This window comes from Dermacentor albipictus, chromosome 8 (assembly GCF_038994185.2).
Source record: "Dermacentor albipictus isolate Rhodes 1998 colony chromosome 8, USDA_Dalb.pri_finalv2, whole genome shotgun sequence".
NCBI classification, from domain to species: Eukaryota; Metazoa; Arthropoda; class Arachnida; order Ixodida; family Ixodidae; genus Dermacentor; species Dermacentor albipictus.
In genome coordinates this window covers 81,009,074-81,269,005 of record NC_091828.1, presented here as the reverse complement: position 1 = coordinate 81,269,005, position 259,932 = coordinate 81,009,074, and the positions used below count along the sequence as shown (strand labels likewise).

Sequence of the window (259,932 nt, the reverse complement as noted above, 5' to 3'; positions counted from 1 at the left end):
GCACTGCGAGTGGCGCGACGGGTTGCTTACTGCCAGGTTTCGTGGCACGAGCTGCATAATTTTTTTACTGTAATGAATGAAACGTTTCCATTATAATATTGTTGACCTTTCCTTTTTATGAGCAAATGATATGCGTGTTATGTAATTGAGAAACGTGTTAAAGTTAAAGTTTGTTTTGGAGTGCGCAAATGCGTTTTCTGAAATTCTATGCGATGAGACAAGGCACACGTCAATGGTTAGGCACTGTGTATTTTATCATCTGCCTTCTATGACCATTTCGTTCTGCCTGTGCTACAACAATATACAAGATGAGGCATCAAGGAATTCATATAGCTTCTTTCCACGCATATGCAGTATTTGGAATTCGGCTGCCACGAAGACGTCGTGTCAGCCAACAAGATCCTCATGCTACCCGTGCTCAGCGTCAACTTCTATAGACGTGATGTGTGTATATTGCTCGTAATTGCGCATATGGGGTGCGTGCTCCTAGCCATATTCTTGCTCCAGAGGCAACAACAAGGACCAACCCGATAGCCCGCGTTTGCCCCTGAACAAAGCCGCAGATGATCGGTGGGATTAGTAAACGTGCAAGGGGAATTGTGTTGTAAAATTCAACCTTAGCGCTAGCTAGCCTGGTTCTTCCATTGCGGTGCGTGTGCTGTGAAAATTGTAACGCACAGTTGAGCGACGGTACTTTATTCGCTTTACATTGGGCGAACTTGTGCCCGACAAACACCTAAGCGAGAGCCTCGCTACAACGTCCACAGTCTTTTCGCAAGAGTCCCGGACCCCTTTTTCCCTCGTGTCCTGCGCTGACGACACGTTGCGCCGATTGCGCGTGTCTTGTGAGCCCGTGTTGCCCACTTCACTGTCGCTATCTTTCGCAGGTAGCAGTAAACAACTGGGCAGACACAGGTGGCGGCTGGCACGCGTAGTTTAATATCACCTTGTATCAATATATATTGAAACGGGCTGGAGATATAAGCACTAATGGGACCGTGTTTACTCTGCAGAAGATATGGCCGCTACAACCAGTGTGGCCGAACCTAAGATTTGCCCCACTACGTCGTATCTGTTGTATTTTTAGTTATCGTCGTCTTTGTCCCTCTCGTGGCGCTGTGAGATAACACCCCGTGGCGAAATCACCGACCCGACGCCTTCTAGGTGGCGGCCGCATGATTTATCTATTTTTTTATGTATTTTGCACACCCTAAAGTCCCCGAAAGGCATTACATAGGGGGGAGGGGGGAGGGATACAATTCACACATGACGAGTCAACGCAATAAAAAACGAGTGAAAACAATCAAGCACAGATTTCGGTAAGAGATATACTTTGTAAAAAAAAGAGAATAATAAAAATAACGAAAGGAAATTAGGGTGAGAGTAGAGGGTATAATTCACATTTGCTATACATGGCACTTTTCAACAGGGCGCACGTGGCAGATGGGTGTGGGAAAAGTGCACATATACAAAATACATTAATATATATAACACAGGCCAAGCAAGAAGTGAGCGCTAATCATTTTTATACATTAAAAATGTGCGCAGGACAGATTGGAAGGCAGACGGGTCAGTGATTGTAGCAATATTTTGGGGTAGGGCGTTCCATTCTTTCAGTGATAACACCTAAGGGCAATTTTGGAATTTTGTGGTCCTAGCAAATATGGGAGACGCTTTGCATACATGATCAATGCGGTTGGACAGATAATGGGCGAGTAAGACGGGAGCAGATTAAAAGATGCACCGCAATAGTAAAGGGAGCGGAAAAAAGACAGACGGAAGTATTTCGGTCGTGTGCCAAGACCCGGAAGATTAAGGGTCTGCGTTGACGCCGACACACTTTCGTATGGAGAGTAGGAACGCAAAATAAAGCGGGCAGCCTTATTTTAAATTGGTACGATGCAATCAGAAAGGTGATCAGTGTGAGGGTCCCAAATAATTGAGGCGCAATTGAGGGTTGCTCTGACAAGGGAAATGTATGCACGAAGCCTTGTGTCACTGTTTGCAAGGTACAGGCGGCGCTTTAAAATGACAAGTTTTTTGAGTGCCTTGTTAGTAATATGCTCAACATGCATGGCCCAGCTTATATCAGATGTGAGAAAAACGTCCAGGTATTAAAAGAAGAGGTTTGTTTGAGTACGCGATTGCGTAGAGTATATACGTTGGACGGAAAGCTTAGCATGAAAGAAAATGACATGTCCTTAATTTTATCTCCATTATTTCGACACCACTCAGCTAATGTGGTTAACTCTTTTTGTAATATGGCAACGTCATCAGGGATGGTCATCTGTCTATAACTTACACAATCATCGGCAAACAGCCGTATTGTTGAAGTTATATTTGTAGCTATGTCATTATTATATATTAGGAATAATAATGGGCCTAACACTGACACTTGAGGCATCCTTGACCTAACAAAGCAGAAAGTAGATTGATTGTTACTAATAGTCTGATGTGGCTTGAGACAATCAACGTGAACTATATTAGTGAAGTGGACGACGGGGAAGCATCGGCTAGAGCTACTTCGTAAGTCCCATCATTGAGCTGTCCAACGACGCGGTAAGGGCCAGATTACCGCGAGAGCAGTTTTTCCGATAGGCCCACACGCCGTGAAGGAGTCCAAAGGAGGACGAGGTCGCCGGCAGCGAATTCGACATCATGATGACGGTTGTCATAAAGAGACTTCTATCTTGCCTGCGACTCAAAAAATGGCTGTGGCTTAGGTAAGGTTAAGCCCAGGATGCGAAGCATACTAGCCTTTATTTTAGTTGTTGAACCACTGTTTAGCCTGGTGAACTGCTGTTGCTTGGCTATATTTGGTTCGGCTAGACGAAGAAACAACTCATGCATTACTGCTTCGCCTTCAAGAGTGGAACGCGACAGCGTTGCCGTCGACCCGCCAAGGGGTGTAAGACGATGGGCTACAGGGCAGCGACTACGCGCCCCGCATTGGACGCGGTGAGCGTCGAGCAAAGCAGCGTTCGGCGCGGCAACGAAATGTGCGCCTGAGCAAGAGACGCACGCCTTAGAAACAGCTCGTTTCTAAGGCAACACCGCATTCACTAGAGGCGCTTTTGTACCGCTTTGAAGCATCGTACTCGTGGCTCAGTGGTAGCGTCTCCGTCCCACACTCCGGAGACCCTGGTTCGATTCCCACCCAGCCCGTCTTGCAAGAGTTGAGCCAAAGCCACTTCTCCTCTGTCGTGACGTCACGGTGTCACGTGGTTTCATGGCGACACCGCCGCGCCTGAGGAGCTGGGTTGAGCTCTCGTAATATGCTTCGCATAAAAGGCGACGGTGGGCAATCTGACCTGCCTGAGCGGCTGTAGCTATAGCGTTGTGAGCGTACTCAGACGGGGACTCGAGAGGAGTGGGCAGGAGCGTGTGGAAAAGCAATGTCGGGTCACGACCAAAGAGGAGACAGAAAGGGGAGTAGAGAGCGCTCTCGGAACGTGACGAGTTGTAACGCGAACGTCACATATGGAAACGCGGCGTCCCAGTCATGATGAGCTGAGGAGACATACACCGAGAGAATATCTAAGTGATCGGGTAAGGCATTCAGTGAGGTCGTTTGTTTGAGGATGGTATACTGTCGTGAACTTCTGTTTCGTAGCACAAGAGCAGAATAGATCTTCAAAATCCCGGGATGAAAAGTAGCGGCCCCTGTCTGTGAGAAGCTGGCGAGGAGCTCCGTGGTGTAAGATGAACTCTTGGAGCAGGAGGTCTGCGACGTCGGTACCACAACTGGTCTGGATGGCCCGTGTGATGATATAGCAGGTTGAAAACTCCGTTCCAACAGCGATGTTCCTGTTCTGGAGTAGGGAAAAGGCCAAACAGGTTGAGACCAACACGATGAAACGGTTCGGTGGGTATACCAATTGGCTGGAGGGTTCCAGCTGGAAGCAAAGCAGGCTTCTTACGACGTTGGCATGGTTCGCAAGCAGCGACATAACGTCGCTCGGACGGTAGAGTCCAGCTCAGAAAAATCGTTGCCCGGCACGGTCGTAGGTCCTGGAAACACCCAGGAGCCAGCGGTAGGGACATCATGGTATTGCACGAGTACTGTTGCCCAGAGATGAAAAGGAACGACTATGAGCAGTTGATGTCCTTCTGTGTGCAGATTTCGGCGGTATAAGATTCCCTCCAAAACAAGGAACACGCTAAGCGGGTCAGAACGGAGGCGGCTTATGAGGTCGCGGAAGGATGTATCACGTGATTGCTCCTCGCCGACGCGGTGGAAGGCGGAGAGCGCGAATATTCTAGCAGTTGCATCACTGCAGGCAGGAGCGTCGACGGGGTGCCGAGAGAGACAGTTGGCGTTCTGATGTAGCCTACCGGATTTGCCCACACATGTGTGTAGGTTTATTCTTGGAGACGTAGTGCCCAGTGACCTAGACGCCCCGTTGGATCCTTAAATGTCGAGAGCCAACACAGAGTGTGATGGTGCGTGGCAACAGTGAAAGGTCGACCGTATAAGTACGGCCGCAATTCGTTCACTGCCCATACGAGTGCGAGGTACTCGCGCTTTCTAATGGGGTAATTGCGTTCAAAGTGTGAAAGCAGGCGACTTGCGTACGCAATAACTTTGTCACGCCTGGGCTAAAACCGGGCTAAAACCGCACCAATTCTATAGGCACTAGCATCTGCACGGGCAGATGGGACAGATGGGACGAAGCGAAAAAGAATTGGCGGAGTAATGAGCAGGGTCATAAGGAGTTGCAAGGCAGCGGCTTCTTTAGGACCCCATGAAAAGGGGGTGGCTGTCCTCAGGAGTTCAGTCAGAGGCCATTCGCCTCGAAAAGTAATGAGCTTCCCTTTGAGTTATCATTAATTCTTTCTTTGCTGATTCCGTTTTTTTTCTCTTAAGTAGTTACTGATGGCAGGTCTATTTTTCATTGCCGCCACCCATGAGATTCTTTCGGCCTGTCTGACTTTACGGTTAACATTCTTTGTTGCTTTGTAGCCCACCCTACAGGCCGCATACTTGCTGGTAAGCTTCCTAGTTCTCTTCCCCCACTGTGAATCAATGTATTTCTTGTACAGATACCTCAACACTCTCCCAGCCCATTTACTTTCTTCCATAATCCTCAGTCGTTCTTCATACTCAATTTTACTGCGAGCTTCCCTCACTTCAAAATTATTCCAGCCCATATTACCCTTCATTTGTTGTCTTCCCGGGAGCACCCAATGCGAGGCGACCCAATGATTTTCGGTTCATATCGAGTCCTGATTGTACCCCTGATTTAAAGCAAAAAGTAAGTCCTGGAACCATTACACCTTTCCACATACCTCAGAGCACCTCGCAGCTATTGTATCCCCGTAGAGCTCTGTGCTTCATCATAGCTGCATTTCTTTATCATCGAGATCTTGTCACAGCGCCGCCTCGCGGGCCTGCTGGACGGCCCACAGGTGGTCGTGAGGTCGGTGCTGTCCACTTTTGCCATAGGCCCTCCGAATTTAACTAGTTTTTGCGTTTGGCGTTATATTCCCATAGTATGTGTTCGAGTTTAGCTGTGTCCTGTTTGCATGTGTTGCATGTGTCCCTCCCTCCTTTTTTTGTTTAATTTATATATTTATTCCATTTCAGAATTTGTTTTTCACGAGCACAATTTTCTGCCTCTTCTTTTATTATCTCTTTCAGACAGACGATAGCACACTGACCTCCAGTGAAGCACAAAATAAAGGGGTGCTATAGACATGGCTTTTGAGACGCGCGCTGACGCATGGCCGTGTCTGTCACCAGCCGTGTGTACACCACCCCTTTCTTTACAGTTCTTTTCAGGCGCAAACACGCCTTCTGTCGTTGTCTTAGCCACCTGCCTTACCCCCTCTCTCCTTTAGAAAAACCCCACCCATATAGATTGTGCCGAGCAATGCACCTGCCAATTTGAAAAAGACAAATCCACTTGTCGAAACGTTCACCCCTCTTTTACTCTGTTCTTGTTTCGCTCATCGTCTTTAATTTGCATTTACTGCTTCCAATGTGTTTTTATTTTTTTAGTTGTAATTCTTAATTCTTGATCATCACCGCAGCATTAAACCGTGAAAAAATTCTGTCCTACCGTACCGCACTATAGTACTGAGGCTGATGCCGAGAAGAAACTGAACCACAAGCCTTAAGGCTAAAAAAGGTATTCTTGGCGACTAAGAGAGTGCAATAATTGCAATAAGGTTCAATAGGCTAGAATAAAATGAATTTTCTCTTGCGATATTGCTCGAGAGCTTGTCAATTTTATTTGACGATGGGATTTTCAAGCAGGTAGTTTACACAGTATGCTTGGAGACAGAAAACGGGACCACCACAACAAATATGATAGGCTGAGGCACACCTTGTTCTCCTTCTCGACCTATAAACTGCAAAAGCGTCATCTTCATTCGAAGGAAAAATCATGCAACAACAGTATTATAAGTCGGCAAAATACCTACCTGCTGGAGCTGAACTGTCACGCTGTCGTACCGTGAGGCGGTTTCTGGGATAGGATGGGTTTTCGCTCCAAATATGAGTACCTTATCTGTGCAAGATTGATTACATGGGGACGAAGGCGAAAGATGAATTTTCAGCCCACATCTGAAAAGGCTTTTTTCGAAGATCTGACATGGCGTGATGTGACTACTGAAGGAGAAGCCATACAGAATCGAAGCCGACTCTACTTTAGGGGATATTATACAAATATTCTTGTTGAATGAGTGACCTTGAAAATTGAGTGTTAGAAAATTGACATCTTTGACATGGTGGATAGCTTCTCGAAATACGCACCACTAGCAGTTAGTATTTAAAAATTAGTACACCAAAAGTAGCCGGCAACCTTTCCGGAAGGGAACAGTGGGAGACTTGGCTCACCAGCGGGGATCGGGAGATGCAACTAGCGCTCCTCGACCAAGCACGCGGACTGCTCAAGCCAGTGGGGCCCTGGACTAGGGGCTCCCCCCACTCGCTTTCTGCATTTTTTTCTTTTGTAAATAAACGTCTTGATATATATATACAGACAACGAACAGTAGTCCCTCTCAAAAGGAGCCATCACCCCACAACCGAAAGACACAGGTCCATCGCAAGAAGGCTGCTCCAAAGAACCGCAAGAAGGCTGCTTCAAAGAATCGCCCAAAGAACGCCGCAGTGAGAACTCCGTCAGCTGAACAGTCGCCTTCAGCACAGGACGCTACAGGTTCCTCCCCGAAAGGTCCCCGCTACGAGTTTCGCAGAGCCCACACGCAAACCGTGGATGATGCACCGGCAAATTGACTAAAGGCTGTGTCTCCCGGTAACAACATTTCTTACCTCTGTTCGCATGAATTTCTAAGGCTAAGGAAGGTTACAGAAAAAAGAATTCGCAATGCTCTACATGTAGATACGCTAATTACCTACCTAGCTGCGGCTGTTGCACCAAAGGGTCTCCGTATTGTTGTAAAACCCGCTCTGTCGGACATGTCTGAGCGCAATATAGCTAGATGGGATAACATACTAACAAATGCTTCACTACAACTCACCCGTGTCGTGTTAGATCACTATCGTTCTTCCAGTAAGAAATTCATGAACCAAGAAAGTCAAATTGCTGCGAGCTTGAACTTGTCCTCTAGCCAATCTGCCGCGTTAGATGCATTCGCAACCAAAAAACGGAATGAAATCTACGCATTGAAAGCCAAGAAACTGTCCCCTGACGGTGTTGTGTGCCCTTCTGGAAGCCAGAACAAAGTATTCAACTCTGCCCCTTTTCAAACCAAACCTCTAGAAGTACACTCCGGCACTTCTTCGTCATCCTCTGTTAGTAGGTTCGCCCATCAGGAGCTAAATAATATTGTTAATATTTCGGACGTTCAGCTAACTGAGGAGTGCAGTGTTCTACATCGTGGTCTTAATTTTTGTCCAGCAACAGGTGGACATAATGAATTTCAACTACTGAAAGATTTGGATAATTTCGCCCGTAACTTACGCTTGCGCGAATACTTCCATGACCGCTCCAATTCAAGCGATTCCAAACAGGCGTTACCCTCTGGCAAGCACTGGGTCCCTCCCACACAGCGCGATAGATTTTTGGACATGTATATCAAAGCAGTACAACGAGACGTTCTACAATTGTATCAAAAACAAGCACCCTTCCGCCGTAATTTGTCCGCCAGCGAAATGAAAACACTAGATACCCTTTCCTCTCGCAAAGACATCGTCATTAAGCCTGCTGACAAAGGTGGTGGCGTTGTCATAATGAACAAGTCCGATTACGCCGCAGAGGCCCACAGACAGCTAGCAGACGCGACGTTCTATAAACGCCTTGATCATGACCCCACTGAGCAATTTAAATCTCTGATCAAAAGCACAGTGCTAGATCTCGTCAAGAAGAAAAAGGTGCCTGACAATGCGGTTCATTCTCTAATTCCACTAAGTCCTGTTGCTGGTCGTTTCTACCTTTTACCTAAGATACATAAGATAAACAACCCAGGTCGTCCCATCATTTCTGGTATAGGTGCAGTCACAGAAAATTTGTCCAGCTACGTAGATTCCCTGATTAGTAATATCCCAGCTACGTTTTCCTCTTATGTAAGAGACACTACCCACTTCCTGTCGGATATAATCGATCTCATTATTCCTCAAGGTTCTCTTTTGGTCACACTTGATGTAGCATCTTTGTATACTAACATTCCACATTCTGATGGCATCATGGCAGTCGTCAATTGCTACGAATGTGTATCACCCGATAAACTCATCGACAGCGACACATTGGCAAATTTGCTAGCCCTTATTTTGGAACTAAATAACTTCGAATTTGAAGGACAACACTATGTGCAAATTAGTGGGACGTCTATGGGTACGCGAATTGGCCCGAACTACGCCAATATATTTATGGGTCAGCTAGAAGATAAATTTTTGCTAACCAGGACCTTAAAACCTTTTTACTACAAACGTTACATTGGCGATGTTTTTCTGATTTGGCCTCATGGGGAACAGGAACTGCTTTCTTTCATATCTGACTTTAACAATGCCCATCCATCTATATCATTTTCTCACACGTATTCTGCATCTACTATTAACTTCCTTGACGTCAGCGTTTCAGTGCTAAATGATAAACTATCTACTGCCTTATACAAAAAGCCGACAGATAGATGTCAATATTTACACTTCGATAGCAGTCACGTTAAACATTGCAAGACCAGCATTCCTTATAGCCAAGCCTTACGTTTTAAAAGAATTTGCTCTGAGCAATCAGAGTTTCAAAAGAATTGTGGTACCCTAAAAAACGCTTTAGCCAAACAAAATTACCCACCACAATTAATTGACGATGCAATAAAACGCGCAGACGTGCATGACCGAAGGACGCTTCTTTGCATTAAGAACAAACCGACTCCCTCACCCCAGGCAAATCTTGTCCTAACCCACACTGCGTCAGTCTCAAATGTTTCGCATGTATTAAAGAAACACCACAATATTCTAATGCAAAGTGAACGCCTCAAAAACATATTCTCTGATCCGCCTAAAGCAGTATACCGTAAAGCTAGAAATATTCGAGATATACTAGCATCATCATCTAAGACTGACTGCCCTGATGCCATCGGATGCCATCCTTGTCGAAAACCGCGATGTAAAGTATGTCCCTACATGGCCACATCGCAACAGGTTACTAGTACGTCTTCAAACTTTTGTTTAAAAATCAAAGGCGATTTCGACTGTGACACAAAAAACGTTATATATATGCTTGAATGTACGCTCTGCAAAAAACGGTACATCGGACAAACAGAAGGGCCTTTCAGATTCCGCTTTAACAATCATAAATCCCACGCTAACACGTTGCCCAACCTGCCCATCTCAAAACACGTACATCTTCCTGACCACTCATTTGATAAACTGAAAGTCACGTTGCTTGAATCTGGATTTCGCTCAAATTATGATAGAGAAGCCCGCGAATCCTTCCTTATCTATAAGTTTGATACTGTCGCGTGTGGTATGAATGAATGTGTAGGAAAATTGAGTTGCCTGTCTTTGTAGCCCGTCACTTGTCCCTTCTTCTACTAGTACGTCGCTATTCCCTTTTTTCTGTGTCTGTGTTTGCTTGATAACATAGCACATATTGAGCGCATATCGACGTTTTGTTGTCACGTGGCGATTGGTTTTACAATTCATTTCGGTACGTTTTTATACTTTGTATCTTAGATTATATGTTTGCAATCGCCATCGGTCTATACACGTGTCAGCTATCCTTTGAACGATTCGGATGTATTTTGTTCGCCCATTTTATTCGTTTTTCATGTTAACGTATCTTAATTTGGTTGATAAGCACATGTATATTAACTGTACTGACACCATGCAATGTATTCTGATGAAGGCCGGACCCCGGCCGAAACGTCAATAAACCGCTTCATACGCGGATCTACTTCACTGTGAATATTTACCCGAACCCAGAACTGCTTTTTGTCTGGTATATATATATATATATATATATATATATATATATATATATATATATATATATATATATATATATATATATATATATAGAATGTTTCGACTGGCAGTGTGGCAGTTCATAACCAGCTATATAAATATTATTACGCGATTTACATAACACATCTGAAGCTTAGCCTCTACAAGTTATCAGCAGTTGTGTAACCCTGCCGCCCTGATCACTCCCCGATCTCTAGGCAGAATACTTATGCTGGAAAATATGCCCTGTACATGATCCCATCAGCAAATAAAGCAAGAAGAAGGGAACATTCCATCCTTGCTGATCAAGAAAATAATGTACATCTGCATTTATTTTTTTCTTACACAGGTCATATATTACCTAATTCACCATGCCATTTTATTCACTTTCCTCTGGAAAGTTAAAACGAGTCATAAAAGTCAAAGCGTACTGTGTGTCAACGAACTAGAATAGCAGCGACATAAAAATAACAAAGGATAGTATCAAGCAGAAAAGCAGCTGGAGGAAGAAAATGAGTGGCATCATCACACGTTCCTTTGCGGAAAACGCACAGTCAGGCTAGATAAAGTCAGGCTAGATAATACCTACCAACTCGCCCAACAACAAGTTCTACTAAACTAGATAAAGAAAGGTTGTTATCAAGGAGTTGGGTACAATATTAGCTTTGTTGACGAGAAACGGTATGTCACGTCGTACGGTGCATGGGTTCATCGTGTCCCCTGCATGCGCAGCAATAAAGTATTCAGTGATAAACTACTTCTAACGAAGTGTCACGATATAATGCGTTTCGTACAAGGCTAGGCACGGACTACCAGCAACTCGCCCGCTTAACAGAAATACAAATTTTCAGTATCGAACGGGAGCTACTGGCGGACGGCGATTTCTTTAAATTTTAGCTAACGTAATGGGTGTTCAAAGCAACTATAGTTATGACCTATTACAAGCTACCGAACAAAGCTGATGCGGACAATCAGGGGCACAAGTTGAATCAAGCCTTGAACTCTCGATACATTTATGACGCAACAAGCCCACACGAGAAAATCTTCTCTTTTAACTGAGCTGCGCGAGCAACTAATAACAAACGCTGAGTGTCCGAAAGTCAACGGCTTTGAGGCTGTACCTGTCTACACGACAAATAATGTCTGAAAAGTTAATGGACCCAAGAAGAGTTTCAAACCCCTAACTTATTGCACGCCGGTCTCAAAGCAAGAAAAATTAGCCTAAAGGGGAATGACCGCGGAAAAATTGAGCGCATATCAGCGTTTGTTAGATATCTCAGTTAAATGTCTGTTTAGAGAATCATTAGCTCATCTAATGGCACTCGTACTACGCATTATGAGGACTTTAGGCATTATTATAGTGCCTAAGCGTGCCGAGTACGTTTGCTGTGTACACGTGCTGAGCACACTTGCTGAGTACATACGGGATGAGTACACTTGTGTGCATTAGGTGTATACGCATGCTTATCATTAAATAATGTGGATGGGTGTTTGAGTTTCAGTCAGGCAATGCCAGCCGTGTTCTTGTGACGCCAGCTCTCATCTGAGAAGCCTCAGTGGCCCAAAAGCACTCAGCTTGTAATGCCCAAACGGCAGTTGCACACCTACGAAAGTAAAAGCAGTGTGTTAACGTATTTACTACTTCTGTTGACTAAATTTGCGCATACTAACGCTGTATAGTCGGTGTAAAGTTCTCTTAGTATAAGAATTTATTACGTGACGAACGCTTTCCTGAGCAGCCCATAAACATTTGTTTAAAATACAGCATGACAATCTAAATATACCATAATTTACGCATTTTAGTGCAACCAAGCGATTTCTTTCTTATGCATACAATACTCTAATATACATTAATACTAGAATACAATATACATAAATAATATAATATAATATACATAAATACTAGAATATACTAGAATATTTCAGCTGGTTGAAATAGTACATCGGGTATTGCCTCGTGGTTGGCATAAGTTTTTCTTAATTTTGTCGGAAATGGGCGCGAAATTATTTGAAGAAACTATTATTCAGGTTTATTGCGCAAAGGAAAAAAAAGCACCGAATGTGGTATAAAATTATTACCTCCTGCCTGTCTTTCATAGTTTTATCTGAATTCAATCTCTAAATCACAGGTATTTGATTGGTCACTAGTTCCAGATTCCTTCTGATTGTAATGCTGCGACGGGGGCTGCTTAGTGAAACGTAATCGCTAAATGTGGTGCTAATGGAGTAAGAAAAGTCAGGTTAGAGGCAAGAAAACAAACGAGGAGGAGCGTGAACTCACAACTGTGTTATTTCCTAACCGAATGCGTGGTACGTAGAATGCTTAAATGCCAAGGAATTTTACAACAGGATTTCTTCTTAGGAAAATACAGCGGAAGCAGAACGCACACTCCATTCGTGTTGTGTCGCGTTCATGGGCGCCATCAATTCACGAATCTATGCAGCCAATTAATGCTAGTGTACCGCGTAAGAAGCCAAGAAATTGCTACGCGTAAACACAAACTGTGAGCCAAGGGAACTTATTTTTAATAAATTCGAAGAAATATTTGTTTTAAATTTTGTTCTTCGCAGTAATTTCAAACGTCACGCAAATTCTTGGTAACTCCAATGCGGGAATGGTGGTCATGTTGTTTACTAGGCAATAAAGAACAAACGTTTCGGATAGCCAATAAAATATAGTTGATATGCAAGGAGCTGACTTGAAGTTTTAGGGAAATGAAAAAAAGGATGGGAGGACGTTTAAGCTTCGCCTTTACAAGTGGAACCCGATAGCAATCAAATATATCTGACTGCTTCTCACGCTTCCCGGGAACTGGAGCCTGTTACCGTAATGTTTACCGGGAAACGCTGGTTGCGAACGTTGTGCAGGAAGCCGGGCTTTCTGGTAGAAACAAGGGACCCTATAACGTAAAACTATTCCAATATGTTTTATTCCAATCTCCTGACGTCAAATTTGCGTACATTCTATAAACAAAGAGTGTTCCGGGCACTCTCTTTGAGGGAGTAGATGCTTATCCCATACTTCACCCTCTTTTCGAGAGTAGATCGACCCTGTTTGAGAGGGAGTAGGTCAACTCCTGTTGACAGAATTTTGTTACTCCACCGCAACGGATGACTAGTACTCTTCCGCAGAGTGATAATACTCTTCCGACAGGGAGTGCTAGTGCTCTTCCGCAGAGTGCTAATACTCTCCCCGCAGGGGTAATAGTACTCCGCCAGGCCGAGTACTTCTACTCCCCCAAACAGAGCACTTGTACTCCTTCAGAAGAGTGCTTGTATTCTTCCCAATACCCTCTTAGCCAAGTCCTGGCAACCCATGCAGGCAGGAAATCAGATCAAATTAGGGCCGCTGATATACCGTTCCCTAGGCGGCTCCTCAGAAACAGTGGCCCAATTCCAAGCGGCCTTCAGAATAGGCATGAGCAAGGTTATGCAGGATTTTCAGTAATTTTTCCTGGCTATTTGGTGCTTACCATGAGGCGTAACTTGCTCGGAAGCGGCCTATGCATATGCGTCCCGAACGCCACCGCGGGGGAAAAAAAGATAACACTTAATCCGCAATTATCTTCGCAAATTTCACAACCAGGAGTAGCATAATCTAATTGGAACAAAACTGCCAAGGGAATCACATACATATGAAGAACCACAATACTCTATACATCCCGTGCATTCGAACCCGCGTACACTCGCATCTATACAATTCAAAGCACACATTCTAACCATTACACCAAAGAGCCAGCAAGCCCAGTCATGTTCTGTTAGAGGTTATATATATACCAAATGTATTTGAGGAATCGGCTGCGGTGTGTGGAGTTCCTCTGCACTGTGCTGTGCTGTTGTGTACTGGAATACGTTTCGTTTGCATCATTTTCATTCCTTGCTACGATTAACGAAGGAAGACAACGTAGAGGACAACATGAGAACTATTCACGGCTTGTCGTCGCCGCAGGAAAATAACTAATGTGCCGTTCAGCTCACGATCGAGTGCTTCTCCAGTCCATGCATTATATGTTCTCCGAAAATACGCGGATACAAAATCTCGCACCAACCATCCACGTATGTGAATTTATTTCCCGCGTATACTGGTGAGAATTTCTGTTCATTTTTTCCGCCAGTTCCATTCGTATATGGTCAACTGCGACGCCAGTACCAGGCATTTCGACGTGCCTCATGCTGCCATGTAGGCGTTCTTTTCAAGTGCATTAGTTTAGAGTTTGGTTCACTCCGCTGTGAGCTGTTGTCCTGCAGCGGATGGTTAGCGTTTTGAAGCGCATGCGTTGCAGCATTTGGAGACTGCTTATGCCGATAGCCGTGTCACATGCATTGGCACGCATTTTTATATGACTAATGTGTCCCCTTGTTACGCGTGCACTGCTCGTATCCTGTGGCAGAGCCCGTTCGAAAAGCTTCGAAGACCATCTACACTCATACGTGTGTTCAATATATATGCACAGGATGGACTTGTTGGTTGAGCATTTTAGAAGAAGAAACAGCGCAACACAAGGACGACGCAAAATCATGGACCACACCCCGAAGCGCTGGTGTGGTTGATGCTTTTTTTCGTCCTAGTGTTTGCGCTGTTTCTTCTTCCGCGATACACGCACACCACAGGTACGCGAAAGTTTAGTAGCATAGGGCGTTAACTTTGTTTTCGCCGTTTCCTCTCAGTGTCAATGGCACAGTGCGTTGCCCGGAATTGTGCACGCTTACCCTCGTATTCAGAAATGCATCATCACTTGGAGCCCATGCTTGACTTTATCTAAATGACGCAAGTCGTGAACGCACCAAAAGAAAGGCAGTGAGCGTCAGGGGGACGTTCGCACCAGGTGTCATTTATTTAAAGTCAAGCATGAGCTTTGTATTAACGCGAGAGCGTTAAGGAGCTCGTGTCGCAGAAAAGCCGGTGTCGTCGGCGTCGGCGGCGTTGGCCGTGAGCGATAAATCCCAGCAGGCACTTCATGAATAAAAAACAAATTACAACATGGGCTAGGTGGGAATCGAACCAGGGTCTCCGGAGTGTGAGACGGAGGCGCTACCACTGAGCCACGAGTTTTTTTTCTTTATTTCCAGCTTGGCTACAAGCCTCAAAAGAGTTTGTGATCCTAGGTCACACTCGTTTTATATGTGTCAAAGTGCCAAGCATTGACACCACAGCTTCATCACAGTCCTTCGTCTTGTACACGTCACGTACCTTCACAACCATTTCCACAAAATATTCATACACAGATCGGCCTTTAACATCACAATGTCTATATGCCAACAGACTACGCCAGACTGCGTGCATTCCAAGTAAAAAGGTGACATCCATTTGTTCAAAATCGTGTTCAGGTGGTAAAAAACGAATGCCATGTGGATTGAGGGGTAGGTCTATCTTTAACGTTCTCTGTAATATATCCCAAAATAATATGGCATTATTACAATCAATGAAAACATGTTCTATCGTTTCAGCTTTGTTGCACAGAAAGCATCTGCTTCCCCATGGCACATAAATTCCTCTTTCCTCCAACCCCGCTTTAACAGGCAAGGTTCCCGTGTGAAGCTTGAAGAATGTTTTAACGTTTGCCGGTATCCACATATTTTTAACCCTTTTAAGTACGTCTTGCCCAGGCCCTACTTGAAACATTAACCGATACAACGGAACACGGAACACACTTTCAATGAGATCCTTCATAAGACGCTTTCTTTTTACATTGGAGAGGTACTCAAGAGAGAATCGCGCCCTAAGGAAACGATAGGACGTTACAACTTCACGCAAGAACCTTGAAATTGTGTAATGAGGGCCGATGGCTGAAGAAACAAAAAAGTGAGGCATAGAAACTGCTAACATGGTTTGAAGAAAACTGCACAAAAATGGGTCTCTTTCGTCCCTTATCAATTTGAAACGTGATACAACTTGCTGAAGAAACAAGTGGCACACCGACAGACCACCTTTCTTTACTCGACGAAACAAATTTGTCCTTGATGTTCGCTCCCACGTAGAACAACAGATAAACGTGGAAAAGATTCGGTGAAATTTTTGAATGTGCTTACGTGTACAATACAGTGCCTGCAGAAGATACATAATTTTCGCAGCGAGAAAAACATTACAAACAGTGGCACGTGCGAAAATCGACAATTCGCGGCCACCCCATGCTTCGGCCATCGCACGCATTTCATCCGTTTTTTCGAGCCAGAGTGACTCGCTCTCACGATACCCACCCAAAGGCACCCCCAGGTAAGAGCTAGGTGTCGTGAGCCACCGGATATTTTCAAAAACACCGGGCGTGGCACTCCAGTGGCCATGCCAGAGACCAATGCACTTTTGCTTATTGATTTCACTACCGCTTTTCTCGCAAAACCTTTCAGTAATTCTTAATAATGCGCTAACACTCTCCCTATCTTCAGCAAATAGGGCAACGTCATCGGCATAAGCAAGAACGCCTACTTCACAGGACTGTATCTTAAAACCCCTGATTTCTGTACTATTAACTATTTTTCTACAGAGCGGCTCCAAAAATAAAGCAAAAAGTAACGGACCTAACGGACAACCCTGTTGAACAGAAGAGAGTACTTGTATGCGTTGTGAGAGTTCACCATTAACAATTAAATTGGTACATGAGCTTTGATATGCCATTTTGATGCCTTTACATATGACGGAACCATGTCCTACATAATTCATTAATAAAAAGAGAAAACTATGTGGTACCATGTCAAAAGCCTTAGCTAGATCTATTTGCAGCATTGCTACCTTGAGGAGAGCGCTATCGCAATATTCTAAAATGCTTCTGGCTGTATGAATATTTGTAAATATTTTCATACCCCTGATGCCGCATGTCTGATGCGGCCCAACTAACTTCCGTACAACTATCTGCAGCCTTGCTGCAAGAACTTTCATGAAAACCTTGTAGTCTACATTTGTCAACGTGATTGGCCTGTATCCTGTTACTTTAAGTAACGTATTTCTATCTTTGCGTTTTGGGATTAGTACTGTGGGCGCACGATTGAACGATGGAGGAACGACCCCCGCTCGAGTGCCTCTGAAAATACTTCATGCAATGCTATTGCCATATCCGTCTTGAACGCCTTGTAAAATGTAGCGCTAATCCCATCCGGACCAGGAGATTTGCCCGAGCCTAGTTCCTCAATAGCCCTCTCAATATCTTCGATACTAATATTCATTCCCAATAAATTCGTTTCCTCTTTGCCTAGCCTCGGCATTTCTGCCAAAAAGTCATCCTCGTAGCCCGGCACCTTTGGCTCACGACAAGCAAACAATTCTCTATAGTAACGTTCAAATGCCGTCATGATAACTTTCTGTTCTTTGGATATCTTACCATTATATTCTATTTCCAATATTTCGTTTCCTCGAGCGTACACCTTTTCATCTGATAAAGCTCGCTTTGTTGGTACTTCCCTCGCGAGATATCGTTCAGCACGTGCACGTATAATTGCACATCTGTATTTATCCTCCTCTAAGCTTTCTAGTTTTCTTTTAATGACTTCCAGTTCTTGCGTCACGAAACCCGGATTAGCTGTTGCGATTCGCACTAAGTCCTCGAGCTCCTGCCGCAGACCTTGTTCATGTTTTTGAGCTTGATATTTTATATGCCCACCTCTTTCTATAGCGTTCAATTTTACCCTTTGTTTAAATAACTCCCATTTCTCTGCGGCACTGCGTAGTGTGTCATTAAAAAACTGCTCGATTTCTTTTTTTGTTTTATCCATGAACACGTCATCCTTGAGAAGCTTGGCGTTCAATTTCCACCTTTCCCATTCAAGTTTCCTTTTTTGTTTTTGGCCGATCTCGAAGGTCACTAAACAATGGTCACTGAAAGAAATGGCATCCACATCGTAGTTCTGACAAAAAGGCGCAATCTCCGAACACACATACACTCGATGTAGTCGTGCATGGCTGGTGCCTTGAAAGTGTGTGATGTGCTGGCGACTTCCACCTCTTGCAAACTGTGCCACATCATTTAAAGAGAATTTGCTCACGCATTCTTTAAGATACACAGCACTTGCATAATTTACACTAGCAGTGGTTGAACGGTCTTCCTGATTAAGGACACAATTGTAGTCACCCAACACAATCAAGCACCTCTCACAATCAAAATACATGCTCAATTCGCGAAAGAACAGACATCTTTCATGCGGCTTTGTAGGTGCATAGACACAAATAAATCTGAATTTCGCTTCCCCACAAAAGGAAACGTCCTTGCAAGCAACTTGTAACCGTTTCAACGACAATGCCAATTGAATTTTTAACAAACAATATACACCCGGCTGATGTTCCCACCGCATGGCTCACGGATACATTGTACCTTAAAGAAAATTTGGCTACCAAGCCTTCGGTCGCCTCCTCTCTGCTAACCTTCGTCTCCTGGACCGCAAGCAAATCTAGGTCTCTTTCTTGCATTATGCGTTTGACCTGATATTGCTTGCGACTGGCCCCTAGACCCCGTACATTGAGCGTACCGATGCGTAATGGTGCAGGTATACTAATCGTGGTGATTGTAAGCGCGAACCACCAGTACAACGCTTACCGTGGTTCTACTGGTTCTACCCTGCAGTGGGAATACCGGGGAGTTACTTGTCGCGTCCCTGACCCCGAACCGGCGACGAAGACGCCGACCGAACTTCGGGGACATATTTTTTTACCCTTGGCGCCAGCAACGCGATGCCACTGACGCTCCAGGCGTTTGACCTTGCGTTCGGTGCTGTCCTCCGTCAACTTCGGAACGCCTGTTCTGGGACGCTTCCCGCGTGCCGCAGTCGCCCCCGTAGCGTCTGCTTGGTCTTCGGCCGTAGGGATCTCGGTGCTGTCGCTGTCTTCCTCTTGCTTGACTTAAGGGCAGTGGCTCTTGCGTGTCGCCTATTTCGGCACGTTCCTCAGTTGCCTTCCTCAAATCGTGCCTGTCAGGTGTCGTCCCTCCAGCTTTCTCAGCGTCCGTCTCCCGGGCCTTGTCTTCGCGTTCCTTGGAGTTGCTGTTCGGGGCAGACTTTTCGGCCTCCTCCGCGTCCATTATAACCTCTCGGTCTTCTTCTGCAGGGAGAACCGTTTTGGTTACTCTAGCGTAGCTCCTTGCACAATCATTGGTTTCGTGTCCGAACGCCCGGCACACACCACAACGTGGCGTCTGGCAGTCCCGTCGAATGTGTCCTTGCCTGCGGCACCTCAAACATAGCGGGGACCGGCCCGGCGCCACAAGAAGTACAGTGCCACTTGCTAACTTGAAAAGATGAGGCAGGTCATTAAGCTCAACACCTTCCTTAAGTCTCATTCGCACGACTCTCGTCGTGGACGTCGCATGTTCAAAACCGGTGACGGACCAGTTGTCATTCGACACGTCTAGCGCGTCACCAAAGCTACTCAACGCTTGCCGAAAGCTCTCACTTTTGACAGCAAAGTCGACCCAGTGCACTTTCACGGTGACGTCTTGTTGGACGGGGTCAATGACAGCGCAGAAGCCGCCCTTGACTTGAAGTCCACCCGTTTTCACGAGAACATCCTTGTCCACCTTGCTGCGCAATTTGACTAGCCAGACGTGATTCATCTGGTAGGCTCCAATACCCGTGATGTTCTTGATGATACCAGCTTCCTCCAATGGCTCGCGAAAATCTTCCAGCTGATATGGTCTTCTTGCCAGGTCCCCGTGCAAAAAAAGGCACTGCTGCATGCTCTCGCCTGAAGGCAATGTTGGCAGCAACATTCTATAATCCGAGGGTGCAGAAGAAAACCTGTCAACGCGGCCAACGGCGGCCGCCAAAGAACCTCGCACGGAGCGAGCCATCACACGTCCTTCCTCCTCGAAAGCCGAACGCGGAGTCCACTGAGCCACGAGTTCGATGCTTCAAAGCGGTACAAAAGCGCGTCTAGTGAATGCGTTGTTGCCTCAGAAACGCGCTGTTTCTAAGGCTCAGGCGTGCGTCGCTTGCTCAGGAGCACATTTCGTTGCCGCGCCGAACGCTGCGTTGCTCGACGCTCACCGCGTCCGATGCGGGGCGCGTAGTCTCTGCGCCGTAGCCCATTGTCTTACACCCCCTGGCGGGTCGACGGGAACGCTGTCGCGTCCACTCTTGAAGGCGAAGCTTAAGCGTCCTCCAATTTTTTAAAGATACATTTCTGAATACGGGGTTAGTCATCTACTTCTCACAGAAAATGTCGAAAAAACGCCCACCTAAACCAGGCACATTCGCAAACTAGGCAATACGAAACTGCATAGAAAAAAAGAGTGGTATTAAAAGCTTTCAGTATTTTTCTTTACTCCAAAATGGTTGCGCTCTCGTGGCTTCAATGTACAGAGATAGTGCAGCGTTAGCTAAAAAGCATGAATTTCCGAATTCCATGCCAAAATAAGCTTGTAAAATTATTGAGGTGCTTAAATCCAGGCTTTGTAGCGATCCTTGAAAACCCTTTATTTCTAAACTGCCATTTTAAAGGCATTGAAAACCCTAGAATTTTTACAACTACTGGATAGTCCTTGAATTTGTACACTTGGCTAGACTTAGCAGACATTGCCAAGCGTTTTCTTTTCCTTTCTGTGACACTCTCCCGCATGTCACAGAGAATTGTCTGTGGAGATAATAGAAGGAAAGCGACCTCCTTAAAGTTGAAATTACATAAGAGCTGCAGATACCAGTTTTAGGCACATGGAAACGGCGACAAATGTACTTGGAGGAGAAGAAACAGGAAGCTCAACAGATGAGGCATTCGAAGAAAAGCCGTGAAGAGTAAATCGAGAGCTACAGACACAATAAAAAGAAATTAGAAATGACTATTGCTTATGTGATGTTGAAAAGCTGAGGCAACAGATGACATCACATACACTGTCAAATCAAACAGTATTCAAAAACTGCAAATGTTGCAGGTGGAAGTAGTTAATTGTGCTATTCTAAAAAAACTGAGCGCTTTCTTGAAATACTTCCTTGTGTGCGTTTTGTGATGGACGGTGAAAGGCAAATTAGCATCTTTCAAATGTTTGAAATCAGTGAAATGCAATTTGTTTTGTTTTCTTTTGTTTGCATTAAATTTAGCGATGTGGTTGAACCAGTTACTGCCTGTCCAAACTACTAAACAAGTCGCACGAGGTCCTTGAAGTTACTGTGTCGGGGCCTCGAAAGTTCTTGAAAAGCATTGCATTTTTTCTTCAATATTGCTACGAACGCAGTAGAACAACTGTCATGTAGTAAAAACCTTGGCTGAACAGGGGCTTATACGCAGAGCACAGGAAGGCTAGAAATGCAGTAGTAGGCATGGAGGGCCCTGAAAAAAATGTGCCACATCTGCTCATCTGCCTTATGTTTCTGCATCGACTGTCACATTTTTAATATAAGTGCACTTTCTGTTCTACTCCAATAAACGCAACATTACCAACTCCAGTGTGGGGCAGTCCTTCAGTCAGTGCAGAACTCTTTCTGTGCAACCCAGTCAGCTCGTTCATTTTTCCAGCATTGTAGTACAAGATTTGTGAAACTGGTTTAGCAGAATATGAGCAGTATACTCTTAAATTAGCTTTTTATTTGTATGCCAAAGTTCAGGTCCTCAGTTAGGTTGCATGACAAATTGCCACACCTCAATAGATACAAGAAACAATTTTATTAGAGTTTCATAAAATCCAAACAGTAATAATCGCAACAATGTAATGACATACATTTCTTTTGGCACGTATACAGCCCATACCTTGGCACTGTATAAATTCAACTATACATCGCAAGCACTGTGTCCTGACCACTATTATTCACATGTGTAAAACTATCACAGCAATTCTTCAACAAATATCACAGTGATTAGTGACATACACTTTCTAACTGCTTTACATGAGCATAATATATACAAATGGTCCCTCTATACCTACACATGACTAGTGCCACCCGAGTACTATTACTCACAGGTGTAAAACCAACAAAGCAGTTCCCTAAAAAATATCACAGCGCTTAGTGACGTACATGCTGTAACTCCCTTGTAAAAGCTTAATACAAACACGTGAGCACACAGAAAGCTAGCAGTGGGCCTACATGGAAATACCACCGCCTCAATACTAATTCACGAGTGTAAAGCCAACCAAGCAGTTCTTTAAAGAATATCACAATGCTTAGTGACATACATTTTGTAACTAGCTTACAGAAGTTTTATAGAAACATGAGAACATACACAAAGCTAGCGGTGCACCTACATAGAAGTGCGGCCATCTGAACACTATTATTTGCAACTGTAAGCTCAACAGAACAGTTCGTTATAGTGAGACACATTTTGTAACTGCGTTATACAAACTTAGTGCAAGCACAAGAATGCGGAAAAAATAAATTAAACTTGCTCTATGCATACACAAACAGATCAACACAAATGGTAAACACCGCATTGACGACACATGTGACCGTGGCAAAACGCAGGGCTGTGTCGGTTGAAACTGCCATCCACAAAAGTATTGAGCAATGCTTCAACCACACGCAATAAAGTGTTGAAAGACTGCATCTCTTATGTACCTATTTTAATTCAAATTTCTTGAATGTAGGGCTCTCTTGCAGATAAGGCATCTGATCCAGCTGACCGGATTTTACACCTGCTACATGCATACAATTCACTCAAATATAACTGGTAATAATAATTATAAAAGGCATTTAAAAACTTTATAGTATGATGAAGATGCATGACTAGAAAAGTTCTGTCCCCCTCATACTTGTTAAAAAGGTGTAAGTACGACACATGTTCTTTTTTTTCTTCAATTTTTGCAATAATGGACACCCGGGAACCTCGAACCCACAAAAAAAAAGATCATCATCATCATCATCATCATCATCATCATCAGCCTGGTTGCGCCCACTGCAGGGCAAAGGCCTCTCCCATGCTTCTCCAACAACCCCGGTCATGTACAAATTGTGGCCATGCCGTGCCTGCAAACTTCTTAATCTCATCCGCCCACCTAAATTTGTGCCGCCCCCTGCTACGCTTACCTTCCCTTGGAATCCTGTCCGTAACCCTTAATGACCATCGGTTATCTTCCCTCCTCATTACATGTCCTGCCCATGCCCATTTCTTTTTCTTGATTTCAACTAAGATGTCATTAACTCGCGTTTGTTCCCTCACCCAATCTGCTCTTTTCTTATCCCTTAACGTTACACCTATCATTCTTCTTTCCATAGCTCGTTGTGTCGTCCTAAATTTGAGTAGAACCCTTTTCGTAAGCCTCCAGGTTTCTGCCCCGTAGGTGAGTACTGGTAAGACACAGCTATTATATACTTTTCTCTTGAGGGCTAATGGCAACCTGCTGTTCATGATTTGGGAATGCCTGCCAAACGCACCCCAGCCCATTCTTATTCTTCTGATTATTTCCGTCTCATGATCCGGATCCGCCGTCACTACCTGCCCTAAGTAGATGTATTCCCTTACGACTTCCAGTGCCTCGCTGCCTATTGTAAATTGCTGTTCTCTCCCAAGACTGTTAAGCATTACTTTAGTTTTCTGCAGATTAATTTTTAGACCCACTCTTCTGCTTTGCCTCTCCAGGTCAGTGAGCATGCATTACAATTGGTCCCCTGAGTTACTGAGCAAGGCAATATCATCAGCGAATCGCAAGTTACTAAGGTATTCTCCATTACCTTTTATCCCCAATTCTTCCCAATCCAGGTCTCTGAATACCTCCTGTAAACACGCTGTGAATAGCATTGGAGATATCGTATCTCCCTGCCTGACGCCTTTCTTTATTGGGATTTTGTTGCTTGCTTTATGGAGGACTACGGTGGCTGTGGAGCCGCTATAGATATCTTTAAGTATTTTTACATATGGCTCATCTACACCCTGATTTCGTAATGCCTCCATGACTGCTGAGGTTTCGACTAAATCAAACGCTTTCTCGTAATCAATGAAAGCTATATATAAGGGTTGGTTATATACTGCCGGTTATACTGCTGTGTTAATAGCGTTATGAATAATTTTTTTGTTAAAGCTTTTTTACAGACAAGTTGCAGTCTCGTTTCTGGAGGTTGAGCTGTATCATGCAAAATAACATGGAAAGTGGTCACATGGGAGCGTGACACTACGCCATAATGTTCGTTTCAGTTGACTCTCTTGCCCTACAAGTCGCTGCTCACTGTGGCCAGTGATGCAACAGCACTGCCTGCGTGATTTTCTTCGCACTTCTGTCCTATGCCATCCTTACGAATGCTGGCGGCACATAGATACCAAAGTTTCGATAGTGTTGGTTTTGCAGGTGGTTGCTTTTGATTTGCTCAAATCAGTTGGCACTTCAGGTGCATCAAACTTCTTTTTCACCTCTTAAACAACAGCATCAACAACAATCTTATGACACCTGTGTTGTCCTTCTAGTTGCCTACAAAGACCAGTTCATCTAGCAACAACACTGACAGTCTCTACTATCTTCTAATGGGGGAGAGGTGTCTGCCACCATGTGTTCCACATTGTTGTCGCTATGTGGACTGGCTGGGGAGGCAACAACTGTAATATGTTTGCCTATATCTTAAAGTGATGCTTGTACTGTGTTATAACACCTAACTTAGTCTTGCACTTACTGCACAAGAACGCTGGCTCACAGTCGTTGTGAAAACCTTTTGCATGTTGAGCAAATAAGTTCTACGCACTACAAAAAAAAAGTCAGAGTGATAGCACACATGTTGCTCTACCAGGCCTGGTGCGGTTCCTTCTGACACAGCTGCGGATGCTGACGCACTGATGCATGCCTCGTACACTGTTGCAGCTGCAGTAGACATGGCAGCCTCTGTATCTATTGCTGCCGTGTCATCTGTCATGGTAACTTCAGGTGGTATCGTGCTTCTGCAACAGATATGTCATTTGCCCCTTGAGGGCTCTCGTCATCAGGGCCAACCATTTCGTAGGCATTGTCTCCTGCATCGAAGAAATAATAGCAATAGTTTGAATTAATAAACATAGCTCTAAAAAGTACGGACATCGAAACTTAACCTCAAGCTTTGCACATCAGGGACCACCCAGTTGAAAAACACAACAGGAAATTTTAACAGTCTGTCGTATTTTGGGACGTTGTTTCTGTAGTTCTGTTGTCTGTAGTTCTGTTGTCTGTAGTTCTGTTGCCTGTAGTTCTGTTGCCTGTAGTTCTGTTGTCTGTAGTTCTGTTGTCTGTAGTGTGTAGTCCTGTAGTAGAAAGTTCTGTAGTTCTCGATCAATATTTAATTAAAAATTGACAGAGACGTCCGTAAAGTTATGTAAATTTGTTAGCACAAAAAAGAAAAACATAAAAGTAAAAAAAAATAAAAAAAACGTCTTCGCCTGGGATTCGAACATGCGACCTCACGGTTCCGAGCCCGGCATCTTACCACTGCACCACCCCTGATTTTTTTTTCTTTCTTTCATGGTATTTATTATAGTTGCATTCAACTAGACGTTCACCAGTTCTGCATAGTCAGAGAATGGAGGGCACAATGAAAGTCACACAGAAGAGGCAGCGTTCATACTGTGAGTAGAAACGTTCGTGTGACTTTAGAAGGGTGGCAAGGATAAGCACCTCACCAAAATAGGGTACCAGTCCGGTTGCACACCGAGTCCATCATAAACCTGCTTTAGGTGTAGCGTCATTTGGATGAAATTTGCCCTTGTAGGTACAACCGTTTCGGCGTTGCGGTCCATCATTCGCGTTTTCCACAAACTGTGCATTCCCATGACAAAAAACATATCGAAAGGTGCACTATTATCAGAGGTTGGCAGCAGGTATCGCACAGTATGAGCGTTAATCTCAAAGTCTTTCTTTAAAGTCCGTTGGAGGACATCCTAAAAAAGGATGGCGTCGGTGCAGCTAATAAAACAATGTTCAATTGTCTCTGGTACATCACAAAGGCGACAGTTAACAGAAGAGACAAAGATACCCTTTTTTTGTAGCCATGCTTTAACCGGTATGGTTTCACTATGAACTTTATAAAAGAATGTATTGCAGCAAGGGGATAAATACATTTTGCGAACTCGCTTTAGCACATCGTGGCCTGGCAATTTAATGTATATTGATCGGTAAAGTGGAGGCGGGAATAGCATGGATAGTAAGTCTTTGTACAACGTTTTGCGCGACACAGAATACAAGTATTCAGTGGAAAACCGAACTGTCAGGAAACGAACCGCCAAGTAAACTTCTTGCATGAACCCCCACAAGCTTAAGCGCGAAGAAAAACTTGAAGAAACAACTAAATCAGGTAACGCATTAACAAGTGTGACTTGCATGTATGAACGAATTACAGGATGGGAAGTATCGCGAAAAAAGAAGAAACGAGACACTATCTGCCGCACATAAAGGTGTACTAAGCCCAGCCCACCTTCGCTAACAGGCCTAAAAATGTTGTCTCGCCTCATGGGCTCAAAAGTTGAAGACCATACGAAGGTCGCAAAGATACGGTGAAAGCGTTGGATGTATAGCCTAGCACAATGGATAACTTGCAATACATAGAAAATTTTTGTTGCCAAGAACTTATTGCAGGCTTCGGCTTTCCCAAAAATAGAAAGTCGTTGTGGAACGAATGTCTGGGCGTAACTTTGCAGTACCGAAACCCGTTCTTTCCAATAGTGTGCGCTTAATTTATATGCGTCTAGCGGCACGCCAAGATACTTTGGCGGGACATCAGTCCACTTAACGCCTGCAAACTGTTCTGGTGTATAGCACCATGAGCCAAACCATAAGCCTAAACTTTTTGAGGAGTTCATTCGCGCTCCTGATACACTGCCAAATTCTTCTATTTTCGATACTACTTTTTCAACACTGGACTTATCCGTGCAGAAGAACGCTAGATCGTCTGCGTAAGCTAAGACTTTAACTTCATTACCCAGTATATTGAAGCCATGGATGTTACTCGACTGAATTACGCTTAAGCATAGCGGTTCCAGGTAAAGGGCGAATAGTAGTGGGGACATCGGGCATCCTTGTTTTACTGATGAGCAAATAGAAATGGGTTCGGAGAGTTGGCCATTAATAATTAAACGAGTAGTACAACAGGTGTAGCAAAGCCTAACGCCTTTAAGCACAATGGAGCCAACATTGACATGCTCCAAAAGAGAAAATAAATAGGAGTGGCTCACACGATCAAAAGCTTTAGCAAGGTCTACCTGGAGCATTGCAAGCTGCTCAGTGGAACCATAACAGTATTGAAGAAGGGTACGGGCGATATGTATGTTGGTTTGAATTGATCGGCCCCTGATTCCACACGTCTGATGGGAACCAATTAGAATTGACATCGCAAATTGCAATTTATTAGATAGAACTTTCGCAAAAATTTTTTAATCCACGTTTGACAATGTGATTGGTCGATAGCCTTCAACAGAACGCAGTTTCTCTTTATCTGAACTTTTGGGAATTAAAACTGTGTGGGTTTTGCAAAAAGACTGCGGAAGGGCGCCAACTTCTAAACCTGTAATAAAAATATCCAATAATATGGGGCTGATAATTGATTTGAAAGCTTTGTAAAATTCACTTGAAAGTCCATCGGGGCCGGGTGTTTTCGACAGAGGCAGCTGATCAATAGCTAGCTCAATTTCTTGAATCGTAAGGCTACCACTGATGACTGCACAGTCATCATCCTGTAATGGTTTTACAAGAGATACAAAACTCTCTAAAACTTTTGCATCGTGATCATTCGGAGGGGCACTAAACAACATAGTGTAGAAAATTTCGAACTGAGAAATGATGTCATTAGTATTTGTTAAAAGACTACCCTCGGAGTATATTTCCGGAATTACTTTGGAAATACCGTGACGTCGCTCGTCAAGTAAAGCTTGACGTGTTGGTTGCTCAGATTGCAGAGCGCGCATGTTTCGAGATCGAATTCGCGCACCTCTGTAACGCAGTGCGTCATACTTTTGTAACTCACATTTAATGTTTTCTATGTCAACAATGTAAGTGCCTGGCATTTCGCATTCAATCTCATAAAGGCTACATAGGCTCTTAAGAAGCGTTTTTTCTTCATACTTTCTATAGAATGATTTCACCGATCCAATTTCTATAGCCACTGTGCGAACCTCTTGTTTAAAGAGTTCCCAAGCAGCAAATAATGGCAAGTCACTAGACAGAGAATTGGTTAGAGCCATGCGCACGCGATTAATAAATTCCTGATCATTTAGGAGCTCAGAGTTAAGCTTCCAGAGTGCCCACTGTGGTCGGAAATTAGTTACAAATTTTTCACCAATGTTTGCAATAACCATACAATGATCAGAGAATGAAACGGGGATAGTAATGCAGGATAGTCCTCGAGAGAGGAGTGATGAAGAAACATAAATCCGATCAAGGCGGGCGTAGGAATGACCTTGAATTCTTGTATAAGAGCGAGCTCCCTGTCCCGACACTCCTATATCAACGAGCCCTGCATTTTCTATTATGTTAGACAAAACTTCACCACTCCTGTCCCGCTGAGTGTTATGGCCGCTTCGATCGTTCGGATCGCATACACAATTGAAATCTCCCATTAAAACAATGCAGCGATCACAGTCCAATAGACTAGACACAGTATCAAATAAAAGAGCTCGTTTTGCAGCGTCATTAAATGCATAGACGTTGACTATGCGCCATGGCACACCCTGCAACACAAAATCACAACATATATATCGACCTTCAGTGTCGACATGATAACTAAAAGCTGAATAAAGTAGGCTCTTTTTCAGAAACAGGAAACAGCCCGCGGATAAACCAAGAGCGTGTGAAACGCAAACATTATACTCAGACAGAAAAGGTCGCAAAGCCCTTTCTGTCTCGTCGTCACTCTCAATCTTCGTCTCCTGCACGGCGACGAAGTCGAGGCGCTTCCTAGACAAAAGCCGGCGAAGCTGCGCCTGTTTCTGCAAAGACCTAAGGCCTCGTACGTTCAAGGTTGCGAATTGAAGTTGCTGGGACAGGGCCATGGTGACTACCAAGTATTTGGACCTAATGATCTATGTGATCGGTCCTAGAGGGCAACGGTGAGGCTCCCTCCGAAACCCCACCAGGCCTTCTGGACCGTGATCGTCGGCACTTTCCTGAGTGTTTCGATGTTTTGCGGCGACGTGCTTTTCTTGTGGTACTGGTCGTCTCGCTGTCTGTGCTTGATTCCGATCTGTTGGTCGCACGGCGCTTCGGAACTGAAGTATCCGCGTTACTTCGGCTGTCCTCTGCCGGCTCAGTGCACGTGTCGAGTTGCTTGGGTGCATCAGATGAGTCATTTCCGGCTCCCTCATTCGCTTGCTGGGCAGCAGCTGGCTCCGTGGTAGCGGGTGCTCCTTTGGGTTGTTGCTTCGGTTGGTCATCTTTCTCTTCGCTACTTTCTTTATTCACGGGCAGTTGGCATTGTTGGCAGTTGGCAGTGGGCAGTTGGCATTCACGGGCGATGGCATTGTGACTGTCTTCAACAGGCAGAGGGGCCTTAGTGGCACAGCGGGTCTCCGCGGAAGAGGGAACGTCTCCCGTCGCGTCAAGAACCTCCGTAATGTCCATTATGTGTTCTTGCAAGCTTTCATCCGGAGGCTTTGTTCTGTGTCGTAACTTATCGGCGTAAGTTACGACACATTCTTCAGCTGTGTGACCAAAGCGCCGGCAGGTTTCACAACGTGGGGTTCTGCAGTTTCGACGAATGTGCCCCACCTTGTTACAGCGCAGACAAATTGGGGGCCGGCCTGGAATTAATACGAGACTCTGCACTCCACAAACAGGTAGTAGATGTGGAACGTCCCCCACGCTCACTCCATCGGCAAGAGTCAACACCACGTCCCGATTTAGCGTACGCATTTGTTCCATCTCCGATACTCTCCAGCTTTCTGCTGAAATAGACTTGACTTTCCCGTAAGCCTGGAGCGCATCTCGAATGTAGTCGTCTTCCAAACGCTCAGGAAGCCACAAAAGCTTCATTTTAACTTCCGTGGGCTCAGGATCAATGACGACACAGCGTCTACCTTTTACGGATAATTCCCCGCATGCGACTAGCTTTGATTTTGTCATCCCTGATTTGCACGTCACCATCCACACGTGCGACATCTGAAATTGTCCGATGGAACTTATTTCCTTCAGGTCAATAACGGTCCGAAGGGCGTCTCTGAAGTCTTGGGCTCGGTACGGTCGACCACTTAAGTCAGCATGCAGGAAAACGGAGTCCACAACCAGCTTACCGGTAGGAAGACGGGGTAACACAACACGGTAGTCATTGCTGCTGACTGAAGCCTGAGTAGCACCTCGGCCAGGGGCCGATAAAACCTTTGAAGCGGAGAACATGAGAAAAGCGACCGTTCGGAACGCCGTTTTGGCCATGTGAATAGTACGACGTGCTGATGCGCTGATGTTTACATTTGCATTTTGAGAGCCAAGATCCGCTATCACTCCGCGGCGTCAAGTGCCGCTTTTCTAGAAGAGCAAGAGTGTTCGTACTATCGACAGGTACATCGTGCAGTGCTAGAACATCGATTTTGATGTACGATATCCATATTAAATAAGGAATTCAGAAATAGACAACGTTGACTTTTAGGGTTATTATTGCTAGTTTCGACAGTTGTCTCTTGTTCTTTACACTTTTGAGTGCGCATATAATTCGTGTGTTCAATGCAAAATAACTACATAAACATTCGTGGATGAGAGTTCTTTCTGACAGCATACTGGCTTCTCACGGCAGCACTGTACCAGATTAATGAGACCCGAGCGAGACAGCTTTTCACGCAACTTTGTGGAACAACCCAAATCTTCTTTTCTGCTTCGCATAAGCTTGTGAAATATTCCTGGAAAATTAACTAATGTGTCAGTGTAACAGCACATGTAAGTCCACAGGCCTGTGTGCCACATCTTACCAAAAAAAAAACGGATACGCAGCCATTCCCGCAGATGGTATGATTTTGATCAGCGGCCGATTTTGAGGAGGCCGGTAGGGCGTTGCTGGTGCCGCGTCGTCACGGCACAATTATAACTATTCGCCACGTCGACTTTAATACCGGTGTCGGTGCCATCAGCACTGCCGGCTTCAGAGAAGCGCGATTGAATACCGCGCAAGAGAAAAGTACAGTGTACACCGCCGATGCGAAAACATACAATTTTAAAGGACCGCGACGGAAAGCGCTTCTGTTGCGACTTCGGAACTCTTGGCCGTCGCGACCGAATGTTTCTGCTGCGACGTCAGAATTGGTGTCGTAACGTCGGAGTCGCTGTCAGGATATAAAACTGTTGTTCCGACTTCAGAACTCTTGTTGTCGCGACAGAATGCTTCTGTTGCGAAATCAGAATTTGTGTCGTAACGTCAGAAATGTCTCCCAATTAAGAAATGTCAACAACTTCTGTCGTACAACAGAATTTCTGTAGCTGCGACAGGAATTTCTTTTGTCTTTTTCAACCGGGCACTACAGAAGCTTCTCGCATCACACAATTTCAGTGCACTTCTGTTGTCATCATTGGGTACATGCTGCGCCGATAGGTTTCCGTTGTGGAACAGTTCTCTGTAGTACAACAGAAGTATGCCCATTACTTCAGGAACAATTCTGTTATGACAACTGGGGGCCTGTTGCAATGATAGGTTTCTGTCGAACAACAACATTTTTCTGTAGTACAACAGAAGTTGGTCGCATTACTTCAGGAACACTTCTGTTGTGACAATAGGGGGCCTGTTGCCACAATAGGTTTCTGTAGTATTTCAACAGCTCTCTGTAGCACTACAGAAGTTTTTCGGGTTACTTCAGGAACACTTCTGTTGTGACAATTGGGGGCCTGTTACCACAATAGGTTTCTGTAGTAGTTCAACAGCTCTCTGTAGCACTACAGAAGTTTTTCGGGTTACTTCAGGAACATTTCTGTTGGGACAACAGGGTGCCTGTAGTGATGACAAATTTTTCTGTAGTACTACAAAAATCTGTTGTAGAGCTTCAGCTTTCTGTTGTAACAACAGACATACAACAGACTGTACTTCTGTAGTAGCAACAACAAATGTCTGTTGTACATCAGAAAAGTCTGTCGCTCCATCAGGAATCTGTAGTTACTACAGAAAAATCCTGTTGTACAACAGAAATTTCTGTAGTACTGAACACAACCTCTGTTGTCATTTTCAACTGGGCAGGCTTCATGAATAATACTTGGAGGAGGAGTTACACAATTGTGTGCGTACATTACAGTTAAGCCTCATTAGAAGAGATACTCAAGAGGCACGGGAGACATATCTCTCGAAAGCAAAAATTTTAAAACAATGAGGAGCGAGACTAGATCACTTTATTATGCACCATTACTAAACTATGTTTAGATATATCTGAAGGTATAATTGCTCAGGGTGGCTTAAAGGGCCCCTAAACCACTTCTCGACATTTTTTTAACATTTCAAGTAAACACGCGTACCGAAATCAGAATGCCGTCACAATCGACGATGCCAAACGCCGCAGTGCCTAGCACAGCGGGAGCACCAGAATATGAAGAAAACGACCCCGTGTGCCTCTACGGACCTATCCTGCACCCCCCAGTTTGTCCTGACCTCACTAGGCTGTCTCTGATGATGTCACCAGTTTCTGGTGCTGTCGATTGGTCGAACGAAAGTGTACGACTGCCGGCAAGGCCTGCAAGAAAATACGCACACTACTTCTTCCTCGTCGCGTTGCTCGCGATGCCATTGTGGGCTGCCAATGGGGGCAAAGAACAGAAACGCCGACAGAAGGGTCTCCCTATGAGGCCATTAAACACGAGTCACCATACGGTTCCATTGTATTGGCGAGGTCATTAGCGCCACCCCTCGCAGGACGACGGGCCAGCGCGGCAGCAACACAGCTCGTTGGTGATGGCCTGTCCCGTAATATTTGGAGGTGGACTAGGCGAGGAAAAGACGATACTGTCCAGATGGCGTGTACCAGATCCAAGAGTAAAATGAGTGGGGACTACTTTTCGACAATCAAACACACGTAACTCCACTCTGGTGTAAAACAACATCAAGACAGTCAAGGCCATGGCAATAAAAGAAAGTCTTAGCTCTTAGTCTTCCTAGTGAAATGCATGCAAAACATCCAAATGACTGCAACAGTCAACTACTAAACTAACTTCAATTTTTAGATTTAAACAAAAACAAATAACTAACAGTTCATCCTTGTTTGTCACCAATGTTAGAATATTACTGCTAATAAATACAATACTGGTGATTTGCAGATGTCAACAGCTTGCCTCAGGCTTGTATTGCCGAGCCCGCTGTTCAAGTGTCTTTTCGATGGTCGTTGCTTCGCATGTGAGCTCGATGACCATGCGTGGTGGGTTGTGGACGAGAACTGCGAAGAGTTCCTGCTTTACTGCACGCATGAGATGGCGCAGCTTCTTATCTTCACTCATTGTTGGATCAGCAGGCTCGAACAGGCGGGACATGTCTTCGATTTACATTGCCATGTACTCGTTTGTGAGCTGGTTCCTGGCTTGAAGTGCAATTTCCGCCTTTCCTACGTTGCTAGCAGTTGTTGTCGAAATTACTCCCAAGAGGACAAAGAGGTTTCGCGGTTTTCATACTAAGTTTTTGCGAAGTCCTCCAAAGCGAAATATACGTTACGGAGCTTCTGTCTCATTCCATTCATTGAAGCTCGCAACTCTCTCGAACATTTAGTAAAGCAATGAAGGGGGCTAGTTGGTGAACGTTCATGGTTATATTGCGCTCAGACACAGGACGGACAGGACGTGGACGGACGTAGCGCAATCGCGCTACGTCCGTCCACGTCCTGTCCTTCCTTAATATCGTCTGTGTAAAACTGAGTGCAATATAACCATGAAGGATCTCTCGAACAGTTCCTACCAGTCTTCCACGCCTTCGAACGAGTCGCTATAGAATGTTGGCGGATTGCGAGATTTGGTTACGACTAGCTGTGCCGGTGTTATCTGGCTAGTCATTGTGGCAGCGTCCGTTGACTGAGCTACTCTTGGCATGAACAGAAGAGGGCCGAATTCGAGTGAGACACCTCGAAGACGGCGGCTGGTCCGCTGGTGTAGAAGTGTCAGTTCCACGGGAATGACTCGTAGGTTGTAGGGGGCTACGCTGACTTCCGTTCGTGGGGCTTTGACTCATGCCCCGCCCCTCCACCAGAAATGTAACCACGTTAATAAACAACAATATATATATATATATATATATATATATATATATATATATATATATATATATATATATATATATATATATATATATATATATATATATATATATATATTGTACTGGGGCATATGCATGCAACGCTGTGGGCATTGTCATCGCTTCAGCGCGAGGCTCCGGCTCGAGCTGTTGATACCAAGGGTTAGGACTAGTCATACATGGCTTCGTGCGGACCCTCGGACGAGCTTCAATAAGTTCCCTTTTAATTTGGGTGAGGTGGTGGGTAACCTCGAAAACTGGAACTGAGAAGCCGGACGCTGCGACTATGCCTGACGAAACCACCCAGCGAGACATACCACAGCCCCCAGTAGTCATCGTTTCTGGCGTGTTGCGCCAGCGTGACCCTGCCACATTAAGCGGCACCCATGATCATGACAGGATTGCCATGTCAGGATTGATTGTCATCGTGCGAATGGGTGAGCGAACACAAGTGAGACGACGCCACCAAGTTGTACAAAGCGCTATTTTATTTAACCGGTGTCGCGAACGTCTGGTTTCAAAACCACGAACAAGATTTCTCAACATGGAGCGCATTCAAAATAAGTTTCGTAGTAGAGTTCGGGCGCACTGCTGAGCACAAGCTTCTGGCTTTATAACGCGGACGTGGGCGCGCGCAACCTGGCAGTAAAACCTTCAGAAGTTACATCGAAGAGGTCATTGACCTGTGTAAGCGCGTCAGTCGGTCCGTGGCAAGTCAGGACGAGATAAAGCACATTATGGAAGGTATTGATGAGGACGCTTCGCAAATATTGTCAGCGAAGGATCTGCGTGCTGTGACTGAAGTTGTAAAATTGTGCCAAAGTTTTGCCGAGCTACGGAAACCATATCTGAGATCGGCACGCACCATCGGCGAAAGATTCGCTAGCAGCATTAGTTATTGGCGACAACCACGCAACTTTGCTGACGTAAATAAAAGAATTTGTGCGTGAGGAGGTCGCGTGACAGCTCTCCATTTTGCCGACCACGCAGAAGCCTTCTCTAAATGACTCGAGCGATCCGACGGATGATTGAACAGCAAGTGAACGAAGCTCTTCCATCTCCGTGTCAGCCGGCTCCCGTAGCCTCAGGTCTGAGGTATACTGAAGCCGTTGTAAGAGCGCCTCGCCCTCTGGTGTTCTCTCCTGTGCCTTCGCCTGGCCAGCCGGGGGCTCCTTTGCCAGTGCACACCAGCAGGACGCAAATCCTTGGCGCGTTGCTGACAACCGCCCAGTATGCCACGCCTGCGGTACCCCGGGATATGTTGCGCGCTTCTGCCACCGGCGCTTCCCGGCCTTCATGGGCACCGCGCGAGGCGCCCTTCTATGGGGCCCCTCCGTATGCCCCAACAGCCGCCACCGGAAATCTACACTGCTGATGACATGCCCGCTCCGCAGGCTTACTTGCCCCTATGGTACTTGTCGCTCGCCTTCTCCTAGTCGCTGCTCCCTCTCACCCAGGCGGCGTAGGCTAGTGCCAATACTACTGAGGCGGAAAACTTATTCCGCAGTTCCTAAAGCACCAACTGCGTCATCGTCGGAACATAAAAGTCCTCGCTTTTTTCCCGCTAACGGTATTGAAGTACCCGTTGATGGCATCAAATATTTCGCGTTTGTCGATACGGATGCTGCTGTATCCGTGATTACTGAAAAGCTTTTTCGTTCATTACGTAAAGTGAGCACGATGTCTTCGACACTATCGCTTAGAGCAACCAGTGCAGAACAAATTCAGCCCGTCACTATGTGCACTGCAAGGGCGCTGATTCGAGATATCTTGTATTCGATTGCCGGCTGGGATTTTCTGTCGCGGTATCAAGCCGTCATTGACTGTTCGCGTGCTGAAATTCAGTTCTCCGTTCTAATGTTAACTTTTAATGTTCCGTTTAATGTTCCATCTTCATGTTCCGTTCTAAGGTTCAGTTCTGCGTTCTAATGAAGATTACGTCATCACACCTCTTACTGATGTCTTTTTGATGCGCAATATCCCTGTGCCCCTCCCCATCTTAAATGTTGCCGAAAACCGGACATGCCTTCCCGTCGTGAATTTTGGCCTGACAAAGCAAGTTTTACCCCATGGCATATTGGTGGCCACGCTGCGCGGTATCGCAAATGACCATGTCACGACTTTTTCAGCAGACTTCTGCAAATATTCAGCATGTCCACAGGCTGCAATTTGTATCGACGCTACCTTTGGCCCAGTAATTGCTGCGGACCTATTGCATGAACAAGCAGCAATTCTAAGCCAACTTTTGGTTTCCTACCATGACAACTGCGGCCTCAACAATTGGCAACTGCGTCGTACTTCACTTGTTTAGGAACACATAAACACTGGCAATGCTAGTCCCCTTCATCGCCGACCATATCACATTGCTGCGTCATAGCGAATGGTTATTGAAGGAGAAGTGAACAAGACGCTTTCCAAAGGCATTATCGAACCCTTGTCGAGTCTTTTGGCATCATCCGTTTTCCTTGTTGCAAAGAAGGATCGCATGTGCCTTTTTTGGGTGGATTATCGTCACGTAACCCGAATTACCGAATAGGACCTCCACCCGTTGCCTCATAATGACTACGCCCTTGATTGTCTCTACGGTGCCAATTAATTTTCATGAATGGACCTTCCGTCTCGTTATTGAGAGTTTTCTCCTTGATGAAAAGGACGAAGAGAAGACGACGTTCGTCAGCTCCGATGGACTATATAATTTCAAAGTGATGTAATTCAGTCTTTCCAACGCCTCCCCAACATTCACACGTGTGACAGACTCTTTGCTTCAAGGGTTAAAAGGGTCCCCATGCCATTGCTACGTAGACGACGTTCTCGTATTTTCGCCTACATTTCAGACACACTTTGATGGCTTAACACCTATTCCTCAAGCCTTCCCAAGGCTGTGCTACAAGTTTATTCATCGTAGTGTCACTTCCGTCCCCGGCAGATTACAGTGTTGGGCCACCTCGTCGACGCTTCCGGTATTCAACCATACGTGGAGAAAATTCCTGCGGTCACATCTTCTCCAATACCATAGTCTGTCAATGACGTCCGAAGTTTTGTAGGTCTATGATCCGACTTGTGACGGTGCATAAAAGATTTCGCTGTGGTTGCCCTACCACTTACTCAGCTTCTGAAAAGGCCACGCCACGCATTTCTCTGTAATCGCAGACCATCACGTGCTCTGCTGGCTTTCGTCGCTCAAATACCCTACTAGTCGGCTTGGTTGCGTGATTCTGCGGCTACAAGAATGTTCCTTTACTGTATTGCACAAGTTGCGATCCCTACACCAAGACGGAGATTGTTTATAACGTTATCCGGTCGACGAACCACCCGCCATTACTGACACCGTTACCAGCGCTTGAGCTTCCTGGGTATCTGAACTGCTCCACGTCGCCCACGAGCAATGCCCTGATGACACCTTGCGTGCCATCATTGATCGCTTGGAATCTTCCTTCCCCTTCTGATTCGTACCTTCACACCAAAACGCTCGCCCCGATGGTCCGGCCTACTGCTCGCCATTCCTAAGCATCCCCGGATAGCGATTTTTTATGAACTTCACGACATAACAATCACCGGTCAACTCCGCGTCTCCCGCACTTACGATACGTTTGTCGACGCTTCTTTTGGCTATGCCTTTGCAACTCCGTCCGGAAGTACATTGCGGCGTGTCAAAAATGTCAGTGCCAAATAACACCATTGACGCTCCCTGCGGGTGCCTTCAACCGGTCGACGCTCCTTCAAAGCCATAATTTTACGTTGGCTTGCATTTGCTTGTCCCCTTCGCTTTATCAACGTCTGGCAACAAGTTAGTCACAGTGGCAACGGATTATGTGGTCACTTGCAATAGGGTGCGCCACAGATGTCACCAATTTTTTCTTACATGACATACTATTGCAACATGAAGTCCCAAGCCAACTGCTGATTCACTGTTGCTGGATATTGTTTTCAAAAGTTATCACCGACATCCTGCAGTACTGCTCAGCCAAACACAAGCTAAGTCTTATCATCCGCAAACTAATGTTCTTACCGGACGCTCTTATACGGACCCCCGGCAGAGATGTTTGCAAACTATGCCTTGTCCCACCATACTGACTCGGACCTTGCTCTATTCTATTTAACATCTGCATATAATTCTTCGCGCAACAAGACTGATGGTTATTCCCCGTTTATTCCGTGGTTATATCGTGAACCAAAATCACCACAGGACACTTTCCTTCTGTTCACCGTAAAAGAGGCTAGCAAATATACAGTTTATTCCATAACCAGGAACGGGCAAGCCTGCAAAATTGCCCATGCTCGCCTCTTGTCCTACCAAGATAACCAACGACATTTCTACGATCGACAGCACAGAGACGTACACATGTTCAGTGTATTTATTTTCACAAATATATGTGCGAGAACAATATCCATCGTCTGCAATAAGTGAACGAAAACCAAGAACTAGCTTTAAGAGCCCGCACTGGCTAGGATTTCTTTATTTTCTTCCGCGGTTGCTCGCTGCTCCTTAGCATCATACTCTTTACATTTTTTAATGTTATTTGTCAGCGTTTTCATAGGGCTCATGCACTTTGCTGAGGCCTCCTGACACTGGCTCTGTTCAATATTTCCACTTGGAACAGGTCTCCAGACCCCACATATGCTCTTTCCTGAAAAAAAGTTTTGAACATTAGCCTCAGCAAATGCTTTTAATGTTTTTATGATCACCTCGTGGAAATATATATACGTATTTATACATATGTGTAGCACGTTGGAAAATTGAATTTGCTGACATTCCGGCTGCATCATCATCATTGGAGCTAGCCTTCTTCGCACTGCTTCATCCGTACTCCGAGGAACTCCAGTGCCGCAGCGAAAACGTCTGAACAGTGCTGTTTTCCTTTTCCTACGTGCTATTAGTGTTTTTGCTTTTTAGTGCAGAAGCTTCTGATACAATACACCAAAAGCGTCACTTAAAAGAAATAAACAAATAACACATACATGCATGCAAGCATACATACATACATACATACATACATACATACATACATACATACATACATACATACATACATACATACATACATACATACATACATACATACATACATACATACATACATACATACATACATACATACATACATACATACATACATACATACATACATACATACATACATACATACATACATACATACACACACACACACACACACACATACATACATACATACATACATATTGCATGTATGTATGCATGCATGCATGCATACTCTAGAAAAAGTTTACACCATTTGGGGTGTATATTCACCACACAGTAATTATCGTTATCTGTCTTGCCCGCATTTCCCTTCTTTAACGCTTCCAGCCCGGTACTTCCAAGGCATGAATGGCATGCGCGCTCTAAGCATAACAGAGCATTCTCGACAGGAAATTATGGAGTGCAGCGTTTTCAAGAAAGGAAACGCAAGCAAGACAGATGACGATTATTGTTGTATGGCAGATATACACCCAAAAGGGTGCAACTTCCTTTAGAACACACACATGCATGCATGCGTGCGTGCCTGCATGCATGAACTGTAATCTATTGAAGCTATAAAATTTATAGGCAGCCGGCTATCCTTCACTGATTTCGCTTCTGCAAAGTGTAATACTAAACGACCAATACGTTTTTGTAAGACACAGTTGTGTGGGAGATGCGCGGGCGTAGGTGGCCTGACAAGAATGCTCGACAACGATGCCGACGCTCTTAGTATGGCGGCGACAGTGATCTGGCGAGAAGAAATGTCATAACCTGTGTCAATACGACCTGGACCGAACGTGAAGACAATAAAGGGGTATGTAACATCTTAAACGGCCTACTGCCATTAGACAATCTGGCGCGTTCATGCTTTTTTAACAAACTTTAGGTGACAGCTATTGACGCGGCTCACCATAATTTCCGCAGGTTGATAAATATTGGCGCGCATCATTTTAGCGTCCATGACCTAAAGGAAACTGACACTGACGCAAGAACTGATGTGATTCAGCCTAAATTACTTCCATGACATATGACGCACGCCAGTATTCTCAAAGCGTTAGTCGGCGTTTGCACGGAGGAGGAATACATGCGTTTGGTACCTAATCGGTGAAACATAGGGCTCCATGCACGTGTAGCCGTGTTCCCTCATTTGTGTCAAGAGATCAAGGGATTTGTCAAGGGATCAAATACATGAATAATATCTGCAATGCCATTGCCAAAGATGCTGCAAATGAATTCTTGAATGCTACGTACTCTCAGGAGAAGTAAAATATGTATTTTTATTAAAGAATATAGTCGTATGTCCCGAAAATTGCGCCCTAAATAACTGATATGAATGCTTCCAAATTTTCGTCTACATAATAAGTACAAAATTTATCACAGGAACTTTAGAACCATATTTGTTCGAAACCAGCAAAGCAGTGCATTCCGCTCATATAAAAATTGTAAAGGCTTTTAAATGAAGAAGTTGAAGACAAATATGGTAATGAAACTTTGTCATTTAAGAACCTTGTTCACATTTTTTTTACATATGGAATGACCAGAGAAAAATATAAATGACACTGTCCTTTCTCCCAATGTACTGCGCAGGAGCAGCTGTCACCGGTCGTGTTTGGCCAGTACTTGAGAGGGCGCACCTCTAAAAAGCAGGAGTTCTGCAATGTATACGTGGGCGAGTCAAGTAAAAGTTAGCCAATGTGAATATATGACAAACGGGCTACTTTATTTAAAAGTAGTCTTCATGAAGATTTACACATTGGTCCCACTTAGTAATGAGTCGCATTATTTCCTTCTCATGAAACTCCTTGTGCTGCTGCTTCGAAAATCTGTAACACACTTAGGTCAACGTCCTACACAAAGCTGGGTCCCATGAACAGTTTTTTTAAGTGCTCCAAAATGTGAAAGGCGCAAGGTGGCATGTCTGGGCTGTATGGTGGACGTTGCATCGTTTCCCACCTGAACTTTGGGAGTTGTATGTTCACCACGTTATCAACGTAGGGACGGGCATTGTCATGTTGCAAAATGACCCCATTCATTAATTTTTCCATGTCCTTTGCTCTTAATTGCGACGCGCAGCCGATTGGGTGTTTCGCAATATCGGAAATATAGGAAACGATAGATAGTGCCTCCAGGTTTAGCAAATTCAATCAGTAATAACCCCTGATGATCGAAAAAAAAATCCAGCCCCTTTCCGGCTTACATGACGGCCTTTACTTTCTTGAAGTGTGGTGAATTCGAATGTTTGCACTGTAAGCTTTGCCGTCTTATTTCAGGATCGCAGTAGTATCACTGTGATTCGTTCGCCGGTCTCAATTGCACATAATAAGTCGTCGCCCTCATTGTGATACTGGATCAGATGAGATGGCACTGCCGAAACTCTCCGTCTTCTGGCCGTGGTTGAAAATCTTGGGCATCCATTGTGCACACAAGAGCACATCATGGTTCATGATTAATGGTGTGAAATGGACCGTGACTGATGTTCACACGCCTATCAGTTCATCGATGCTTGTCCTCGGTTCTTGTCTAATCACCTCATCAACCTTCGCTGTCGTGTTGGAACTGAGTGCGCGGAGGATTTGGCCCAGTCTTAGATCGTCTTTGCAACTTTCACGTCCTTCTTTGAACCTTTTGCTCCAGCACTTCATAGTGGCCAATGAAATGCAATGTTCAACGTACACGTCAGCCACACGGCGAATAATTTCTTTTTGGGAAACACCTTCAGCTGCCAAAAACCTCACGACACCACGCTGTTCAACTTTTGGAGCGTCCACTATGTCACGCAACCTTGTACATCCCAGTGTATGAGAGCGCTAAAGAACATTTATCATATTACCTACGTGTCACTATTGTAAATGCTAGGTGACTGTATCCTACGCCCACGCCTGGCAGATAATGAACCGAACCATTACTGCGCGGGGTGCGTTGGCTCATTTTCTCTTTCTCGCCCTCGCACTCTAGCAATGTGAAGATACAATAGAATATACAAATGCCAAGATACAGCTTTTATATAAAGCAAAAAGGTGTCACTCTGAAGAAAGTTCACTGCATGAATACACAAAACCTTGCAACAAGGTATTTAAATATACAAAACAATCTCCAAAAAATCTACGTATCTAAGAAAAGGTCACTGCATAGAATGCGTGAACAAGGCAAATAAACCTTTTGCGCAATCGCATATTCACAAATCACGGAATCATGTGCACTATTTTATGTCCTGAGCGGTGCTGCTGTGATTGCGTAATGGCGTCTGGCAGGCCCTCATAGTCGCGTGCGCCAGATTACGCGCGTCACGTATGATTTAATGCTCATCGGCGTATCAGGTCCAAGCCCAAACAAGGTCACTAGGCTCGTAATCCACGTATCAACGTCGACGATCGTAGTGCCGGGTATGGGTCCTGTACTGATTCTTGATAACAAGGCGGGAAAGCTGTCGAGTTTCTTCAGCGTGATGACGGCAGGCGGCGTCGTGCGACCACATGGCGTCGAGAGTTGTACTGTTCATGCCGCAAAGCAGCTTAAAAGGTATAATCTGCGTTGTTTCTTGCACCGCCATGTTGCAAGCGAAGGTTACGTGTGACAGTACGGCATCCCACTTCTTGTGTTCGACGTAGACGTACATACATTGCAAGCATGTCAGCGAGGGTCTTGCTCAGCCGCTCCGAAACACCACTCGTCTGCGGGTGGTAGGCAGTTGTACTCCTGTAGCTTCTGTGGCTGCATTGCAACAAGGTTTTGGTGAGCTCTGCTGTAAAGTCCGTTCTTGTACACGTGATGAGGACTTTTCGCACTCCACGTCGCAGCACAATGAGCTCAACGAAGAATTTGGCGACTTCGGTCGCACTCTAGTGCTCTAGCTATAGCTGAAGGCATACCCTCAGCTACAACTTTCGCTTTTGGCGTAGCGAATAAGGTGGTCGGCAGCCACGACGATCCCCTTGTTTCCAGATATTGACGTCGGAAAGGGCCCCAACCAATCAATCCCCTTCTGCTGAAACAGTCACCAAGGAGGCTCGATCGGCTCTAGCAATCCCGCCGGCATTGTTGGGGGCATCGCTGGTAGTCTTGATATGTCTTGACGCAACGGGCTACAACGGTGGTCAGGTGCTGCCAATAGTGCTTCCATTCTTGTGAGCGTACGAAAAAACCTGAGGTGCGCGGCTGTCATATCATCATGTAGGGCGTGCCGCACTTCTTACCGATGTACTGCGGGCACAACGAGAAGGTAGTTCGCAGGGTTGGAGAAAAATTCTTCACCAGGATGTTGTTTCGCAAGAAAAACGAAGACAATCCGCGCCTGAATACATTCGGGACAACTTGGGTCTTGCCTCGCCATGCATGTACTCAGCAAGGCTTCTGAGCATTGGGTCAACTCGCCACTATTTGGCAAATTCATGGCCACTTATAGCACCTAGGAGGTGTCCTCGTCTTGGTCATCGTTGGTAAGCCGGTCCACGAGAGCGTGAGACAGGCTGTCGGCATGAGAGCGTTTTTGTCCGGATTTGTATACTACACTTGTGTCATATCATTGCCATTTGAGGCTCCACCGCACACACATCCTAAAGAGACTATTAAATTCGCTAGCCAACATAAGGCGTGATGGTCGCTGACGGCTGTGGACAGCCTGCCGTGTAGGTAGGGGCGGAATTTCGCTGCAGCCCAAAAGAAAGCCACGAATTGTTTTCGGTAGTAGAATAAAATCATTCCGCTTTTCAAGTGACCGGCTAGCGTAAGCTACCACTCATGGAAGTCCGTATTTCCTGTGGATTAGGACGGCACCAAAACCTAGTCTGCTGACATCAGTGTGGATTTCTGTATTAAGGCCCTTGTCTAAGTGCGCAAATACTGCTGGCGACTGCTTGCGTCATTTAACGTCTTGAAATAAATTAGCAAGCGGCGTTTCCCACTTGAACATGGCATTACATTTATTTAGATGTGTTAATGACTCAGCGATGCCTGAAAAGTCGCTGACAAAGCACCTGTACTGAGGCAGGCACACATGCCAGTGAATCTACGCCCTGCTTTCTTGGCGATCGTTTCCTGGAAGTTTCTGACAGCAGCTGTCTTCTGCGGGTCGGTGCTGACTCCAGATTTGGTGATGACCTGCATCAGGAACAGAAGGTCATCGTAAGAGAAGCTGCACTTTCCGGGCTTCAGAGTGATCCCTGATGAATTGATGCCCTGTAGCACTGTCGCAAGCTATCTAAGGTGTTTGTCGAAACTCGCGGCGAAGCCCACGACGTCATCCAAGTAAACAAGACAGCTCTGCCACTTCCATTCTGCAAACACCGTATCTACCGCACGCCTAAACGTGGCAGGAGCGGAGCGCAGTCTGAATACCATGACCTTGAACTCATAGAAGCCGCCTGACCTGATAAAGGCGGCCTTTTCTCGATCCCTCTCGTTGACTTCTGTTTGTACGATGGCTGAGTCACTCTGACATCGCAGGCCATTTCGTTAAAAGCACGTGACCTTTTACGTCACCATTCTCTCCTTTATGTACTTCATTTCAACTGCAATCAACTTGGTTCATCATTTGATCCATTTGATTCCTGGACAAATTCCATTGGAAAGAGGCCAAGCTGCAACGGGATCCCCCAGCCCTCCACCCACTTCCCACCCCCAAAATAAATTTCTGGCTAAGGCACTGGTCTTAACTTAGGGATGCTGGTCCCTCGGACTTTAGGTATCTTGGAGGGTGCCTGTGCTCTAAATATGGTATTACCACGGACGATTTCAACTCAGTAAAGATTAGACAGGTTGTCGATAGTTGGCCATACTCGTCGAATATGCGGTCATGAAATCTCTCTTAAATGTTCCGCAGTGCTTGATACGACACACCATTTCCAGCTGGGGCAGTGAGGCGTCTGGAGTGGCTGAGCGCGTGTTGCAGCTCCTCAATGGTGAAGTCTGCCTCGCCCATCTGTCTGCTTGGAGCCTAAGAAGCGGTTATGGTACTCAGACTTGTCAAAGAAAGTAGGTCTCTATTTTAGGTGTCATTGGTTATAGGAGAGTTCAAAAGGTCGGCAAATGCGTCCGCTAGAACGTTTGGTGACTGGCCGGTCGCTATGCACAGTGCAGCCGTAGTATACTTGCTGATTTCAGGAGTACTGGGTACCTATCATTATGCTTCATACACTGCCGAAACCATTTCAAGTATACGGCGAATTACATAAGGCTGCGCAACTCTTGCGATGAAGCTGTTTTGTATGCCACCATATGGTTGCATCAATGAGGTTGTGTAGAGTCTAGTCAGTGCGTCGTTTAGAACGTCGACATGCTCGGAGTCGCAAAAACCTAAGATCCGGATTTGATTTGCCGATACTCAATCGATGTTGTATTGCAGCTTCTCATAATTACTGTCATCAGTTTGAACAGACCATCTTGAGGTGACACCTCTAAGATCAGCTGACGGAACTTGCCCCCGTTTGTCACTGCCTAAACGGCAGTGCGGCGCCCCGCAGTATGTGTTGACGTTAGCCAATGGGCTAGGTGATCTGAGCCTCGCGGATGAGCTCCGCATCTCTTGTTCAATAATCTCTCGTTGATATCGCAAGGTATGCAGTGCAATGCTAATTGCGTCTGTCTGTAAAGGTAGGTAAATCGCCATTCACTATTTGCAGGTATTTTTCATATTCTCGTTAATCTCTGCCCGTGATTCGCTTGGGTACGGCTGGGGGCGTTAAATTCTCTACATAACGATACAGTGGACTCAAGTACTTTCTAAAGAACGCGTAGGCCAATTGTATAGGCTTGCCATTGTCATAGCCATACCCGCGAGGCTCACAGTAACATGTGTACTCTCAAAGTCATCAGCGTAGCCGTTGTCTGTGTCAGAAAACAAAGCGGCGGATGCTTAGGGCCTCTGTGGACACATCTACTATGAGGGCTCCGCAGAGTTCGCCGATGTACACCATCCTTTTCTTACCTGTGCTACCCTCCGACAGCATGAAGTTCCTCTATAGGCAAGTTGCATCGGTTGAACTCAAGAGACTGTTGCCAAATGGCATTGAGGACGTGCGAGTCAACCCTCGGAAGAATTTTGTCGCGGTAGACGTCGCCCAAGCGTCGGCGTTAAATTCTCTGCGAGCTTTCACTGTTCTCCGTGGCATAAACGTCCGTACCATCATCCAAAAGGCTACTACCGGCATCATATATGACATTGATGCGGCCATCTCAGGCGAGGATTTACCATTTTTGATGAAGCCTGCCAATCATGGGACTCCCATACTACAGGTGGCCCGTCTCGGAGCTTCCAGATGCGTTAAAATTGTCTTTAAAGGTGACTACCTTCCATCGCATGTGAAGGTAGGTCATTTCCGACATGCTGTCCGACCCTTTGTTCCCAAGCCGCTGCAGTGAAGAAATTGCCAGAAATTCCGCCCCGTGAGCGCCGTCTGTGGTAAGTCTGCTATATGTTCCCGCTGTGCAGCACAACACTCTGCAGGCAACTGCCAGGCAAAAACTTATAAGTGTCCGAACTGTCAAGGGCCCCACGGAGCCTCATCAAAAGAATGCCCTAGAGTTAAGCGAGAACTCTGCATATTGAAGAAAATGGTGAGGGACCGGTCGACACATCCTGAAGTAGGTGCTGACGTCAGGCGACGCCGTTCTCGTCGCAGACGCTCATCAAGGAATTCTGCTCTCTGCACAAAGAATACGCGTACCGCACAGCCTCTTGCGGTTGAATGTGCTCCAACCCCAGTGCAGAATGTGTCCACAGCGCGTATAGATAGCACAGCATCTGAAAAGATTGCCGTGGATGAGGAATGGCCACCCCTGCCAAGGATAAGCCCTGCGGAAAATTCCCAACAAGGAGAGGCACTACAATGCTCCACCCCTCACCCAGATGAGCTGAGAGAGCATGACCGCCGAATTGTAGCAATGCTCAAGCCTTTGATAAATGCGATTCGCACGTTTGTGGGCAACTCGAATACGCCAACAGCTCGAAGCGCAGTGCAAGTGTTGGATGCCCTGAGCCCAGTGCTTGCAAATCTTGCATAAGCACAATGGCTCTTCCAGTGCCTTCACTCCGTGATGAAGTGCGCAGCGCGACGATTTTCCAGTTGAAATGCCAGAGGACTTAAATCACGGATTTCATGTTTCCGCCAATACGTTTTCACGAACCGATTTCCTATATGGTAATATGTCAACCGAACGTGTCAAAAGCGCTAAGACTCTCTGGATACGAACCATTTATGGCGTCGACGTGTGGGCAATCCAGCAAGGTAATTGTTTACATCCGCACAGAACTGACTTACATTTCCCACTCGGTGCAGCCTCATGATGGAAACCAATACATGTGTCTCCGCATTACAAAGAATAAAGTGGCCTTCACCCTTGTCGGCGCCTACATATTCCCATATAGTCGGTTCGACGGCGACCGATTGCGAGACATCCTGACGACACCTACTGGACCCTGGATTATCCCGGGAGACTTTAATGCTCATCACTTGGCTTGGGGAAGCTCCAGAATAGATTCCAGGGGCCGGAAACTTGTGGAATTTGCTTCCCGCCATGAACTTAGCATTAGGAACGATGGCAGTCCGATGTACTTGCGTGGTTGGAACTATAGCAGTTGCTTAGACTTGGCCTTGGTGTCACGGCAACTTGGTCAAAATGTTCGATGGCTCTCGGACATCGAGACTCATGGCAGTGACCATATTCCCACCTACTTAAGTATAACTGGATTTGGAAGCTTCTCCTTTTGTACTTCCCGACAAGTATATATAAGGTGGTCAACGTATAAGACAAAGGTGGAAGAGGCATGCAAAGAAGAATTTACCGGGACCATTGAGAACCTTATTACAAGCGTACTGGAATCGTCTAAGTACACATTTACATCCGCTAAAGAACGTACGGATTTTGACATGGAACTTGAGCGACTTCGAACGATTCGCAGAAAAGCCGAGAGGCGATACAGGCGCACGAAGTTAATTCATGACCTTTGAGTCGCTCGACGTATACAGAAGGAAATCCAACGTCGTATGGACAGGCTGGAGAAACAACGGTGGAAGACATTCTGCGAATCACAAGACCCCCGCAAGCCACTGTCTATCATATGGAAGATGGTGCGCGGCCTTGGCTCGTCTCCACAGCAACGACACCCATTCTCAGCCCTAGCCCTTCATCAAGGCCGCTCCCAGGTCGATATAGCCGAAGATTTCTGTGTGAAGATTGCGGGCAGTGTGGTCACCATCAATAGCGAAATTATGGGTGAGGTTCCTGCGACACGCTTCCCAGAATTGAATGTGTCCTTGTCACTTCAGGAATTGGACGCTGCTCTGGCCACATGCAGGCGCTCATCTTCGCCAGGACCAGACGGCATCACCTACGCCGCTTTATTCCACCTAGGTGAAGATAGCCGAAGCACACTTCTGGAATGTTATAACCAGTCATGGAATGATGGCGTCGTTCCTGAGCGGTGGAAGTCCAGCCGCTTGATACCACTCCTGAAGCCTGGAAAGTCGCCACTTGACCTAGCATACTACCAACCCATTGCGCTGTCCAGCTGTGTTGGGAAGATCATGGAAAGAATGATTCTCACCCGCCTAGAATGGTATCTTGAGCGCCACAACGTATACCCCGAGGCCATGGCTGGTTTTAGAAGAGGCCGCTCCTCTATTGACAACGTCCTCGACCTAGTGACGTCTATACAGCAAGAAAAACACCACAAGCGTATATCGGTTGCACTATTCCTCGACGTGAAAAGTGCGTATGATGATGTAACGCATGAAGTCATCCTTGATGGCCTGGAAAATAATGGAATTGGTGGACGCATGTTTCGGTGAATTCGGAGCTATCTATTCAAAAGATCCTTCTTTGTGCACAGTGCAGATAGCCGAACTGCTGACCATTACACTTGCCGTGGCGTCCCTCGGGGTGGGGTTCTTAGCCCCACTTTGTTCAACCTTGCAATCCTTGGACTTGCCGACGTTCTACCACATAGAGTAAACCTTAATGCTGACGTCTTCAGGTGCGTGCACGGCTCCAAAAAGCAGTGATCCTAACGTCATTGCACCTGCGTGCGCAAGGCCTCAGCATTTCGACCGAGAAGTGCGCCTTAGTCGCTTTTACCCACAAGCCCATGACCTGGTACCCCATTTCTATTGACCACTAACCAATTTCCTACGCAACTAATCGATTCCTAGGCATTATTATAGACAGAGACCTTTCATGGAGCCCCCACATCTCATACTTGAAGAAGAAGCTTACTTCTATCTCCCATATACTAAGGTTTTTGGCGGTAAAACGTGGGGCACATCCGTGGCGTCTATGCTTCAACTATACAGGACGCTCTTCCTAGGATACTTGCGATACAGCACACCAGTGCTGTCCAACGCTAACAAAACTAACATCCATATCCTACAGAGTATTCAAGGCCAAGCTCTTCGAACATGTCTGGGGCTACCTCGAAATGCTTCAACCGTGGCAACAATTGCCACCGCGAGTGACCACCCAATAAGAACCTATATAGATATCGACGCACTCCGGGCCCATGTTCGCCATATATCCAGAGTCCCTGACCACCATCTCGATCGCTTGCCTGAGAAAAGGCCCAAGGCAGCGTTCTCCAGATCAATTGCGGCTAACCGGCACTCTTTGTCTTTGAGGCACTCACCCGCAACAAGAACGCCATCCCCTATGTGGTGCTTGAAGACGCCTCCTGTGCACCTTGCTGTTCCAGGAATAGTGAAGAAAGCTAGCCTGAGCTCCGCGGCTCTCAAGCAGATCACATTGGAACTTCTGCATTGTTCATACGCGAACCAAATTCATGTTTACATGAATAGATCCGTCTCGGAAAATTCTACGGGCGCCGTTGTTCTACCATCACAATCTGTCATCAAATTTAAGACTTCAAACGTGACGTCATCTGCAGGTTCCGAACTGACTGCTCTTCGTGCTGCTGTCGAATACATTGAAAAAGAACCGCCCAACAAATGGGCAATATTTTGTGACTCGAAAGCATCCCTCCAGAGCTTGCGAAGTTGGCGACGTGGCAATTATGACCAGCTGGTGTAACAAATCAACGAAACCTGTCATTGCGCTTCTGAACGAGGACATAATATAATATTTCAGTGGCTGCCGGGACATTGTTGTATCGTTGGTAATCACCTCGCCGATGACGCTGCCCGACGTGCCCAGGCTGGCTCACCGGCACTCCTTATACCTTTATCCAGAGTCGACACTGCAAGAGAGCTTCGCAGTCTCGCTCGTACCATCACGTTAGGTTGCTGGCATACACCACAGAACTCTAAGTGTCGTTTATACAGCCTCGTCCCATCAATGAAACTTAAATTACCAGCGAACCTTCCACGACGTGACGCAGCGCTGCTGTGTCGGCTGTAAGTAGGAGTAGCATTCACCAACTCCTACAGCTATCGTATTGGAATGGCGGATTCACCAATGTGCGCTAAATGCAAGTGTGAAGAGACCATCAGTCACCTGCTGTGCCACTGTTGTCGCTTCGATAATCAACGTGAGACTCTCCAGTGTGCCTTAAATAGACTGGATGACAGGCCATTTACGGAAGCGAAGATCTTGGGAGCCTGGCGTCACAGTTCAAAACCCAAAAAGCTGTTCGAGAGCTTTTTCGCTACCTGAGGGCTACGGACTTGAGTGTCCGACTATAGAGATCCTACACCTAAGTTCTCTCTCTCTCTTTCACTCCCCATTCCCCTCCCCACGTGTAGGGTAGCAAACTGGACTCAGTCTGGTTTACCTCCCCTCCTTTCCGTCTTCCCTTCTCTCTCTCTCTCTTAAAGCATTGCACGTCTTCGCCGCGTCCGAAGGAAGGAAAGAGCCGAAAGTTGGTTCCACGCATGGAGTGTTACTGTGGACGTGGACGAAGCATGACAGTCGATATTCGTTTTTCGTTACGCTAGTTTCCTGAAGCGCTATAACATTTGGTGGAGTCTTCACAGCAAAGAGTCGAAGAACTAGATCAACGGACTGCGGTCTCGATGACTTGGCATGTCATGGCAGCACAAAGGGACGAGGCTGCTGGCAACTGCTAAGAGTGTTTCCGCTGAAACGTCTAGTGAAGGCCATTATGGATAGGACGAGGGCGTTCAAAAGGTATTCTGCTGCTAGCGCAGCTGGCGTCTGACAACTGGTGATTAGAGATCTGTGATGCTGACATGAATCTTCAGAAGACAGACAAGTGCGCATCATCGTTGGCTGAGGCGGGTGAAGGTACAGTGTTTCCAGTGCTTTCCGCTGTGGTCGCAGTCTTTGTTCAGATTTGCTCCGACGATTTCAATGGCAGCGCTGGTCCCGATGACTTATAGGTAAAAGTGCACCCCCATCGCTTTCGATGCCTTTTGTTTTTGTCATTCTGCGCACTGCTTTTCCAGTCGCTGGACCAGCTACGAGGACGCGAGCTTTCGCCTCCTGCTGCCTTCCCTTTGGCTTTCTCTTTTAGTGACTTTAGTTCGTCCTTTAATGAGGGACATCCAAATCCTTTGCCAAATGTTCACCATTACAGTTAGGGCATTGATATGCCTGACCTTCACATGAATCTTCGTTTGACTCCAACCCCATTTGGCGCAGACCAGATCTCTGGTGCAAGTGCTGAACATGACCGTCCTTAAAACACTGATATTATTGCGAAGGCCTTGGTATGAAAGGCTGAACAGGATACCGCACAAGCCCAGCCTTTTATGACTAGGCACCTTGCCATAGGCAAATAGTATCTTCATACACTTTGACGAGCCCAGCCTTCGAAAGCTAAATATTTTGCCTGGTGGCGTGCAAACGATCATGCTCTTGAAAACGCCGTCTTTCAAATCCAAGCCTATCTCAGATATGACACAACCTGTTATATGCAGACCCTGTAGTATGTGGGGTGGCGTGTAGACGCCAAAGATTTCAGACAAACGAAGTAGAGTTTCCACCATCTTGCTCTCTGTTGTGTCAACAACACTTATGTTTTTTCAGGAATGCAAGCGAACATCTTCGATTAGTGCAGTGACACGTTTGAAGAAGAAATCATTAAGTTTTTGCCAGGAGATAGCATTCAGGCTTACCATTGAGTCGTCAGGCATGAAAGCTACTACAGTAGTTACGATGCTGCAGTATAAGATGGGCGCGTCGCTTGCGGACAATGCCGGAGACGGTCTTTTGCCGGAGACGGACAATGCCAGAGACGGTCTGCCGGAGACAGTCAGAAAGCTCTGCGTGAGCAGCGTCTGATCCTACTGAAGAACTGAGCCGCTTCCGTGACGCGGGCGGTGTGTGCTGGCCACCAGACGAGTCCGAGACTGTATCTTTCATGAGAGGCTCTGCAGCGAAGATTTCTGAGCAGAGTTGGGGACTTCAGGATTTAGCAGAAACGTCTTTGCTTGTTACTGGCGGGCGAAAAGCACATAAACAGAGAGAAACTTCAGCACCACCAAAAGCACTAACCTAGCACGAAAACTTTGTTGCCATTGTCTATCCAGAGCATAGCTGACCATGACGAAAAGAGCAGGCAGCGAAAGAAAAGAGTTATCGAAGCTTTAATGCTAGCTTTAACATATTTCACAGGAGGGGATATTCGACATAGAATGGAAAGGGAATAATTGGATACAGAATCGAAAGCAGAAAACACACACCATGAACTGAGTTAGAGGAGCTTCCATAAGTGATACGATCAAATATCAATGGCACACTCCGAGTTAATGTGGCCTGAATCTTACTTTTTGTTTTGCTCCTGTTCTTTTCCTGCTCTAGGTTTTATGATACTACACTTTGTACAACAAATGAGGGTGACACTGATGCAAGCTTGTCCTATAACGTAACTTCCTACGTGTACACGGGGTTTTCTTTGCCTTCCTCGCACTTGTAAAACCGCCAAATATGTGAATGGCAGAATTTTACTACTTGGAGGAGTTACTGTATGGGTCACATCTAGCTAAAGAAATTGGTGATATTCTTACAAATACTTCCTGCAAACACAACCTAAACACGGGACATTTATTGTGCCTTCTTTTTCCTGCACCTGCACGTCTTGGTACCATTCTGAGAGTATACTTTGCTGCAATCTTTAAAAAAGTTTGTATTATTTGGGGCTTATCTTGTCCCACAACAAAAATCTTCGTTCATCGTGGCAGCAGTTCCTTTCCTTAACGCTGTGAGCCCGGTTCTTTCAGGTCCCGAACGGGATGCGCGTTATCAGTCGGATATTGCATTCTCGACAGGAAAATAGCGAGTGCAGTGTGTTCAAGAAAGAAAATGCGAACAAGGCGGATCACGGTTATTGTATTGGGCAAGTTAAGCCCTAGAGGATGCAAACTTTTCATGTATGTGCGTTTGAAAGAGGGAGACAACCACATGGCAACAAACCACCGCATGCCACTTTGAACTTCCAGCCACCAATACCGCTCCTCAGACCTTGGCTCTCGGTTTTCCTCATCGAATATGCGTCGTGCATTGGGTGTTCGGGAGACAAATTTGATGAAAACGTCAAGCACCTCCTGCACCAATCTCTCGCGTTGTCCTGCCAACGTGGACAAGAGCACAGCCTCCAAAAGGTTAGTTAGTAACTGCTCCCCATATACAAGCAATAAAATGGTGCTGCAGGAGGTACATTTGCTTGCGTATTTGGAAGGCTTTATTTTTAGTAAATCAGAGACCCTTTTCAGTATCTGATATTGTGCAACGGTAACAATAATAGTTTTGTGTAGTAGAGTCGACATCACATTATATTTAAACATGAAGTGCTCTTTTTGTATGGCAACATACACGCAAATATACTTACCGTCACTGTCTTTCCAAAGTTCCAAAACTAGGCATTGAGCGTCAGCGTGGAGGACAACGAAATGGCCGTGAAAGTGCAGTTTCTGCTCATTTAAGTGCGTCACCCCGCTTCCTGGAAGCAACAGAAACAGAAAAATAAATATGACAACCATTTTATGTCAATGTGTCTGCAATGGCCTTTAACAGCCTTGAGTTTACTATATCTAGCGCATTTTTGCCTAATGGGAGAAAATTGTAAAGTATGCTAAAAACAAGTCGGCATTCCGTCAGATGTTCTCTCTTCCGTGATGCAAACATTGTTATTTGTCAATGACACATGCAATAATTTTTGCACCTCAATGTGTAGTTGTATTACTTGGAAATACGACTATAGCAATACTACAAAGACAGCGGCGTTAAAGTGCACTCGCGCCGTCAGCTCGCTTTGCCATGTTTCTTGTGCGGCAGCTTATGTGCAGCTTGCCTATCTCAGCTTGCCAAGTACATATGCCGTTCGCATGCCAACAGGTTACGCCATCAGAAGTTTTATTTTGTACATTTTGACACTTTTTAGATGCGCAATGGACATACGACGCGTGCATAATGGTGCTGATGGCCCTGTTTTCCTTTTGTAACGTGATGCAAATTGGCCGGTATACCTAAGAAACTGAAATAGAGGCATGCAACGTCACGTTCGTAATAAAATAAAACACTTTTCTTTTTCAGTAAGAATAAGGCACCTAGCTCAAAGTGGAGGATTATTCCGTCAAAATTGCCTCTCGCTTCTGTCGTCCCCTACGCATGAGCCGTCGTCGGCTTCAGTAGTCAGTGTGTGTGTCCCCGAGAAATGGAGTGAGTCGTCTTATATTGGCACGAGCGTGCTTGTTTCCAACCTTGCGACAACGTTCTCGGTCGCCTTATCGCCATCACATGAAAGACATGCGACTCAGCCCGACTCGGTTGGCTGAAAAGAGGCCAAATATAGCCGTTAGCTTTCCGCACACCACTGCCGCACATCACTAGCACTGCACAAGACAGTTTAAGTACAGCGTAAAGCAGCAAACGCAAATGATTTAGCGTTGCGTGCACCACACTGCGCATGCGCTGTACGTAAACTGTGCTGAAGCTCTTACGCACGTACGCCATTTTCGAGATTTAGCGGTGAACGCTAGCGCACGCAATGGGAGCCTTGCGTACGGCGTCATGGCGCGCCAGTCGAAGTGACAGCTGCCCGCTTCGGATCTATCAAGCAGTCGGCTTGCGCTGTTCGGCTCATTCGCTCCCCGCTAATGCTCATGTTTCCATAAATTTGGGTGATAATACTTCGACAGCGGCACACAAGTGAAAAATGGGCCTTGTTTACGATGTTTACAGCATTGTTTACAATAGGCTTAATGAGAAAGTTTGTTTATGTTTGCTCATGTTTTCTTGATCCGCCTCGAGATGCCGCCCAAGTGTATTTCGCTCATTCGGTTGGTGTAAAGCCACACGCCAAGCTGATGCATGTCACGTTTTCCGCGGCAAACAAAGCAGTGTGGTAGGTGCTGTGGTCACAATGCGTGTGCGCTTTACTAAGGAGGACGACATGAACCTCCTGAAGGAGGTTTTCGCCTTGAACCTATTCGGACAGACGTTAAGATGGGGTGATGGGTTAGGATCGTCACGTTGCAAAGCGTGTGACGCGAGGAAGATGGAGGAGACGGTGCATGGTAAACAAACACACCACCATTATATTACACGGCACGTAAACACGAAAAATATCTTAAAGTATACCAACACATACAAGGTGGTTCGTAAACAGGAAAAATGTAGTCTCACGACATTGCGGTTGAAGTCCGGAGTGTGGTGAGACGTAGAGTAGAGTCCTTGAGGTGGAACACTCGCTCGTATAGGGATAATCGGCGTGGAAGAGCAGACGCAGCAGCACGGGGCCGGAACAGGTGGACGCGTCCCCCAGCTCTGTAGTCGGGAACAGGCCGCTCCGAAATCTCGAGCAAAAAGACGGCCCCAGGCGCTCGCTTCGATGACGGATGCCCGGTCACCCGAACCTCGCGCGTAGAAGCGGGTTCCAAGATGTCAGTAGGCCAACCAGGGGCCTCGAGCAAGGCGACGACCTGAGGCCCTCCTCGTCTCGATGAGGGACGCTCGCTCTTCCGAACCTCGCGCGTAGATGCGGGTTTGAGGCTGCAGTAGGCCGCTCCGAGGTCTCGTGCCGTACAACGACCCGAGGCGTTCCTTGCCCCGAAGACAGACGCTCGGTCAAGTGACCCTCACCGGTAGTTGTGGGTTCCGTAGGCCCGGCGGCCCTAGTCGTGTCGGCGTTCCAACGATCTCCGTCACGCGAGCCCCTTTTCATGCGCTACACGAGCCTCCTTTCTCTTTCTTTTCCTCTTGTTCAGGACGGCACCAATGTCGTCTGCTCTTACGCGCGGTACTTTGTGTGTACTTCTTCACAATAACCCCCTACTTAAGAAAGTTGTTTCGTTCAAAGAACTTGAGGGTACCCGATATCTGCTGGTCAAGCGTAGCGCACACGCACCACAAGCTTTAACACTGCAACACGGTTCCGGGCATAGCACACTCGGTACGTTTGAGTACACATAAAAATTACTAGAGCATTACAGTTCCGAGGACCGCACACTCGGCACGATGACAACATTTACAAGACAACAGCACGATATAGGATGAAGGAAATATCCACAAAACTAACCTACCAGTAAATGTTGTTCGATATTAAAGTTACACTGGTTTGAAGCGCATGCTTTTACAACAACATGTTTAAACATCATGTTAGAAACACCGTGAGAGAGCGATGCCGATAGACTCCCATTGGCAGGCGATTCTTTTCCTTCAAACGGTACGCATGGTTATTTTCGGTGTCATCAGTATGACAAGCAGATGACGCTTCCGTTAATCGCAGTGATATAGGTGGCCGTTCCTCATACTTTTTCAGTAGATTTATGGCCGACAGTGTCATCCTTGTCCCGAGGTCAACAACGTAATCGACGTCAGTTCTCGTCTCAAGTACCGTGAATGGTCCTTTGCACGTAAGAATCAATTTATTGTTGTCCGAAAGGAGCAGTAGCAGAACCTTGTCTCCAACAGCTAAATGATGTGGTCTGGCCTTCCGGTCGTAGTGTTTCTTCTGTACAAGTTTTGCTTTTTGAAGCTCCTCCTTGGCTAAACGACAAGTGTCTTCAAGACGCTTCCGTGGCTCCACTACATACCCATATGAGGTTTTTCTGTCATCATCAAGATGATCACCTGTCCATAATTCTTTCAATATCCCCATGGGTCCTCTGACATAACGGCCATACAAGTCAAAGGGTGCAAAACCCAGGCTTGACTGAGGGACTTCGCGATAAGCAAAAAGAAATGGTGCTAAGTACCGGTCCCATTTTTTCGGGCTCTCTTGACACATTCGTCTTATCATTTGTTTAAGGGTGCCGTTGAACCTCTCCACAAGGCCATTTGCCATCGGATGATATGGAGTTGTTGGCAACTGTGTAAAAGAGAGAAGCCGGCTTAGCTCCTTTATCAGGCGTGACGAGAATGATGTGCCTCTGTTACTGATTATCTCCTGTGAGACTCCCACACGAGAGAACATCTCTAGAAGTACTTCAGCTATTTTTTCTGTTTCAGTGCTAAGCAGTGCCACAGCGTCAGGATACCGCGTTGCCATATCTACCATTGTCAGAACGTACTTATTCCCTTTCTCTGACATAGGAGTTAATGGTCCCACAATGTCAATGGCAACTCTCCTAAATGGGGTATCAATGACGGGAGTATTTCCCAATGATACTCAACCTATTAGATGTTTGGGAAACGTCCTCTAGCACGGATCACCCAATTTAACAAATCGCGTGATGTCTGATTGGAATCCAGGCCAGTAGAACTCTTCGCTCACAAAGTCTGTGGTTCGCTTTATTCCTTGATGTCCGGTAAGGATCCCTTCGTGAGCCATTTTCATCACAAAATGACGAAGGCTTCTGGGCACGACAAGCTGTTCCATTTGTTTCCTTGACCGCAGTGTATATTTTCGGTAAAGATAAAGAATTTCCTCCTTTACAAAGAATTGGATGTCGGCAAACTGAGTATTCACCTCTTTGTCCACTGCTTCAAAGCATATACGTAGACTGCTGTGCTCCCTTTGCCTGCGTTTCAAGTCGATTGGGCTGATGTCTAGGGGGTTTATAGCTGGTACTGGTAATGAATGCGAACCTGATCTTGTCTGTTTGGTTGTCGCTGCCACTTCCGACTTGTCCCTGGTTTCTCTAGCAGCCGATGATAAAGTGTCAGCAGAGATGGATTCATTGGTAGAACAGTTTGCACCTTCTGTTCTAAATGGTTCATACGCAGCGCTCGGTGTATAAAGATGTCTTTTGCATTCATTGGCAGGATTGGAGGCACTCCGTACACCTTTCACATTTCCCAAGACAATAGCATATAAAGGATTGTCCATGCATAAAACCCTAGTCTTGCCTGTGAAGAATGGTGACGCGATCTCCACAGTTGCTTCAGGTAGCTTCAACAATCTTCTGTCCAGACGCCAGACCGAGGAAATTTTTCCTGTCAGCTTACTGTCTGGTACGAGGGACCTTTTGACAATAATATAGGTGCATCCTGTATCTCGCAAGACGGTAGCGGGATGTCCTTCAAGCACACCTTCGGCAGTAGGCATAGACTTTTCGTCTCGTTTATGCGTTTGCGTTCTCCCGCGTTCCGAACTTCCGGGAACTCGATGCAAGGTCTGCGTCTCTTCGTTAATAGCCTTGTTCACGTCTACTTGCTGCATCGAGCACGAAGCCTTCTCGGTACTGCTGGGTTTTTTGGGGCAGTCACCTGTCTTATGCCCAGAGTGGCGGCACTTTCCACAGAAAGATGTATTTGTATTTGGACCCTTCGTATTGGTCCAGCAATCAGCAGCTCTGTGACCGCGTTTACCACAAAGCAAGCAGCGTGGTCTTTCCTTCTCGTCTTGTCGCTCAGGAGTTCGAGCTTGACCTGGTGGCTTGCTAGGTTCTCTCTCGTTTTTACCGGTGCCAAGGTTAACTAACCCTTGCGCCTCCATGTAATGGCCAGTAGCTTCCGCTAGTTTTTCAAGTCCTTGGCAATTCCTTTCTCTCAAAAAGACTGCCAGTTTCTCATGGCAAGTCTTCAGGAACTGTTCTCAGACAATCTTGTCCCGCAGAGCATCGTATGTTCGGTCCGTACTGGCCATTTCCTGCCAGTGATCAAAATATGCCAATAGACGACCGGCAAACCGTCTACCAATTTCGCAATTATCGGGTTTCGCCGACCGAAACTTGCTTCGGTAGCCTTCCTCCGTGAACCTGAACCGTTGCAAAAGCGTCTTTTTTAGTGTCGCATAGTCCATGGCATGGCCCGGTGCCATTCTGCCGACAACACTTAGAGCTACGCCTGTCAAACAGAGGCTTAGCGATAGGGCCCATTTGTCTTGTGGCCAGCCCTGGCTCATTGCGACGCGCTCAAATCGTTGAATGTATGCATTAAACTCATCACGTTCTTCGTTAAATGGTGGGATTAGTTTGTGCGGGCTTTGGCAGCTCTCGGTAGCACCTGCGTGCACTCTCTCTGTAAGCTGCCCAGTAGTCATGCTACCCGCTGACGTATCTAACTCCCTCAACTTTAACTTGAGCTCGAGCACTTCCCTTCCTGCCCTTAATCTAGCTAGCGCTTCTGCATCAGCTTCTTTTGCTGCATTGCGTTCAGCCAGACGTGCTTCACGCGCTTCTCTTTCGCGTGCGCGCTCTTCGTCTACCCATTGTTTCAGTGCCGGGCCAGTCAACCCCAATTCTTTTCCAATTGCCATAAGCTTGTCTGTCTCCATACTCACCCGTCAGACACGCATATGCAATGTGCTGCTCTTCTCGATAGCGTAAGAGCGGTCCTGTCGTGGACGCCAGATATGTGATGGGTTAGGATCGTCACGTTGCAAAGGGTGTGACGCGAGGAAGATGGAGGATGATGATGATGATTGGAGTTTAATGGCGCAGGGCATCTAAGGACAAAGAGCGCCAGGACATATGTTCTTGTTTAGTAAAATTGTGGGTTTGGTGCTGTGACTTAAAATGGAGGCTGTATAGAGGCCTACACGTAAGAGAAATCTATAAATACTGGTGGATGAATTCTAAAATTATTGGTTATAGGGACACATGGTAAATTGTTGTGGATTGCCCGAGTCCCTTGCTGTACAATTCTTGCCTACGCAAGAAGTGCAAGAGCTCGGACATACTTATGTGCATCAGACTATACTTCACCTGTGAGGCACAGTCTGATGGTTAGCATGGAATGAGATGATATCTAGAAAGTTAGCTTGAGCAAGATAATTAAGCACTCTTTTCAAGTTAAAAAGTGCATCTTCTGATAAGAACATCGAGGGATGGGGTGGTATATGGTGTGTGTAGAGTTCCTTAAAATTAGCTAATCGCTCTCGGTGAAGTTCGGGACATTGAATGAGGATATGTAGGACGGTTAAGATCTCACCGCAGCGTGTGCACGTCGGGGGGTCAGTTGCAGTCAATAGGTGTTTGTGTGTGCCATAAGTGTGTCCTATTCTGAGTCGTGCTAGGGTGACTTCCGTGTGCCTATCAAGCTTCAGTCGGAAAGGTTTGCTTAATCGCGGTTTAAGCAGATGCAGCTTATTTTCCACTTGCTTGTCCCACTCAGCTTGCCAATGGTCATGAAGCACCTTTCGTACAGCCGGTTTCATATCTACACCAGGTACCCAGCTTACATCAATAATATCCCGATGAGCCGCTTGTCCAGCATTCTTGTCTGCCATTTCATTGCCTGCAATCCCAGAGTGTCCTGGCACCCAGCATACAACAAGAGCTAGGTTTTGTTTATATGCTAGGTGAATGTGTTTAATGAGCATGTTTAATACAGGGTTTCGGCTTGTTTTGCCACAGGACAGGGCTGTGACAACACTTAAGGAGTCTGTGTATATTATGGACTTTCGTATATTGTGCTGCACTATGTATTCAACAGTGATCAGGATACCGTACGCTTCGGCTGTAAAAATGCTGCTATGGTTATGTAAGGTTTTAGCGTTGGAGAAGTTTGGGCCATGGGCTGCACATGATACTGAAGTTGCCGACTTCGAAGCATCAGTGAAAAATGCCGTTGATCTATACTTGTCTTCAAGGGCCAAGAAATGTTGCTGGATGAGGGCACTTGGACAACTCTTTTTGTTCAGTTCTCTAAAGGACAAGTCACAGGTAACTGTACATTGTTCCCAGGGTGGAATAGGTTCAGCATTGTCGCTTTCCTGTAGATCTGTGAAAAGTACTCCGAGTTCTTCCGCAACAGATATTACTGCCAACGGGAACGGTGGGGCGTGTGAAGGCCTGTTTAAGTACAACTGGTTTGTGGATTGATCACTTATGAGTGCTTTGCATGGGTGGTGTTTTAGTGACATGATTCTTATTGCATAGGTGACTCCCAGATATGTACGTTGAAATGCAGCGGCCACTGATCCGATTCTGCGTATAGACTTTGGACGGGGCTCGTCCTAAAGGCACAAAGAGCTAGGCGGATACCTAAGTGATAGACAGGATCGAGTTGCTTAAGTGTTGTGTTTGAAGCAGACTGGTAAACAATACATCCGTAGTCTATGCGTGACAACACAAGGCTTTTAAAAAGAGATAGGAGGCAATACCTATCTGTTCCCCACGACTGATGGGATAAAATCTTTAAAAGGTTCATGGTTTTAAGACATTTCAGCTTCAACTGTTTTATATGCTGCGTGAAGGTTAGCTTACTATCGAATGTTATACCAAGAAATTTTTGTTCTTTTTTATTTACCAGGTTTCTCCCATGCATCGTAATGCAAGGGTCAGGAGATACCCCTCTACGTCTGGAAAACAGCACACAGGAAGTCTTTTCTGCATTGAATGTAAACCCGTTTTCGTCTGCCCATTTCGTGAGGCGGTTAACACTCAACTGTATCTGGCGTTCACATATGGACAGGTTGCAAGATTTAAAGCTGATTTGGATGTCGTCCACATAGACAGAATAAGACACCATTGATGGTATAACAGAGCGGAGAGAGTTCATTTTGATTATAAAAAGTGTGCAACTTAGCACTCCTCCCTGTGGTACACCATTTTCTTGAATAAAAGTGCGCGATAGTACATTGCCAATTCTAACGCGGAACTTTCTTTCAGATAAGTAATTTTGCAGAATATTTAGCATACTACCACAAATTCCATAGGAAGAGAGGTCTTGCAGAATACCATATCGCCAGGCAGTATCATATGCCTTCTCAAGATCAAAGAATACAGACAGACAGTATTGGCTATGTACAAATGCATCACGTATATATGATTCAAGGAGAACTAGATTATCGGTAGTAGACCTCGCTCTTCGGAAGCCAGATTGGCGAGGGTCCAGTATACCATTATATTCCAAAAAGAAGACAAGGCGTCGGTTAATCATCTTTTCAAATACTTTGAGTAAGCAGCTAGTGAGTGCAATTGGTCTGTAACTGTTAACTAAGGAAGGGTCTTTGCCATGTTTGAGTATTGGTAGAACTATTGCTTCTTTCCAAGATGAAGGTATATGACCAGTAGCAAATATCTTATTGTAAAGGCCTAAAAGGCAGTTTAGGGTCTCATAAGGCAGATTGTTGATTATTTCATAAGTTATTGCGTCAGAACCTGGAGCCGAGCTACCACAAGAGCCTAGGGCAAGCTTGAGTTCATGGAACGTTAATGGTCTATGGTACCCTTCTGATGACTTTTTTGGACGCAGAGGAATATTTTCAGCTATTCTTTTATGGTTTAAGAAATTTTCGGAATAATTTTCTGAGCTTGATACTCTCTGAAAGTGCTCGCCAAGAGTGTTTGCTTGATCTTCTACTGAATCACCAGAACCAGTGACGAGAGGAAAAGGATTTGGACGTTGTCCTTTCAGTTTGCGTACTCTGTTATATACTTTGCTAACATCCGTGTATGAGTTTATTGAGGATATGTAGCACGTCCAGCTTTCTCTTTTGGATATTCGGCGGATACGGCGTCCATTTGCTTTGCAGCGCTTAAATTCTATTAGATTTTCTGTGGTTGGGTAGCGTGAAAGTTTACTCCATGCTTTGTTCTGACGTTTCTTAGCAGTTTCGCAGTCCTTGTTCCACCACGGTTTTGCATTTACTCTATCTGTGCAGGATTGAGGTATGCAGTTTCGAGCGGAACAGAGGATGTGTTCAGTGATGTAGCTAGCCAGTTCTTCTACACCTAAATGGTCCACTTCTTCTAGGCACAGTTTACTTATGTTTCTAAATTTTGACCAGTCTGCTGAATGAAGTCTCCATTTTGGGGGGTAAGCTGGTCCATCGTGCCAGTTTGTTGTTTCTAGGAGTGTCGGGAAATGATCGCTCCCATATGGATTAGTGACAACTCTCCATACCAGGTGTGGGAGAAGTGATGCTGACCCTATGGCTAAATCTATATATGAATACGTGTTGTGTGTAGGACTGTAGAAAGTTGGCTCTGTCTTGTTAAAGAGACAGGCTCCAGAAGAAAGAAGGAAGTTCTCTATCGCCCGTCCTCTCGCATCACATCTTGAATCACCCCAAAATGGGCTGTGAGCATTAAAATCTCCAATTACTATATAGGGTTCAGGAAGCTGGTCAATCAGCTTTTCAAATTCTGCAATGTCTAACCGCTCATCAGGCGATATATATAGGGAGCAAATCGTTATAAGATGATTGAACAATATAGCCCGAACAGCCACTGCTTCAAATGAACTCTGGAGTGATACATGCTGGCATGCTACTGACTTTTGGGCTATGATTGCCACACCACCTGAAGAAGAATTGCCATTATTTCTATCTTTACGGAAAATTATGTACTGTTTTAAAAAGTTCTGGTGTGTAGACTTTAAATGTGTTTCTTGAACACAGAACAGTCGTGGCTGGTATTCCTCTAGTAGATCTTTGACATCATCTAGATTGCGAAGGAGGCCCCTGGCATTCCACTGAATTATTTGTGTAGCCATTTTGAGGAAGATTTTTGTTGACTGTGTTCAAGAGCACGTGGTAAAGATAGATGGATATGTATACAAGAGCGGTAACCGTTTAGGTTACCGGTCCCTTTCTTTGTGCAGTTATAGGTATTTTATCTCTTTTAGCGCGCTCTTGGGAGCGCTGATCTTTCGGCGTCGATGACGCCAAGGATTTCTGATCGACCTCCATAACCTTCTCGGAGGTGCTGGAGGATCGTGAATTAGGCGCTGAAACTCGCGTCCCAGGCCGTGGAGTTCGGTTTAGCTTTGGAGCCTGCGGAACCGAAGTCTGCAGGCCCACCTTCGATGTTGATGGAGCAGCATCTGCTGCTGCCACCAGGGGGGCAGGCGGAGTGATTACCGGGCCACTGTCAGTGACCGCGGTAGACTCCCGAGGGATTTGTGACGCTGCCCCCCGTCGCGCCACCTCGGAAAAGCTCGTGTGATTCAAGTACGACAGACGTTTTCTTGCTTCGTGAAATGTTATATTTTCTTTGACCTTCAATGCAATGATTTCTTTCTCTTTCTTCCATTTAGGGCATGTTCTAGAGTAGGCTGGATGGCTTCCATCACAGTTCACACAATGTGGAGATGAGTCGCAAGTGTCTGATGGGTGATCGTTCGAGCTGCATTTTGCGCAGGTCTGCCTTCCTCGGCACGTCTGGGATCCATGCCCATACCTCTGGCACTTAAAGCACCGTCGAGGATTTGGGATGTACGGCCTAACACGTACTTTGATATAGCCTGCATCCAATGTGCTAGGCAGTAGACTGGTACCAAAGGTTAATACTATGTGCTTTGTTGGAAGTTGTTCATTGTTCCTCCGGATTTGGATTCTTTCTACTTTGATCACATTTTGGTCCTGGAAACCTTCAAGCAGCTCATCGTTACTAAGGTCTAAGAAGTCGTCTTCAGAGATTACTCCACGGCTCGTGTTCATGGTTCGATGTGCCGACACAGTGACTGCTACATCGCCAATGCATTTCAAGTCATTAATTTTATCATGTTGTGTTTTATCCTTCAATTCAAGGAGCAGGTCTCCATTCGACATCTTTGTAGCTTTGTAGCCAGATCCTATAGTGTTTGCGAGGCATTTCGCCACCAAGAAGGGGGAGAATTTACGCACGCTCTTGTTGCCTTCGCTGTGGATTACTTGGTATTTAGGGAAGTGTTCTTGATTGTTCTTCAAAAAGAATTGAAACGTTGCATCGGTGCGCCCTCTTTTTAGAGGGCGATCAAGGGAAAGTGGTTTGCTAGAAGCCATATAGAAGTCTTGAGTTCGGCAGCAGCGCCAACCGCCCACCACCGAGCCCAACATGGGGACGGAGCAAGTCTTACGAGTAAGACAAGCCCTCGCCTGTTGTACGGTGCCACTATAACCCAATCTGGAGTACCCAAGGTTGGCCACCCACACAAGGTTAACCCTCGCTGCCAGGAAAGTTGGAAGTAAATAGAAGAGACGAGAAGACAGGAAAGATTGAAAGGAAGAGAAAAAGACGCAGGATGGAGAGGAGGACAGGAAAAGGCAACTACCGATTTCCCCCGGGTGGGTCAGTCCGGGGGTGCCGTCTACGTGAAGCCGAGGCCAAAGGGGTGTGTTGCCGCCGCCGAGGGGCCTTAAAGGTCCAAACACCCGGCATTGGCTCAACCCCCAGGATCCCCTTTTCCCCGGACACGGCTAAGCCGCGCACGGCTACACGCGGGAGGGTCCAACCCTCGTGTGCTCGGGTCCGTGGTGTCGCAACACACCAAACGCCTGCTGACGCAGACGCCCCTGCGGGGAGGAAGATGGAGGAGACAGTGCATGATGAGCAAACACACGACCATTATATTACGCGGCACGTAAACACGAAAAATATCTTAAAGTATACCAACACATACAAGGTTGTTCGTAAACAGGAAAAATGTAGTCTCACGACATTGCGGTTGAAGTCCGGAGTGTGGTGAGACGTAGAGTCCTTGAGGTGGAACACTCGCTCGTATAGGGATGACCGGCGTGGAAGAGCAGACGTAGCAGCACGGGGCCGGAACAGGTGGACGCGTCCCCCAGCTCTGTAGTCAGGAATGGCCGCTCCGAAGTCTCGAGCAAAAAGACGGCCCCAGGCGCTCGTTTCGATGATGGACGCCCGGTCACCCGAACCTCGCGCGTAGAAGCGGTTTCCATGATGTCAGTAGGCCGACCAGGGGCCTCGAGCAAGGTGACGACCTGAGGCGCTCCTCGTCTCGATGAGGGACGCTCGCTCTTCCGAACCTCGCGCGTAGATGCGGGTTTGAGGCTGCAGCAGGCCGCTCCGAGATCTCGTGCAGCAGCGGGAAGACAGGTGCACCGAGGTGTTCCTTGTCCCAAAGACAGACGCCCGGTCAAGTGAACCTCACCGGTAGATGTGGGTTCCGTAGGCCCAGCGGCCCTACTGGTGCCGGTGTTCCAACGATCTCCGTCGCGCGAGCCCCTTTTCCTGCGCTGCACGAGCCTCCCTTCTCTTTCTTTTCGTCTTGTTGAGGACGGCACCAATGTCGTCTGCTTATGCGCTCGGTACTTTGTGTGTACTTCTCCACAGATGGGAGTCCGTTGGAAAAAAGTGGAAAGAAGTGGGAAATCCACTTTCTGGAAGCAAAATTGCCGCCGGAACGTCCTCTACGAAATAGCCTCGATATTGAGCTGGCCGCTTCTTGAGGACACGTACAACCTGCGCGGTCGCTCTCGTTCCCCAAGCATGAGGGCGTCTATGTCATCCCAACCCAAAAAAGGACAGGTAATATGGGTCCCACAGAACACTCAATCGCGGCATCCTAAGAATAATCGGTGAGCTTCGCGACTCTCAACAAAAGAACACTGAAACCAAACACCTACATTCGTAATTAACGCAGCGACTGTGGCTTTGGGGAAGCTCGACTTAGGGACACACTTGAGGATTCAGCATTATGTGAGTTCGACATTTTCTGTGGAATTGGCTTTCCAGTGCTTCGTGTTTTTACATCTAGATGTCGCCGTATATGTTCGCGTCACCGTTAGCGCTTTTCTCCGTTCCGCTATTATCAAACAGTAGCTTGTGCCGCGCAGTGCAGCCTTTCTTAGCGCTAGCGTTTAGCCGCACGCTAACGCTAAGGCAAGCGTCTTACGCTATACTAAAACTGTCTACAATCGTCGAAGCTGCCATCTCTTGTTCACATTGCTGCTTATTCGCACCACGTTACGCAACTTCAAGGATCTGCCTTGCGTACATTTCTTTTTATAAATTATAGAGCTGCTGTTATCACAATCTCAGATGATGTTCGAAGTGATTAACTTTGGTAACAATATGAACGCAGCAGTATAGCTGTCATGTCGCAGTATAGCTGCCATGGACCAGAAAACATATTATTCAATAAAATTTGCAGTTGCAAATCACGTTTGGTCACCTTGATGAAAACGAAAATTCTAAAACTTCGTTTCAAGCACAAATTTAGAAAGACGTACCCTTACGAAAGCCGGTAAGAGAGCCAGCACAGCGGATAATGGCCGCTGTGGCGGATAATTGCAGCCGAGAATAGAGCCGCGCCTAGTGGTACTACGGCGAGTAGGGTAGAGTTACCGGAGAAGACTAGTAGCTTGGTGTTCGCTGTCTTCCCGCTGCTCAATCATGCACTCCATATGTGAAGTCACTTTATCTGATTCATGTAGGATTCGGGGCACTATTGAAAGAGTTTAAGGCATGCCACCAGGCCCATTTATATTGCTAAAATTGCGTGATATCCTCACTACAAGCGCTATTCATGACTGCCTTGTGCCTTGTACTTGTGGTCGGCGAGTACACTCTCTTCTTTCACTACTTTGGGCTGTTTATTTCAGCCAACGTTGCGACAATGAGTCGTGTTTTGTCGCGTTTATTTGTGGAATGTGCATTTAAGGTTTTTGCGAAAATTGTTTTTTCTATAATATAAACAGGCTGAGCATCAGCACGGTTTGTTTGTACATTCCTGTGGTTTGGTTACTCATTCAGTTAAGTTGAAACATTACATGTGCTCTTATTGATATTCTTTGGTGTACTGTAGGCGACCGTAGGCATTTAATGATGAAAAACAAAGGTGCCAGTACACTCCCACGGTTGTTTAGGTATTTGTATATAAATTATGGGGTTTTTCATGTCGAAAATATTTTCTGATTTCGAGGCAGGCCGTAGTGGGGGACTCTGAGAATTTCGACCACCTAGGGTTCCGTAACGTGCACATAAATCTACGCACAAGGGTGTTCTCGCATCCGCCCCCGTCGAAATGCGGCTTCCGAGACCTGGATTCGATCCCACGACCTCGTGCTTAGCAGCCCAAAACCAAAGCCACTAAGAAACCACGACCGGTGCTCAGGTATTTTTCGACATAAATATTGAGAACCTTTATAGCGAGGGCAATGCTACAAAGTATTGTTACACACCATTCGCGAATTCCCACCTTCTTCAGAATGCGTGAATAGCGTCTAACAATATTTCTATCTTGAACGGAACACCAACGTTTGTTATGAAAAAGAAAAGCTTCTAACATACGTTCCTCCGGTATTTAAAGGAAGCTGGAACTTTTCAAACAAAACAGTTACGAAAGAAGGATGCTCTTCGTCTGCTCTCCAGACACCAGTGGCCCACGCTATACCAACTGAGACGGCACTGAAGCAGATTGCTAAAATCGCACGACGCGCGGACGCTAAAGGGCAACCTGGTGACCAGTAGATTATTCAACCAATTCACTCATGGTTCGACTTGATCTTACCCACACATGCGTGAGTATAGATGAGCAGCACTGACTAGAATTTCGGCATGTCTGAATACGATTGAGCCCTAAGGAACAAAATGACATATTATATACATATATATTGTGAGTTTATTGTCCAGTTGGTTGTTTTCAAATCTAGGCCATGGTGAGGTTTACCTCAAATATTCTCACATGACACCTCGTAATGCATTTTAATATTGGACAACTTCCCTTGAGCCATTACCACCTCGACAAAGCTACATAAGGTAATTCCATATCTGATATTATAGCCCACAAACACTGGCTAGGTGCATGTGTACATTTGTTAATTTTCTTGCGTCCACTGTGGGAAGACCATGGTCCCGAAGTACCGACCAGCAGGCGCATCTTTCATTGTCTTCTCCTAGGCGGGATGTTTCCGAATTATTGAAGGCACTCACTCTAGATAAATCCTAGAGATGGAACGAACATGGACTATAAAACATGCACCACTGTGAATATTTTGTCAGTGGTCCCAGTTGGTTTTAGCGAAAGCCGGGACAGATAGGCAAGAACACAGCATCAATATAGAAATAAATAAATATGCTGCACGGACTATTCTTCATTAGCAACGCTCTTTTGCCACAAGGAAAACGGTACCAGTGGTCACCTGCGCTCAATATAGGTTTCAAATTTAAAAGCGATTAGCTTTTTTCGTCTCTTTCGAACACGTTTTATCTATCTATCTATCTATCTATCTATCTATCTATCTATCTATCTATCTACCTATATATATATATATATATATATATATATGTATATATATATATATATATATATATATATATATATATATATATATAATGTATGTCTTACGCCGACCAAATGAAAACACCCGAGTACTTAGATTTAGTTGCACGTTAAAGAACTCTTGGTGGTCCAAATTATTCCGGAGTCCCCCACTACGATGTGCCTCATAAACAAATCGTAGTTTTGTCTCACGTGTGGCCACGTAATTTTTTTACGCCAACTGAACAACCCTGGCTCTGTACTAACTTGGGTCGCTAAGTCGTAATGATGTCATGGTCGTTTTATCGTCGTCATTACAGCTTTGCCATCGGATTGTCGCCTTGATATTGTTGTCATTCCATCATCGTCATCCCGTTGTCGTCATGCTATCCTCTTACAGCGTCCTACCATCGTCAGCGTTTCAGAAACACCCTCCAATTCTTGTAAGGCCTTCGTTGTTATACCGCCTTCGTCGTTCCAAAGACGTTTATTCCGCATCTGTCAATCTATTGTAATCGTTCTCTTCATTAAGCCATAATATATTTCGCTGCATTATTGCCATTACAGCTTCTTCATCCGATTCACCTCATATCTTCATTGACATGTCATCATCACCATACATTTGTCATGCCGTCATTTTCCCGTCATCCTCGTCACGCTGTCGTCGTTATCACACTGCCGTCATTTCGTAGTCATCAAGCTATTGTGCTATCATCGCAATCACATTTAGTTAAGGTACAAAAATATAAATAAATAAATGAATAGATTAATAAACAAATAAATACGTTTTTTTTCTGACAAGTTTACTTATGCAATAATGTATCATGCGAACGATATAAGGCAAAAGGAAACAGACAAGGCATGTTTGCTGACTAGGCCTACATCCCGGTTCGTGAAAAAAGGGGTCAGCAGTGGGGTTAGGAAAGAAACGTTAAATAACAGATTAGTATAAATACATCACACGTATAAATTCATCAATACGTTTACCAATTACATGCGAACTTTCGCAATAAATGCAATAACATATAAACAATTCCACATTATATCGATCATATGATCATAAAACATCAGCAAATCAAAAGGTAAATACTGGAAGCAAGATTTTAGGTAAAAAATATGGGATTTCATATGCCAAAGCCACTTTCTGATTTCGAGGCAGGCCGTAGTGGGGGACTCTGAGAATTTCGACCACCTAGGGTTCCGTAACGTGCACATAAATCTACGCACAAGGGTGTTCTCGCATCCGCCCCCGTCGAAATGCGGCTTCCGAGACCTGGATTCGATCCCACGACCTCGTGCTTAGCAGCCCAAAACCAAAGCCACTAAGAAACCACGACCGGTGCTCAGGTATTTTTCGACATAAATATTGAGAACCTTTATAGCGAGGGCAATGCTACAAAGTATTGTTACACACCATTCGCGAATTCCCACCTTCTTCAGAATGCGTGAATAGCGTCTAACAATATTTCTATCTTGAACGGAACACCAACGTTTGTTATGAAAAAGAAAAGCTTCTAACATACGTTCCTCCGGTATTTAAAGGAAGCTGGAACTTTTCAAACAAAACAGTTACGAAAGAAGGATGCTCTTCGTCTGCTCTCCAGACACCAGTGGCCCACGCTATACCAACTGAGACGGCACTGAAGCAGATTGCTAAAATCGCACGACGCGCGGACGCTAAAGGGCAACCTGGTGACCAGTAGATTATTCAACCAATTCACTCATGGTTCGACTTGATCTTACCCACACATGCGTGAGTATAGATGAGCAGCACTGACTAGAATTTCGGCATGTCTGAATACGATTGAGCCCTAAGGAACAAAATGACATATTATATACATATATATTGTGAGTTTATTGTCCAGTTGGTTGTTTTCAAATCTAGGCCATGGTGAGGTTTACCTCAAATATTCTCACATGACACCTCGTAATGCATTTTAATATTGGACAACTTCCCTTGAGCCATTACCACCTCGACAAAGCTACATAAGGTAATTCCATATCTGATATTATAGCCCACAAACACTGGCTAGGTGCATGTGTACATTTGTTAATTTTCTTGCGTCCACTGTGGGAAGACCATGGTCCCGAAGTACCGACCAGCAGGCGCATCTTTCATTGTCTTCTCCTAGGCGGGATGTTTCCGAATTATTGAAGGCACTCACTCTAGATAAATCCTAGAGATGGAACGAACATGGACTATAAAACATGCACCACTGTGAATATTTTGTCAGTGGTCCCAGTTGGTTTTAGCGAAAGCCGGGACAGATAGGCAAGAACACAGCATCAATATAGAAATAAATAAATATGCTGCACGGACTATTCTTCATTAGCAACGCTCTTTTGCCACAAGGAAAACGGTACCAGTGGTCACCTGCGCTCAATATAGGTTTCAAATTTAAAAGCGATTAGCTTTTTTCGTCTCTTTCGAACACGTTTTATCTATCTATCTATCTATCTATCTATCTATCTATCTATCTATCTATCTACCTATATATATATATATATATATATATATGTATATATATATATATATATATATATATATATATATATATATAATGTATGTCTTACGCCGACCAAATGAAAACACCCGAGTACTTAGATTTAGTTGCACGTTAAAGAACTCTTGGTGGTCCAAATTATTCCGGAGTCCCCCACTACGATGTGCCTCATAAACAAATCGTAGTTTTGTCTCACGTGTGGCCACGTAATTTTTTTACGCCAACTGAACAACCCTGGCTCTGTACTAACTTGGGTCGCTAAGTCGTAATGATGTCATGGTCGTTTTATCGTCGTCATTACAGCTTTGCCATCGGATTGTCGCCTTGATATTGTTGTCATTCCATCATCGTCATCCCGTTGTCGTCATGCTATCCTCTTACAGCGTCCTACCATCGTCAGCGTTTCAGAAACACCCTCCAATTCTTGTAAGGCCTTCGTTGTTATACCGCCTTCGTCGTTCCAAAGACGTTTATTCCGCATCTGTCAATCTATTGTAATCGTTCTCTTCATTAAGCCATAATATATTTCGCTGCATTATTGCCATTACAGCTTCTTCATCCGATTCACCTCATATCTTCATTGACATGTCATCATCACCATACATTTGTCATGCCGTCATTTTCCCGTCATCCTCGTCACGCTGTCGTCGTTATCACACTGCCGTCATTTCGTAGTCATCAAGCTATTGTGCTATCATCGCAATCACATTTAGTTAAGGTACAAAAATATAAATAAATAAATGAATAGATTAATAAACAAATAAATACGTTTTTTTTCTGACAAGTTTACTTATGCAATAATGTATCATGCGAACGATATAAGGCAAAAGGAAACAGACAAGGCATGTTTGCTGACTAGGCCTACATCCCGGTTCGTGAAAAAAGGGGTCAGCAGTGGGGTTAGGAAAGAAACGTTAAATAACAGATTAGTATAAATACATCACACGTATAAATTCATCAATACGTTTACCAATTACATGCGAACTTTCGCAATAAATGCAATAACATATAAACAATTCCACATTATATCGATCATATGATCATAAAACATCAGCAAATCAAAAGGTAAATACTGGAAGCAAGATTTTAGGTAAAAAATATGGGATTTCATATGCCAAAGCCACTTTCTGATTATGAGGCATGCCGTAGTGGAGGACTCCGGAAATTTCGACCACCTGGGGTTCTATAACGTGCACCTAAATCTAAGTAGACGGGTGTTTTCGCATTTCGCCCCCAACGAAATGCGGCCGCCATGGCCGGGATTTGATCCCGTGACCTCGTGCTCAGCAGCCTGACACTATAGTCACTGAGCAGCCACGACGGGTGAAGATTGCGAGTAACACAGAACAATGTACATGAGGTTGCATGTTGAGTGTAGTGAAGTACACTTAAGCTAGCAGATGTAGACATCGCAGGTGGTAGGATACGAGCGCATGTACAAAATAAGCACTGGGGTAAAATGCGCGCGCACACACGCGCACACACACACACACACACACACACACACACACACACACACACACACACACACACACACACACACACACACACACACACGTACACGCACGCACGCCCGCACACACACGCACACAGTTCAAGCTGGCTCGAAAAGTAATCTTACTTTTCTTTCAAAATGGTATACTCATCTAGTCAATTGTGCAATTTACACTACAGGAGGAAAACTATTATATATTTCTATTATGTGATGATTTAGTGATTGAGGGCCATAATTTGTTGATATGTTATACTGCATACTACGGCTGAGGTATATATTGCTGAACGAAAGAAATGTCTTGCTTATTACGATGATAGATGAGGAACATCTATGTTTAAACTTATAGCACTCCGTAAAACGCATTACGTGAAAACCAGAGAATAAGTTATTATGGCAAACTGGCCTTCTCATTAATAATGTCAATGCTTTTTGTTGCGTGATAATAAAATTTGATGCAGCTGCCGTATTACACGTGCCCAAAGCTAAGCTACAGTACGTGAGGTGCGAAGCAACAAGAGAAAAGTATAAACTGCGTTGCTACAGAAGATGGAGGAAGATGCTGCTCAGTGGCTATGGTGTTGGGCTCTTGAGCACGGGGTCACGGGATCGAATACTGGCCACGGCGGCCGCATTTCGATGGGGGCGAAATGCGAAAACACCCGTATGCTTAGATTTAGTTGCACGTTAAAGAACCACAGGTAGTCTCAATTTCCGGAGTCCTCCACTACAGCGTGCCTCATAATCGGAAAGTGGTTTTGGCACGTAAAACCCCTACTTTTTTTATGGGAGGAAGATGATTATTGCAGCTGGTAACACCTATGGATCGACGCATTTTAATTATGGCATGAGTGACGTGATCAGACCAGCTCGTATTGTTGCGGAAGTGTACATCTAGAAACTTATTTATTATTATTTATTAGTTACCTGCATCGCCCCGTAGGGCATTACAGCAGGGAGGTTACAAACTTGAATCAATACATCAACAAATTAGTTCAATGCGTGGTAAAAGGCATCATTTTCTGTTATATATACAATGGTCGATGGCAAACTGTTCCAATCTCGAACAGTTCTAACAAAAAAAGAATAACGGAAGACGTCACCCCTACAAGAAAATTCCCTGACCTTCAAACAGTGGTCAAGTCGCCTAGATATATAGTGTGGTAGTATAGTGTAGTGTAGCAGATGTAGACATCGCAGGTGGTAGGATACGAGCGCATGTACAAAATAAAACTTGTAACTAATATTACGTGCGATTTCTGAATAATCGAAATAGAGGTTTGAGTTGTGCTTTATTGTTTTTGTTTTTCCATGGAATAGCATGAAATAGTTTTTTGACGAATGCTGTAATTTTTTTATTTTGTTAGTGCATTATCACGATGGACCAAATCAAATGCGCTGCTGAAGTCAAGGAAGACGACACTAACTGTAAAAAGTTTCATTCTAATGTTTTGAATCAAGACATTCTTATATAAAGTAATGTGGTCTCAGGCAGCTTGCAGGGCTGGAAGCCATACTTGTGATCACTTATCACATTCTTGGAAGAAAAAAAAATACACGTGTAAATTATATTTTCAGCAATCTTAAATAAAACTCGCAGAAAAATAAATTCGCCGGTAATTGCCGAATTCTGTTTTCTTTCCGCCCTTGAATACAACAGTAACACGGGCTACATTTAGTCTATCCGAGAACTCTCCAGTAAGCAACATCTGAATAAATATGTAAGTCAACGGTCCTATGACGCATCCAATAGAATCTGCAATGGGTAATGGTGAAAAGTCATCATCCCCCAGTGTACAGGTATTTCGTAGAGATGCAGTAATATTTGTAATTTATGCTTCTATTGGTGTGAAAAATATCGAGTAAGAATTTGATGCTTGCATGTATCACATAAGGGAGGTATTATTTCGGATGCCATTTGGAGCTGCACATTTGCCCATTTCCAGGAAATATGCTATAAATTTGTTTTCTCACGCCCCTCCAACATAATGAAAACCATTTATCAGACTTTCAAGAGGTTTTTGTGCTAGCTTTATTACTTATGAAAGTGTTAATTTCTACCCAGATCTGCTTAGGGTTGTTCCTTATGTGCGAGAACTTATTTCTGTAAAAGGATGACTTTGATTCCTTTAGATCTGTGTTTATTAAATAACGATACATTTGGTACTCGCATAACATCTCGGAACTTCTTGTTTTGAGAAAATCGGCGAAAACCATTTTTTTTATTCTTACGAAAATATCCTTAGTTATGAAATCTTTTCGAGCCTTTGTGTGATTTATAATCGCTACCACAAGAAAAACGACATTGTAGTGGTCAATCAATTTTGTTACGATGGTATCGTATGCTTCATTTGTGTCAGTTGCACCGTAAATATCCGCCCAATTTGCTGTTGTGATGAATAAACAGAACATAACGATATTATTGGAATGATTCGTTCTACGTGAGAAAGTATGAATGATTACTTTTTACTGAAAGAAAAAATACGAAGAGTGGTAAGTGGCCGCTTAGACCCGGAGAAAGCACTCCAGAAAAAAAATCGCGTCACGAAGAAGTTTGCGTAACCTAGATCTCCTATTGTTGCTGACAATTTGTTTATTCCTGTTGGTGATTCAATCATGTTAGCACAGCCATATAGAAGCATCATTTCAATTAGGTCCACTTGAATAGGAGACCTAACCATAACATCAATACTAAAACCACCAAGTGCAATAACGGGCGATTTATTTCAATCTCGATATTCGAAAATGACTCAGTAAACTGAAGAAATGCCTCTGTTTCCTTGTGGGGGGCGGTACAGCACAATGATAAAAAAATTTGGCAGTGACTTAGTTTGGCTATGCCAGGATATACGTAGCGAAAGCTAAGGCATAGCATGCTTAGTCTTGAATAATCTTGATTGCAAGTCCAGGCTAGTATGGTTGTCTAGCTATGTTGCGGCGTTTAGCCAGTCGTTCGGCGCGCTGTTCGTCTGTTTCATGGGTGATTCGTTTCTTCATCTCGTTCCAATGTAGATTCGAGGCCTCCTCCTGCTTATCAGAACTGTCGCCGTCCATAATGCCGCTTCAACTGTGGTTGCAGCGCACGCGAGCTTTCCTTTTCAATCCACCGACATGTTATCAGGCATGCGACGCAGCTGGCGAAGCGAGCGGACGCGACCGCAACGACGAAAAACGTGGAGTGATGTCATACCAAACGGCGGAGGCTTAAAGGCGCGGCGCTGCGCAGCGGCGGAACACCTATGGCTCGGTGCCACTAGTGGCGCATGCGCAGTAGTGACTAGGGAGTTAAAGAGACAGAGAAATATGCGCAACGACGCGCGCGCTGTAACGTCACGTGCCTCCTCGGAGCACCGCAACGGCGAAATCGCAAGTTCACGGCCAGTGAAGCCTTCGCTTTAGAACGTTCCGCAATCATAGAAACCACCAGTGTAATCAGTCTGGATGTGAAAAGATAGGCTTTTGCGCGTGCATAGAGTTACACCAACACCTGTTATATTTTCTGAATTTAGTTATATGTTTGCAGCGAGAAAACTGAAAGACATCTTCGTCCGAGCGAAAAGCAAGGAGATCAAAGGTGTAGTTCATCTTGACTATTTATGCCTCGACCTCCATGCCCTTGTTTCTTAGGCTTTGCGCATGTACATGACAAAAAGACAAGGCTATTGCTTGTACCATATTCGGATGTTTTAGCAGTTCTTTTCATGAATCAGCAGAAATATAGGCAATTCTTTAACTTCTTTTCAAAGGGAAAACACAAACAGAAAGTTCTAGACACTTTTGGCTAAATAACTCACATTGTTAAGGCAAATCGCGCAAGTACTTGGTTCTTTTCGAGCAAATATCTTCCCTTCCTTGGTCCAGACAAACCTGTAGTGTGCCTCAGCGGCTCTTTCATTTGAGGGCCGCAATAGCGTCTTGTTTATCGCAGTTAAGTCGTTAAAAAAATTAATATTTTTACTGCATTGCTTCAGAGTGCTGCGCTTGGCAATCCACTGTGCCTTTGTGGATTGTTTGCAGAATCTGATGAGCACTACAGGGATTCTGTCTTAACGACAGAGAATACAGTGCAGCCAACAACATAATTCTTTTGTAAGCACCGGCAGATCAAGTCTGATTGTGAGATCATGAAGCTCCTCCATTAAGTCTTCGCGTTGAGTTTGAGGCAAGCGCTGAAGTTCCATGTTTTATTTTGTACTGTACTTATTTAGGGCACTGAGCTAATTGCGTAACTATGCAATTTCTTTGTGATTAGCTGCTTTGAAAGCATCAACTCTCGCAGGGCTTCAATTTGCCTATTGTGTTCCTTTCAAGCTTCTATGAGCTTATCATACGTACCAGACATGTGTTGCACAGGAGCCTCAATGTTCCTCACTGCATGTTAAAACTCGATATCTGATCGACCTTGGCTGCAACTGTTCTAAATATGTCCGCCAGCTGCCTGCTCAAAGCACTGGGCAGATTACTATCCTACCAGATGCTGTCACGCGACATGCGTGACACTTGATTTTCGCTTTCGCTTCGGCGCTTTTTGATCTGTACGTGCGCTCTCAAACCCCTGAGCACATTCTCAGATCATAAGGTAGACCACATTCCGCACGTGACATATATACGTGATCATCCAGTAATTGCTCAAAGCATGCTAGACATGATTCGCCATGGTCAGTGCTTATCGCAATGCACAGGTTGCAGAAATACTAAATTTACGAAATGTTGGCGCACAGGAGGTTTCCCCAGTAGGTTAGTAGACGCATTACACAAAAAAAAACACATGCGAGGGCAGTAGTGGCAGCAGCAAAAAGTAGGAATGGGTAGAAATGCGAAAAAATTTGCCAAAAGAAAAGTGAACTAACCTGCGAAAGTGAGCAAAGTTTCTTTAGCTGCCCTTCCAACGTATTCGTCGCCGCCACCATTGCCCGAACGCGAAGCTCTATATGGAGTAGGCGCTTATAGCTGATCAGACGGGGGCAACAATAGTAGACGTGGTGCCTTGGTGCTTCGAAAAAGAGAAGAGAGGCTTCCAGCAGTGATGCGGTGCCTAGTCGACGAAGAATATTGCGTTTGCTGATTCCTCAGTAGAAACTCAGGGATACTGGCACTTACATGATGGACGTAATTTCAAGGTTTGCAAAAGGGATCAGTTTGTTTAGCTGCCGTTGCAACGTATTCGTCCCCTCCACCACTTCCCGAATAGAAAGCTCGATATGCAGTAGGCGTTTATAGCTGGCTAGATGGGAATAATAATACGTCAAATGCTGCCTTAACGCTTTGAAGAAGCGAAGAGAGGCTTCCAGCAGTGATGCGATTTGTATTCGGCCAATAATCTTGCGTTTGCTGATTCCTCAGTAGAAACTCAGGAATGCTGGAACTGCCTAAAAATGACTAGATTTTAGCAGGAGTCAATAATGTGTTTCTATGCATTGCCTTGCATATGATCGTTGTAATGGAAAAACGAAAAATGAAAGAAAGGTTTTTCTATAGTAAAAGAATAAATATTCATTATCAAATGTTTTTGTTACAGCAAAGTACAACACACTACTGGTTTCCATAGCAAGCATCATATCTAAGCTCGATAGAAAAGAAAGCTACGTTGTCTACACTGTACATGCACTATGCTTAACACTTCACATACTAACCAAAAGTAGAGATGATTGAAATTTGCTCATACAATGAAACACGAATGCAAAATTTCTCGATTTCATAATTGGAGCCATTTATATGAAGCCAAATAAATAAATGACGATGTCATGTCTCTTGACACAGTATAAACCCACATTAGCGTTAATTTTGCTAGACACCAGTTCATAGTTAATGCAGTTAAGAGAACTTTAAGTGGAAATGTAACATCGTATTCTGAAAGCCAATAGACCTGAGTATTTACGTATAGATTCGTGCCATGTTTATTGGTTGCGAATTTTATCTTCGCACATTACAATAGTTATTTGAAGTTGAGAAGTGATATGAAATAAATATGAAATAAAATATGATAAAATACAGCTGTGGGTGGAAATTGTAATACTGGTGCTTATATCACACGTTACTCCTCCACCATCAACTCACCCGGAAAACTTCCCACAGCGAAATTTGCCTCGAATATCATTCTGTATAAACGGATAGTACTTTCACAATAGCTGACAACTCAGTGAAGCATCGTTTAGGCTCAATGATTATTGGGTTGAACCAAAAAATGCTCAACCGGGTGGGGCAGGCTCGACATCCCTAGTGCCCGAGCCAGCCACGGCCATGTTTGAAGTCACCCGTCCGGGCTCAGACGGGCCAGCGTATCGCGCTTTGGCTGTCCAGCTAGACCTGGGTCATAAAAACCGGTCCATGCAGTGCTCTACTGCATTTTTTTACAAAGTGTACAAGTTGTGCCCTATGCCAAAAATATGAACTGCTCATAAAATTGTGCAATCAATTAAATTTTCCTCTCTTTCGGACGCCCTGTTGGATGACATTGTCAATAATGATGATAAACTAATTGCTCCTCTGTTGCGATTATACCAACTTTCTAGATCATCCGATATTCTTGCTTTTTGCCTTGTATTCTAACGTTCGCTATCGTTTCAACTGCGGCTTCACTCTTACGCATGTTTCTAACAAAATTCCTTGGCCTGTGCTGCTTTGTAGTTAGTGCCCTGGGTGTTTTCAGCCCATCTAAGTAGCCTTCCATCCGATGGTTCAAAAATTCGCACCGCCAACAATACTCTTGGGCTATCCGTCGGACTTCGTCGGTTTATCTGAAATTTAACATTTTTCATTACCCTGTTCGACCACCTACATATAGACCTGCTTATTGGGCGATAAGGCGCGTGGCACGGCTTTTTTCCTCTCTGGCATGGGAGATCCTGCGCGGCGCTTCTTGGAAGTATTGCTGTCGCGTGCTGCGGAACAATTTCGGGAAGTCTTAGATCGTACTTTACGAAATTTACGGCATGTCCGTTCATAATAAGGTCACTAGGGAAGCCTTTCGGCGCATCGGTAACTACATTAGGCAGAAATATGTCTTGTTGTTGCAAAAGTGTGAAACACATAATCAGCCGCGTTTTGCGCATGTGCTGTGAACTATTTTGCTTATATAGGTTTTAATTCAACAAAAAATACCGGTGTATATTTATTACCAGCAATAAAAAGTAAATCAGCTCACTGTCTAATTGCTTGGCGTAGGGAGTAAAACATAAGAGCGCATGCTCGTGCACGGCCAATCTAATATTAAGGCAACCACGAAACATCTAAACGGCCGGCGCTAAGAACAAGTTGTGATACACCGGCATCGTTCTCACGCACTTTAAGTCTAGTAGGCTTGAAATTACTATATGGCTACGCTAGCCTTCCTGCATGAGGCCGATGGCGCTGCTTAACACAGCGATCACTGCTCTCTGTGAACCAGCACGATACATGTATAAGCTGTGTGCTTCGGCATTGCCTTTTTGGCCTGTATACAGCCATAATATATGAGAGGGATCGCATAACAGGAATGCGATGGCTATTTTTGAGGACAAAATTCCCGTAATACATGTGCGTGCGTCGTAGATAATGGAACGAACACAAGCGAAAAAAATATTCGGTTATCATTGTCTTTCTCTAAAAAGCAAGAAAAAACGGGCTAACGACGCAATATATCTTCACCTAGTCACGTCGCACAATGTTTATAGATATATAACCGCTGATGCCGTATGCTTGGACCATGCATGTGCTATTTAAAACAAAGATATCTGTAATCCACCACCTATCACTGCTTAGGACGCTCACGCAGTTCGTAAACGATCGCTTTGCAGGACAAGCTTAATTCAGACTTCAAGGTAAGCTGCTATTACTAGCCAAAACTGTTTTATTCATGAGTGGAAACCTCATCCACCGAATCAAGTAGTAAAGAAATGCAATCTGCAGCTAACAGTTTGAACGCCTGTAGCCGAACGGTACCCACGCTGTTACGACTGTCCCGTATGTTTCATTTCTCCTAAACCGCAGCTTTTAACTAGAGGATAATACTGCAATAAGGTCGTATTAGTGGACGGAAAATTCAGAAATACACAACTGATCTCTGAGGCTGATTGTATGTTCAAACATATGCGCGCGCACATCTCGCTGCGAGCTCTGCCCTCCTCAATGCCAGCAGAAAGTCCGGCCATACCGACTGAAACCACTTCCGTACGTTTCACAGAACAGTTTAGCGCGTAGAAGACGCACGTCATGCTAAATAGACCGTGCGAGCGCGACAACAAACGCCAGGAACTGTCGCCGAACGTATATCTACCATGCAAAACGGAGCGCCCGCCCAAGCCAGCATGCCGACTGCCCATAGATGGCGCCACTGCGTAGCAATATTGTGGCACCCATGAAAAAACGGCGTATAGACGACAGAGGCCTTTTTACCTCGTCCACATATTGTGACGAAGCCGTTCTACATTACGTCGTCTGTACTCCTGGCGGTCGGTAGCGCATCATTTCGACCCTAATGCCCTAAAGGATATCCACACAGACTCCAGTGTCATATAACTGATCGTTGAGCTCACCAGCGAAAATATGCGCATAACAAATGCGTCTTCAAGTACATGATCCAGTCAATAAGTAAAGGTCAATCGAAATAATAATTAGGTACAAAGTTAATTTCGTTATTTAATGAGGACGTGCTTTTCCTTTAGAGGTTGTCGACGTGCTTGTCAATGCATGTCTAATTGTTCATGCAGAGTTATTCATTGTGCAACTACTGCCTGTAACCCGCAAAGTAATGGCATGACTGAGCCATTCAATCACACAAAAGGAAACTTGCAGTCACTGTGCAGTGTGTATCACCTAACCGTTGGGACATTGTATATTTTGTGACGGATGCCTCCAACAGCGCCCGGTAGACCACCAGGTTCTTTGATTCGTTCTTTATCGTACAAGGCCCCGAACCATCTCTCATAGTGGACAATATTCTTCTGTACGTGCTAGGCGCCTCTGTCCGAAGCTTTAGAATACGCCGCAGAATGCATAAGCTCGCCCGCTCTTTAACGACCGAAAACCAGGGGCACCTAAAATGCTGATGACCTTCCCGTATTGCTCATATTGCTCGAATTTCTGAATAGTTCCGGGGTGGCTGAAGGCGCTTCTTGTCCGTTCTCTAAACTACTCACTAGATACCACGACGTCAAGTGTGAACTAGCCTTTTTCAGGGAATTACCTCATTGAGCTACTCACGCTGTCTGCTGAACTCCGCGGCACGGAGACAAGACACCATGCCCATGCACTGCCGCAAACCACATTACCAGCTGTTTGTTCTTACATCTTGAATTGCGAGGCTGGTTTTCTCTTTTCAGGGGCGGTGTGTGGCGAAGGAGACCAGCCTCTTCTTTGGGCGCATAACTAGATCCTCGCTCGAGAGGAGAGCTCTTTGTCTTGGAGCCTGGGTATAGGGCATTCTCAAGCGAGAGAATTTTCCAGATTTGGTACTTTCGTTGCAATGAAAAAATGGCACACTTTGTGTTTGTTGCAAGGTGCGCATTTCTCGCAGGCATATTACAGCACATCTACGTTATATGTGATTATATGTGATTATATGAGAACGGCGCATGAGGTAAATTATATTTTTTCTACATGCGTTCCGCTAGCTTATAGTTCGCACGAAGGAAACTTCAACGTTTATGTCGGCTCCTGCTAGTGGCCAGTGTATATGGCTCTTGCCGATGGTTCTAAAATACCTTACGTAAAAGAGTACTTTATGAATTCAAAGTTCTGCCTTTTTGGCATTTATGCCTCGCAGGCAAAGCAAATGATCTTGGGCAAAACATGCTTATGGACGCTTGTTGATTTTAACCATATCTGAACACTATTCTTTCTCTGCTACTACCGACCACTAAGTCATGCGCCGCCTTTCGATCTATCGAGTCAACTTGCACGCTGCCCTGTCTACTTGCAGAACTCTGACACAAGTGGGACATCGACCAGCCAAAGACTGGCGCACATGTTCTGCCTCGTCCACATAAGGTAAGAGAGCTGGCTTTATGCCCCTGAGCATGCGTGGTCATCACCTAGTGCTCTTCGACATAGCTTCAGTCGAATGGAAAGTGCCATGCATTGCAAATCCTCGGGAATGCATTTCTGATTCGGTGACATCATGAAGTTGTCCTCTATCAACCGCAAAGCTTTTCACTTTGAGATGCTACATTGTTTTCACCAAAGTAAGATCTGAATTCCTAGACCTACTCTACTTTCACACATGAAAATACGCCACTATGCACTCTCACTCGCAGTGTACCTATGTTAGCTTTGTAGCTTGCCCTAGATATGTAGCGTGTGATTAAACCAAATAATGTAAGCTTCATTCAAGGGCATATCTAGCATTATCCTACGATATCTGCTGACAGCAAGTGTATCCGTACATTCGTCTTTCGTGTTCATTAGCTATCTTACAACTTTAATAAAATATAATGACCCCGATCAATCATTACTAACCAGAATTATAATATTATTCCGCCAAGCCCTATATGTGGCGCCTCAACAGTGCGCTTTCTTTTGAAGAAGATGGGTTTGCTTACTATGCTCAAGTAAAACTCTTGCTTGGGCTAGTTGGTTCGTGCTTGAATTAGTAAAGGCAAGGCGCAGAAGACCAGGACTCAAGAAGAACACAAACGACAGGACCGGATGCCGACAAAACTGCATTTTTGAAGTTTGGAAAAGAAATGTTCGAGCGGGAAATTGTGGAAGCCTATTTCATCAAGAAAGAGGGAAACAAACGCGTCAGCAGGCCGTCCATTGTGCTTAGTGACAAGGAGACTACTTTTTTAGAAGGTTTAATTTAGGCCTCAGGTTAGAGTGATTTCATTTAGGATTTTCCCATCTGTCTTCCTTTTATTTAACTAGTTTCTATTTTTTGACGATTTTCTAGTGGCTCTTAAGCTTTTGTTGCGCATTTTTTTCGGCGCAGACAGTGTTCTTTAGACCCCTTATCGTTCAACTGCTCTATCCATTTCATTGTTTGTGACATGGCTCAATTTTAGCGTGGTTACATGTTTTACCGAAGCGCCGATCCTGTCGTTTGTGTTTTTTCTTGAGTCCTGGTCTTCTGCGCTTTGCATTTACTAACTGCTTACTATGTCGCACATTCAACGACTCTCGTGAACGGATAACTTAGCGGACCTAGACATGTTCAACATTGCATACAGCGAAATGTTGTGCTGTGGTATGTATTGACATCGAGTTTACACACGTTTATGATCAGCAATAAACTAGGTGGACTCTTTCAAATACTTAGCTCTAAATTGCGTATTCTGTAGATGTCGAACACGAAGTTAAAGAGAAAAAAATGCAGAACGTGTAGTATTCTCTTTTCGTGCTGTATACCAACTCTGCCCTAAGCATTTCCTAAAAATGTTTGAAATAATTATCAATGGCTTGCTTGTGTGTGCCTCGTGTAATTAACTTGCGATTAGGACAAAACTGCCTCTACTATATGAATATAGTTGTTGGTACTCATAAGGTTTGGACTAGGAAAGAATAAGTTTGAAATTACAAACCATAATATGTAGGCTCAATACCGATTGGGTAGGATTAAATTCTTACCGAGTTGTGCGTAGTCAACAGAGAGAACTGTCTCACTTCCATTGGTGCCCACGTCGAATGCGGCATATAGCGTTCTGGAATAGAAAGAACATGCTGTTATATACATTTCTTATTTACTTTCTTATTTTAATTAGTTCTTTTATATTTATTTATATATTCATTTTGTTACACCATAATTTATTGTTTATTTACATGTACAGCAGCGCGTCGCTGAGCTACACCGGGTGTTGGAGAGTACGAGGTGCAAAAAAGAAAACATAAGGCACCTAAACTGGGCGTTACATTACTCTGCAATAATATTTACGCCGCATGAAAAACATAAGAAGCAAGGGAAATTGTCTGAAGCCGCGAAAGAGGACGAGAGAGAATGAATTGTGCAGAGCTGATTAGTGTTTTCTCGTAGTGGGTCTTGCCCAAATTGTGCCCCGTAACACGTGGCTGCATGCCCTTTTTCAGTGAGTGTCTGTAATTTCTAATATTGTAGACAGGCTTTGGTTGCACAACAGTCGACTATATATCTTAGGGCTGTTTTCTATCTCCCCTTATCCTGTTTATAAGCCACGGTTTGAATTTTCTACGTTTCTCGATAACAGTCATGCGTGTGAATATTTTTTTATTGACTCGGAACCAGATTGTTTTGACACTCCCAATAGTCTCTGCATCGGTCATGTTCTGAATTCCACAGTTCTTCACTTCAATAATATTGTTTTAAGCCAGGCATGCCACATCTTATGCCCCTTAAGATGAAAATTAAATACTAAAACAATCCGCTTGATTAACCATGAAAGTTTATAGCTGGATCATCGCGTTTGCAGGCTCAAAAGGTTGAAACGTTCCATGGAAATGGTGGTACTCCTAGTTTCAACTTGAAGCCAGAACTGGCCAATGAACGGATTTAACCAAAAGCTCATTTTTTGGGCTCCAATTACCATAAATATTATACAGCTGCTTTGCTAAATTTCTGGAATATACTTGTCATGTTCAGTCTTTAAATGAATCGCTTGTTATTGGTGGCGTGAATGCTAATGACCGTGATGAAGTTTTATATCTTTTATTAAGTATTTTAACTCAGTTTTTTGGGAGGTGAGATATATCTCCTTCCACATTTCATGAACATTGCTCTTATTTATCCTAATAACAATGTGATAACTGTCGACAGAATTTTGAGCTTAGTTTTAACGTTAGACGCCAAGAAAGATACAGGTCCCGTACTGAATCCCTAATGCCTTTTGCCCGATTTTCACGCGGACTTCTCAATATCTTCCTGCCATCTTTCAATGCTCTCTCACAACAAATCTTATCCGTATCTCTGGGAATAAGCCAATGTAATATCTGCATCTAAAAGGCCAACAAACACTTCTGAGTTTACAGACCAATCACATTGACATCTAATTCTCGGATAATTTTAGAACAGAAAAATTACAATTATATTCTGGAATTTATCAAATACATATTGTCGTAGTACAGCGGGGCTTCTCGTGTGGGATTACCGCCATTTCTCATTTTACAGAATTCACTCCCGACATCGCTGTTGATTTTCATTTTCATTTTCTTAACATTCCACAAGTGCAAAAAAACAAGAAAGGTAAACGTCATATAAGCAAACAAACAAGACGCACACTTACCTTCGGAACTGAACACATACACAAAAAGGTTACGATTAGTTAGAACATAAATAAGGATTGAGCAGACAATAGGCATATGTACCCACGTAAGGCTTCCGATTTTTTTGAATAGTTACCGCAAAAAACTAAAATAAATTCTTGCTGCGTGAGTATTGAAACTGGAGGTCAGGTTCTTGGAGGACAGAGTGGCAAAACACAAAAAAATTCATTGTGCAAAATCAGCTGGATAGCGTATAACACCGAAAATAACTTTTGGTAAGTCAGCATATATAAGTTGTGACATTTGCTGCAGATTTATAGAAAAACATGGTTTATGAATGGGAGAAGAGATGGTCAATCATAGCATAAGCTAAGCAAATTACCTTTATCTAGATGGCTTACAGTTTGCTGCTGTCAGCTGGAATCGGAGGGCGCCAAACAAGTGGACCATATTCCAAATTGTAACGTACACATGGGCGGTTTAAGCTTTCTTGGACTAAATATTTTTGTTATGGCTGCAGATATTCTATTGTTTTGAAAGGTTTAGCATAAATGATGTCACAGTGTCAGACCAGCACAAATTTGAAGAAAGAATACCTCCTAATTATTTGTATACAGAAACATGCTCTAGACGTAGACCACTCAATATCTAGAAGTAATTGGGCATGTACGAATATTACCTCAATTTTAGTATGTTTGAGCGTTGTCTTCAAGGCCCTTGTAAGGCAGAAAAATGAGCTAATCAATCATTCAGTCATTGGCGGTTGTCTGCAGAATTATTTTCATGATTTAACACACATTCGTCTGCTTACAGTCGAATGTTAATTTCTAAATTGCAGGGTAGGCCATTATTATAAAGTACTAAGTGGGCGAGCACCAACTCCTCAGGATCAACTTAAACGCCTGATGTGAGTCCGCCGACTTATAACCTACGAAAGTCGAGTGATGCACAATAATGCGACAGATTCATTGATTTAATCTCGAGTAATTAAAAAAATGTTATACTTGAACTCTAGCTTACACCATAGTACAATGTCAAAAGCCTTCGTGAAATTTAGGAAAATGGGCTGTAACTAGATTGTAAGATGCAAAGCAGCAGCCATGTCGTGAATGAATTCTATGAACATAGTTATTGTACTTGACCCACGGCAGAAGCCGTGCTGTACTTGAGACAACTGAAGTTGGATGTCAATGAGATTGCTCTCTGCTTACAAACAGGTTCTTTGATGCCAGAGAAAAATGCAGGCATTATTTGCCTTGTTTCAACATGAGACACAATATATTTTTGTAAGAGGGCGCTGAAACATAGCCGAAAAGTAATGAGGAGTCCGAGGAAAGATCAGGCCACTAAAATTAGGAATTCTGTGAGGGCTCGCATATTTCTTTGTGCAATAGTTTAAAACAGAGATCAAAATTCCGCTCATTACTTTATAAAAACGGTAAGTCGGAATAAGGTTAATGAAATCTGGAAGAAGAGCATGATCAACCCAAAAACATCGAAGTGAAAACACTGCTTAAAAGACGTCAAAACTGCAGCAGGGTCATTAACATAGAAGACATGGGTAACAAGAGATGCGTTTCAGGGTGAACGGGTGAAAAAGATTCCGAAAATTTGCAAGGACCGCACCTCAATAATTTGAATAACTAGATGCCACGAAATTTGTTTTTTGGCCGCAGAAGTTTATTAGAGTTCTATTGCAGCTGAAACGAGTGGCATTATTTTCACCGAACGTTTTAACTTTCTGAACAAGCGAAGTCGATCGTCCAGCTGTGGAATGTTGAGGTTAATCAATGGGGAATGTTTAGGCCTTTCGTTTTTTTTGTTTGAAGGGTATAAAACATTGCACGCATGGTTAAACAATATTACTGAAGGGACGAACCATGGCGTTCACAATACCAGTGATGCAGATATTTTTAGGGGTGCGGAAACTATTTAATTCTGAGTAAATAGCAACACAGTTACCTGTAGACTGTAGATCAGGCGCTGTGTTACGACGCGTACCACAGTGCTAAGAAAGAAGACGAAACCTGTAGCCTGGGAGGCGTAGTTAAGTCATAGGAGGAAATCCTTCCGATTTCGCCGAAACTCAGAAAGAGAATCAGGCACTATGCAGCGACGCAGAACAGCGCACAGAGAAGGAGGATGAAGTAGCTAGCTCTGCGGGCATAGTTCAGCCGGAGGAGGAAATATTTCTGCTTTTCTGATCGAAATTTAAGTAGTCAGACAGAGAAGCTACCAACGAAAAGAAAAGAAGGGCACTTGGAACTGAGAACTAGAAGCAGTGTCAAGAGAGAGGGGCGTCACAAATTCACAATCGCAGCAGCGAAGACAATGCGACGAAGTAAATCTAAAGCCACTAAACCCCGTGGAGAGAGCGAAGGACGATTAAGAAAGGTGCGTTCATCGTTTGAAAAGTTTTGAGTGCGTACGAGTTTGAAAAGAAAGCGACGTTCGACGTGGACGAGGACAACAGCCAAGGGGTCATTGCGTTCACCATCGTTTAGTTCTTTTCGAGGTGTAACCCGTCGGAAAGGGGAGAATGCGGCGGCCAGGCGAGGGGACGTAGTCATAGCAAGCAATGCATTCCGAGGGCAATATCAAAAAGTCAGGTGGACAGTACGAAAAGTATCGTGGCCCTGCACCTAGGGGAATGACATATGTGCCTTTTGTATTCCCGGGTTGACAAATTTGACAGAAGATTCCAGGCAGTGCCCACCACGAGTACAGTTTAAGGAGACCTTTTTCGAGCCCGTAAAGTTTGGAAACAGTTTTTTTTTTCGATATGTCCTTTTTTGTTTGCCAAATAGGTTCCTTTATTTTACGCTTGGATCGCTAGTCTAGGTTAGTTGATAAACTTGTAGTCTCGCGCTTAAATATCATTTCGCTTTTCGTAAATGATCGTCAGTTATTTTTTTCATTGACAGAAAGACGCGTTGATTAATGGAGCTGTGTTAACCACCCGATTTAGAAAGTGCTGGTACTGTCCCTTCCAGGTATGTCGGACTCGGACATAATAAGCGTTGGTACGTGTCCTAAACGTATATATATCAGACAGCAGCGTTTCAGAATCTCTTAGAGCTTGCATGGTAGTAATTAAAATTAAGCCCGAATATTTGTGCAATTTTAAGTGCGTAAGTTACACAACATATTTTGGTATTGTGGTATTGCATGTGATTGGTCGCACGAAAGCTGAAGATTAACGGAGCTTATTCGTAAATGTGGATTCCTCCATAAGGAAGCTTTGTCATCACGTCCGGTACGTGTCGCACCATACTTCAGCAGAGAATGCATTCTCTGGTGTGACGCCAGCAAATCAGGTCAAGGTGTCATCCGTGCACAGATTAGCAAAATGGTGAAGCGCATCCTGTGCGGTACCTCAGTCGAAAACTGACCCCCGCGATCAAAGGCGCTTAGCACTTCGGAGAAAGAACGTTTTTGATGGGGTGGGAAATACAAAAGCTAGGACGCGATATCCAAGGCGCTAAATTCATGGTAGAGAAGTACCATGGCCCTCGTGAATGGCTGAAGTGAATGTCGGAAAGAAATGGGCAACGAATACCATGGCCGCATTTGGCCTAATCAGAATACAGATGAGCTGGCCGTAGTTTTTTTTAGAAACTTCTTTTGTACGCATTTCTAGTGATATTATTGTGTTAGACAACCTACCTCGTCCTTTTAGAGAGCTGATCATGACTAGAAAGCAGGAACACAGAGCAAAGGGTAAAACGTTTTAGAGCGATACGGGTATGATAGCGTCCAGTAGGCGTGTCCCTCGGCCACGACGACGAGTGTGTGTGTGTGTGTATGTGTGCTTGTGTATCCCCAGGAAGGTAGACACAGCGAAGCGAGGGCTAGGCCCTCGACCTGCCGTGTGTCATAAGCTATCCCCAGTAGAACTATCCCCGAGGCAGCGACCGAACATCGACGTTTTGGGCAACCTGACATCTGGTCACCCTCAGGTCGGTTCTCTTGGCGGTGGAGGTGTTCCTTACGTCCCACCAACACCAATGCAGTAAATTGAACGTATGCCACCTGTCAAGCCACCACACCTCCTAGGCACACGTAAACACAGTGTGGGCAAAGACTAAAAGCGCCCACCCCACCATTATCTGGAAACCAGAGAAATTATAAAAGGGAAGCAAGCACGACAACCTATTCAGCAGAACACTAATTCAACGTTTGCCACGTGTCAAAGCACCGCACCTCCTATCCAGACGTCAATGCATCGTCGACACTGACGGTTGAAGGGCACTCACTCCTCCATTACCCGGAAACCTGAGCAAAAGTTGAAAGAGACGGAACCCTGAGAAATGAATTGAGGGGCCCAGTAAATATACAAGGCAACTCAGCGCCCATACCTCAGCACTTATCCAGCCGTCGAGACAGCGTTTAAACCGGCTCTCCCGACGTGCTGAGGGCTGTAAAAGGCCGTCAGCACGTCCTTCGCCTGGCAGCCGGAGCGAAGAAGAAAGAGTGAGGGGAGGACAACGACAAATGAAGTAGGTGTCACCGGCTGACTTCTTTCCACAGATCCCAAACCAGTTTCTTCGGACGGGGAATTACTCCAGGTTATGCGGAGCATGGGCGTGTTATTGCCACGGCGTCGACAACGGCGATTTCCTGCTGGACAGTTTTCGATTGCCTAGTCGACTCGCCTAGGGAAGACGATGGTAATAAAAGGAGAGACTTCTCGAGAGTGAGGACAGAGTGCCCCGAGGTGAACTGAGAGGTTTACACTTGCTCCCGCATGGAGTGGGCTTCCGTACTGGAGCAGGGTAACTAAGCTAAATAAGCTCCCTTTCCTTCATTTTCTGAAACTTGACGTAGTAGTCGACGGGCTTGGTGGATTCCATGCCCTGAACGCCACCCTAGCCGCAACGGTGGCTAGATGAACGACCATCTCGTGTTCATGTGAACGCGACTGCTGGGGTAGCGGCCGTCAACCGATTCACCTTGGCTTACTTTAGGGCGCAACAGGCTGCCTTCACCGACTCTGTAGAGTGGTGGACTGGGATCGATAAAAGACGATATCAGAAAGCACTGTATCCAACTCCATGCGAGACCCGTTCCATTGTCTTAGGGCGGCACTAGTTGAAGCAACACGTACGTCGAAGCTAGATTAATCGCAAACTGCTGTATATTTGCAACTTCTGCGCCTCTGGGCGTCGCGTCGCAATAAAGAAACTCCAAAAGAAAGTGACCCTGCATCAACTGCCACTCAGTTAAAGACCCAACGCTTTACTGCAGCAGCTCGGCGCCATGAACACCGCTTAGAACGTGGGCACTAGGTCGAGTGGTGCTTTTATTTGGGAGTGTCGTCGTCGAAAGTCTCTAGTTGGAGCACCTTCCACGTATTGGAACGCGATCGGTGCCCTCCAACACTCGCACCCTGCGCTCTGTTAGCATCTGGCCAGACACCAGCACCATTTGCCGAAACTGCTGCCCACACTTTTTTATGTTTGGGCAAAGCACCGCCTCCTTTCGTTGTTTAAAACGGTCTTCCCGCGGACACAGGCATGCCGCCCGCGTTGGCCGAGATTCAGGGTATACAAGCTGCCTTCAATATGGCCGAGTTTTTTAGGGGCAATAAATTTGTCTAAGCCATGCAAGGCACGAAGACCGATGGCATACAATGTAAACATTATAAAATCAGAAAAGGCAAGGTTCTCTATGTGCTGTTGGGGCCATAAATGAAGGTTGGACTAAAGGAGCGATTCCTGATACTTCCCGGTACAAACCATAAAGCCAGCTGACAGTATCGCTCATATGCGCCCAATAGCGCTGACCTGAACGTTAGACAAGCTAACGGAGCGTTTGCTCGTGACACGTAATACGTGATGCCTAGAGCGATACTCTTGCTATCATCCTGGCGAAATTGGGTTCCGTCCTCATCTGGGCACTGAACGTGACCTTGCGTACGTTTTTTTTATCGGTCTCATCAGAGGCCGCTCCTGAAGAATTTGAACGATTTTGACTATAGACATTCTCCGAGCGTGTGACCATGTGAGTCATGCAACAATTGTTTCAATTCTCTATTAGCTTCACTTCTGCAGCCGTGTCTGCATATTCATCGAAGCCTTCCTGCATGGTCGCCCCTTTTCCATTCACCTGGTTGGCCAAGCATATAGGTCTGTTCGTCGCACGTCGGGGTGTTCTACAAGGGTCTGTGCTCGAACCAGTACTTTTCAACATCGCCTTCGTTCCACTAGCTTAGCAAGTGGCGACGATACTTAACGTCTAATACACAATGTCTGCAGATGACATCACTGTTTGGTGCATCATAGCCATAGTTGCTTTTGTGCCATAAAACCCAGCATAGCATCCCTGCTTGCTAAATTCATCCTGAAATCTACCGCCAAGAACAAGCGCGTCAAGAGGTCATACGCGGAACACACAGCTCGTGTGCTCAAATAGGACTTGAAATTTCCAAGGACAAGACGACACACATGTCAGTAGCGAACAAGTATGGGCACTCCCGCCTCTTCAGAAAATTCTGGATGAGCAGCCACTACACGAGGCTTCAACTCTCCGTGTACTTTTGTGATACGAACATCCAAACTGTGACTGTGACATACCTACTATACACGTGCCCAGCACTTCACCTAAGCCGTCTCTGTGGCTTCCAGGTAAAATGCCTACCCCAAGGCCGCCCAACTGACCTTGAACGTTCGATTGATGGACCGTATCATCGTTTGATTTGTGCACGAGTTAAATTTGTCCGTGTCATTTTCACATGCTTTGTATTATGCCTAAAAGCAACGTTTTCAATTACAAAAATAAAAGAAACATTTCAAACATCATACACACGATGCGGTCTATAGCCATGTGGTGAGCAAGACACATAGGGTGTTGCATCAACAAAAAAAGCGGCTTTACGCTAAGACAAAGCAATGGACCTCGGGCGATGACTGAAAAAGTTACGGTGAACAGTCAAAACTATGTGAAGCAGAAATTGAAAGAGCTAAAGTGAAACGGCATACCCACCATAATCAACCCTAACTCCTCCACAGCTCCTATATATATATATATATATATATATATATATATATATATATATATATATATATATATATATATATATATGTGTGTGTGTGTATATGTTCCCACCTGCGGCAACTTGTTTTTTCCCTCGGTTAACCCCCTTTCTTCTCGTTTATATATATATATATATATATATATATATATATATATATATATATATATATATATATATATATATATATATATAGGAGCTGTGGAGGAGTTAGGGTTGATTATGGTGGGTATGCCGTTTCACTTTAGCATTCATATATATATATATATATATATATATATATATATATATATATATATATATATATATATATATATATATATATGAGTGACGTGAAATGCGCTGATGAGTAGAAAATATGACATACGAAGGTCAGGTAATGACAAAAAGCTGTTTGTAAATGTTCACTTACCGAGTTATTAGCGCCCTATTATCAGACCTAAATCACACAAAAAAGACAGCTTTGATTAATGTCGATAGTGAAGGCAGCGTTGCAGAAGTAAACAATCGCATTATTTCTATAAGGACTCATTCCACCTAAACTAATCCAAGCACGGCTCTCGAGCAATTGTCATTGCTCACGAAATATTACACGTATACATACATTATTTGAACAGTATCTTCCCGAAATACATTGAGCGGAATTTTTGTTTGCCCCCGCGGGAGTCATTTGCATTTCCCGAAACGGTGGAATAACAGGTGCAAAGACCATTGCTGTAAATTTGCCGTCTTGCACAACCTTTCAAACATTGCGTTTTAGCGTGATCTCAACATTTTGGTTGATTGTAATACAGTTTCGCAAACTACTGCTATATATTTGATTTCTTAGCGCTATGGTAAAGACTTGGAAATTAGAAGCTTCAGAGGGTATATTTCACTAAAAAGGTCATTGAACAAAATGTGTAACTTTCCCTAAAAGGTGCTTTTATCTAAAATATTATTTCCGCCAATATGTTGTGCACATTGGCCGATTTCTGGGAGATTTTCTTTCCCATCTGCGTCTGCACCGTTTCACTGGGCTACTTAGACCTCCCTTTCTCCCACCCGGCTCCTCCCCTTTCTTAAAAGGGGAATAAAGTTCATTCATTCATTCATGAAATTCAAACGGGCTTCACATGCCCACGAAGCTTTTTGTGCTCGAAATACATTGGGAAAATACTGTAAAGCTAGTGATTATGTAAGCAGAAATGATTGTAACTTTTTAGAGAAGTGAACATTGATCAATGTCATGGTTGGGGGAGTTGGCATGGACTGACTCTGCAACGTCGTGCTACCAGTGTCATGCGAACGTAAAAAAAATGATAAAAAGTAGAAATGAGTGAACAATACTTACACTTGCGCATGGGACAGATGAGCAGCTCTGTAACGGAAAGAAAGATATGTATTTCAACAACAGGGTACTTGAGGCACAAGATATTAGGATATAAGGTGCCTTTTTTAGACAATGTAAAGTTGTTAAAGATCTGCTGTGGCAGCTAGGTTCATTTTATTCGTTGAGCATAATTACCAAAAAAGCGGACTTCAATTGCACGAGCAATTCAAATGCATAATAGATTAATACCGCGAAATTCAACAATATATATTTATTTAATTACTGTACGGGACGTATTGCAATGAACAAATGGCAGCCGGTGAGTTCGCAACGCCAGGTTCACTTGGAACAAAGTCTGAAGATGACACGAGTTTCGTGTCATCTTGCCAAACGTTTCCAAATGTTGCCACCAATTACATAGGCGTTCTAGACGATTAGCAAAACAAGAACAAGGGGAAAGCAGAAGCCTTGTTTCGACAAGTGGACTTGTCTTCTTCAAGGCGAGATATGCTTTCCTGGCCACACTATACCAGGGTGTCTACATAGTTTACATTTCCAAATTCCCTGAGTTTTCGAGGTTTTCCGTGAGCGGCTTTGCAGAATTCCCTAACTGACCAAGAACTTCGTTTTATGTCAAGTCAGGTTGACAGCTTGTAACCCGATGCTGTGAATTTCTAGTAGTCATGTTAAAATATACACAAAACGACTTATTGCAGCTTGAATAGTAAGGAGAAGCATTTATTTTATTCAAAAAGAAGTCAGAAAAGAGGGGTTAGCAAAGTGTACAAAGAAAAAATTATTTTTCAAAAGTTAGTAAGAATCATTGCTAGTCGAATTGAACATTATAAAATACGGATAAAAAGGAGATCGATGTGGAAATGCATATTTTCGAATATCTCCGTCAGTCACTAATTATGAATGACTGTCGATACCTGCGTGAAAGATAGATGTTGCTTGATTCTCCATTGAGAGGAACAAAATTACTCTTATAGCGTTTTATTATGATTCATTGTAATTAGAGGGTAACTAAGTATTTGAATAATTTAGTAAGTCATGATACGTTTCTTTATACAAATTAATAAATATCATGCTCCAAGTATTTGCACAAATTATTGATTGGCTTCGATCACCTCAAGAAGGAAAATAATATCTATTTTGAGGTTGCTGCCGACATGATCCACGTCAAATGTCACGTAGAGCCCGGTCGTACCTTCACCAAAGCAGTACTCTGTAATGATACATGTCACTTTGATGTAACGTGGAAGCAATTCAGGTCATCAGAATGTTCAATGAGCCTAATGTTTGTGCTCTATGCCTTGCTACTACTTTGCAGAAATGGCAGAGATAAGCCGCGTGCAGAAATGTGCACAGCGCGACCGAGGGGTTGTGAGCTATTTCTATCAACTGATATCAAACTCATTGGTATGAGGCCCGAACTTTGTCGCAAATGGGATTCTCTCTCAACAGCTTTTGGGTCAACCTCAACTGTCCTGACAAACTCTCATCCCACACACAAGGCATAAGTGTTGCGCTTCACTGCTTTAAAGACTTTATTTTGCTCTGGATGGGGGACAGCTGCATCTCGGCGTCAGTCAACACTCAAGCTCCTTGAAAGAAGCGGCGGCACGCTTCGTTTCTTGTTCATTCCTCATTGCATAAGTCCTTTCTGTTCACGTCCTCCTTCCACCGTGCATTCGTCCCACGGACCATTTGAAGTATCCTCTTGGCCAGCTTTACAGTGAGAGTCCGATTTTTCGGAGTCCCTAGGGGCCGCGAAAGCGTTCGACAAATGTGGCAGATTGAAAAAATGAATACGTGATTTGTACTGCCCTTAAGGGCTCAAATCGCCACAGTCACATTCGAAAAGGCCTGCCAGTACACTTATTAGGCATATCGGTGCTCGTAATGTGACAGGAGACGGCGGGTAGACGCGTGTACAATTAAGGAATACATACTGCGTGCGAACAGGCCACCATTGGAATCTGAACCTGGCAACGTTTAATGCTAGAACGTTATCTAGTGAGGCTGTCTAGCAGTGCTATTGGAGGAATTAGAGGGCATTACATGGGATATAATAGGGCTCACTGAAGTTAGGAGGCCAAAAAAAGCATATACAGTGCTAAAAAGCGGCCACGTCCTGTGCTACCGGGGCTTAGCGGAGAGTCGAGAACTAGGAATCGGATTCGTTATTAATAAGAATATAGCTGCAAACATATAGGAATTCTACAGCATTAACGAGAGGGTAGCTCGTCTTCTTGTGAAACTTAATAACAGTTACAAAATGAAGGTCGCACAAGTCTACGCCCCTACACCCAGTCATGATGACCAGGAAATCGAAAGCTTCTATGAAGACGTGCAGTCGGCGATGGGTAGAGTGAAAACGAAATACACCATACTGATGGGCGACTTCATTGCCAAGGTAGGCAAGAAGCAGGCTGGAGACAAGTCAGTGGGGGAATATTGCATAGGCACTAGGAATAGCATGGGAGAGTTATTAGTAGAGTTTGCGGAACAGAATAATATGCGGATACTGAATACCTTCTTGCGCAAGTGGGATAGGTGAAAGTGGACGTGGAGGACCCCGAGCAGCGAGACTACAAATGAAATAGACTTTATACTCTGTGCTAACCCAGGCACCATACAAGACGTGGACGTGCTGGGCAAGGTGCGCTGAAGTGGCCATAGCATGGTAAGAACTCGAATTACCCTAGACCTGAGGAGGGAAGGGAAGAAACTGGTACATAAGAAGCCGATCAATGAGTTAGCGGTAAGAAGGACAATAGAGGAATTCCAGATCAAGCTGCAGAACCGGTATTCGGCTTTAACTCTGGAAGAGGACCATAGTGTTGGAGCAATGAAGGACAATCTTGTGGGCATCATTAAGAAGTGTGCAATAGAAGTCAGTGGTAACTGCGTTAGACAGGATACCAGTAAGCTGTCACAGGAGACGGAAGATCTGATCAAGAAACGCCAATATATAAAAGCCTCTAACCCTACAGCAAGAAAAACTGGCAGAACTTTCGAAGTTAATCAACAAGCGTAAGACAGCTGACATAAGGAAGTATAATATGGGTAGAATTGAACATGCTCTCAGGAACGGAGGAAGCCTGAAAGCTGTAAAGAAAAAACTAGAAATTGGCAAGAATCAGATGTATGCGTTAAGAGACAAAGCCGGCAGTATCAGTACTGATATGGATGAGATAGTTCAAGTGGCTGAGGAGTTCTATAGAAATTTATACAGTACCAGTTGCACCCACGACGATAATGGAAGAGAGAATGGTCTAGAGGAATTCTAAATCCCGCAAGTAACTCCGGAAGAAGTAAAGAAAGCCTTCAGCGCTATGAAAAGGGGGAAGGCAGCTGGGGAGGATCAGGTAACAGCAGATTTGTTGAAAGATGGTGGGCAGATTGTTCTAGAGAAACTGGCCACCCTGTATGCGCAATGCCTCGTGACCTCGAGCGTACCGGAATCTTGGGAGAACTCTAACATAATTCTAATCCATAAGAAAGGGGACACCAAGGTTTCGAAAAATTATACAACGATCACCTTACTGTCAGTTGCCTACACACTGTTTACTAAGGTAATTGCAAATAGAATCAGGAAAACCTTAGACTTCTGTCAAGTTAAGGACCAGGCAGGATTCCGTAAAGGCTACTCAGCAATAGACCATATTCACACTATCGATCAGATGATAGAGAAATGTGCGGAATATAACCAACCCTTATATGTAGTTTTCATTGATTACGAGAAAGCGTTTTATTGTGTCGCAACCTCAGCATTCATGGAGGCAGGGGCGTAGCCAGGGGGGGGGGGGGGCTTATGGGGCTTCAGCCCCCCCCCCCGAAATTTTTTCGTGCTGTCCATGCACCGCCGACCAAAGCGACCCCCGGCGCCGGAAATCACTCTGGATTTTGTCTAGAATGTCTTTTTGACGCTCGAAAAGACATTTAACCGCGAAGATTGCAAACTCGGGCTGGATTTCGTGGCAACGCCCATACACCGGGAGTCACATAACGCCAAGCAGTCCCATCCGAGCACCAAGTTTCAAGGGCGCTTTGATGGTGAGCGGGCTCGCCAGGGCATCTCACTGAGGCCACGGAATCTATAGAGCGCATGGATATCAATTGCGAAACTTTATGGGTATATATCTCATAAGCTCTTGATGTGAGAGGTGCATTGACATTCCCACAAAGTTGTGCTTTAGATTTTCAATTGCGGAACTTTGTGGGTTTAATGTTGTTATAAACATTTGACGCCAAAGTTCTATTGACTTTTCTAAAGTCTTACATCAGAACATACAACGAGACAAGCCAAATCAACACACTAGCAGACGAGTTGACAAAGCAGGCAGCGAGGTCCAATGAGACGAAGCCTTGGGGTGGTTCATTTGTGCTGTCATGTCACATAAAAAAATATCAACATTTTTTTAACCTACGCCAGAACATCCATGTCAAGACACTAAAGCCAGCCAAAGTAACTACGTTCTTATTTATTTTTTCTACTTTGACTTTTATTCGCGAGGACACATTGAGCCTCTTCAATTTTTTTTTTTTGTTCTCGCTACCCTACCCGCGGGCTGCCAGAGCCAGCAAGAGCGCATACGTTTTTCTTGTATGGCCCCGACCACCGTGCGGTGCACTTCGGTGCGCGTTCGGTTTGCTCTGGCCGAGTGGATTTTCACCGGACAGAGTTCTGGACGCTTTCTGGCTAGCAGACGAGAAAAAAAAATCAATGGTCGCTCGCCGCCATCACTGTGGGAACTCGAACGATTTCACTGCATTCCTTGAGCGGAACCTTTACGGAAAGTCTTGTTTCGCCGCTGTAGGATACTGAGCAGTATGCGTATGGTTCTCAGTGGACCAAGCGTCTCATGTTTTCTTCGGTATTCCTTCCCTAGCCTCATTAGGTGCCCGAAGTAGGCATTAGATTGTGGCCAACATACTTTCCTATGCGCTCTTTTTTTTTCATTTCGGTGCCTCCGCCTCACAGAAAAAAAAATACATTGTTGCGGCACAGCGAATTGTCGCATGGTGAAAGCTAGATTTTGATACTTCTTTTGTGGAAAGTAATGGGCGACGGGACGCTTCAGTTGTCTGATACGTTTATTATATTATTGAGAAAGCAATTATATGGACACTCCAGGCGCATTCCTGCCATCGCCCTCATGTTTCGTATAAAGTCCAAGGGTTATAACATCGTGACCACGCACTGCATGCTGTATGTGCGAGTGAAAGCGTAGGAGGGGAGGTGGAATGGGTGAGCCGACAATGGTGGCTCAGTCTTGTGTGCGCAAAGGAGAAAAGCGGGGAGCAAGCGCGCCGCTTTCCGTCGCGCTCAATACATCGGGGGGAGTGGATGGAATCGGGGCGGAATCTAGGATTCTGGGAATCTTTGATTGTGCAACATGTTTATTTGCCTTGTTTGACGCATTATATACAGTTACTTCTTGTTACATACATAGACTCATTGGAGACTTATGAGCATACTTAAATATCTTGTTGCGAGGTTTTGTGTATACATGCAGTGAACTTTGTTTCCAGTGAGACTTTTTTGTCCTTTATCAAGCCGTATTTTCGCATTTGCATATCCCATTGTATCTTTGCATTTCTAATGTACGAAGGCGAGTCAAATGAAAGTGAGCCTACCCTAACAGCGCAATAATGGTTCGGTTCATTATCTGCGAGGCATGCGCGTAGGAGAACGACATGTCTCATTTACAAAAGTGACACGCAGGTGTGAAGATAAATGTTATTTAATGCTCTCATACACTGGGTTGAATATGGTTGCGTCACATAATGGACACTTCAAAAGTTGAACAGCTTGGTGTCGCGAAGTTTTTGACAGCTGAAGGTGTTTCCAAAACAGACATTAATCACCACATAACTGCCGTGTACGTTGAACACTGCATTTCATTGACCACTGTGAAGCGTTGGAGCAAACGGTTCAAAGGACGTTGCAAAGGCATTCCAAGACTGGGCCAAAACCATCGTGCAGAACTCCTGCTTTTTATACGTGCTCTCTGTCGCGACTATAACTTCGGTGCAATTACTCACGATACACGACAAGGGACAGCTACTCCTGCGTAATACATTCGAACAAACGACAGCGTCATTGAGATTTTTCACTGGCCATTGCATATATACAAGAATGTAAGCACGTTTCTTGAATGACACAGTTTCATTGGCATATTTGTCTTCAACTTGTTCACTTCATTGCCTTCTAACTTTCATATCAGCGGCATGCACTGCTTTCCTGGTTCCGAACTGATATTGTTCTAAAGTTCGTGTGATATTTTCTTTACCTAATAAATAGACAAAAAAACATGGAAGCATTGACATCAGTTATGTAGGGCACAATTTTTTGGCACATACGAGTATAATATTTTATGAAAAAATACATATTTTACTTGTATTTACAGAGCGTAGCTTTCAAGAATTCGTTTGAAGCATCTTTGGCAATGACAATGCAGTTATTATTCATGTATTTGTTCCCTCGATAAATTGTTTAAGAGGAAGCTTTAGCTCGGGCCCAATCCGACGCGGCCTGCTCAAATACTTGTAAAACGCAGAAACGCTTTTCTGAGATAATCCTGCTAATCGCTTTTATTGAAATTGGTTGCATTTGAGAGAGGAAGTTATATTCTAGTGTCTGTTGGAAACAGAACTTCGATTTAGGGCCTGAATTTTGTTTAAAATATTTTGGAACATTCGAAAGTTTGAAAAAAAAAAGCACGACGTTTACAAACTAATAGCTATGCATGAAGAACAGATATTGTGGTTCTGTAAACGGCATATATTTTAACAGACAAAGCGGACAAGTTTGCTGTGTCAATTTCTATCTTACGTGAATTGGTTACGTTATGTACAAAGGTTCTGCAAAAACCGTATTTCCACAATACTCAATTTTTTTTAGATTCATGTGTAACATATCTATTTTGTCCGCTATAGATGTACTATTAGATGCAATTCATAGAATTGTGATATCATTTTTCATTGTTGAGTCACGGAGTTTTAAACTTGATAGTTTCGTTTCCCGAAAATTTTCAATTTTGGCCAATTTTTAATAAATAATTGACCACCTAAATGAAAAATTCGAAGCCAGTAGTCACTAGAACTAAACTTTTTCTGTTAAATGCAACAAACCTCCTCAAATTTGGTGAAGTGGTTGCAGGGAAAAACGAATTCGCCTTCTACATGTACTTAAATAGGAGCACCCGAGCTAAAGCTTCCTCTTAAGGAGGAGGCTGAGCTGCAACGTGCAGCTACACACACATATATATATATATATATATATATATATACAGTGAAGTAGACGCGCGTATGAAGCGGTTTATTGACGTTTCGGCCGGGGTCCGGCCTTCATCGGAATGCATTGCATGGTGTCAGTGCAGTTAATATACATGCGCTTATCAACCAAATGAAGATACGTTAACATGAAAGACGAATAAAATGGGCGAACAAAATACATCCGAATCGTTCAAAGGATAGCTGACACGTGTATAGACCGATGGCGATTGCAAACATATAATCTAAGATACAAAAAACGTACCGAAATGAATTGTAAGAACCAATCGCCACGTGACAACAAAACGTCGATATGCGCTCAATATGTGCTATGTTATCAAGCAAACACAGACACAGAAAAGGGGGAATAGCGACGTACTAGTAGAAGAATGGACAAGTAACGGGCTACAAAGATAGCCAACTCAATTTTCCTACACATTCATTCATACCACACGCGACAGTATCAAACTTATAGATAAGGAAGGATTCGCGGGCTTCTCTATCATAATTTGAGCGAAATCCAGATTCAAGCAACGTGACTTTCAGTTTATCAAATGAGTGGTCAGGAAGATGTACGTGCTTTGAGATGGGCAGGTTGGGCAACGTGTTAGCGTGGGATTTATGATTGTTAAAGCGTAATCTGAAAGGCCCTTCTGTTTGTCCGATGTACCGTTTTTTGCAGAGCGTACATTCAAGCATATATATTACGTTTTTTGTGTCACAATCGAAATCGCCTTTGATTTTTAAACAAAAGTTTGAAGACGTACTAGTAACCTGTTGCGATGTGGCCATGTAGGGACATAATTTACATCGCGGTTTTCGACAAGGATGGCATCCGATGGCATCAGGGCAGTCAGTCTTAGATGATGATGCTAGTATATCTCGAATATTTCTAGCTTTACGGTATACTGCTTTAGGCGGATCAGAGAATATGTTTTTGAGGCGTTCACTTTGCATTAGAATATTGTGGTGTTTCTTTAATACATGCGAAACATTTGAGACTGACGCAGTGTGGGTTAGGACAAGATTTTCCTGGGGTGAGGGAGTCGGTTTGTTCTTAATGCAAAGAAGCGTCCTTCGGTCATGCACGTCTGCGCGTTTTATTGCATCGTCAATTAATTGTGGTGGGTAATTTTGTTTGGCTAAAGCGTTTTTTAGGGTACCACAATTCTTTTGAAACTCTGATTGCTCAGAACAAATTCTTTTAAAACGTAAGGCTTGGCTATAAGGAATGCTGGTCTTGCAATGTTTAACGTGACTGCTATCGAAGTGTAAATATTGACATCTATCTGTCGGCTTTTTGTATAAGGCAGTAGATAGTTTATCATTTAGCACTGAAACGCTGACGTCAAGGAAGTTAATAGTAGATGCAGAATACGTGTGAGAAAAAGATATAGATGGATGGGCATTGTTAAAGTCAGATATGAAAGAAAGCAGTTCCTGTTCCCCATGAGGCCAAATCAGAAAAACATCGTCAATGTAACCTTTGTAGTAAAAAGGTTTTAAGGTCCTGGTTAGCAAAAATTTATCTTCTAGCTGACCCATAAATATATTGGCGTAGTTCGGGCCAATTCGCGTACCCATAGACGTCCCACTAATTTGCACATAGTGTTGTCCTTCAAATTCGAAGTTATTTAGTTCCAAAATAAGGGCTAGCAAACTTGCCAATGTGTCGCTGTCGATGAGTTTCTCGGGTGATACACATTCGTAGCAATTGACGACTGCCATGATGCCATCAGAATGTGGAATGTTAGTATACAAAGATGCTACATCAAGTGTGACCAAAAGAGAACCTTGAGGAATAATGAGATCGATTATATCCGACAGGAAGTGGGTAGTGTCTCTTACATAAGAGGAAAACGTAGCTGCGATATTACTAATCAGGGAATCTACGTAGCTGGACAAATTTTCTGTGACTGTACCTATACCAGAAATGATGGGACGACCTGGGTTGTTTATCTTATGTATCTTAGGTAAAAGGTAGAAACGACCAGCAACAGGACTTAGTGGAATTAGAGAATGAACCGCATTGTCAGGCACCTTTTTCTTCTTGACGAGATCTAGCACTGTGCTTTTGATCAGAGATTTAAATTGCTCAGTGGGGTCATGATCAAGGCGTTTATAGAACGTCGCGTCTGCTAGCTGTCTGTGGGCCTCTGCGGCGTAATCGGACTTGTTCATTATGACAACGGCACCACCTTTGTCAGAAGGCTTAATGACGATGTCTTTGCGAGAGGAAAGGGTATCTAGTGCTTTCATTTCGCTGGCGGACAAATTACGGCGGAAGGGTGCTTGTTCTTGATACAATTGCAGAACGTCTCGTTGTACTGCTTTGATATACATGTCCAAAAATCTATCGCGCTGTGTGGGAGGGACCCAGTGCTTGCCAGAGGGTAACGCCTGTTTCGAATCGCTTGAATTGGAGCGGTCATGGAAGTATTCGCGCAAGCGTAAGTTACGGGCGAAATTATCCAAATCTTTCAGTAGTTGAAATTCATTATGTCCACCTGTTGCTAGACAAAAATTAAGACCACGACGTAGAACACTGCACTCCTCAGTTGTTAGCTGAACGTCCGAAATATTAACAACATTATTTAGCTCCTGATGGGCAAACCTACTAACAGAGGATGACGAAGAAGTGCCGGAGTGTACTTCTAGAGGTTTGGTTTGAAAAGGGGCAGAGTTGAATACTTTGTTCTGGCTTCCAGAAGGGCACACAACACCGTCACGGGACAGTTTCTTGGCTTTCAATGCGTAGATTTCATTCCGTTTTTTGGTTGCGAATGCCTCTAACGCGGCGGATTGGCTAGAGGACAAGTTCAAGCTCGCAGCAATTTGACTTTCTTGGTTCATGAATTTCTTACTGGAAGAACGATAGTGATCTAACACGACACGGGTGAGTTGCAGTGAAGCATTTGTTAGTATGTTATCCCATCTAGCTATATTGCGCTCAGACATGTCCGACAGAGCGGGTTTTACAACAATACGGAGACCCTTTGGTGCAACAGCTGCAGCTAGGTAGGTATTTAGCGTATCTACATGTAGAGCATTGCGAATTCTTTTTTCTGTAACGTTCCTTAGCCTTAGAAATTCATGCGAACAGAGGTAAGAAATGTTACCGGGAGACACAGCCTTTAGTCAATTTGCCGGTGCATCATCCACGGTTTCCGTGTGGGCTCTGCGAAACTCGTAGCGGGGACCTTTCGGGGAGGAGCCTGTAGCGTCCTGTGCTGAAGGCGACTGTTCAGCTGACGGAGCTGTCACTGTGGCGTTCTTTGGGCGATTCTTTGAAGTAGCCTTCTTGCGGTTCTTTGGAGCAGCCTTCTTGCGATGGACCTGTGTCTTTCGATTGTGGGGTGATGACTCCTTTTGAGAGGGACTACTGTTCGTTGTCTGTCCTGTCAATAGCGCCGGGTCAGAAGATGGGCCTTCAACGCTCGGTTCCTTGGTGCAGTGCTGAGGCGGATTGCTGGGAGCACTGTCTGACCAAGAATGGTACATAGCACTGGACGGCTTGTAACAGAGGTGCCGAATGTGACAGGCCATGAGTGAGACGCCTTCGAAGTTCGGGTGCAAACCATCAGCTGCGAGCACGCGGTGCGGGGGCAGCCATTCGAACCCATGGTCCAGGAAAAATACTAGCCGGGAGCGACTGCAGAATTGTTTCAACAGGGAGTTGAAATAACACGCTTCTTGGTTAAAGCAGCGAACGTATTCTCACACGTATTCTGCATCTACTATTAACTTCCTTGACGTCAGCGTTTCAGTGCTAAATGATAAACTATCTACTGCCTTATACAAAAAGCCGACAGATAGATGTCAATATTTACACTTCGATAGCAGTCACGTTAAACATTGCAAGACCAGCATTCCTTATAGCCAAGCCTTACGTTTTAAAAGAATTTGTTCTGAGCAATCAGAGTTTCAAAAGAATTGTGGTACCCTAAAAAACGCTTTAGCCAAACAAAATTACCCACCACAATTAATTGACGATGCAATAAAACGCGCAGACGTGCATGACCGAAGGACGCTTCTTTGCATTAAGAACAAACCGACTCCCTCACCCCAGGAAAATCTTGTCCTAACCCACACTGCGTCAGTCTCAAATGTTTCGCATGTATTAAAGAAACACCACAATATTCTAATGCAAAGTGAACGCCTCAAAAACATATTCTCTGATCCGCCTAAAGCAGTATACCGTAAAGCTAGAAATATTCGAGATATACTAGCATCATCATCTAAGACTGACTGCCCTGATGCCATCGGATGCCATCCTTGTCGAAAACCGCGATGTAAAGTATGTCCCTACATGGCCACATCGCAACAGGTTACTAGTACGTCTTCAAACTTTTGTTTAAAAATCAAAGGCGATTTCGATTGTGACACAAAAAAACGTAATATATATGCTTGAATGTACGCTCTGCAAAAAACGGTACATCGGACAAACAGAAGGGCCTTTCAGATTACGCTTTAACAATCATAAATCCCACGCTAACACGTTGCCCAACCTGCCCATCTCAAAGCACGTACATCTTCCTGACCACTCATTTGATAAACTGAAAGTCACGTTGCTTGAATCTGGATTTCGCTCAAATTATGATAGAGAAGCCCGCGAATCCTTCCTTATCTATAAGTTTGATACTGTCGCGTGTGGTATGAATGAATGTGTAGGAAAATTGAGTTGCCTATCTTTGTAGCCCGTTACTTGTCCCTTCTTCTACTAGTACGTCGCTATTCCCCTTTTTCTGTGTCTGTGTTTGCTTGATAACATAGCACATATTGAGCGCATATCGACGTTTTGTTGTCACGTGGCGATTGGTTCTTACAATTCATTTCGGTACGTTTTTTTGTATCTTAGATTATATGTTTGCAATCGCCATCGGTCTATACACGTGTCAGCTATCCTTTGAACGATTCGGATGTATTTTGTTCGCCCATTTTATTCGTCTTTCATGTTAACGTATCTTCATTTGGTTGATAAGCGCATGTATATTAACTGTACTGACACCATGCAATGCATTCTGATGAAGGCCGGACCCCGGCCGAAACGTCAATAAACCGCTTCGTACGCGCGTCTACTTCACTGTGAATATTTACCCTGACCCAGAACTGCTTTTTTTCTGGTATATATATATATATATATATATATATATATATATATATATATATATATATATATATATATATATATATATATATATATATATATATATTTGTATGTATGTATTCGGCCAGTGGCGTAGCCCCCCTCCCCCCCTCGAACAAAATTTCTGGCTACGCCACTGCATGGAGGCATTACGGAATGAGGGTGTAGACGAGCCATATGTAAAAATACTGAAAAATAACTATAGGGGCTCCACAGCCACCATATTCCTGCATAAAGAAAGCAACAAAATCCCAATAAACAAAGGCGTCCGGCAGGGAGATACGATCTCTCCAATGCTATTCACAGCGTGTTTACAGGAAGTATTCAGAGACCTGGATTGGGAAGAGTTGGGGATAAAATTTAATGGTGAATACCTTAGTAACTTGCGATTCGCTGATGATATTGCCTTGCTTAGTGACTCAGGGGACCAATTGCAATGCATGCTCACTGACCTGGAGAGGCAAACCAGAAGAGTGGGTCTAAAAATTATTCTGCAGAAAACTAAAGTAATGTTTATCAGTCTCCGAAGAGAACAGCAATTTACAATAGGTAGCGAGGCATTGGAAGTGGTAAGGGAATACATCTACTTAGGGCAGGTAGTGACGGCGGATCCGGATCATGAGACGGAAATAATCAGAAAAATAAGAATGGGCTGGGGTCCGTTTGGCGAGCATTCTCAGATAATGAACAGCAGGTTGCCATTATTCCTCAAGAGAAAAGTCTATAATAGCTGTGTCTTACCAGTACTCACCTACGGGGCGGAAACCTGGAGGCTTACGAAAAGGGTTCTACCTAAATTGAAGACGACGCAACGAGCTATGGAAAAAAGAATGTTAGGTGTAACGTTAAGGGCTAAGAAAAGAGCAGATTGGGTGAGGGAACAAACGCGAGGTAATGACATCGTAGTTAAAATCCTGATAAAGAAATGGGCATAGGCTGGACATGGAATGAGGAGGGAAGATAACCGATGGTCATTTAGGGTTACGGACTGCATCAAGGGGAAGGGAAGCGTAGCAGGGGGCGGCGGAAAGTTGGGTGGGCGTTGAGATTAAGAAGTTTGCAGGGACCACGAGGCCACAATTAGTACATGACCGGGGCAGTTGGAGAGGTATGGGAGAGGCCTTTGCCCGGCAGTGGGCGTAACCAGGCTGATGATGATGATGACTGTGTCCCGGAACAATTGTGCCTTCGCGCGGTTATTATGCTTCATTGCAACGGTTTTTCTTATGCTTCAGCGCGTGACACCGCTCCTATGAGGAAAAGCTGACTTTAGGGACATGGCATTCTGCAACGCGCCGTGCTTTCCGAACTTTGAAGCCCATCGCGAGACCAACAAAGACGAAGTTCGTGCCGTTGCTGATCGCGTCTGATTATTTAAATGAAAAACATTGCGCTGAACAGCAAGAAGCTTAACAAGTGAACGTCGAAGCACTGGCCTAGTGTTTGCCGCGGTAGTGGCGACGGCTGACAGCGGATGTGCGTGCGAAGGCGCCGGTTCAAGGAGGCGAGGTAATCAAAATGGCGGCAATGGTGGCTTTGATTAATGCCGTTTCCGACCTGCGTTCAAGGCAAAAAGTTCGCAAAGTCGGACGGCATTGTTTTCTTGCGTACGAAATTTCATACGTTCTTATACGCTGACTCTATGGGGTACGTGGTGTCACCACGAAGCTGTCCGAATTATCGGGCCTCCGGAAAGTCTGTCATTGATAGCACACTGGAAACTCCTCCAGCTGACAACACGGCGTGAAAATACGACTCGTTGTGATCCCTCTGCTACTCGAGCCAGCACTAACGCGACTTTCGTTCGCTTTCAATAAAGTTACAGCTAATTTTACCTGACAGAAGCCCAAATTTCCTCAGTTTTCCCTTAGTTATTACAGATTATTCGAAATCCCTGAAAATGCCCGGTTTACCCGGTTTTCCCGGTTGGTAGACACCCTGTAAATATAGGTGGGGTTCTTCTAAAGGGAAGAGGGCGTAAGGTGGGTGCGGCGACGAGCGAAGGTGTGTTAGCGGCGAAGGTGTCGAATTGAGAATAAAGGAGCGCTGTGCACAAGGTCAGCCACATGGCCGTCTGTCATGCACGTGCCGACAGCCGTGTGTCAGCTGGCATGTCTGGTGTTCGTGGGCTATCGTGTCGCTGACAGAGGTTATAGATGGAGCGGTAGAAACAGGTGCTCGTGAAAAAAAAACTGAAATACTGACATGGAATAAGTAAATAATTAAAAGGGGGGAAACGGCAACATAAAGGAGAAGAAATAACGCTAAGAAACCAAACTAAGTATTGTAGCCGATACCTTGCAATTTTTCATAGCGAATAGATTGTACAGCTCCCTTTGAAATATTTATGACTTTTGGTTGCAATGTTTTGAACTTCAGGATAAAGTATGGTTCTCTGTGTTTTCTTTCTCGTTCAGAACGGAAATTCGACTGTAAGATGCAGAGTTTAAGTTCATAAATGCTATGACCTGGTTGGTTGAAAAGCTAGTTACTAAAGGCGTTCGAGTTACTTTTATGCTTATGCTTCAGCAAGTGGAAAAGTACTCCATTTCACGGCGCATACACTAAACCCATGCGATCTTTAAAAGTCATCCTAAGTAAGCATGCCTTGTAAAATCACAAGATACGTTTCGTAAATTGCTATATCTGCCGTAAGGTAGTGACTTCAAGGTTAACTGATAAATACTTCATAATTTGTTTATTATCCATTTACACTTCTCGCACGAATAATATCCGCCGCTCAAAGCTCTAGCTTAAGAACAACAATTACGCTATCAGCCACAAGTGTTTTCCTTTATTTCTGTACTGTCAAAAAATAAACCATAAAATAGCTTGACACATCGGAACGCAAGTCAATATTTTCATGACTTTCCGTATCTGCTTTCGAGAGCAATGTTTTCGCTTTTTGAGCACCATCCATTTATTTGTCACATCATCATCATCATCAGCCTGGTTACGCCCACTGCAGGGCCAAGGCCTCTCCCATACTTCTCCAACAACCCCGGTCATGTACTAATTGTGGCCATGCCGTGCCTGCAAACTTCTTAATCTCATCCACCCACCTAACTTTCTGCCGCCCCCTGCTACGCTTCCCTTCCCTTGGGATCCAGTCCGTAACCCTTAATGACCATTGGTTATCTTCCCGCCTCATTACATGTCCTGCCCATGCCCATTTCTTTTTCTTGATTTCAACTAAGATGTCACTAACTCGCGTTTGTTCCCTCGCCCAATCGGCTCTTTTCTTATCCCTTAACGTTACAACTATCATTCTCCTTTCCATAGCTCGTTGCGTCGTCCTCAATTTGAGTAGAACCCTTTTCGTAAGCCTCCAGGTTTCTGCTCCGTAGGTGAGTACTGGTAAGACACAGCTATTATATACTTTTCTCTCGAGGGATAATGGCAACCTGCTGTTCATGATCTGAGAATGCCTGCCAAATGCACCCCAGCCCTTTCTTATTCTTCTGATTACTTCCGTCTCATGATCCGGATCCGCCGTCACTACCTGCCCTAAGTAGATGTATTCCCTTACGACTTCCAGTACCTCGCTGCCTATTGTAAATTGCTGTTCTCTTCTGAGACTGTTAAGCATTACTTTAGTTTTCTGCAGATTAATCTTTAGACCCACTCTTCTGCTTTGCCTCTCCAGGTCAGTGAGCATGCATTGCAATTGGTCCCCTGAGTGACTAAGCAAGGCAATATCATCAGCGAATCGCAAGTTACTAAGGTATTCTCCATTAACTTTTATCCCCAATTCTTCCCAATCCATGTCTCTGAATACCTCCTGTAAACACGCTGTGAATAGCATTGGAGATATCGTATCTCCCTGCCAGACGCCTTTCTTTATTGGGATTTTGTTGCTTGCTTTATGGAGGACTACAGTGGCTGCGGAGCCACTATAGATATCTTTCAGTGTTTTTACATACGGCTTGTCTACACCCTGATTCCATAATGCCTCCATGACTGCTGAGGTTTCGACAGAATCAAACGCTTTCTCGAAATAAATGAAAGCTATATATAAGGGTTGGTTATATTCCGCACATTTCTCTATCACCTGATTGATAGTGTGAATATGATCTATTGTTGAGTGCTCTTTACGGAATCCTGGCTGGTCCTTTGCTTGACAGAAGTCTAAGGTGCTCCTGATTCTATTTGCGATTACCTTAGTAAATAGTTTGTACGCAACGGACAGTAAGCTGATCGGTCTATAATTTTTCAAGTCTTTGTTGTACCCTTTCTTATGGATTAGGATTATCTTAGCGTTTTTCCAAGATTCCGGTACACTTGAGGTCATGAGGCATTGCGTATACAGGGTGGCCACTTTCTCTAGAACAATCTGTCCACCATCCTTCAACAAATCTGATGTTACCTGATCCTCCCCAGCTGCCTTCCCCCTTTGCATATCTCCCAAGGCTTCCTTTACTTCTTCCGGCGTTACCTTTGGGATTTCGAATTCGTCTGGACTATTTTCTCTTCCATTATCGTCGTGGGTGCCACTGGTACTGTATAAATCTCTATAGAACTCCTCAGCCACTTGAACTATCTCATCCATTTTAGTAATGATATTGTTACGGTGAAGGGAAGGAAGAAGTTGGATTGGACGAGAGGAAGACGAAGTCTGGCAGTTGCCTGAATGCCATTAACCTCCGTTGTAAATATACATTATTTTACACTCGTGGGCCTGCTTTCTTCCTGCAACATTTTGGTGGAAGGTGCGGGGTACAATCACGGAACCTCGCAGCGGACGTCATCTACCTGCCGCCACATTGGCAAATCAACCGACACAAGCGACAATGCCTCAGCAGCCCATGCCAACGGTCATCCTCACTCATCCGCGGGACCCAGGGACATTTTGTGGCACGGACAACGCCGACGTCGAGGACTGGCTTACGATGTACGAGCGAGTGTGCGACAACAACAGGTGGGATCCAACAATGATGCTTGCAAATGTGATATTTTATCTAAGAGGAACTGTGAAGCAATGGTACGACACACACGAAGCTGACCTAACGAGCTGGGATGTCTGCAAAGAAAAAATGCGAGACCTGTTTGGCAGACCTGTCGGTCGTCAGCTGGCAGCAAAAAAAGAACTTGCGTGCCGCGCTCAGACGTCCACAGAATCCTATGTTATGTGCATACAGGATGTGCTGGCCCTCTGTCGCAAGGCTGATGGCAACATGACCGAGGCAGACAAGATTGGTCACATACTGAAAGGTATTGCAGACGATGCCTTCAATCTCCTAGTGTGTAAGGATTGTGCCACTGTGGATGCAATCGTAAAGGAGTGCCGGCGCTTCGAACAAGTGAAGGGCCGTCGCGTCGCTCAAACTTTCTACCGGCTGCCCAATACCTCCGCGACATCTTCTTGCGAAGACCCGCCGCGGTTCGTTCAGCCCGCAGGACCTGAAGATATCACGCGCATCGTTCGCCGTGAGCTTGAGGCCATGGCTCCGGCGCCAGTTCGTCCCGACTGTGGGGAAAGCGTGCCCGCTATCTCCCTTATACAAGCGGTCGTTCGGGAGGAAATAGCAAGTTTGGGCATTCCATCTCTCTGCTCGGTCCGCCATACAAACACCTACCAGATTTCTCCGGCCGCTCGCTCCCAGACGCAAAGCTTTCCGCCACGCCGTCGCAACTCAGCTGACTGGCGCACAGCGGATGATAAACCCATCTGCTTTAATTGTTCTGGTATTGGACACATCGCCCGTCATTGCCGTAACCATTGGTCGTCGCCTCCTCGGTGGTCGTCTCCGAGTCACTACCGCCAAGTACCAGAGAATCGTACTTTCTCGCCCTATACGCCGTCTAGGAACATCAACGCCGACAGTGCTGCACCAAGATCTAGCCACTCCCCGTCTCCGCAAGGTCGTAGGTACCGTTCGCCTCTCGTTTACCGCTCTTCGTCTCCTTCTCCAATCGGTCGCTTCGCTTCGGGAAACTAGGCGGTGCAGCTCCTAGAGGTGAAGCTGCAACTACGACCCGGCCCACAAATCCTCTGTTGACCCTGCCTACATGTGGAAACCTACTGGACATTGAAGTTGATGGCGTTCCTGTTAGATCTCTCGTTGATACAGGAGCGCAGCTTTCAGTTATGAGCACTGCTCTCCGCCGAAGGCTCAAGAAGGTTCTGACACCCGCCGTACTGGGCGCTGTTAGAGTCACCGATGGGAGTACTTCGCCTGTCGTTGGAATGTGCACAGCACGTGTGACCATTGGGGGCCATTATACCGTTGTTCTATTTATCTTCCTTGAACACTGTCCGCACGACCTAATTCTCGGCCTCGACTTCCTTTCCAAACACTCTGCCGAAATTGACTGCTCCGCAGGTGTTGTACAGTTGGATCTGCCGCTTCCTGCCGACGCAACAACTTGCGCTTCACACCGCTTATGTTCAGCTGATTTTGCAAGGCTGTCTCCACAAGCGGCTACAAATGTCCTCCTGACGCCCTGTCCTCCAGTACCTGGTGGCGAGTACGTCGTGTCGCCGCTTACTGACGTGGTTTTGTCGCGCAATATTGCCCTGCCGAGCACCTTAGTCCGGATCCGCGAAAACTGCACTCGTATGCCCATCCTCAATTTTGGATTTTCGTCGCATGTGCTGCCACACGGTATCGCCATAGCGCATATCACTCCTTTGGAAGAATTTGAGGTTTCTTCTTTGACCTCTGAATCCTTCCTCAGTACCAACGGACCTTTGTCACTCACTCCTCCGTCCTCGACGCCAACGGACGATGTTTTTAAGATGATCGCCCCAGACCTTCCTTCCGAGCAAACAGCAGCTCTCCTTCACCTTCTGTCATCTTATCGGGACATCTTTGATTTGGACGACCGTCCACTTGGCTAGACATCTGTTGTCACGCATCGCGTCAACACCGGTGACGCCAGCCCCATTCATAGGCACGAGGCAATCCTGACAGAAATGCAAGAAATAGGTGTAGGATGCAGAACCTACAACTATATAAAGAACTTCCTGACAAACAGGACGGCAAAGATTAGGTACCAGGATTTGGAATCGGAAGAAATAGAACTGGGAAACAGAGGTACCCCGCAAGGATCTGTACTCTCCCCACTCCTCTTCAATCTGGCTATGAGGGGCCGGCTAAACTCAGGAAAATAGAAAATTTAAACTTCAGCATGTACGCAGACGATATAAATGTTTGGATACACAAAGGTAACGACGCGGAAATAGAAAACAAACTGCAAACAGCCGCGGACACAGTAATCGAGTATGCAGCAACTAGGGGACTTACTTGCTCACCAGAAAAATCGGAACTCTTAATGTACAATCCCAAATCATTAAGGCTGAAAAGAGACAGCGATCTCAACATCACGGTTGGGGGCAAACCAGTACCCAAAGTAGATAAGATAAGAATATTAGGACTTTTCATCCAAAGCAATGGATACAGCGACGAAACCATAAGGAAACTGGAAGGTTATGCAGCACAAGTCACCGGGATATTCAGAAGAATAGCTCTCAAGGGGAGAGGGCTAAGAGAAAGAAGCCTAGTTAAGCTAGTACAAGCGTACGTCATCAGCAGACTTAGCTACGCCACACCATACCTTAACATCCGGGCTTCAGAAAGAGACAAATTAGACTCGATAATCAGAAGATGCTATAAACGAGCACTCGGACTACCCATAAGCACCTCTACTGAGAGACTCCTAACAATGGGAATTCACAATACTTGGCAAGAAACAGCCGAAGCAGTTAAAACCGCCCAACAGGAAAGACTCAGCCAAACATATACAGGCAGAGCTATCCTGAACATGGTGGGGCTGCAGACAGACAGAGGCATGCAAAAGAAACGTGACATCCCAAGAGAAATCAGAGAACAGCTAAGGATAGACCCACTTCCCAAAAACATGCACCCCACCTTCAACAAAGAAAGGAGAGAAAAGAGAGCCGAAGCACTGGTCAGACGCTTCAGCGAAATAGATAGGGAGATAGTGGCGTACACGGATGCGGCCAGCGGCAAACTGGGTGCGGCAGTAGCCTCAGTGGTTGATGGCCAAGGCGAAGCAGTCTCAGCAGCAACAATACGCAGCCGCAATCCGGAAGCAGCGGAAGAAGTAGCAATCGCGCTTGCCTGTGTCGGGACCAAGGCGAGCTACATAATAAGCGACAGCAAAACAGCCATCCACAATTACGGAAAAGGCAGAATCGCACCAGAAGCGATACGAATACTAACAGGAAAGAAAATTGACAGAAAAATCAGCCTCGTATGGGCACCAGCTCACACGTCGGTCCCAGGCAACGAGGCGGCACACTTCCTAGCCCGAGATCTCTACTTCCGGGCAGGAACAGAGCCGCCCGCTTGCAAGGAACTAGACGAGAGACTACAGACCTACACAGAAATAATTGAAAACTATAAGCTTCAGCGTAGAACTGTCCCTCCACCGGACAAGGAGCTCGGAAATAGAGAGGCGAGAGCCTGGCGCAGACTGCAAGCAGGAAACTACATAAATCCAGTATGGGCGTCACACGTACTGAAAGACGACGATATAGACGATAAATGTAAGAGATGCGGGGAGAGGGGGACCCTCGACCATATTATCTGGCAATGCGTAGACTCCCCAGGTGTCAAGGAAGGAATAAATAGTAGAGAAGCCTGGGACACCCTTCTGCAAAGCGCGGACCCCGCCATGCAGAGGAGAGCCATCCATCTGGCGGCAGAGGCCGCGAAGAGTCAACAACTCTTTGCCTGCATCTAGTCGCGGAGACTCCCACCCCTGTCCCTAGGCCTGCGCGCCAGGGACAGGGAGTAGGGGGTCTCCTTCTCTGATGGAAATAAAAGTTTTTGGAACGGAACGGAACGGAGGCAGCCATATCGTGTCTCTGCAACAGAAAGGGTCATCATACAAAAAGAGGTAGACAGGATGATGGACAAGGACATCATTGAACCTTCAAGTCGCCCGTGGGCATCACCAGTTGTCTTAGTAAAGAAGAAAGACAACTCGTGGCGCTTCTGCGTTGACTACCGTCACGTCAACAGAATAACAAAGAAGGATGTTTATCCCCTGCCTCGCATTGATGACGCTCTTGACTGCCTTCACGGATCCCAATATTTTTCATCAATTGACCTCCGCTCCGGCTGTTGGCAGATTAGCGTCGATGAGATGGACCGTGAGAAAACCACCTTCGTCACACCGGATGGTTTGTACCAATTTAAAGTCATGCCCTTTGGATTATGCAATGCGCCAGCTACATTCGAGCGCATGATGGACTCTCTCTTGCGCGGCTTGAAGTGGTCTACATGCCTCTGTTACCTCCACGATGTGATTGTGTTTTCGCCGAACTTTGAGAGCCATCTGCGGCGTCTCACAACCATACTCTCCGTGTTTCGCAGGGCTGGCCTTCAGCTAAACTCCTCCAAGTGCCATTTCGGTCGCCGTGAAATTAACATGCTCGGCCATCTCGTAAACGCCGCCGGAATCCAACCTGATCCACAGAAAGTTCACGCCGTGCGAAATTTTCTTGTACCTTGTTCAACAAACGATGTCCGTAGTTTTCTGGACTTATGCTCTTATTTCCGGCGTTTTGTGAAAAATTTTGCCAACATAGCTCACCCTCTCACTGACCTTCTTAAGAAAGACGTCGCTTTTTCTTGGGGACCTCTGCAGGAGAAAGCGTTCTGCACCCTGATTGAGCGGCTTACATCTTCCCCAATTCTGTCACACTTTGACCCTTCTGAGTGGTGGTCATGGCACCGGCGCTGTCCTCGCTCAGCGTCAACAGGGCCAAGACCGTGTCATCGCTTACGCTAGCCGCCTTCTTTCCACGCCCGAGCGAAATTACTCCATTACTGAGAGAGAATGTCTCGCGCTCGTATGGGCGGTCGCGAAATTTCGGCCGTACCTTTTCGGTCGGAGGTTCTACGTCGTAGCCGATCATCATGCCCTCTGCTGGCTCTCCTCTTTGAAGGAGCCAACTGGGCGACTTGCACGTTGGGCCTTGCGTCTACAAGAATATACATTTTCTGTTACGTATAAGTCAGGGCGCCTGCATAAAGACGCTGATTGCCTGTCCCGCAATCCAGTGGATCAACCGGACGATACAGATGCAGACTCGGAAATAAGTGTTCTATCCCTCTCCGGCTTCCTCCATATTGGCGACCAGCAGCGCAAAGATCCTGTTCTTTGAATGCTTATAGAACGCCTAAGCTCCTCACCCAATGACCCGTCCCTCCGGATGTTCACCTTGCGCGATGGAACTTTATACCGTCGTAGCGTTCGTCCTGACGGCCCGGAGCTCCTCCTAGTCGGTCCCAAGCACCTTCGACTAGCCGTGCTCCAGCAACTTCACGACGCTCCTACTGCTGGACATCTGGGCATCACTCGAACATACGACTGCCTGCGGCGACGCTTCTTCTGGCCCGGCATTTATCGCTCTGTGTGCCGTTATGTCGCTTCTTGCGACCTGTGTCAGCGCCGGAAGACGCCTGCTATGCCTCCCGCTATTTGCTGCAACCAACTGACATCTCTACAGAGCCCTTCTTCCGTGTGGGCCAAGACCTCCTTGGTCCCTTTCCAATTTACATCAAAGGAAACAAATGGATTGCTGTAGCCACCGATTATGCCACGAAATATGCCATCGCACGAGCGTTACCAACCAGCTGCGCTACAGATGTCGCCGACTTCTTACTATACGACGTCATCCTGCACCACCGCGCCCCTCACCAGTTGCTGACGGATCGCAGCCGCTACTTTCTATCGAAGGTCGTCGATGATCTGCTCCGCTCCTGTTCTACAGAACACCAGATTGCTACCGCGTACCACCCTCAAACGAACGGCCTCACCGAGCGACTCAACTGCACGCTAACTGAAATGCTGGCCATGTACGTTTCCGACGATAACCGCGACTGGGACGTCGCTTTACCATACATCACTTTCGCATAAAACTCGTCCCTTCACGATACTGCCGGATTTTCACCATTTTACCTGTTGTATGGCCGCGACCCCACCTTGCCCTTTGACACGTTGCTACCTTCCGCTGTATAATCACCCAGCACTGATTACGCTCGCGATGCTATTGACTTAGCCGCCCAGGCCCGAGAAGTCGCCGGTCATCGCCTCTCAGTCTCGCAAGCTTCTCAAAAGCGACGCTACGACCTTCGGCACCGGGACTCCCATTTTTCACCTGGTTCCCTTGTCCTTCTTTGGACGCCTTCACGTCGCGTCGGCCTGTCGGAAAAACTACTTTCCCATTATTCTGGACCGTACCGGATCTTACGCCAACTGTCCGACGCGACATACGAGATCGCCCCAGTTGGTCAGCCTTCAGTACCTTCCAACGTCACCAGCGATGTTGTTCACGTCGCCAGGCTGAAGCCCTATGTCCCCCCATTAAGTGAGGCTCTATAACTTGCACCAGGACGGAGCTACTCCGTCGGGAGGGTGATGTTACGGTGAAGGGAAGAAAGAAGTTGGATTGGACGACAGGAAGACGAAGTCTGGCAGTTGCCTGAACGCCATTAACCTCCGTTGTAAATATTGTCACGCTCTAACACAAGAATAAGTGACAGTAGGATCAGCCAGAGATGAAAAATGCCAAGCACTGAGCGACGGTTCTCCAGCTGGCGCGGGATCTTCGACTTTGTCGTCTTCTTCGCAGTTTTGCTGGGCACGCAATGCTGAATGTTCGCTGGCTCAAAACACCAGGTGGCATTATTCCCGCTCCCTATGAAGCATCGACTTGATGCTCAAACACAAGACGTACACGAAAGGTACGCGCATTAGGTAGGACATAAAAAATGGGGGAAACGCGCTAGCACACATACGGGCATGCACACGAGGCAAACAAAAAAAAAGGGGATCTGTCGGCGGGAGCAAAAAAAGAAAAAAAATCACTTCGCAGTTCTTTGGAGGACGACGCGACGACAGCAAAAAAACAAGAGTTTGTTTCACCAGTAGACTTAACATCACCGCGCAAAATACGGCTTGAGGCGGACGACATGTACAGTCTCTGCGCGTGGTAAACGGCACTTGGGCGATGGTAGGTCTCCGTCTGGAATCACTTCATAGTTCACGTCGCTTACACGCCTTAGTACTGTGTATGGTCCGAAGTACTTGCTCAGGAGTTTCTCGCTGAGGCCTCGCCGTCTAACGGGGGTCCAAACTCAAACTTGGTCACCAGGCTCATAGGTAACTTGTCGATGGTGAAGATTGTACCTTATGGCATCTGTACACTGCTGCTGCCTTATGTGGACACGGGCGAGTTGACGTGCTTCCTCGGCACGCTGAACGTACTCCTCGACACCAGGAGCTAACTGGTCGAGCTGATCAATGTCTTCATATGGAATCATGGCGTCTAGCATAGTTTGAACATCTCGACCATAAACGAGGTGAAACGGCGTAAATCGTGTAGTTTCCTCTGTGGCAGTGTTGTACGCAAACGTTACGTACGGCAGGATTTCGTCCCACGTTTTGTGCTGCACATCGACGTACATAGAGAGCATGTCTGCCAGTGTTTCGTTTAGTCTTTCTGTCAAGCCGTTAGTCTGAGGGTGGTATGCAGTGGTCTTTCGATGAGTCGTGTAACTCAACTTCAAGATGTCGTCCAGAAGCTTCGCCGTAAATGCCGTCCCTCGGTCAGTGATGATGAACGATGGTGCGCCATGCCGAAGCACAATGTGGTGCATAAAGAACTGGGCAACTTCCGATGCTGTCCCACGTGGTAGTGCCTTCGTCTCAGCGTAACGCGTCAAGTAATCAGTTGCGACAATGATCCACTTATTGCCGGAGGAAGACAAGGGAAATGGTCCAAGAAGGTCCATTCCAACTTGATCAAACGGCGTACATGGAGGGTCGATGGGTCGTAGAAGGCGTGCAGGCTTGAAGGGTGGTGACCTTCGGCGCTGGCATTCACGGCATCCTTTCACGTAGCGCTTGACGCAAGCAGTCAGTCCAGGCCATTAGTACATTTGCCGTACCCTGTCCAGAGTCCTTGAGTAACCCAAGTGACCAGATGTCGGCTCGTCGTGGCAGGCTAATAGGATGTCGTCGCGAAGGGCTTGAGGCACTACTAGAAGATGTGGCTTGTCGCCGGCACCTGTGTTTATTTTGTATAAGATGCCCTCTCGAAGGCAAAATGACGACAACCGTCGCGAAAGTGGGCGAGGAATGGGCGCGATGCCGCCTTCTAAGTGATCAATGATGGGCCTTAACTCAGGGTCCGATCGTTGTTTAGCGAGCAGGTCCGGTCTGCTGAGGGCTCCCAGGAAGGCGCTGTCGTCTTCCTCGTCAGGATTCTGAGATGCAACAGGTGCTTTTGATAGCGTGTCAGCATCTTCATGTTTCCTACCGGACTTGTATACGATGGTGATGTCAAATTCCTGGAGTCGCAGCCTCCAACGTGCCAATCGTCCAGAAGGGTCTCGGAGGTTGGTCAACCAGCACAAAGCGTGATGATCGGTCACCACTTTAAATGGCCGCCCGTAGAAATACGGCCTAAACTTTGTAGTAGCCCAAATAACCGCAAGGCACTCCTTCTCTGTGGTGGAATAATTGGACTCTGCCCGTGACAGAGTGCGGCTCGCGTAGGCGATAACTCGTTCAGTTCCGTCTTGCCGTTGCACCAGGATAGCCCCGAGACCGATATTGCTGGCGTCAGTGCGTACTTCTGTGTCAGCATCCTCATCAAAATGACCGAGCACGGGAGGAGAAGACAATCGACGTTGTAGCTCCGCAAAGGCAGTCTGTTGTTCATCAGTCCAGAGGAATGGTACGTCGTCACGTGTAAAGGGAAATAGCGGCTCTGCAATCTTCGAAAAATTTTCACTGAAGCGCCGATAGTAGGCACACAAGCCCAAAAACCGTCGGACACTTTTCTTGTCGGTTGGAGTGGGAAAAGCAGCTACGGCATCAGTCTTCTCGGGATCGGGCCGAACACCTGCCGCGCTCACGACGTGACCAAGGAACTTCAGTTCCTCGTAACCGAAATGGCATTTCTCTGGCTTTAGTGTAAGGTCAGCCGATCGAATGGCTTCAAGTACATTCCGAAGGCGTCGACGGTGCTCGTCAAAAGTCTCCGAAAAGATAACGACATCATCGAGATAGACGAGGCAGCTTTTCTATTTGAGGTCAGCGAGAACTGTATCCATCATTCGCTGGAATGTGGCTGGCGCGGAACAGAGGCCGAAAGGGAGTACTCTAAATTCGTAAAGGCCGTCCGGAGTCACAAACGCAGTTTTCTCACGGTCCCGCTCATCTACTTCAATTTGCCAGTAGCCACTTTTCAGATCGATAGAGGAGAAATACTTCCCGCGCCTCAGTCTATCCAGAGAATCGTCGACACGAGGCAACGGGTACACGTCTTTCTTTGTGACGTTGTTTAGCTTCCGGTAGTCAACACAAAACCGAAGCGTGCCATCTTTCTTTTTAACGAGAACGACTGGCGATGACCAGGGACTGCATGAAGGCTGTATTACGCCGTCTTGAAGCATTCCCTTCACCTGCGCTTGAATCGCATGTCGTTCGGTCGGGGAAACACGATAAGGCTGTTGCCGTATGGGGGACACGTCATCATAGGTGATGATACGGTGTTTCGTAAGCGACGTTTGACGTATCTTCGACGACCGTGCAAAGCAAGAGTGGAACTGGAGCAACAGCTCACGGAGGTGTTGTTTGTTCTCTTCAGGAAGCGTAGGACTAATGTCGACGCTGCGTATAGATGGTTCAGCGTTGTCGATTGCCTCGGAAACAAAACACTCCGTGACGTCGGCGATCGGGTCGGCGTAGGCGATGACAGTACCGGGTAAAAGGTGCCGGTGTTCGTAGCTGAAGTTCGTGACAAGAACCTCACAGTGGCCATCGTGGAGATCGACAAGGCTTCTTGCTACGCAAACACCTTGAGAAAGCAGGAGAGAGCAATTGCTTTCTGCGACCGCTTCACCATGTAAGAGTCTGTCACATGCCACCTGAACCACGACACTTGCACGTGGTGGTAACGTGACAGCGTCGTCGACGACACGAAGAGGTGCTCGAGGGTGGATGGTGTTGGTCGTCGCTGCCGCGCTCTTTGTCGGGAAAGTGACGAGGCCTTGGCGAATGTCGGTGATAGCTCCGTGCTCCCTGAGAAAGTCCATGCCGATGATTAGGTCTCGAGAACACTGAGGGAGAATGCTCAAGCTGGCAACAAACGTAGAGCCGCGAATCTGTATTCTTGCTGTGCACATGCCGAGTGGGGTGACGATGTGCCCGCCAGCTGTATGAACTGGCGCTTGATTCCAAGGCGTTGTCACTTTCTTCAGAAGGGTGGCCAGTTTTTCGCTGATTATAGAATAATCCGCTCCAGTGTCCACTAAAGCAGTCAATTCACGGCCGTTGAGGAGTACAGGAATGTCCAAGCAAATTCTTTTTCTGTAATCAGCAGGTACCGTCGTCGTCGATGTATCGTCGGTCCGCGTACGCGTCAGTAGGGGTCCTTGAGCACGTCCAGACTGAGCGGCCTCGCCCCCGAAGGCCGCTGTGGTTAGTTTTCCCGGCGCGGGCTGGGCGACCGACCTCGCACCACACTCTAATACGTACGGCGAGTCGGAGAAAACCGCCGCGGCGAAGGGGAGCGTGACTGGTGTCGAGTTGATGGGGATCCGCACTGTTGGGCAACGTATTGTTCGATTTCAGGAGGACGCTGGCCGAACCTAGGTCGCGGCGAGTTTGCTGAAAATCCGCGTAGTCCGACCTCTCGATAGGAGCACTGTCGGTAGACGTGCCCAGCTTCGCCACAGTGAAAGCAAAGGGGACGGCGATCAGGTGCCCGCCACACGTCTGATTTTCATGGGGCCTGTCGGTGGTCCTGGCAATACGAGGCCGCTTGGACGGGCTGTAGCATGGCCGGGCACGCGGTGCCAAGCGGGGATGGAGGTGGGGCAGGTTGCCTCAAAGCTTGCGCATACGACATGCGGGAGCTGTCAGTTCTTAGTGGTCGAGCTTCGGTGTTGAAGGGTGGTTCTCTTAGCGCTTGCTGGACTTCGTCACGGAGAACGCTGGACAAGGAGTTGAGCGTCGGCTGTGAGGGTACCGACAGCTTCTGGAGTTCTTCGCGGATTACGGAACGAATGAGCTCTCGAAAGAAATCGACGTGGCCCCCGAGAGCTCCGAAGAAGTCCGTAGGTGAGGCAGCGTTCACTTGGCGTTCGTATGATGGTGCCCGCTGCCGAAGCGTCTGTTCAATGGTTACGGCCTCGGAAAGAAATTCTGACACAGTCTTGGGAGGACTGCGCACGAGACCGCCGAATAGCTGCTCTTTTACTCCGCGCAGCAGGTACCGCACCTTCTTTTCTTCCGACATGCTGGGATCGGGTCGTCGAAAGAGACGCGTCATGTCCTCGACATACATTGCGACAACTTCGTTCGGCATTTGTATACAGGACTGAAGATCACGCTCAGCTCGCTCCCGGCGATCAGGGCTCGCATACGTCTCAAGAATCCGGCGTTTGAATTCTGCCCATGAATTTAGGGCATCTGCACGGTTCTCGTACCAAACACGTGCACCATCGTTAAGGCAGAAATATACGTTTTTCAGTTTCTCTGCGTCATCCCACTTGTTGAACGCGGCAACACGTTCATAGTGGACCATCCAGTCTTCAACATCCTCATGTATGGCGCCGTGGAAGGGATTTGGCGTTCGCGGGTTCAGCAGCGTACAATGAATCGGCGTTGGGCCTTCCATACCTCTTGGCGTGGTCGGAGTTGCCATTTTCTCTGGGAGGAGTCCAAACTCGGGGGCTTGTCCACGGATCCTTCTGCTCGCGCGGTGTACAGGCGTAACCACCGGTACGGGGCTGGAGCTCCTACTGCTCGGAGGGGTGTGGTGCATAGATTAAATTACCCAGCACCTCCACCAGTTTTTCACGCTGTAACACAAGAATAAGTGACAGTAGGATCAGCCAGAGATGAAAAATGCCAAGCACTGAGCGACGGTTCTCCAGCTGGCGCGGGATCTTCGACTTTGTCGTCTTCTTCGCCGTTTTGCAGGGCACGCAATGCTGAATGTTCGCTGGCTCAAAACACCAGGTGGCAATATACATTATTTTACACTCGTGGGCCTGCTTTCTTCCTGCAACAGTAATGCCGCCTTTGTCTCTTAACGCATACATCTGATTATTGCCAATTTCTAGTTTTTTTTCTTTACAGCTTTCAGGCTTCCTCCGTTCCTGAGAGCATGTTCAATGCTATCCATATTATACTTCCTTATGTCAGCTGTCTTACGCTTGTTGATTAACTTCGAAAGTTCTGCCAGTTCTATTCTTGCTGTAGGGTTAGAGGCTTTTATATATTGGCGTTTCTTGATCAGATCTTTCGTCTCCTGTGACAGCTTACTGGTATCCTGTCTAACGCAGTTACCACTGACTTCTATTGCACACTTCTTAATGATGTCCACAAGATTGTCGTTCATTGCTCCAACACTAAGGTCCTCTTCCAGAGTTAAAGCCGAAAACCGGTTCTGCAGCTTGATCTCGAATTCCTCTATTGTCCTTCTTACCGCTAACTCATTGATCGGCTTCTTATGTACCAGTTTCTTCTCTTCCCTCCTCAGGTCTAGGCTAATCCGAGTTCTTACCATGCTATGGCCACTTCAGCGCACCTTGCCGAGCACGTCCACGTCTTGTATGATGCCTGGGTTAGCACAGAGTATAAAGTCTATTTCATTTGTAGTCTCACTGCTCGGGGTCCTCCACGTCCACTTTCGGCTATCCCACTTGCGCAAGAAGGTATTCAGTATCCGCATATTATTCTGTTCCGCAAACTCTACTAATAACTCTCCCCTGCTATTCCTAGTGCCTATGCCATATTCTCCCACTGCCTTGTCTCCAGCCTGCTTCTTGCCTACCTTGGCCTTAAAGTCGCCCATTAGTATAGTGTGTTTTGTTTTCACTCTACCCATCGCCGATTCCACGTCTTCATAGAAGCTTTCGACTTCCTGGTCATCATGACTGGATGTAGGGGCGTAGACTTGTGCAATCTTCATTTTGTACCTCTTATTCAGTTTCACAACAAGACCTGCCACCCTCTCGTTAATGCTATAGAATTCCTGTATGTTACCAGCTATATTCTTATTAATCAGGAATCCGACTCCTAGTTCTCTTCTCTCCGCTAAGCCCCGGTAGCACAGGACGTAGCCGCTTTTTAGCACTGTATATGCTTCTTTTGGCCTTCTAACTTCACTGAGCCCTATTATATCCCATTTGCTGCCCTCTAATTCCTCCAATAGCACTGCTAGACTCGCCTCACTAGATAACGTTCTAGCGTTAAACGTTGCCAGGTTCATATTCCAATGGCGGCCTGTCCGGAGCCAGTGATTCTTACCACCCTCTGCTGCGTCGCAGATCTGACCGCCACCGTGGTCAGTTGCTTCGCAGCTGCTGGGGACTGAGGGCCGGGGTTTGACACGTTTGTCACGTTTGACAGATTTGTCACGTTCATAATCATATTGCTTTTTTGCTACCAATTATGTATAATGGCGTTTATTATGTTTAGGCATCCCCGTCATTGCGTACTGCTGTGATGGTTGCAGAGTTTCGGGCTTCTCTGTCGGAAACCGGATACCTAAGTGAAACACGTAAGAAAAACCTATTGACTTGATTTTGGAGTGCAGAGGAAAGGGAACTGATGAGCATTGATGCGCGATCGGCAAGGTGCAGAGGAGATTTGATCTGCTGAACAAGGAAACAATGTTTATAAAAATCGCCTGTTACAAACAAGACATGAAGCATTACAGTGCTGCGTAGAAGTATTTCAAATACACGGGGCTATATATAGGTAGTAATATATATAACAAAAATAAATCTGATGGGCGAATGCACCTGATGCCGTCCGCTTTTGCAGAATGAAAAGCCCAACATAATGGACGAGAAAGACCTGTTCCTCAAGCAGTGTTTGTACGCACACCGCATGGTCCACCGCATATGCGTGCGCTAAAAGCACGCCCCGAATCGTGCAGGCGCCAGTTGTCGTAGGTATTTCATTCTAGGCAAAATAAGGGCGCAGTGGCATTAATCTAGCGATCGCTCAAGGTGAATGTCTCACACCGGGGATGAGTCTATACCTAACGTCTCTCAAGTCTTAAAATCTGCCCTATCACAGAGGTTCCGGCCGGCACATTAAGACAAACGAGAGGAATGACTGAAAAAGCACAAGCCTGGCTTGCGATCTATTGGCTCAGACAAACGTGTCAAATTCAACCTGGCCACATTCTGTCCCTGCCATGGAGGTGATAGCCTCCCTTTCTGACGATAGCGTGAAACCGAACTGTTGGAAGATAATGCTTCGAAAGGATTGATACTAACGCACTGCAAAGTAGAATCAAGTGCGTCGTGGGCAATGACACAATTACACACACTAAACCAAGGCACATGCTTCCTTTGTCTCGGTCCCGTCATTTGCTTGAACCAGGAGAAAGAGAATAACCATTTAATAATCTGAATCAGTGATGAAGAGTGCTTCTTTTTTCACCCAAGCCAGGGTGCTTTTATTTTGGCTAAGATCCACGAGGTTAAAAAAAGCATGCCTTTTATGCACGCGATCTTGAGTTTATCATTTATTAAGTCACTGTATAGATTCGATTCACTTTCAGTTGAATATTCGGTCATTTGTCTCCTCTTTCTTTACCCAGACAATGTTGCTTTAACGCTGCCTTCATGAAAACAAGGATGCCTTCATCATCGCAATTAGCCTCATTACCTGGGCAGCAAGACGTGCCGCGCTCCCTTTATATATATATATATATATATATATATATATATATATATATATATATATATATATATATATATATATATATATATATATATATATATATCATTACGACATGATTGAGCGATGCTCAAGAGACGAGCCGCCGCGAGACTGCCGAAGTTGTTGGTCGGTGCCCTTGGCACGAGCGAGTGTCAGCCTGGCTGCCTGGCTCCAGTGCAAATCGCCTGTAAATAGCATCTCTCGTCTGTGTTTTTCCACACGCAGCATATCTGGTGGAGGTCAGCGATCCCCGTACTCGCAACGGAACTCCGAAGTGGTCGGCACACCGCGCTTGTCACCATGCCTCCCGGTGATGCACCCACCTCCGCTACGGCTTCGGCTTGTCCGCCTGCTCCAATCGTCACGGTTGCCTCACATCGTGACCCAGGTGTGTTCTCTGGCCTGGAGGGACAGGATGTCGACGACTGGATCAAGCTCTATGAACATGCCGGCGCCATTAACAGGTGGGACCCAGCGATTATGCTCGCCAACGTCATCTTTTATCTCGGCGGCACCCCACGCATATGGCACCAAACACATGATGACGAAATAACCAGTTGGGACAGTTTCGAAGAAAAACTATGCGAACTTTTCGGCGACCCCATTGGGCGCAAGGCTGCCGCGAGAAAGGCTCTTGCGTCTCGTGTTCAGTCAACTACAGAGCCATACGTTTCCTACATCCTCGACGTCTTGGCTCTATGCCGTAAGGCTGACGATCATATGTTCGAAGCAGATAAAGTCGCACATGTGCTAAAAGGCATCGCCGACGGCGCTTTCAATTTGCTTGTTTTCGGCAACGTGTCGACTATTGACGCCATTATAAAAGAATGCCGTCGCCTTGAACAGGCTAAGAGCTGCCGCATCTCACACTACATTGCGCGCCTACCTAACACTGCTGCTACGTCGACATGTGAGGGTCGACCACATCAGACCACCACCTGTGACGACGTCACCCGTATTGTTCGCCGCGAACTTGAGGCTGCCTGTTTGCCAGCCTTCTCCACGCCACCTCCCGATCCACCAGCAACCACCATTGCGATGATTCAGGCCGTCGTGAGACAAGAATTTGAAAACAGGGGTCTGAACACCGTGTGTTCCACGTCTCGACCCAGTGTTCCCCAGTTATCTAACGGCCCTCCTCGTCCCCGGCAGTCATTTTCTGCCACATCATGCCGCAACCCGTCCGAATGGCGTACACCTGATGAGAGACCGATCTTCTTCCACTGCTGTCGCATCGACCACGTCGCCCGTCGCTGCCGCAACCGATGGCCACCACCTCCTCGGACTTACGCCCCCACTTATTCCCGCACCTTTGGACCTTCTGTACCCTATGCGACCCGCCGTGAACCTACTACCGCTGATGTCCCTGCTCCGAACCTTCGCTGCAGCCGCTCGCCCTCACCTCGGCGCCACCAGTCTCGTTCGCCCCAACCCCGCCGCATTTCTCCGTCGCCTATCGCCTCCCGCACCCAGGCGCAAAACTGGGCACTGCAGCTTCTGGAGGTGAAGCTGCGTTGTCGACCCTGCCCTGAAATCCTCTGCTCACGTTACCTACTAACCGAAACCTTCTTGACGTTGACGTTGACGGCTATCCTGTCATGGCACTCATTGATACAGGAGCACATCTTTCTATTATGAGTGCTGCCTTCCGACGACGACTGAACAAGCTCCTCACCCCAGCGTCGGCACGTGTCGTCCGCGTTGCGGATGGCGGTACTGTGCCTATCATCGGCATGTGTACGGCACGTGTCAGCATCGCCGGCCACCACACTCCTGTCCTCTTCACCGTAATTGCTCATTGCCCCCACGACCTTATTCTCGGCCTCGATTTTCTCTCCGCCCATTCTGCCCTTATTGACTGCTCTTCCAGTACCCTTCGCCTCGAGTTGCCGATGCTCGCAGAACCTTCTGACGCACCCCACTGCCGCTTATGCTCCACTGGCTTTCTTCACCTGCCGCCAAAGTCCATAGCCTACATTGAACTGTTGTCTTTCCCACCAGTTCCTGATGGCGAGTACCTCGTCACTCCTCTGCCCGACATCCCAATACAGTATGACGTCACCGTGCCTCACAGTATAGTTACTATTACTGCGAACCACACTCGCATGCCTGTCAGTAGCTTTGGATTGGCAAATCAAGTTCTACCGCAAGGTATTTGTCTTGCCACCATTAACTGTCTCGGCGACCAATACGTGGCAGCGTTATCGACCGGTGGTTCTCGCGACCTTACCATGCCCATCGCGCCAGCCTCGGGCGTCGATCCCAACATAAAGAAAATGGTTGCGACGGACCTGTCCTCTACGCAGGCTGAAGACCTTTGCGAAGTATTATCGTCCCACCGCGATATTTTCGACTTCGGCGATCGCCCTTTAGGCCAGACGCTCGCGCTCAAGCATCGCATTCTTACTGGCGATGCTGTGCCTATTCACCGACGACCGTACCGAGTTTATGTGCCGGAACGCCGAGTAATTCAAGATGAAGTAAACAAAGTGTTTGATAAAAACATCATTGAGCCTTCATCGAGTCCCTGGGCGTCACTTGTGGTGCTGGTTAAGAAGAAGGATGGCACGTGGCACTTCTGTGTAGATTACCGTCACCTGAACAGCATTACAAAAAAGGACGTCTACCCGTTCCCACGTATAGACGACGCCCTTAACTGTCTGCACGGTTCCAGATATTTCTAGTCAATTGATCTTCGTTCGGGATACTGGCAGATTGCTTTTGACTATATGGACAAAGAAAAAACCGCGTTCATCGCACCTGATGGCCTATACCAATTTAAAGTTATGCCGTTTGGTTTATGCAACACCCCTGCCACCTTGGAGTGTATGGTGGACTCCTTGCTCCAAGGTATCAAATGGTCCACATGCCTCTGCTACCTCGACGACGTCATCGTCTTCTCGCCAACGTTCGACACTCACCTTGAGCGCCTCACAACTATACTTGATGTATTTCGAAACGCGAAGCTGCAACTTAACTCATGCAAATGTCGTTTTGGCCACGGACAAATTACTCTTCTGGGCCATCAAGTTGACGCTTCCGGAGTACAGCCTGATCCCGACAAAACTCGCGCTGTCCGAGATTTTCCGGTTCCAAAGACAGCCGCAGACGTTCGAAGTTTTGTAAGGCTGTGCTCGTACTTTCGTCGTTTTGTTCCAGATTTTGCGGCAATTGCTAGGCCCCTAACTAATCTTTTGAAGAAAGGCGTACAATTCTCGTGGGGTACTGCAGAAGCCGCCGCCTTCTCTCATCTTGTCACTCTTCTAACCTCACCACCCATTCTTGCCCACTTCGACCCTGATGCCCCTACATAATTACGTACAGATGCCAGCGGTCATGGCGTAGGTGCCGTCTTAGCCCAGCGTCAGCGCGGCAAGGATCACGTTATTGCTTATGCGAGCCACCTCCTAGCGCCATCGGAGCGCAACTATTCCATTACGGAACGCGAATGCCTTGCTGTTGTCTGGGCGGTTGCAAAATTCCGTCCTTACCTTTACGGTCGCCCTATTTCCGTAGTCACTGACCACCATGCTCTTTGCTGGCTCTTATCGCTAAAAGATCCTACAGGCCGGTTTGTTCGATGGGCTTTGAGGCTACAAGAATTTTCATATTCCGTGGTAAACAAGTCTGGCCGCCTGCACCAAGACACTGACAGTTTGTCGCATTACCCTGTTGACGACTCTGACTCCTCCAATATTGCGAGTGCTTCTTGCGTATTCTTTGTATCCTAGCTGCTTCATTTCGCCGACGAGCAACGTCGTGACGGCTACATCAGAGCACTCATCGACCGTTTTGAACACTCTCCGGCCGATGCTACTCTACGCCTCTTCGTGCTCTTCGTGCTCCGAACCTAACCTTCATCCAGATGGTTCTGAGTTTCTGCTTGTAGTACCTGAACACCTCTGCTCCACCGTTCTAGAAGTGCTTCATGACGCACCCACGGCAGGACACCTCGACGTATCTCGAACCTATGACTGTGTATGTCGCCGTTTTTTCTGGCCGGGCCTTGCCCGTTCCGTACGACGTTACGTCGCCCCTTGTGAACTTTGCCAACGACGCAAGAAGCCTTCCCATATCCCCGCAGGTTACCTGCTGCCGCTCGACATCCCTGTCGAGTCCTTCCATCGTGTCGGCTTGGACCTTCTAGGCCCATTTCCGGAATCTACATCAGGAAACAAGTGGGTTGCAGTCGCGGTGGACTACGCAACCCGCTACGCCGTAACCCGTGCTCTTCCGACCAGTTGTGCAACTGATGTTTCGGACTTACTGTTACATGATATCATATCGATGCATGGTGCTCCGCGTCAACTGCTTACAGTTTGTGGCCGCACCTTTTTGGCCAAAGTCATTGACGACATCATGCGTGCCTGCTCAATACAGCATAAATTTACCACCTCCTACCACCCCCAAACGAACGGCCTCACTGAGCGTTTGAACCGCACCCTTACACACATGCTATCCAAATACGTTTCAGACGACCACCGTGACTGGGACCTGGCTCTACCTTACATTACCTTTGCATATATCTCTTACCGTCTCGAAACTGCTGGCTTTTCCCCGTTTTACCTCTTGTATGGCCGCGAAACGACGCTGCCACTGGACACTGTGCTTCCGTCCGCCACAGCTTCAACTAGCGATTATGCCCGTGATGCAATCGTCCATGCCGACCATGCTCGCCAACTTGCGCGCAAACAACGCTACGACCACCGTCACCGTGATGTCCATTTTGTGCCCGGCGCCCTCGTGTTGCTTTGGTCACCATCGCGTAAAGTGGGCCTTTGTGAAAAACTGCTGTCCTGTTACACAGGCCCATATCGCGTGATAGGCAAAGTGATCGATGTCACCTATGAAATCGTTCTAGACACGCCCACGACGTCCTCCGCTGTGACAACGAGTTACATTGTCCACATTGCCCGGCTCAAGCCCTACAACTCTCCATGCACCTTGGATATTTAACAGCACCGTGACGGTGCTTTTGCCGCCGGGGGGGTAATATTACGACATGAATGAGCGATGTTCAAGAGACGAGCCACCGCGAGAACGACGAAGCTGATGGTCGGTGCCCTTGGCACGGGCGAGTATTAGCCTGGCTGCCTGGCTCCAGTGTAAATAGCATATCTCGTCTGCGTTTTTCCACACGTAACAATATATATATATATATACATATATATACATATATATATATATATATATATATATATATATATATATATATATATATATATATATATATATATATATGAGAAGAAAGGAGGTTAACCGAGAGGCCGATTTTTATTAGTCATATCATGTGAAGCCGACAAATACTGACACCAAGGACAGCATAGGGGAAATTGTGCTTAATAAATGAAATGTAGAAACGATACGTTAATGAAAATTAACGTGTATGCAAAAACAACTTGCCGCATGTGGGAACCGAACCCACAACCGTCGCATTTCGCGAGCGATGCTCTACCAACATAGCTACCGCGGCGCCTTTTTCCCATACACTTTCTTGGGTATTTATGTGTACTAGTAGATACCTGGGAGTGTTAGCCAGCGCCACCACTCACAGACCTTGGCGGCGGACGTGGAACGTCCTTGTTGCCGCAGGCGTCACGAGAACGTGATCTTTTTGGGTGAAGGCGACTGGTCAATAAACCTACATATGCTACCTGAAGGCATCAATGTTGCTGGATTCGAGACCGTCGTTATGTAATAAACGAGAAGAAAGGGCGTTAACCAAGGGGCCCGATTTTTATTAGTCATATCATGAGAAGCCAACAAACACTGACACCAAGGACAACATTGGGGAAATTACTTGCGCTTAATAAAGGAGTGTAGAAATGATAAGTGAATGGGAATCGATATGGATGAAAAAACTACTTGTCGCTGGTGGGAACCGAACCCACAACCTTCTCATTTCGCGAAGGTTATATATATATATATATATATATATATATATATATATATATATATATATATTCGCTTTTTAATAATCTACATATGCTAGCAACTTCCCTCGCAGAATGATGAAAAGGGCTCCAAGTGTCTGGTTCGCACTTTTCTTTTTCCGATCATGTGTACCTTTAGTGATTTGTTCCGTGATTTAAAAACAACATCAACAAATCTATCCTACTTCAAAACCTCCTCTGCGATTTATATATATTGCTTGTGAATATGTTGTCGCCTTACGTACGCATACGCTGTTCTTTTATTCACCTAAATATTGTTACGAATGATGTTCATATACAGGGTGAAACGAGGTCCGAGAGGGAACCTACAGGCCAGGCCCAGCCGGCGCAGATACACCGAGATCACGCACGCACACTCTATTTCTTTCTCTGCCTCGGTCGCGCCATGCTGCGACATTTTCCCCGGGGGCAGACAAACCTCGCTGAGCGAGGTAAAGGGACCTGTGATGGCACGGCTTGTGTCTGGCCACGTGAACAATTTGCGTCGCACGTGAACGCTGATTACTTGCCGTCACTTTGGCGACGACATAGTTCGCATCACTCAAACGGCTGAGTATGACGAATGGTCCGGTGTAAGTGGCGAGAAGCGTGGGCTACAATCCCTTTTTGCGAACAGGTGTCCACAACCAAACATAATCACCGGGAGTAAAAGCTGACGGGGATATACCGCACATCATAGCGAATCTTGCTGTTGCCTTGAGAGGACAACGTCTTAAGATGCGCCAGTCGACGTGCTTCCTCAGCACGACACAGTGTTTGGGCGATGGAAGGATCTTCTTGCCACAATAAAGGTAGAATAGTGTCCAGAACGCTCTGGGGAGCGCGTGCGTACAGTAAAAAATCGGCGCATATCCAGTAATTTCATGCTCGGCACTATTGTACGCCTACGTTACAAAAGGTAAGACAGCGTCCCAATTCTTGTGGTCAGCAGCGACATACATTGATAACATGTTGGTGAGGGTTCGGTTCGTCCGCTCCGTGAGGCCACTCGTTTGCGGGTGGTAAGGAGTGGAATGACGATATGCAGAACCACAACGCCGTAAATGTTCTTTAACGACGTCGGTGGCGAATTACCGTCCACAGTTACTGGTGACAACACGGGGAGCGCCATGACGGAGTATGACATGGTACAACAAAAATGAAGAGACATCTGCTGCAGTGGCAGATGGAAGTGTCGCCCTTTCCGTGTAATGAGTAAGGTAATCTACGCATACTATAATCCAGCGGTAGCCAGGTGACGTCTTTGGGAGCGGGCCAAGCAAGTCGAGGCCGACTTTTTCAAAGGGTAACGTCGGTGGCCTAACTGGTTGTAAATAGCCTGCTGGGGCCGTCGTCGTTTGCTTGTGGCGCTGGCAGGCTGTACAGCTGGTGACATACTGTTTCGTTGTTTTCCAGAGCTTGAGCCAGAAAATTCTCTGTCGAAGTCGGTGTAGTGTGATTGCAAAGTGAAGGTGCGCGGACGTGATATCGGCATGCATGGAACCAACGACAGCAGGGCGCAGGTTTTCGGGCACAACTAGAAGCAATGAACGACCATTAACCAAGTAATTTTTTTGTACAGCAAACCATTACGAAAAGTAAACGATGTTATTCCTGCTGGCTCACGTGCAGCTAGCTCCCCGAAGAGATCTCAAGATAGGGTCGCAACGTTGCTCGCTCGCGAAGGTACTCAGGTATCGAAAGTCGGAAGAAATGGAAACTAGGTAGTCATCGAAGTCGTCATCCTCAGCTTTAGTGTGCTGCAAAGGGAGACGGGATAGGCCATCAGCATCCGTGTGACGGCGTCCGCTCTTGTAGTTAACAGAAAAGCTTTACTCTTGAAGGCGCAAAGCCCCGCTGACCAACCGGCCAGACGGTTCACGTTGCCTAATGAGCCAACAGAGTGAATGATGGTCAGTCACCATCGCGAATGCGTGGCTATGTAGATACGGACGGAACTACTGAGTGGCGAAGACGACTGCTAGACACTCGAGTTCAGTAACGGTGGAGTTTGTCTCCGCTTTTGTAAGTGTTCGACTAGCGTAGGCAATGACATGCTCACGGACACCGCCCAGCTGAACAAGCACAGCGCCAACACCCGCACCACTGGCGTCAGTATGCAGCTCAGCTGACGCCTCCGAATCAATATGCCGCCGTACCGGTCCAGAAGCCAACCAAAACTTCAGCTGTTGAAAGGCCGATGCGCAGTCAGCAGTCCACAAGTATGGGGTGTATTTGTGAAGGAGAGACGTGAGGGGAGAGGCAATCTGTGCGAAATTATAGGTAATACGCTGGACATATGAGCGACGGCACAAAAAGCTTCGCGAATCTTCCACCGTGTGTGACTGTTGGAAGCCGCGAACCGCTGCTATCGTTCAGGGTCTGGTCGTATGGCGTCTTTGTCCACCAGAAAGCCTAATACGAAGGCTTGACGTTCACAGAAATAACATTTCTTCGAGTTTAAAATGAGACCAGCTTGCTGGATACAGTCAAGACAATAGATAGGCGCCGATTGTACTCGTGAAATGTCCGGCCGTAGGCAATGACGTCGTCTAAATAGCATATGAAAATTTCCCATTTGAGTCCGCGGAGCACAGTATCCATAAATCACTCGAATGCCGCTGGGGCATTGCATAAGCCAAAGGGCGTAACGTTGAACTCAAAGAGACCGTCAAGTGTCACGAAGGCTGTCTTCTTGTCTTAGGGGTGCATGAGAATTTGCCAATATCCTGATCGTAAATTAACAGAAGAGAAATACGACTTGGAGTGGGGGCAGTCGACGGCGTCGTCTATTCGCGGTAGGGGCTACACGTCTTCTTTGTGGCGGTGTTTAGGCGGCGATAGTCCACACAGAATTTCCATGAGTTGTCTTTTTTCTTGACTAGGTACACAGGAGCATTCGAAGGGCTACATGATTCCTGGATCGCTACTTTCTGTAACATTTGTTTGACCTGCTCGGCGATGACTTTTCACTGTGAAGGTGAAACGCAATAGGGCGTCTGACGAATTGGCGTCGCTTGCCCTGTGTGGATGCGGTGTTGCATACGTAACGCCGGTGGTGTATGGGACGCTCGTTGGCCTTGAGCAAAATCAAACCCTGTGGCGTAGCGAGCGAGCACACCTTCAAGCAGACACGGCTCACAAGTAGACAGCTACTTCTTAATCCTGCGCTTAAAGTCAGCAGAATTATGATGGCTGGAATCGGGGTTAGATTTCTTTCCAGCAGTTGAAATTTCGACCGTTCCGATGGTGACAACGGCTTGTTCATCAAAACTTGCCAGCTTAAGTCCTAGCGGCAATGTTATGGATTCAGTTGAAACGTTCACTGTCCACAAACGAGTAAAACCATAAGTGGTAACAACGAGGAGGCGAGGGACTATCACATTTTTCATAAGAGCATTGTTATAATCGGGCTGGGCTAAACCACAAAAAGAACCTGTACGAGGGCGAGAAGTATTCACAGGTACAAATATTGCAGTCTGGGGGAGCAAACACACATATTGTGACACAGAGAGAATGCCGGCGGCATCATTGGCGCTATCTGTCATTGAAGTTGGCGCGTCGCGGCGAAGAGAAATCGTGCCACTTCCACAATCCAAAGTTGCCCTCCACTCACATAAGAAATCAATTCGTAAAATGATGTCATGCGTTATACGTGCAAGCACAGTACATTCACTTCAAAATGTGTGGTCCCGTATTGTCGTTACTGAAACAGAACAGACCCAAAGTGGGCGTAACATTTCCCCGCCAACTGCGCGAAAGATAGCGATCCGATCCCAAGAGGAGGAGGAAATAATTTTATTTCGTATCCTGCGAGTTGTTGGGCAGGGCCAAAGGCCCCGCCTAGGTGACGGACTGGAAAAGATAACTTTTTGTCCAAGACAATTTTTGAAGGAATCGCTCATAACAGAAACTGCCGGCCCGGTGTCAACTACAGCAAAATCACTCACATTGTAAACTAAAACACACACTTTTTTTTAAACAATTTGCAGAAGGGGGTCTTGATGACGACGAACATATTGCGGCCTGACCCCCGTCGGTCGCCACAGCTAGATTCCCAGCGGTGGGGGGGACAACGAGCAACGACGAGGTGGTGGAGAGTGCCGCCGTTGTCGTATTGGGGGTGGTGTGAGGCTGCGATCGGAAACGGGGGAGACACTGCGGTTCGCGCGTCCCTGTTGCAGCCGCTGGAAGGAACTGGGATACGGGCAGGGCTCATCAGTGGGCCCGCGGGTTGTGTAGTAATTAAACCGTGGAGCACGCTGCTGGCGGTGGTGGCAATAGCTAGCAATGTGTCCAAGCACACCGCAGCTGTAGCAAATGCGCGAGTCACGGCTTGCGGGTGACACCGGTGACATGAATGTCATGGGTAGAAACGTACTCTCAGGCTGCTGGTTGTAGGAGGGAAGAGCCCGTGGAACAAATCGTTGTGGTCCATTTTGTTGGCGTCCCCGACTTGTCGGTTGCGGTGGCAAGTTGCTGCTCTCCGGATGATTAGCATAGGTCCTGTGACGTTCTCGGTGACTCGTACGTGCCCAGGTAGCCGGTGGTACACGAGCGCGATCGTCAAATGCGCACTGATGGCGCACATGAACGTCGTCAACAACTTTAGGGTGTTCAAGCTCTTCTTGAACCACTTGCCGAATCACCGAGGAGATGTCGTCGTAGGTTGGGATGGACACACTTGCAATAGTAGTAAAATTGTCCAAGCTTCCGAACTTTAGTCCAATCCTTCTCATTTTCAGCGTTTCAAACACGCTGCAGTGTTTCTTCAGATCAGACGGAGTACTAAGATCTTCCTTCGTTATGAGAAAATTATAAACAACTTCAGCGATTCCTTTAAGCAGATGTTCTACTTTGTCTTCGTCTGTCATGGTAGCGCTGACGATTCTGCATAATTTCAAAACAGCCTCTATGTACGTTGTACAAGTTTCGCTAGGTAATTGAGCTCGTCTGGAAAGCCTCTGCTCAGCTTTCTTTTTCTTAGAAATCGGGTCCCCGAAGTACTTGGTGAATTCTTCTAGAAAATTATCCCAGCTTCACAAAACATTCTCGTGCATTTTCTCGCGGTTCCAGTGAGAAAAAAAAACCACGTTATCGAGCTGTTTCGTAGTATACCAGTGGTTGTGGCGACTCACTCTGTTGTAGTGTTTAAGCTAGTCGTCGACGTCTTCCTTCGCCTTCCCCAAAAGGTGGGTGGCCAGCCTGACCTGCGTGATTGCTGTCTGGTTCGCCGTAGGTGGGGTCGTCATTACCTTCCGGAATCGGCCATGCCCGCTGCTTGTGGTCGTAAACCGGCCAAGCATCTACTCCGTCGGACAGTCTGTAGAGCTGGGTCGTCCAGGGGCCGTATTCTGTAGCGGTTCGCTTTGGAACCGGTTCGGTCTGGCTGTTACGTCTGGATTACGTCACTCGGAGAACGAGTGGAACGGGGCGGCGTGAGGGGAACTAAATCAACGAGCGGTGGTCTGCTGCAAGATCACGTCATCATTTTTGTTTGTACTTGGGGGACGGTATAACAATTGAAGGATGTTGCTGGTTTGATAAAAAAAGACATTAGTTTGTATAGAACACTTGCAGATATAATTTTCAGTAATAAATGTGAGCTTGCGGCGCAGACGGCTAGTGGGAGTTGTAATTTTATTTGTGTTGTTTTCTTATTTAGTCGCTAGTTGGTGTGCCATACGTTATGCAAACAGCTTGCCTCGCTTTGTTTACTTTTTGGACTTGTACGCGCGCCGAAACCAAAACGATGTCGTCGCACAAGGACAGGCGACTGGGTCCTCATGTTTCAGCGAGGCAGCGCGAAATACTCGTTTCATTTGTCGAGGTGCACCCCTACCTAGCAAAGGCGTCGTGTGTGTTGGGCCAGCAGCTGACGGCGGCTTTCTGTTGCGCCGTGGATGGGAATCTAACCCATTCTTTTTCTTTGCCCACAACCGTTATGGCCTCGGCGACGGCTGTAATGATTCGGCTGAGCGAAGGCTGCGACAGTGCAATCGCTTCTTCATTCCCGACGCACTGCTGAAAGCTCCCGGTGGCAAAAAACCGCAGCGCGCACAGCACTTTCATCGCAGTGTCGACACCACGAAATCTTTGCGGTCCGAGATGTTCTTCCAGCTTACCGCAAAAACGTTGCACTATGTCTGTGGAGAGCCTAGAATGCATTCGAAACTCTTCTTCGGCCATGCCGAACGCGCCGCGTCGTTGCCTCTCGTCACGTCGTTCTCTTTCAGCACTCGCCAGCAGCACAACCAAAGGAGCCGCCATTGTTGTCTCTGTCTCGTCTCGTCTAGGTGCCAGCTTGTCAGCTGGCGCGAGACTAGCAGGCACCCACGGTTGCCCTAGCAACCCTCGACATCATGCTCGCCACCACGCGTGACCCTCGAGCGAACCACTTCTTCGCGGTTCCTCTCGTAGCAGGGAACCGGTTCCTTTCCAGATTATTGACAACCTGTGCGACGTGAACAAAATTTGTCGTCCCGCCAACCATGGATGACGACAACGAAGCGCCGACCAATGGTAACAGCCAGACCGAACCGATTCCAAAGTGAACCGCTACAGAATAAGGCCCCAGGATCGTCCAAGAATTTGCCCCGTACGTCCGCCAAAGATGTTACGAATGATGTTCATTTACAGGGTGAAACGAGGTCCGAGAGGGAAGCTACAGGCCAGGACCAGCCGGAGCAGAGTACCCCGAGATCACCCGCGCACACTCCTTCTTTCTTTGCCTCAGTCGCGCAGTGCTGCGACACTATTATTAGGAATCCTGTTCCATAAAATTCATGCAATGCAGTTATTTAGGTGGTACCACTGCAGTTTCCTCTGTCACTTAGCAAAAAAGTATGGGGCCTGTAATCATGTTATTTGAGAGCCCCTTAACTTTCTCTTATTGGCATAGAACCGTCAAGTATAACATTGAACTTAGACGGCCTGAATATGCGCTGTCCATCGATGATGACGATGAAAACGCTTTATTTAAAGAGAAGGGGGAGGGGAATTAGGAGAATGGTGGCCGGATTCTTATTCCGCAATTCCGTTTGCCAAGGCCGCCGCGCTAACTCTTTCCACGAGGCTCGCTGGTCCTTGAGGGTTGAGCTGGACAGGGCTGCCTCCCATCCTTCCCACGCTGGCTGTTTTATAGTTTCTAAGGCACTATTAGCCTGGCAGTCTTATACCATATGGTACAAATCTGCTTTCTGCCCGCAGAATTTACACTCGGTCGAAAAGGATTGTGGCTCAATAGCATGTAGCTTGATTGGGTTATTAAATGACATGGTTTGTAATACTTCTAAATGACATTCTTCTGATTTATCCAATCCCTTAGTCGCGCCCGAGTATTTTCGTCGCGATAAGCGCGAGCGCTGTAATACGTCTGCATAAGTTAATAATGGTGCTGGGAAGTCCGAGTCTTCGGGGCGGGAGGAAGAGGGACCCCGGTGGAGAAAAGCGGCAGCGTGTGCACACTCATTTCCTTCCACACCCTCGTGACCTGGCACCCAAATTAGCTCTTTGGACGGAGCGAATACCCCAGTTAGTTTGAGGATCCTTCCAGCTAGCGGTGCAATTCCGCCCCACGTGTCATTTCAATATGCAGGGGTGCTATAAAGTAAAACTCCTCCAAACTTTTCTGTTCCAATTCTGCAATCAGTCCTCCGCGATTGGTCAAAAACTTTTCGGACCACCCCCACTTCATTTCTCTGTCACGTGACGCCACGAAAAGCATGAAATCTCCCCATCTGATATGACGTACATACACTGATTATGCATGATTTGACCTAAGAAAAGAAAAACAGTTATTTATGATTCGACGCCTTTTCACCATTAGCCCTAGGCGATGGGTCAAATGTTTTCGGGCTGCACCCACTTCATCTGCCTGTCACGCGACATCACAAAACCACAAACTCACAAGATGCATTAACGCGCCGAACAAAACTGAATTTTCTTGTGAATAGCCGCAGTCTGCCCCGTTCTGAAAGGAATAAAAGATGGCTGCCGCCGATCAGTCACGCACTGGCTACATCAAACTTTTTGGGTGGCCGTGTAACGTTTTCGAGCACTTTCGGCACTTTTACGATCTCGTTCTGCCAACTCTTCTTTGCTGAGGATCGGTTTTAGCGTAATTCTTAACCTTTGGTTGCATGTCGCCGCGATTTTCGAACAGCCACCGCAAGCTAAGTAAAGGAAAGCGGACCAATCGCAGACGCCGGCACCACCCTCTTCATCCGATTATCGATTTTCAGTGCAGTGGCTCGGCCCCATCGAATCCCTCTCCACTTGAGCGTGCTCCTCGCATCTTGTCAGCCAATTAGATAAAGCAAGCCACTCAGTGTAGGCAATGTTATTCCTTTTTCAAGCAAGCGAAAGTAACCTCCAATGAACGAGGAGAGCGTTTGATTGGCCTGTTCAGACAACCCTGTGGGTGACCGCTCGATGCTTGCGTAGGCGGTTACACAAATTTGACGTCAGAAGGTTGGAATAAAAACATATTGGAATGGTATTACGCCATAGGGCCCCAGTTTGTGAGTCTGTAATAATGTATTCGCAACTAGGATGCAAAGCCGCCCATGGCGATCACCACCTCTTGCAATTCTGCAATTTCCCCGTGCCGAACAGAAAGTCCATTGGCCATCTGCCCTTGATGCGCCACCTATATTTTGGCGACCCCTCCCACCGGACCCACAGTATTCACGAAGAAGGCTCTCTCTAATTCATAATAGATATGGTCCATCTTCTTAGCTCTTGCCCTCCTCCTTCCTTGATTATATTCTGGGTGCATGTTTTTGGGAAGGGGCAGTGTCGCGAATTTGCCCCGCCACTCTTTCGGGAATGTCTTGTCTCATTGCCGTATATTAAGGACAGCTGATATTCAGGTCCTCCGGTACCTAGCGTCCCGTTTATGTTCCTGCCAATCTGCACATTGACTTAATAGGTGGGCCTCAATTATTTTATCTGTTGTATTGTGCACCCCCAACTGCAACATGTGCTCTGTAGACGTTTTGGCCGACAGTCCTAGTGCCTTCTTATATGCTGTTCTGAGCATGGCATCGAAATGCTTTAAATCGCACCTCCTCATCCGAAGGTACGGAGCCACGTACACCATTCCGCTGAGCATAAAGGCGTTGACCAACCGAAGAGTGTCGTTCTCCGTCATCCTTCTCGTCTTATTGGCGATACGTCTGATCATTCGCATTACTTGTTCGCATCATGTACGGCGTTGAGTAATCATTACTGCGTTGACTCCCTTGTTGTTAACCAGTAGTTCCAGGATACGCACTGTCTCGACTTCAGGGATCGCAGCGTTGTGCACCGTAATTTTGACCGGGGCTTCATCTTCTCGTCTGAGCATGATTAGAAGTGCCGATTTTTCCGGAAAGAAGCGCAGTCCGCACTCCTCGGCATATTTTTGGACTGTCCAAGCAGCCTCTTGGAGCGCCTTTTCCATCTGCCCCAGACTGCTTTTCGTCACCCAGACAATGATGTCATCTGCATAGAGGGCGTGCCGAATTGCTTCTATGCGATCGAGTTGTTCAGGCAAATTTATAAGGGCAATATTGAAGAGCAGAGGAGAGAGGACAGCTCCTTGTGGCGTACCCCTAGTGCCCATAGGGACTGGCTGGGACCTAAAATCTCAAATGTTTACATGAGCCTGTCTGTCTAGTAGCAAGTCTCTGATGTATTCAAAAGTCCTACCTCCACACTGTGTCTTCCACAGGTTCTCCAGAATCTTTGAGTGCTTCACATTATTGAAAGCGCCTTTGAGATTCGGGGCGAATATGGCGCTGCTACTGTGTTTGTTGGGTGGGTCAATAACTTGCATCTTGAGCTGCAGCAGTACGTCTTGAGTGGATAGGCGCTCCCTGAAGCCAAACATGGTGTGGGGCATGTAATCGTTTTCCTCCAAATACGCTGAAAGTCTAGCATGCACTGCTTGCTCCATCAGCTTGCCGGCACATGAAGCGAGCGAAATCAGAGGGAGGTTGTCAATATTTACCTTTTGCCCGGCTTAGGGATAAAGCTGATGTCTGCCGATTTCCATGCCAGGGGCAGCTTTCCAGCTGACCAGCACTCATTGATATAATCCGTCAGCTTGCCTAGCATCTTCTTGTTCATGCTGGCGAGCAAGCCGACCGTAATTTTGTCACGTCCTCGCGCGGTACCTCTTTTCATGGTTAGAAGCGCCGCCTGTATTTCTTCTGCTTCGAAGTCTCTGTCGAGTTCTGGATTATCGTTGCCTTGATACTGCAACACAGGCTCGTCATCTTTGGTCGTTCAGAGGTATTTGCTCGTCAGGGCGGCCACCAGCTGCTCATCCGTACCCTCATAGCCGTGGAGGGCTCTCTTGAGGTTCCGCTGCTGCTCTCCGCTCGTCCTGCTGGGCTCGATGAAGCATCGCAGGGGGCTCCACGTGGCCTTGACGCCGAGCCCGCCTCTCAATGAGTTGCACTTTATTACTCGGTTGTTCATGGCTAAGGTGCGTGCGTATTCCACTGCTTGTCACGTAATTTCAGCGATCTTGATCTTAAGCTTGCGATTGCGTTTTTGCTTCTTCCAACTTCTGGTGAGGCCTCTCCTGGCCTCCCAGAGGTGGAGCAGGTTGTTATCGACTGCCGGGTCATCCTCTAAGTTGTGCAGCGTTCTCGCGACTTTATCTCTGGCACCTAATAGCAACTCCACCCATTGCTCATATTCTTCAATAGGCGAGTCGAGTTGAGGACCATTAGACTCTCGAAAAAGCGACCAATCCGTAAGCCGGGCTCGTCCCCTGTGTTTACAATGCTTATTTTGGTCTAGGCGAATTCGGAGTATATAATGATCACTGCCTACGGTTTCATGCGTATTTAGCCACTCGCAATTTTTAACATTTTTGACTAGTGGTAAATCGGGGCATGTGTCCCTTGAAACGCTATTACCTATTCTTGTATTCTTGTAGGAAGCTGCGGTTCTGTCAGAATAGTAAGAGCCATAGCCGATATTGCTGCAGCGAATTTGCTGCCTTTTACGTTCTCGTTGTTGTAAGCCCAAAGAAAGCTGCGTGCGTTAAAATCCCCCCCCTATAACGAGAGGCGCAGTTTTTGCAGCCTGCGCTGCTTTCCGAAAAATTTTGTCAAAGACTGCTGTCCTGTGTTTCGGGCGGCTGTATATATAAGTACCTACGCCCCTTTACCGGAACGAGTGTTAGGGAGGATACGAATAAACACATGTTCTATTTCAGCATTAAGTTCGAAGTCTCTAGTTGAAGCCGTACTGTCCTTATGTACAAGTATGCAAGTCGAAGTGCTAATTTGATGCGTACTGTACTACCTGAGTGAAACTGCCACATTAACGTCCTGTAACGCGATTACATCATGCATCTCATCTAGACAGTCCACATGCTGTTGCTGGGATTTATACTTACGTTTTAAACCCCTGCAGTTCTATTGCAATAGTGTTAACTTAGTTTGACGAGCCATATTGCAAACTGGAAGAGGTCAGTCCTTGTTCTATACTCAAGTCAAGCGCATCATCAGACGCTTTCTGGCCAGTGCTCATTTTTCCTGTCAGTCTGGGTGTCTTAGTACACGAGCATTGAGCGAATTCTTGTAACTTATGGTCGATCCTAATCTATTTAGCATGGGGTTTTGAGAGATGCGGCTCTAACATTTTATGAATTGTCTGCTCTATCATTCTTTGTACGTTCTGCTCAATTTTTTTTTTTGCTTAGCGTCTCTTCAATTCTTTCTACGCTAGCATGTAGGCTAGGTAGCATGCGACATTACATTTTCTCGATTTCCTCCCGCATGCGCTTTTCCGTGCTTTCCATCCATACACTGAATTTCTTTGTAATTGCGTCCAAATCTGCACGTGTCATACACTCCTCTCTCGAGGGTGCAGCCGCCAACGCTACGCTGCCGCCCGACGCTCCTCAGCCGATTTCTGACATACATGGGGGTGACCTAGTTGCACTACCTGACGGCTCCGGGGGAGGGTTGTCCTTCTCCATCGCCTGAGCTGAGGGTTCCTGAAGTGCTCTAGAGTTTCCAGGATCGTTCGCTGCCGTCTTCTCTCTAAGTTTTTGTATTTATAGCTTGAGCCTTTCGTTCTCAGCCCTAAGTTTCTCATTAGACAACGTGACGGGAGGGGAGGCAACCACACTGGCCCAGCTCACCTTGTTGCTGCTCGTTTTGTTTCCGGGACTGAGTTCTGGCTCTGGCCCGTCGTGCTTGTCTGCTGGACGACTGCCTCCTCTAGGGCCCCCTCTGAAGGCTCCCGCATACAGTCGAGGCGAAGGGGTCTCCCCCTGCGTCCGAGCTTGCAGGTTGAGGGCTTCGCTCCATCCAGCGTTCCGGGAATGTTGTTGATTGGCTTTTCCGTTGACGGGCTCCTGCCTGGCCCCAGTTCCAGCACCTCCTCTCCTGTACTTTTGCGTGTACTGAATTGATACCGTGGCATGAGGGTCCCTGCAAATGAGGCAGCTGGGTTACCACTCTTGACCCTCTTCTAGATTCGTCTTGTCGCAAGCCTGGCGTCGACCGGCCTGAGCATTAGGGCGAACATCGGCGCGATGTCCGATCGTGCCGCAGCGGGGGCAGGCCGGCGTCGTCTTGTGGTAGAGGCGAACGGGCACCACTTCTGCCCAGTAATAAACGTTGAAAGGCGCCTTTTGGCCCTCGAACGTGATCCCTGCTACGTTGGACTCTCCTAATTTTCGGACTCTTCCTACTGGAGCCTCTGGCGAATAAATGGCTTGAGTAATATCCGCTTCAGTGGCTGTGGGATCCACTTGAATAACATCACGGCTTGTGTTGTCCGATGACTTTAGATAGGCTTGAACCACTTGGACCTGTCCTCCGAGTTAGAGCTGTGCGATCACAAAGACCGGACGAATGAGTTGGGCGTTGTTGATGCCAATAATAATTATATTCTGGCCCCAGGCCGGCGAAATAGCGAGGGCCTGCGAAGCCCAGCGAATGCTGGCGTAAGCGTACATTGCTTCCCCGATCTGGTTGCTGCCCTTAAATTTTGCGAGGTTGAGATTTCCCTTTGGCTTGGTGGTGACCACAGCGCCTTCCGCTCCGAATTTGGGCATAACTTGTGTCTTCCAGTGTTTACTTTGAGCTTGCTTGCCAAGAGCCAGAGTGGGGACGTGGCGGTTACTGACTCCACCGTGGCTGCCTTGATGGTCGGAATGGGCGGGCGTCGAGGTTGCTCGCTTGCACTGTTCTAACATTTTCTTAATGGTATACTCCGTAGCTTCATCAAAACTGGCATCTCAGCGGTCGAAAGCTCCATTTCTCGCATGCTGTCTGGGTGATAGCCCCGTAAGAGAGCCATGGAGGACGCGTCTAGTGCCGCGTCCACGGCTACCGTGCTTACGATGTTCGCGTAGTTGAAGCATAAATTCCCGTAGAAAAGCCACAAATTCGCCCACCTGGATGAGAATGGTGTTCACGGGTTCCTGGTAACTTCACAGATGTAGTCCAACTGGTTTCGGGCGGCGCAGAACAAATTTTTGGCGACAGGACATTGATTTTCAATATCTGTTATGGTTGGCAATGTCGTCCGCCACCACAGCTGGTGTCTATCGAGGCTATTGCCGGGAATAGGACAAAAATAACCAGTTCCCGTCGGCATCAGACTCGGGCGCGCTGCTTGGGAGTCAGCTGCTCTACAACTGAGCCACACAAGCACTTTTTAGCATGGTATTCATTAAAATAGAGAGAATGACGTATGCACAGGAACTATACCTAAAATAATTTGAGCAAAAGCTATGAAATGTCAACGAGCAGAACGTACAAAAAGAAGGCAGACAAGGCGACATCATCCATTACAACAAAACTCCAAATCACCTAGTCAAACATCTAGTCAAAAGGCCATACCAATCCGGCTGACACCCTTCTTAATCCTACATGTCATTTAATTGCATACGCATTTGAGCGAAATGCAATCTTGAAGAAATTGTTCTTTGTGGACTTCGGTCTTCAATACGAGTTTGATATACGCTCAGAGGCGTAGCCGGAGGACGGGGGTATGGAGCCCTTCCCCGAAATTTTTTCATGATGTCATGCAATACCAGCCAAAACAACCACCGGCGCCGGAAATTATTTTGGATTTTGTGCAGACTGTCTTTTTCACGCTCGGAAAGACATGGACATTTCAGCGCGAGCATTCCGAACTCCGGCTGGATTTCATGGCAGCGCTCATGCACCTAGACTCACATAGCCCAAGTAGCCCCATCCAAGCACAACGTTTCAAAGGCGTTTTGATAGCGAGCGGGCCCATCGCGGCACCTTGCGGAGGACGCGGAATCTACGGATCGCATGAATGTCAATCTTGAAACTTATAGGCATAAAGTTCTCATAAACTTCTGATGCTAAAAGTGCATTGACATTTCTAAAGTCGTACTTTACATTTTCAAGTACGCAGCTCTGCGGCTGAATATTATAAATATTTGACGCCAAAGGTGCATTGAGTTTTCTAAAGACGCACATAGGACAACACAACAAGACAACCGAAATGAACACACTATAATACACAAGGGATCGTGTATTATAGTGGACATTATTATTATCATAATAATATTATATTATTATTATTATGTAATTAGTATTATATATTATTATATTATTAAATTATTATTATTATTATTATTATTATTATTATTATTATTATTATTATTATTATTATTATTATTATTATTATTTTGACTTTGTTTGCCGACATGCCGGGCCAAGTCACGCAAGCCACTTCGTTGGCTTTGACGGGCCTGCCTTCTGATGTACGATTATTGTAAGATGGCAACAATAAATATTATTATTATTATTATTATTATTATTATTATTATTATTATTATTATTATTATTATTATTATTATTATTATTATAGGACATTTGAGGGATCGCCAGCCGTTAAGGGAGGGATCACCAGCAGTAAAATCGGGCGAGAGAGAAAATGTGGGCGCTTTTGCTCCATGAATATAGGACTCTGCCTATGCACTACGGAGGAGGTTTCTGAGCGCGTGTTGTATGCGTTTGTCAGAAACGTCAGAAATACCTGGTGTTCTTCTCGCATGTTAGGCTTTTTACTCTATTTTCTTATTTTAAGTGCGTATGCATTTATATGCCTGTCCAACGAAGAAACCCGGCAGGCCGTCCCTGCGTCATGTAAGACGAGATCGCTTTCAGGATGGAATCCTGCTTGCTTGAGTGAATTGTCCTTCGTGCTGTCTCTCGCTTCATCGTGAACTAAGCGGGGATAATCCAGCGCACATGAAGCTATCATCGCTCGGTTCACTATGTCTCCATCGTAGATCGCTTCCAAGATAGGCCCCGCGAGGCTACAGCTTACGTAGTGGCCGCCGCAGTGCAGTTCATCACGGTTGATATAGGCTCGCATCGAGAGCAGGCAGAGCCATCCACCACGTCTTCGTACAAGGTCTATCACACCTGTTTATGAGATAAACCTGAAGTTTACATGGACCATATGCAGGTGTAGTAATTGTCGACAAGAAGTCGCACTGATATCTAATCCTATGAACGTTAAAAAATTATCGAGAACGTTTTCGCAAATATTCTTTATAGCTAAATTAACCTTTCGAACTCTTCTGAAAGAAAAAAGAAAGATTTTTCATTGTACTTAAATTGTTTGGCTTGTTGAATTTCAAAAACTATTCCGCAGGTTATATATATCTCAATAAAGTACGAAGAAATATTTGCTGCCACAGGCCACAGCTGTAAACGTGTCAATTTGTGGCATATCGAGTCAATGGCTTCAATGATAAATTTATCGTTGGCTGTAAGAGACGATGGAGCCAGGCTTTATATTCTCGTTGCATATGAACTACCGTGCCCATTTTAAGACCAGGACAACGAAGTTACCATTGCAGTTTGACAAAGTGCTCCTCTGAGGGAACTGTACTTTAAAAGAAAACATCTAGTTTGAATCAATTAAAGTCTTACTCACTCTGAGCGCACGTAGTAGTAGCATCTTATATTGCGTTCAACTCCATCAATTCCGTTCCCCAAGAATGTTGACTTCAGGCATTCACAGCGATCATATTCATCTACGTTCGTTGAAATACTCTCCAGGTAAATCTCTTCTGTACCATTTAGGAACTGCAGCAAAAAGACACCAGTGTCATGTACACAATTTAAATATACATAGCGCAGAGCATGATGTTTTGAATACGTCTAAGAAAAACTAGCACAATACCTGTATATTTCTTTGCAAACTGAAGAGTTCTGATACTGATTCACTGAGCACCAATTATTTTTATAGGTGAAAGTTTATAGCTACAAAAAAAGATTATCTTTGAGTGCAGTTGTTAGGCACCTGTACTCGCGGTTGGTGCCGGCTTCGGCGTAACCAAGCGAACCAGCATAGTGAAGGAAGAGCGAACGTACAGTGCAGCGGAGGATGAAAGATGGCGATAGCGAAGAGAGCGCGAGGAGGAAAGCGGAGGAGGAGGTTATGGCGAGAGGGTGAAAGGAAAGGCATAGTGCCGTGCAAGGTGGGCTCTGCGGCGACGACTCCCATGAGATGGCGCCAGAATAGCATGCCGTTGTCTGTTCCCCGATACAATGTATCGCGTCCACCGATACCATATACAGAAACAAAGTGCTGCATGAGCGTTGGTCTGTCTGTGGAGGCTGCTTTGAATCGCGCCCACATATCACCAACGCGCCGCCTCGCACAACTCCCGGTTAGCGCGGCTGTCGCACCACACTTCGCTCCGTTTGCAATGTGCCGCGCGAGACAGATTGCCCGCGCCAGCTGTTATATCGTAAAATTAAAGCACACATAAAACTGCGCAAAAACATTGCATTTGCGGGTATCGTAATCCTCGGAAGTTCTTTAGCTCGTTTTTCACATAAACATAGGCGTCACGTTTCTGTAGCCAATTTCAGAGTTTCCTCACAGCAGTCACACATTTCATTTTGGCTAGACACATGAACAAGACAAGTGCGTTATAGCAAATTTTATTCACTGCTTGAAAACGAAAAAGAATACTTCAGATTATTATTACTTCTACCTTCCTTTGTTTGATAGTTTATAAGCGCTCAGCACCACTTAAAAAACAAAGAGCACGCTTAACGCAATTAAAAATTATAATTTTTTGATTAACGGTTGAACGCTGGAAGTGAAAACGCTCGCTGAAAAGTCCCAGTTCTTCGAGGTGTAACTCATTGATTGGGATAGTATAATATTAGACAGCTATGCACAGTAAAGTTACTACTTTAGTCATCTGTATGACCTTCTGGAATATTCGCCTATTAAATATGTTAAGTAGCACAGGGACACACGTCCGCTAACATAATTTTACACATCTGTCTCGATCCCCTCGCGCACTTACTGTCAGGACACTGCTGTCCTGAAGAGATGTTGCAGCAGCGAGTGTTTTCCCATCCGGCATTCTCTTGCTTCAACACACCCTGTCCACGAGAACACAGCGCACACGAAGCCTCAGATTGGCTAGCTTTCGAACCCACCAGAGATAAACTCCAAGATAGGGCGCACGGCCGCGCTCAGCCACGCAACGCGCAACCGAGGCGGGAGAATCCGCGCAGACAAATACGATCCCGCCCTCCCTCCCCCCTCCCCCCCCCTTGCGCACACGACAATTCGCGTGCTCCCTGTCGCTTTTCTCCCGCTCACGGGCGAGAAGACGCCGCCGCACCAAGCCACCACCTTCTCGGATTGACCTCCAATTCATTCCCTCGCAGGAACAGCATACGTCGTGCGGCCGCGATCTTAACTTCCTTGCAGCTTATCTCGAACTTCATGACGATCGTCACAGTGTCCACATAAATGTTATCGCAATAAAATATATGGAAGTGTAAGCTGAAAAAAAGTTATGCCCATATTAGGTTGTCGTATGAAAGGGGCTCTCTGAAATGCGTGCTGAGTTTTGTACACGCACCTGACTTTGTGTCGTGAATTCACTTTGTATACCACAAGATGTAGGCTTCTAAATTGCTCAGAGGCTGAACTTGCCTCTATTTCTGCCGACGCATAGAGTTTTTGATGCATTATTGTTGCGTGTTGAGGACTCAAATCTCTTAAAGCCTATTGAAGGCTTGTGTAAACTTAGCGACTGTTCCTTTCAGCAACGTTCTTGCAACTTTTGAGTCTCTCAAATGGTTCTACATCAGTGTTTAAGTTTCAGGTTTTTCTACAGAAATCGCCTATGTATACTTCGATAATTTTAGAGGCACTGTTTTACCTGAAAACGCATCGATTGTCTTAGGAGGGCACATGCCATTTGATAGTTTTCACGGAGCCCACATGGGTTTTATTTGCTTGAATATTGTCGTTCTGTTTAACTTATTAGAGATAAATAAAATTATCAATTGTGTTTTACATGCTTCTTGCTCAAAGTAAAACTGTCACGAAATTTTACTTCCCTGTAAGCACCAACAGTGCATTCCTGAGCCCTGTAAAGAGCTACCAACAGCTGATTATCAAAATCAAGTTATTACCACTCTAAATTATTAGCATTTTACATTCTAAAACTTCTTTGTTACTGCGCGTACCACTTGTATAATCACAGTTTAGACAGTCAATCTTAACTAAGCGTGAGCTGGAAGAATCGTATGTCCGCCATTGAATGTCTTCTTTCAATCCGTACGCCACTATTCCTTTGCAGAATGAACATTTACACAAAAGCGAGCTGTAATTAAAGATTTCAAAGAGATAACATATATACATGGTACTTCAGTATTAGCAAAGCGATACGAATATATAATCTGTTACGCGACAGCTTTGGTCAGAATATTCGAACTTTATAACGGTTAGGACCCTAAGTGGCATAAAATGTGGCCTCGGCGTGCGCGTCCAGCATCGACCGTTGTTTCTGCAGAAATCATTCCGAACTACAAATACCCAGCCGCGCAGTCTCACCATGTAGCACAAACAATTACTGGCCTAATAGAATTTCTCCGACAAAAATATGTCAGAAAAATCGTAAAGTACGACTTATCCACAATTTACAGACATGATAGCGTCGGGTTCCAATTTGAGTATACAATAAACCATAATTAAGTTATGGGGAAAGTCAAACACAAACCCATTTCCCAGCGTGGTGTAAAATTCAATGAGCCGTCACTGCTTCCCATATTTGCGTTGCACGGGCCCGCGCGCGCCAATCTCAACGGCCAAAGGGAAGCGCACTCGGTTCCTTTCAAGACCTACAGGTGGCACTTCCCTCCGCCAAATCGCTGGTTGTTTCGATGAATGTTGTGGCGGACGGAAGTGGTTTTCTACGGCTCCGTGGTGGCGATGAAAACATTTTTTTTTTTCCAGCGCATGCGTTAGGCTTGCTTGTCTTTTTGATTTGCTGATTTTAAGCCTTTATATAGTAATTGGCTACATTTATTTTCTTTTTTTTCTTCTCTTCGCGCGCGCTGGTATTAAACAATTAAATAATGGGGTTGTACGTGCCAAAACCACGTTCTGTTTATGAGGCACGCCGTAGTGGAGGACTCTAGAAATTTCGACCACATGGGGTTCTTTAACGTGAACCTAAATCTAAGTAGATGGGTGTTTTCGCCCCCATCGAAATGCGGCCGCCGTGGCCGGGATTCGATCCCGCGACCTCGTGCTCAGCAGCCCAACACAATAGCCACTGAGCAACCACGGCAGGTTCGTGCGCTGGTGTGCTTCCTGTATATTCGACGTTACAGGATAGTCAGAGCGTCCTTTCGCGCCACGTGTTTCAGCGCGTGCAACCGTGTGGGATGTTAAGTCTTCATAGCGTTCAAATAGTACTTTGGAAGTCGTAACACTATTAGCAATTAGAGGTTGTAGTACGTTTGCATTGGTAGGACACTGATATTGGGGCTGCGTGTTTGAACACGTGGGAACTTGCGTCATACCTTAAGCCTGTGCGGCATTTCTTGCTTGTGAAGTACTGGTGATAACCACTTTGCATCACTTTAAGGATTTAGATTCTTTGCGTATGGGCCTTCGCTATGAGGCACGTGCTCTGAAAGCTTCTGTGTTTGTATTGGAAAGAACCAAGTGCAACACATGGCAAGAAAGACGGTAATGCGTGCAGTGTGCGGGGGGCTTCTCAAGGTAGACGAGCGGACAAAGGAGAATTGAAAGGAAGTCAAGTCAATCGGCGAACACTGTAATGTGGATGCTTGGCTGATGGAAGTGGAGGCTTCCCAAGATGAGCTTGTCAAACAGGTCGAAGCACACAAAAATGAGCTAAATATGGAGCGTAATTCACGGAAGGCATCAGAAAAAACACTTCATGTAGCCGAGGAAAAGCTTGATAGGGCCACCGTCGTGAGCGACAAAGGTCGTCACAATTTATTGCAGTCACAAGACGCAACAGGAGAGAGCGTGGCACCAAAGCACGGAGAATACGTGCGAAATGGGGAGAACGTAGCGGGAAAGAGTGGCACCTACCTTGATGCGGCCACAAAGGGAAAGCAGGAACGCAGGAGTCAATGTCCATTGTCAAGTCCAAATCACACAGAAAAGGATGACAAAGGAAAGCAGCGAGAAGCCTCGGCAGTAGGAGAACTTAAAAGGGTGATTATCGCAGGCGACTCAAACCTGGCTAGGTGCTCAGAGGCAATCGTGGAGAGGGTGAAAAGTGTCAAAAGACTGATGGTAGGGACATTTTTAGGACGAACGTTGGGCGCTGTCATGGAGCGAGCAAAAGCAAAGCTCGTGGAAAAGGCTCACGGACGCAGCGTTGTCGTAATAGACGGTGAGCTAAATGATGTCCTAAGCAGAAAAGGAACAGGACTAGCCGAGCGCTTCGCGAAAGGCGTAGACTATTTGTGCGAGCTGTCTCCTAAAATGCCGATCGTGGAGTCCATGGTGCCGGAGGTGCCTGTACATGACAGTAACGCACAAAAAGCCGGTGTGACTGCTAATAAGACCCTCCGCACAACGAGCCGAAATAAAGCTTTCGAGGTTGTAGAAGTAAAGAGGAAAGTGACGAGGTGTGGTGGTTTGCAATGGGACGGCACCCATTTCAACCACAGGCTTGGACGAGAACTGGGCCGACGACTTGCGGGTCGCGCGGTTGCTTTTTAAGGGGGCGCACGGGCGAGCAGGAGGCCAGTGTAGGTAGTAATAATGTCCGCTACCGATACCTCTAAATAACATTGCCCTTAAAAAGAGAAATAACAACAAATGGCCAGGCTTAGCTTGGTTAATCTAAGAATGCGTTGCATATTGCGCGAGTAGGGGCCCAGCTTTTTCTCCGGCTGTCGTGACGTCACGTCACGTGGCTGCGCTAAAGGTCAATGGTGGCTGCCCGGCCGCGCCGAAGGACTGAACTAAGTGATTGCAATATACAACGCATAAAAATAGAAGCAACTTAATAACAAACATAGCAAACTTAAAAGAGACTAGACCCACATATGAGACGCGCAGCAATGAGCAATGGCTCATACCCTCAATGGTGGCTGCCCGGCCGCACCCAAGGGCTGAACTGAGTGATTGCAATATGCAACGCATAAAAGGAGGAAAACAAGAAAGTGAGCTCGCTATGCAATAGGCTACATAAACATGAAGGGTGACAGAAGAAAGGAAAAGTGCGTACAGATTGAGGAGCAGGTAAATAGAGAAGGAATAGGGGTTTTTGCGGTTACGCAAGTCTACCTTAGAGGCACGGAAGAGCCGCCACTGACTGAGAATTATGTTTGGGAAGGGTGCAACAAAACTGAATCGGAGAGAAAGGGAGGGGAAGCCAGCATGCTCATCCATCAGGGAGCCAAATGGAAAAGAGTAAATTCAAAATGTCAAGAGCATCTTTGATTATAGCCTCTCAAAAGGAAATAGAAACAGTCCAGGCAACTTCCAAGGCATCCTTTCTGCTCAGGCTGTCGATACTAGAACCGATGGCCTCTAATATCACAGCATAATCATGGCCGGGCAAAGAAAAAGCAGATATACCCCATGCCAATAGAATTGCAGAGCTTACCGAAATAGAAAATCGAATCTGTATCAAAACCAAAAACGAAACACAACCAAGACGTAACAATTTTACAAGAAACTAATGGCCTCGCCAGACTGTCAGGGTACCAATCCATATGCAATGCCGTAGGAGAAACGAAGGCCCTTACCACCCTAGTCAGAAGAGACCATACGGTCGTACAACATGACACACGAGCCACAGACATAGACAACATACTAATTGAAATTCTACAATCAAGGAATACAAATAATAGTATATTTATTCTAAACGTATACAGCAGTCCCGAATTCAAGAGTCGCAGATTCTTAACACTATTCAAATGCACGCTCAACATATCAGGGGACCGGAAGGTGATAATAGGTGGAGACTTTAACACCGCCCACACAACGTGGGGGTACAAGTACATCCACATCAAATGCAAAAATCCATGGCTCAACTCCAAGCAGGAAGGTCTAACCCTCGTCATGGTCTCAGCAACGCCCACAAGGCAAGGCGACAGCGTCTGTGACGACTCCACACCAGACATCACCTTCGCAAAGAATGTAAAATCCATAAGACTGCTAAATACACAGGAAGACGTGGGGAACGACCACTCGATCTTCGAAATCCAGCTTGATGGAGGCCCCGACAAACGCACAGGTAATCAACTCAAAGTAGTTGATTGGATGAAATTCTTGAAATTAAGGGAAGAGAGGAACATAGAAACCGTTACAGACGTTAACCAGTGGACAGCCAACCTAGAGGAAGACATCTCCAAGTCAACGAAGGGGATCCCAGAAGAGGCTCAGTTAGAAGCGATAGACAGCAGGCTCTCGCACATGTTGTAGGCCAAACAAGGGATGCAGAAGTGACGGAAGACGCAGAAACATAACAGGAGATTAAGGAAGAAGGTAGATTTATTAAACAAAGAAATAGAACAATATGCACAAGAGCGCTCAAGACGACAATGGCAGGAACTATGCAAGGAGATGGATCAGCAACCTAGCACGAGCAAGACGTGGAGGTTACACAAATATCCCCTTAGCCCAAAGGAAACAAAACGGTGTAAAGGCAAAACATGCACAAGATCCTGTGAGTGTGTAAAGGAACAGAGCAAGAATTTTCGAAAGAGGCGAACTCAAATACATATAACAGGCATCACCGTGTATTTATCCCGTATACGAGGGGGAACACAACTCCGAACTCCATGAAGAGTTTAGCGAGCAGAAATAGCAGCAGTCCTGCACAAACACAACACCAAATTATCACCGGGCCCACACGCCGTTGAAAACAAGAAACTCAGAAACCTGGACGACACGTCCACTGACAAACTAACAGGAATATATCAATGAGTGGTGGAAACAAGAAAAGATACCACAGCAGTGGAAGACGGCACAAGTCATCCTAATACAAAGCCTGGCAAACAACTACAACTCCGAAATCTAAGACCCCTATCTTTAACTTCTTGCGTGGGCAAACTAATGGAGCATGCCTTCCTTGCGAGGCTCACCAACTATATAGAAGACAATGACTTACTCCGAAGCACAATGATAGGATTCCGAAGAAACCTGTCTACACAAGACGCCATGCTGCAACTGGAGCACCAAGTAATAGACAAACCTGGGAGATCGACTAGAGCCATCCTCACGCTAGATCTCAAGAAAGCATTCGACAATGTGGCACACCAAACCAAACTGCACCAAATCAGCAACCTTGGCTTGGGCGAGCGGACGTAGAGCTATATACGAACCTTCTTAACGGATAGAGAGGCAAAAATTACGGTAGCAGATCTGACGTCCGAGAAAGTGCCTATTGGCAGGGCAGGCACACCGCAGGGATCGGTTGTATCGCCCATGCTCTCTAACCTGGCTCTGATTGGTCTTCCTAGAACATTACAAGGAATCGAAGGACTTAACCACACAATCTATGCAGACGACATTAAGCTATGTATAAACGATGGCAGTGATGAATCGATTGAATAGTGACTACAAGAAGCACTCGAGAAATGCCTAGAAGGCGCCTGTATAAAATTTTCGGCCGGAAAATCTGAGCTGTTGCAGTACAGACCAACGCTACAGGGGACACTTCCCAAGAACTACAACCCAAAAACCTGCAAAGACATACTCTCATGACGCAAGATGGCCAACCCATACCCAAAGTCGAGAAGATAAGGGTGTTGGGAATTATCATAGAAACCAAGGCCACCAACGGAGAAACTATTCGCAAAATTGAAACTAAAGTTTATCAGACGATGCGATTGATCCCGAGAATCACCAACAGGCACGAGGGAATGAAAGAAGCAAGCCTCATGAGAATCATCCAGGCGTGCGTCATAAGTCAGATCACTTATGTGGCGGCATACCACAGATGGGGCGCGGCAGAAAAGAAGAAGCTAGACGGCCTGATTAGGAAGATATATAAACAAGTGATTGGACTCATGCTAAGACCGATCACGGCTTAACTCCTAGAGCTGGGACTGCGCAACACGCTAGAGGAGCTAATAGACGCACAACGTGTAGGGAAATACGAGCGCCTCTCCAAGACGATGGTGGGCAGACACATCCTAGATAAAGTGGTGATGCGCTACCACACGCAACATGCAGGCAAACTGGACATACCCAAGGCAATAATGGCCAAACTCACGGTACCCCCTTGCCCAAGAATATGCATCCTGTGCACGGCGCGGAGAGGAGAAAAAGCAGTACAAAGAAGATGGCGCAGAACTACGGAAGGAGCAAGGACGCAGTCTTTGTAGACGCAGCATGTTACAAACAAACGCGGCTTTGTCGCAGCAGTACTTAACCACAACAGACAATGCTGCACAAGCTTGACTCTCAACACGAAACGCATCGAAACGGTGGAGGAAGAAGCTCTAGCGTTAACAATAGCACTAATGAACGCTTACTATATAATCAGCGTTTCCCAGACGGCAGGTGCAACTTCGCGAACGGCCGGATCTTAGCTGAGGCGCTTAACATACTCATAAAAGGCAAACCAACAAAGGAAGACAGATGCGTAATGAACGCTTACTATATAATCAGCGTTTCCCAGACGGCAGGTGCAACTTCGCGAACGGCCGGATCTTAGCTGAGGCGCTAAACATACTCATAAAAGGCAAACCAACAAAGGAAGACAGATGCGTCCATATCCCATCGATACCAGCCCACACCACGGACTCAACGGGAGAGAACAACCCTAACGCGGCGTTGCACAACCTAGCTCGAGGGCTGACATTCCGAGCTGCAACGAACATAGACCCCTCGACAGGGCCCTCCGAAGTATGGGAATGGGAAGACAGAATGACCAGGAACAACCATTACAAGATGCAGAGATGCACTTATCCACCACCCCATCCAAAACTCAATAGATCGCAAGTGGTCCAGAACCGACAACTACAAACCAAATCCTACAAGAGCCCGATACTAATGTACGCTATTTATCCAGACATACACACAACAGATAGATGTAAAGTGTGTGGCACCAGAGCCACTCTAGAGCACATGCTATGGGAATACCAGGAACTAATACAGGAGAATGCGAATGAAGCCTCCATCGACAGCCTCCGTGCGCGATGGCAGGACGCGCTGCTCAGCTCGAACCTGGAAATCCAACTCTGGGCGGTCCAGTGGTCCAACAAGCCTGCGAGAGGCAAGAACTCTTGGCCGTTACATCGGCGGGTGCACCAGCCCACTATTTCATCGGATGCGAATCATTCTGATTCGAAAGAAAGTTTTCTCACTCACTCACTCACTCACTCACTCACTCACTCACTCACTCACTCACTCACTCACTCACTCACTCACTCACTCTTTGGTTATCATGTATAATGAGTGGAAAGAAAACGTGGCTCGGTGTAAGGAATTTGTGGATAGGAAATAAATGAAGAGAGGAGAATCAAGAGTTAGTGAAATTCCTCAATGCTCATATTTAGGTTTCAGGAATGATCCAGAAATAATCCTAATGGTTGACATGTTTCGCCGGACTTGCCCTGACCGGACTTACCCTGCTACCTTCGTCATCCTCCAACAGCGTTCACAAGACGTCATTCTCGGCATGTACTTCCTGAACCAACATGGTGCAATCATCGACCTGAAGTCGAAGTCGATAACGCTGTCGGAAGATCAATCTATTAGCGGGCAGAATTAGGAGCGGCGCCCTCTCGCGAGTGACGTCACGGCCAGGACGCCGCTCGCTCCGGCTCGCTCGGCACTCGTGCGCGCTCGTTCCCTTGGGGTACGGGTGTCTTGAGCCGTGCGTATTGAAGAATACGTCGGTTTCTTTCAGCTGCCATGCCTTAACCACAGTTTCTTCTTCAAATGCGCGTGAGGAGGAGGAGGAAAGAACTTTATTGTGTGCCCTGCGAGTTGGTGGGGAGGGCCAAAGGCCCCGCCTAGGTGACGGCCAGGAGTTCTTGGGTCCTGGCGGCATCTTCGGCCCGCTGGACGGCCCATAATTGATCTTCGAGGGCGGGGCTGAGCAGCGCGGCTTCCCAGAGCGTGCGAAGGCTGCTGCTAGAGGCCGCGTTTTCTTTATTGTTATTTAGCCCTCGGCATTCCCATAATATATGCTCCAGAGTGGCTCTGGATTCACACGTTTTGCATTTGTCCGTAGGATATACATCCTGATATATGATGTGTGAGAGCGCAGGATTCGGATACGTCCTAGTTTGTAACTGCCGCCATGCAACAGACTGCTTTTCTGACAATTTTGCGTGAGGTCACGGGAATATGCACCTCTGTAACCTATAATGTTTCGTAATGTCATTATATGTTGTCATTCTGTCGAGGAACTTTGCGGCTTGGATATCGCAAGCTATGTAGCGTTAAAGGGGTCTACTGGTTTTGCAATGCACATATGCGCCATGTCTATCCGTGAATTTTGCGTAAAAAGAATGTCTGCAAATTCAACACGAGAAGTTGTGTATGATGCCTCGCTAAACATTTAACCATTCCCTTAGTATTTAGCTATGAGAGACATTGCATTTTACATGGAAGAAAAATCTTGGTAATTGGCGTTAGCATGTTATCCGATGTTAGAAAGACACTGCCCAGCGAAGCTGTCATAACGATTCTTCTTACTCTGGTGTGTTGTTATATTCAAATATGGTCATTCAATGATGCTTTAAAAAATAGGCGTGCATTTTTTATAAAAAAGTTTGCTGCTACTTTCATCCTCCTCTGAAACAGGCCTCCAAAAAACGAATTGCTCATGGCTGCTAACACGACGTCGCGTCATGTAGAGTATTTACATAGTTAATTCACAAACACCATAGTAGCAATCACCTGACAGAAAAGTTTCGTTAAGATCGAGAGCCAATTAATTGAAAGTGATTAAATGTTTCATTGTGGCCTTCAGTAGCCTTTATCGACAATACGGCACACCCCTGATCACGTAACGGTAACAATCGACTGTCGGTATGGCGAGGCACGCTATGCTATGTTCGCGAAACCCATCAGTGCACTACAACTTCGCATTGAAACCATAAAGCATTTTTTACAGCGCCAACTGGAATGGCTAAAGCATTCTCGAGCTACTACAGCGCAGCTTAGATTGCCTAGAAAAGGAAAATTCAAGCACCTTCTATCTCACCATGTCTCGATCCAGCGTTCTTTAATTATACAAACGGATAACTATTCGCTTCGTCGGTACATAAAAGAGAACCTTGCCCAACTGCAGGCTAAATAAAGTTTGCTCCAATCCAATCCCAAACATTCATAAAGAAAGCACCACAAGCCTTGCATATACTTTCACTTGATTTCTGACCCTCCAGCGGGGAATTTCGAGATCTTCAATATGTCCCATACTACTAATGATTGACGCTTCGACTTCTTTCTGGCTGCAGCCATGCGGTCCAACAGGCATACTTCACTAAAACAATTGGGCCGAGCAGCCTGTGCCAGTTCGCCAAACAGATCCGTCATGTATATTCCTCAAGCAACAAGCACCAGTAAATTTCTCAAGTGAGTTGAACGTGTATCACGGAAAAGTAAATATATATTGGTACATTCCTATTTGTATTCTGTAAATAGATGTAAGCCTTCATTACCTTAACTTCAAATTTCCACCGCTTAAAGTAAACACGGGTAGAACCACCTAATGTTGACAAGCAGTTAAAGAAGCAAGTGGTGATAGTAGAATCTAAACTCCAGTATTAGTTAAGTCCCCGTGTTGCTGCCGAGCGTTTCTGTGAAGAAATGCCAAAATTCGATATTATACCATGAACTACTCGTCGTGAGCAAACCTGTTTTAGCGGATTAAAATCAACGTAACTGTTGTAGAAGTCATATATAGCCAGCGTTTGTGAGATACGTGTTGCACCGCAACAGGTATGGTATCATAACTGGATTCCTGTATGCTATGTTTTGGCGATTGTCCATCCGCGCATGAAAAAACCGCAATGGGCTGGTCTGCGCTCCCTCGGCTGGCACTGTAGCGGTGCCTTTGAGAGCTGCATTGTTGTCTAAGAGATTAGCTCTTTGAATAAATGTTCGCAAAGGAAGACGTCGTAAAAATATATTTGAGACGACCACCATAAGCATGCAAGCAGAGAGAACGAGGGCGAACAAACGAAGACACCGCAGAAAGCGCCCGAACTGTAGCAGACGACAGGCGCGAGTCCTTGCCCTGACGTCACGCGAGCGGCGCTCGCAGCGCCCCTGTAGTTCGATCTCGGGGCTAATACCGCCGGAGAGCCCTCGTAGTCACCCCGCCTTGAGCGTGCTCGAAGTTTAAGTAAACATCCCGCCTCGCTCTAGCATTGTTATTTAGGTCGGCACCGAAACACCCGCTGACGTAGAAGGCGTCATCGAAGGCGAGCAACGTCTACTACTCGACCGTGAAATTTGCGTGGCAAAAGAGATCGCTCGACTGCGGGGAGGAAACACAAAATTGTTGCTGACAAACTTCAGCCAGGAGTTCAAGCACATCAACAAGGGCACGACGATCGCATAAACCGAGGAAATTCTGCAGATTCTGCCGCATCTACCCCGACGACCGTAGTTCCCGAGCCAGACTTCGACATAAATCCAAGTCTCCCTTTGATTAAGCAGCAACAGCTCAGAAGTCTGCTTCGATGATACAAAGACTGCGTTTCGACGTCATCAAGAATTCGAAAAACACCAGTCGTAAAGCACCGCATAATAACCGAAGAGTGTGCTCGACCACTTCGCCACAGCCCTTACCGAGTTTCAACGCGAGAACGAGAACCTATAAGACAACAATTCGACGAAATGCTGCACAATGATATCATCCAGCCGTCGAAAAGCCCGTGGGCGTCTCCTGTTGTCTTTTTGAAGAAATAAGACGGAACCCCACGTTTCTGCGTCGATTTTCTTCGAGTGAACAAGATGATGACGAAGGACGTATACCCCCTACCACGGAGAGACGATGCATTGTATCGTCTTTGCAACGTTAAATACTTCTCGTCGACGGACCTCAAGTCTGGCTACTGGCAAATAGAAATCAATTACAAGGGTCGCGAAAAGACCGCCTTCATCCCGCCAGACCACCTCTATGAGTTCAAGCTTATGCCATTTGGACTGTGCTCGGCGCCTGCAACCTTCCAACGCGTGATGGACACGGTTTCAGAGGGATTGAAGTGACAGACCTATCTTGTTTACTCGTATAACGTCATCGTGTTCGCCAGAAATTTCGACGATGACCATAGGAGGCTTGCGACAGTACTAGAGGCCATCAAGTCATCATGGCTTACCCTAAAGTCGAAATAGTGCCGCTTTGCTTACGATGAGCTTCTGTTTCTAGGCCACATCACCAGTAAATCTGGAGTCCACCTTGACCCGCAGAAGACAGCTGCCATCGCAAAGTTGCCGCTGCCCATCGACAAGAAGGCAGTGCATAGATTCCTTGGCAGGTGTGCCTACTATAGGCGCTTTGTCAAGGACTTTTCGCACATCACGGAGCCGCTAACACATCTAACCAAATGGGATGTCGTGTTCAAGTGGGAAACGCCACACGCCGGCGCATTTCAAGAACTCAAACAACGCATGCAGTCGCCGCCGGTACTTGCACACTTCGACGAGGACGCCGATACCGAAATCCACACTGACGCTAGTAGCCTAGACCTGGGTGCCACCCTAGTCCAGAGGAAAGATCGACTTTAACGGGTGATATCTTAAGCTAGCCGGTCGCTTTCAAAAGCGGAAGGCAATAAGTCTACGACTAAAAAGGAATGCCTCGCCATCATTTGGGCTACAGCAAAATTCCGCCCTTACCTATATGGCAGGCCATTCAAAATCCTCAGCGACAATCACTCGTTGTGTTGGCTAGCTAACTTAAAGGACCCTTCAGGACGGCTGGTGCGGTGGAGCCTCAGGTTGCGAGACTACGATGTCACGACAATCTGGGAGTCCGGACGAAGACACTCTGACGCCGACTGCCTGTCACGCGCCCTCATCGATCCCCCGCCGCAAGACGCTGAGGACGACGACGCCTTCGTTTGAATAATAAGCGCGGAAGATTTCACTAAACAGCAACGAGCAGACCCGGAGCTAAAAGCCTTGTGCAGTATTTTGAAGGGAACACCGACGTTGTCCCAAGGGCAGTTGAGCGTGGATTGTCTTCGTTCACGCTACTAAACAACCTGCTCGTGAAGAACGTTTCACCAGTCCGCGCCAACTACCTTCTTGTTGTTCCGTTAGCGCTGCGTCCAGAAGTACTGCACGCACTACATGACGATGCAACCGCTGGCCACCTCGGATTCTCCCGCACGCTGTTGAGGGTACAGGAAAGGTATTACTGGCCGCGCCTGACTGTCCACGTCGCCGTTACGTCAAGGCATGCCGAGACTGTCAGCGACACAAGACACCAGCCACAAGGCCAGCAGGATTACTACAGCCGATCGAACCTCCTTGCCGACCTTTTCAGCAGATCGGGATGTATTTGTTGGGACCGTTTCCGACGTCAACACCCGGAAATATGTGCATCATCGTGGCGACGGACTATCTCAGCCACTTCGCAGAAACTAAAGCTCTGCCGGAAAGAAGCGCAGTCGAAGTGGCGAAATTTTTCGACGAGAAAATCCTGCTGTGACATGGTGCCCGCGAAGTCCTCATCACCGACAGAGGAACGGCCTTTACAGCAGAGCTCACCAAAGCCATACTGGAATACAGCCAGACAAGCCACAGGAGGACAGCTGCCTACCACGCGCAGACGAATGGTATCACGGAGCGCCTGAACAAAACCCTCGCCGACATGCTAGCAATGTACGTCGACGTTGAGCACAAGGCGTGGGACGCGGTCCTGCCATACGTAACCTTTGCTTACAACACGGTGGTGCAAGAAACAACACAGATCACGCCGTTCAAGCTGATTTACAGCAGGAATCCGATGACTACTCTAGACGTCATGCTGCTGCACGCCTGCGACGAAGAGAATCTTGACGTCGCTTCCTATCTCCAGTGAGCCGAAGAAGCCCCACAGCTCGCCCGCCTACGGATCAAGAACCAGCAGCCTACCGATAGCCGACACTACAACCTCCGACGACGCTTCGTTGAGTACCAGCCCGGTGAAAGCGTTTGGGTTTGGACCCCGATATGCCGACGAGGACTGAGTGAGAAACTATTGCGACGCTATTTGGGACCCTACAAGGTCATTCGACGTATTGGCACACTGGACTACGAGGTCTTGCAAGACGGCATTGCGCATTCACAGCGGCGCCACGCACGATCTGAAGTGGTCCACCTGGTGCATCTTAAACGATTTTACGGACGCTGACGAGCTTCCTTAGTTGGTTGTTTTCTTTGCTATGCGTGTTTTCCTTTATTACTTCCGTTTGCTGCGTCGGGCAGGTGTTTTTAGGAGGGGGGTATTGACACGTATACTTGTTTGTCTTTATTGGGTGACACGTTTCACCACCTAACAAATGTTATCGCACAACCAAGGACGCAACTGCATGTATAGGAAGTTTCTGGAATGTTGTCGATGCTTCCATCCGCTGTCTGTTACCAAACCTTATTGTAATCTGATCGCGTGTGTACGCGACGTGAATAATGCAGAAGCTTGTCGAAGGCACGCGGGCCCCAGCGATTACTCTGGAACATTATGTTTGTCTTCAGGCAGCAGAATTCTTCTCGTCCCTTGCCTTGCGTTCAGAGTACTAGCAGGTCCCGATGGCGGCGGCCGATCGCGAAAAATCCGCATTCATTACACCTGACGGCTTATGTGAATTTAGGGTGACGCCTTCCGGGCTTTGTAACGCCCCTGCCACCTTTGAACGACTCATGGACAACACACTGCGTGGCCTCAAGTGGTCTATGTGTGGTCTATATTGTTTTCTCGCCTGATTTCCCTATTCACCTGCTCCGCCTCAGACATGTTTTGGCCTGTCTAATGAACGCTGGCCTTCAACTCAACCTCAAGAAGTGCCGCTACGCCGCGCGAGAGCTTACCATTTTAGGCCACGTTGTGTCCAAGCACGGCGTTCTACCGGATCCTGCAAAACTTCTAGCAGTCGCTGAGTTTCCGAAGCCTCAGACCATCAAAGAACTTCGAAGCTTTCTGGGACTATGCTCATATTTCCGGCGCGTTGCTCGGAATTTCGCATCGATCATGGTACCAATAACTGAGCCTCTACGCGGTGACGCCGCCCTCTCCTGTTGGTCCGCTACATGTGACTCCGCCTTTGCTATGTTGCGTCGTCTTCTCACCTCGTATTCTTCGCCATTTCGACCCGTCAGAGGCAACTGAAGTACATACAGATGCCAGCGGGGTCGGTTTCGGCGCCGTCGTCACCCAACGAAAGCCCGGCTACCCCGAATACGTAGTCGCCTGTGCGAGTCGCACGCTGGTGAAGCCTGAGGCCAATTACAGCGTGACCGAAAAAGAGTGCTTGGCTTTAGTGTGGGCACTTCGCCAGTTCTGACCATACCGGTACGGGCACCCATTCGACTTGGTCACAGATCACCACGCGCTTTGTTGGCTCGCCAGCTAGAAAGATCCCACTGGCCGCCTAGCCCGTTGGGCACTACGCATCCAGGAGTACGATATTCGCGTCGCGTACCGCAGCGGACGCACACACGCCGACGCAGACGCCTTGTCTCGTTCACCTTTACCTCCAGACTCGGCCTGAGGAACAACTTCCCCACATTCCGTGTCATCTCTCGACATGGACTCCTTTGCCACCGCACAACGTCGTGACCCGTGGATCGCTTCTTGTTTTGACTATATTTCTGGATCATCGACCATCACTGTGTCCCGAACCCTCTGACGACAAGCAGTTCATTTTGCCAGTCGTGACCAGCTGCTGCATCGACGCAATTACACTCCTGAAGGCCGTCGGTGGCTTCTGGTGGTTCCCCGCAGCTTGAGGTCTCAAATATGTGCCGCGTTCCACAACGATCCGCAGTGTGGCCACGCCGGAGGCTTCAAGACTTACCAACGAATTCGCCACCGCTGCTACTGGCGCGACATGTACAATTTTGTACACAAGATTGTTCGGTGCTGTCTTGACTGTCAACACCGAAAATTGCCACCTTTACGCCCGTCTGGTGCCTTGCAGCCGCTCCCGTGCCCTGCCACAGCCTTCGGTCGCGTCGACATCGAGCTATACGGCCCGCTTCCTATGACGCCAGACGGCAATCGGTGGAGCGTACTTGCTGTTGACCATTTGACACGCTACGCCGAAACTGCTGCTTTAACAAGTGCTACAGCGCGGGATGTAGCCTCTTTCGTCCTGCATCGCTTCGTGCTTCGACATGGCGCACCTCGAGAACTCCTCAGCGATCGAGGTCGCGCCTTCTTCTCCGAAGTCGTCGAAAGCTTGCTTTCGGAATGCCATATTATTCATCGGACAAGCACGGCATACCATCCACAGACTAACGGGCTCACGGAGCGATATAACCGCACACTTGGTGATATGCTCTCTGTGTACGTGGTATCTGATCATGGTAACTGGGACCGCGTCCTTCCATTCATCACGTTCGCGTACAACACCGCGATCCAGGCCACTACAGGATTTTCACCTTTCTTCCTCCTGTACGGCCGCGAGCCTACACATACCATCGACACGCTCCTTGCATACTGTCCTGACGCCTCCGAGTATCTACCTGTGTCCCACGTCACCCGACAAGCCGCGCAATGCCAACAGCTAGCGCGCTTCTTTACGGCAGAGCAACAGCAGCGCCAGAAAGAAAACCGCATCGACATGCTTCCAAACACCACCTACGCTCCAGGCGTTCTTGTATGGCTGTCGGTCCCTTTCCAAACGCCGGGGCTTTACTCGAAACTTGTCCCGAAATTCGAAGGGCCTTACCGAGTCTTGGAGCAAACATCCTCGGCAAACTTGCGCCGCCATGCACGTGACATTGTCCACGTCTCGCGTCTCGAGCTCTACCACGACCCTCTGCCTCCCGATTCTTAAGGCACAAGGATGGCTCTTTTTGTCGGGGGGAGATTGTGAAGAAGAAGACGGGCCTCGCGGCACAGCCGCATGGCCAACGCGTGGCTCGGCTCGGCTCGCGCTGTTGATTGCTGGCGTCCGCTTGCACAGTGCTTCGGGCTGCCTCGCCGTTCCCGGTCGCTGTGCCTTCGCATTAGGAGCCGCCAATAAACCTCTTCTCAGTTGCTAAATCCTTGCCTATTCGTTTTCCGTGCAGGGAGTTGGACCAATTTAGCTTTACTATCATTAACAGGATTCTTGAAGTCTTCATTCAAATCAAATCAAATCAAGTTTATTCACTACAAACAAAGAAACGGTTACATTTTTGTTTTACAGACGAGGGTCCCAAAGTCGAAGACTGTAACCGGGACCCTCGGTGGGTAATTATAAGAAAAAAAAATTACATAGGTGGCAGGACAGAAATAAAACTTATAGAATGTACACTGACAGAAACGAAGAGCTGTAGTGCAACAACAGAAAAGTGATTGTGATTACAATGTACAGTAATACTAACAAAAAATAAAAATAATATCGGCGTACAACAGAACCTTTAATATGTGTAAAGAAGGAACAGAACGAAATAGAGAAAAATATGATCGGCAGGCCGAGATGAACATGAGGTAAAAATATAAGTGTGCTAGAAATATACATATACAAAATTTTAACAGACACAAAAAACATGAGAATACATAAAAGGAAGCATTATGAACAAAATGACTAAAAGCAGCAGCAAGCATGTGAACAGCCGAACATGAGAGAAATAGTGATAATAAATAATACATTTGGAACCATAATTGCGTCACTGCGCCAAAAGGAACTCTTTAAGGGATTTCTTGAAGGCATAGAATGATGTGAGTGATTTTATGTTTGATCGTAAGTGATTCCATAAAGATATGCCAGCGAAAGATGATGCTAGTTTACCATAGTTGGTACGGACACGAGGCGGTAAAAAATTTCTGTTAAAGGCAAACCTAGTTCTATTGCAGTTATGTAAATCCTTTAGGTCAACGAATTCGTAAAGCAATTGGTTGTTAAGTAACTTGAAAAATAAGATTGTTGAATTATATTGAAACAAGTTAACAGTCGTTAAAATGAGGTTTTGACGGAGCAAAATGGATGCATTTGACTGACGAGGACTGCTAGTAATGATACGAATGGCTTGATTTTTTAAATGCTGAACTGATGACAGGTGGCAATTGTACGTGTTGCCCCAGGCAGCGATTCCATAGTTAAAATGACTATGTATAAAAGCAAAGTAAAGTGATAAAAGAGCCTTGCGAGAAAAGAAGGCGCGTGTTTTTATTAGAGCGCGAATGCCAAATGCCGTTTTTTTCTTAATATTGTTAACGTGGGAGTCAAATTTGAGGTTAGCGTCCAGGAGAACACCGAGGAATAGAACCAAGTCACCGGCTGGTATTTCATGAGCACCAAGTGTTAACGCTAGTGTAGAAGCTAGTACCCTGTGACCACTACTGAAAATAATATATTTAGTTTTCTCTGGATTAATAAATAGGTAATTGCTGAGACACCATTCTATAACGTCAGTTAGCGCAGCATTTAACTTTGATGTTAATGAGATTAACGACGTGTCTGATAATGATATGGTGGTGTCATCGGCGTATGAATCGCAGTGAGATGAATGTAAAAGGTCGGGTAAGTCATTAATGTAGATAATAAATACTAATGGACCGAGAATAGACCCCTGGGGTACACCTAAGTTAATTATTTTAGTTTGAGAAAGGGCAGCCGCTAGAGAAACCACGTACTGCCTATCCAACAGATAGCTTTTTCATAGAGTTAAGGCGGGACCAGTAATACCATATGCTTCAAGGTTAGTGAACAAAATGCTGTGGTTAATCGTGTCAAAAGCTTTGGTGACATCCAAAAAGACAGAGCCAACGAATTTACCACAATCTATATATTTCTTAATAAAATCGGTTAAAGAGAGCAATGCTAAGCAAGTAGAACTTCCGGAATGGAATCCGAACTGACAGGGATTAATTATACTAAATTTTTCAAGGTAGTTATTTAAACGTTTAACTAATAAATGTTCAATAATCTTACTTAAAGACGAAAGAATAAATATTGGTCTGTAGTTGGAAATTAGGTCTTTGGCACCCTTCTTAAATACGGGAACAAGCTTAGCCTTCTTTAGACATAGAGGAAAAGTGCCACATTCGAAAATGCGATTAGTTATGATACAAATTGGTTCAGAAATAATATTAGCAACTAACTTTAAATGGTGTGCGCAAATGTGATCTAAACCTAGACTTGTGTTTTTAAGGCTACAGATTGTTAAATACACCTCTGGAACAGCAACAGGGGAAAAAAAACGAGTGAGGTAACCTAGACAAGGTTGGCTGAGTGACTGGGTTGTTATTTATTTGTGTCAGAGCAAAATAGTCGCTAAAGGCATTGGCAACATGAGTGGGCTCGCGCTATGTTGTACCATTCAGGTTAATTTTACAACATTGTTCACGCGTAGAAGATTTATTCATGAATTCGTTCAGAACCTTCCATTGCTTTTTTGGATTATTGCTGTGTTTATTAAATTCATTATCATAGTAGCGCCTTTTAGCCTGTTTAAGTAGCGTGTTAAGAACATAGCAAGATTTTTTATAACGCAGAGCCAGCTTAGAGTTAAAAGGTTGCCGCTTAGTTTTCCTGTATAGGTTATCTTTTTTCCTTAAGCTGGTCAGTAATGCGGACGTCATCAACGGGTTGCAGGCATACTTATATTTATTCTTACACCTAACGGTCCGGGTGCTTATTGATACGGCATGTAAAAACAGCGCAGAGCATTTATCAACTGCTGCTGCCGGATCTTCCAATAGATTTACCTGAGTCCAATTAGTATTGCTAATGGCATCAATAAATGTATCTTGGTTAAATACTGATGTACTGAAAGAGATGTGGGGGGTTGCCACTAGACTGTTAAATGTAAAAATGGGAAAATGATCGGGTTTATCACTACGCACTACTCCTGACACAGGGGACGGTGTTATGTTAGATAACGCATGATCAAGAAGTGTTTGCGTTCTGTTATGGCTACATCTGGTATGGCAGTTAATAAGCGACTCGTAGCCATATCCGAAAAAGCAGTCCGAGTAGGCAGAATATGCGCTGGTATTTGTATCGAGTAAGTTGATGTTAATGTCGCCCACGAGTAAAACATTCTTGTTTTCGAAGGATAATTTGTTAAGTATGACGTCGAGAGCAAGTAGGAAGTCAGTGACAGAAGATGACGGGGAGCGATAGATGGAACCAAGAATAAGATTTTTCCGATTATGTGCAAAGAAAGGTTGTTCAGCCTCAATCCAAATAGCCTCACAGGAACTAACATTTATTGAATGATCGCGCCTACGGGTGTAAGTGAGGTCTGAAGCAATGCAAATAGCAGCACCTCCATGATTATTAGACGAACGGTGACAGTACTCAGAATTGTAAGATGGAAAACCGTATAAATTGAAATCGTTGTCAGAAAGCCAGGTCTCAGAAACACAAATAAATGAGAAAGAGTGATCAAGATTGTTGATAAAGTTACTAATGTTATCATGATTCCTCCTAAGGCTTCGAGCGTTAAAATGGATCAGTGAACGATTATTATTTGAAAGTTGATACTTAAATCTTTGTGGGGATATCAAAAACATGGCAGATTAAGGTGCGCACGCGCAAGGAAAAGATGAATGAAAGACGGTTAGGTGAAGATGCGCAGGTCCGCCTCAGATGAAATGCGGAATACTTTGCTGTCACTGGTCTTACGAGCTTTAACGAGACAATTATCTGTCCACAGGAACTGCCAGTTGCTATCCTTCTTTAGCGCGAGTGCCTTCGCGAAAAGCCTCTTGTTGTCGGAAGTTAAATGGTCATTTACAAAGACTGGAGCTGGGGGTGGAGTGGAGCCTGAGAAACCAATTTGGTTAGTTTGTAGGCGAGACTTTCTCACTTTGCGCAGAAATTCAGTTTTCTTGTCATGGCAGCAGAAGCGGGCAATTATGTTTTTTTCGCCAGACTTCGCGGGCACGCGATGTACGGTGTCTAGGTCAGTGGGCGAAACAGGACATTCAGTCACGTCGCCCATTAATTTGAGTATCGCGACACAGTCCTCCCCATCGGTGGACGGGACACCCTTAATCTCAATATTATTCGTTCGGGAATACTGTTCGAGATGCGCGACTTTCTTTTCAACCTCGTCATTGCGTGCTGTCAGGGCTTTGTTCGCTGCAAGCAGTTCGCCCTGTTTCGTCATCAATTCATCGAAGATGCCGCTTAGGTGTTCGACACTCGCACTGAGGGTAATGTGCTGGTTCAAGCCCTCGCCGGACACTTGATCCTTCATTTTCGATGCTAGGTCGCTTACCAAGGTTTCCATCTTTGCATTGAACAAGGATTCAAGCATATCATTTTTTTTAATAATTCCGCGTTTGACGGCATTCTTTAGCACAAGACAATAGAATTGAGCAACAGGAAAGTATAACTGGGCAGCAGTTGCGGCTAGAATAAAACATTACAAAGTCTTGTACAAAGATCGTATAACCAGCCTGGGAACAGATTGCAGGAGAATTAGACGCTGTTCAGCCCGCCGCAACTGCCACTGCCAAATGAAGACTGGTGCCTTGCATCGGTTCTTATAGTTTGTCCAGGGAGCAGTCTACGCAGACGTAGCCGGTCGGGACGAGCCCCACTAGGCGGCCCTGCGCAGTTGATATGGCCGCACGTGAAAATAGCCACGGAAGCACGCAGAAATCATCCTGGGAACAGATTGCAAGAGAATTAGACGCTGTTCAGCCCGCCGCAACTGCCACTGCCAAATGAAGACTGGTGCCTTGCATCGGTTCTTATAGTTTGTCCATGGAGTAGTCTGCGCAGACGTAGCCGGTCGGGACGAGCCCCACTAGGTGGCGCTGCGCAGTTGATATGGCCGCACGTGAAAATAGCCACGGAAGCACGCAGAAATCAGCCTGGGAACAGATTGCACGAGAATTAGACGCTGTTCAGCCCGCCGCAACTGCCACTGCCAAATGAAGACTGGTGCCTTGCAGCGGTTCTTATAGTTTGTCCAGGGAGCAGTCTACGCAGACGTAGCCGGTCGGGACGAGCCCCACTAGGTGGCGCTGCGCAGTTGATATGGCCGCACGTGAAAATAGCCATGGAAGCACGCAGAAATCAGCCTGGGAACAGATTGCACGAGAATTAGACGCTGTTCAGCCCGCCGCAACTGCCACTGCCAAATGAAGACTGGTGCCTTGCAGCGGTTCTTATAGTTTGTCCAGGGAGCAGTCTGCGCAGACGCAGCCGGTCGGGACGAACCCCACTAGGTGGCGCTGCGCAGTTGATATGGCCGCACGTGAAAATAGCCACGGAAGCACGCAGAAATCAGCCTGGGAACAGGTTGCACGAGAATTAGACGCTGTTCAGCCCGCCGCAACTGCCACTGCCAAATGAAGACTGGTGCCTTGCAGCGGTTCTTATAGTTTGTCCAGGGAGCAGTCTGCGCAGACGCAGCCGGTCGGGACGAGTCCCACTAGGTGGCGCTGCGCAGTTGATATGGCCGCACGTGAAAATAGCCACGGAAGCACGCAGAAATCAGCCTGGGAACAGGTTGCACGAGAATTAGACGCTGTTCAGCCCGCCGCAACTGCCACTGCCAAATCGACAATGGAGATTGCGTCGATTCTGTATTTCTTGAGTTTACTAAAGCATGTGACACCGTTAACTACAACATTTTGTTACTAAACTAGAATCATTGCGCATATCTGGCCCACCTTTAACTTTTCAAAAAAAAAATACTTTATCGCCAACAGTCAGTCTGCATAGATGGCGTTTATTCATATGTTAAGATCAATAATGAAAGGGTAACGCTGGGCTGACTTCTTGGGCCTTGATTTTTTGTATGTACACTAATGATTTACTTTACCGCAATAATCTTCCTAAAGTTGACATTTACGCTGAGGATGCCACCTTTTCCATGTCACATAATCCGTTAACGACGCCAATCACTAAGCCGAACAATGAAATGACTAAAGTTTTCAGTGGTGTTCTTTAAACAACCTAATTTTAAGCTCACTTAAATCTCAGTTCACGATTGTTAAGGCATTTTAAGAAGTTTTACCTTATCTAGTAAGTATCTATAGGCAATCATGTAATCCCGGCGGCTGATTGTGTAACTTTTTTGGCATACAGTTAAACCCTAACTTTTTACTAACCATATTGTTTATGTCTAACAAAAAGCAGCTTTTGGCATAATAGCTCTCATTACATCTCGTCCAGTTTTTTTCTGTACACGCCTTACTGGCTTTATACTTTGCCTTCATAAATAATCATACCACAGATGGCATTACTTCGTGGGGAAATACATACAACTGTCACCTTTCCTCTATACAGCACACTCAGAACTAGGTGATTCGCATTATTACCAACAGTTATTTTTACTCTAATGCCTCTCCGCTCCTTCAGGCGGACTTCATTCTTCCGATATCAGGCTTGTTTAAATTTGTGTGATTTACTTATTTAATTAATTTAATTTAATTTAATTTAATTAATTTACTTATGACTGTATTTAAATTATTTGACAAAGAGATCGCGCTTCAATTAGTACACTATAGCTTGCTCATAAATATCAATACCACTAGGTTTGCCCATAATCACAGCCTCGGATTACCTAAATGCAACACTAACTATGGCAGAGTGATTTACTCCTCCTCGGCGATTACACTGTGGAATGATTGATCCTATGCCCTTATATCCTCAACATCTTTGCATGCATTCAAATATGAATTGTCATTGTGTATGTGTATTGTGTATGAATTGGGCAGGACACCTAGGTATAAATAAAAGGAAGAAAAGATTGGTGCAGGAATTCTGTTGATCGGGTTGCTTCAGAGTGGCGCAGGATTTCGTTTACACTTGCGAGACTTGTCACACAGCAGTCAAGCTTAACCACAAACGGAAAAGATCATTGGTAATGCCGCACAATATTTCCAAGCCCTCCAGCAGAGTTGTTGATGATTTGCTGGGGCCGTTGCCAAAAGCAAATGTGGAAAACAGATAAATTGTCACCTTATAGTGCCCTGCAACAAAGTTTCTCGTGGTGGTTTCCTATGGAAAGCAGAACATCCATTACTTCGATCAAAATTGCTTCTAAAAGAGGCAACTTCAGTCGAAGTAGTGGATGCTCTGCTTCACATATTTTTGCACCTCGGCTTCTCAGCAGAAACACCTTCAGACCACGGAACACTTTTCACGAGCACACAACTTTTCTCGAGAAATGTGGCATGAGTATTTTGCATAGCTCGGTATATCATCCTCAGGGCAACAGCGTAGGGAGATGGCATGCCATCCTCAAGAAAGTATTGAGAGCGGTTTGCCATGAAAGGAAGTGTGACTTAGACTATTACCTGCCGGGTGCACTCTGCGCTGCACGTGGTGCCACTCGAGGGAACATTGGCAGTGATGCCCCCGCAAAGCTGGTCTATGGACCAAATCTTTGAGGTCCCCTGGGGCTAGTTGGGGAGCTATGGGAGGACGACGGGTGGCCAAAAGTGTGGTCGGGTGCGCGTTGGAACTGATGCAAACGTTACATGGTTCTCGTGGAATATTGAAGTGTAACCTAGAGGCAGTTCTAGACGCTCCAAAGCGATGTTACGACAGAAATTCGAGGAAGCTATCATTCGACACTGGCGATAACGTGATCATCTTGCAGCCAAATTACCAAATTATAATGGAAGTCCACTGGGATAGGCCAGATGATATTATTGATCGTATTTCAGAGGTAAATTACACTGTGAAGTTACCTGGACATAGATCTGAGGAACGGGTTCATCTTGGAAAGTGAATGATACCTTTTCTTTGAGCGAACAGCAATTGTCAGCAAAGCAATGAATGTCTCAGAAGACGTTCTTCTAGAGTTCCCTTGTTATCTTGGGAAAACAGGCCCGAGTGTGCACGAAGTATTAACGCATGCTTTCAATGAGGAAGAAGTAGGAACTGACTAAGCGGAACATTTTAGTACACTTATTCGGGAATATGTGGATGGCTTTGGGGAAAAGCTAGGAAGAACTGATATGATACAACATGACATCGAGCGAACAACGGATGTTCCTTTTAAGTGAAAAGCCTACCGCCTATTGCCGCGGTAGCTTGACTTAATGAAGGCAGAAGTAAAAGCAGTGCTGCGTCTTAGATGTTCAAGGAAGGAGAAAGGGAATATTGCTCCCCTCTAATGCTAGTTGAGGTACCCGGGAAAGATCGATGGTCATGCGTGGCTTACACGTTGCTGAATGTAGATTGGGTAGCAGTCCTCAGTAAGGCTACATTCATTCATAAATGGCGAGGGGATATGGGTAGGCGCCCTTAAGAGAACAAGCCAGTCGCTACGCGGTCTGTTTAGCACCTTTCGGGATATACCAGCCAATTACCGTGACCTTTGTCTTGATGAATGCACGGTTTTGTTTTTAACGCTAATGGATAAGGTGCTACAAGAGCTATAACTTTTCGCGCTGCCCAATTTGGATGATGAGACTGCGTTTGCTGATGATTGGGAGTCCCATTTGCAACATGCCCGAACAGTGCCTAAAACAGTCAGAGGGGCAAGCTTCACTATAAAAGTCAAGAAGTGTCAGTTTCGTGAGGCCCGTGTCGTGTATTTCATCCGCAAAATAGGACACGGAAAACGAGAACTTATGAAAGCCAAATGGCGGCAATAGTCAACTCTCCGAGGCTAGTAACAAAGCAGAACCTGTTTTATCGCTAGCAATGTTATTGACCTAACCAACTTCTGTATTTCTGTGACTGCGACAAAAAAAAAGAGAGTGACAGACAAAAGGGCACTACTTTGTAAAGCGATGCGGGAAGCATAGCGTACAGTAGGCGTGTAGCTCGCGCATGCTCACCAGAGTATGCGTGTTGTGTACACCCAGGTAGAAGGCCACAACAAAGCGAGGGCTGGGTCCTCCATCTGCAGTGGGACATCCACCATTTATGACAATCCGCTAGGTCGAGGCTGAACATCAACGCTCTGGGCACCCTGACAGCTGGTCAAGCGCAGGTGAAATGTTCTGGCAGCGGAGCGGTCTTTTACGTCTGAATACGGCCAAGTGCATTAATTAGGCGTTTACCTCAAGGCAGGCCCCTCCCCCCTTCATTCATCAGTGCCTACCCAGAAGATAACAAAGCTTTGACGCCAACCATTGGCAGGTCAACAAAAAAAGCTGTTCCTGTACTTGGAAACCTTAACTAATGATGAAAAGGGCCAACGTCCAATATTACCGTGGGAATGGATCGACCTCCGACTCCCAGATTGCTAAATATGCTGGGGCATATTTCGAAACATTGGAGGCGGAGTTTGGCGTAACGGTGCGATATAATGGGCGGGGGGGGGGGGATATTGCGTCTGATTCGATTATTGTGGTCGGCCGCAATACAGTCATCAGATTCCCTAGTCTAGTTACCTAGGGAATACGACGGTAATAAAAGCAAATAGCTTTCGTGCAGTCAAAGTAAGTACTGACGTGTCCTAATTGGCACTGATACGTTTGATATGCTGTTGCATGCAGTGGGCTTCCGTATACAGAGCCAGTGTACGTAACGTAAAATAAACCGTTTTGCCTTCACCCCTACTACCGGACTTACTTGTCGATGGGCTTGGTGGATTCATGGCATAAACACCACCTCGAGCCACAAGAGCACCAATCTCAGATGCCGGCATTACACTCCTCATCCGGTTATAGAATTTCACTGCGCTGGCTCGGCATCACTGAAGCCCTCTCTTCTTCAGCGTGCTCCCCTCCTCTTCTCAGCCAATCAGATAAAAAAAGAAACGCCCAATGTACGCAATAGGATTGGCTTTGAAAGCAAACGAAAGTGAACTCCTATAAACGAGGCGAGTGTTTGATCGAGCTACTCAAACAGCGCTTCAGGTTACCATCCGGCGTTTGCGCCAGCAGTTCCGTAAATTTGATGTAAGCAAATTGAAATGCGAACAGATAGGTATAGTTTTACGCTGTTGGGCCCCTAGAAACCTTACACTGCAGGCGTTCTCTTCATTTGTAGGTAGTTTTGGCAGACGTTCGCTAAAGCCTACTAGATCAAACAACAAATCTGTTGATCTGTTGAAAAGACAAATCTGTAGATCTACTGGCATTGCATTGAACTTCTGTGAAAACGGCATAGTAAGAATTGTCACGGCATCCAATTCGTTTCGACAATAGAGCTTTGTTCCGCAAGCACGACGTATCATGCCCAAAAGCAGTACCGGTTCATAGGAGAGAAAGAGTACAGGATTAGGGTACTTCAATGAAGCGACGCAGGTATTACTCTCCGCCGTCGAGCGGCAGCAGAAGAAGTAAACAGAGCTTTGTGGATCTCTTGCAGCCGGTGATTTAATTGGAGACAAGACGCGTATTGGAATCATGAAACAGTATTGAAAAGATGGTACCATGTCTCTTGGTGAGATGTGCCCCACTGGGAACCATGCCTTTAACGGCACATCGGTTGCACGAGCACAGAGTGACAATTCAAAACCTGATACGTACACAAACACTTGTGAAATTGCGTCCGCTATATTGATCAATAAATTCAACGATTCTTTTCATACTTATCTATAGACTAAGTGGCGTCGGATTACTGAGAACATTTTGCTTCGATTCTATCGACTAGTAATAAACTATGCCAAAATGGGCACTTAAGTCGTTCTTTATTTTAAAGTAGTGGTCACATTACTTAAAAATGTGAAAATACACGGAGATAAATGCACAAAGGTATACGACACTATTGGTAATCTAAACAGACATAATTCATTTTTGCCCGAAAGGAAAGCATTGCACGCTGCAGTCAAAAACACAGGAAGAATGACTGGACATGCTAAGCGCTACAGATTTCGCAGTCACTGCTTCAAATAAGCCAACTTGTGATGCGGAGGCTGTGCATTCCGCTCCTTTCGGCAGCAGTGTTATCGTAAACGCATTGTTTCGCAGACATAGTGCAAACTCATATCATTGTTTTTCTTCTTTCAAAGTAAGCAGGGTTAAGGGAGAAGTTTCAATTTGTTGTATATACAGTTTTCTCACCTTTAGAACTTCGGACTTGAGAGTACTTGCAGTTTGCACTTCGGTTATTTGTAAGTGTGTTTTGATACCAAAGTGCTTTCCAAGATTGTAATTAATCTCTGCAGCAAAAACAACATTCCAAACCAATATAATAAATATATAATGTATAATAAATCTATCAAACGGAATATTCCACATACATGTACTCCAACCCCAGAAGTATGCTTGTATTTAGCTAGGCAAATATGAAAGCGTTAACCTTCCATAAATTTTTACAATCAGCTTTTATAAGTAATAGATTGCGTTCTGGAAGCATGCCAATCAGGCACACAATTTATTAAGGACTATAAAAGCATTTGACTTCATTCTATAGGTATATTCCATTTGATTTGGCACCATGCCTTTCTCAATACAGTTATAGCTTATATAAAACATAAAATTTATGTTTCATATCGCTTCTTCCTAGTTATCAATTCGCATTCTCAGCTAAGCTTTCTTCAGACACAAAATTCTTGTACAACATAAAAAAATACGTTACATGCTGCTATTATACGTGCCATAACGACTATATAATGAGGCACGCTGTGGTGAGGGACTTCAGAGCATTTTAACTTGTTAGGGTTCATTATTGGGCAATCAAGTGCACGCTACACTGCTGCTTTGCATTTCGCCCTCATCGACATGCAGCCGCCATGACTGGCATTTCAGCCCTCGACGTCGGCATAAGCCGCGCAACGCCAAAGCGTCTGCGCCGACACGTCGGGAAAAACCTGTTTTAATGTTTTACCACGAAACAGTAAAACAGGAACTTTGTCCTTTAAATAAAACCAAGCTAGCAGCCATGTCCTCTTCTTCACTGTGCTGCACTCATAGGTTGTATTACATTTGAGCAAAGAATACGCTGTTTTCGTCCATACTAACGTTTCTTGTCTAGTATCTCGGAAGCGTAGCAGTATATATTAAAAAAATATACTTTAACTTTAGCTACACAATGAAAACACACCGTTCTGTCAATTTTAATAACTACAAAATACAGAGCCGCGCAACTTGCTTAGCGTCTATTGCTACCGCTTTTTCGTTGCACAAGCACTGATAATACCATTTTATGCGAACACTTCACCCTATAACCTGTGTCCCAGGTATTGTTAGCAAAATTCTTTAATTAAATCATCAAATAATGACACGGCCGATTATACGATTATAAGATCTACAGTGCTCATTTGCCAGATGCCTGAAGATTGAACAAAGGCTTTATAATTGTATCTGCACCGTGCTTGTAAAACCTTATTATGTTGTTTTCACTCATAATCAACTTGGCTAACGTTATCTGGGACACCATATATAAAAAAATGCTATAGATGGAAGATGACAACCAGAAAACGGCAACACAAGCGTTCGCTAACAGCTGATGGCTTCTTGAGGAAGACATCCGATAAGAAAAACACCTGGCCAAAAATCGCATCAAAACAATACCCCAAACCTGTGAACCTGTGCTTAGTGAACCTGTGCTTAGTGAACCTGTGCATTTTGATTGTCTATTTCGGTCTTGTGTAAAGCAATTGAAGCCTTCGATACATACTGATTATCAGCTTTTTGGGTGAAGCACGCTTCCCCTAGTGTACATTGCCATCCTGTACTAATATCGTGTTAGCACGTTTGCATCGGAGCACAGCAGAGTGTATTCGCACTCACAGCAGCCCAGACCCAAATGAGAGGATGGCTGCCCCTTCAGTAAAGTTCGACGGTAGCTCAGCTGCCATCCCACGCCAAACGGGCTTTTCAAATCCTGCACCCTCTCGTGTATGTTCTAAATAAATTCTGGGCATTTGTAAGTACGCCAAAAAGGAATTTATTCCCTATATATTGATCCAGAAATTGAGTCTACCTGGGCGCAATCCAAAATATAGCTTGAAATGCAAAATGTCCTACGTAAAAATTGAAATACAAGATGAAGCTCAAGGGCTGAAAAAACGGACATCTCATTTCAATAAATTTGAACAATTGTGCTTGTCTACGCACTCTGATTTTTGGAGCCGAGCTCTATTATTCAAGTAAGTATAATCGTGGCAAAAGGACAATTTGGAGCATTTTCCAAACATGTGTACGGCGCACAATCCTTTTTCTTAACATTTGGATGTAGTATTCCGTCCAAATAATTGGCTAAAATCATTTGGCAAGCAAGAGTCGAAAAATGGGGCCGGAAACTTACTTCGAGGTGGCGAAATTTACTCTGTGGCACGTTTTGAGCGCAATATTATGCATTAAAGTTGCTCACCGAAAGCATGAAATGTTTTTGTTTCATAGTGGGCAACCTAAGATGTTGTTTCAGGAAGTTCAATAATAGTAATAGTTGTTACATGTAAAAATGTATTTTTTTATTTTGTGGCTAGTCATTCCTAAGCATACATACTACAAGTATACCTCCTCACTATTTAAAACATCAGGCGGCATAATAGTACGTTAAACCTTAGGAGGATTGGCAGTCATGCGTTTTGCTACGTCATGGATAACTGTTGATAAGCAGAATATTGATGACACATAGTCATAATCTACGAGAAGAAAGCGGGTTAACTGAGGGGCCTGATTTTTATCAGTCACATCATAAGAAGCCAGCAAACACTGACACCAAGGATAACATAAGGGAAATTACTTGTGCCTAATAAATAAAATAAAGAAACGATAAACTAATGGAAACGAAAGTGGATGAAAAAACAACTGGCCGCAGGTGGGGAACGATCCCCAACCTTTGCATGCGAAGTTTGTGGGATCGCTCTCCGCCTGCGGCATCGGATCGTTCTCCCCCTGTCGATTGTTCTCTACCTGTGAGATCATTCTCCACCTGCGAACACTAAAGTTTCGTAGTCATTCCGAATGTTGCATTATGCACAATGGCCGTCTACTGGTATATACAGATGCCTCCGTCACAAGTTCCGGTGCAGCGGTGGTGATTACAACACGATCCACTTATACAGACTTTAATACGCTGCGTGTAAAATCCACGACAGCTGATGAACTTGTACCCTTTGTGCGGCTCTGGATTTCGTTCAAGTGGGGCAACCCCATCCATGGTCAATCTCCTGTGATTTCAAGGCAGCCCGCCATAGTTTACTCTCAGAATTGCGTCATGTGATCATATGACCACTTCGTCGCGGCGATCAAACAAGCCCCTATCAAGCAGTTGATGGAACGCGCGACATTTCAGTGGTTGCGTAAACACTGTAGCACAAATCGAAATTATTAAGCTCGCACAGCCGCTTAATCCTCCCGATGATGTTGCCAACTGCATTGGCATTCCTTCTTCGAGAACCACGAAGCGAAACAGCTTTTAGCGCTTGCATGTAACGCAACGTAGGCTCAAAGGAATTCATATGAGTTTACAAGCGCACGCATTTATATCCTTGAGCGTTATCTATAGCTGCGTATTTTGTCAAAGCTCGGATGGCGTGAGTGCCTTTACAACTTGCCTATGGCTTGGGGGAACATTTTCAAATGCATACTCCTTTATTACCTGAATCTTAGGAATGGTCCAGAGCGCGCTTTGCGACTTCTACGGCTGCAGTGAAATGATCACCCATCTTCTTAGCGCATGCCAACGTTACCACAATCAAAGAGAAGCCATCTCACCTACACTAGACTACCTCGACAAGCACCCACTCACAAAAAGTAAAATTGTGGAGCCAATACGAATATCAGCGCGAGATGCTATAACGGCTCTCCTGCGTCAGCAAAGAGGCACGACACTGTGTGACAAATTTGCATACCACATACAGTTTGTTAATACCATACTGTGAAAGCAGCGAAGCATTATGACTGTTCAAGAGCTGTCCGATGGAGATTCTGAATGCAATATCCGAGTGCACTGAAAGCATCAGAACTATTTGCGGCCACCACTATGAGTAGTTCGTGAAGATATAAAGTGTGCTGACAGCATCTGAAGAGTCTTCAATTTTGTGGCACGCCAAAAGCTCCTGCGGATCCTAAGCGATTAACGCTACTCTTGACAACCTTCATAATAGCCTACGTCTTATTGCGATAGAACTAGGCTGACAGTGTTGCTAAGCCCAAGGACTTCTCAACACTTCGTTCGGTAGGCAAGCATCCTGCCTGACGACAGTGAGTCAGAAGAAATTCGAGGTATTAACGAAGGCGTTGCTGCAAGTAAATAATGCAATCTCAATATAAAATGCTGTCAAAGCTGCCAAGGATCCCACCTGCAAAAGGCCTCTGGCCCATATGAGTCCATGGAAGTGGAAAATGATGACTGGCGGGTGGCCACCCAATATTGTTGTTTCAGGGAAGTTGGCGATGACAATATTGTTATGTGTAGAAAGACACAGATGAAAGAGGCTATTTACAGGCTATTTACACTGGAGCCAGACAGCCAGGCCTACACTGCCCGCCCCAAGGCACAAAGCAACTTCCTCGCCATTCTCGCGGCGGCTCGTCTCTTGAGTATCTCCCGATAATATCGTAATCCTATACCCCCCTCCCCCCCCCCCCCTCCCGTGGCAGAAGCGCCGTCACGGCGCTGCTAAATATCCAGGGCGCGTGGACAGTTGTAGGGCTTGAATCGGGCGACGTAGGCAATGTCACTGGTTGTTACAGCGGGGGACGTAGTGGGCGCGGCTAGAACGATTTCATAGGTGACATCGGTGACTTGGTGGAGCCCGCGATATGGGCCTGTATAACAGGTAAGCAGTTTCTCAGAAAGGCCCACTTTACGCGATGGTGACCAAAGCTACACGAGGGTGCCGGGCAAGAAATGGACATCACGGTGACGGAGGTCGTAGCGTTGCTTCTGTTTGCCTAGAGACACTTGTAGACGAACGCGCGCAAGTTGGCGACCATGGTTAACACGGACGATTGCTTCACGAGCATAGGCGCTAGTTGAAGCTGTGATGGACGGAAGCACAGTGTCCAGTGGTAGCGTTGGTTCTCGACCATACAGGAGGTAGAACGGGGAAAAGCCAGCAGTTTCGAGACGGGAAGAGTTGTACGCAAATGTAATGTAAGGTAGACGCAGTTTCCAATCACGGTGGTCGTCTAAAACGTATTTCGATAACATGTCTACAAGGGTGTGGTTCAAACGCTGAGTGTGGCCGTTCGTTCGAGGGTACTAGGAGGTGGTAAATTTGTGCTGTATTGAGCAGGCACGCATGATGTCGTCAATGACTTTGACCAAAAACGTGCGGCCGTGGTCTCTTAGCAATTAAAGGGAAGCTGAAAGGTTTTCCAGAAAAAAATGAGTGAAGAGTAGTACGCCGTGGTTTTCAACCCTCTTAATTCGAATATCGCATCGAAATTAAGTGAAAGAAAGCGCAAACATATTTTATTTTGACGAAAAGTGCAGCAGCACACGCGCCCGGCTCGCGCGCCTCGTTTCCGCCTGTGATTGGTCGGGCGCCTCGTGACGTCAACAATGGTTCGGCTTGCAGACGACGAGTGAACGCGACAGCCATCGCCTCGCTTGCAGCGCTGTCGCTGTCGCGTGCAAGATCACTTGTAAGGGGTTTATACTTGTACATACTACACGTACGTAGATGCTTGTACATACTACATGTACGAGCCGATTGCGAAGAGCCGGCCTCTCCAAGAAGCAAAAAATGCTAGTGCAAGCAGTGCTTTCCACGCGAACGAAGGCGAAGTGTTAGTATCTCCTTGTGTTAGAAATGTTCTTTGGCGAGTATGTTTTTTGCTAAGCTGCATTCAGCGTTCCAGTGAGTACGTTTCCGGGCAAACAACTGTAGTGTTATGTTCCTGCATGCTTCCTCGTAGAACTTAGGCGGTGATGCGATCTTCAGCATTTGTGCGCTGCCCCAAAGCTGTCGGCAATCTACACAGACGGTTTACACGCGGGAAAAGTTTACCGGCTGTTGTAGCACGTGTAGTATAGAACCTTCATCAGCGCGCCATCCGCGCGCTACTCGTAACCGGCGAATTCCGTCGGCTACGTGAGATGGTCGGTTTCTTCTGTGTGCGAGAGAAGAGGGAGTGCAGCGTCTCGGCGTGAGCAGGCTTTCCAACTCATGCAAACTATACGCTTGCACAGCGTTATGGTAGCTGCATGCAGGCTGTTTCACAACACACGTGCGAATAGAAAATTTGCGGCGCTTGGCGATGAAACCTACGTCAAGGGTGGGCGATTAACATGCACCTTCCGTTCAGCGTGCTAACATTTTTTTAGGAGAACCCAAAGCACGCATTATTTATAAACTCCGGTAGTAATCGTCACGGAAGTGGTTAGAGCACAACACTTGTTCTTGAGCGCTTGAAGTCGTTTCGCTTCACAGCAGCCTCCCACTTAGCTGAAAGCTTCTTGTCTTGCAGGAACTAATGGAACATCGGAACATTGTCGCGGCCGCTGCAAGCGTAGGCTGCACAGAACGCCGGCATGATCGGCCTACAAGTTCAATTGATGCTGCGCACCTCAACTACCCCTCCTATATACACACAAATAAAGGAATGTAGGGAAGCAGATTAGGATGGCATGCACGCAGAAATAAGCCCGGTCAGGCACGGTCGCGGAGTCTGCGAAGGAGCGGAACATCAGTGTTGACGTCACTAAGCCGCGGTTTCCGGTCTCCGCTCGCACCGTCAGCGTAAGCAGCAGCGCGGGGCGCTCGACGGGGGGCGGAGCTACAGCGCAATTTTAACTGACGATTGCGTCGCTCCTAAGTGAAAAATCCCCCCCCCCAATTTTACCTTCATGGTTTATAAGGTTCCTGCATCCATATATGTGCGTCTTATTGAATTCGACAGACTCTTCAGCTTCCCTTTAACGCAGAGTACCATGCATCAAAATGATATCATGTAGAAAGAAGTCCGCAACATCAGTTGCGCAACAAGTCGGAAGAGCGCGGGTTACAGCGTAGTCAGCCGCGACTGCAACCCACTTGTATCCTGATGTCGATTTAGGAAATGGGCCGAGAGGGTCTTAGCCAACACGATGGAAGGGCTCGGAAGGGATGTCGCGCGGCTGCAGGTAACCAGCGGGTAGCTGAGAAGGCTTCTTGCTTCATTGGCAAAGTTCACAAGCGGCGAGGTATCGTAGTACGGAACGGGCAAGGCCCTGGCCAGAAAAAACGGTGACGTACACGGTCAACGCCGAGATACGCTGATGTGTCCTGCCGTTGTTGTGCCGTGAAGCTCTTCTAGAACGGTTGAGCGGAGGTGTTTAGGTATGACAAGAAGGAACTCAGAGCCGTCCGGATGAAGGTTATTACGGTACGGAGTACTGTCGCTGAAGACGAAGAGGCGTAGAGTGGCATCGGCCGGAGACTGTTCAAAACGGTCGATGAGTGCTGTGATGTAGCCGTCACGCCGTTGCTCGTCGGCGAAATGAAACAGCTATGATACAGAGAATACACAAGCAGCACTGGCAACATTGAAGTGGTCGGAGTGGTCAACAGGGTAACACGACAAGCTGTCAGCATCTTGGTGCAGGCGAGCAGCCTTGTAGACAATGGAATATGAAAATCCTTGCAGCCTTAAAGGCCATCGACCAAGCCGGCCTGAAGGATCTTTTAGCGATGAGAGCAAGCAGAGAGCATTGGGGTCAGTGACTACGGAAGAAGGGCCACCGTAAGGGTAAGGACGGATCTTCGCAACCGTCCAGACAGCAGCAAGGCATTCACGTTCCGTAATGGAATATTTGCGCTCCAATGGTGCTAGGAGGCGGCTCGCATAAGCAAAAACGCGATCCTCGCCACGCTGACTCTGGGCTAAGCTAAGTACGCTAAGTACGCCATGACCGCTGGCATTTTTACGCAATTCTGTAGGAGCATCAGGGTCGAATTGGGCGAGAATGGGTGGTGATGTTAGAAGAGTGACGACCTGTTAGAAGGCGGCGGCTTCGGAAGTGCCCCACGAGCATTTTACGCCTTTCTTCAAATGATTAGTGAAGGGTCTAGCAATTGTCGCAAAATCTGGAACAAAACGACGAAAGTACGAGCATAGCTCTACAAAACTTCGGACGCCTGCGGCTCTCTTCGGAACCGGAAAGTGTCGGACAGCGCGGGTTTCGCGGGACCAAGCTGTACTCCGGAAGCGTCAACGAGATGTCCGAGAAGAGAAATTTCACGGTGGCCAAAACGACATATGGGGCCCTATAACGTAAAACTATTCCAATATGTTTCTATTCCAATTTCCTGACGTCAAATTTGCGTAACCACCGACGCAAGCACCGGGCGGTCCCCCATAGGGTTGCCTGAACAGACCAATCAAACGCTCTCCTCGTTCATAGGACGTCCCTTTTGTTTGCTTGAAAAACGAATAACATTGCCTACACTGAGTGGCTTGTTGTATCTAATTGGCTCACAAGAAGCGAGGAGAACGCTCAAGTGGAGAGGGATTCGATGGGGCCGAGCCACCCGATAACCGGATGAAGAAGGTGGTGCTGGCGTCTGCGATTGGTCGCCTTTCCCTTACTTAGCTTGTGGTGGCTGGTCGAAAATCGCGGCGGCATGCAACGGAAGCTTAAGAATGACGCTAAAATTGACCCTCAGCAAAGAAGAGTTGGCAGAATGAGGTAGGAAACGTGCCGAAAGTGCTTGAAAACGTTACACGGTCACGCAAGAAGTTTTATTATACGCAAATACACCCATGCTCTCCGGCAGGTGCGAGTAGCCAGCGTCTCAGCGATCGGCGGCAGCTATCTTTTATTCCTTTCGGAACGGGGCAGCCTGCGGCTATTCCGAAAAAAATTCAGTTTTGTTCGGCATATTAATGCATCTTTATCGCGTACACGTCACTTTGACGCGGTGAGTTCGTGCGGTTTTGTGACGTCGCGTGACAGGCAGGTGAAGTGGGTGCAGCCCGAAAACTTTTCACCAATAGCCGAGGGCTAATGGCGAAAAGGGGTCGAATCAGAAATAACTGTTTTTCTTTTTTCTGTCAAATCATGCATAATCAGTGTGCACACATCATATCAGATGGGGAGGTATTGCGGTTTTTGTAACGTCGCGTGACAGACAGGTGAAGTGGAGGGTGGTCGAAAAAAGTTTTTGACCAATCGCGGAGGGCTGATAGCAAAATTGGAATAGAAAAGTTTGGAATAGCTTTACGTTATAGCGCCCATGGACGAGGTAAGTTTAAGCTTCGCCTTTCTAAATACATCAAGTATAGTTGTTAGACGCTCAAGGTAAGTGTCGAACGTTTGCGAGAAGACGGTGACGGCGTCGAGGTAGCAGAAGCATGTGGACCACTTGAAACGTTAGAGCAAGCAGTCCATCATACGCTCATAGGTGGCAGGGGCGTTGCATAATCTAAACGGCATTACTTTAAAATGGTATAGGCCATCAGGTATGATGAACACGGTTTTTCCCCTGTCCACATCGTCAACAGCAATCTGCCAATATCCAGAACCAAGATCAATAGAAGAGAAATGGCTGGAACCGTGGAGGCAGTCAAGGGCGGCGTCTATACGTGGGAACGGGTAGACATCCTTCTTAGTAATGTTGTTCAGATGATGGTAGTCTACACAGAAGTGTCAGGTGCCGTCTTTCGTCCTAACCAACACCACAGGTGACGCCCAGGGACTCGAAGAAGGTTCAATAATGTTCTTATCTAGCATTTTGTTCACTTCACTTTGAATTACTCAGCGTTCCGACGCAGAAACTTGATACGGTTGTCGGTGAAAAGGCGTAGCATCGCCAGTAAGAATCTGATGCTTGACCGCGAGCGCCCGGCCTAAAGGGCGATCGTCCAAGTCGAAAATATCTCGGTAGGACGATACTACATTGCAAAGGTCTTCAGCCTGCGCAGAGGACAGGTCCGTCGCAACTATTTATTTATGTTGGGATCGGCGCCCGAGGCTGGCGCGAGGGGCCTGCTAAGCTCATAAGAACTATCGGTTGATAACGCGGCCACGTGATGGTCGTCGAGACAATCAACATTGGCAAGTCAAATACTTTGCGGTAGAATTTGCTTTGCCAATCCAAAGGTAAAGAAAGGTATGCGAGCGCGGTTCGCAGAAATAGTAAGTATACTGTGAGGCACTGTAACGTCATACTGTAGTGCAATGTCGGGCAGAGGAGTGACGAGGCACTTTCCATCAGGAACTGGAGGGCAAGACAACAGTTCAATAAAGGCTATTGATTTTGGCGGCAGGTGAAGAAAGCGGTTGGGGCATAAGCGGCACTGGGGTGCGTCAAAAAGTTCTGCGAGAGTCGGCAATTCGAGGCGAAGGGTACTGGCAGAGCAGTCAATAACAGCCAAATGCGCGGAGAGAAAGTTGGGGCCGAGAATGACGTCGTGGAGGCAATGAGCAATCACGGTGAAGAGGACAGGGGTGTGGCGGCCGGCAATGCTGACACGTGCTGTACATATACCCACGATAGGCACAGTACCGCCATTCGCAACGCGAACAACGCGTGCCGACGCTGGGGTGAGGAGATTTTCGAGTCATCGTCGGAAGGCAGCACTCATAATAGAAAGATGTGTGCCTGTAAGGATTAATGCAGTGACACGATAGCCGTCAATGTCAACGTCAAGAAGGTTTTGGCTCGCAGGTAACGCGAGCATCGGAAGATTTGAGGGCAGGGTCGATAACGCAGCTTCACCTCCAGCAGCTGCAGTGCCTAGTTTTCCGGCTGGGTTCGGGAAGCGACAGGCGGCGAAGAGAAGCGGCGGTGTTGGGGCGAACGAGGCTGATGATGCCGAGGTAAGGGCGAGCGGCTGTAGCAAAGGTTGTTCGGAGCAGGGGCATCAGCGACATTGGGGTCATGATGGGTGGCATTGGGAAAAGAAGGTCCAAAGGTGCGGGAATAAGTGGCGGCGTATGTCCGAGGAAGTGGTGGTCATCGGTTGTGGCAGTGACGAGCGACGTGGCAGATGCGACAGCAGTGGAAGCAGATCGGCCTGTCATGAGGGGTACGCCATTCAGAGGCGTTGGGGCAAGATGTGGCAGAAAAGGACTGACGCGGACGAGGAAGGCTGGTAGAGAACTGAGGAACGCTGGGTTGAGACGTTGAACACACGGAGTTCAGACCCATGTTCTCAAATTCTTGTCTGACTACGGCCTGAATCATCGCAAACGTGGTTGCTGGCGGATTGGAGTCGTCGCGAAGAAAGCTAGCGAACCGGCGGCCTCGAGCTCGCGGCGAACAATACGGGTTACATCGTCGCAGGTGGTGGTCTGACGCGGTCAACCCTCACATGTCGACGTAGCAGCAGTGTTGAGTAGCCGCGCGATGTGGTGTGTGATACGGCGGCTCTTAGCTTGTTCAAGGCGACGCATTCTTTTATGATGGCGTCGATAGTCGAGACGTTGTCGAAAATAAGCAAATTGAAAGCGTCGTCGGCGATGCCTTTTAGAACATGTAACACTTTATCTGCTTCAGACATAGCATCGTCAGCTTTGCAGCATAGAGCAAAGACGTCAAGGATGTATGAAGCGTACGGCTCTGGAGATGTCTGAACACGAGACGCACGAGCCTTTCTCGCGGCAACCTTGCGGCCAACGGGTTCACCGAACAGTTCCCATAGCTTTTCTTTGAAACTGACCCAACTGGTTATCTCGTCGTCATGCGCTTGGCGCCAAACGCGTGAAGTGCCGCCAAAATAAAAGATAACATTGGCGAGCATAATCGTTGGCTCCCACCTGCTATTACCACTGGCATGTTCATAGAGCTGGATCCAGTCGTCACCGTCCTGTCCTTCCAGGCCAGAGAACACATCAGGATCATGATGTTGGGCAACCGTGACGATTGGAGCAGTTGGACAAACCGAATCCGTTGCAGAGGTGGTCTCGTCACCAGGAGGCATGTTGACAAGCTCGATGTACCGACCACTTCGGAGTTCAGTGGTGAGGATGGGGATCGCTAACCTCCACCAGAATATTACGTGTAGAACGACGCAGATGAAAAAGGCTATTTACAGGTTATATACACTACAGCCATGCAGCCAGGGCAACACTGCGCGCGCCAACGCACAGACCAACTTCATCGTCGTTCTCGTGGCGACTCGTCTCTTGTGTATCTGCCGATAATATCGCAATAATATCCTGAGTACTACGTATCACTGATGACCGCTACTAAAGGCCAGTATGAACATGAGAAGAATATTGAAAATATGCATCTCCTGACACTGGCGCCTATGTCATAAGTATAAAACTAAGTTATAATATTTTGGTGCATCAAAAAACGAGTGGGTAAGGCGCTAAAACATTGTCTAAATGGCAAAGTGTAGGAGCACTTCTGAAAAAATTTGGACACCCACTTGGTGAGGGAGTGAAAGTTGCGGTGAAAGCATTTTACTACGATAATGCTTTTTCACACTGCTTAGCAATAAAGATGGCTCTCTTTTAAGCAGAAGAAGCGGATTCGGGTAATGAATTGATAAGAATTACACCACCAATAGAAAAAACTATTTTCTTTGTGGATTCTCTACATTCGCACATCTAGTGTGTTCGCATTGCTTGTTTGGTTAAGCAAATCGAACGCACACCGTTTTGTCTGTATGCAATATCAAGCTGATGGCAGGATCACTGGGTTAAAGGCTAAAACTGCTTGCTTGCATTATGTGTGGCCTGGAGAACAAAAACAGCGTTCTGTAGTAATGTAGGTGTGCCTTTTTTTCGGAGGCAGAAAGCCTGATCAGTAATTCATTCTCGATAGGAAAGACATCGACAAAACCTAAGTTACGCAGGGAGATTAGCGGCATATGTGCCGTTTGGAAACAATCATTTTAGGAAAAGTTTCTGTAAAACTTTTTCAGTTTTCAAAGGTTTCGAGGCTCATCATCTTATCAGTAAAAAACGAGCAAGCTATCTAAGGGAGCTAAGCGTTACTGTGTGGAAAGACGACGCCACTAGACTAATAGATTTGGCGGAACATTCTAACTGTATTGTTCAGTACGGTTCGCAGTCCTTTTATTGGGTGCATAAGCTACTGTGCATCCAATTGATACCTACATGAAGTGGCAGCAAAGCTGTATGGCATAACTGTAAAGTCATTTCTTGCCATCTCAGACTGCCTAACACATGTCACAAGATCCCCGTCAGCATTCCAAACCGAATTTCTGGCGATTTTTAAAGAAATTATTCCCGGAATTCGGAAACTGTGTTACTTTTCTGATAGAGCTTCATCCCCATACAGGAATGAAAATAATAGTCCGAAACTATGCTACTATGAGGAATACTATATTCTCCTTGCATGCTATAACTGTTTTGTCACGTCGTACGGTAAACGTACATGTGATTCTCTTGGTGGCACTGTCAAGCATTTCTTATTGAGAGCAAACATCCCCATACCTTTCAAAGGCCACATCACGGCCTCCTATCAAGTTTTCGAATGGGGGAAACAGCAGCGAAAGGGATCGCCACCTCGTGGGTCTTAAAGGACGTCGTAGAAGAAAACTTATGTAGTTACGGCGGTACTTTAAAGCAACTATGTCTGTGCGTGGCACACGAAAATTCTACCACTTTCAAGTATTATCACAGTCAGTCATCTCTTGGAAGCTGACATTGTACTAATCAACACAGAAATTTGAATTGGCTAGAATACAGCTTGCCGTCTTTTATAAGAGCGGTCGACGACACGCTGATGTGGACTGCCTCTCGCGTATGCCACTTAGCACCACGGACTGTGACGCCGACGACTTCGATTACCTCGTGGCTTCTGTGTCGCCGCATTTTCCAGACTTCGACAGCTTCAAAGCCGAACAGCGAAAAGACGGTAAATTAACACCGCTCTTCACCGCTACTACCGCCTACTACGGCAAACCATTTCTGTGTGTGTGATGGACTCCTCTATAAGAAGAACTTTTCCGGTACTGGCGCACGTTTTTTCCTAGTGGTACCGGCGAGCCTTCGCACAGCGATTCCGAAGGCTATGCACGACGACCCTACGTCTGGCCATTTAGGTTCGGCGAGGACGCTCTACCGGATTCAGGAACGCTTTTATTGGCCTGGACTGCGACATTCTGTTGAGACGCATGTGGCCAGCTGTATGCAGTGTCAGCGCCACAAACGGCCATCTACTGCTCCAGCTCGTCTCCTGCAGCCGATCCCGCGTCCAAGCACGCCTTTCCAACAAGTGGGCATTGACTTCGTAGGCCAACTTCCAAAATCAGCCAAGGGAAACCGCTGGATAGTTATTTGCGTCGACTACGTCACACGCTACTGTGAGACGGCGGCCGTGCCCTCCGCAACTGCCACTGATGTTTCAACATTCCTGCTGCAATATGTGATCCTGCGATATGGTCCGCCTTGCGTGATCATCAGCGACCATGGATGACAATTCACAGTGGAAGTTGTAGAGGAGCTGCTTCGTTTGTGTGAATCCAACTTGCATCACTCGACGCCCAACCATTCGCAACCGATTGGGCTTACGGAGCGCACCAACCGAACAATTGTAAGCATGTTATCTCTGTATGTTTCATCCGACCACAAGAACTGGGATGACGTACTGCCTTTTATCACGTAAGCGTTCAACACCCCCAAGCATGAGACTACCGGCTATAGCCCTTTCTTCCTGCTGTACGCACGGCCACCCCGGTACACAATCGACACTGTTTTCCCTTTCTGTAGTCACGAAAATCCCACTGTCGCCGAGACTCTCTGCCTTGCCGAACAAGCTCGTCGTATTGCTCGTTTTCCCACTTTGGCATCGCAGGACCGATCAAAAGCACGCTACGACATTCGCCATCGACCGGTAGCCTTTCGCCCTGGTGATTTAGTCTGGCTATGGACTCCAATACGCAAACGCGGGTTCTGCCAAAAGCTTTTGGCCACCTACGATGGACCATTTGTTATTATTAACAGACTCACGGAAGTCACGTATAACATAGCTCGCCTCTCGGAGAGTGGTAGAAGAGCTGTTAAGATACAAGTGTTCCATGTCTCCCGCTTGAAATTGTTCACGTCAAGAAAAATGGATTGACTCGCCCGGCGGGCTTCATCTGTGATGAGAGGAATGTTACGCATGAAGAAAACGAAGACCAGTGAACCTGCTTGCGGTCCCGAGTGGGCTAGGAAGAAGAGAACGACGCTGAGTTGATGATGATGATGAAAAACTTTATTTATCCCTCTTTAAAGGGAAGGGGGCAATGGAATAGAGGGTGGGGGAGGAACTACTTGAAGTAGGCCTCCTTTATCCTCTCAGCCCACTCCAGGATGGCCTCCTGAAGATCGGGCCTGGAGCTGCGCAAGGCAGCCTCCCACTGCTCCTCACTAGATATTAATTGCTTAAGGAAAGGGGGAAGGGGGTGCTTAGGGCACCCCCACATGATGTGGTTTAAGTCTGCTTTGGGAGAGACACAGAATTTACAAGAGGGAGAAAGGTAAATGGCGGGATGAATGCGGTGGAGGAGGTAAGGGGACGGAAAGGTGCGAGTCTGCAGCTGTCGCCACAAAACTTCACACCTACGCGGGGATTTGCCCATGAGTGGCGGAAAGGTTAAGCGGTCTAATCGGTAGTGTGCGCAGATGTCGTGGTAAGTAATAAGTCGATCCCGCGCTGTAAACGGTGCCTCCTCCGTGGCGAGGTCCGACACATCTGATGCCTGAGCCCGGACAGTAAATCCTCGGGCACAGGCATGAGCCGCCTCGTTTGCGGCAAGGCCCGCATGCGCGGGAGTCCAGATTAATGCCACAGTTTGCTGGAAAGGATGGGCCAAGAGGAGAGAAAGGGCTGGCTTAGAGACCCTACCCGCTCCGAAGTTATGTATGGCTGCTTTGGAGTCGCTAACGATAACTGATGAATTTGGAATTGTGAGGGCCAGGGCTATGGCCGTTTCCTCCGCCTCCTCCGAGGAAGGGCCAGGAATGGAGGCGGCCGCAGCGACCTGGCCGTGAGAGTTAATGACTGATATTGCGTAATGATTTCTGTTCCCATATTCGGCGGCATCAACATAGAGCACGTCTTTAGAGGTGGAGAATTGTTTTTGGAGAGCCTTAGCTCGCTGCCTCCTGCGCTGTTTGTGATGCACAGGGTGCATGTTTTTAGGAAGTGGGGGGATGCAGAGGTTTTCGTGTATGTGATGTGGAATGGTGTATTTAGTCTTGATGATGGGTGCCGGAGTGACAGAAAGAGTTTGTAGAATGTGTCGACCTGTTGCGGTGTTAGAAAGTCTGCTATATTGGGATGTGAGGTGGGCTTCTGTGAGTTCAGTAAGTGTGTTGAAAGTTCCAGTAAGCATTAGCCTTTCAGTGGAGGTACGTATGGGGACTCCCAGAGCGAATTTATATATTTTGCGTAAAAGAGTGTCGATCTTATCTGATTCTGATTTAAGGAAATGTAGATATGGTGTTGCGAATGTAATCTTGCTGATGACGAAGGCCTGAATCAAGCGGAGAAGTTCGGCCTCCTTTAGTCCGCCATGTTTATTGGAGACTCGCCCTAGAAGGCGCAGGGTGTGATCGACTGTGATGTGGAGTGTATGTAGGGTATATGTGTTGAGCCGGTTGCTTTGAATGTGTAAACCGAGCACCCGGAGCCTGTCCACTCTAGTAACAGGGATGTGGTTTAGGATTACCTCTATACTAGACGTGTTTTCCTGCCCCCCGGTGGGATGGTAGAAGCAGCAGCTCGGATTTTTGAGGGGAGCATGTGAGATTCATAGCCCCGGCATGAGCCACGACGGCGTCTGCTGCGGCCTGTAGGGTGTCTTGAATCTCTCCATCAGAACCGCCAGTCGTCCAAAGAGTGATATCATCGGCGTAGAGTGAAAATTTGAGCTCGGGAATAGACCGCAATGCTTGCGCCATCGGCATCATAGAACGATTAAAAAGAAAAGGGGACAGCACAGAGCCTTGGGGCGTGCCGTAGCTACCTAAATCGTATGAAAGGGATTGCTCTGAGCCTATGTGTATCGTTGCGGTACGGTTGGATAAAAAGGTACATATGTAGTCATATGTCTTTCCGCCAACCCCAATGAGATTAAGCTCTCGGAGGATGGCGGAATGTGAAACGTTATTGAAAGCTCCGTGGAGGTCCAGACTGAGAATTGCTTGCGTACCTAGACTGCTATTAGGTGTAATGATGTCATGCTTCATTCAAAGCATGATATCTTGGCATGAGAGAGATTTTCGAAAACCTACCATTTCTGATGGATAAAGATTGTTGTCCTCCATGTATTTACTGAGCCGGTTGAGGATGACGTGTTCGAGTGTTTTACCTAGACAAGAGGTTAGTGATATAGGCCTGAGATTAGAAATGTTGAGTGGTTTGTTTGGCTTTGGGATAAAAATTACCCTGGCATCTTTCCACGAGCTAGGGAGGGTGCCTGTGTCAAAGCAGTGATTGAAGTACGCCGTAATGGCTGTGACAGAGTTGTCGTCTAGATTGCGGAGTATTTTGTTGTTAATAAGGTCGGGGCCTGGTGCTGACATTGTGGGCAGGGTGGCGAGGGCATGGCGAACCTCTGCTTCCGTGATAGCGGCGCTAAGTAGCTCGTTGGGTTCGCCAGTACATTTTGGCATGTCATACTTCTGAGCGGGAGCCAGATGTTTATGGCGGAGGTCGTCGAAGAATCCGTTGAGATTGTTCTTGTGTGCATGTAGCAGTTTGTTTATGCTATGGTTGTGGTGTGTGCGCGATGTGGTAGGGTCTAATAAGTGTCGCAAGAGTTGCCATGTGCGCTTGTTATCGAGGTTGTCATGCATGCTTTCACATACCTGGCCCCACTGCTGGCAGGCCAGTTGCGTGGCGTACTCCTGGATCTGGAGGTCTAATTTGGCAATTCGGAGTCTTAGTTTTCGGTTGAACCGTTGCCTCTTCCACCGTTTGAGAAGAGACTCTTTGGCTTCCCACATGTGTAGAAGCTTGGAATCAACCGTAGTGAGAGCGGTTTCGGGGGGCAGAGTGGTAGTGTGCGTCTGGGCGTCTGAGTGTAGTTGCTGAACCCATTCTGAAATGTCTTGAATGTTTGTGGGAGCTGATATCTGGCGGGCCTCTCGAAAATTGTCCCAATTGGTAAGGCTGAGGCGTTTGGGTGCAAAGGGTTTGTGTTTGAATTGTAGTGTGATGGTAATGATGTAATGGTCGCTACCGAGGTTAACTTGTGAGTTGTGCGATGTGACGTGTTGGATTCTGTGTGTAAGCGTAAGATCGGGGGAGGTGTCCTTAGCTACGCTATTGCCTAGCCTGGTTGGTGCATCGATGTCGTTATGTAATGTGAGTCTGTGGTCTTGTATGTGGATCCATAGGGCTCTGCCCTTAGGAGTAGAAACGGAGTGACCCCACAAATGATTGGGTGCGTTGAAATCTCCAAGGATTAGGAGGGGGTGGTGGGTGGCAGCGGCAATAGCTTGAGCGAAAAGGGAGTCAAAGCGGTAATGTTTGTCTTGTGGACGACTATAGATATTGAGAATGTAAAGGCCAGGTGAATTATTTTTTCGAGGAATAATTTCTAGAAAATCGTGCTCTATATCAACGCTGTCGAATTGGGAGTGATTGGCAGTGAGGTGCTTTTGCATAAGAATTGCCGTATCGGGCCGGGAGACCTTATTGTTCTGATAAACATTATAACCTGGAAAGCTGATTAGTCCGTGAGTTTCCTGAAGCGCAATGACAGCTGGGAGATTAGAAGAGGAGGCTAGAAACTGCTGGAGGTGTGCTTTCTTTTTTCGAAGCCCCCTACAGTTCCACTGCCACACTTCAAGCACGGAGCGGGTCGGGTTATTGGCCATTGTTAAGCGGAGCTGGCGGGGAGGCGGATCGAGCAGGTGCAGCTATGTTAGGTTGATTCGCGGTGACTCCAGCTATCCAACTTGTAGTTTGTTGGATGTGTGCTTGTACGAATTCAATAAATTTGTCGAGCTTTTCATTCCTGGATGTGTAATCTGTATTGAGTTTTTCAATTGCAGTGAGTATATTATAGAATTTAGTTTCCAAAGCGGTTAGCCTGTCGTTATAATTTAAGATTGTCTCGTCCAGGGTGTCCTCTGATCGCGGAGTGCTCGGAGTTTTACGTTTGCTGGGGGGAGGGTGAAGCGGTTCCCGTTCAGTGGAGGGGCTAGTGTCCATAGGGCGGTGTGAAGAGGTTTCAGGTAGGGCTGATGGATGATGAGTCGAAAGGGTCGTGTTAGAGAGAGGGGCTTCCGAGGTTGAAGTAGAGGGGTGACGAGATTGGAGTTCTAATTTAAGTTTTTGAATTTCGGCTTTTAGAATTGTATTTTCTTCAAGGAGGGATTCATTATTAGCAGTCTGGTTTGAGGAGCAGCTGGAAGAGGCTACCTTAGCCCAGCTTACCTGGGGTGGGTTGCGCGAGGAGTTGGCGAGAGTAGGGCTTGATGATAGAGCTGGCCAGGCGACGTCTTGGGTCGCGTAGCCAGGCCCGCGGTCCTTGCTTTTGCTGCGACTTCTTCGCCGGCTTGAGTCACGAGTGCGGTCGAGACTGGGAGTTCGGTTGGTGGGTGCAGTGTCTTGTTTATGCCTGGGACGTGTAGGGCGTGGTTTGAACCTTTGTTTGCACAGTGAGGAGCCGGTTTGATGGTTGCCGTTGCACACAACACATATCGGGTCACATTCGTGGTCCATGGGTGCGTCTTTCATTCCACACTTGGGGCAGAGTGTGTCGGTGGCACTAGTGCAGACGTCCTGGCGATGACCAATCCCGCGGCATCGGGTGCAGGCTTCTACCTTCTGCCTGAAGGGGCGGCATCGAAGTGAACAGCCGTCGTAGTTGACGTAGAAAGGGATGATTTTGCCTTGGAATATGACCATGATAGTTTCAGTATTGCCCAGGCGTCGTGCACCCCCAATAATCAATGTTGGGTTGCATCTACGGAGGGTTGAGGCGATGTCATCTTCTGAGTAATCTGGGGGCAAGTGAATGCATCCTCTGCAGGTATCGATGGGATCGGCCACATGGGTGGCGACTTCGTAAGGGTTACCATTGAATTGCAGACTCTGGATGTTGTGGTAGAGATCTGCACGTCCCACGTCTGGCGTGCTGATTAGAACGGTATTGTTGATGGTGTTGACACGAATTTGGTCAGAACTAATGCGGTCGGTGATGGGGAGCCCCGCAGCCTTGAGGATGACTTGTCTGAGGATGCATGCATGGATTCCAGCGCAGTTGAGGCCCCCACGAAGTCTTAGGATGATTTTATAATCGCTACGTGGCAGCGGCGGGGGCTTCGGTTCTGCTCTTGATTGAGTCCTATGAGCCACTGCGGGGTATGCTGGTGGCGAAGGATGCTGACGCTGTTTCGAGAGGTTATCGTGGATCTCGCGCCAAGTGCGCGCGCCATCGCGCTCCGTTCCTGCGCCCATGCTAGGCGGAGCTAGGCCCAGCAGCGAGACGGTCAGCCGAGAGCCCTAAAAAGGGCTGCGGCTCGCGTAAGGGACGTCAGAGTTGCTAAAGGAACTGTCAAGAAGTGCCGATAACACTCACGTAGGTCCAGGCAGGAAATCAGGCTCTTGAAGCGATTGGGTAGGCACAAAAAGGAAAAATGCAGGAGCCGAGGCAACATGCGACCGCTCGCACCGTCGTCGTCTTCTTCCTCCACGCTGAGTTGATCAACCAGCTGGCCGCTCTTGCGCTCACCTTCGCGACCTAAAGTAAACGGTCCCCTTCATCCGTAAGTGTTATAAACGGTCTTCTTCGCGCGTAACAATATATATGTATATACATATGAAAGAGAGCTGGCGTGGCCCCTCGGTGGAAGAATCGTTGGTACGCCACTGTAACATGCACATTGCGTGCTTCTTTGGATATTGTGCGCGGGCGGCTCGACAACAAAGACAAACTGCTCCTGGCTCACGAGCTGCCGGTTGAACTGGCCAGCTGTGCAGTTATTTTTTAAATATACTTTTTACGTAGTATTCAGGTTTAAATCCCTTGTTCGCATAGCAATATTGCTCAATTCTTCTTTTAGGATGCCAGATGGAAGATGGAAGTGTTTTATTAAACAGTAACCATGCTGCTACACCTTTACGTTCTAATCCCAGTCACCACAATAAATGTTTCTGTTTTCGAAGACATGATTCCATTGTTGTCTGTTTATTGTGTTAAACATGAAGAAAAACAGGCACACAGACATTCACAGATGAAGACTAAGTTGTAATTCTGAAATCCATTATGCGTATAATCTCTCAAGATGAAGGAAGATTCACCAAGTGGAATATAGTCTTGCACTCAAATGTTAGCAAGAAGCTTCAAACCAATTCCGTATATGTTTTTATTGTAGCTTCGTGCTAACATTCGAGTGAACGACAGTTTTCCATTTTAAGACTGAACTGTAGAAAATTTACGAGCCGAACTTGCATCCTATAAATCAGGGTGGAATTCTGCACCAGCTAAATAATAGACATGCACCTTCAATAGTCGCCAAATGTAATAAAAAAGGCAGCTTTGGGTAATGTGTCCCCCAATTATATATTAGTGCCTCGAAGTTACCACCTAAATGCCCGTACATGTAATAAAAAGCAATTTTAAAGTGAAGCTTTCTTTGCTTCTTCCTTCGATATTCCCACTGCTGCTGCTGCTGCTGCTGCTCCTCATCATCCTCCTCCTCGGCTACTGCTGCTGCTGCTCTGCTGCCGCTGCCGCTGCCGGGCACGCCGCCGGGCGCCGCTGGCGCTGGTGCCGCCAGGCGCACCGCGTCGGAGGGGGGAGGTGATGGTTCGTAGCATGTGGATGGTTCGGAGCGTATGGCAGGGGCGAGTTAGAGAAGAAAGGTGACGCATGAAGCTCGTTTTCACCCCAACGCGTCGAATGTGCACAATGCCCTCGGGCGCTCACTGGTCGTTGCCACCTTAGCCTCTTGACAGCTGTAGTTATCTCTGACTCCCCTCAGAAGCATTGCAGTAACTGCAGCGTTTCCCTTTCTACTAACGTGCGAGTCCAGAGGGGACGTAGATAAAACTGTAGGGAGGACAGAGGAGAAGAGGCAGTTTCCATACAGGAAGGGGGGAGGGGGGCGCAAAGTGAGAAGGCAAGGAAACCCTGCTACTATACGATGGCGGTTGCGGGGAAACAGGATAAGCTTCAGTTGAAGGTGCGGTACAGTACGTTTCTGCATTTTTCTCAAAAAGGGAACACCATGCAAATGTGTCAAGCGGACAAACTACGCAGGGAGTGCATAAGCAGAGCTGCATTTATTAAATCGCACCGCACGGTCCAGGCAACAATAGGGAATCGCTGGACAATCAAATGACCACTTCTGTGCCCGCCGCGGTAGCTTTGCGGCTATGGTATTGCTGAAGGGCGTGGATTTGATCCGAACGGCTGCAGCCGCATTTCGATGGGTGCAAAATAGAAATCGCACGTGCGCTTAAATTTTGGGGCGCATTAAAGAACATCGCATTGTGGTTTTCGCACGTACAGCCCCATAATCCAATTCCAGTTTAATACTTCTTCCACAACACGATGTACCAACACCCTCTAGAGAACTTAAGGCCTTATGACTGTACCGTCTCCCCTTGAGCGAAGTCACGCAAGAGAGGCCCACATAGAAGTTCCGTGCAGCGTACTACGAGGCTACGAGCAGTGCACTTGCGTTGAAGGTGAGACGCGGAAGACCGAGTGGGCGATGACGGCGATAACAATTCGATTAGTTCGAGGAACCCTGCCGGTCCTTGGATAGCTTCGGGGTTAGAAATGTCCTGCCCATACTACGACATGCTTCCGAAAGCACTTTTTTTCTAGGTGTAAACCATGCATGTAGTCTCTGCAATAGTGCTGCGATTGCGGTTGTGTGTCCGGCAAGGCTTCATTGCCGCGGAATGTGGATTACGGTCATACCAGGATATGCCTAATAAGTACTGCGCGCCCATTTGCTGGAGCAATTACAAACCGAGGCCGAAAATCATGTGTTCATATTTCAGCAAGATCAATGACAGAATATTGGGTCCCAATGCTAAGTCAAAGAAGAAAAAAAGCTGGAATTCTGCGAAATAAGCAGCTGTTTCTTTGTAAATAGTTGCACAAATGTTTTGTATATACATTACTAAACTCATTTGAGGTGTTGTAAATATGTGGACTGCGTCACTGTATGTAATAATGCCTCGGAAGCGAAATTATTCGTTTAGAGCCTAATATAGAGTGGAATAAGTACATGTATCCCGAATGTGAGGAAGGGCACGCCAGTGAAGGTGTCGTGAGATGTGTACTGTGGTGCAGTGCTAACAATTTGTTGAAGAACTTTTGTGGTCGCATGAACGGCAAACATTTTGACACCGACAATAAATCAAGGCAAGGAAGCTACTGTGAAGAAGAGGGCAGCACTGTCACTTTTCAATGTTAGCCATGCCCCTGTCATCATTTACCCGAAATTCGTTCTCAGTCCTAAAGTTGAACCATTTCATTTGTTAGGGATTGGCTTTTTAATAATGCCGCGCGTATATAGTTTTGCATAAATGAAATAATCTTGGAACACCCTCTGTTCTCTGCGGGCAATCTGCTCGACTAGGCCTAAAAACAATAACTGTGCTCTGGTTAACGTTGCCCATCAGGACACGATTCCTGCATTCAACCCGCATTCCCGAGCACACCGCCGGCCTCATCTCCGTGGCGTCACTCGCCGAGTGCTCTGGTCTTCTCTTGTCTAGGTGGTGTTGGGTGGTCCATGTAAGGAAATGACTATGCTGAACCCTCACAGACGTTATGAAATATGACGCACAATAACGCCTCAAGTGAGCACCCCTCCCAGCGTGTTCTGTGCACTCCACAGAACCATACCACTTTCGTGTTAGACTAAGCATTGAAGAAATTAAGCTTAACCGTAAATATCCGCAATTATTTTCGTCACTCAAATCATCTAGCAACGAAAGCTTAGCTTACATCGATTCCCACAGTGCGTAAGATCTGTACAATTTTTTTATGTGAGTAACCATGTGTACCGAATCAAAATTTTTAAGAAAAAAATACCATTCTTTAAAATATACGACTCACGTCATATCGCAAATATCGCATACAACATTGTCACAATCGTTATCTTTGGTGATACTCGCAGAATATTCTACACACCGCTATTGTTTATTTGTCATAGTTTCAAATTTCATTGGCTGACTGGCTATTGTGACCGTTGTCATTCGTTTGAAACACATGTAAAGCCATATGAACACTTTAGCAGAATTTTGGCTACGCGTACACATACCACAATATGCAACGATGAATACGGTTCTCGTTTTTGTATCGGTGTCCGTCTTGCGCTACAATCTAACAAATACTCAACCCCTAGCCCACTAAATTGCTGTTATTGCGACAAAATTAAAAATTTTAAGTTCTCAACGTTGTCGCCGTCATTCTGCTGCTATTTTCGCGAAATGTATATATAAGCGAAATTTTCAATACAAATTTTAATTTCGCGCTCTTAGTATTTACTCTATTTATGCTTATATATACATTATTTTCTTGGATCTGAGCCTAAGTGGCAACATATTCCTACATACTAGGCTTGTTGTTGTTTTAATTACAAAGTTTCTATACCCTTTTCTATCGAACCTCTGTTGCTTGATTAGAAGATTCACGTCGTATTCGCTGTAGCTTGTGTGCTTCCCTTCAGAAGGACAAGACTCCGCACAACAACTACCTTCCAGAATGGAGACACAGCAGTGGAAGTAAGACCCACCGTCGACGCTCTGTCCTAACGTAAATATAACGTCCGATGCAAATTACAGTTTTAAAAGTAAATATTGCAACCTAAGCGCGGTAAAACATATTTTAGGAATATCTCGTAATATAACCTATTTATATGTATATAACAGAGTTACTTACTGCAGGAAGTAAAGGGCACGCATGTGTTGTCGGCTTGACGAGCGTAGCGAGGTCCACACCCGCACCTTACTCTTTTCTTCTTATTACAATTCCACCTATCGTTAAGTTCGACGCCTTCACAGTATAGCTGCGGAACCAAGTCAGATCCATCGCAGAACATTCCAACTTCGTTAACTGGGCATGCTGAACAGGGAGAAAATGCAGAAAGCCCATAAAATTCAGGATATGCTTAAATAATGCCGGACTTTATTTATTATCCCAGCTCTTACTAGAGAGTCTTCAAGGTTGATATTGTAAACTTGGCCTTATCACGGGTATGAAACAATTATCCCGATAACATTTGAATTCGCTAATGAATTGCTTCGACAACTGAGCTTAATTTAAACAGAATGGTCAAGCTAACATTAGGGAAGCCATAAAAAATATCACCTCTGTTAGAATTCTGATAGTTACGGTGTTCAGAAATTAGCCCGCTGTAGGCATAAGAATAAACTTGTGTGTTAATTTTGACGCATGTTCCAGTAAAAAAAGCTGCAGAAATTCTGAGAATTGTCTACTATTTTGTAAGAATTGTTTGGTTTAGTTGTAACTTCATCTTGCTTAGTTAGCACATTCTTGCTTAGTTAGTACCGCATTAGCACGCAGCCGTGCCATGCTGGCACCTTCGTAGCTCCTGGCGAGAAAGCAAACATCTAGTGAAGGCGAAGTGCCGAGTATTGATGTCGAGTCGTCGCTCCAGTCTTCAAGTACCCATGCATGCCCCGACGGGAATGTGGCGCGAACTTTCAACGCGTGGATATACGCTGTGCAAATGGAACAAAGTTTGTTGCTAGGGCGAGTGTGGTCTTTATTTTGTACTGTCAATCATTTATGATAAGTGCCGCCAAGCCTTTCGCAACGGGCGGTGCACTGAAAATCGATATCCGGATGAAGAGGGTGGTGCCGCCGTCTGCGACTGGTCGGTTTCCCTTACTTAGCTTGCGGTGGCTGGTTGAAAATCGCGGCGGCATGCAACGGAAGCTTAAGAATGACGCTAAAACCGACACTCAGCAAAGAAGAGTTGGTAGAATGAGGAGGTAAAGGTGCCAAAAGTGCTCGAAAACCTTACACGGCCACGCAAGAAGGTTTATTATACGCAAATACACCCATGCTCTCCGGCAGGTGCGAGTAGCCAGCGTCTCAGCGATCGGCGGCAGCCATCTTTTATTCCTTTCGAAATGGGGCAGCCTGTGGCTATTCCGAAGAAAAATCAGTTTTGTTCGGCATATTAATGCATGTTTATCGCGTACACGTCACTTTGACGCGGTGAGTTTGTGCGGTTTTGTGACTTCGCGTGACAGGCAGGTGAAGTGGGTGCCGCCCGAATGCTTTTTACCAATAGCCGAGGGCTAATGGCGAAAATGGGTCGAATCAGAAATAACTGGGTTTCTTATTTCTGTCAAATCATGCATAATCAGTGTGTACACATCATATCAGATGGGGAGATATCCCGGTTTTCGTGATGTCACGTGACACACAGGTGAAGTAGGGGTGGTCGAAAAAAGCTTTTGACCAATCGTGGAGTGCTGATAGTAGAATAGGAATAGAAAAGTTTGGAATAGTTTTACGTTATAGCGCCCCTGTTTAGCCGAAGCAATATAAATATTACAATGGCTTCCTGCAGAATGTGCCTAAAAATGTTTTCTGCAACATGGCACGCCATTATCGTGTCGCGTCGACGTCGACAGTCATCGCGAAGATGCTTCAAGCTTTTATTTCTTATGTTCCGCGTTTGCGTTTACAGTGCCTCTCGGTTAGCTATTTGCTCTTTCTTTAATTTCAATAATTTTTTATGTACATATATTACGCCTTTATGAACTGCTCTACATGACTTCCTGTAATTCCTTTCTCGCATTGGTGCTCGCCACATTTAGATGTTCTTTCTTGAACAGGATAAGCTTGTACTCTCACGTATTTCAAGGCAAATCGCAAACTTTTCTATCCTATGTAGCAAGTGAAGTGACCATAATTGTAATTTTGCCAATGTGCTAAGAATTTTTTCTATTTGCTGTTGGAGAAAGTTACATTATTACCATCGTGTTTTACTGCATCTATGACCGCCTGTACACCATTTTAGCCACAATTAGGCCACAAATATTGCGTGACGCGACAACTATTCCCTCCAGGGCAATGATTTCCAGTCTCCGCAATATGATATAAAAGCGTAGTCTTTGTATTTCAAGATATACAGACTATGGCATAAATGTTGAAGAAATGATTTCAAGGAATACTTTGAAAGGGGGAAAACTAGATTATAGGAGGACTAAAATAAAGAAAACGAAGTCATTATGGCCTGTTTTTTTGCATTTTGTGTAGGTCTAGAAAATATGCAACGCTTATGCGGGCCAGTTTAGTCCAGTTCCTGTAGTTAATAGTTTGCTGAGGAAAGTTAGGAAGACTTTAGGACCTTGGTTTTAGCACTGCTGTTAGTAGTAAATGTAAAAACAATATCCATTATGGCTTTATGTTTCGAATGCACGTGACTCCAAAGAGTATTGTAATATTTTTTTTTATCGCTGAACGTTGCCGCCACAGGTTTCACACCAAATTTTCCGTGACAACAGAACTTAAAAGTTAAATGTCACGTAGCGTGTAGCCATTGTCAGTAAAGGCCATTACTTCGCTGTCCACGTAACCTGGTGACTACAGAGCTCTGAATTCTGGCAGGTTGTGGAATCAGTGCATAATTTTGGGCTCCAGGGCTAGTATTCGCCACCATGACGGCTCAAGGCATACCGATTGCCCCAGAAGCTACGCTTAAGAAATTCTTCTTTGATGTGGTCATTTCATTAGGCTTCAAAATGTAGGTTAGGGACCAAAACGGGCCTTAAAGTAGTGGAAAGTTTGCGCTCATGCATACGAAATCTTGCTATAGAGTAGCGAAGGGCTAACTGCATAAACCACATCAATGAGCTAGCGCATTGTGGTGTCGCCTGACCTACTCGTGTCTAGCTGCGAGCACTGCTGCTGCCATCTCTCGCGCGCGGCACGAGTATTGCTCTCCCATTGTCCTCCAAAGCCGGATCACGTGTTCTCGCCTATCCTTTCGCCCCTTCGTCCGCACCGCGCAGTTCCTGTGACTCTCGGCGCAACCGTCCACTCCACCCTCGCCGTCCCTTCTCTCGCTCTTGCGGCACTGCCGCGGTGCTGGCGGCGGCTGGTCCTTGCCGCCTCGCACGTGATCCACGGCTCTCCACTCCTCCGTCTACGCATCGCGTGGTTGTACGGCTCTCAGTCGTGTCTCTCGCTTCCCCGTGTGCGAGGCGCTTTCCTGAGTGAATTTTGTCGCCGCTCGCAGTGCATGCGCCTGGCTGCCCTCCTCCCCGCCTCCACTCCTTCCCTATACCTCCCCTTACCTGGCACAGAGGGGTTGCGGTGACTCGGAGAGATAAAGCGTTTCGTCCCCTTACTTCTACTTCCTACCCCAACCTTGTTCGGCCACATTGTGAGTGAATGTGAGTGAATGAATGTGTGAACTCCCCTCAATACCCCCGTTCTCCACCCGTTCCCTCATCCTACCTCAGAAGAAACAATAAATAATAATTCCTAATGTCCCCTCTCCTCTTCACACCGGTGACCCACCATAAGACGGCGCAATGGCGCGTCGCCAGAGCAGCTCCCGCAGCTTCATCCTGCGGGGACGTGAAAAGGGGGCGCTGCCGTCCCTTCCATTGCTTTTATAAATGATTTCTTGGTAGAAAGAAAGTCTTCATTACGCAGCTACTTAACTGATCTTTGTTCAGACATGTCAGATGTTTCAGATTGTGCAAAAATAAAATTTATTTGGCTTTAAAGTGTGGCCTACCATCATACAATGTTTTATAGACAATTATTAGTTGTGCCTCTGCTGCTTCTATTCCTATTTAGGTTGTTTCCGAAAAAAAATACATTTGAAGTCTTCCATTCGCGACTAAACCTTCGCGTCTCTTAATGAAGCTCCCAACTTACTATTCGCAAGCTGCGGATATTTTTTGGGTTTAAGGCGGAGACGCATATATTAACCGTTCCAAGGAACACCGATGTTGCCCTGACAAAGAAAAGTTGCACAGACAGATTTCGCTTGCATTTGAAGCTTACTTGCTTCGCATACTGTTGCTTTATCTAACAAAGTGTCTTGCTGGGGGCCGTCTTGTTTTCATTTCGTTATATAAATAAGTACTTCAGGAGTATGCGTCAATTAAGTTTATTTGGATTATCAATCACAAACATTACAGTACTACACAACTACCACGCTCTTAACGGTGTCTCTACGGCTCTTCCACAAAAAGAAAGTTACTTACATGGATAGACATATGAAATTTTGCACGAAAAAAGAAATATCGCCTGGACCAGTTTCATGGTAAACGTTCGCTTGGTTCACCCCTGTTGTTTGAAAAGAAAAGAGAATTAATGAAGGTGTACGCCAATGACCTTTCTGGTGAATTGTTTCAAAGCTTTATTCGCCGTGCACTTAGTTTAGCATCACAACCTACATATCGACTTACAAAAACCGCAACATCTCAATTGGAGGAGAAGGCTTACTATCTCCTGATACACACTTGAAAATCCTTGCTACTACGAGCACTCTGCCCAGCGCTCTTATCACCACCTCTCCAGATTCACCGCAGAAAGGCCCGCATGAAATATAGTGCAACAGTTCAACAGTGAATGGTGCAACAGTGAAGCTTTAAGGGCTCTTTCCAGGAGCTACTATTGATTTTTCGTTCAACAGCTTGGCAAAGGTTAGCTGATGCACACAGTAAATACCACCAAAGGAGCCCTTGTATGTCTACGCAGCGCATCGTGTTACGCGTTGACGACAGATGGACGGACAGACGAACGGACGGACAGATTTCCGAAGGAAGCCGCCCCAGAATGCATACGCATTAAACATTTTTAGTTGTACTTTCAGTGGGCAGATTACGCTTGGAACGTATTCCACAAACCCATAAATTTATTAACCTACGACATCAAATGCGCAGATCGTGACGAAGGTCCAACCGCAAGCGCATTACATTGAGCTGGCCAAATTATCTGACCAGTAAATTGATACTTCCTACAGCTTATTTTCCACTTTCATAATACTTCTTTCAGCTTGCCATCTTCACTGGCTCTGCGCTTCGAATTAAATATTTGGGCTCGTATTGTGAGCTTCTAACTTACTTATTTAGCTCAGATGCCGGGGCGACCGCCCAGGAAAGGAGTTGGTCACGCGTTGAAATCCCGGATTAGAACAAATTTTTCGCAGCCTATGGAATGTCTTTCAGACAAATCCATACGGCTTGATTTGTGGCCTCGCATTACACTCGGACACATAAAATTATTTCTGTAGTAATACTTCCAACTTCGCCCAAATACGAACTGATTTGCTTATATATTTTAAACATGGAGGGCAGCAAACAGTGTGCTTACGGAAATGGTTTATTTGTGAGCTCCATTTCCGAAAAAAACTTCTAACTTACACCCCACGGCTGGATCTAACGTCTACGCAAGCACCGCAGTATAGCCCAGTAGCCCCAGTGGAATCTTTCTTCTGCTTCATTTTATAGCTCTGAAAAGAAGGATCACTCGATTGTATGAACGCAGGAGTACTAGTTAAGAAAAGGTATTAAATATTGCCTGTAGTGACTAGCACATACAACAGGTTATTGTATAGAAACCTCAAGGGCCCGCAACGCCGTCTCTCATACACTTCACTGCTTAGTTACAGGCATCGATACCTGAGGGAATTCGAAGGATCCGCTTTTTGTACATTTCTTTCATCAATATATTGGAAACCATTGTAGTCATGCCTTCTAATCAAGGCGAAACGCAATATTGTTGGTTACAATACAAATGACGTCAAAAGTGTGAAAGCTTTTTGACATTTCAACAATAATATTTTATTAACGTTCTTTTATAAGAAATGATATTTTTAAACAAAAATTCTCATGCAACCCGAAAGCGATGAAGACGCTCAGTCCGAATCACGAACAAACGAGTTTGATGGTTCGAGACCACGATGAAAATGCGGTGATACGCATCCCTATCGGTCATCATTGCTTGTGGCCGCTCATTGCGTGGCCCGTGGCACCAGAACTTATGACGCAAAATATCTGCAATGCGACTGAGTGCTACATTATGCAGTCTCGAATTGAAGTTGAAATAACGGCTTTTTTATTGAAGCTTCTCACGTGATATTATTTCAGTGCGTGTGGAAAATGACATGCTGGCTCACTTAGAATGCCACCATAAATTCGCGGAATTGAAAGTGTAGTGCCTGCACCTCTACGTGCTAATGGTCAATTTTTTTCTAAGTGCTCAAATCACAATATAGCTGCCAAAGTCAAGAAAGATACTGCTTAATAAAGAAAGTATGGAGCTTCAAGTCACGTTTTGTGAGTTTCATGAAAACGCATAGTGATTTTTCGGAAATGCTTCCATTTCACGACACGGGTTTTTTTATTGGGATATCAATTATACAGACACTCCTGGCTCATTTTTGTCGACGCCGTTGGCGGAGCTGTGAGGTTCCGTATAAAATGTAAAGGCGATAAAATCGTCCCCACCCGCCGTATGCTGGATGTGCGAATAAAATGATACGACGATGAGCCGGCGATGGTAGCTCTACTTCGCGCACTCAATGGAAGAACGTGGGGAGGAAGCGCGCAGTCTTCCATCGAGCGCACGACTCCTGAGTAAAGGGGGGGGGGGGGAGGGGTGTTGAGAGGATGTTCCAATCAGACGGCTTCTGTGTAGCCGCGCGCACCGGCTCGTGCTTCAAAGCCACCTGCGATCAAGATAGAGCCCGCCGGGCATTGTTTACCCAACCAAGATCCCGTTGGTGCAAGTGGCAGCCCGTAGGTCAATTCATTCGATACTGCAGCCGCGCTTCCACGCACCAGTGTTCTGGCAGCCAGTTTTCGTGGTCATCGGGTGCGATGCGTTCATGTTTGCTTCTGTGCGCATAACGCCATGTTTGTTAATTTAGTTAGTATGCATATTTAGAAGGTTATACGACCGATAAAACTACTATCCTTAATTCGTATAGATGTCTATCAATTTGCTATCGCAATCGATGCTTGTGATGTCGGGGGAAACTGCGACTATTTTTTTTATATGGGAACTCTCGACAACCTTCCAGAGAGCCAACAGGTTGCATAATGTCGGCCATGCGGCCAAATGTGTGTCAGTAATAGAGTGTCTTATCATGTCCAAGTTATACGCTAATACCAAGCCGTTCCATCCGCTTGGCGCCCACCATGGCTCCCTATCATAGGCAAAATCATCAAAGAGGGGGACCTACGCAAAGCAGTTGGATAGGACTGCAAGGGATTAAAGGCCCGCGCGATAACACACCGCAAGTTTATCGTTCCAGGTTCCTCCAGTAAATCGTGCTAATAGGCTTTGAGGTGCCACATTGATAGAGTGAAAAACATGTATAACATATCTGATTAACTCAAACAGGCAAGGTGACTATTTGTGACCACTTCGATTCAAAGTCTATACCAATAAATGATCAGCATCATCAGCAGAAGCAGCAGCAGCACACCACACCCACGCTCGTGACAGCCGTGATGGAGACCGTACTTCAAGAGGCTAAATCGTTTAGTGATGGCCAGGGAATGCCAGCTTGCGGTAGGGGAATCTGATGGGCGGTTTCACAAGGCTTATTAAAAAAATGTTGTACCGATAGAAACTGGAGGTAGAGGCGTGAATAATACGAAGATGATATCTGCTGTGGACGGTCTTAACACTAAGCTCGACAATCACACCGAGACAAGGGCTAGTTGCTAGAGGCTGGGCGTATTATGCCTAACTCTAGATTGAATTCATGACGAGTGATGGTAAGGTGTCGCCGACTGGCGAGGGCAGGGTAGCGGCCTTGGGATGATTAATGGCGGTTTTCACAGACATTCCCTCAGTTAGATTTTAGAATCGCTGAAGAATCTAGAATCTTGTAAAGTGCAACATTCCGAGAAGCACTTCTTATTCCTGTTGATAAGATAGAAAAGAGCAACCCGTTAACAGAAAGGGGTGAAGTCAGAAAAGGTGGCACGCATGAACGTCCATGACCACTTTTTATACGCAAGAAAGCGAGTATAGGTGAGTGCTTGTTTTTTACTAGGAACCATCAAAATCCAGCAGAGGTTGTGGTGCAGTGAAAGGTTCGAAGTTAGGGAGCATTGATTGTATGTGAAAATCTGTGAGAGATTGCCAGTTTGGAGTGGAGACGTCTATTGGGTTAAAGGGACACTAAGGCAAATACTAATTCGACGTGGACTGTTTAAATACCATTCCAGAAACCTCGAAACTGTTGTTTAGTGCCAAGAGACTTAGCTAGAAAATTGTACCTTAAGGGTCTGCATACCTTTTTCGAAATTCAGATCTCCCGCCACCCAACAGGGGTAGTGGTGGCGTTGCATACGCCATTATCGCCCTTTGCGGCCGTCGGTGACTAAAACGGCACCCGACAGACGGCGGCACCGAGCCAAGACAGAGCGTTGAATTTGCCGCTGCAGCTGCTTTTTCGTCAAGTGGCATAGACCATTCGGGCATCCCGAGACAACACATGGAAGTTTACTTCTCTGCTACTTGCACTTTGTGCGAGTTTCGTGAGCTAGGAAACTTAGTGCAGCACTACGCAATCAGTCGAGTGAAAACGAAACCTTTCGACCGCCCGCGTCGTTGTCAGCGGTAATTTCAATGAGATTTTTTTTCTGAGCATGAAATGGAACTGGACAATTAGCATTTGATATCATCTACTAATACAATTCAAAGATGCTTTTTGCAGTGACTAGTTGAGTACTAGTGAGAGAATTTAACAAAGGAGTGCTTTCGTCATCGGGCAAATGCTTGATTGTCCCTGGAGTGTCTCTAATCATGTCCAGCATTTACCTCGATTTCTCGACTATTAAAGCTCTGCTCGCTATAATATTGACGCCTCACAGATTCTCGAGCACGAATCTATCACTTTAGCTTGACTTCCTATTTGCCTTGACTATCCCTTCAAGTGGCGATCCCATAGGCAGACAAGAAGTACGCCTACTTCTGTTCCCGTGGGTAGAAGAAAGCGGATACTACTATGTGTTGAATGATGTATCAAAGACGTCATGATTCATAGTCGGACTAGCTAGCTTGATTTCATAATGTGAGCGAACAGCGCAAGCAAAGAAGCAAATGAACAATTCTTCTTTATGTGTGTGTTCTTCCGTTGTCTCCTCAGAACATAAAGAAGGCGACTGTCCGCACGACCTTGTCAGGGTGACTGGGCCCAGTGTCACACCAGCATAGGAGCGTGGAGTCAATTATTGTACTTACTTTTAGCAGTAAAAATTTCTGTGTAATTTTAAGGCAAAAGCTTACATCTCCATGTTTCGAGGTCGGGTTGTGAGGCACAGCAAACCGGAGCGCGCAGCGAAAGGCAAACAATAACACTCTAGGGGGGTTCGGAGAAACAGCTACGGAGCTCAGTCAGACACTTGAGGGAAATGTCAGCGGTGACGCCGGGGGGGTGTTGAGGGAAAGGGTAACCACAGCGGTTAGGAGGGGGAGGGAAATGTCAATGGGGGCTAGGGAGGGCCCTGAGGGGAAACGGCGGTGCTGTGAACTAGGAGATAAATGTGAAAGGCGGAGCCCAGAGAAAGTTCTGAAAATGGCGGCAGCATGCTCACAGCGCACTCGCCTGCCTTGTATATGTCGCCGCGTAGGCTGAGATCTTCATTCTACACCGCTATGGGTGATGAAGCACCAGGCCCTATTCATGGGCGGGAAGACCGAGAAGATACGCTACGGTGGAAGAGGCTAGAGCAGCTCGAAATACCACTCATCGTAACAGCCGTCGGGAGGAAGCGGCTATGCATGAAGCTGCGGCAGCTGCCCTACCAGAGCAGTACGCGGCCCTAGTGTGATGCAGACGTTCTGGGAAAGCAGAATTGGTGGACAGAGAGGTCGCTGGCGCACTTGTAAGAGGAGCCGCAATGTTCAGCAACAGTTCAAGAGAACGTCCAACTAGGCTTTCACCTTCACGTTCTTGCACCACCCGTAACATTCTTGCACCACCCGTTCTAAGCACCACCCGTAATATTTTTGTAGAAGTGATACCCACTTGGGTACATAATTTACGTATGGCAACAGAATCGAGTTGATTTTGTAGGGGTTTTAAATTTTTCTGCAAAAAAGCACCATACGTTGAACTCAATAATGAGAGTGACAAATCTAGCATATGCAACTCGCATAAGGGGTATTTCAAGGTACACAATTATGATATACACTTGTAAGTTTTGGCATCAAAATTTACACGCTGCCTCATGAAGAAGGCAGCAGAATGGCAAGCATGAACGACTGCTTTATGTACATGAAATGGCTGCAAAGCCGTGAATCGTACGAAATATATTTAAATATAAGCGGTTTGTGTTTGCACGTCTTTCTCGGCACTCAGCATAACTGCATGTTCAGTGAAACTTGCAACCTTGTAATGCAATATTGCAATGCAATGTTGAAGAAGTTGCGACCTTGTGGTAAAATTGTTTTACCTGATTATGTTCTTCTCAGTGGGCCTTGCAAATGTTTATACCAAATGGGCTGCCATACTCTATGGCATGCATATGACTGTTTGGTTGATGTTTGTGCAATTTTTCGCGCATGCTTTATGTTGTTTCCCAAAATGCGAAAAGTGAAGGTGAAGTGTGCAGTGAGCAAATTATTTATCAAGTGCTGTTCTGAGTGCGCAGTTAACATAAAACCATACGTATTTAGTGACGTCTCTTTTAAAAGCTTTGGTACATACAGAGTTGGCCGAGGATAGACCTGCTTCTTCAGAGGAAGCAAAGAATGATAACGAAGGAATGTAAACATCAGAAAAGCCATTGGGAATCGCATAAGGAAGGAAGTGATATAAAGGTTATAAACAGGGGTGAAGTGCCTCAAGAAGGCTGGCCAACGTTTCTATCTTCGTCAAAGGCGTCGGAGGCAGCTTATCCCCTGCTTATAACCTTTATACCACAGTGTGCTATTCCATCTATCGGCCCCTTTCTTGATAACGGAGGAATAGGTAGGTGAGAGTTAGGGTAACACAGTTTTAAAACTTTTCGTCTACGTTAGAACGTATATATGTATCATTATCAAAACTGTACTTTTAAAAAATGAATATGCTTAAAACTTTTCGTCTACGTTAGAACGTATATATGTATCATTATCAAAACTGTACTTTTAAAAAATGAATATGCTTAAACTTACACAACCTATAGTAAAACAGCGTTCCTTATGTGAATGCACAAGTATAAAAGGTTATATAGGTCATGTTGGCGAGGAAAGCTAGCAGCTTGAATTTAATCCTTTACTAACAACGACAAGTTCGAACAAGATTGTTTTCTCCGTTGATACCTACGCAAACCATATTTCTAATGTTCCATATGAAGAAAAGTAATATTTTGAATATACCTCAAAATATAAACGGTTGCCCTCTCAATAGATTTAAAAGTCATCGAGGAATCTCAAACTTCATCTGAAGTTATTTATATTTTTAGAGAAAGTATAGAAAGTTACGCATCAAAATAGCTACTAAGGTTTAAGTTAAAGGGCACTCCCATTCAACGCGCAGTTTTTGGAACTGTGTTCACAAAGCGCTCTTACATGGAAATTCTTCTTAAGAGAACGTGCTATCCTGATGTTCGACATATCATTAGCGAAGACGACAAGGCTCGTCACATTGAGAAAACCTTGACAAATTTCATTTCTTTTGCTATGCGCAGTAAAGTTAAAATAGAACGGTGAAATCGATACGACTTAGTTCTTAATTGTTCTTAATTCTACTATCCCGCCTGAACAAAAGTAATCCACGGAATTTCGCCGAACTTCAGTTATAGAGCGTCTTTTCATATATGTACAGAAATTGATTCTTAATATATATATATATATATATATATATATATATATATATATATATATATATATATATATGTACAGTTTCCCACGTAATTTGAGCGCAGATTGAAGAAAATGAAAGGAGCGTCTGAAGCGAACTGAGCCTTACGCACACCATTCGCACTGGGCTAAAGTAACTCAGGGAAATTTTTGTTTTCCATTTAATTCATAAATTATTTAGTTTATTTACCCAACTTTTACATTACTGGCTCAGGACCCCAAGTATGATACGCAGATTTGTTGAGGTACTTCAGAAACCACCATTCGAGTTATTTGCTGTACGATACATCTCACGTAGTCCTTTCTACCGGTTTGCAAAGAAAGCGCGCGAAATCTTTAAAAAAAAGCCACGTGGCGGAGCGATTGCGCAGTGTTATCGCGCTGCTCTCAAGCGTGCGTTCGGTGAACAAGGTCGGCTGCATCGTGACTGGCGACGAGGAAGCAGCAGGGAGTTCTTTATCTCTTTGGCAGCTCTCTGCCAGCAGCATGCATTGGCACCGTCATCCAAAGAGAGCCGACCTTGGTCACCGAACGAGCGTTTTCGAGCAGCGCGATACCAATGCGCAACCGCTTCGCCACGTGGCTTTTTTTTCATATTTGGTGTGTTTTCTTTGCAATCCGGAAAAAAAGGAATACGTGAGACCTATCGTACAGAAAATAGCTCGATCGCTGATTTCTGAAGGTGCTCTACATGTCTACGTATCATAATTGGAGTTCTTAGCCAATATTTACGAACTTGGGTCATTAAGCCTAATTACTTATTGAGTTACGGGGAAGACAAAAAATAACCTGAGGTACTATAGGCCAGTGCGAATAGTATGCATACTGTTCAATTGGCTTCCGACGCCCCTTTCATTTTGAAAAGCGTGGCTCAAGTTACATGGGACACCATACATAGTATTAGTGATAGTGGTAGTTCAGATATATCTATTCTGCCTATTCGCTTTCCTCAAGAGTATTAATTCCTCGCGATAGGGCAAAGATGAAAAAAAAACTCGATCATCGGACAATGGTGTCCAGATTAAAACTTATATATCAGCTTTACCATGGTCACCTTAAAATACTACGTGAACGCGATATGACCAAGCCGTCAATGCGCTTTGACCGTACACAACACAACAAAGCAGTTGGGCAACCATTCAGTTACCTTAACATAGATCAATCTTCCCTGTTTCCTCATGCTATTTCATAATGAAATAAATTACCACAACAAGTAGTTAACGCTAACAGAACATAATCGTTCGATCATGTTGTGAGTGATTTTTTGTATTATTAGCGTGCTGCACGCAAAGAAGGAAATTAATTAGTTCTTTCTCGTCTGTGTGTTGTACTAAAATTAGATAAAATACTGAATTGAGGGCTCTGTTGTAGGTTCATGGTTTATCACTTCTTTGTTGTCGAGTGGCGAACTACAACTATTGCTCCTATATCGTGTTTTGTGTTGATAATTCGAATTGACAAATGCTGATGTCCCTGCATTTTTTATGGTTCTGTATTGTTCAATCTTTAAATTTGTAGTCTTGTTTATTAAAATTGATGTAACCATCCTGATTGGGGCCCAATAAGGCCTGCAGTATATATGTATATATAGGTCAACTACCGCAATCACCAGCGATATTTGCAATGCCCATGCAATGCGCTAACATTGCCTGTCCGTTTATTACATGCGATGAGAAACTAATATTATACACATAACGAATAGACACAATTATGTTCACCGAGTATTTGCTAAATAACTATGCAATTGGACAAGCTCATCATTTGTAATGTTTTTCACAATGTGTATGCGTAAATGCCACTCAATATTACGTGTCCGGAAAAAGTATTATTGGTGAAAAATTTTACTTTCACCCATTCCAAAAAAGAAAACATATGCATTTGTGTGTTCTTGAATTTGTCGCAGACTTTCCATCGCCCACAGCAAAATTGAACCTGCCAGGCATTCATCAATTATAATGTTAGAGTTATTTGGCATCCATGAGTGTGCACTGTTCGAAAGTTATTTACAGCGTTGGTATTCATACGCAATTCTGTACTTCAACGCTTCAAGCTGCAAGCACAACAGTTTTTGTTTATCTGGAGCTCATTCACTATACCAAGTTGTTATTGTTATGGGGAACACTTTCTTTTGAAAGTTATATATGAGCCCCAGCCTGCCATAATATGTGCTGCGAAATACAATGTCCTTTCGCTTAACACATTCTGAAAAGCGTACCTGCCTCTAACTGCTGCAGGAGATCTTAACTTGAATGACGAGGGATTTTGTTATTTGCCAAAATGTGATGACACTTCTGTTTAAAGCGGCGCTAGTCTTGAGATTTTGTCTACGCAGACATGACTTCGATTCACGTGGGCTTCAATTTTCCGATTAAAGCATACGCCCCAACATAAAGAATTAGGAATCGAATAAGTGTAAGTGACATATTTAGCACATTTATCGTAAAAGATTTTGTTCCAGCTTATATTCTCGTAGCTACGCAGATTTAACTACAGACAAGGCATTGGCCTAGTCATAGTTCTTTTTAAAAGAAACCGTTTCTCACAACAAAGAAAGCTGCTATTTGACCGTATCTTCAAATTTACTTGTGTAAACTGTGAGTGTAAGTATTACTGTCCAATATTGCCATAGCATAGGGCCCAAGTATAAAGGCATAATAGCTACTTTATCTACAGCGTTTTGTCTTTCGAAACCAATAAAATAATTTCAAAATGAACAAGATACATCATACGGGATGCGATATAGTGGAATTGTAAATCATTAAGGATATTACTAAACAAGCTGTGCAGCGTACGCAATACACATCGCAGAAAGCCGGATACTTGCAGAAATTAGCACGAGTGGTAGTTCGATTGAATTCTTCCCTCAAAATATTTCGTTAACAATAAGGTACGGACAATAAAGCGGTAGAAAAAATTTGTTTCTCATTTGCGGCTTTTGTTCGGTTTCATTTCCCCATGCGGACACGCCAGTCAATACTAGAGAATACAAGGGAACATATACTCACACTCGCTGACGCTGGCCGATAGAGCAGTTCACAAAGATGCATAAAGGTAGCTACTATGCACCTAATATACTTTTCGTATCAGTGAAATAAAATATCAAGCTTGAAATTTTTGTCAGCTGTCAAAATTGATTGCTGAGTTAATATGATCTGTTATAAGAGTAACAAAAAACAGCGAGAATCAGCTGAGACAGTCTCACTAAAAATATAACGCATGATGTTTTTCATTAGGAATGTCACCGCAATTAAACCCAGACAGGCGCACTTCAACAGAGCATATTGAAGACAATGCCTGTCATCTAAATGACATGCTATGACAATTATATTTCCAGCTCATTCTTTTACGGTGGGTAATATCATGAAGGACACCAGGTTGATAAGTAGCTCGTTAGGAATTGTCAGCAACCAAAACATCTTTAATTGCTTATGAAATAACTCAGATTCTTTCCCCTCTGTCAAGGTGGCTGAGCAGCTGAACTTTATGTATGGTGATCAATATGTTAATAATAAGTATGTTCAATGAAAATGAAGGACACATACCGCAGTGAATTTAGTTTCTTCACAATTTTTGATGTTTTATTAAATTCTATATTCAATGCTGTTTTAGATTTTGAACCTTCTTGCGTTCGATTTTTAGACTTATAATTCGGTCAACAAGGCTACGATCACATTATTAACCCTTTAATATACGGCCAGTGGCTCTGTGGTGACGGCGGAAAATTTGTCGCCAATGTGAGGTCTATACACTACCGATGACACGATGTAGCCACACTGATGTTTCTGTAACATTGAATACCGAACCTTTCGAAGAGAAATGCCATGAACTACTTTTCGTTTGGCTGAGACACGTCTATGTCGAAATCACCCAGAATTACGACGGCAGTGGAGTCGGTGGTGGTGATCGCACCAAAGCTGCATACGCCTGGCATTTGTGGCATGATCTTTCTCCGTATTACGTGGCGCCCGCCGTCACCGCACACATTCCTGCTTCTTTGCACGATGGTGTTCTTCGTAGGCGCGCTGCGCTACCGCAGCCTTCACCTGACGCAGCCTACCGATTGCACGGATGGATGGCAACTGAGATAAGATTACGTACTTTGCTTGTACAGCCTGTGACGTCAAACCGCAATTGATACTGAACAGTGTATATTCCGTTTTTATTTTGTTATAGTATTTTATCACGATACGTTTTGGCACTTCTCGCGAATAAGCACTGCGGGGGCATACTCGCACATACGCTTTTGCTTTATGCTTCAGATTTTTTAGCTCAGAAGTGGCCCCTACCTTCTTGACTACATACACAAACCGCCAGAACGTAGAGTATAGCAGCTCCACTGTAAAATGCTGCGAGCAATTTAGTAAAATAGAATTTGGAACATATCTAACTATCGTTTTTAGGTACGCGAACGCACGCGACTATTCGGCACGAAGTTGTGGCAGCCATATTTATGGTAAAGTATATTAGGTGCAAGAGATCCCGATGCACACATTAAAATTAACCCGGCACTTTTAGCATTCTTAACTCGCCTTCCTCTACCGTTAGAGTGCTTACAATGTACAATCGTATGCACCACGAGGACACGTATGTGCACGCATAGGCAGGAAGTTTTATATTCCCGATTTATATGCCCAACCAAGTTTCCGAACCATACATACTCACATACATTCATACATATATATATATATATATATATATATATATATATATATATATATATATATATATATATATACAGTCATACCATAAGCAGCCAGCAAACGCTAACAACAGGGACAGCGTTGGCGAAATTACTTGTGCTTAATAAATGAACTAAAGAAACAATAAATTAATGTCAATCGAAGTGGATGGAGAAACAACTTTCCGCAGGTAAGAGCCGAATCACGTTCTAGTGACGCCTGCGGCAAAAAGAACGTTCCACATCCGCCGCCAAGATCTGTGAGGGGTGGCGCTGGCTAACATTCCCGGGGTTCTACTAGGACACATAAATACCAAAGAAAGTGGATGAGGAAACGGCGCCGCTGTAGCTCAATTGTTAGAGCATCACACGCGAAATCCGAAGTTTGTGGGTTCAGTTCCCACCTGCGGCAAGTGGTTTTTTAATCCACTTTAATTTCCAATTATTTATCATTTCTTTATTTCATTTGTTAAGAACAAGGAATTTCCCCTACGTTGTCCTTGGTGTCAGTGTTTGTTGGCTTCTTTTGACGTGACTAAGAAATATCGGGCCCGCTCAGTTCACCACCATTCTACTCGTTTATATATATATATATATATATATATATATATATATATATATATATATATATCAACACTGTTTATCTTCATAGAGATTTACATCACTGGGAAGATGAAACTTTGCTCTATTTTCCTACGTAATTGCGTTTGTTTCTACGCATTTTTGTAGACGGTGCTCCAATTTCTGTATCCCAATATCGTAGAGCTCCGCCGCGAACACTTTGAGGAAGCGCTTCCTTTCTTTGACTTCATTGTCGCTCCGGAAGCGTAGGCCTCTCATACGTTCCTTTAACTTGGGCAACAAGCAATATTCACTAGGCGCGAGGTCTGGATTGTTCGATGGGTGGGTCATGACAGCACCCCCAGAGTTTGTCAAAAGTTCCTGGGTTTGACGGGAGACGTGAGGTCGAGCGTTATCGTGAAGCAGCGCTACACCTGCTGCTAGTAGTTCTCGCCGGTAGTTCTGGATAGGTCGTCTGAGATTTCTTGGTGCTGCACAATAACTGTCTGGGTTGACTGCTCTCCCAGGTTTCTTGAAATCTATCAGCAGTATCCCCTTACGATGCCAAAAAACACTGGCCATGACTTTACCAGCAGAAGGAGTTTGAACTTCTTTGCGACTGGTGATTCTAGGTGATGCCACTGTTTAGATTTTTGTTTCGTTTCGACAGTGAAATGAAACACCCACGTTTCGTCTTCCGTAACAATGAAGTTCAGCAATCATTCCTTATCTTCTTGACACATTTGATGAAACTGGCGAGCACAGTGAAAGCGTTTCTCCTTATGGTCTGATGTCAATAACCATTGTACCCATAGAGCACAGCACTTCTGATACCACAACGTTTCCGCCAAAGCTCTTTCCACTATATCGTAAGAACTCCCAGGAATCTGAGCAACAAGTTCACGGACGGTGATCCTCCTGATCTGAAGGACATCGCGTCGGAGCATCTCAATAAATGCCTCTGAAACTGGTAGTCCTCCAGATTGTTCTTCGTCGTGGACTTCCTTCAAACGGCACTGAACTCCCTGCGCCACTTTCGGACCTCTTGAACGGACATACACTTGTTGCCATACACCTTTGTCAGGTGACGATCAGTATTAACGGGTGGAGTCCCTTTGGTGCGCAAAAAGCAATGTATGGAATGAATCTCGCACCTGGCGGGATCAACAACGGGAACCACCATATCGGGCGGCTGCTGAGCCAAGAATTCGTGGCGCAGTGAAGCGCGGCCACGGGGATTCGAGAGTGGGGAAACAGCCGGGTGCAGCAGTGTTGCCGGATTTCACCTGGCACCGTGCCGTGTGGCTGGAGCTCTTTGGGAACCTCATTTCTGGATCTGTCCTCGTATAACCTTTATTAACAGTTCCACTTGAAGAAACTTTGTGTGACCTTGAAGAATTGATCACTTAAGTGACGACGTTTTATGCGTATATGTCTGTGTGAAGTGATTTTTGGAAAGGAAACGGAAGAGATGAGTGCAGCGCCGTAACTGTCTCTCACAGGAGGACACCTCAACAGCACTGCACGTGGAAGGGGGAATGGGAAGAAAAAGATGAAGGAGAGAAAGACAGGACTAACGTGGCAAGGGGGAAAAAATGTGAGTGCGGGGCTCAGAGCCGCGCTCTCAAGTGCGTCGCACTGCAGTAGTCTAGCAGTGCCGAAAGAGCGTGCTTCACGATGGACGAGTGGGCTGCAGGGAATAGCAGTGCGGTCGCCGTAGTCAGTCCCAGTCGCCGATAGACTGTACACAAGTCCGTGCGCTCCACATCGAAGGCAGCGCAGCGAAGTAGCAAGTGGTCGAGCGTCTCCAAATCGGCGCAGTTGCTGCTTGCGGCGTCGCCAATTCCCTGCAGCCTGTGCGTTCTAGCAGCCGTCCTGTAGCAGCCGACGCGCAGGCGAAGCAGGAAGGAGCGGTCCGCCCGGGAGAAGCCCACGCAGGGGAGCAGTCGAAGTGACGCACCCGCGGCGACACGCTGGTCCGGGTGCTGCGCACGGAGCGTTCGCAGAATGGTTGCTTTGGCCACGTCGAAGCCGCTGACCGAGGTAGCGAGGGGGAAGCGCAGGGAGTGAGCCTGCTTTGCGAGAGCGTCCGCGGCTTCGTTCCATTGCAGGCCGATGTGCGCTGGAACCCATTGCAACGCCAAATCGCAGCCCTGGCTGACGAGATGGCGGAGCTTTGAGCCGACGCGCTGCACCAACGGAGGTCCAAGATAATCCTTCGCCAGCATACACAGTGCCGCGCGCGAGTCCGAAAGGATCGCGGCAGAAACAACACTGCGCTGTTGAAGCAGGAGATCAGCTGCTATGTCGATCGCAGCAAGCTCGGCCACCGTCGACGACCACACAACACGAAGGCGGCACTGCCGTGTAGCGCAAATATCCGGCGCCGTGCACGCTGCAGCACCAAAACCATGGGCCCTATATCGTAAAACTATTCCAATATGTTTCTATTCCAATTTCCTGACGTCAAATTTGCGTAACCACTGAAGCAAGCACCGGGCGGTCACCCATAGGGTTGTCTGAACAGACCAATCAAACGCTCTCCTCGTTCATAGGAGGTCCCTTTTGTTTGCTTGAAAAACGAATAACATTGCCTACACTGAGCGGCTTGTTGTATCTAATTGGCTCACAAGAGGCGAGGAGAACGCTCAAGTGGAGAGGGATTCACTAGGGCAGAGCCAGTGCACTGAAAACCGATAACCGGATGAAGAGGGTGGTGCCGGCGTCTGCGATTGGTCGGCTTTCCCTTACTTAGCTTGTAATGGCTGGTCGAAAATTGCGGCGGCATGCAACGGAAGCTTAAGAATGACGCTAAAATTGACCCTCAGCAACGAAGAGTTGGCAGAATGAGGTAGTAAACGTGTCGAAAGTGCTTGAAAACGTTACACGGTCACGCAAGAAGTATTATTATACGCAAATACACCCATGCACTCCGGCAGGTGCGAGTAGCCAGCGCCTCAGTGATCGGCGGCAGCTATCTTTTATTCCTTTTGGAACGGGGCAGCCTACGGCTATTCCGAAAAAAATTCAGTTTTGTTCGGCATATTAATGCATCTTCATCGCGTACACGTCACTTTGACGCGGTGAGTTCGTGCGTTTTGTGACGTCGCGTGACCGGCAGGTGAAGTGGGTGCAGCCCGAAAACTTTTTTACCAATAGCCGAGGGCTAATCGCGAAAAGGGGTCGAATCAGAAATAACTGCTTTTCTTTTTTCTGTCAAATCATGCATAATCAGTGTGCACACATCATATCAGATTGAGAGGTATTGCGGTTTTTGGAACGTCGCGTGACAGACAGGTGAAGTGGGGGGTGGTCGAAAAAAGTTTTTGACCAATCGCGGAGGGCTGGTAGCAGAATTGGAATAGAAAAGTTTGGAATAGTTTTACGTTATAGCGCCCCATCACTCGCCACGGAGCCATCGGTGTAAACGAGCAGCCGGCCCCCTAGGCGCTCGTGTAGCAGTGCGGCCGTTTCCTGCTGCATAGCACAAACAGCTGTTCGACGCTTGGACTTGACGCCTGGCACCGTGGTGTTTACATCGAGTAGCGCGGAGGCGTGCGGCGATACCGGCAGAGGTAGGAGTTGCGGCGTCGACGCGACAAGTGCGCTGAGCTCGGTGGCACGCTGGCCCGTGCCCGAGCCCTCGAGGGTGTGGAGGCGACAAACGAGGCGTCGTCCCTGTGGCGAACGTTGAAGGCGCTCGATGTGGTTCATCGCTTGCTTCCGTGCGCGAAGTGAGGGCGGCCAGTCTCCCGCTTCGGCGAGAGTTGCTCCTACTTGCGAGTTGCGAGGAAGCCCGTAAAGTTGGCGAATTACGGTGCGGTGCTCCATGTCGATGGCGTTCCAGTTGGTGGCTCTGGCGTTCGTGAGGGGAAGCGCAGAGAGTGCTCGCGTTGTTGCGACAGAGTTGTAAACTCGAAGCGCAAGTTGCGGTGTACAACCACGACCACGGGCGAGCAGGGAGCGTGCGACGCCAGCCACCTTCTTAGAATTCTTGCAGAGCTGGGAGACGGCGGAGTTAAAGTTGACCCGGCAGTGGATGTCAAGTCCGAGATAGCGCACTTTTCTCTGCCACGGGAGGGGGCTTCCGCGCAGCGTGAGACAAGGCATTTCGAAGCGCGCTCGAGCACGGGGGTGTACTAACAACGCCTCAGTTTTTGACGCCGAGAGCTGGAGCCATATGCTGGCGAGATATTCATCGACGGCGCTGATCGCCAACTGCAGGGATTCTCGCACTTGGAAGCCGAGGTCCGTGGGCCCGCACGCGAACAGTGCAATGTCATCGGCGTAGATCGCCACGCGGACTTCATGGGCTGTCATCTTGGGGATGTAGTCAGGTAGTCTTGCCAGAGCCAAGTTAAAAAGAAATGGGCTGATCACGCTGCCCTGGGGAACCCCGGAGGCCACGCTGCGAGGGGCACTGAGTGTGTCGCCAACTCGCACTCTGAGCGTGCGGTCACTGAGGAAGGCCGCAATGTAGTCAAAGAGGCGGCCGGTGACACATAGCTCACGGAGGGCTTGAATGATGGTGGTGTGAGGGAGACCATCAAATGTGCGTTGCACATCGAGCAGCACGAGATATCCGGCTTCTTGGCGACTTGCTGCGTGCTCGAGCGTAGCCACGACGTCCGCGAGCGAGTCAGCTGCTGAGCGCAGTCGCCGGAAACCACTCTGTTCAGGGGCGAAAGCGTCGAGGGCGGAGGCAATCCACTCAAGGCGGCGCAAAGCCATGGCCTCCAGAGTTTTGCCGGCTACCGAAGTAAGCGACACTGGGCGATAGGAGCTGACGCTCGTGGCAGCATTGCCGCGCTTGAGAATAGGGACGACAATCGCCTCTTTCCAATCAGCAGGAATAATTCTACTGCGCCAGACGCCATTGAAGGCCTCGAGTAGGGAAGGGAGCTGCGCTGCATCGACGTTCCTGAGGACCTGATGAGTTAGTCCGTCGGCACCACGCGCTGAGCGTCCTTTACGCGTGTGCAAGACAATGCGCAACTCACTGAGGGTAAACTCGGCCGAGCAAAGCACATCAACGTGCTCCAAGATTGCCCTCGTAGGAAAGTAGCGCAGGGTAGCGAGGAGTTCAGCCCTGTTGTGCGGCGGTAGTTCGCAGGGTACACTGACGGGGCGCACAGACGGTGGCGATGGAGCGAAGACATCGGCGAAGAGTTCGGCCAGTTGCTCTGTGCTCAAGCCCATAGCCGCCGCGATGGAGAGTGCAGGATGGCGAGGGATCTTGGGACGGAGGAGGGAAGCGAGAATGCGCCAAGGGCGCGACTTGTCGTGAGTGTCCTCCAATGACACGCAGAGACTTTGCTAGCTCTGATTGCGGCGCTGTCTGGCGTGACGGCGACACGCAGCATCCAGGCGGTTGTATAAAGTCCAATGCTCCACCTTGACGCTCTTGATGGCACGGCGTTCGGCGCGACGACGGACAGCGCGCAGATTGAGAAGCTTGATATCGGGGACCGGCGTTCCAGCAGGCACCACGCAAAATTTTGTAGCGGCATCCAAACACCTCGTAAGATCCGTAAGAAAGTTTGTATTTGCCAGAGGGGGTATGGCACAGATGGGACCAGTCCGTGACGCGGTACGTACATGTCCTCGTGCGGTTCAGGCCGAGCGGGTCGAGAGAGATCGGATAGTGATCCGACCCCTGCGTGTCAGGGCTGCGAACCCACTCGTAGTGGCATCTGTCACTCGCGAGCGATAAGTCTATCGCACTCCCATGTACCCTCCGACGCACAAAAGTGGGACTTCCAGTGTTGATTAGCAGGCCCGAAGCATGGATGGAACTCAGCAGGTCCCTGCCGTTCGGCTCACTGTGGGCGCTGCCCCACGCCGTGTGGTGGGAGTTGAAATCACCGCACACGACACAGTCACCAGCGATGCGCGCGGTGAGGCTCTCGATGAAGGTCGTATCCCACCGTCGTACGGGTTGCACGTACACGCTAGCGACACAAGTGTCGGCCCCCCCAACGCGCACAGTCACAGCCACACACTCTACGGAGGTGGGTACAATGTCGGCCACACGAACGACGGCTTGGGCAAGATGCGCACGGACATAAATAGACGCGCAGGAGCGACCGGGTGGATGGAGCGGATCACAGCACTGCACGTTGGGCAAGTCCGTAACTCGCAGGTGGTCGCACTGTGGTAGCCCACAAATCCCGGAAAGTTGTACTCCCCGTCGCGCGTGTTTGTCTCTTGCAACGCGAGCACGTCGTACTCGTGCAGAAGTAGGTGTTCGGAAAGTTCGGCGTGTCGTCGGCGCAGCGAGTGCACGTTCCACTGCAGGATGCGCGGCCGACGTTTTGCTGTGCGACTAGCCATGGTGATTTTGTTGCTGTTGACATGCCACTGCCTGCAGGCAGATGGCCCGGAGCGGATGGTCAGCTGGCAGCAAGGTGCTGACTGCTTGCATGGTGAGCAGCAGGTTGTCTACCAGGTGATCCATAGTAGTTTGGGCGGGTGTAGCAGCAGTATCCTGTGTCTGCTGGCGTTGAGAGGCACGAGGGGCTGGTACCGGATGCCTGGGTGCAGGACTGGGGCCCTTCAGCACGCTCGCATAGGACAGCGCCGAAGATGAGGACTGCTGTGGCTGCTTCTCCTCCCGGACTGCTGCCCTGACAGCACGCCTCGACAATGCCGAGGTGGAGGAAGCCATGATGGTGGCCACCTCCCGTTCTTCCTGCCATTTGGGGCAGGCGGGAGTGTCAGCCCTATGGGGGCCCCCGCAGTTCCTGCAGTGGACTTTCTCGCAGGAGGCGCCCTGCGCGTGGCTTTTGCCGCAGGAGATGCAGTCGGTCGGCCATCTGCAGGACTCCAGCACGTGCCCGAAGCGGCCGCACTGCCGACATTGCACTGGATGGGGCCTGGCAGGTCGCACCCTGAACCCTAGCTTGAAAAGGCGCACGTGTTCAGAGGGGACCGGTCCCGCGAATCGGATGGTGATGGTGCTCTCCTCCCTCGTTGCCGACAGCACGGGAACGCTCAACTCGATGGCTCCCAGCAGGTCTGTGTCCGCGGGTAACCCGACCACCCCGTGCAGGAAGCCGGTGCTCTTGCCGCGCTCGGCTGGCAGTCGGGCAGTCACTGGAATTCCGTGCAGCTCAGTGACTGCCAGCAGCTCCTCCAGGCACTCCCGGGTAGTAGTATCGGCGGCCACGATGTTGCGCTTATGGTTAACGCGAACCACTGCAACACCGGGCCGCGAAGAGAGGTTTGCAGCGAGTGAGAGGCGCGGTGCTCCTCGGAAGGTTCCGCCGGGCGCCGAGGGATGGAAGAGCACCGTACCGACGACCGTGGGGTCAACCGGGAGTGCAGCAGTCTCCAGGGCTCGTGCACGGCGCCGGTCCCTCTTTGACTGCACCAGCGTGAAGTCGGACGTGGTGGACTCGCGGGCGGATGGTGTCACTCTCTATACTGCGGCTTTAGGCACACTGGGGTTGACCAGGGTAGCGGGTGGGCGCCGCGAGTCGTCCGTTGCCCCGGGAGACGAACGGGAAACATGGGCAGGCTCCTTCCTCTTCTTCTGCTTCTTCTTCCCCTTTGGCTTCGGCCGCGAAGCAGGCTGGCATGGTGGGTCCTTCAGGAACCGCGCCGCGGGGTGATCAGGGCCCTGATGTAACGAAACAGTGGGTGTTGCGTCCGTCAGCTCCATCTCGTCGGCAGCGCTTTCGTTTGTAGCTGGTTCGCTAGCAGACGCTGCAGGGGACGCGCCGCCATCAGAAGTAGACGGCGCGTCGAGGATGGTTCCGGGCGTACCCTTGCTCTGAGGGGGCGCGGAGGCGGCGGCTGTAGACTCGGCGGGATGTCGATAGGTGGTGCTCGCCTTTCTTGGAGGGCCTCCGTCTTGGGCGGCAGGCGGAAAGGAGGTGGCAGCTGTTTCGCCCGAGTGTGGGGAAATGGCGCTGCCGTGGTCCGGTTGCTGCACGTGGCAGCTGGCTGCCGTGTGCTGCTCCGGGCTGGAGGGAGAGGTCGACGGCTGCTTACGTCGCCCGGTTGGCTCCTCGTCCTCGCTCTCCGTCTCGCGGGCGCGTTTCCGAGAGCTGGACATATCCATGTCCTCGTCGTTGGAGGCGGGGAGCGGGACCGAAGCATGGGGCTCTTGTACTGGGTGGCCATCATGGAGAGGCTTCGAAGCGGTAGTAGGCAAGGGGGGGATCCACAGGGAGATCGAGGGTGGCGGCCCGTTGACTGAGCCACTGGCCCAGCATACGAGTGGCACGAAGTTCCAGGTCCTCCTGTGCCCGGAGTTCGTCGAGGGATGCAGGGCCGAGTGTCACCAGGCTCAAACTGGCATGGCGACGGTGGCGAACGCGTGGCGGGCGCTCTCCGGGCGAAGCGAAAACCATCTTGGCCCGAGACTTCAGAGCGACACGCAGCCTATCATATCTTCCGCGAAACCATGCGTATATAGAAGACGTCATAGTAGGAGACAGTTCAATTTTGCAGCCTGCGTCCACTCACACCGCCCAGAATCTGACGTCCCTCGGTGGTGTAATCTTCGCATGTGAAATTATTTTGTACTTCGTAACACCAATACTGCTTCGCCTTTCCAGAGAAACTTCAGCCTCTCTATTTTTTTTCTTTCTGCGAGTCCAATATAAGCGCTGTACTCTCGTATCGATCACAAACTGAAAGTTAAAATACCTTTACGCCGCACTGACACTTGCCATGCCTCTTGTTTGCGGCAAACAAGCAGTGGCTGGAACCAACTTCCCGCCTCCGTCACTGCAACCGAAAACCGTGCTCACTTTAATGTTGCTTTTAGCAATTTAGCCTTAGAACACTGCTCTCGGAAATACCATCGGGTCCTGAAAGTATAAAAATAAATAAATAAATGTGCATGTAAAAATACTGAAGTCGAAGAGCCCAGGGTATTTGTCGGCCATAGGAGTTGTTCAGCGTCAACAGCTAGCAAACCACATGCTTGTCTGTATCTTACATAGATCGAAGAGACGGCTGTCGAGGTACGCTTTGAATTTGCCACTTGTCCTTGTCATACTAAAGCATTCCTTCTCTGTGACGGATTATTTGATATGGGCTTTCCTTGCCGTCCCGGTTGCGTATTCAGCCACTTGTTAGTCGACCGCTTGTGTTCAGCTTGCAGAACACGAACGGTCACTTGAATCTCACCATCCGGAGCATGTGAAGTTGGTGCTCGCATCTCGTCTGTTACAAACAGTAAAATCGATGCGTTTCGTCGTGGCAGGACATAGCATCATTCCCATTTTTCTTTCGAGAATTCAGTCTCTCTTCGGTGAACATTCGTGCCGGTGTGGATACGAGAGTCGACCATTTGAATTTGTAATGTAACTCCGGCTGGCCACCGCGGCAACTCAAGGGAGAGTGTCGGTACGTAAGATTGGCTCCGTAAGCATAGGCAGGAGCATCATCAAGTGCATTGGGTGTGACGATGGTTGAGCGTGTTTTTTGGTGGACCTACGCCTAAGGGGATTCCTGGGACGCCTACTCTACTCGAGCCTCATTTAGATGAGCGAAGAGCAAAGTCTGATCACTCTTTCAATAACACGCAATTTAATGGGTCGCACTCTGAAGTTACGTACAAAAGTTTCTAGGTTGGCAAAACACTAACCATGGAGCACTAAGATCGCGCTTTCACAGAACACCGATGGGCTACGTTGAGGTTCGGTCTAAAACGGTGTACAATTTACTTACACTTGTAATATCGGATTAACAACGACACGCGGGTCTGTAGCCTACACTGAGTATAAATGTTCGTTTTACCCGTCTCGCCTTTCGACATTCACCTTGCCATGCACCGTCTTGAAGGAGGATGATTAGTGTATGCGTTGCTCAGGAAAGATAATTTTAAATGCTCTACCACGTGCAGTGCGGATGAAAAATAATCGTTTGATATATTTTTCCCAGCTGAAAAAAATTTTTGCTATGCTTCCTCAAAGATAACACAGATTGCTTTGATTCATGTTGTGGAAACTACTTCAGCGATTGTGTACTGGGCTCTCTTAAGAAATATTCTGTATTCAGGTATAATAACTATCAACTTGCCGGAAGGACAAGTGCTGACGCAGTAATAAAACACTTTTCACGCCTCTAGAAGAAGTAAACACAGAAATAGCTTTCTATAATTTAAAGAGTCGTATGACACAAACAGACAATCACTGTAAACCTTTACCACCTTGTATATCTGGGGAAACACTTTTGCAGCTTCATTCATTGGCACAAATAGGAAGAAATGTTATTTCAACATCGTATACTGGCAAGAGAAAATATTCAGCTAAAAGGAAAACCAACTTGATTGTATTGTTCCAGGTTCAGAACATATAATGTAAATGTTACGCTTAAATGTGCGCATGCGAGCGGGGTATGCGACAGTCGGCATGCGAGCAGCACTCATTGCACTATGCCTCGTGCGCAACTTTTCTTCGCACCACAGATTTTGCTGATGCCGGCCCTTGCGTCACCTTCTGTGCCCATCCCCGTCTGCCCTACCATGCGCGTATGCGTTGATGCTGCCCACGATTGTCAAGAGCCCGTCACCCGCACTTGTGGACTCCCTAATCTTGCGTCCTTCATGGATGTACCACTAGACGGACACCTCATCGCTTCTGGGACGACGTCACCCCCTGATTTACCGCCCTTTCGCAGCCCCTTCAAAAGCAGCTTGCTGATGAGCTACTTCTTCAGTGCGCATGCGAGCAGCACTCGTTGCACTATGCCTCATGCGCAACTTTTCTTCGCTCCACAGATGTGTAACAATTTGACGATACATGCTAAACCGAGTTATAATCGCTCACTTTTGCTGTTCCCATGCCAACTTATATGCTATCATGTGTGATTGTCTCGACGTGGCACGGTTGTAACAATGCAGTGATGTTGAGGAAAACCCGGGGCCTCCAATGGTGCAGAAGTTGGCTCAATATGACCCTGTCTCGAGTAGTCTTCTAGAATTCCAATCTGATAAGATGAGTACCATCTTATTAATGCTTAAAGACGTAAAGAAGACGATAGTCTGGCTTATTAAAGGTCAGTCCGAGTTGAAATCGGATATTGAGGATGTGAAAATCAGCCAAAACGTAATTGAAGGCAAGCTCACCGATATTTCCCACCGTCTTGAATCACTTGAAAATAAATCTGAAGTGGTAGACACTGTTTGCAGTCATTAGGCATAACTCAAGAAAGCGCTGAGCCGTTGAAAAAGCAGCAGGGCACCATAGTCTCAAGCTCAGATGACGTGCAAGGCATACCAAGGCACAATAACTTGGTTTTTTACGGCACACCCGATTCCCTTCAGTCACGGCTGCAAACTGAACAGAAAACTCTGGATGCCCTGTCGTCAGCGATGGGAAATGCCTTGCCACCAAACTCAGTTGAACGGGCGCATTGAATCGGGACTTTTGCAAATACGAAGTGTTGTCCGGTTATAATGAAACAATGAAACTTTAAAATTAAGATGGATAGTTGGGCGTGTTGGTTAAGCATGATTTCTGAAGTGAAGGCGCTAAAATGACGGAGGACAAAGAAGAAACACACACACACACACACAGGGGAAAATGGCATCTTTAAAATTAAAGATGCCATACTTTCGTTGCGCAGCCAGCTTAATGTAGTAGCAGTTTAGTATCTAAGGACTCCTCACCTGCGACGAAACTCGCTAGAAAAAATCTCGAATTTGGCAAAAACCAGCCTGATTCCCCTTAATTTAAACTACGTTTTAAGAAGATTTTCATTGATAAACAATGCTTCATGTATAATCCAACAAGTGGTAAGCGAGTTAAAAGTGGTCTTCCTGATTACGCAAGCGAACCTGACTACCTGCATCATCACTCTACGACATGACATTGCGTGAGGGGCAATGGCGCATTTTTAACACCACAAGCCTCCGCGCTTGTTGTAAACGCTCGAAGTGGGCTGCGCAAACGCGAGCAACTTGAATCACTCATCGATAGCTGTGATGCTGGTATTATTATTGCATTAACGGAAACGTGGCTACAACCTCATGTGCAAGATTGTGAAATCTTTCACTTGTCTCGATTTCGGATCTTCGGTTGCGATCGCACTGCTCGCAAAGGTGGAGGCGCACTACTCGCTGTTTCAAAGTCCATGCAATGTCGTAAACTCCGCATTCACTGTAAACAGGAAGTTGCATGCGCTTGCCTTCATATTGGTTACTGTAAAATTAGGATCGCTATTTTTTTACCGCGCTCCATCCTGCCCATCCACTTTCACCGCCAAGCCTCACGATGTGCTTAACACCCTTACTTTGCGGCATCCTCCAAACCCCGTTATATTAGGGGGGATTTAAATGTCTGCAACATTGACTGGACTGAAGTGGCAGACTTGTTTCGTGTATCTCAATGAGGTAGTAGATTTTTATCAAACATTCGAGCAACATCTTCATCGCTTGCGGAATGTCCTAGAAGCGGTCTAATTGGCTGATCTCACGCTTAAACCTGAAAAGAGCCACTTTGGTTCTGCAGGGTTCAAGTTTCTCGGACACGTCGTAAGAGTCACGGAGGAGTTCGACCCGATCCCGACAAGCTTTCCGTGGTAGGGGCAATTGCTCATCCGGCCGACAAGAAGGCCGCGGTGCTTTCTAGGCCTGTGTGCTTATTATCATCGTTTCGTCGAGAACTGCTCCAAGATAGCGGAACCCCTGATTTTCCTTACAAGGAATTACACGCCATTTGCCTGGACGCATGAGCAACAGACGGCCTTCGCAAAACTACGTCAACGCATGCAGTCAGCACCCGTCCTGGCACATTTTGACGACGACACTGACACCGAGGTGCATACTTACGGCAGTAACGTCGGTCTTGGCTCAATACTAGTCCAACATCAAGCCGGCATTGAAAGAGCAATAGCTTATGCTAGCCGCTCCCTTTCCCATGCCGAGGTGAAGTATTGTACCAAAGAAAAAGAGTGTCTAGTGGTTGTGTGGGCGATCACGCCCCTACCTCTAAGGCCGTCCCTGAAAAGTAGTGACGAACCACCATGCCACCATATGTTGGTTGGCAAACATACGCGATCCTTCAGGACGACTGGCACGGTGGAGGTGCAGCTACAGAAATTTGACGTCACCATCGTTTACAAGTCTGGCCACATGCACGAAGACGCTGAAGCATTGTCGTGTGTACCCGCCGAACCTGTAAGTCTAGAGTCAGAGAACCATGACGGCTTCCAGGGCGCCATTACTGCATCAGGCTTGATCTGACGACACCGTGACGATAATCAAATTGGATCTATCACCGACCGCTCAGAGGCCCACCAATAACCATTCCACGCCATCTGTGTCGTGTATTGACGCCCTTCTGTCTACGCAACAACGTCCTTTACAAGGAAAACGCCCGTTCGAATGACAGAGCCTACCTCCTGGCGCTTCCAAAAGACTTGCGGGACAATATTCTATTCGCTTGCCATAACAAGCTCACATCTGCCTACTTAGGCTCCTAACGAATGCTTGCTGGAGTGCGCGAGATGTATTACTGGCCCGGGCTTTCGGCAACCGTCAAACAATACGTTAAAGACTGCCGTGAGTGTCAGCGGCGAAAGTCACCGCCCATAAAGCCCGCCGGGTTATTGCAACCCATCGAAACACCTCGTAAACCATTCGATCAAGTCGGCTTGGACATTCTTTGCCCTTTTCCTTTGTCAACCGACGGAAACAAGTGGGTGATTGTCGCGACTAACTATTTAACCCGCTGTGCCGAGATAGAGGCGCTCCCACGAGCCACGGCTTCTGAGATCACGCATTTCTTCATGTGCCGCATTGTATTGCGCCATGGTGCCCCGTCCACTGCAATCACAGGCAGAGGGACGGTGTTCACAACACAGCTCATGAAAGATTTTTTTTCATTTGAGCAATACCAGGCATCGAAAGACAGCTACTTACTGTCCACAGTCCAGCGGATTTACGGAGAAACAAGATCATCACCGACATGATCTCTATGTATATTGACATGCAGCGCAAAACATGGGATCGTATCTTGCCTTACGTGACCTTCACGTAAAATACCGCCATACAAGAAACAACGAGCTTTGCACCATTTCGTCTCCTTTACAACCGCTAAGTTCAGACAATTCTGGACGCTGTGTCTCCACGTCAAGACGACGAGGGCCTCACTACTGACGCCGAAGATTTTGCTCAGCACGCTGAGGAAGCTCGCCAGCTTGCGTGGCTTCGCATCGGTCAGCAGCAACACGCAGATGCACGGCGTTATAACATCCGCCACAGACAAGTATGCTACAACCCCGGCGGCAAAGTGTGGGATTAAACTCCCGCTTGCCGCCGAGGCCTTCGTGAAAAGTCGCTCAGCTGGTATTTTTGCCCAAAGTGCTGCGCCGCATCGGTGACGTCAACTTCGAAGTCGTTCAACACAGTGCGGCTCAAACGCGACGTATACAACAACTTAGCCCTGAAATCGTTCACGTCGTATGCATGAACCCATGTATTACGCGTTCGTGATTATTTTTTCTTCATTTATAAATTTTTTTTAAATTCATATTTGCAGCTAATGCGGTTACCTCTCTGTTTCTTGAGACTCTGCACGTCACGCTTCACCACTGCTGCATTGTGGCTTTCCTGTCACTGTGACTGTGTTGACTGTGCCCATGTTTCATCCCCACCCCTTCTTTTTTCTTACACCGCTTCTTCACCATCGAACCGATTCTCTTTTAGAAGGAGGGGAAACTGCCACCTGCAGTAGTGCGCACAGTGCAAGAGAAGAGGCAGGCAGGACAAGAAGAAAGCAGCACGCGTGCTACCCCCCCTCCCCCTCTCGACAACCAGGTCCCACCACCGTGTTTTTCGGGAGCTACCTTTCTTCAATAAACGTCGCGAGTCCTCTTTGAAGACACTTGACAATATGAACCCCCGGTCCAATTAGAAAAATGGTAATTACAGTAGTATTTCTACATACAATTTTTTGCAGCTGATAATTGCGCGAGGTAACTTTCCGCTATGCTTATGTTTTTATAAAAAAAGTTACTATTTTATTTAGATAACGTACTTCTAATTATTTCAGGCAGCCATAGCGGAAATGTGCGGTATGAACGCATTACTTAAAATGATGAAGTGGCTTGTAATATAGCTACGATCAAGTGCAGACGGCATTATTAGCAACCACAATGCTGTGCATAACGACTTTCCGAAAGAAATAGCATAGCCACGACATATTGCAAAAGAAGGTTAACAGCATATTATCATCGTTCTCGGGAGCAGTCTGTATGGGCGGCAGCTCATCCCTCATGGATGAGTAGTAATTAGAATTGTGGCCAGATGTCAAAGCCCAAAAGTCATCTGTGTCAAAGCTATTTATGATCAAAAACATTAATTCTAGCGTTAAGGCGACGACGTGCTAAAATGCTTTTAATATGCTCTAGGAATATATTAGTGTAAGTGATCGGCATTTCGTTATTCTTTATTTCATAATTTCTTTTCGTCACTAACAATCAGCGATGAGTCCCGTGTAGCCAAGGAAGTCGCTCTGTATGACGGTATGACTGTTCTCTAACACGCTGCTGTTCATATACGCTAAGGTTACTTAACGGCACGTAAACAATACATCGTACAGTTGCAAAACAGAACAATACAAAAGCAAAATAATGAAGGCAAATAAACACACGAAATAGTTCAGCTTACCGTAACTCTTTCTTATTTAAAATATAAGCGAATGCCATTCATAGTGCATAAAAATAGCCGTTCATAATCTACGGAAGAATTCTGTATTTTTCTATTCCCAGTTAATGGCCGGAATTGTTTTCATGTTTGGAATGCTTAAATAGGGTGCGACCTATGATCCCGTTATTCTTGTTATACAGATATTTTTTTACCGTTTGCTATATACCTTGCGATTTTATTACAGAGGTGTAAGTTTTTCAACATACATATCCACACTTGTTTCTTTTGGCATTCTGACAAATATTCACCATGGTATATCTGAATAACGGAGCGTAGCACTTCAGACAACACATAAGATAGACCGAATTTAGAACCTGATTGCGTACCCGCGATGTGCAAAGTACCTGTGATGGCTACTCTTGATAACATAGTAGTCTGAACAATCATATAGCGGTAAACAGCGTTCGATTTAGCAGTGATGTTAGCTGTATGGAGGTGCTCGAAAGGACTACCTAAGGTAAACATCAATATTATAAATATATGTACAAAAAGTACGCACAATAATATTTGACTTTTCTTATATTGCCGTCAACCTTGCGCGCATAGTGCGCTCGCTGTGCCTCTTTTTTTTTCACTGCATTGATTCGGCCCTTCTACGGTGCTACTCTATTTTACGCAAAAATCCTCATATCGAGTCGTAGCCGAGTGACTGAACCCATGCAAGTCGCAGCCAGTAAATTGAAGGATGCACTTGCCGGCAAAACTCCCACGTGGTGATCTTACGCAATCGCTTAATGTGACTGGGAAAAATTTGATGGCCACAAACAACGTGAGGACTTTCAATGAGACAAGATATGCCCTGATATATATATATATATATATATATATATATATATATATATATATATATATATATATATATATCAGAGCAACAAACAAGACACTTAGAAGTGAATCAGAATGCCATTGTACGACGCAACTTGCCTACGTGCAGGTCGTAGCTACAACGCATTGTTCAATAACTTTGAGATAAAGGTTTTGAGTAAGGCGCAAGCGACTTTAACCTCAGGCAACGTGTTTCGTTCGCGGATTACATGTGGAAAAAAGGAGTACCTTAATATGTCGTTGGGAAAACTGTATTCTGTTAAGCGGTGTGTTTTGTTCGAGAACTACCTGTAGTAAGAACTCACTCGCATAGATTTTCCTACTACTATTAAGAAGAAGGTAAGGAAACTTGGGACGTTTGGAGATTGCATTGAATTGCATTGGTGGAAACTTCACTTGTGCTTGCAATGCGCGCCCCCACGAGGGGCTACGTCATCTACGAGGTTGCGGTTACTCGACGCCAGTCCCCGTTCGCGGTTGCCGTCTCGCTGGGGTCCCTGCCTTTCGAGCGCCCCAAGCACCTGTAGGGTGGCCCAGAGCTGTTGGTCTTGGCCGTCGCTTTTTGTGGCTGCCTCGAGCCGAGGTGGGGTCGTTCTTGATCTTGCTTCTTCGGAATTTTTATTCTGGATTATTTTATTTCGAACGCCGAGCTCACTCCTCTCTTGACTCTTCTTTTGCTGGCACCATGGGCTCTGTGGGCATACTTCACCGCAGTAGGATATGCTTCTTGCCGCTCCGCTAACTGTTGTTCTCCCCAAACGCCCTTACGCATCAAAAATCAAGATGTTTGGGGAGAAAAACAATTAGCCCAACAGCAACAAGTATATCCTACTGTGGTGAAGTCTGCCCACAGAGCCCATGGTGCCAGCAAAAGAAGAGGCTAGACAGGCGCCAGCCAGGTGTTCGAAATAAAATGAAAATCAGCTTGAAGAGTTAGCCTTGCAAGAAGGTCGCATCTTAGGTCTTTCCTGTTCTCGCGACACTGGTGACCTTTGATCATGGGCACAGCCGCAGCTTCTGACGGCCCTACAATGGCGCAGCTTGACATCGCATCTCCTCATTCTGTCCCTGTGGTGCACTACGCTGTCATGCCACCACATAACCACCAGCATCCTGACATCTGGCTCCTTCGGGTGGAGGCCAGTTTCCCGGCCATGCACTAACCTCTCAACAGGCCCACTACACCCAGCTACTAGCTGTCTTACCTTGTCGGCCTCCGGGTGCGTGACCTCCTGGCTGCACCTCGGTCTCTTACGCCATACGACACTCTCAAGGCCACTATCATGGAGGGCACAGTCATCTCCGAAAGACGCCGCCTGAAAGAGGTCATATCTCCTATAGAGCTCGGTGATATTCAGCCATCCCAGCTCCCTCTAGATATGCAGCATCTACTCGGATAACAGGGCTCCACCTCCAATGAGGCACTTCACAAGCGCATGTTCCTCCAACGTTTCCCTGTTTTCGTCCGAATGGTGCATCGGGTCGTAGTCATTCAGCTCTGGCGTCTTTGGCCGACAAACTCTGCGAGGTGTCATGTCCCCATGTCCACACCTCGGTGCTTCCCAAGTACCCATGGCGGAAACGTACTACGCGAGAGCTCATCCAACTACTTCGCGATCGTTTACAATTCAGAACACCACCGCCGAAGCTTCAGTCTCAAAACACGATGGTTTTTCTACCCTTCACTAGGATACTCGACTCTTCTCGGACCTAGTTTTTATTGCACTTAACGCTATGTCACCCAATGCACGTGCTCACCCTACGTTACCCGTTCGGTCACCGCCAGAGCCAATAGCACTCCAAGTATTCAAACATTTGACAAATTGCCTAGTTAGGTAGTCACACCATTAACCGTCTTTCCATACACACGATTTGAAGACCTCGATTCATAGAATGCGCGTTTGGAAAAAAAAAAGTTGAACGATGCCTTCTAGCTCAACTGGGAAGGAAAATCATGCGCTGTCACTATTATCCTACAAATTTTGGGGGAATATAAATAAAAGCGGGGAAGGTGTTTGAACTCCTGTAAACATGCGGAAATGTTTTGAGCTATATTTGTTGTGTTGAAAAACGATAGTCGATTTGGTGTGCAATCACTCACCTGCAAGTGTATCTGTGCCATTATCGGTGTGCTTCCTTTCAATAAAAACTGCATTTTACATAAGTTCCCAAAAATTGTTTATTTTTCTATCTAAAATACATATTTATAATTAAGAGATGAAATTTTTTAAGCTGAAATTTAAAGTCCAAATTATTTCTTCGGTAATGGCAAGGATGTATCTTTCATGTATCTTTCATGCACCTTTCATGAGTGGCTTGATGGGAAATGACCAACTCAGAATCAGTTTTATTCAAGAGAAAATTGCAATAATTACATGATAAGTATATACAGAAGGAGGTCCCGTAGTTAGAAATCGAAATGGGACCTCCTGTGCATGATGACGAGAACTAATAAAACAACAATGGCAACATGTAAAATTTACGATAACAAAGGTTTTAGGAGACAAGGCATAAATGATCACAAAAGCAGCAGATGAATGTAATAAGCAATAACAAGGCTTTGTAGTAATCAACAAAAGGTGAAACAACAAAAATAGCTTAAGAAGAAATAAAGAAATAAAAAAGTGCGAGAGACATATAGAGAAACAAAGTGAAAGTTAAAAAAAAATGGCTGTGGCTTAGGTAAGGTTAAGCCCAGGATGCGAAGCATACTAGCCTTTATTTTAGTTGTTGAACCACTGTTTAGCCTGGTGAACTGCTGTTGCTTGGCTATATTTGGTTCGGCTAGACGAAGAAACAACTCATGCATTACTTCTTCGCCTTCAAGAGTGGAACGCGACAGCGTTCCCGTCGACCCGCCAAGGGGTGTAAGACAATGGGCTACAGGGCAGCGACTACGCGCCCCGCATTGGACGCGGTGAGCGTCGAGCAAAGCAGCGTTCGGCGCGGCAACGAAACGTGCGCCTGAGCAAGAGACGCACGCCTTAGAAACAGCGCGTTTCTAAGGCAACACCGCATTCACTAGAGGCGTTTTTGTACCGCTTTGAAGCGTTGTACTCGTGGCTCAGTGGTAGCGTCTCCGTCCCACACTCCGGAGACCCTGGTTCGATTCCCACCCAGCCCGTCTTGCAAGAGTTGAGCCAAAGCCACTTCTCCTCTGTCGTGACGTCACGGTGTCACGTGATTTCATGGTCACCGCCGCGCCTGAGGAGCTGGGTTGAGCCCTCGTAATATGCTTCGCATAAAATACAACGCATAGTACACTCAAATAGGAAAGTCGGAGGAAGCTAAAAGAAAATACTTAAGTTCTGTACGAAACTTGTGCGCTTTGAACAATGTTAAAGGGAATAGTAATGTTTTCCAGGGAAATAAGGCTGAAAAGTGTAATGACTGCTTACTAGAGTTCGTGTGAACGATGGGTAAAATGAAGTTCATATTTCCTGCAAATGTAGTAATATTTACATTAGTAAGGGATGTCTTTGGTATGATGGTTACTGGAATATCATTGTTTAATGCCCTAAAATAAATATGACCAGGTTATATTTAACACGATCAGTCACATTCAAAATAGGTGTATGTACCAGCTGATTTGCGCTAATGCTACGAAGGGAAAATGTTATTAGTTGAATAGCTCGATTCTGAATTACTTGCAACGAAGTTAAGTGACTGGTATAAGTGGTTCCCATGATTCAATGTTATAGTTATTATGAGAACGACCAAAAGCAACATAAAGCAACGTGAGAGTTGAAAATGAGAAATATGGTCGTGATTTGACTAGAACGCGTATTCCGTATGCCGTTTTCTTTTTTACATTAGCTATGTGACGGTGAAACTTAAGATGACGATCGAATTCCACTCCTAAATAGGTGCAATGATGAACTGCAGTGATTAGGTGATTGTTGATGGAAATATATTGAAGGAGCTCAGGTGATCGCTGATGTGAGGCAAAGACGACAAAATTGGTCTTATTATGGTTAATCTGCAGCTTGTTAAGTTGACATGTGGAAATTTTCACGAGATCTTCGTTTAGCTTACGTGTTAGCTTTGATATACAATTGTTAGAACTAAATATAAAAGTATCATCAGCGTTAGACATGCAGTTCCTTGAGGAGAAGCAACTAGGCGGATTTTCAATATAAATTAGGAAAAGTAGAGGACCTAATATGGACCCCTGTGGTAGTAGTAGCTTCTTTAGAGTAGTACCCAGAAATGTTAACGACTTGTTTTCGATTTCTTAAGGAACTGCGTACTAGAAGTAGAAGCGGACGAGTTATTCTGATGGCTTCAAGTTTAGCACAATGAACTGTGTGATTAATTGTGTCGAAGGCCTTCGATAGATCAATGAATATCGAGGCTGCAAATTTACCTTCATCAAACGCTCTTTTGATATAACCAGTTAGAGAAATAAGTGCTAGATTAGTTGAAAAGCCAGAACGAAAGCCAAACTGATAAGAAGACGAAATATTAAATTTATCTAAATGTTTTGTTATAGGCTTTTCGATGAGTATTTCAATAACTTTTTAAAAAAATTGAAGATAACAAATTGGTCTATAATTCTGTGTAAGCGTGCGATCACCTTTTTGAAAACGGGAATGACTCGACCGCGTTTAAGTTCACGTGGAAAACCACCGGTAATAAATATCATGTTAATGATAGCTGAGAGGACGTTAGCGAGATGTTCCGCGATCGTTTTAATGTGGTAGGCGTTAATATCATCTAGGCCAGCACTAGTGGCTTTAAGGGTTTTAAATACTAAAATACTTTATCAAATATTGTTGGAAAAATGAAAAATGAATGAGGTGAGCGTTTAAAGGACATATTACAGCATGAAACAGAATCAGAAGTGTTATTGAAGAAAGCATCACAAAAGGCATTTGCAATATCAAGCGGAATAATGTGCACCATGTCTGATTCTCGAAATGACGTTCTGAGCGTTGCGGTTTCAAAAAGTGCAATTTCCACTTTCTTCTAATGTTATTACCACATTCTATAATTTTCTGTTCGTTATAATTTCTATTCGCACTTCTCAGCTGTGCAGAAAGTGAGTTAGAAAATTTTCATGACGGGCAAGTAGTTTAGTATTGAAAGGTTGCTTCTTTGTTTTTATACAAATTTTCACGTGACCGCATTGATTTGAGAAGGCTATCTGTAAGCCATAGATTTTCTGGCGATGATACCTTCTTACTGCATTTTATTTTATGAGCGTGTCCGTTGAAATGTGATGAAAGTGTAATTAAAAATTGCGAAAAAGCTTTTTGAGGTTCATTAGATGATACAACTTCCGACCAGTCAGTTTTAGCCACGCTAGCAAGGAATATCTCTTTGTCAAGTATACCTCTCTAAAATGATGTGGTAGACAAGGCTGAGTGATTGCGCAGGCGTAGAACGATAGGATAGTCATCGGTAATATCTGGGCTAACAATACCAGCATCAGGTGGATCTGTTAAGTACGATAATGCGGGTTCAATTAAGGCGCCATCGGCAATGTTAGGACAATGAGTAGGGAGAGAACTTAAACATTCATATCCAAAACTATGGAAGATGCTTGGATAACTAGAAGGATTAGATAAAATTGATATCTATGAGGTTAATGTTGATATCACCCATGATTATTGCGTTACAATTAGTGCATGATATTTCTTCCATGGTTTGATCAAGCGCACTACAGAAGTCAGTAACTAAAGAAGGTGAGTGAGAAATGCTGCCAAACACTAAGTTTTTGTTGTCTATACTGCAGACGGGGGAATCAAATTCAGCACAGACAGACTCGCAGTTAGTAATATTCAACTCCAAGTCAGGACGTCCTTTATATGGAATGTTAGATGAGACAAATGCAGCTGAACCGCTGGGATTACTCGTCTCTTTGTGAGAATACTCAGAAGTCTATGAGTTAAAGTAGAATAAGTCCTTGTCATCATTACTAAGCCAGGCTTCAGACACACATATTATTGAGAAGGCGTAGTTAAGCGTCGAAAACAGGGGCTGAAAATCATCCAAATGCTTGCACAGACTTCTAGCATTGAAGTGAATAATTGAATGGTAGTCGCGCTACATGAATTTATTTAACGCAGATGTTGAGAGCTAAGAATCCATGGTGGATGGTATGACATTTAGGAGTCAGAATCGAGGCAGTTAGTTGAAAACATAAAGGTCAGACTCATCAGCAATGCGATAAACACGGATGTCATTAGTGTTTCGAGCCTGCAGAGCAAGATTTAGCTCGGGTCCAACTCTGACGAGGCCTATTCAAATACACGTAAAATGCAAAAACGGTTTTTTGAGATAGACCCTGGACCAATTTTAATGAATTTTGTTGCATTTCAGAGAGTAAGTTAAATTCTGGTCACTGCTGCAAGTAAAATTTAGACTTATCGCCGGAATTGTGCTACAAGCATTTTCCAAACTTGGAAAGTTTGGAAGAAAACATAGAAGCACGAAGTTTACAAATTCATAGCTCTGCATTAAGAACAGATATGGTGGTTCTGTAAACGGCATCCACTAGATCATTCAAAGCGGACAAATTCAGTGTGTGATATTATATCTGAGGTGAATTTGTTACGTTTCGTACAAGGGTTCTGCAAAAGCTGTATTTACATATTACTATATTTATGAGAGTCATGTGTAAGATATCAATATTGTCCGCTTTATATTTACCTTTAGATTCATTTCACAGAATTGTATTATCCTTTTTCCTTCCTGATTCACGAAGTTGTTAACTTGATAGTTTCGTTTTTTTTGAACATTTTCGATATTTGCCAATTTATAATATATAATTGAAAACCAACATTCACTACATTTTAAGGCTTACTTTTAAATGCAACAAGCTTCATCAAAATTGGTGCACTGGTTGACGAGATGGTTGACGAGATGTTATGAAAGTCAGATCACGATGCTCGAAAGACGACACTGAACGAGCACGACATCATTACGATGGTGTGACAATGAGTGCATGACGACTGTACGGCGAAGAGTACAGCATGATGCCTGTTGGATGACCAAGCAGTAATCACGGAAATGTCACAACGACGCCTGCATCATGATCACGCGGTCATACTTAGTGGCCGAAGCTATTAGGCAATCTTAGCGCGGAAGGTTGGGCTTGTTGCTGATTGGTTGTTGCCGATTCATGAAACTTGCAAGTCAGCACTATCTGCGTGTCGCGAGGCGGGTAGCCCGGGCTCGTTCCCTGTTAAACGTGCCTGCGGCCACTCCGAATCTGGCATGTTTCGTTGGCGCCACCCAATACGGGCGCTCTGATCACTATGCCTTAGTTTCGCTTCACTCCAATGGCCCTCAAATTAAGTCAGCATCCGTGCGGAAGGTTTCTGCAGCAGTAGCCGAGAAGGTTGCTATAACTATAGCACTGAAGGACCGTCTACGTCCAAATATCTTTACAGATTCCAGGCCAGCAGCCCGAGCGCTCACCTCCGGCTCGATCTCAAAGCAGGCGGCGGCCATCCTCGGCTGTGTGAGGGGGCTGCTGGTTTTCATATCATCAAACGGTTCCCGGCCCATATGGGAATCAATGTGCACTCTGAGGTGGTTAACGCCAATGAGTTGGCCCATGACTGTGCGCGAGGTAATACACACCGCGGCGGTTCCGATGGACAGCGACTTAGGACTGTACAGGGATTCGCTTCTCACCTTCCATGAAATCTTGGCACATTATCAACTTTACCGGCAGGCACCTCCGTTACCACATCCTAAATTTACTAGACATTGGAATGCATCATGCAACCGCGCAAACGACAACGAACGAAGGAAACACACAGGGCAGGCACAGAACTTGAACATTTCCTTCTTCCATTTCTTCTTGTTTCCTTGGTCCGTTGTTGTTTGCGCGGTTACATGCTGCATTCCAATATCGACAGCCAACTAGCCCGTCTCTCCCTTCTAAAACAAACCTACTAGACCACAATCGTCGCCCTCTCGCATGCTCCAAACGGGGCTATTCCCCTCCAAGGGCCGATTCAGTCACTTCGCGCCTAACGTAGAACCCCACTGTCCAGACTGTTGGGAGGTGCAGTGCTCCTTATCTCGTGTGCTCTGGCAATTCTCTGCGTTACGCAGCTCATCGCTTACAGCTCTAACGCACTGGGAGGCATCCCTTAAGAGTGGCGACCTCTCAGAGCCACTACGGGCCGTCCAGAGGGCCTTCGACAGGGCGGAGGACGACGATCTTCCGACCCCGACATGCGTGCGGCCCGCGATGGCTTCGGGGACTCCCTGAAAAGGGAGGTACCCTAACGGGGTTCATCAGGACCATTAGTAAAGTTCTTTGTCTGTCGGTCTTTCATGTCTCTGTCTTTTTTTGCGTTGTGTCCTTTTTCCTATTAGACAACTTCGGCCACACGGGAGGGGCAGGCGTGATGACCACCAGCAAAAAAAAAAAAACATTAATCATACGGTTTTACGTGCCAAAACCACTTCTTGATTATGAGACATGCCGTAGTGGAGGACTCCGAAAATTTCGCCACCTGGGGTTCTTTAACGTGCATCTCAATCTAAGCACACGATTGTTTTCGCATTTCGCCCCCATCAAAAGGCGATCGCCGTGGCCGGGATTTCATCCCGCGACCTCGTGCTCAAACAAAAAATCACATTCTGCATATCCTTTGTCAACTTCGTATAAATGCCCGAGTTTAAACCGTTCAGCTCGCATGTATTTCACTTGTGCAGATCGCTCTGTGTTAGCTACGTTAGCTACATTGCATTAGTGGTAGCGACGAGGCACCAAAAACGCTGGAAGACCTTCCAGTGCAATAAATGCTTGGTACAAAACATCGCGATCGAGGAATGTACGGTAGCGCGCAAGCCCCTACTTCACCTGAACGACGCAAGAGACAACTAGAAGACGTATGGCACCAAAGCGCAGGCACACTTTGAGGCTGTGGATGTCATGGGGACAACAAAGAAAAGAACGCTTACGGTTGCAGCTTTAAGCGGACGCGCTGTAGATGTAACTACAAAGAGGGTAGCGCCATAGAATCCTAAAACTATGACGGGTGCATATGTAAAAGCCTGTGACCAATTCCTGAACGCATTCACTGACTGTGATTATCGCTTCTGAGAAGGTAATAATTAATGACATGACAATTATTCTAAATACACCTTCTTGAAAGTACAATGAGTGAAATATTTGTTGCCATCATTATTGTTCTTAGATTCATTCGGGCAAGCTCTTGAAGATTGTTCCTAAAAACGAATCGTCTCGGCTCCCTGTATGCTTCGGGCTATGCGGCGTAAGGCATACTTCTGCGGCATTCATATCAGAGCAATAAACTTATAGGATGCGTAGTGAAATTATCATTTCCGCTATTCCACCATCATTGAAGCTGTATACATTGCAATGTGTGCCATAATCGCTTCTATATTTCTTGACTAGCAGCATTACGCTAACCTGTTTCATTACAACGTTGTACTTCCACTTTTGTATACACTCCCTAAGTTATCAATTTTTTCACGAAGCTCATTCATAATTCAAAATCTACAGTTATAAACCTAAATCTTTAGCGAATTATTGTATTGTCGCACTGGGGAATTATAATGTACTTAATGTTATGAAGAGCATGCACTGAAGAATTTCAATATGCATTATTGGTATATAATTCGCACAGGATTTAATACAGGCATGAAGTTTCTAAAGAATGGTATGGTTTTGGTAATGACCGAGTTCCATTCTTCAGTTGTTAAACTCATTCCAGGTGCAATGAGAAAAAGGGTAATTACATAAGAATACTTATTTTCTATCCGTGCTGGTCATAATTGCACGAGTTAAATTTGCGCTACCCGTTTGATGCTTTCTCGGTCAAAAATTATTATGTTATTTCGAATAACTTTACTTAGTTCAGTCGGATGTAGCTCAAACACGCAGTATATATGTGCACGTAAGCATGACAACGTCACTAGTATTATAGCTACCATCATGTGCGGACAGCATTGTTATCTATGACAATGCATAATGGCTCTTTCTTAAGAGAAGCGGAAGTGCCAAGGCGCATTACGCGCGAAGCGTATTAGCATATGAACTTTCATGGTTCGCGGAAGCAATAAGCATGTACCGGAGCTTTCCATTTATGGATAACAACTAATTGACATTGTGGCCAGATGTCAAAGCGCGCAGGTCATTAGAGTGAAAGCTACTAGACGATAATGATCAAAAATATTAGTGCGCGCGTTAAGAGAATGGCGTGCTATTATACTTTAAAAATGCTCTAGGAATACGTTAGTTTGAGGGATTGGTATTTTTTATTCTAGAATTCATAACTTCTTTTCGCGCTAGCTCTAGGAATGATCGTCCGGTGTAGCCAAGGAAGTCATTCCGTATGACAGTCAATCATAACAGCATGCCACCGTTCAAGCATGCCAATGATAGTTAACAGCACGTAAACAGTACGTTGTGATAGTTTCAGTGGAGAATAATACGCAAGCAACCCAGAAAACTAACATCTTAAATTTTCAGCTTAGCGTAGCGTGTCCTTATTTCAAATTTAAACGAATGTCGTTCATTGTGCATATACATACCTGTTCAACCCCTACGGAAATTTTCTGCGTTTTTCGATTCGCAGTGAATGGCGTGAAATGTTGTCACCTTTGGAACGTTTAAATAAGATACAACCTATGCTCCCGCTAATCCTTGTATGCACACACACACACACACACACACACACACACACACACACACATATATATATATATATATATATATATATATATATATATATATATATATATATATATATATATATATATACTTTTTGCGAGATATCCTGCGAAATTAATGTACAGGCGCTGGATTATTCAACACACATATTCACAGTTGTTTTAGTTGGTATTCTGACAAATATTCCAAATGGTATATCTAATAACCCAGCGCAGCATTTCGGTCAAGACAGAGAATAGATCGAATTCAGAGATTGATCACATACCTCCTATGTCCAAAGTATTTGTAAAAACTGCTCTTCATAACAAACTGGTCTAAATAATTACAAAGTACAAAACAGCGTTCGAATTAGAAGAGATGGCAGCGGTATGGAAGTCTTCGAAAGGAATACAGCAGATACACCAATATCCTAAATACCTGTACAAATATCTATCTGTTTCATTATTTGACTTTTTGTCTAGTTGTCGGTAACTTTGGCCGCGTAGTGAACTACCTCTGGCTTTTTTTTTTTACCTTGAGTTTATTAGTTCTTCTGCGCTACTCTTTGAGTCAATACACAAAGTTGCGATATCGAGTCCGAACCGACCGACGGAACCTATCCAAGTCGCACCCAGTTATTCAAAAGACGCACTTGCTAACAAATCTGCTACGTTGTAATCTTACTGATTCGCTTAGCATGACTGGGGACTATGTGATGCCTCCAAACAACGTGAGGACTTTCAATGGGACAAAACATACCTTAGTCCTACGCCTCAAAGTTTTGTCCGGCATGTGAAAATTGTGATATGGCTAACAGTTATCTAAGCTAGGTCGCTATTCACTGAAGCATAAGATGGTTCTACGCTGAACTGAAGAAATACAGTTATCACATGCAGCTGCGTGGTTCCTTCGATATTGAAATATAAGGCACATGAACGGCGTTTTCGCCAACATGCGTGCTTCCGTTAGCTTCGTGGTCTGTTAGAGGAGAACAATTAGCAGAGCAGTCCTACATCGAGCACTTTCAATGGGGCATGACATCCCTTAGGCCTACGCCTGTAGGTTTTGTTCAGGCTCGATCATTGCTCTATTGTCATCTGCTTTGGGGGCTTAGCTCAAGTATTGGGTGGTATTTTCTTTCTTCGTCTGGTTATTTTACCTTACTCTCTTTTTCCTTTTACTTTCATTCGATCAACTCTTATGTGATTTTGAGTTAGCCTTGCTTGATATCTGTATCATCACCTGGCTTCGGTGCTTCCCCGTCGTCAGCCTGGGTAGCTCTTCAGGAACTATTGCTTGAGTTTTTTCCTCTACAGTGGAACCTGCAACGTTCCTGTGGCGATCGTGCCTACCGACGGGGGTATGATCAGCATGAAAAAGCTAAAAACGATTCAGGTAGAACTACTGAAGACTTCAGCTCATTCCCGACAGATCACTGAGATCCGCCAATTTGGCAGAGGAGGTATATTATGTGGCCCACCAGAGCAGAATTGTGCCCAGGAACTACTAAATGGTTCTACGTTCGCTTCGCATCCGGTGAGCTGCTTCATCCAACCACATCCTACATGCCCTCGCAGCATTGTACGAAGTGTTCCCGTCAGCTTAACCCCTGAAGAAATTTTATAAATTTGCGTGGTGGCTGATGTAATCTCCATTTACCGATGTAGCCCAGTTATTTACAATAAGACTCCAACAGTCATAGGTACATGCGATAGAAATTAGTCTGGCCCCTAATTTACAAGGCTGAAGCTCTGACTCCACGCATTCTACAATGCACCAAATGTTGGCGATTCGGTCACAGCGTGAGGGGTTGCAGATCTGCACCCCGCTGCCGTGCTTACGGCAACCACCACAATTTTAGTGATTGCTCGTCCAATAAAGAGAAATACTGTCTCTCTGGTTGTAGTAACTCCAGAGGACTCGAATTGTACCGGAAGAGCCCAGGAATTTCAAATTATAGAAGTAATTGGGAGGATACGCTGCTCACTCCATGGTGCTGTTTCGGAGGTCCAGGAAGGATCTAAGATTGGAGTGACAGCCCATCAGCAAATGGTCGCAGACTGAACCCTTTCCGATGCTATTGCGATAGCGGTCAAAAAGGCGTTCTCAAAATCTATGGGATGAGAGACATCAAGCCTGTCGGAGACTCTAGCTCAAGTGTTGACATTCCAAATTATTCAGCTTCTCAGTTTTGCAGCGAGTTCAAATGCTAGCTTGCAGAATCCTTCTCCGAACGCTGAGCAGCTCATCGATCTTTTGCCAGTTCTTGCACAAACTGCTGAAAATACAAGGTCATCAGCTTCCACTCAGCACAGGCGCAACGGATGCTTCTGTGGATCAGTGTCGGAAAACAACCAGGCTGTAGAAATGAGTCTTCCAAAGCTTCAAATAACCTTCATATAACCTAATGACCTAATATAACCTATAACCTAATAACCTTCATATAACCTAATGATAATTAATCAGTCTCCGTCCCGCACTCAAAAACTATAGAGTTGTTAAATATAGCTTTTCCAAAAAAGAAGCTAATCCTACTTCTTCCACCTCTGCCCCTCAATCAAAACCCGCAAAGTAGGGTAAGACACTCTTTCTAATAAATATGTTTTAAAAGAGAGTATTTTAGAATAAGCGGTTTCTAAAGTAGGTATTAATTCAACATAGGTTATTAAAAGGCACTACAGTGGAACCGCCATTTCATTGTTTCTGTAGCTACAGATTAATTTTTTTTCTTAACAATTTTCTCCTGTATATAATATTTTGGAGAAAACTTGGCTTTCGGATGGCCAAGTTTTTCACATAAGAAATTGTCATTCATTTCACTGAGACCGCCCATCGAGAGGTGGAGGACATGGTTTTTGGATAACAACTAAAATATGCGATAAAGCAAAAAGTTCTTTTAAAAAGTCTCAGTTTATTATTAACATATGTAAAGGTGGTACCTCTCCAAGGTGGAATTCGGAGTACACGCGGGATTATAGACGACGAAAAGCCGCTTGGAAGAAACTACTTTACAATCACTGTCCGAGTGACTGGAGTGATTGTAATTTTGCAGCTGCTACATTCAAGAGAACAGTATCGAAGGCCAAAGACCAGTGTGATGAAAAACATCATTCATTCCTCTTTAAGCGAAGCAACAAAAATACCTCTGTTGAGATTCTTTCGATTTGAAAAGTTCATACCAACACCAGCGAATATTGCGTCAATCATTCCTTCACCGTGCGAGATTCCTTCACCTGCTTCTTTTGAAGTCATAGAAAAGGGCTTAGCGCAACGCTAAGCCCTTTCGCCGGATTGGCCATCCACGTTTGCCGAATGGGCCACTAAGGCCTATCATCGCAGATACCTTTGTGGAAGTAGCACTGTCAGAGCTTTCCTATATCGTTAGATCTCTGCCTGCCTCAGCCCCAGGTCCTGACGGCTTTTCCATTGCCAAGCTAAAAATTTTGTTTGCATTGTGTCTTAAAAATCTTCTAAACACGGTGAAATATTCTCTAAAATATGCTTGGGTTCTTCCAGAATGGAGGACAGTCAAAATAACTTCGCTACTTAAAAAAAATAAGGAGCTGACTGCAATCTTGACCATATCAGACCTTTTTCTTTTTTCTCAAATATCGCAAAAGATTTTGGAACAGTTTTATATGAGCGCATAATGGATCATATATCTGAAAATTCGTTACTGAGTCCAAGTCAAATAGGCTTCCGGCCTGGTTTCTCCATTTGGTGTGTCAATGTAGATTTCGAAAACCATATCCAACTTTCTTGCCAAAGAAAGGAATTTAGTCCTTTAGTAACTCTTGACGTAGCGAAAGCTTATAACAGCGTCGGGTAGTCACTTCTCCTGTACAGATTTCAGTCTTACGATTTTCCGAGATGTATAGCTGTGTGAATTTTCGCATTTCTAAGAAACACAAAATGGCAATGTTTTCAAAACTGTTTTCTTCAACTAAGTTCGACCAGACCAGAGGGGTCCCGCAGGGGGCTGTTCTGTCTCCTGTACTAGTTGACCCGTTGATGAATTCAGTTCCAGTGCGCCAGGATGGCAATCTGTATGCCTATGCAGACATCACATTTCGCGCTTCGGCAAGATACATCTATTGCCTTTACCTGTCTTTGCAAATGTAGCTCTGTACTCTATAGACGTGGCTTCACAATCTTCATGTGTCACAAAACGTAAACAAAAGCGCAGACCTTGTCTTTCCGCTTTCAATGCCAGCAAAGCTATCATTACTATAGGACCACAGAACCACTCCACACGTAGAGTCGCTTAAGTAGTTGGGTATTACATATGACGGGAAACTTAACTGGTGTTCTCACATACAAAATATTGCAACGAAAGGGTAAATAGTCCTAGAGAAAGGACAAGAGAAAGGGACGTGAGACAAGAGAATCAGTAACTGGCGTTCTGACATGCGAAGGGACACACTAATTATGATTTGCCGTATGTATATGTAGACCAGGTGGTTGTGGTGGTGATGGTGATGTTGAAGCAGGCGGGGTTATCAGACCAATTTTAGAACTTGCCTGTGTTTTGTTTTCCAGAAGTGCAACATACAAAATAAGACCACTTATTCTTATAGAGAACGAAGCTCTCCGACTAAGTTTAGGTCTTCTAAATGCATTGCTAATTATGTGTTATACCAGGAAGCTCGCCTACCTTCTCTTCACGCAAGATTCCGCATGCTTACGGTTCAAACCCACTTAAGAATTTTTGAATCTCTTCTACGACGTACGCAGCGTGCCTTTATTAGTGAACCAAGTTCATTTTTTTTTAAAACACGTGACCGCGGTTGCATACCCCACAGGTTGTATTTGTGCAGGCACAATCATCGTCATCATCATCCTTGCTACGGCCACTGCAGGGCAAAGACCTCTCCCATACTTTTCCAACTACCGCAGTCATGCAGGCTCACTTAGCGCATTTAAATGTTCGTCTTAGGGAAAGCGTTTTGTTTGGTAGTTCCGGATTGTCGCTCAAAACTGAATTTGCAGACATTTTTCCCGATAACGCCAAATCGCTGCCTCCAACATATTTGGATGCCTTTTTGCAAGACTATTTGGACCATTTCCCAATAAATGTAATAGCGACTTATGCTTCTTCATGGGAAGACACGACAGGCGTTCCATCCTTCGACTGGTCTTTTTCACTTCGCCGTCTTTATTGCACTTCATTTTTACAGGCCAAACTTCTGGCAATAGTTCTTGCTTTGCGAACACTACCCCTTCTTGTTACAAAAGTTTTTATTGTTACAGATTTTTCTTCCGTATGCAGCGCGCTTAATGCGCCTGCAAATACGACGGATTTGAACACTTGTTATTCATTAGCTCCACTCCACTTATGTTTAGTCCATTTAGTATGGGTAAAAGGCCATCGAGACATTCATCTTAATGAAGTATCCGATTCTTCAGCACGAGCTTCCATGATATCTGTGCCGCCGGCAACTGTGCATATCATGGCAGCCAGATATAGGCTGTTTCCTCTGACCGAAGACAACAGAAGCCTCTCATTAGTAAAACCAACTTACTTCATTGATCCTAATTGATCTTGGAACCAACAATGATGTCCTAGCCGGCAATTCAAATTATTTTTACAAGGCTGCGTTGCCGTATTCCACCACTTAATTTTGACTTGCATAGATGTGTTCTGGTGGTGCCCCTTAATGCTTCCTCTGCAATGAGCTGGAATCCAAATATCACTATTTATTATCGACTCGATGGTTTTTTTTTTTCTCATCGAAAACGACATTTAGAAATTCTCCTTCGAAATCTAGGACTGTCTTTAGGCAGCACTATTACACTGCCACTTCGAGCAACGGTACTAGGATACAGTCACAGGAACGTTTGCCAAGCCCTTATTTCGCTTATTTCGCTTTTTCCGTGATTAATTCATTTCTGCTTCAAAAAATTATAAACTTAGAAAATTCAAAGTAAAAACAAATTCACAGTTTGCCACCCGAACCAAGCTGAAAAGCAAAGTTTAAAGTCCCACCTGCACTGCGGTTCTGATTAAAGGAGGACGTTTTCCCGCTTCGGGCGTCTACTTGGCCACACCGAAAGCATGATAATAGGTAGTGGCTGCCTTTGAAGGCATCCAACATGGTAGGCTACTGCTCGCTACCGCAGTGCCGTACGTACGCATCGCAGCATGCGTCAGCCTTTACTTTTACCCGCAGGACAAGACGCTGCGTGAAGCTTCGATCGCGAGTCTTTATAACCGACGTGCAGCCATTGACTATAACTCGGGTGTGCAGTAAGCACTTCTGTGGGCACGATGTCTCCTACAGCGTCGGGGCGCCGACGTTCAGTCCGTAGGAGAAAGCACACACTGAGACGCTTACCAGCGCAAAGCTTTGATCTGTGGACTTGTTTAAGCCAGATACTGCAAGTTCCTGTCTATGAAGTTGTTTATGCTAGATACTGCAAGTTCACTGGAATGGAAGGAGAACGGTAAGAAGCAGATTAAGAAAGTCACGGCATATGTTCATGTTTGTGTGAGCACCAAACAATGAATGTATACTAGATTAATAAACAGAAGCAGTCGGAAATTGCTAGCTGAGAAGACCGATGAATACAGTGTGATACCATTTGAGAAACAATGATATTGAAGCGTCCAAGAATTTAGAAGAAACGAAAAAAAAATATTGAATCGCGGTGACGGCACTTCACAAGTCACCGTACTGGCAGAGGTCCCCAGTTAGAACGAATTTATTTTTAAACAGCTCTGATAGCATCCACATAACAATGTTGCTTGTGCACTTCAAATGCTCATATGCTGCGGCCCGAAGCTCACGCACGGTGCGAAAATGCGCTCGCACCGTCGCAATGCGCTCGAAACATTACACGGTTTTAGCAGAACCTATTTTTTGTTCTGCTCCGAGCTCGCGTTCCCGCCCACACTTTGCAGAGCGGTGGACAACGAACCACATTTATCGGAGTGCCGGGCTGCGTCCGAAAGGCGTGTGCTCGCCTGTCGCGCCACCTTGTCGCAGACGATAAAACCACTCTAAACATATTGCTGAAGTTGTAGGAATTACAGGAATGAAATATTATTTTTTGTAATTACTCCAATGTTTGAAGGCATTTCACGCAATGCGTTGCGTTTACGTTTGTTACAGGCGTAATCCTTACATTAATGAAGCTGTTATTCTGCGTTGTAGCCAAAGCAAGGTATTTTCCTCTGTGAAAGCATCTAACACGCGGTTAACATGAACAAACGTGCACACGCGAAACAAGCATGGCGTCTATTTTAAATTTACGCGTCTGCTGTTCTCCCAATGATTCCGTGAATCGCCCCGCTACAGCTACGTTACGCGATGACAAGAAGACAGAGCGTCTTGCAAAACCCGTTACTGCTAAATCAACTGAAATGGAGGGGACTGGAACACATCTTGTTGTGTGAAGGTTTTTGCGCAAAGCGAGGAGACCCACTTTCGGCCAAGACCCCTGAACATGAGGTTCGAAAAAAAAATGACATATGAAGGCTTTATAACGCCTTAAAAATGCCAGATGTGATCACAACGGCTCAACAAGTGGCTGCGCCAGGAGGCGATTGTTTGCGCATCACGCGACCTCGGCTCTCACATCCCAATAAGCGTGACTTGCTTGACTCGCTCGCCGCGCTCCGATGAGGGCACTCGCTAGCAAAGAAAGGGTGCCGATCCGCTCACCCGCTCGCGGCTAAAGGCGTCGCGCATGCGTCCTTGCGCATCCGCCAGCCCGCTGAGCGGAGCGCGCCGTCAATAACGTTCCGCTAAAACAACCTACGAGTATTGTGAACGAACATGTAAGCAGGCGCGTAGTCGGTCGCTGCTACCCCGTGTTATTCCTGCATTGAGGCTTTATTCTGTTACGTTCAATTTCGTGATACATATAGCCCAATATAAGAACATACATTACATAGTTTCCTCTCATCGACTGTCTACCTTCACGTAGGAAACCGGTTCAGTGTCTCCATCGCGGCGACCGCGCGCAGTGGGCGTTCACTGTACAGTCGCGATCAATTTGAAGGGGATCGCTCGAGCGGTGACCGAAACTAGGAGCAGCGCCACATTACGTCATCGCCGTCAGTCGAGATGGAATCATCAGATAGCTCCTCCTCTCTCTATTTTGCTGTTCCCTGAGCAGGTGTCACTCCCGTCGCACTTCACGAGACAACCTGCAAATTCATTTCGATTACCTTGTCAGCTTTTGCACAAAGGAATCATTGTTCGCCAAGGTATGCGTGAGACATCGACGCACACACATCATCGCCATGAAAGGGAAACAAACAAAAAAGTGGCATGCTAGTCTTGGGGGTGACGGTTGCAGCCTGGCAGAACATGAAAGTGGAAGAAGGCAGCGAATTTTTATCTTCGCAGTTGCGAAATCAGCCGCTGTGCTGCTTGGAAGGCCCGCCGGTAGATGCTCTCGCGATCACCTTGAAATTGATCGCGACTGTACGTATTCGGTAAAGAGACTGCGTTTGTAAACGATTCTGTGCTGTTCGCCAAAAATTATTGTTTTGAAAGTAAATAGCTGTCGTTGGGAGAGGACTTACACAAGTGTCTAAGAGGACCCCCGCGTGGTGATCTTATTGAACACCGAAATCCAAACCCGTGAGGTCCGCGTCGCGTTATCCTCCGTACTACGCAAGCGAGGCGCTTCTGACAGATGGCGACTCCGTAAGTCATCGCCGCCAATAGCAGCTATCGATACAGCTATCCGGGTATTATCATACGCCCGTTCAGCGCTTTATCTAAGCAGCCGTGCGCACCTGCACTTCTCAACAATATTTCAGAATTAATTATTGTTGAACACTCCTTTTCGCTTTATTTCGAACGCTTTAATGCTCGTTCAAATTTAGGCACGGGAAAGTATAGGCGATGAATCGTATTGACTACCTTCTGTATCGCGCACAATCGCAAATGAAGCATTTCTCACCGTAGCAGTAAATTGGCGTAGCGGCGACGTCTGTCCATTTCTGTGATATCTTCGCTGCGGAAGAACATTCAGCGGCACTGGCACTGACTTCACAGAAGACTTCACAGAACACACCGAGATATGTGCGGTTCCGCTTGTACGCCAGCCTTTTGCAGGCCGATGACTTCTATTCCGATTGCAGTTATATTGTCACGGGGTAGCGACGGTGAAGGAAGCTGCGAACACTCCGGGCGCATTTCCGCCTTCGTAGTCACCAATCGGCGTCGTCATCACGTTCCCTATGAAGTCCAAGTGCGATAACATCGTGGCCGAGCGCCGTGTGCTGTGTGCGCGAGTGAAAGCGTGAGAAGGTGGGCCGACGATGGTGGGTCGATCTCGCGCGCTCGAGGGAGGAAATGAGCCATTCCACCAAGTGCAAGGCACCGGAGTAGGGAAGGGGGCGTTGAATGTACTTCGGCGGCGGCTGCGTATGGCGTGGATGAGCGTGACCGTGCGAGGCCTATCTTGAAAGCGATCTGCGACGGGGACAGAGTCTAGGTGCGCCGAGGGCTAAAGGCACGTTTATAGTCTGACGTTATCGGCGCGCGGGCGAGCGTCGTTCGTGGTCAGCCACGCTACGTCGGTTGCGTTGCGTCAGCCGAGATGCCATCCCCTCCATACTTCAACGCGCGCGCCGTTGATTGCTATCTTCGGAGCATGCGCAGAGTTGTCTGCGGAGTAGCGTTGGCGCCTTTTTCTTCGCGCGCAATGCATTGTGGTGCTACAGTTCCGCCGACTCCGACGCGCTAATGGCTCAGGAGCCATATCGGCGCCGGGCCCGTCGGGGCGCGTCGGAAGCCGCCGGTTACGTTGGCTGCGCCGGTGCGCCCGACTATGGAGGGGTCGTTTTCGCCGACGTGACGTAGCGCGCGCGCGCGCGTACGTTACGTCGGACTATAAACGGCCTTTTACACTTCGTGTGCGCTGTGTTCCCACCGCTTAATTCACTTTGAAGTGAGAGCCAGCACGAAGGTCACGAGGATCGCTACTGCGGCCGTGCTTCCTCACGCAAGCGTTTGGACAGCGAGTGTCCGCCGCCATAGAGTCAGATGTGCTCATGTGTGCCCGTGCGCGCGAGACACCAGGCTAACAAATTTCAGCAAGGTTAAATGGCCGATGCGACTACTTTTATTTATTTGCGCAGTATAGTGTAGAAGCATGTGCACGAAAGAAAAAGACGGGACACAGTACTAACTAACAATTCCGTAGTTTTAACTACTATTATTACTTCGTAAGCTGTCCGATAACTCGATATAGCAATCGATGCTTCGGCTTTCGGGCGAAACTGCGATTTTTTTTTGTACAAAGACAACCATAGAGTGCTTGACCAGCACAAGATGTTTGCCTTCAACGAAATGGCGGGGTTTAATTTCTAGTTTGAGAAAATGTGTAATAAAGCTCAAGAGGATCGATGCAGTCGCGGATCCCGCACCCATTTGCTCGACAGCGGTGCCATTTCTAGGTCATGAAAATCGCCACTAATACCCTTGTTACGGCGTATCCAGTGCATTCGACAGTCCGCACCAGGTGTAGCCTGCGGCGACGAAAGCCGCCGACAACGCAAGCTACGCCATGATGCGAAACGGCGCCATGACGGCACGTAGTAGCTGCGTCATGGCGCTATACTCATACTGTACATTCTACAAAACGTATCTGCACAGCTAATCTTAAACAGTCCGCTTTCGTGCCTCAAGCAACTAACCACAGAAGTGTGCGTGCAATGCACAAATTTCTGAGGTTAAGTGTTCAGCCTGTGGACTCAAACAGAGCAACAGAAGGATCAATTGCAACACCTAGTCCCCATGAATTCCGCTCCCTTGCCCCGTGTCGTCGAGTGAATCCACGGTAACGGTATTGTCTCTTAAATTAAGAGAACCTAAATATTTCGAACTTTCTGCCCTGTCTGTTGAACTACATGCGGGAAAGTAGTTTGCCTCCTAGTGTGAAAAATTCCGCAGAATTTATGAGGCCGAATATGACGAGCCGTTTACTCCGTGTGCTCAATATAAATGAACGATATCCAGTTAACACGCCAGTGACCTGTGGTGCAGCAAAAACTCTTTATTGAAGGTATCTAAATGCTTGCGTTCTAGGGAAATTACATATTCAAATGAAACGATGTGTTGCAAAAAGGGGTGCGCAAAACGACAGTGAAGTTACTCGTCTCTGTCGTCCTGTATATCTCTTGCACTGTGCGTACTTTTCGTAATATGTCGCAGGATGAATCGCTTGAAGAATAATCGCGGAGTTTTTGTTCTCTTTCTTTTTCTTTTTTGCTTATGGCTGTAAGAACATGCTACGCCAGAATCTGCACACATAGTACAAAGTGCTGAGTCTCTATAGCGTTCCATCACCTGCGTTGAGCTGCTTCACATGCTCCTAGTATCATCCGTTTTCAACCGAGAAATTGAACAGGCAATAAAACAAAACCATCCACCTTGGCTTAGTAGTTACAACTTCCTTCTTGAAGTAGTTACAGGGCATTTTTTACGTGTAAGTTCTTTCATGATCGTAAGTTTTTTTTATGATTAATGTCATTAATTGTTTCTTTGAGGAGCATCGGGAATAGTTATCATTGCTCCATTGAGAAGAATTTGGAAAGAGTAACAGTCAGCCATTAAAGGAGGGACCACATCGTGACAGTTCATTCCCTCGCAGATACTCCTAAATAGGACGAAACATTTCGGCAAGTCAGTTACTCCCCAAAAGGACTCACCTCGATACCCCATTTTCCCAGCATTTATTGAGGCGAAAGGCTTAAATGGCTCACCCCACGCGGTGACTTAGCGGCTGTGGTGATGCGCTGCTCAGCGCTAGGCCGCGGAATGAAATCCTGGCAGCCGCATTTTGATGTGGGTGAAATGCGAAAACGCCCGTGCCCCGTGCATTAGGGGCACGTTAAGAATCGCCTGGAGGTCCAAATTAATCCGAGCGCCCCCCCTCCCCTCCTACGACGTGCCTCATAATCAAATCGCGGTCGTGGCACGAAAATACAAAGCGACACTAACAAAACTATATATATATATATATATATATATATATATATATATATATATATATATATATATATATATATATATATATATATATATATATATATATATATATATATTGTTACAAGCACGGGGAAAAGGGGTTTATTTAGGTGTGCGAAAACAGGAACGGCAGGCTACGAAGAACAGGAATGGCCGCTGCACAGTCTTCGTTCTCCTCTTCCTCTCTCTTCTTGATCCCCGCGTCCCTTTGACGCGCTTGGACGTAACATACCTCCCCTCGCAGACAAAGCCCCCTGGGCGAGTCAACTAGCTTGTCGTGGCGTGCATGATTTCAACCGTGCGACATGCGCGACGTGTGTCCTAGCAGAACGTCTACCAGTGTTCGTGAGGCGCGCGAGAGTATAGTTCACTTCGCTGACTTTGTCGATGACAACATACGGTCCATCGTAGTTTGCCAGCAGCTTTT

The 259,932-nt window shown here is 46.2% G+C and overlaps 2 protein-coding genes across 4 annotated transcripts; both read right to left on the bottom strand.

Annotated features, from left to right (window-relative positions):
- Nucleotides 1–25,712: 25,712 nt before the first annotated feature.
- On the bottom strand, nucleotides 25,713–33,682 carry LOC135898654 (uncharacterized). The gene is made up of 2 exons (XM_065427727.2): nucleotides 33,488–33,682; nucleotides 25,713–30,568 (listed from the first exon to the last, which is right to left on the bottom strand). Exons 1-2 carry the CDS (start codon nucleotides 33,680–33,682, stop codon nucleotides 29,270–29,272), a joined length of 1,494 nt encoding a protein of 497 aa, XP_065283799.2. The 3' UTR covers nucleotides 25,713–29,269.
- A 5,088-nt stretch (nucleotides 33,683–38,770) lies between these two features.
- LOC135898603 (uncharacterized) lies at nucleotides 38,771–256,802 on the bottom strand. 3 transcript variants are annotated; one of them, XM_065427649.1, is made up of 10 exons: nucleotides 218,148–218,174; nucleotides 207,540–207,621; nucleotides 203,221–203,403; nucleotides 178,579–178,676; nucleotides 149,163–149,314; nucleotides 95,148–95,174; nucleotides 94,227–94,253; nucleotides 85,177–85,250; nucleotides 54,152–54,262; nucleotides 38,771–39,061 (listed from the first exon to the last, which is right to left on the bottom strand). In XM_065427649.1, exons 2-10 carry the CDS (start codon nucleotides 207,595–207,597, stop codon nucleotides 38,862–38,864), a joined length of 930 nt encoding a protein of 309 aa, XP_065283721.1. In that variant the 5' UTR covers nucleotides 207,598–207,621; nucleotides 218,148–218,174; the 3' UTR covers nucleotides 38,771–38,861. The 3 variants fall into 3 exon arrangements, with proteins under 3 accessions (XP_065283721.1, XP_065283723.1, XP_065283722.1); XM_065427650.2 differs by lacking the exon at nucleotides 38,771–39,061 and adding an exon at nucleotides 44,307–44,514; XM_065427651.1 differs by lacking the exons at nucleotides 149,163–149,314; nucleotides 178,579–178,676; nucleotides 203,221–203,403; nucleotides 207,540–207,621; nucleotides 218,148–218,174 and adding exons at nucleotides 238,079–238,189; nucleotides 256,432–256,802.
- Nucleotides 256,803–259,932: the final 3,130 nt, after the last annotated feature.

Bases quoted from the DNA above. Each gene is read 5' to 3' on its own strand.
- LOC135898654 (XM_065427727.2), bottom strand. From the start codon at position 33,682: ATGTCCCGCCTGTTCGAGCCTGCTGATCCAACAATGAGTGAAGATAAG. The intron at 30,569-33,487 runs GCAAGCTGTTGA...TCCGCTTCAAAG, and splicing joins CTCGGCAATACAAGCCTGAG to GTTTTATCGGCCCCTGGCCG.
- LOC135898603 (XM_065427649.1), bottom strand. From the start codon at position 207,597: ATGAAACTGGTCCAGGCGATATTTCTTTTTTCGTGCAAAATTTCATAT. The intron at 203,404-207,539 runs GTAAGTAACTTT...CTCCCTGTTCAG, and splicing joins AATTTCATATGTCTATCCAT to CATGCCCAGTTAACGAAGTT. The intron at 149,315-178,578 runs GTGAGAAAACTG...TTTTTGCTGCAG, and splicing joins TCAAGTCCGAAGTTCTAAAG to TTCCTAAATGGTACAGAAGA.